This window comes from Hoplias malabaricus, chromosome 2 (genome assembly GCF_029633855.1).
Source record: "Hoplias malabaricus isolate fHopMal1 chromosome 2, fHopMal1.hap1, whole genome shotgun sequence".
In the NCBI taxonomy this organism is placed as follows: domain Eukaryota; kingdom Metazoa; phylum Chordata; class Actinopteri; order Characiformes; family Erythrinidae; genus Hoplias; species Hoplias malabaricus.
Genome location: NC_089801.1, coordinates 11,769,833 through 11,982,192, shown reverse-complemented (window position 1 = coordinate 11,982,192; position 212,360 = coordinate 11,769,833). Strand labels below are relative to the sequence as shown.

At 37.4% G+C, this 212,360-nt stretch overlaps 14 protein-coding genes and 5 long non-coding RNA genes across 33 annotated transcripts; 9 read left to right on the top strand and 10 right to left on the bottom strand.

The window, feature by feature from the left end:
• Positions 1–6,536: 6,536 nt before the first annotated feature.
• On the bottom strand, positions 6,537–18,070 carry LOC136687469 (CD48 antigen-like). Of its 2 annotated transcripts, XM_066661900.1 has the most exons (7): positions 13,996–18,070; positions 13,282–13,620; positions 12,345–12,635; positions 10,793–10,918; positions 10,609–10,679; positions 8,805–8,909; positions 6,537–6,660 (listed from the first exon to the last, which is right to left on the bottom strand). In XM_066661900.1, exons 1-6 carry the CDS (start codon positions 14,045–14,047, stop codon positions 8,838–8,840), a joined length of 951 nt encoding a protein of 316 aa, XP_066517997.1. In that variant the 5' UTR covers positions 14,048–18,070; the 3' UTR covers positions 6,537–6,660; positions 8,805–8,837. The 2 variants fall into 2 exon arrangements, with proteins under 2 accessions (XP_066517997.1, XP_066517996.1); XM_066661899.1 differs by lacking the exon at positions 6,537–6,660 and having other exon boundaries at positions 6,960–8,909.
• On the top strand, positions 6,628–12,961 carry LOC136687490 (uncharacterized). The gene is made up of 3 exons (XR_010800486.1): positions 6,628–6,811; positions 12,524–12,639; positions 12,789–12,961. It is a non-coding gene; the product is annotated as an uncharacterized lncRNA (long non-coding RNA).
• Positions 18,071–21,729: 3,659 nt separating the features above from the next.
• Positions 21,730–25,135, top strand: LOC136687475 (CD48 antigen-like). Of its 2 annotated transcripts, XR_010800476.1 has the most exons (6): positions 21,730–21,822; positions 21,941–22,279; positions 22,810–23,100; positions 23,886–23,996; positions 24,082–24,729; positions 24,838–25,135. XR_010800476.1 is itself a non-coding variant. In XM_066661923.1 (5 exons), the coding sequence occupies exons 1-5, from the start codon at positions 21,771–21,773 to the stop codon at positions 24,135–24,137; spliced, it is 849 nt and encodes a 282-aa protein (XP_066518020.1). In that variant the 5' UTR covers positions 21,730–21,770; the 3' UTR covers positions 24,138–25,135. The 2 variants fall into 2 exon arrangements, 1 of the variants encoding a protein (XP_066518020.1); XM_066661923.1 differs by having other exon boundaries at positions 24,082–25,135.
• A 3,310-nt stretch (positions 25,136–28,445) lies between these two features.
• LOC136687488 (uncharacterized) lies at positions 28,446–43,169 on the top strand. 2 transcript variants are annotated; one of them, XR_010800483.1, is made up of 5 exons: positions 28,446–28,761; positions 29,284–29,930; positions 34,804–34,936; positions 36,810–36,844; positions 40,382–43,169. It is a non-coding gene; the product is annotated as an uncharacterized lncRNA (long non-coding RNA). The 2 variants fall into 2 exon arrangements; XR_010800482.1 differs by having other exon boundaries at positions 28,446–29,930.
• LOC136687468 (natural killer cell receptor 2B4-like) lies at positions 30,160–35,753 on the bottom strand. Its single transcript, XM_066661898.1, has 6 exons — positions 35,469–35,753; positions 34,588–34,926; positions 33,863–34,159; positions 33,535–33,657; positions 33,371–33,438; positions 30,160–31,667 (listed from the first exon to the last, which is right to left on the bottom strand). The coding sequence occupies exons 1-6, from the start codon at positions 35,518–35,520 to the stop codon at positions 31,596–31,598; spliced, it is 951 nt and encodes a 316-aa protein (XP_066517995.1). The 5' UTR covers positions 35,521–35,753; the 3' UTR covers positions 30,160–31,595.
• A 126-nt stretch (positions 43,170–43,295) lies between the features above and the next one.
• Positions 43,296–48,180, bottom strand: LOC136675754 (CD48 antigen-like). The gene is given in 4 exon segments (XM_066652499.1): positions 43,296–45,691; positions 46,674–46,928; positions 46,931–46,987; positions 48,165–48,180. Coding segments are annotated over 4 exon segments (561 nt in total). The 3' UTR covers positions 43,296–45,458.
• Positions 48,181–54,160: 5,980 nt separating this feature from the next.
• LOC136687485 (uncharacterized) lies at positions 54,161–66,748 on the top strand. Its single transcript, XR_010800477.1, has 8 exons — positions 54,161–54,258; positions 54,627–54,680; positions 54,795–55,547; positions 58,874–58,907; positions 60,607–60,749; positions 62,610–62,644; positions 62,995–63,109; positions 66,341–66,748. It is a non-coding gene; the product is annotated as an uncharacterized lncRNA (long non-coding RNA).
• Positions 55,634–169,703, bottom strand: LOC136687463 (CD48 antigen-like). Of its 4 annotated transcripts, none has more exons than XM_066661888.1 (7): positions 169,565–169,703; positions 168,108–168,291; positions 167,386–167,721; positions 166,464–166,757; positions 59,153–59,275; positions 58,974–59,047; positions 55,634–56,753 (listed from the first exon to the last, which is right to left on the bottom strand). In XM_066661888.1, exons 2-7 carry the CDS (start codon positions 168,157–168,159, stop codon positions 56,682–56,684), a joined length of 951 nt encoding a protein of 316 aa, XP_066517985.1. In that variant the 5' UTR covers positions 168,160–168,291; positions 169,565–169,703; the 3' UTR covers positions 55,634–56,681. The 4 variants fall into 4 exon arrangements, with proteins under 4 accessions (XP_066517985.1, XP_066517984.1, XP_066517983.1 ...); XM_066661889.1 differs by lacking the exons at positions 55,634–56,753; positions 58,974–59,047; positions 59,153–59,275 and adding exons at positions 161,553–162,203; positions 165,979–166,047; positions 166,153–166,275; XM_066661887.1 differs by lacking the exons at positions 55,634–56,753; positions 58,974–59,047; positions 59,153–59,275; ... (2 more) ...; positions 168,108–168,291; positions 169,565–169,703 and adding exons at positions 142,980–146,506; positions 149,664–149,737; positions 149,843–149,965; ... (1 more) ...; positions 151,030–151,371; positions 151,907–152,056.
• On the top strand, positions 75,202–86,242 carry LOC136687487 (uncharacterized). 3 transcript variants are annotated; one of them, XR_010800481.1, is made up of 6 exons: positions 75,202–75,278; positions 75,644–75,697; positions 75,812–76,562; positions 80,092–80,125; positions 81,835–81,967; positions 84,472–86,242. It is a non-coding gene; the product is annotated as an uncharacterized lncRNA (long non-coding RNA). The 3 variants fall into 3 exon arrangements; XR_010800480.1 differs by having other exon boundaries at positions 75,223–75,278; positions 75,644–76,562; XR_010800479.1 differs by lacking the exon at positions 75,202–75,278 and having other exon boundaries at positions 75,296–76,562.
• Positions 76,583–83,081, bottom strand: LOC136687467 (CD48 antigen-like). Of its 2 annotated transcripts, none has more exons than XM_066661897.1 (6): positions 82,503–83,081; positions 81,619–81,957; positions 80,735–81,025; positions 80,373–80,495; positions 80,194–80,267; positions 76,583–77,953 (listed from the first exon to the last, which is right to left on the bottom strand). In XM_066661897.1, the coding sequence occupies exons 1-6, from the start codon at positions 82,552–82,554 to the stop codon at positions 77,882–77,884; spliced, it is 951 nt and encodes a 316-aa protein (XP_066517994.1). In that variant the 5' UTR covers positions 82,555–83,081; the 3' UTR covers positions 76,583–77,881. The 2 variants fall into 2 exon arrangements, with proteins under 2 accessions (XP_066517994.1, XP_066517993.1); XM_066661896.1 differs by having other exon boundaries at positions 76,584–77,953; positions 80,373–80,498; positions 82,503–83,078.
• Positions 89,653–93,231, bottom strand: LOC136687577 (CD48 antigen-like). Its single transcript, XM_066662069.1, has 4 exons — positions 93,183–93,231; positions 91,405–91,743; positions 89,949–90,239; positions 89,653–89,805 (listed from the first exon to the last, which is right to left on the bottom strand). Exons 1-4 carry the CDS (start codon positions 93,229–93,231, stop codon positions 89,672–89,674), a joined length of 813 nt encoding a protein of 270 aa, XP_066518166.1. The 3' UTR covers positions 89,653–89,671.
• Positions 95,438–100,436, top strand: LOC136687573 (CD48 antigen-like; the record flags this gene model as incomplete). The annotated part of the gene is given in 4 exon segments (XM_066662065.1): positions 95,438–95,477; positions 99,400–99,738; positions 99,869–100,159; positions 100,315–100,436. Coding segments are annotated over 4 exon segments (792 nt in total), but the record flags the coding sequence as incomplete, so codon positions are not given.
• Positions 104,263–118,132, top strand: LOC136687452 (uncharacterized). Of its 2 annotated transcripts, XM_066661865.1 has the most exons (10): positions 104,263–105,685; positions 106,300–106,862; positions 106,944–107,014; positions 107,325–107,539; positions 109,170–109,414; positions 111,909–112,031; positions 112,165–112,309; positions 113,707–113,748; positions 115,776–115,914; positions 117,190–118,132. In XM_066661865.1, the coding sequence occupies exons 1-10, from the start codon at positions 104,263–104,265 to the stop codon at positions 117,191–117,193; spliced, it is 2,970 nt and encodes a 989-aa protein (XP_066517962.1). In that variant the 3' UTR covers positions 117,194–118,132. The 2 variants fall into 2 exon arrangements, with proteins under 2 accessions (XP_066517962.1, XP_066517963.1); XM_066661866.1 differs by lacking the exons at positions 111,909–112,031; positions 112,165–112,309; positions 113,707–113,748; positions 115,776–115,914; positions 117,190–118,132 and adding an exon at positions 109,771–110,534.
• Positions 124,001–131,752, bottom strand: LOC136687477 (CD48 antigen-like). Its single transcript, XM_066661927.1, has 6 exons — positions 131,688–131,752; positions 130,056–130,394; positions 128,776–129,066; positions 125,287–128,576; positions 124,986–125,093; positions 124,001–124,817 (listed from the first exon to the last, which is right to left on the bottom strand). Exons 1-4 carry the CDS (start codon positions 131,734–131,736, stop codon positions 128,431–128,433), a joined length of 825 nt encoding a protein of 274 aa, XP_066518024.1. The 5' UTR covers positions 131,737–131,752; the 3' UTR covers positions 124,001–124,817; positions 124,986–125,093; positions 125,287–128,430.
• LOC136687454 (sterile alpha motif domain-containing protein 3-like) lies at positions 134,223–141,832 on the bottom strand. 5 transcript variants are annotated; one of them, XM_066661867.1, is made up of 10 exons: positions 141,325–141,826; positions 140,565–140,655; positions 137,510–138,237; positions 137,183–137,349; positions 136,971–137,058; positions 136,707–136,874; positions 136,394–136,609; positions 136,143–136,308; positions 135,576–135,655; positions 134,223–135,490 (listed from the first exon to the last, which is right to left on the bottom strand). In XM_066661867.1, exons 6-10 carry the CDS (start codon positions 136,794–136,796, stop codon positions 135,194–135,196), a joined length of 849 nt encoding a protein of 282 aa, XP_066517964.1. In that variant the 5' UTR covers positions 136,797–136,874; positions 136,971–137,058; positions 137,183–137,349; positions 137,510–138,237; positions 140,565–140,655; positions 141,325–141,826; the 3' UTR covers positions 134,223–135,193. The 5 variants fall into 5 exon arrangements, 2 of the variants coding, with proteins under 2 accessions (XP_066517964.1, XP_066517965.1); XM_066661868.1 differs by having other exon boundaries at positions 137,510–137,639; XR_010800474.1 differs by lacking the exons at positions 134,223–135,490; positions 135,576–135,655; positions 136,143–136,308; positions 136,394–136,609 and having other exon boundaries at positions 136,822–136,874; positions 137,510–137,639; positions 138,101–140,655; positions 141,325–141,832.
• Positions 160,941–167,650, top strand: LOC136687491 (uncharacterized). The gene is made up of 3 exons (XR_010800487.1): positions 160,941–161,073; positions 165,879–165,912; positions 167,599–167,650. It is a non-coding gene; the product is annotated as an uncharacterized lncRNA (long non-coding RNA).
• A 5,505-nt stretch (positions 169,704–175,208) lies between the features above and the next one.
• LOC136675745 (CD48 antigen-like) lies at positions 175,209–179,769 on the bottom strand. The gene is made up of 4 exons (XM_066652488.1): positions 179,577–179,769; positions 177,125–177,448; positions 175,449–175,733; positions 175,209–175,345 (listed from the first exon to the last, which is right to left on the bottom strand). The coding sequence occupies exons 1-4, from the start codon at positions 179,767–179,769 to the stop codon at positions 175,236–175,238; spliced, it is 912 nt and encodes a 303-aa protein (XP_066508585.1). The 3' UTR covers positions 175,209–175,235.
• A 4,198-nt stretch (positions 179,770–183,967) lies between these two features.
• LOC136687474 (uncharacterized) lies at positions 183,968–188,182 on the top strand. Its single transcript, XM_066661922.1, has 2 exons — positions 183,968–185,026; positions 187,183–188,182. The coding sequence occupies exon 2, from the start codon at positions 187,188–187,190 to the stop codon at positions 188,046–188,048; it is 861 nt and encodes a 286-aa protein (XP_066518019.1). The 5' UTR covers positions 183,968–185,026; positions 187,183–187,187; the 3' UTR covers positions 188,049–188,182.
• A 59-nt stretch (positions 188,183–188,241) lies between these two features.
• LOC136687460 (ribosomal protein S6 kinase beta-2-like) lies at positions 188,242–205,071 on the bottom strand. The gene is made up of 16 exons (XM_066661876.1): positions 204,894–205,071; positions 200,799–200,853; positions 200,465–200,502; positions 200,219–200,333; positions 199,701–199,769; positions 199,313–199,460; positions 198,875–198,932; positions 193,785–193,885; positions 193,170–193,260; positions 192,452–192,542; positions 191,909–192,016; positions 191,722–191,784; positions 191,521–191,598; positions 191,165–191,272; positions 190,846–190,958; positions 188,242–190,042 (listed from the first exon to the last, which is right to left on the bottom strand). Exons 2-16 carry the CDS (start codon positions 200,850–200,852, stop codon positions 189,883–189,885), a joined length of 1,395 nt encoding a protein of 464 aa, XP_066517973.1. The 5' UTR covers position 200,853; positions 204,894–205,071; the 3' UTR covers positions 188,242–189,882.
• Positions 205,072–212,360: the final 7,289 nt, after the last annotated feature.

The following is a 212,360-nucleotide window of genomic DNA, read 5'->3' as shown; positions in this document are numbered from 1 at the left end:
ACAAAACGAATCACATAAATCACAAAATATGTAATAAATAATTTAAAGACTTATGAACGAATGAAGTCTGTGTTGCCCTGTGAAGGACTGGCGTCCCCTCCAGGGTGTATTCCCGCCTTGCGCCCGATGATTCCAGGTAGGCTCTGGACCCCCCGCGACCCTAAATTGGATAAGCGGTTACAGATAATGGATGGATGGATGAACGAATGAACACATGAATCAACGCATGGTCTTATATTTTCCTACAAACACATTCAAAGATAAGGTGTGATGGGACAAAATAGCACATGAACTTGAGCAACGTTTTTATGTACGTAGGTATTTTACGCCTGAGTAGTCTTTGCACCAGGGGTTTCTGGGAGATGTAGTATTCAAAGTGTACAGCTGTCAGAAATTGCCACACCACAGCTGCCATTTTATAAAACGACTGCCCGTTCAGTCAGCCGTAAATCTAAAGCTTTACTCATCAAAGCCAAACATTTCCAGCGCTGTGCTATTCATCACTTTAATTTCTTCATTCTGAAAGAGTCTAAAAACATTTATATAGTCAGCTCAGTTTGTTTCACGTACTTTATTTAAAACCATTTCTGTCCAAAAAGGTACAACTCTCTGTCTGTCAACTGTTTATTTCAGGTTTCCCATCATTATTTAAACAACAAACATCCTTTGTGTGTAACTTAAATTAAACATGTACAAATAGAAATTCTCAAACAGGACTCAGAATACATGTATTTTAAAATATATTCTCAGAAACATTTTATAAAAGACATGTGCCATTTGAAACGCTGCCATTTGATTGCCCTTTTAAATATTCTCACCATCTGTATGTTCTAAAATGCTATGGATACTAGCACTTGTGTATTAAAACCTGCTGCGTGTGTGTATATATATATAAACCCGATTCCAAAAAGGTTGGGACACTAAACAAATTGTGAATAAAAATTTAATGCAATGATGTGAAGATGGCAAATGTCAATATTTTATTCGTAATAGAACATAGATGACAGATCAAAAGTTTAATCTGAGTAAATGTAACATTTTAAAGGAAAAATATGTTGACTCAAAAATTCACAGTGTCAACAAATCCCAAAAAAGTTGGGACAAGTAGCAATAAGTGGCTGGAAAAAGGAAATTGAGCATATAACGAACAGCTGGAAGACCAATTAACAATAATTAGGTGAATTAACAACATGATTGGGTATAAAAAGAGCTTCTCAGAGTGTCAGTGTCTCTCTGAAGCCAAGATGGTAAGAGGATCACCAATTCCACCATTGTTGTGCAAGAAGATAGTGCAGCAATACCAGAATGGAGTTACCCAGCATAAAATAGCAAAGACTTTTAAGTTAACATCTTCAACCTCATAACATCATCAAAAGATTCAGAGAATCTGGAACAATTGCTGTGTGTAAGGGTCAAGGCTGTAAAACTCTACTGGATGCTCGTGATCTCCGGGCCCTTAAACGTCACTGCACCTCAAACAGGAATGCCACTGTCAAGGAAATAACAGAATGGGCTCAGGACTACTTCCAGAAAGCACTGTCAGTGAACACAATCCACCGTGCCATCCGCTGTTGCCAGCTGAAACTCTGCAGTGCAAAGAGGAAGCCATTTCTAAGCAAGCTCCACAAGCTCAGACGTTTGCACTGGGCCAGGGGTCTTTTAAAATGGAGTGTGGCAAAATGGAAGACTGTTTACTGTGGTCAGATGAGTCACGATTTGAAGTTCTTTATGGAACACTGGGACACCATGTCATCCGGACCAGAGAGGACAAGGATAACCCAAGTTGTTATCAACGCTCCGTTCAGAAGCCTGCATCACTGATGGTATGGGGTTGCATGAGTGCTTGTGGCATGGGCAGCTTGCATGTCTGGAAAGGCACCATTAATGCAGAGAACTATGTTCAGGTTCTAGAAAAACATATGCTCCCATCTAGACGTCATCTCTTTCAGGGAAGACCCTGCATTTTTCAACAAGATAATGCCAGACCATATTCTGCAGCAATCACATCATCAGGCCTACGTAGGAGAAGGATCCGGGTACTGAAATGGCAGCCTGCAGTCCAGATCTTTCACCTATAGAGAACATTTGGCGCATCATAACGAGGAAGGTGCAACAAAGAAGGCCCAAGACGATTGAACAGTTAGAGGCCTGTATTAGACATGAATGGGAGAGCATTCCTATTTCTAAACTTGAGAAACTGGTCTCCTCTGTCCCCAGACGTCTGTTGAGTGTTGTAAGAAGAAGGGGGGATGCCACACAGTGGTAAAAAATGGCCTTGTCCCAACATTTTTGGGATTTGTTGGCGCCATGAAATTTTGAGACAACATATTTTCCCCTTAAAATGATACATTCTCTCAGTTTAAACATTTGATCTGTGATTTGTGTTCTATTCTGAATAAAATATTAGATGTTGGCTCCTCCACATCATTGCATTCAGTTTTTATTCACAATTTGTTTAGTGTCCCAACTTTTTTGCAATTCGGTTTGTGTGTATTTTTATATATATATATATATATATATATATATATATATATATATATATATATAATCTCAATACACTCCAAGCCAATACAGGCACACAAATAAATCCCCTTAATAACCCCTTAAACCATGAACAGAAATAGGAGCGGTGCACACTGAGAGTTCCTCAGCTGTCAAAATGCTTTATTTACACAGATGCACTGTGGGTTTCTACTGTGTTTCACCTTTCAGATATTAACTCAGTATCTGGAACTCACCAGAAACCAATGGACACTAATTTACCAACAAAATATTAACCCTTGAAGTGCCTAGTAACAAGAGTAATCAAGTTCAGTAGAATCTCATAAAGAATTGACTCCATTAGAAACTATGAATTTTTAGCATAAAAGTGCATAGAAGAAAAATATTTTCCAATAAATTACAGACTTGTACTTTGTATTTAGCATTTTATTTTATTTATTTGTAATTTAAATTAACAACTACAAATTTATGCTGTTATCAGAAACTGAAAACTATTTCTTTGACCTGTATTTTCTGTAAATGTCTTTTGGAAGAGTTGAGTTTGGTGAACATCAGGTTGTTATGTGTCTATGCCGTAAAACCCATAAACACACAAGTACTGTGTACAGGAACTGGAACCACAAAACAGTTAGGCAATTGCATTAAAATAAGTTTCCATTGGGTAGCGCTGGCCACATTCACATTCTGTAGTAGACCCTCATACATTTTGACCTACATAGACTCAACCACAGTAGGTAGCACTCTGACTCTGCACAGAGAAGCACTGATAAAATTTATATGGCATTTGTTGCATAGGTGGTCGACTCAGCCTTGTACAGTCATTAACAGAGCATCTGTTTTCATGAAATACTCAAGAAACGTGCAGTAACCATGAGTAAGTCAGTCAGTAAGTCATTGACAGTGTGTGTGTGTTTGTGTTTTAGGGTTTAAGTAGGTGAATATGTTGAGGGTTTAAGACCACTGTGGTAAAGGCTGTCTCTATTGTTCTCACACTTGTCTTTTGAACATGCACCATGGCCATACTGTAAATTTTGGGAGTAATTAAAAAAACAAAAAACAGAACAACTTAATTTAACAGTATATATTTAGTAGAAGAACATGAATAATGCTGACTACATCTTACAAGCTAAAATCACATCTACAGAATCCAATGGGTGTTCAGCCAATCAACATGTCATGTTTGGGTATGTTTAGTGAATAATGTGATATCAGTCATTTCTGAAAGCTCCATTACTTTCTGTCCCCAACAAATTGTAGTTTAGCACAAATCTATGTCATATATCATATGCTAGCAGGACTTCAGTGATCTACTGTGCCATATATTTAATATTATTTTGAAAAAAAAACTATAACTTGTGAATTTTGTGCTAGCAACACATTTAAAAAACAGATGGGACAAGATCAACAAAAGACTGGAAAAGACTTTCTTCACTCTGAAAAAGACAGGGAGGCCTGCGCAAACAAATATTGCAATGATAACATTTCTCAACTTAAATATGCTTAGAATCTGGGGATTTCATCATTTAAGCTTCATGATATCATTAAAAGATTTAGAGAATCCAGAGCAATCTCTGTTCTCATGGGACTAGGTCCAAAACTAATACTTGTTTACACTTATTTACCCTGCAATGAAAAATGCAAGACAAATGAATTTTTTATGGATTTTTTCTTTATATGGAAAGAAACCATATAAAAACAAGACTCAGAACCGTCTTCTCTGGGCCCAAGCTTATTTAAGACGGACTGTGGGAAAGTGGAAAAGTGTCTCATGGCAAATGAAAATGCAAAATTCTTTTTTGAAATCATGGCTGCCACATCCTCAGGGGGTGAGGGAAGGTCCAGCTTGTTATCAGCAGACAGGGTAACAGCCAGTATAGTAGGAGAGTGCCTTAATGAATGGCATTGATTAGTTCAGTACCTTCATTTATAGTGTGAACATAGACTATATAAGGGAGGAGACTGGTCACTGGTTGAAAAGTGATGAATGCTGATGAGGAGCAGATTTTTAAATTCAGTTCATTTTAGCAGTTTAAGCATTTACCAGTTCTGAATGAATCACTTTCTCTAATGGACAAGTGATAATGGGTAATAAACAACTAAAATTCATTCATAATCATGACACTTATTAATCAGTAACTAAAATTCATCATGATTTGAAGGACCATTCATTCATTCATTATCTATAATCGCTTATCCAGTTCAGGGTCGCGGTGGGTCCAGAGCCTACCTGGAATCGTTGGGCGCAAGGCAGGAATACACCCTGGAGGGGGCACTAGTCCTTCACAGGGCAACACACACACACACTCACAATTACGGACATTTTCGAGTCACCAATCTACCTATCAACATGTGTTTTTGGGCTGTGGGAGGAAACCAGAGCACCCGGAGGAAACCCACGTGGACACGGGGAGAACACACCACACTCCTCACAGACAGTCACCTGGAGCAGGACTTGAACCCACAACCTCTAGGTCCCTGGAGCTGTGTGACTGTGACGCTAACCTGCTGCACCACCGTGCCGCATTTGAAAGACCATCTTGTTCTATATTTTAGATCTAAAACAAATATAAGTGAAATGATCATATTGATTTGCCACTGTGTTGAAGAGGAAATGGAAGATGTACATTTTCTCTAGAACCGGTTTGTTCAGTACAGAGCAGAGACTAAAATAATCTGGTCATTGGACATGGCTTCAATTCCACCCTTCATTCCAGATCAAAGATACTGCATAATTTGAAAAGCAAGGCTGAAGGAAATGTTCCTTGCTTGTGATCCGGCACATACAGAAACTCAGGAGTGGCAACTGTGAAACTCACATTTCTTTTTAATTACAAATCTGAATGAAAAATAAATAATTTCAAAGCACAACACATTCGTGACTTTAATAAACTGAAAATAACAACCTGTATGAGAGTTTGAATGTGATGTGGATATTATTTGGTATGTACTTATATCATATGCAAATCTTCAGGTCCCCTGCTGAAATAACAGTTTTTTACATTTTACTACAAAAGATATTTCTGAATGAACTTTTACTGTTTATTTGCTAATGTAACAAATCCATTCATTTGTTCATTCACTGTCACTATCCATTTATCCAGTTCGTGGTGGGTCCAGAGCCTGCCCGGAATCACTGGGCACAAGGAAGGAACACACCCTGAAGGGGGCGCCAGTCCTTTGCAGGGTGGTACACACACACATGCACTCACACATTCACTATGGACACTTTTGAGTAGCCAGTCAACCTACCCAATGTGTGTTTTTGGGGGAAAACCAGAGCTGGAATGTAACAAATTGAGGATGAATAAAGTATAATGTGTCCTGTACCAAAAACTGCATATGAGGATTTTTGTCCTGAATGTGTTCAATATCAACAGAAATTGTGCACTAAACCTTTGCAAACCTTTGAATAAGATTCTCTATATGGATTTTTTGACTATTGTGAAAACCTCTATATTGAATGAGTTCTGCTGGAGAGTGTATTTGGGAATTCCTGTTTAAAATAAAAGCTTATATTTCCATCGTGAATTGGCTGTTTGTGAAAATAAGGAAATAAAATAAAACATAAGTATTTCCTTGAATTTTATGTTTTATTGGAACTGAATATTGCTCTCTTTCCAGGGAGAAGGATACAAAAGTAGTCTTACTTTAAAAAACCTCTGGTTGGAGCAGGGTTCTGTACTGTAAATATTTTCAGTGCATGGAACAGTGATAAACTTCTGTGCAGTGTTTGAGGAGCTCAATGGAATTTGATGGGTTTGATGGAGCTGTTTTTGTAGTATGTACTGGTCAGTTTTTTCCAGTTTTGAGTTTCTATTTTACATAAACAAATGGTCAAATGCTTCCTCTTTACTGACTGCCTAAAAGAACCTGCAGCTTGTATTTAATCACAGTCCAAGAATGAACAGCTCATTATCTGTTGAGATTCGATACATAGGATTAGTGTTAAAACAGAAGTTTATCCATTCACTGTGAGTTTGCTGTGTGTAAAACAGTAAAGGAAACATGGTTTTATTAAAATATGAATGACGATACTGTCCTACGTCATCATGAAGGAGGAGAAACCAGCTGAAAGTTCATCGCCATTTCGAGACGAAGAGAGAGAGAGAGACATCGCTCCGAGAGCAGGGTTCCTCTACTTCTCTGTAAATAGCTTCACTAGAAGAAAGAATGGAAAGACTGTTGACAAACTACTTTTGGACATGCCTTCAATTCCTTCTGTTAATAAACTGGACACTGTTTGGAGGCTGTGGCTGAGACAGGTCTCTGGTCTGAACTGGTTTACAGAGCTGGGTTTGTGCGGAGGACGGTAGGTAAAAATTTCACACCCATATTACACACAATCATATTAATCAATGTAATTTTTCCTGAGCTGATCCTTTCTAGGATTAAAAAAGCAGTAAACATATATATATATATATATATATAAAAAGAGAGAGAGAGATTGTTATAGTTTAATGCTCATTAACATATGTGTAATGAGTTTATATAACCTACATTTATATAGATCTTTTTATTGTTTAAGTTTTTTTTAATTAATTTGAATTCACAGAAAAATCATAATGAATGATTAATGGTGGAAACTGAGGAATTCACTACAGAAATACAGTTGGTGACAGCTGGATTAGATTTAAGTTTTTTATAATCTGTTCTGTTCATTTGGACAGTAAACCAGAAGTAACACTGTTGTGAAGAAACTCCAGTGTAGATTAAATTTATAAAGAAGATAAAGCTGTTTGATTGCAGCAGTAACATGTTATTTGTTTTTAAAAGATATTTTTAATGACTGTTGTATTTAATGCTCTCAAGAAGCAGGGGCAGTCAAATTATTGAAGTAACTATTTCTAAGATTACAGGGTAAGACACATTAACCATGTGAACAGTCACATTAATATATTTGAAATGTCTGTGTTTTCACTTACGTATCTAACAACTGAAAATGGTAAATGAGAGTATTGGCTAATAATGATGACACATTAAATGTATCTAAAATAGATCTAACGCAGGATTTTAGAGACCATCATAAACACTGCAATTTAAAGCACAGCCCGGCCACTAGGGGGTGGTGTTATAGTGAACATAATATTAATGGCACTTCAGGGAATATCCACATTATAAACAGGGAGGAGCAGAACTGTTTACTAAACTAACAAACAAAGAAATATCATGATGAAACTTATAGTGAAGATTATCTCTGTCTTATCAGCTCAGCTCAACTCAACATATAGGATAGATCTTCCTTCTTCACGGAAATGAGTCAGACAAGATCTTACTTCTCTAGCAAGTTTATCACTACTGTGGATATTTTTAGGATTATCTTGGTCACACTGATACAAAATGTAATGGTTAACATTAGAATGATTCTACAGCAGTAAACAGACCTGAGTGGGCATTAATGTCTGTACCATGCTCAAAACTGACACATGCCATAAAACCTGAAGCAGCTGCTTGGTGGTGGGAGTGGCTCTGATTCCTTAAAGGACTCACTTATATGTATTTCTAGCTAACTTTAACAATGCTTGTCTGAATAATTTATGGCATTTTTTGCAAGGATTGGTGCTTAGGTTAGGAACATTTCTGATATGTCAAATGACACAGAAGACCAATGTTTAGTCAGTTGGACAAAAAAGGGGGCCAGTTTACATCTGTGTATCCCATAATATCAACTTTAAAAGTGAAACACAAATGGTTTTTTTTCCTCCCTCCCTAGGTTTGACCAAAGTTTTCCTATCAGAATAACCATGTCAATAAATGGAGAGTCATTTCACTTAATAAATATAATACAGACATTAGCCTGTAGGGAGCATAGATTCTGGGAACATACTATTTTTAATTCATTTTTATTGTTTATCATTTTTTTACATATTTAATTTTAAATAATTTATCAGTTTGCTTTAATCTAAATTAGTCTTGCTGGTCTGAAAAAAAAATCCACAAATTTTAGACAGAAAATACAGTACTAGAACAGACTAAGATTAATTAAGTTGGCCAAGCAATAAACCCTGCTTCATGAAATGATTGAGATGAAGAATAATAAATGTGATTAAACTGCTAAGGATCTAGCTAGCTCTCTAAACTAGCCTTCATCTGTTTTAAAATAAATAAATAAGCAAATAATAAACCTGTATAATGCTAAAAAGACTGGTATGAAAAATATAATACAGTTTTACACTAATTCAGTGCCAAAATAATAAAAACAGCAATGTATCTGTACAGAAATGATTTGTTTAAATGTTTGTACAATTTTAAAAAACAATAAAATAAAAGATAAGATTAAAAAAGGCAGTGGTAAAAAAAAATACCATAAAAGGATATTGTGACTCTGAAATATGGAGTTAGGTCTTGATATCTGAGTACACCACTGAGTCACTGTGGTCTTGAATTTCTGTCCCTCTGGCACATTTTTTCTGTAAAAAAATAGTACCTGTTAAAAACCCAAGGAACGGTATAATTTAGACACAATACTTTGATATTGCATTTAACTTTATCTTTGAATCTTTGAATTGCCTCTACACTTTAAATATGGCCTCTATCTGAAAATAATTTAAAAAAGCACAAGGAATTCAACACAGACCCAAGGATCAAGTTACTTTGCTTCACGGACACCGACATGTTGATACAGGATCTTGGAAAAGTACCTACTACTGCAGTTTGACCTAATCTGAGTGTGAGGCTTGAGTCAAAACAGTCTGAACATTTGTGGTAGGTGTGGGTAACTAACACTCTTTTCTGCAATATGAGCATCATTAGTACTACACCAACACTAAAGTGGAGAACAACGAACAGTGTACAGAAATTGTTCACATAAGACTCCACAGACATTATATATAGTTTTACAGTATATAAATATATCATCTGTAATTTTTTGTTTCACTCTAAAATGTCCCAAAACAAACATAAATTATCAGAGTGATTGACACTTTACTAAAAACAAAAGGATAAAAGAGTTCATTGAAGATCAAGTGCCAGCCGTTGAGCCACCCAGGCCGGTTGTGCACACTATTCTTGCCAACTGACCCACCTGCTTGTCTTGAATTTCACCAATCAGTGCTGGACCCGCATTTATGCGAGAGCAGAAAAATGTGGTTAAACTGAGAACATAGAACAGAGAAGCCCTGACTCTTGGGCTCTCCCACAGAACTCATTCATTCATTCATTCATTGTGAATGAATAAATGAATGGTGGGTCCAGAGTCTACCTGGAATCATTGGGCGCAAGGCAGGAATACACCCTGGAGGGGGCGCCAGTCCTTCACAAGGCAACACACACACACACACACACTGACACTTTTTTGAGTCACCAATTGCTCTGGGAGGAAACCGGAGCACCCGGAGGAAACCCACGTGGACATGGGGCGAACACACCAACTCCTCACAGACAGTCACCTGGAGCGGGAATCAAACCCACAACATCCAGGCCCTAGGAGCTGTGTGAGCGTGACACTAGCCGCTGTGCCACTGTGCCGCCCTTCACAGAACTCAGCTCTGGCCAATTCTCATTTAAAGGAACAGGCTCCTAAACTAATGTTTCATTAAGACCCCAGGAAACTGTTTTTTTAATTATGAAAAATTTAATATGTCTTTTTTAAGCTCTTCAAATATCAAATTACATGCAGTCAATAGATCAACATATCCAGAATGGATATTTATGAAAATGTTGAAAAATAATTAGTAGAACAGAACATAACATTAGCAGCCCGACAAGTGCTTCACAGCATTGGGTTTGAACCAGGCTCTGCCACTGAAAGAGTGAATAACATACACATTCATCTAAAGAGCCAACTGTATGTAATTATCAGTGACTGTACTGGGGCATGACCAAAAACATACATGTTACAATAATTAATTCATAGCTTCCCATCTCATTACTGAAATATTCAGCCTGTCCACATGCAGCCCCAGTCTTTTGTTGTTTTCAGTCACAATACATTCACATGGTGTGGTGGGTTCAACATGAACAACTAACTTCCCATTCTTTATGTTCAGTTGAGGATGCTCAAATTCATGTTTGTAGTTCCAATGATAGAAGATGAATAAAGTGCTCATATATACAACTGCAGCAGAGTAACTTCAAAATGGATATTAATTATGTGTATAAACAAATTACCTCATTAAATTCTTCTGAATACTGAGATGTAATTTTCACTTCAGCATAATTCATCTCACCATCTTCAGACTCTAGAGGCAGAAAAGACACAATAACATATTATAAAAGTGAGTGCAGCAAAAAAAGACTATAACTAATGAGGTCCTTTATAATAAAAGCAAAAAAATTAAAATACATTGCTTACCTTGATGATTTGTCTCCTTTTTCTTGTACCACACAACTGACATTAATAAAAAGACCACAGTCAGACCAAGAGCAGCCAAAACAGCAGACACTGTAATTATGCGATTCTGCAGGAGAGGATCATTGACTGTAAGGGTAACAAAATTAATATATCAGTAATAATAATATATGACAAAGGTAAATGTACTTTTTTTATATACAGGTGCATATATTATATAGATTCATTACAAACAGAGTGATCTATTTCGAACGTATAATTATTTTAATGTTGATGATTATGGCCAATGAAAACCCAAAAGTCTTTATCTCAGAATATAATGTAAGACCAATTTTTAAAAAATTCTTTTTCGTACATGTTGGCCTGCTGAAAAGTATGTACAGTATATGCACTCAATACTTGGTTGGAGCTTCTTTTGCATAAATTACTGCATCAGTGTGGCGTGGCATGGAGGTGATCAGCCTGTGGCACTGCTGAGGTGTTATGGAAGCCCAGGTTGCTTTGATAGCAGCCTTCAGCTCTGCATTGTTGGGTCTGGTGTCTCTCATATTCCTCTTGACAATATCCCATAGATTCTCTATAGGGTTTAGGTAAGGTGAGTTTGCTGCCCAATCAAACACAGTGATACTGTGGTTATTAATACAGTGGACCAACACCAGCAGATGACACGGCTCCCCAATCCATCACTGATTGTGGAAACTTCACGCTAGACTCAATCAGCTTGCATTGTGTGTGTCTCCACTCTTTCTCCAGACTCTGGGACCTTGATTTCCAAACTAAATGCAAACTTTACTTTCATCTGAAAACAAGACATTGGACCACTGCACAACAGTCCAGTCCTTTTTCTCCTTGGCCCAGGTGACACGCTTCCGGCATTGTCTCTACCATGAGTGGCTTGACACAAGGAATGTGACAGTCGTGGCCCATGTCCTGGATACGTCTGTGTGTGGTGGCTCTTGAAGTCCACTCCTTGAGAAGTCCACTCCTTTTCTAGATAGTCCTTTCTAGGTTGTGGTTATCCCTGTTGCTTGTGCACCTATTTCTATCACTCATTCTCCTTCCACTCAACTTTCCATTAATATGCTTGTATACAGCAGGATGGTGTCAGTGACTGCCTTCTGGACATCAGTCAAGTCAGTCTTCTCCATGATTGTGTAGCCTACTCAACCAGACTAAGGGACAATTTTAAAGGCTTAGGAAACATTTGCAGGTGTTTTGTGTCGATTATTCTAATTTTAAGAGATCTTTTGGGTTTTCATTGGCTATAAGCCATAATCATCAACATTTAACTTTAAATACATCTTTGTATACATTTTGTATACAAAATACTTTGTTTGTAATGAATGTATATAATGTGAGTTTCACATTTTGAATTTAATTACTGAAATACATTAACATTAATGACATTCTCATTTACTGAGATGCACCCGTATCAGCCTCAGTAGATTATTAGAGTTATGACTGAAGTTAGTTCTTACAACATTGATCAGAATATTTACATTTTTATTAGCAGTAAAAAAGACATAAAATAAAATTATATAATGGTATCATGTACCTGTATTAATGTAACAGAGTTGTGTAATGTTGAGTCGTGTAGTTCGGTTGCTGACTGGATTAGAAGCTACACAGGTGTAAGTAGAATTGTTTGAGACTGTTATATTCAAAGAGAGAGAGAGATGATCACTAGAGTCTGTGCTGTTGATGCTGGAGATTCTCTCTTTCTCTTCAAACCAGGACAAGTTCACATCCTTCCCATTCTCCACAGTGCACAGAGGACAACATGACCCTCCCTGACTCGCTGAATGTATTACAGCTTGATTTCTGATGACTGGCTTTGATACTGGAGCTAGGTAATACAAAATGTAGTATAAACACAAGATATTTTTACTGTTGATGTTATACAGAAAAATACAAGTACAATATTATTATGTCAACATAATATAAACCATAAAATATCATAGCACTGGAGAAGTAAACTGAATTTTTTTTTTGTTGGTAGCTATGACTAGCATTCTCTGCCTAATCTACTGGAGATTCAAGATGAAACTGACAGGTCTCAGCACGCACAGATAGTATCTTTTATAACTCAAACATCATGTTGGAGCTGTCTGCCAAATCACAATTTTTTTTTTTGACATATGGTGTAACCATATGACACAGTGAGGCAAGTCTCTATTAGAGTGAATTTGCAAATTTATTGTCTTTAAAAATGTTTTACTTATAATAAAACCAATTCCATTTGGATTATACAAAATATTTTAATAGTTTTGGACATGTTTACTACATGCTACCTCTATTCCTTCATTTCTTTGAAAAGCCTGTATAAATAGGTTTCAGTGTAAACGTATATAAATCCTAATCCTAAATTTAAATACAACACAAAACCTAATTCATATCTTAAACAAATTCTAACTCTGCTGATAATCACCTTAAGTATATTATTTATTCATATTCCACCTCATTCTGTAAATATAGACTTAATATTTACTCACAATAGACATTAACTCTGAAACTCCAGTCTGAAGTTTTCCCAGCAATGATCTGTAATTTATAAAGTCCAGAATCGTCTCTGCTGATGTTTCTGATGGTTAAAGATCCACTGTTTCTGTTCAGCTGCAGTCTGTCTCTGAATCTCTCTGTGTAATAGTCTATAACAGTCTCTCCTCTAAAGACCCGACTGTCCACTATGTTTATATCTGCTTTCTCAGGTCCATAGAACCAAAGGATCTTAGCATCACTCTGAACTGCAGTTAATCCAGTGTGAATTATCACAGTGTTTCCCTCCAGCTCCTGCAGTTTAACAACTTCTTCTCCAGCTGTGGACTGCAGACCTGAAACAATGTTAGTAGCAGGACATAATCCTAGTGGTCTACTCAAGTACAGAAGATGAACACATGTCAATCAATTTATAGGAAGCCACTATCTCAGAAATTTTAATAAAAAAAAAACCCTAAGTCCATCAAGTCTGATTACACTGACTGCTCTCAAGATGGGGGAAACAAAACAAAGAGAAACACCAAAGGACAGTGCCCTCACTCACTTAATAATTTAATGTTCAAACATCCAATGTTGCTATAATACACGAACAAGCATTTACAGTGAAACTATTTGCATAAAGAGCTTAAAGAGCGGTCAAATATCGCTCTTAAACCGGATTGACCACTAACTGCACAAATAAAGAGCTCCACGATTTTAAAGTGACTTACAGCAGAAAAGCAGGTAAATAACAGCTCCAGGAATCCTGTACACTGAGGACATTTTAGGGTGACATTCTACTCAGTAAACTGTGTCAGTAAACTCTTCAACTCCATCGCGATTTTTTTTCAGCTTCAGAGAAAAAACATGTTGGCTGATGAGTCCGCTGTGGATTGGGGGAGGGCTAAATATAGCCAGTCGCCACAATGCACTGAATTAGTTCACAGCCCGTTTTACAGACTGATAAAAACCAGAGAAATTAAGCTCCACTTCTGCTGCCTGTTATTTTATACTTCAGCACTCTCAGCAAAGCTAAGGTAAATACAAACAAATTCTTATAAATTGTAATCAAACTCTTAGATATTTAAAAATATTTGTGATGAGTGAAGGATGACTTTTGCACTGTACAATTTATTAATGTATAAAAACAAAGTATAACATTTAAATAAATATATAAAAAAGTGGGACTGTCTGTGAGGAGTTTGGTGTGTTCTCCCCATGTCTGTGTGGGTTTCCTCCAGGTGCTCCTGCTTCCTGCCATGTTCCAAATACACACATTGGTAGGTGGTTTGGCTACTCAAAAGTGGCCATAGGTGTGTGGCATCTCCAGGGTGTGTTCCCATCATTCGCTCAGTGACACCCTTGCTTATCCAAATCCAGACCCAGACTCCAGAAGAAGTTTTCTTCTTTTCACTGCACTGCAGCCACTGTATGGATCGGTTAAAATTAATCCAATTTCTTTGAATAACTTTTTATCTCCAAAATAGACTTCAGTGTAACATTACTTAAATACCTAAACTAATATTTCTCTATAATCTGAATTAGGTTGCATGTACATTCATAGACCTCATCCACAATGCTATTACTTTATGTGAGGAATTATGAGATAAATGTCCTATAATAAAAAAAATAAATAAATAAGAAGAAGCTATAAGTATAAGGTTAATTTCATGAAGGCAAAAAGATGAAAACAGGAGACAAAAAGTAAAACTATACATGTAAAGATACTAAAATAGCTGATGCCAATAAAAACCCTGGGGAAAACAGTCTGAATGTTTCCAGACAACATGCTGTATGTCCTCATGACCTCATTTGTATTTATATAAATAGAAGAAGATAATTTTAGATATATATCTGAGTATAGTAAGACCTCTACTGCTGCACATTTATTTAAGAACGAGTTTTGCCACACTCAGAGAGTCAATATATTTTTTACTAGAACATATATTTGTGTAGCTCCGGTTTCCTCCCACAGTCCAAAAACACACGTTGGTAGGTGGATTGGCGACTCAAAAGTGGCCGTAGGTGTGAGTGTGTGAGTGAATGTGTGTGTGTTGCCCTGTGAAGGACTGGCGCCCCCTCCAGGGTGTATTCCCACCTTGCGCCCAATGATTCCAGGTAGGCTCTGGACCCACCGTGACCCTGAATTTGATAAGCGGTTACAGATAATGGATGGATGGCTGGATATATTTGTCTATTGCTTCGCTTTCCCATGCTCTTAAGAATTATATTTCAGTGTACACACCCCATTTTCAAAAAGTTGGGAAACTGTAAAATGTTAATAAATAAAGAATGCAATGATGTGCAAAACAATTAAGCCTAGTATTTTATTTAAAATAGTACAAAGACAAAATTTTAAATGTGAAGGGGCAACAAGACTGATATAAATAGACTGATAAATTTGTGTAATACTAGAAACCGTAACAAATGAGGTTAATTGGCAAATGGTCAGTGACATGACTGAGTTTAAAAAGAGCATCTCAGAGAGGGATCTGTCAAGAGAAAAATGTGGAGGGGTTCACCATTCTGTAAAAGGCTGGATAGGCAAGTAGTGAAACAAATCAAGGATATAATATCAAAATGTAATATTGCAAAGGATTTCGTTTACAGCTCATAATATCATTAAATGTTTCAGAGAATCTGGAGAAATCTCTACAAGGCACAGGGCTCAAACCCAACATTGGCTGGCTTGTTGGGTCTCTCAGGTGGCAGTGAATTAAAAAAATTGGAAATTGGAAATCAAAAATGCTTAGGTGACTTGCACATCTGTGAAAGCACCATTAATACTGAATGATATACACAGGTGTCGGAGTAACATGATGTCATCAAGACAACGACTTTTTCAGGGAAGGCCTTGCACACCTTGCACTAGCTTTGCACTAGTTGCACTTTAATGTTTTGTATTGTCTTATGTAGCACCTTGGTCCTGGAGGAACGCTATTTCGTTTCACTGTGTACTGTAAACACTGTATACTGCTGAAATGACAATAAACTTCTTGAACTTGAACTTGAACTTGATTTTAGTAAAATCAGGTCAATTCACCTTCTACATGGATTACAACAGCATGGTTCCTTAGTAAAAGAGTCCGGGTGCTGAACTAGTCCAGACTTGACACCCACTCAACAAAGTGGAGAGCCAGAGCTGTTGAAATCCTGTAACAAACAAGAATAGAAAAAGGTACACTTCCAAAACTGGTGTACTCAGTTCCCAAGCGCTTACAGAGCATTGTTTGTATAGATAGATAGATAGATAACCTTTATTGTCATTGCACATGTACAACGAAATTGAGCAGCAATCCTTAAAGTGCTTAAACAAACAAAAACAGTAGAAACATGCAGGTATTTTACAATATAAGTAACAAATTATTGCACAAGCCCTGAGTAGTTGAAGAGATTAACGTGCATGTGTTTGCTGTGTATTACACAGGCCGTGAGTGGCTTAAGAGATTTGTGTGTTCAGTTCCCGTACAGCACTGGAGTAAAAGCTGTTTTTCAGTCTGTTTGTCCTGGATGTGATGGACCTGAAGCGTTTTCCTGAGGGCAACTGTTGGAAAAGATGTCCAGGGTGGGAGGAGTCTTTAAGTATATTGGCTGCCCTGCTGAGGCAGCGGAAGCTGAACAGATCCTCCTGGGCAGTGGACAGCCAATGATCTTCTGGGCCATGTTGATCACTCTCGGTAGTGCTCTCTGTCACTCTCTGTAGTTTCCTCTGGAAGTCTATGACCAGTTCTTTTGTTTTGGTGGAGTTCAGGGAGAGAATGTTCTCTGCACACCATTCCGCCAGTCCCAGAACTTCATCCCTGTAGGCGGTCTCATCTCCACCAGATATGATTCCCACCATGGTTGTGTCATGAGGTGTGATACTGGGGGCTGCACGATGAGATTAAAGCTCCAGCATAAAGAGCTGCTCTATGATAATGAGAAACAACTGCCAGTCAAATACACATTCAAATTTTAATCTATCATAATGATACTGTGTGACTAGGGAAATTACTAGGGAAATAATAATTATCTAATAGGCTGCTACCTAGAGCCATTATGGAAAATGCACATCACATGTTTGACTGTTTATCCCTCATCACCTATTTTTTTTTGTTTTTTGTTTCCACAGTGTGGGCTCAGCAGTCAGTGTATTGCAATAAACAAGTACAAAGTACTGTACAAAGCACAGAGATTCATTCTGTGTATCATTTGAATCTGTTATACTTGTTTTAGGTCACTAAACTATTTCAGAATGGTTTGTCTTTTCTCTGTATGTTTACCATGGATCTATAACCTTGATGTTTTTTCTTTGTCTGTTTTCGAATAAAATCCTACTTTCTCTCCTCACACTCACATGACTCTAACTCCTCTGATGACCTCAATCCATGAAGACTGACCATTGTAATGAGTGTCTATGAAATAACCACAATGAATACTACAGACTGCATCATTTTAAAAAAATGCTCACAAGGGAGGGAGGATTTCCGGGATGGATCTGGTGGCTTAACCATACCCCCCTCTACACAGAACCGCACTCTCACGTGCTAAACTGCACCTCACTTCCTACATCTATGTACTATATGTTTTCTTCAAAAAAAGTGATCAGAAGTGTTGTCTGAATTGTAAATGTTCAAATAAAAAAAATATTTCAAAAGGTTTTACTTTGAGTTGCAGAATACACAACATTAAAGCACGTTTTTCTGATTCAGTGTGTCATGAATAGGGGAAGAATTAGTCACAGCCAACAGACCTCTAGCAACATTACACACCACAACAGTCACATTCAGATGATGAACCCTAAAAGACATTTAAAAGCTTGACATAATACAGCTTTTGTCAAACAGTATACTGAAAAAAAAAACAATTGACCCTGTTGTCTGATGTGTAATCTGTTTATTAAATATATGAAAATATTCTGTGTTTTTCTTACTGCAAAGTGTTCATGTGTTCCTGCATATGACAGATTATTGTTTTATCTTTACTAGTGCCCACAGACCACAGTGTAGAACTGATTCGTTGTCAAAGAGCAGCTCCAAATCTGCACAGATAGTCTACTGTTGTGTTGTAATGTCCTTATCTGGACATCAAAGCAGTAACCTCATCATTTCCCCCTCAGGAAATCACTAACGTCTGGATAGTGATTCCAGACTAAACTTTTCCTCTTCCCTGCTATTAATTCTGATGTTAAACCACACCCTCTAATGCTAGGGCTGAATCTCAAATGGCTTCCTACTCTATACATAGTGCCATGAAGCTCTGACAAGTTCTAAGTTTAAAAACAAAACAAAACAAAAACAACTTTGCACAAAAAGTATGTTTTTAAATTTTCCTTTTAAATGGAGAAGATTTGGTAATTTTTTCATGGGTGCCACCCACATACTCAGCTCATCCCATAGATGCATGTTCCTTATAAATGTGGCACCATTTAAAGGGGAAATTAACAGGCTTTCCACTGGTATAAGATTTATTGCCATGAAGCATTGTTACAACAAAGAAATAATCTACAAACACAAATTTTCTTTAATATTTGTGCTACGTTTATATAAAAGAAATAGAGAGAGAAATGAGTGGCTGTAATGTTGATGTAGAGGTAGTAAAATTACATTACAAATTTCATAGATCAGACTAAGACCAGCTGGCACACACATAATTCTCTTCAGTTTTAACATGATGATCATAATTTCTTATTTTGTGTGTTTCCCTTTTATGCTTTAATGACCGTATGTTCTCAAGCTGCATAAACTCCACACATAAAAGCCTCACAAGATGAATCCGGTTATACGGAAAAAAACTGCCTTAACTCAGTCAATATTACACATTTCCTTTAACTTAAATAGTGACCTAAAGCAGAATTTTTTCTTCCTTATTTTACTAGTAATAACTTTGTTTTAACAACTTTGAAACTTTTTTTTGTTTTTGTTTTTATTTCTATTTCCCAGTTTAAATAGAGTATGGACATTGAATATATTAGTTGCATATGGGATGTAGTCCCCCACCCTCTGTTTTTTTCTCAGCTTACAGTTTCTTGTATAAATGAATGTGAAACTGTAGTCTTTCATTTCACATCACTTCCTTTCACAATCTCATCATGTGAATGAGTAAACAGCTCAATATTCATCATTTGACCATAGAGATATCTTAAACCTATTATAATAATTATAAGCAGGTGTAGTATTATAAATGTTATGATTATAAATAATAGTAATAATATGCTCTAATTGGGTTCAACGTCATCACAACGCTACAGTCAAAAGATTTTAAGCAACACAATGCAGCGAGATCCTTATTAAAAGGAAATATAATAGATATTCCTATAAAAATGAAAGAGAACAAAAAAGAAAGCCAGCAGGTGTTTCTGTGGCAGATGGCCCTCATATCCAGTAACTGCTCTTTGTTAGTGAATGAAATATAATCTCTCTGCTGATTACAGGGGTTGGGTAATGAAACTGAAACACCTGTCATTTTAGTGTGGGAGGTGGTGGCCAATCTTCATTAACTGCACATTGCACCAGTAAGAGCAGAGTGTGAAGGTTCAGTTAGCAGAGGGTAAGAGCACAGTTTTGCTCAAAATATTGCAATGCACACAACATTAGGGGTATCATACCAGAGTTCAAAAGAGGACAAATTGTTGGTGCACGTCTTGCTGGCGCATCTGTGACCAAGACAGCAAGTCTTTGTGATGTATCAAGAGCCACGGTATCCAGGGTAATGTCAGCATACCACCAAGAAAGACGAAACACATCCAACAGGATTAACTGTGGACGCAAGAGGAAGCTGTCTGAAAGGGATGTTCAGGTGCTAACTCGGATTGTATCCAAAAAACATAAAACCACGGCTGCCCAAATCACGGCAGAATTAAATGTGCACCTCAACTCTCCTGTTTCCACCAGAACTGTCCGTCGGGAGCTCCACAGGGTCAATATACACGGCCGGGCTGCTATAGCTAAACCTTTGGTCACTCATGCCAATGCCAAACCTTAGTTTCAATGGTGCAAGGAGCGCAAATTTTGGGCTGTGGACAATGTGAAACATGTATTGTTCTCTGATGAGTCCACCTTTACTGTTTTCCCCACATCCAGGAGAGTAACTGTGTGGAGAAGCCCCAAAGAAGCGTACCACCCAGACTGTTGCATGCCCAGAGTGAAGCATGGGGTTGGATCAGTGATGGTTTGGGCTGCCATATCACGGCATTCCCTTGGCCCAATACTTGTGCTAGATGGGCGCATCACTGCCAAGGACTACCAAACCATCCTAGAGGACCATGTGCGTCCATGTGCATGGTTCAAACATTGTATCCTGAAGGTGGTGCTGTGTATCAGGACGACAATGCACCAATACACACAGCAAGACTGGTGAAAGACTGGTTTGATGAACATGAAAGTGAAGTTGAACATCTCCCATGGCCTGCACAGTCACCAGATCTAAATATTATTGAGCCACTTTGAGGTGTTTTGGAGGAGCGAGTCAGGAAACGTTTTCCTCCACCAGCATCACGTAGTGACCTGGCCACTATGCTGCAAGAAGAATGGCTTAAAATCCCTCTGAACACTGTGCAGGACTTGTATATGTCATTCCCAAGACGAACTGACGCTGTGTTGGCCACAAAAGAAGGCCCTACACCATACTAATAAATTATTGTGGTCTAAAACCTGGTGGTTCAGTTTCTTTGTCCAACCCCTGTAATCATAGATTATAAAACAGATGTTACACTGACACCTAGCGGATGTGATGTGTCAGAGGAAACCATTCTGTGGGGCTTTATGGTGCAAGCTTAATAAGTAATACGTAAGTATACTGTTTTGGTGCTGGTTTAGCTGGTAATCCAGTATGGTACTGCAGTAAGTTACCATTGTCCAAATCAATTTTCATATACAATCGTTTTCAACAACAGCAATTCTAAAAAAAATGTAATATATAAGGAATAACACTAAAATATTTAAACATTTTTCTGAAGATGTTGTGTGTGAAACTGAAGTCTATGCAGGGAACATGTGCAAATAAAATAGGGAAAAAGACAACAGTAGCTCAGAAGCTCTCTCTGGTTGTCTGTAGAAAACAGCACAGAATATTTGAGAGCACAGACTTTCTGAGGTCTTAGGACCTGCATTTTAAAAACAGCAAAACAACATCATATTTTCTCTTGGTTTCCAGAAAAGTGTCAATACACACACACTTTGCACAAATAACATAATAATTCAAAGAAGTTCATGTCTAATGATTCCCAACAGTGCTACAATGATATAGTCAGTGGTTCATCTGTAAAAAAAATCTAAAAAAAATTTGAAACACACACGAGAGGGGGTCTACAAATAAATGTTTTATTTTTCATAAGATGAGCCTACAATTGTACAACAGTTGCTGACGGTTTAAACTGACATTTCTTTCAGTGCATTGTGGGTATGTTTAGCCTCGCCCAGTGTGGTCACATCAGTTCTGTATGTGTTTCTCCGAAGCTCTGAGAAAATTCACTATGAAGTTGAAGAGATTACGGACATGGTTTACTGAGTAAAATGGAACCATTAAGATGCCCTCAGTCTACAGGTTTCCTGAAGCTGTTATTAACCTGCTTCTCTGCTGTAAGCAGTCTATTTGTTACACCACTTAGGAAGGTGGCTTTATCTATAAACTGAGATGGATTATGAGATTATTTTCTGTCCTATCACTAGATCATACTTGTTACTTACATTGTTTCAGGTCTGCTGTCCACAGCTGGAGAAGAGGTTGTTAAACTGCAGGAGCTGGAGGGAAACACTGTGATCATTCACACTGGATTAACTGCAGTTCAGAGTGATGCTCACATTCTGTGGTTCTATGGACCTGAGAAAGCAGATATAAACATAGTGGACAGTCAGGTCTTTAGAGGAGAGACTGTTATAGACTATAACACAGAGAGATTCAGAGACAGACTGCAGCTGAACAGAAACAGTGGATCTTTAACCATCAGAAACATCAGCAGAGAAGATTCTGGACTTTATAAATTACAGATCATTGCTGGAAAAACTTCAGACTGGAGTTTCAGAGTTAACGTCTATGGTGAGTAAATATTACATTTTCATCTTAATAGTTTATAGTGGCAGATTTAGGTATAATTTGTATAAGTAGAACTAGGTTCAGACTTTTAATAAATAGCAGCTAGCTGCTACCATGGAATTTATGTATATGGTTTGATTGAAAAATAATTTTTAGATTTATGTTCATGTGAGCTGAGTGACTGTAGGGACCAAAGTTATTAAAATAATAATAAAAAAACACAAACACAAAAAAAAAGTTCACATGGGGACATAAGTTAATTACCTGTGTTTTGTTTGTAATTACCCAACATACATTTAGTAATTTAAAAACTGTGCATATTGAACAGTACAAGGATTTATGGTAAAATATCTAATGCATTAATGAATATCTAATTACTTAAAATTACAGCTTGAAAATATTTGTGATGCTTCACTGACTTGTAATAAGGAGAACAGTCTGTCATTGCTACTCTGGGCTCAGCACTGCAGAAACTGCACTGTGGGACACTTGGAAGAGGGTATGAATAATATACGTTTTTTTCTATTCAATAGGTCCAGTATCAAAACTTGTCATAAGAAATCAAGCTAAAATATTGTCAGTGACTCAGAGAGACTGGTGTTCTCCTCTGTGCACTGTGGAGAATGGGATGGATGTGTACTTGTCCTGGTTTGAAGAGAAAGAGAGAATCTCCAGCATCAACAGCACAGACTCCAGTGATCATCTCTCTCTCTCTTTGAATATAACAGTCTCAAACAATTCTACTTACACCTGTGTAGCTTCTAATCCAATCAGCAACCGAACTACACAGCTCAACATTACACAACTCTGTTACATGAACACAGGTACATGATAACATTATATAATTGTATTTTGTGTCTTGTTTTTACTGCTAATAAAAATGTAAATATTCTGATCAATGTTGTATAGCAAGAACTAACTTCAGTCATAACTCTAAAAATCTACTGATGCTGATACGGGTGCATCTCAGTAAATGAGAATGTCATTAATGTTTATGTATTTCAGTAATTAAATTCAAAAAGTGAAACACAAAGTGATGCATTTAAAGTTAAATGTTGATGATTATGGCTTATAGCCAATGAAAACCCAAAAGACATTTTCTCAGAAAATTAGAATAATCAACACAAAACATCTGCAAACGTTTCCTAAGCCTTTAAAATGGTCCCTTACTCTGCACCAACAACACAGATTCCAGTGAGGATCTTTATCTATCTCTAAATATAACAAAACCAACCTATACTTACACCTGTGTAGCTTCTAATCCAGTGAGCAATCAAACTACACAGCTCAGTGTTACACAACTCTGTCACATTAACACAGGTACGTCAAAACTATTATTACACAGTAAATTCACCAGTGTTAAATCAACACTATTAGTGTTAAATTAATATGTTAGTGTAAAAAATTAACACTTTCTATATTACTGACACTCTAATGATGTTGAGGCACTTTATTAAAATTATGGCCTTTTAGTACATTTAAATCTTTGCCTTGGATTGTTCATAATGTGAACATAAAAGTGATTCATTCTGTCACTGTTTAACTTATAACAGAAGTATTTTTTAAGTATTATATTTATTTATTTATTATTATGTTTTTTAATAAACAGTCAAAGGACCATCTGAGAGAATTCCCATGAAGACAGAGGCTGTTGTGTTACTACTTGTCGGAATGATTGTTTTATCATTGATGTGTTGCTGGAAGAGGGCTGTGCCCCAAGGTGAAAATATACATGTTCTGACTTTCTTTGTGTTTTATATTTAATTGAGTATTTGCAATAATTCACAATTCTTGTTTGTTTTTAGATACTGAGCTGTGTTATACAGAAGTTATTTATGAAGAATTCAAAAGAAGCTGCTGAGGTATTGGTGGAAAAATTAATTATTAATGATTAAAATTGATGTTATCAAATTATTGAATTATCATTATTATTATTACTATTTAATATTCATTATTTTAAGCTAGTGTCTTGCACCATTATTGTTTCTACATGTACAGTAATTAATCTTTTGCACTGGAAACCTACACTTGATTCCTTAATCTGCACCGGAAGTGATTGTCCGTGCTAAAATACTTAAACATTGTTAATCTGTTCTGACTGGAATCACGGACTAAAGTGAGCCAGTACAAAACTGAAATGATTAGAATGTGAGTGGAAATATTAGAATAATATCTTTCTAAACACTGCTTTATTAGAGGTAATAGCACTGGCATGGACTTATTATGGACTCATGGAAGTTATTATGTTAAATCATTTCCCGGTTTTCGAGGAAGCACAGATACTACTAGATATTAAAGGCTGGCTCTTATTTAATTAAAGGCTTTTAATTCAATTTTAAACTGAGGCTGGTGCTGTGTTACTTTGTCCCACTGTTTGGGTGATGTTTGGGGAAGAGTGACACTGGTGAACCTGGTGATTTCTCATGGTACTGAAGGGCCAATGCAGTGTTTCAGTGAGTTCAGTTATCCTGATTTGATTACAAACAATTATTTCTGCTTTTTGTAGTTTTTTTGCTACGTTTCTGCTCCGTATTGGACTGGTGTGCTGATTTGTTTTACAGGAAAGTTGTGAGAGTGACTACACAACATCGCCCTCTCGTGATCAAAACGTGTGTCCCATGTCTCATCATATTTTCACCTAGAACAGAACCTGCTCAACAATTTAAAGCTCTTTCGTTTTTCCTGGATAAGTGTGTGATCTGTGAGATGCTGACAGCAGTTGATGAGTTTCTAAATGTTTTGCTGTTTTCTGCAGAACTGTTTTTACAGAATATAAAGTTAGTAATTATTTTCTTTTTCTTTCTGCTGCTTTCTCTAGCTAGAAATCCAGCTGTCTCTGTCTTACCTTGGTCTTTTGTAAAATGCCATTGTAAATAAAATTGTATTTTACAATTTAACAAATGAATGAATTAATTAATTAATATATGGTCAAACATTAAACTAACACCATAGCCAAATATGAAGGGTTTGTGACAGAATGTACGCTTGAATCAGAAGAGACAGTTCTACTGAGGTTTTGCAGATAGATAGTGTTTGTGGTTTGTAACTGAAACGGTGCTGAATGGTCATTTGCAACTGATGTCCTCAGAATATTCGAAGAGTTGAAGTATTCAAACTGTCATGAATTGCTTGTCCAAAACAACATCCCTGCAGGCCGTTAAAGAAACACGCAGAGTGTCTGTCACACAGCTCCAGTGTTCTGGGGTCGTGGGTTGGAGCCCCAACCCCATCACTCTCTGTGAGGGTTTTGTGTGTGTGTGTGTGTGTGTTTGTGTGTGTGTTTGTGTGTGTGTGTGTGTGTGTGTGTGTGTGTGTGTTCTCTCTGTGTCTGCATGGGTTTTCTCCCAGAGCTCTCATGCCAGTGTTGGTAGTGGATTGGTTATTAAACAGAGTCCTAGTGATTATGTGAGTACATGTGTGATACACTGTGATGGACTGGCATCCAATCCAGAGTGTGTTCCTGCCTTGTGTCCAGTGATTCCTGGTGGGCTCTGGACCCACCACAAACCTTAACTGGTCACAGCAGTAAGTGAATGTATGAATGAATAAATATAGAGCGAGATCCAGAGTTGCCACACACCGGTAGACACCCATCTAAGCCCCCAACAACAACACATCTCACTACAATCCAAGCCTTAACAGGCACACAAACATACAACAGCTAGATCTCCTTAATAACCCCTTATACCATGAACCGATATAGGAGCAGTGCACACTGGGGGCTCTCCTGTGAATCCTAGTCACACCCAGAGTCCTTGAGCTGTCACAATGCTTTATTTGCACAGATACCATATGGTTATTTTCTGTATTGCAAAATCATTTGAACAACACACACTAAAAAAACAATTCTGTGACCACGTTGTTTAGCCTTTCATTTTCTGTAAAAGCCTTTTTGAAGTGACAAGTTCAGTTTGGTAAACATCAGGTTGGTATGTGTCAATGCCATAAAACCCATAAACACACAAGTACTGTGTACAAGAACTGGAACCACAAAACCCAGGTACAAATTTGAGTTCAAACATATTTCCATTGGGTAGAACAGGCCACATTCACATTCTGCAGCAGACCCTCATACATTCTGACCTACATAGACACAACCACATTAGGTAGCATTATGACCCTGAACAGAGCAGCACAGATCTGATTTATAGGTCAATTTTTACAGCATTTAACAGTCTTTAACAGAGCATCTGTTTTCATGCAATACTCAAAAACTTGCAGTAACCATCACTGTTTAACAATTTGAAAAATGACAAGAAAATGTGTTACTCTGAACTGGATAAGGGGTTACAGATGATGAATGAATGAAAGAACAAAAGAATGGGCCTTTCCCTCAGAGCAATTCATTGGCAGTGTGTGTGTTTAAGGGTTTAAGTAGGTGAAGGTGTTGGGGGTTTAAGACCACTGTGGTAAAGGCTGTCTCTATTGTTCCCACACTCGTCTTTTAAGTTTGTATCCATTTATGATCTTATCTCTGTACAAACACACGCAGTGACTTATATTGAGAGAATCATAGCACATCATAACATTTAAGTGGTTGTAAATCATTTTTGAAATCAAATATTCATTTGTCAAAATAATAACTGACATAATTTAATCATTATATTTGATACTGATACTGAACACTGAACTGTATAAAATAATATGTGAACATTAATTTAAACAGGTATTTTGGCTGTTCCATAGACCACTCCTGAGCGAGCGCCACGCCCATATTTTACATTTTGGGAATTAAAAAAAAAACATTCTACAAGTTAAACACACATCAGAATTTTGTAATGACCTCATTATTTACAGGGTCCAATGACGAGTGTAAATATTCACCCAACAAACATGTCAGGTTTTGAAATGTTTACTGCATAATGTGATAGCAGTGACACTATTAATTAATGTCACAAATTATAGCTTGGCATGAATCTATCTAAAAATTCCAGCAGGACTTCAGTGATCTATTGTGCTTGGAATAGATTAATACTGTAGTGACGCTGAGCTGAATTTCATTTTGCTCCATTGGTAACTCTTTGGGGTTAAGTGTAATATTAAACCAGGAACATTACACTGTCCAACCTTTTTTTATCCACCTGCTTTGTGAATGTTTCTTCTGAAATCACTGCATTAATGGGGTGTTTGATGACATGATTTATAACAACAGGCTTGTGTCGATTATTCAGGGAGTCCCATTTTATTAATAATGATTTTTATGGAACACAAGTAGGGAGTAGGGTGCACACAATTAAATGATTTTGTCTGCAGTGAGTGTACATCAGTTGGCCTTAATGTTTAAAGTGTATCTCCAAACTTAAGGTAAGACCAGTCCTGTTTAATAAATGTTGTTTACGTTTCAGTACCTAAGGATGTTGTGTGAGCCCATTTGCAGCAAAAAACAAACAAACATATATTTATTATTTGGAAAAAAACATACTGTGAATTTTGTGCCCGCGACACATTGAAAAATCAGATACCAACAAAAGACTGAAAATGTATTTCACCACTCTGAAAAAGACTGCACAAATAATAAAGTATAACATGTATAACATTTCTCAACTTAAACATACACAGAATCTGGAGATCATCTATGATTCATAATATCATTAAAAGTTTCAGAGAATCCACAGCACTCTCTGTAATCAAGGGTCTAGGTCCAAATCTGTGAACTTCACTGCAACCAGAAATGCAAGTTAAAACTCTACACAGAAGAAACCATATAAAAACAAGATCCAGAAATGTATTCTCTGGGCCCAAGATTATTTAAGATGGACTGAGGGAAAGTGTAAAAGTGTCTTTTGGTTGGCAAATGAAAATGTAAAATTATTTTTGGGAATCATGGTACACACTCTGGGCTAAAGGGGACAAGGACCGTCTGGCTTGTTATCAGTGGACAGGGTAACAGTCAGTATCCATGATGTTAGGAGGATTGTGGGTTCAAGTCCCAATCCGGGTGACTGTCTGTGAGGAGTTGGTGTGTTCTCCCTGTGTCCGCGTGGGTTTCCTTCAATTGCTCCGGTTTCCTCCCACAGGCCAAAAACACAAGTTGGTAGGTGAATTGGCGATTCAAGAGGGTGTGTCGGACTGTGATGGACTGGCACCCCCTCCAGGGTGTGTTCCTGCCCTGCGCCCAGTGATTCCGGGTTGGCCTGGACCCACCATGACCCTGAACTGGAAAAGCGGTTACAGATAATGAATTAGAAAGATTAGCTCAGAGGGACATAGTGCTCTTTTGTTGCAGCAGTAAACCATCTTGTTCTTTATTTTAGAAATAAAACAAATGCAAGTGAAACAATCACTATTGTTTGCCAAAGGAAACTGAAGATGTACATTTACTCTACAACAGGTTTGTTCAGTACAGAGCAGAGACTAAAACAAACTGGTCATTGAACATGCCTTCAATTCCACCCTTCATTCCAGATCAAACAGATGATCTAAGAAGCAAAGCTGAAGCATATGTTTCTTCCTTCTGACTTGACTGATACAGAAACTCAGCAGTGGTAAGAGTGAAACTCACATTTAATTTCATTGAAAGTCTGTGAAAATGCTGAAATGGAGCATGGAGATGGGAAACACTGCAACATACATCTCAGTGTTTAGTGAATGACAGTTACTTCTTACATGTACAGTCATATGCAAAGTTCTGGACACCACAGGTCAAATAACATATTTAAATGAAATACATTCACAGCCTCTACAGAGAACACCATTGTGAATATTTTAATGCACTCTTACTGTTTATTTGCTCATGTAACAATATACTAATGTGTAATCACTCAGAGTGAATAAAATAAATGTGGCCTGTTACAACAAGGTTACAACAAAATTGGAGTTTTGTGTTAAATTTCCCCCCAATGTTTTTAAAATCAACAGAAACGTGAACTAAAACTAGACGGATTTTAACAGCAGGCGTGAGCAAAATGTATGTTACTTTATCTCTAAATATTGTTTGACTGTGGTGAAAGCTCTGTTTTATAAAGAGTTCTGCTGGACAATGACTTTGGAAATGACTCTATTTACAGGGTGATGGAGACAGACGCTGTGTTGTTGCCTCCCTATTAAAACCATGGCTGGAGCAGGGCTCTTTACTGTAAATATTCTCAGTACATGGAGGAATGAAAAACTCAAACAGCTCTCAGAAATATCTGAGATTCCTTTGGGCATTAAACCCCTGTCTGGACAGTGTTGGATGAGCTTGATGGAGTTTAATGGGACTGTTTTTGTAGTGTGTCCTGGTCGGTAGGTGAATGTTTTCCAGTTTAAGACTTTTCTACTTTACATAAACAAATTACCTTTAAAATAGAGGTTTATCCGTCCACTGTGAGTTTGCTGTGTGCAAAACAGTAAAGGACACACGGTTTTATTAAAATATGAATGACGACACTGTCCTACGTCATCATGAAGGAGGAGAAAACAGCTGAAAGTTCGTCGCCATTTCGAGACGAAGAGAGAGAGAGAGACATCGCTCCGAGAGCAGGGTTCCTCTACCTTTCTGTAAATAGTTTCACTAGAAGAAAGAATGGAAACACTGTTGACAAACTACTTCTGGACATGCCTTCAATTCCTTCTGTTAATAAACTGGACACTGTTTGGTGACTGTGGCTGAGACAGGTCTCTGGTCTGAACTGGTTTACAGAGCTGTGTGGAGTTCACTGTGCGCGAGACGACGGTAAGTGAAAGTCTTTACACTCATTTTATCACATTTACTTATCCATAAATTAACTAAATTATCTTCACTGTCACTTATTAACCATAAGAAAGTAATATTCAGGGATGGATTTTCTGAAATAAATAACAAGCTGATCATTTCAGTGATTTAAAAGAGCAGTTTTTATAATAAATAATATAAATTTATTTTCATAATCTAGGTTTTTTATTAGATTTTATGTGACTTTGTTATTGCCTGAATAAAAGGAAGCTAGCAATATAACGTACAGTGATACAATATGCATATGCATTTTTTATTTAGTTTTTGTTTATTGTTCAGGTGATCTAACATTCAAGGTCACAGAGAAAAACAATACAATTAAATAATGCAGTATAAAATCAATAAAAAAATAATCTACAACATTTGTGAATGTGGCTGAGACAGATTTGGTTTAAACTCGTTCTCAAAGTTCTCGTTCTCAAAGTTTTGAGGAGTTCACTACAGAGGTACAGTAGGTGAAAGTTTTCAAATGATTGTAAAAAAAAAGTGTCTTTAATCCTCTGTGGAGATGAGCTGCATTAATACAGAATTACATACAGTGCAATCTTTTATGAAAGGGAGTAAAGCAGCAATGCAAATTATGTATGATCTATTGTGAAAACATTTACTCAAATTATATATCCACTAGATACTGACATTTCAGAATAGAGTTGAAGTGATTATAAAAAGCTGGTAATAAGTTCAGTTTTGTTTAAAGTGTAGCTTGTTAAAACTGAATAAAGAAATATAAAAGTAGCACCTCCAAGGTGGATGATGTATTTTAGGAAGTTAAATCTGTTTGATGGGGCAGTAATATATTCTTTTATTTTACTGACTGGTTATGAACAGTGTACTATAAACTTGCGTTTCTTAACCCTGGTCCTGGAGGCACCATGCCCTTCACATTTTAGTGGTGACCTTCCACTGAAACGGAAACTCTGAAACTACTTGCTCATTAACTTTTAATCAGGTGTGTTGAAAGAAGGGAAATGAATAAACATAAGCAGGGCAGGGTGTGGCCAGGACCTGGGCTGAGGAACATCGTGCGAAACCTGAACACTTTCTGAACACTAGGAGGCGATGTTGTAATGAAACAAATTATATTGGTCAAAATTGATCTACTTGACATGAAACCCTTTCTTCACCATTAAACCTGTACAAATGTGTTCAGACTCTTACTCTATACACTGCTCCAAATGCTCTGATCATGAACTAAAACATGAGGAGGCAGTGTGTGGGACTGAACCTGAAGCTGCTTTTGTTGGTGTTTCTCTGTGACTGTGGTTCCTTGATGACTCCATTCGATATTAATTTCTATCTCACTTCAACATTGTTTGTCTGAGTAGTTTAAAGGCATCATGTGCAAACACTGGTGCTTGAGTTAAGAGTGGTTCTAATGTGTCAAATAACACAAAGGCTAAAGCTAAGCCTGTTTGCATGGCAAAAACAGGTTGAGACAGGTTTACAGCATAACGACATACTGAAACTGAAACATCAAAAATGTTGTTGTCCTTTTAGGTGCGACTAAGAATTTCCTCTAACAATACCTGTGTCAGTAAAGGTAGGAGAAAAACAGGCTGAATACTGAGTAAAACAAGGCAGCATTTAGTAAAATAGCATTACAAGGATATAGGAGTGGTGAAAATCTTAGGTCATGATATCCGAGTACACCACTGAGTCACTCTGGTCTTGAATTTCTGTCCCTCTGGTAACTTTGCTCTATAAAAAAACACAACAAGACACTTACATTAAAAAAGGGAAAACAATGTTTAGACACATATTTATATATATATAACAAGAGAGAGAGAGAGAGAAAGAGAGAGAGCGAGAGAGAGAGAAGTACAACTGAGAAAACATCACAGTGCATGAACATCAATAAAATCGAAAGCAAACAATACACTGGAGAAAATGTATTGTAGGAGTCCCAGCCGTTGAACAACCCAAACTGGTTGTGCCCACTATCCCTGCTCCCTCATGTTCTTTTAAAAAGCCTATTCGTCCGCACACATTCAGATTCATAATTCATAGCAGGAACCCTGTTCAATCAAAAAGGAAAAAAAATTGAGGTGCTCTGCAATTATTTGAGAAATCACCACTAAAGCCAGAAGATAAGAACATTTCATATTCAGAGATCTCAAAGGCGACTTAAATCACCAGGGCATATGTTTCTATATGTACAATAACTAACTCAAACACACCATCTATTGACTTGTGAGAAAAAACCTAATGTTGTACAAGAAAAAGGTATTTATCTGTTCAATAATAATACAAATTATATTATAATTTGCATATTCAAAACATGCTAATGCTAATTCTAGATGCAAATTGTGGCACATTTGCACTTGTTAAGGAGCAGCCCTAATGTCCATTTTTATCCCCCCACTGTGCTACTTCAAGATTTTGCCATAACATTCCTGTTGTCTTGATGTAATCAAAAATGAGGCAGTTAGACACACCCAGTGGCCGCAGATGACCCTATTAAGGAGGCATGACAAAGGCAGAAATTTTAGCCCTCCCACCGGGCCCTGCTGATGCACCGGAAGTGACTTAACGAACCCTAGAGACTTCTTTCACAGATTAAATGGAGGAGAGACACGGCAAAATAACAGAAGTATAAATACCAGATTGTATTTCTTCACATTTTTGTTAATTTTATTGCTGCTGCATTTTAAAGTTTGTAATGGTTAATTACAAGAGGCCAACAGATAAAAAAATTTTTTTGAACTCCACATTAAACACACACACACACACACACACACACACACACACACACTAGAGGCAGTGAGCACTCATGCACCAAGGACACCTCAGCCTTAAATGCTGAAGGAGGAGGCAATATTGTTCTTTCATTTTCCTACCCCCAATTTTTTGTTTAGGCCACTGGGGTACGCCCAAAATAAACACCCCAATTTAATCTCAATTTACTTCTTCTCATCTCATCACTGAAACATCCAACATATATATATTGTGCAGTTCATACTGATGTTTTTTATGAACAGACACTCTTCTAATTCCGTCTGGTGATGCTTATATTTAGGTTTCCAAATAACCTTAAAACAGTTTAAAAGTAAGCACAGTAGTGTTGCTGTCACACAGCTCCAGGGAACTGAAGGTTGTGGGCTCAAGTTCTGCTTTGTGTGACGGTCTGTGATGAGTTTGGTGTGTTCTCCCCATGTGTGTATGGGTTTCTTTTGGGTGCTCTGGTTTCCCACATGGTTAAAAACCACACATTGGTAGGTAGATTTGGCGACTTAAAAGTTTCCATAGTTGTGAGTGTGTTGCCCTGTGAAGGAGTTGTGCTCCTTCAAGAGCTTGTGTTCCCACCTTGTGTCCAGTGATTCTGGGTAGGCTCTGGACCCACCGTGACCCTGAACTGGATAACGGTTACAGACAATGAATAAATTAATGAATGTGAATACTACCTCAAGAGCTTTGTTTGAATTCTGAGCAGTAGTTTTCACTTCAGCATAATTCAGGTAATCTTCAGATTCTGGATGTAAAAAGGGAACATAGTGTGTTGTATAAATTAAAAATTAATCTATCATTGATAAAACACAATATTAATTGTCTTTGTACAATTACTCACTTTGTTGTTTCCTCTTTTTTTTCCAACACCATGTTAATGATATTAATGATCCAGCAACAATCACTCCAAGTAATGTCAGGACAAGCGGGGTAATGATGATATGTTTTTCGTGAGCACTTTCATCTAAAAATTAAAGAATTAGCTAAAGTTAATTAAAAACTCTTTTACAACTAATTATATTTCTGTAATTATACAATGTGTCAGTGGAACACCTGAGGAACTAGTAAAAAAATTGTGTTTAATTGCTGCTAATCAACTATAGATCAACTGTCTAGAGCAGTTTATTTAACAACAAAGACAAAAACATATGTGCAAATAAAACATATACCTGTGTTAATGTAACAGATTTGTGTAATGTTGAGTTGCGTAGTTTTGTTGCTGACTGGATTAGCAGCTACACAGGTGTAAGTAGAATTGTTTGGGATGGTTAAATTCAGAGAGAGAGAGAGATGATCACTGGAGTCTGTGCTGCTGATGCTGGAGATCATCTCTTTCTCTTCAAACCAGGATAAGTTCACGCCCTTGCCGTTCTCCACAGTGCACAGAGGAGAACATGACTCTCTTTGACTTACTGAGAGTTTTGCTGTTTGTTTCTTATTTCTTATGGATGGCTGTGATACTGCAGCTAGGAATTGCAAAAAAACAAAAATAAATAAATAAACAACACCATTACAGTAGAAGTATTGCAGAGAAATACAATTACCAAAATATTATTAAACACAAAATCAAAGCACTGGAGGAATAAACTGCAATGTAAATGTAAAGACAAGACTGTCCTCCTAATCTCACACTGTGGCTGCAGGATGAAACAGACAGGTTGTAGCATGTCTAAAAATTACTGCAACTCATAAACAGCCAATGTGAACAGTGAGCCAAATCTCTATTCAGCAGAAAAAAACATTCTGGCACTTAAAACTAAATTTTAACCTAACGGATACTAAACTTAATTCTAACCTTATTCTAATTTGAACAATAATACTCACTAACATCCACTTTAGAAGTTGAATCATGTTTCACTGCATTTTGAAATTTAAGAATTCTACATTTACTCACCGTAGACATTAACTCTGAAACTCCAGTCTGAAGTTTTTCCAGCAATGATCTGTAATTTATAAAGTCCAAAATCTTCTATGCTGATGTTTCTGATGGTTAAAGATCCATTGTTTCTGTTCAGCTGCAGTCTGTCTCTGAATCTCTCTGTATTATAGTCTATAACAGTCTCTCCTCTAAAGACCAGACTGTTCACTATGTTTATATCTGCTTTCTCAGGTCCATAGAACCACAGAATGTGAGCATCACTCTGAACTGCAGTTAATCCAGTGTGAATGATCACACTGTTTCCCTCCAGCTCCTGCAGTTTAACAAACTCTTCTCCAGCTGTGGACCGCAGACCTGAAACAATGTAAGTAGCAGATTCAGTCAAACAAATGGTGTAAAACAAATTAAATAGTCCTGAAAATTATCATTAAAACAGAAATTAACCTATTTTAAAAATGATAAAATATATAACAGTGTTATTTGTTATTTTCATCATAGTTCAAATGAGAACAGAATTCAACAAAGCAATATTTTTTTCTGGAGACTTGTGTTGTGGCACTGAGGGATTCAAAAGTCATCACAAAAAATACTAATGTACCTGAACCTACCTTTAATTTCTCCATCATTCATCAAAAGCTCATTGTTACTGCTTTTTTACTATTCACACTACATAAAGTCTCTTTAATAAACAAGTATCAATATAACTGCACATCACAGTGATATAACATCACAAAACAGTGCTATAACTTTTCTTAATCCTCTTCTAAATAACAGAAACACGTCTATATTTACAGCGGCACTATAAACTGAGCTGAAAGAACAAAGACGAACCGCGTTGAAACCGGACTGACCACTAACTGTTAAATTCAGAACTCCACATTTTCTAACAGACTTACAGCAGAAAAGCAGGTAAATAACCGCTCCAGGAATCCTGTAGAGTGAAGACATGTTGGAGGTGCCATTCTACTCAGTAAACGGTGTCAGTAAACTCTTCAACTCCATCGTGAATCTCCTTCAGTTTTAGAGAAAACACAGAGCTGATGAGACAGTGAGGGCGAGGCTAAACATGCCCACAATGCACTGCGGGAATTAAAAAGCAGATTTGAACTTAAACTGAGCCTTGCACTGTACTACACTCAGACTCTTACAAACTGATATCAAACACCAGAGATTAAATACAGCTTCACTTTCAGTCTTATGTTATTTTATACTGGAGCACTCTCAGCACAGTTCACTTCAGATGAACATTGATAAGTTATTTATCAGTGTATTTCTTTTTTTTTAATACTCTTTAAAAGCACTATGTGCATGTATTTTGGCAGTAAGGTTGGTATTATGTGTAAAAGCAAATGTTTATAACTTAAAAACAAATAATAAAAGTTAAATTGCAGAGATAATTGGAGCTCACAAATGAATACATTTTCTTTAATAATGTAATATGTAAATTGTACATGTAATGCAACATGTAACAATAAATCAAACTAAACAAGTAACACAAAGTCATTGGGTTCTTTCTTCTTGTTTTCCCACACTCTCAAATTATATTTCAAAATACACTGAAAATGTATAACTTATAAAAATAGTTTATTACTTTCACTGCATCCTCTCGTTCCCTGATATTATGAAAAAGATTTAGATGTGATACAGTGAGGCCACATTTGAAGCTGAAACCCACCACTTCCGTTATAATGTATGAGACTTAAGATGGGGGGCTGCTGAACACTGCCAGTGTGATGAGAGTGCACCAACCACAGAAAAGAGAACCATGCAAAAAAATGAGATCCTCCTGTTTTTAAATTGATTTGTTAATTAATTAATTTATTTATTTTATTGCACTTGCTGCCAGTTTTAGGATTCAAGGACTTGCTTTTAGCTCAGAATATTAATTTTTAGTATTAAATGACTGAATAAAGCGCTATTGCCAATCAAACTCAAACTCAAATTTGAATCTATCGTACTGGCTTTGTGTAGCTAGGGAAATATCTGCTGAAGTGCAAGGGAAATATGCAAAACTTACTATACACTCAATTTACTGTGGTGAATTGCACAGTGGAGTTTTGGTTCGTGTTGGAGGACCTAATGCATCTTTCCTCCATTTTGCAATTATCCACAGATCAGTATCAAACTGTTGTAATGCAACTGGCTGCTGCTGAGAGCCGTTATGGAAAATGGATGTCACATGATTTTATTGTTGATCCCTCATCACTTATTCAGTGTTTGTTTTTTTCTTTCCACAGTGTGAGCTCAGCAGAGTGGGAGGATATATAGACAGGTAAGTAGACTGTATAAAGCACAGTGAAACTGAAACATGTAATCAGCAAGTAAACAAGAGCCACAGGTACATGAAGCTGCAGGTTTTTATAAACACTTGACTTCCATCAGGAACATCCCTAAAATCCTCAGAAAATGAAACTAGTCTCTACTCCCTTAGTCTTTGTTTAAGGTTTTTAAATCATCTGTTAGTTCCATGACATGAAGTCACTTTAGACTGATGCTGAGATTAAAGTAATGTTATGTATCTGCAACTTTGCTCCTTCATCATTTCCACAATTTGATACCCATCCCACACTAATGTTTTAGCTGTTCTAATTGTACTCATACGTTTCACTTCTCCATTTTGTAGACTCTCTGTAACAAGTTTAAGGGGGAATCACCACAATGAAAACTGCAGAGTCAGGAAACAAAGCAGAGGCTCTTAACCAAAAGCATCATGTTTTCAGAGGGGAAGGGAAAATTGGGCGTGTGGAGCTGGAAATAAACCACACCCCCAGTGCACAAAACTACACCCTCTCATGCTATATTGCACCCAATCCTTCTCTTCTCTATTATTATTTAAAGTACAAATATGATGAAGTGAGTTTCTGAGGGCTTCATTAGAAACTCTGTCGTCTCTTCATCTTAACCAGTGCAGTGTAAGGCTTATAACATCTAGAATTCACCCACAGACCACAGTGATTTATAGCTGGTTTATTGTGAAGGAGCAGCTCAAAGTAAGCACAAATAGAATAGAATAGAATAGAATAGAATAGAAAGCCTTTATTGTCATTATACACAGCATACACAGTATACATAGTACAACAAAATTGGAAGCTGCTCCTTAAAAGTGCCCACAGTGCAATATTCAAATAGAAAGTTAGGACTAACTAATAAAGACTACTGTAGTGTAGTGTAGTGTAAAAACGCTACTGTGCACAGACAAGGACTAAACATATAAGTAGACAAATAGGACAGACAAAACAGATAAGACACTGTAAATGTCAGTTAGTGCAGATTCCCATTTAGCAACATGATGGCTTTGGGAAAGAAGCTGTCCCTGAGTCTGTTAGTTTTGGCCAGTATGGACCTGTAGTGCCTATCAGAAGGCAACAGGTTAAGGAGGTGGAAGCCAGGATGGGTGTTATCCTTCAGAATGTTCCTGGCCCTAATGAGACAGCAGGAATTATAGATGGAGTTTATGGAAGGCAGAGAGCAGCCAATGATTTTCCTGCAGTATTAGTCACCCTCTGCAGTCTCCTTCTGTCAGCCTCTGTGCAGCTGGAGTGCCACACTGTCACACATAGGTCAGTAGGCTCTCAATGGTGGAGCGGTAGACGGTCACCAGCAGGCGTGTGTGTAGTTGCTCCTTTCTGAGCACCCTCAGGAAATGAAGCCGCTGCTGGGCCTTCTTTACCAGTGCAGAGGTGTTTACTGTCCAAGAGAGGTCTGCAGATATGTGAACTCTATAGGCCGTCTCGTTTCCCCCTGTTATCAGTCCTATCACCGTTGTGTCATCAGCAAATTTCACTATGATGTTCTCTGGGTGGGCAGGGCTGCAGTCGGATGTGTAGATTGAATAGAGAAGTGGGCTCAACACGCATCCTTGGGGGGAGCCAGTGCTGAGGGTATGGACAGAGGAGAAGTGACAACCCAGTTTCACCTGCTCGGGTCGATTGATCAGAAAGTCTTTGATCCAATAGCAGGTTAATGGTGGAAGCCCCAGATTGACTAACTTGGGGATCAAAAAGTCCGGGATTATTGTATTAAAGGCAGAGCTATAGTCAATGAAAAGTATCCTGACATAGCTCCCCCATTTCTCCAGATGACTCAGCGCTGAATGGAGAGCGATGGCTATTGCATTTTCTGTAGACCTGTTAGTCCAGTATGCAAACTGATGCGGGTCTACAGTAGGGGAGAGACAGACTCTGTGTTTTAGAACCAGTTTCTCAAAGCACTTGGTGATGACTAGGGTGAGTGCTACCGGGCAAAAGTCATTGAGACTGGTTGTGGGTGATTTTTTTGGGGACTGGGATAATGGTGACTGATTTCAAGAAGGCTGGGATGATGGCTTGCTTCAGTGACAGGTTGAAGATATTGGTGAAGACCTGTGCTAGCTGGTCAGCACATGCCTTAATCACCTTCCCTTGTACACCATCCGGGCCTGTAGCCTTCCTGAGGTTCACGGCACGAAGCACCCGTCTCACATCCTCAGCTGCAAGAATGAGTTGGGGGGGGGGCAGAAACAGGAATGGGTTGTAGTGGGAGGGTGGGTGGTGTTGTAGTTAAGAGCTGTGCCTGGGACTCAAAGCGGGCATAGAAGCAGGTCAGTTCCTCCGCCAGTGCCACGTCTGAGTCACCGGATGTCGTAGCACAGCCTTTGTAATTGGTGAGGGACTGGATGCTCTGCCAAACCTGTCGAGGGTTATTCAGCTGCTCCTCTATTGTCCTCTTGTGCTGTGCTTTGGCGATTCTAATGCCTCTCCTCAGGTCAGTGTGAGTGGCACTATATAGTGCTCTGTCGCCCGATCTGAAGGCCGCGTCACAGGCCTGGAGGAGTATGCGGATTTGATTAGTTATCCATGGTTTTTGGTTTGGATATACCCAGATTGATTTTTTCACAGTGACCGTATCCATGCAGTATCTGATGTAAGACAGTACAGTGTCTGTGAATGTTGCCAGGTCTTCATGATGGAGGACTTCCCACTGTGTTTGCGCAAAGCAGTCCTGTAGTGTGTCAAGGGTGCTGTCAGGCCAGGTGTTAATGGTAATCAAATTTGTTTGTCGGATGAGGGGGGTGTATGTGGGGATGAGAAACAGAGAGAGGTGGTCTGACTGGCCCAAGTCAGGGAGGGGTATGGCTCTGTAAGCACGCTTGATGTTGGAATATACATGGTCCAGAGTGTTCGCCCCTCTTACTTATAGTCCATTTTTATTGAGTAATGTCCTTCTCTGGACAGCAGGCTGCAGTGACTTCACCCTGTCCCCCCTCAGGAAGCCATCTACTTTCAGAATGTACCTTTAATGAAATTTCCCTTTAAATACTCGGGCTGAGGGAGGATTAAACCAGTATGCCTTCACTTCCACCTGATCCCCATTTTCCCTGATTGCTCAGGAGATCAAACCACATTGAGTCTTTCACATGAATAACTGTAAAGACATGAAACAGAAAATATCTCTTTAATTTTTGCATTGACGAAAACAATGTAAAATCAGGAGTATTTTGTACAGTATATTATTCACACTGTCCCTTGATGCAATGTTATATACTCACATTCTGTGAAGGTGATATCATCACAGATCTCATTCTCAGTAAACAGTAAATAGGTCAGCTGGCATTTGACATGAGTTTTACCATCTCTCTCTCATTCTCTTTTTCCTCTCAAGTTAGCATAACAATACAGGGATAAGTAGAATGAATTTTATTATTATTACTACAACCATACTAGACATGTAGATCCCTAAAACATGTGTTTCTGTGGCAGATGGTATTCATATCTACAGTCATTATTAGTAAATTAAGTATAATCTCTGTGTTTTTTGTTTTCTTTTTCAGTGACCTCAGGGTTGTGTGCAGATGCTGCAAAGAGGTTCATTTTGTTTCAGGATATTTCTGTGGAGTTAATATAATTGGTGTGTATATATGGATACATACATTTCATGCTAAAGCCTTTATTTTTAAATCTAGTCACATCAAAGATGTTAAATATTTGTTTGTTGCATGTTGGAAAAACCAGAAGAGCAGAGCAGTAAACACTTGTTTTTTCACTCTGTGCAACTGTACATTTGCAGAACAACACTAACCACTGTTCACATCTAACTCCTGCCCCAGATACTTCAGCCCACATTTATGACTTTCACAGAGGTCTTTCACACACACATATCAAAGACTGAAACACTGCTTCTTCTCGTAATACTTTGAGGTTTTCTGATATATAAAATTGATACATAATAAATAGAATTCATAAGGTATTAAAGTGTTCTGTTTCTTTATTTAGACTCCACTCCCTGTTACAACATTCACAAACACTTCCTCTCGACAAAAACAAATTGTAATCTCTGCTTAAAAAATCACGAGACTTTGGTGCCAAAACCTCTTTCACACTTTCTTTTAAATTTTCACACTTCCTTTTGATTTACTTCACACGTTACCCACGGGCCCCAACCACTTCCTTTTGAATCTTGATGAGTCAGTGGTGTTATACATTTATTTACTATAAATACAAGCATGATGTAAACATTTTCACTCATTGTGGTTATTTTTTAATGGATCCCCAAACATCTGTTGCTCTTCAAATATGGTTTGCCCCCTTTCACCCTGTACTTTAACAGTCAAGATCCCCAGAGGACCACTACAGAGCAGGTATGATTTGGGTGGTGGATCGTTTTCAGTGCTGCACTTACACTGATGTGATGGAGGTGTGTGTTGTGCTGTATGAGTGGATTAGACACAGCAATTCGGGTGGAGTTCTAGTCTTATATCTGAAAGAACAGATAGTGAATGTAGGTTATAATGATATGGTTGATAGTGTATGTGGAAGTGCAATTTTACAATATACTGGATGGTTAAGAAAAATGCTTATTCTACTGTTAAAGACAACCTGGTTTATTAATGAGCCTGATGGGTTTGTTTCCCAGATAGGTATTACGCTTAGTCCTGGACTATATCCTCCAATAGAAAATCACAATCCAAATTGCTGTTTAGTCAAGGACTAGGCTGAACTCCTGTATGAGAATCCAATCCTATAAGGGCTGCCCTTTGGGAGGGTAGGTGACTTAGTGCCCTACCTTTCTCCAGTTTTGGTGGGCTGACCTTGAACAGCTTAGCATAAATGTAGTAGGTTGCAGTTGCAGTGTGTTACTGTATTAACACTGTATTAACACAGTTTATTACTGTGGTAGTGTGTGTTGGAAATTGAGTTACCATTGTACCGTTTGACCTTATTCGAACTCGTTCTGATTAATGATGTTTTGACTAATGGTAATAATTGTTATTGTTATGATTGACTTAAATGACAAAAACATTAACAAGTAGTTAGAGAGTGAATACTGTCATTGCTACGTGAGTTCTTCAGGTTTTTAAGACTCTTAATGAACAAACTCCACACACTGTTATTTCAAATAATGGGAATATTTTATTAAGATAAAAGAGACTATTTACTAGACATAGCACGATCTTAGAAATTCTCACTGGATCAATGCAGGTCAAACCGGTTCGAATTTAAAGATAGGCTAGGCGATATGACTTGACTAATGTGTTGCTAAACGAGATTTAATTAATGTATAAATTTATCAAGAGACTTAATTAGGCATCAGCTTCTGAAAAGTGAGTAAATTTTGCTTGCTTACTCTTTTTGCCGTTATCACCAAGTCGTTGGGTCCAACAGGCTCAATCTCCGTTCTCCGGCTTCTTGTCCTCCCCTTGTCACTGAAGGTAGGCTCGTTAGGGAGGGAATTCCTTCCCATAAAAGGGTGTGTTAGTCCTGTTACCAGAGATACAACATTGCTTTAAGCCAATACTCTCAGTGTATAATATGGTTATATGATGTTGTTAGAGTGATGATTAGATTATTTAAGTTTGAGTCATGTATTTGTCATAGAACCAAACCTTTTATCTGGCCAATGCCATAAGGTATACATATACCTTATATAAAGATACATATTGTGGCGTGCTGGGTGAGGAAGGAGGCTTAGAAGGATTCAGCATTACGCAGAACTGTTGTTTATTCCTTTTTCAGTGAATAACATAACACGTATTGAATAAAAGAAACACCACCCTTACAGAGCCAGAGTGGCTGACCACACCAAAACATTACCACAACACGAAAATGGTAAGTCACATAATTAATCAAATTAACCACATACAACAAGACAGAATGAAAGCCAAAAAAGACGATGCACAAGACCCACAAACTACTACATAAACTGAAACACTCAAGGAATTAATACAATGAAACATGACTATTTACAACCCAGGTGTTTATGGGTAGTGACGTTGTATGTAGCCCACTCAATCCACATAGCGGCCGATGCCACAATATAATTTTTTTTTTTAATTTGGGAATCAGCTCTGCTTCCTTACCTGAGTTGGTGCCTGAGTAAGTTTTGAAAAAACCTGAAACTGAAAGTTGAAATTGAAATTGAAATTTGTTATATTTTTCAATGTACAACTCTTTAATTCCAATGAAGTTGGGATGTTGTGTAAAACAAATAAAAACAATATTTTCAAACGGATAAACTTTATAGTATTTTTTGCAAATATTCACTCATTTTGAATTTGAGGCCTGCTAATTTTTTTCCATTTATTTATATTTTTCAGTTGTAGATTTTAGGTTTTCAAATTTTCAGATCTTATAATTTTATTTTAATAATTTTAATATCTTTTTTGCAGTTAAAGATCGTTTTTACTTTTAGATCTTTTTGTTTTTTTATTTATTTATTAATTCCCCCTCCCCTCACTTTCAGATACATTGTTTCAGACTGATCTGACGTGGGAGGCGGGACATCAGCTGAGAGGTGTGTGGCATAAACACTTACAGCATAACAAAGTATGCGGAGGACCTTCTTCAGTGTGGACTATGAGAAATATCACGGAACACTCTCTTTTTTATTTTTTTTATTTTTTTTTTTTTTAATGGCTTAGGTTTGCTGCTGTAATCAAATATTCACCTACAGACTTAAACCAACCCACAGCACTGTGAAATCATCATCATCTTCTTAATCCATTTCAGGGTCGCGGTAGCACTATGACAACAATAAGAAAATAATGTAGTAATTTGACAGATGTGTGTAATCTGTTTTGAGACTAGAGGAGGTTTTAACTTGAGCTTTAATGACCTGTTTACAGAGCAGCTATTCCACGTCACTTCAAATGCAGTCGCCTAGCACCAAATTAAACAAGTTCATACAAGCCCACATTAACAGCATCCACTGGAGTTATGATGGATCTTAAGAGCTGTTCCTGTACAATTTTTGCTGAAGTGAAGTTTAATATAAGAGCCTTCAGTGAGTATCAGCAGAATCCAGCAGAAATTAACTAGAAAAATCACTGAAATCTGAAGCCGTTTTTATAACCCCCCCCCCCCCCCCCCCATAATAACATTCACAAATAACATTTAGCAAGTGATTAAGTTTTGTTTTAAGCTAAATTATGGAGACTTTCCACTGAAAGGTAATTGTAGACCTGCAAATATGACCAAATATGACCATACCAGAATAAAAAAATAAAAAAAAACAGAATATTTTTTAAATGATATGAGAATAGCGCCATCTGCTGACACACATTTGAGTCATTCTGCAATTAGAGTATTCTTCACCACAGGCCAAACATTTGTGGGCAACTACTTATCAACCTTTTGCTTTAAAACAGGGCCATAAGGCGGCCTGCCCACCTTTGCCAAAGCCCAAACAAAAGTCACACATTTATCAGCTATAGTGATTCAGTTCTCATATTCTGTTAAAATAAATACCAGATACACATTAGTAATCGTAAAAAAATGGATAAATGAAGAGCACAGAGACACCTGGTGATAAAAAATTAGGCATTTGATCAGTGGGAATGTGCTAAAGTTTGTTCCTATGAAGTTTATAATGGTCTTTAGAGCTGCCTGATGCTGGTTTGGTTGTAAAACATACCAGTGTCCAAAATACAACATATGATTATTCTGATGATCTTTATAGCAGAACAGCGATTTCAAACAAACATCTTACAAAACAACTTTATGAACAGTGCAGTTTAGGTCTGGACTAGGACTTAATGTTATTTCTTCATGGAGCTGAGATTATATTTCAGAATCTCATCCATAGTGCAGTTCAGTGAAATACAAAAAATGTAATAAAAATTCAATGATACCCAAATAAGGATAGCAAGGTTGTGCAGCAGATCACACAGCTCCAGGGATCTGGGGTTGCGGGTTCAATTTACACTCCAGGTGACTGACTTTGAGGAGTTTTGTGTGTTCTCCCTGTGTCCACGTAAGTTTCCTCTGGGTGCTCCAGTTTCCACCCACGGTCCAAAAACACAGACTGGTAGGTGGAATGGTGACTTTAAAAAGTGTCCATAGGTGTAAGTGAAGGTGTGAGTGAAAGTGTGAGTGTGTGTTGCCTTGTGAAGGACTGGCACTGCCTCTAGGGTGTTTCCACCTTGCACCCAGTGATTCCATGTAGGCTTCAGACCCACTGCGACCTTGAACTGGATAAGCGGATGAGTGAATTATACTCAAATACAACACAACAGTAAAGTCATTCAGCAACTGCAATTCTATGCAGTTTGTAACATATTAAATAGATATGGAAGCAAAACTATAGTTTACCCATAGTCTCACATGAACATTTATAGCATTCTGCCTTTACTACTTGTGTCTTAAAATCATAAATCAGTGGAGCAATTATGGCTACTGTCATCAGAACAGAGGACACTGATGGGAAATTGAACTCAATCAGAAGACACAGTCACCTGGAAGAGAAAGAGAACTACAGTTGTGAGGTCAGACAAGCTTCAACTTGTCTAAACTGTCATTAATTTGATCACAGTTGGTGTTGGACTCTGACTGCAGGGTTGTTAGGCATGCCTTTCTGTTTAAATCAAATTGATCTTGAGTTATACTTTTTTCCCCCTTTGTACTTCCACTTTCTTAAGCATAGACACAGGTGTAAGTAGAATCATTTGGGAAGGTTATTTTCAGGGGGAGAGAGAGATGGTCACTGGAGTCTCTCCTGTGGATGCTGGAGATTCTCTCTTTATTTTCAAACCAGGACAAGTTCACATCCTTCCCATTCTTCACAGTGCACAGAACTGAACACCAGTCTCTCTGACTCACTGACTGTATTTTATTTTGATTTCTGATGACTGGCTTTGATACTGGAGCTTCTAAATAAAAAAAATAAATTAATAAAGAAGCATTGTTAAGCAGGTCACAAAAACAAATATGTCAAATATCTAATTTCTGACATGTCCAGGCCAGTAAGTGTTATTTTAATGGTTGTTTCATAATGTGAAAAAAGAATTTCTGTAGAAAATAAGTGTCTGTATTCTTGCAGTTCATAATTCACCATTGCTTTAATATATTTGGCCACATTTTCACTATCTATAGGTTTAGGTGGGAGGCTTTATCAGTGTAATGTTCTTGAACTAATGTTGTAAAATTATAAAATGTTAATTGCATATTAATTATTTTTAAGCTCTCAAAATCTCAGACTTATTTTATAAGTTTAATATTCAGTATCAATATGAAAATGATGTAAACCCATTGAGTTATTTTGCCTTGAGCCATAGAAGGACATAAAGTATTAGGTGACAGTAGATCAAAGCAACAGCAACTGATGTGCTGGAATAAATGTATGTGTATATAAAACAAAAAAAATGTATGTGTATATAAAATAAATAAATATGTGTGTGTGTATGTGTTTTGGTTCAGTGTTATAGTTAACATGAGTTTCTATTACTCTCTCTGGCAAAAACAAAATGCTGTACCATTAAGAGTCCTTGAGCAAGACTCCAACCACAGTTGGAGGGCTTTAACCATAGTATTTTCATAACTTTATATATGAACAACATATGGAAAAACTTGATAAATATTGTGATTGCAAATGGAACCCAAAATAGTTAGATTTTTGGATGTGGTGCTTAATGTTTTTCAATAACGATCAAATACATTGATGATGAATTGGGGTCGTCTGTGATTGGTGAATCTGTCAATATTGTAAATTGTATTGTCACAATAACAATAAATCACTGTTAATAAATACTTATATAATAATAACTATGAACTAAATAAATATTAATGAGAATAAGAAACAGTTCACATACAGACCCCAAGCATAGGGTTAAAAATGTAATATTTACTCACCGTAGACATTAAGTCTGAAACTCCAGTCTGAGATTCTTCCAGTGATGATGTGTAATTGATAAACTCCAGAATCTTCTCTGCTGATGTTTCTGATGGTTAAAAATCCACTGTTTCTGTTCAGCTGCAATCTGTCTCTGAATCTCTCTGTGTAATAGTCTATAACAGTCTCTCCTCTAAAGACCTGACTGTCCACTATGTTCACTATGTTTATATCTGCTTTCTCAGGTCCATAGAACCAGAGAATCTGAGCATCACCACAGTGTTTCCCTCCAGCTCCTGCAGTTTAACAACTTCTTCAACTGTGGAAGGCAGACCTGAAAATACAGAAGCAGTTCAGAGAAATATTGGTCAGCCATGGTTACATATTAAAGAATTTTTATCAGATTCACAATGGCAGCTTGTAACTTTACCTCAAAGTGTTTTGAAGAGGTTTATATGCTGGTCATAAAATTAGAATATCATGAAAAAGTTGATTTATTCCAGTAATTCCATTCAAAAAGTGTAACTTGTATATTATTCTGATTCATTACACACAGACTGATGTATTTCCAGTGTTTATTTCTTTAAATTTGATGATTATAACTGACAACTAATGAAAACCCCAAATTCAGTATCTCAGAAAATTAGAATATTGTGAAAATGTTCAATATTGAAGACACCTGGTGCCACACTCTAATCAACTAATTAACTCAAAACACCTGCAAAGACCTTTAAAATGTTCTCTCAGTCTGGTTCTGTAGGCTACACAATCATGGGGAAGACTGCTGACTTCACATTTGTCCAAAAGATGACCATTGACACCTTACACAAGCAGGGGAAGACACAAAAGGTCATTGATAAAGAGGCTGGCTGTTCACAGATCTCTGTGTCCAAGCACATTAACAGAGAGGTGAAGGGAAGGAAAAAATGTGGTAGAAAAAAGAGTACAAGTAATAGGGATGACCACATCCTGGAGAGGATTGTGAAACCAAACCCATTCAAAAATGTGGGGGAGATTCACAAAGACTGGACTGCAGCTGGAGTCAGTGCTTCAAGAACCACCATGCATAGACATATGCAAGACATAGGTTTCAGCTGTCACATTCCTTGTGTCAAGCCACTCTTGAATGAGAGACAGTGTCAGAATCAACTCGCCTGGGGTAAAGGCAAAAGAGACTGGACTGCTGTCGAGTTATGTTCTCTGATAAAATTAAATTTTGCATTTCCTTTGGAAATTTAGGTCCCAGAGTCTGGAGGAAGAGAGGAGAGGGACAGGATCCATGTTGCTTGAGGTCCAGTGTAAAGTTTCCACAGTCAGTGATGATTTGGGGTGCCATGTCATCTGCTGGTGTTGGTCCACTGTGTTTTCTGAAGTCCAAGCTCCAAGGTCTTCCTCTACCAGGAAGTTTTAGAGCACTTCATGCTTCCTGCTGCTGACCAACTTTATGGAGATGTAGATTTCATTTTCCAACATGACTTGGCACCTGCACACAATGCCAAAGCTACCAGTACCTGGTTTAAGGACCATGGTGTCCCTGTACTTAATTGGTCAGCAAACTTGCCTGGCCTTAACCCCATAGAAATTATATGGGGTATTGTGAAAAGGAAGATGGAATATGCCAGACCCAACCATGCAGAAGAGCTGAAGGCCACTATCAGAGCAACCTGGGCTTCATATCACCTGAGCAGTGCCACAGACTGATCGACTCCATGCCACACTCCATTGCTGCAGTAATTCAGCCAAAAGCAGCCCTAAGTACTGACTAACTAAGTACTGTACTGTTTTTGTATTGGTCTTAAGTAATATTCTAATTTTCTGAGATACAGAATATGGGGTTTTCATTAGTTGTCAGTTGTAATCATCAAAATAAAAGAAATAAACACTCGAAACATATCAGTCAGCAGCACGGTGGCGCAGCAGGTAATGTTGCAGTCACACAGCTCCAAGGATCTGGAGGTTGTGGGTTCGATTCCCGCTCCGGGTGACTGTCTGTGAGGAGTTGGTGTGTTCTCCCTGTGACCGCGTGGGTTTCCTCCGGGTGCTCCGGTTTCCTCCCACAGTCCAAAAACATACGTTGGTAGGTGGATTGGCAACTCAAAAGTGTAGTGTGTGTGTTGCCCTGTGAAGGACTGGCACCCCCTCCAATGTGTATTCCTGCCTTGCGCCCAATGATTCCAGGTAGGCTCTGGACCCACCGTGACAATGAGCTGGATAAGCGATTACAGATAATGAATGAATGAATGTATCAGTCTGTGTGTAATGAATGACTAAAATATACAAGTTTCACTTTTTGAATGGAATTGCTGAAATAAATCAATTTTTTCATGATATTCTAATTTTATGACCATGGTAAATATGATTTTGTGAATGGTAAATTACACGAGACATATTACACAAGCTTTTATTGTCAGTGTTCAAAGTGCTCACTTCTCAGCGCCTGCTGCACAAAGAAATTGTATTGCATTGGAAATATTAAGGGGAACAAAATGTGGATGTCTTACTAAATTTGGGACAGAGACAAGCAAAATCATGAACAGAGAAACCTTTTCACAAGATTGAGTGACCAAACGTTCTCTTTTCCCTGTACATGTTCTATTTTGGGACTTAAAATGAATCACGTTATCTGTTAAGTTCTGCTAATTATCGGTATGTTGTTTAGTGCCTCTGAGTGTATGTGTATGTGTGTATGTGATGAATTAAATAATAATAATAGTAATATTACTACTATTATTACTGCTGCTGCTACTAATAATATTAACACCTAGGGTCACTGTCAGTGAGTTTGGTGTGTTCTTATCACTGTGTGGGTTTCCTCCCACAGTCCAAACACATGCTGGTAGGCTATTCAAAAGTGTCCATATGTGAGTGTGTGTGTGATGACTTGTTATGAACTGGCACCCCATACAGGGTGTGTTCCTGCCTCGTGCCCAGTAATTCCTAATAGACTCTGGACCCATAGAAAGAGTGAACAGGATACAGTAGTTACAGAAATCTAATGTATGAATGAATACATGTACAGGGAGATCCACACACCTGACAGCCCCCAATAACAACACATCTGACTACACACCAAGCCCAGACATGCACACAATCCCAAATAACCAGATACACACTTAACTTAACTCCCCATAATAACCCCTAAAACCATGAACAGATGTAGGAGCAGTGCACATTGGTAGCTTCCCTGTGAGTCTCAGCCCCAGTGCTTTTTTTACACAGATGCACTGTGGGAAATTTTCTGTGTTGCAAACATTTCATATTTTACCTCCATATCCGGAACGCACTAGAAAGTAATGCACACTAATTTACTAATATATATATAGATTTATGTGACCGCTTTGTTCAGTCTCTCTTTTTTCTGTAAAAGTCTTTTTGAAGTGACAAGTTCAGTTTGGTAAACATCAGGTTGGTATGTATCAATGCCATAAAACCCATAAACACACAAGTACTGTGTACAGGAACTGGAACGACAAACCCAGGTACAAATGTGAGTTCAAACATATTTCCACTGGGTAGCACAGACCACATTCACATTCTGCAGCAGACCCTCATACATTCTGACCTATATAGACACAACCGCAGTAGGTAGCACTCTGGCTCTGCACAGCACAACATAATACTTATTTATATGGCCTTTATTGAACTTGTTAAGGCGGTCAACTCAGCCATGTAATCATTAACAGAGCATCTGTTTTCAGGAAGTACTCAAGAAACGTGCAGTAACCATCATTTTAACAATTTGAATAATTACAAAAGAATGGCCTTTCCCTCAGAGTAAGTCATTGGCTGTGTGTGTGTGTGTGTGTGTGTGTTTGTGTGTGTGTGTTTGGTAAAATAACAATAATATTTTAGTATAGTAGTGGAACATGTATAATGCTGCATACATCAAACAAGCTAAATTAAGATCTGAAATTTGAATGACCCCATTATTTACAGGATCCAATGATGGGTGCAAATGTTCATCTAACAAAGCATGTCAGGTTTGGATTTGTTTAGTGCATGATGTGATAGCAGACATTTCTGAACACACCATAAATGTTTGTCTCAAACAAATTGTAGTTTGGTACAAATCTATCTACAAAATACCATCAGGATTTCAGTGATCTGTTGTTCTCTGGAATAGATGAATATTGTGGTGATGCTGAGTTGAATTTCATTTTACTCCATTTGTAATTCTCTGGGAATACATGTAATATCAAACCAGGTACATTAGAAGGTGTAAACACTTTTTATTCTCCTGCTTATTCTGCTGAAATCTGTGTAATAACCAATCAATGATAAAATCTGTGTAATAACCAATCAATGATAAAATGTATAGTACTACCACTGAGCATGGTAACAATATGCTCATGTGCAGTTTCACCAGAGAGTTCTGTTCTATTAACAATCATTTTCATGAATCTGAAACACAAATCAAAATTTTGAAAATATGACTTTTTTATATTTGGAGACACACCTTTTAAATTAAGACAATCTGATACACGCCTATTGCTGAAAAAGACACTCATTTGTGTGCACCCTGCTTGTGTATTGAAGATGGTGTATGAGCGCAAACATTAGGCTGCTGTGCCAAATATAATGCAGTGGCAAATCATTTAAACCATGTATTTAATATTTTCTGGAAACAATAACTTATTGTGAATTTACACTACTCTGAAAACATGAGAACTGTGAGAGCAAATAATGCAGGCATAATATATATATATATATATATATATATATATATATATATATAATGTTATGTTGCACCAGCATGCCCTTGCACCAAGGAGTGGGAATGCAGGTGCAAATGGCAACTCAAAATAGAGGTTTGAAAGAAAGTAAGAATGACAATGGTGTCTACAAACAAAGGACTTGAACCAAACTAAAATCAGCTTTGACACTGAAACACTCTACCCATTAAATTCAGCTCAATCTTACCTCTTTCTTTATATAGACACTTAGCTATAATTATTTAGTAACAATATTTTCCCTTGATAAAACTTATTTTCATTACTTTTGCTAAGTACCATACCGTCTGCCCCTATAAAATGGTGCAGCACTGAACTGTGGTTTGAGTTAGGCTTTTATACAGAACCCAGCAGTTGTGTCTGATCGGCCTCATTCAGAACCCCCGCTGCCCAGACATTATCACAATGTGCCTGCCTGTCACAATGTCAGTGCAAGGTCGGGTAGGAATTGGTAAAGGGACCTTACTTCTTTCACACACCTCATAAGAAGCAATGAAGGCCCGGACATCCCTCTCTATTTCTGTCCACCAGAATCATCTGTGAAGAATATTCAGGGTCCTGGTGACTCCTGGAAGTCCAGTAAAAGAAGAGGCATGCCCCCAGCGAATAATTTGCTGAAGGATTGCTGATGGAACATATTGTCTTCCAAGAATATCACCCCCAGGGTCAGGCTTCTGCTAAAGTGCCTCGTGAATGGAGTCCTCCATTCCCCAGCTGAGGGGAGCCAAGTTCAGGGTAGTGGGAATGATAGGCTCTGGCAAGGAGTCAGGATCCACTGGTTCTCCTTGCCTGGACAGGGCATCTGACTTCGTGTTCTTTGATCCAGGCCTACATGATAAGAGGAAGTTGCAGTGGCAGAAGAACATTGCCCACCAAGTCACTTGGCCTGTTGTATATAGGCCAGGTTCTTGTGGTCAGTCCAGACCACAAATGGATGCTTAGCTCCCTCTAACCAGTGCCTCCACTCCTCTAACACCAACTTAACTGCTAGGAGCTCCCTATCCCCAATGCAATAGTTGCGCTCAGCTGGAGTGAGACGTTGGGAATAATGAGCACATGGGTGGAACTTCTTATTGGGTCCTTGGTGCAGGCAAAGGACAGCCCCCACCCCAATATGAGAAGCATTGACTTCAAAAACAAACTGTTCTTCAGGGTCAGGTACTTGGAGGACCGGTGGTGATGTCAGCAGACGCTTTATGTCATTGACGGCTTTCTTGGCCTCTGTGCATCCCCAGAGGGAGGGTCCTGGGGAGGGGTGCTCAAAAGCACAGGGCATGAGTGTGAGGGGGTAGTGGCCTTTCACCGTTATGCCATTCAGACCAAAGTAATCAATACAAGGGCATAGCCCTCCATCCTTTCTTTCTCCTTAAAGAAAAAATTGCACCAGCAGGAGAAGAGGAGGACTTTATAAAGCCTGACTCAAGAGCCTCCGAACATATGCATCCATAGCTGCACGCTTAATTGGTGAGAGGGCAAATAACCTTCCCCTGGATGGCATGGTGCTAGGGCTGTCACAATAACCGCAATACCTTAATACCTTGCTATTAACCAGCCAACCACAAGGAATGGCAAGAACCATCACCACCGCAGTGGTGATCTCATCTGAGATCTCAACTAGCTACCTATAATTCAGCTATCAAAGCCCAACTGCCTCCACCAGCACAGGGTCATGGAACAGCCTCAAAAAGAACAGTTCAAGTTCCATGTGACAATAAGGAACGTAACAATAGAATTAGGATGAATTTTAAAATTAGGGGGAAAAATATCGCATATTGCAGATTTGTACCCTGTTAAAACACCTCACAGGAAACTCTTTCACAGTGACAGCCCTACGTGGTGCCCTGAAGAAGGTTAATGGCACAGTCAAAGGACCTATGAGGAGACCCCCTGCTGGTCACTGGCAGCGTGAACCAACATCTTACACATTATGAATCATGTAATCAAGGGACAAGGTACAAAACTAATACTGGTTTTCTGTGATCTTCACTGCAACCACAAATGCAAGTTAAAACTGTTTGTAAAGAAGAAATCATATAAAAACAAGATCCAGAACCGTCTTCTCTTGGCCCAGTCATATTTAAGATAGAATAAGGCAAAGTGGAAAAGTGTCATTTGTTAGGCAAGTAATAATGTAAAATTCTATTTAAAAATCATGTCTGGGCATCCTCTGTTCTAGAGGAAAGAGGGACTGTACGGCTTATTATCAGTGGACAGGGTAACTGTCAGCATCTGTGATGGTAGGAGGGTGCATTAATGAATGGTATTGATTCGTTCAGGGGGAACCAGTGCTAATTTGTAGCAGCAGTAAACAGACCTTTCACACCTTAACATCAGCCTTTCAAAGTGTGAACATAGACATTATCAGGGATATAACTGAGGAGACTGGTCACTGGTTGAAAAATGATCAATGCTGGTGAGAAGCAGATTTTGTATTTTTTGGAATTGTAAATTCCAGTTTATTTTTATCTTTAAGCATATACCATTTCTGAGGGAATCACTTTCTCTAATGGACAAGAGATAGTCATGCTCTTACAGGGTAACAAGTAACTAATGGAAAATCATAATCATGACACTTATTAGTCAGTAACTAAAATTCATCATGATTTGAAGGGCAATCTTGTTCTTTATTTTAAACCTAATACAAATGCAAGTGAAACAATCACCATTGTTTTGCCACTGTGTTGAAGAGGAAACCAAACATGTACATTTACTCTACAACAGGTTTGTTCAGTACAGAGCAGAGACTAAAACAAACTGGTCATTGAAGATGCCTTCAATTCCACCCTTCATTCCAGATCAAACAGATGATCTAAGAAGCAAAGCTGAAGCATATGTTTCTTCCTTCTGACTCGACTGATACAGAAACTCAGCAGTGGTAAGTGTGTAACTCACATTTTATTTCATTAAAAGTCTGTGAAAATGCTGAAATGGAGCATGGAGATGGGAAACACAGCAACACACATCTCAGTGTTTAATGGCAGTTACTTGTTACATGTACAGTCATATGCAAAGTTCTGGACACCACAGGTCAAATAACATATTTAAATGAAATATGTTCACAGCCTCTACAGAGAACACCATTGTGAATATTTTAATGCACTCTTACTGCTTATTTGCTCATGTACCATTTCTCTGCTAATGTGTATTCACTGGAAGGGAATAAAACATCAGTTGTGGCGTGTTCAAAAGATCTACATTGTGCTTTTATGTTATATTTTTCTCAATTTAAAAAAAAATCTACAGAAATGTGCAGTGAAACTAGTCAGAAAAAAGAAAAAGAAAGAAAAAACAGCAGGGGTGAGCAAAATCTTGCTTATTACTTTAACTCTAAATATTGTTTGACTGTGGTGAAAGCTCTGTTTTATAAAGAGTTCTGCTGGACAATGACTTTGGAAATGACTCTATTTACAGGGTGATGGAGACAGAAGGAGTTGCTGCCTCCCTTTTAAAACCATGGCTGGAGCAGGGCTATTTACTGTAAATATTCTCAGTACATGGAGGAATGAGATTCCTTTAGTCATTAAACCCCTGTCTGGACAGTGTTGGATGAACTTGATGGAGTTTGATGGGACTGTACTGGTAGTGTGTCCTGGTCGGTAGGTGAATGTTTTCCAGTTTAAGACTTTTCTACTTTACATAAACAAATGGTTTAATGTTTCCTCTTCACTGACAACAACAACAAACTGCAGCTTGTTTTTAATCGCAGCGCAGGAACGAGCGGCTCATTCTATTGATTAGATACATTTCTGTGGATTATGTTAAAAAATTGAATGGTATTTCTGATAACTTTTAAAATAGAAGTTTATCCGTTCACTGTGAGTTTGCTGTGTGTAAAACAGTAAAGGACACACGGTTTTATTAAAATATGAATGACGACACTGTACTACGTCATCATGAAGGAGGAGAAAACAGCTGAAAGTTCGTCGCCATTTCGAGACGAAGAGAGAGAGAGAGACATCGCTCCGAGAGCAGGGTTCCTCTACTTCTCTGTAAATAGTTTCACTAGAAGAAAGAATGGAAAGACTGTTGACAAACTACTTCTGGACATGCCTTCAATTCCTTCTGTTAATAAACTGGACACTGTTTGGTGACTGTGGCTGAGACAGGTCTCTGGTCTGAACTGGTTTACAGAGCTGTGTGGAGTTCACTGTGTGCGAGACGACGGTAAGTGAAAGTCTTTACACTCATTTTACCACATTTACTTATCCATAAATTAACTGATGAATCACTTACACTTATCAGTTAACCAACTGTAGAAAATATTCAGGGTTTGATGTCATTATTAGATATCTGACAAAAACAATAAGCAGCTGATCAAATAATTTTAAAGAAAATATTTATACTTTGTTGTGATTTCAAAAAAAGGCATATTTTATTATTTGTTGAGATGAGCCCTATATACATAGACTTTTTATATTGTTCCATTATATTAATGTGCCTTTGTTACTGTCTGAATATATGGAAGAAAGTACAGTGAAATACTGTACATATATACACACTTATTTACATTGCTTTATTTATTGATATCACAGAAATAATAATAATAGTATAGTATGAAATAAAATAAATTAAAATATTGAAAAGTCTGGTTTGAACCTGTTTACAGAGTTATGAAGAGTACACAGGAGTACAGTAGACAAACATAATTAGATTTGAAATACATTGGTTTGCTGAAGAATACAGTGTTGTGAACCACCTTCTCAACACTAGAAGGCGATGTTGTAATGAAACCAAAAGTGTTTATACACAAGCCAACACCCACAGTACAAACAGGGATGAGCAGATATTTAATACAATTAAATACGTTTAGACACTGACTTTACATTGCTCCAAATAATCTGAACACACACTGGAACATAAGGGGGCAGTGTGTCAGACTGATCCTGAAGTTGTTGTTGTTGGTGGTTTCTATGACTAATTCTTTTATGCACTCAGTTAACTTATTTTAATTCCTCTGCTTGTCTTAATCATTTAAAACCATTTTGTAAAAACATTAAGAATTTCAGAGTGACTTTAATGTGTCATATTACATATGACTAAAGCTAAATCTTAAAAAGGTAAAAAAAAAAAACAACGAAGCAGTTTTACAGTAATGCAACAAAAATACGAAGCAGTTTTACAGTAATGCAACACCTACAATAGTCTTATGAAATCAGACACACAAAAAAAACATCTGTATTCCACGTATGTCCAAGTTTTTGCACTCTCATACTTATGTCAGAAAAGGTGTGAGACATAACAGGTTGAATACTGAATAAAACATCAAAAACTACATGAAAAGAATGTATGGACACTGAGTTAGGACCTGATATGCGAGTACACCACTGTCTCACTCTGGTCTTGATTTTTTGTCTCTCTGGAAACTTTGCCCTGTAAAACACACCAGGACACATATTAAAAACTCATTATGTTAATAACTAAAATTGTTTACATGTTCAATGCTTCAGTACTGAATTTAATTTTGCTTTGCATTAATTGGCTGTAGCCTTTAAATATGACCTCTAAGTGAAAACCATAAAGCACACAGAGGAATCAACTTATACTGGAATGATGTTTAGTTTCAACACAGATATAAATATGTGGATACAGGAACTTGGATAAAATTCCCAATGCTTGAAGTATAAATTAGTCATATATCGGAGCTAAAGGCAGAGTGTACACAAGCATGATGTTCTGTGCATATGCAGTCTTAATCGGGCACTAGTCATTAGTGTGAGTGTGTTTGTTCTTTGCCTCTGAGGAGGTAAATGTAGAGGTCAAATTTCATTTTACATTTGAACAATGATTATAAAGCATGGCACAGATAAATCCTCATTCAATTTATAAGAACAATATGTGCACTGTTGGCACCAAACTATCATACTAACTGATTCAGACTAATTGTATAGAGACAGTAAACAACACCCAGTGTAAACTAAGAGCTAACATTACCTTCACCTTCTAGTAAAAATAAAAGTATGGAACAGATTTGAGAGAAAACTTGTCAAGTCCCAGCCGTTAACAACCCAAACCGGTTATGCCAGCTATTATTCCTCAGTGTTTAGTTCCATAACAATCCACAGCAGGAACTCTACTTAGTCAAAAAAGGAAAGAAATGACTTTGTAGAATTTAAGTGAACTTTATTTTTTTCTGTAATGAGGAGAGACCGCTCCACACTGGAAACCAGCAGCTATCTACAATTTAGAATTAGTTATCTCCAGTCACACAATATCAGTAGTGAATATGTTTATAAATGTATAATGTTTTCAAAAACATGCATATGATTCCATGTGCATGAACGCATTTTTAAATAGAAACACTTTGGCCATTTATTCTCCTCTTTTTCTGATAAATATTTAAAACGAGGCTGTGACTAGACTCCATTAACTGACTTAAAAAGATGTTCTTGCTGTACAAATGGAAGTATTTCTGCATAAATACTCAGTTGCTTTATTAACATAAATATACATGTGTCGCGTTAAAAACATTACAGTTAAAATGTAATCTGGCCAGATTCTGTCATGATCAGGTGAGTTATCAGCTTGAATGTCATTTCAGTGCAGTGGACTTCAGTTTTGTATCATTTTATGAATAACAGGCTTTCGATGATCATACACTGAACTGCCTTGAAAATTCTTTTTTTGTTAATACGTAGTTAACCACGTCATTCTTACACAGCCGCTGTCCTTCAAATTATTATCAAGATTTCATGATGAATTAACCAATAGAAATTCTACAAAATCACAATCTGTTATATCACTACAGCAAGTTTATGCAATCACAATATTTCAACATCTCACAACTTCATAACACACAATAGTTTAAACAGACAAAATTCAGGTAAATATAATAATAAAAAAAAAAAATTCACATGCTTCAGGATTCAAATACTTATGTCAATATTCATATACTTTTGTACTTATTTAGCTCTCTATTCAAAATCAGAGCAGGTGCAGAAACACCCAGTGACTGTAGATGATCCAACAAGACAAGAGCAAATTTTACATATTTTAGACGCCACCTCAAACCAAGAAGTTGACATAAAGCTACCATTTTTTTTGTATTTTTGTCACATTTTTTAATTTAGTTGATGCTGCTTTCTAAGGTTTGAAAGATATATAAGAGGTCAAAAGATCCAAACAGACAAAATGGTCTCATAAGCTCGGGCCACAGTGAAGTAATTCCATAAAAATAACATAGAATTAGAATTACAACAGTCTTCACAGCTCTGTGGTTGGACCCTGATCTGCCATTTGAACAGTGAATAACAAACATTCAGCTAAACAGACAATGGGGCAATAAATAATTATGTGCATCTACTGGAGTATGGCCAAAACGTACACACTGTAACCCAGTTTATGGATTCTTGTGTCATGCAGAATAATTTAACATATACATATCAGCTCCAGCATATGTTTTCATTCACAATAAATATCTCAGTGTGATGATTTCAACATGAACAACTTCTCAGTACATTATATTAATCTTAGGATGCTCTTCTTGTTTTTAGTGTCAAAGGAAGATGATGAATAAATAAGGATGCTGTAAGTATAACTGCAACAGTGTGACGTGTGACAGAGTGAAATGGAGATGGTGTGTATAACAAGTACCTCATAAGCTTCTTTTGAATTCGGAGATGTGATTTTCACTTCAGAATAATCAGTCTCGCCATTTTCAGCTACCTCTGTCATAAAAGAGAACACAGTACATTGTATAAATGAAGCAAAATGTATTCCGTATACAAATACAAAGACACTTGGGTTTGTTCGAAGAAAGATAAATATATTACCTGGTTGTTTAGTCTCCTCTTTGCAACACAATTTAAATAATATTAATGATCCAGCAACAATCACACCCAGACAAATCAGGACAGCCAGTGGAATGATGATATGCCTGTCATGAGCATTTCTTCCTGTTAAAGAAAAAACTGCAGTAAATCAAACACTTCTGTAATAAGACAATGTACAGTATCCACACCACATCATCAAAGAAGTTATGAAGTTAGCTTGTTTGCTGCTAACCAAGTCCAAATCAGTTTTAGTTAACTACAGATATGACAAAAATGAAGGTAAAGAAATGCTAAACTTACCTGCTTTATTATAACATAGCTGTGTAAGTTTGAGCTGTGTGGTTTGGTTGCTGACTGGATTAGCAGCTACACAGGTGTAAGTAGAACAGTTTGGGTTGTTTATATTCAGTGGGAGAGATAGACGGTCACTGGAGGCTGTGCTGCTGATGTTGGAGATTCTCTCATTATCTTTAAACCAGGACAAGTTCACATCGTTCTCATTCTCCACAGTGCACAGAGGAGAACACCAGTCTCTCTGACTCACTGAGCAGTTTTCTGTTCCATTTTTAATTACTGGCTTCAATACTCGAGCTAGGAAATGCAAAACAGAACAAAAATGACATTCTGTATATACGTCAAAACAATAATAAACACAAAATCAAAGCACTACAGAAATACAATGAAATGAATTTACTGGGCAGGTATAGCCAAGATTCTCCTCCTAATCTCATACTGGGGCTGCAGGATGCAAAACAGACAGGTTTCAACATGCCTAGAATCTACTGCAACTCATAAACAGCAGGTATGAGCTGTGTGCCAAATCTCTGTTCAAGGGAAAAACATTCTGGAAAACATCATTTCCAACTCCACAATAATCATAAAACATCATCAGTGACGCTACCCTACTATTAGAGGGATTCAACATGTTTTAAAAGTGTTGGACACAATCGGCAAATGATAGGTATCATCATCATCATCATCATCATATTTGAAAAGCTTATTATTTACTATTTATTGTATATTTTAACTGCCATTATAATAAATTAATTTGATATCACATAAACACAACTAAACTTATATTTTAACTTAATGTATTTTAACCCTAATTCTAACCTTAATTTCAACCCAAAATTTTATTCTAATAATAAATCTAAGGTTAACACTGTTGAACAACTTGAGCAGTTTGTTCATGTTCCCTCTAATTTAAAGATTTATTTAAGAATTGTACATTTACTCACCATAGACATTAACTCTGAAACTCCAGTCTGAGATTCTTCCACTGATGATGTGTAATTTATAAACTCCAGAATCTTCTCTGCTGATGTTTCTGATGGTTAAAGATCCACTGTTTCTGTTCAGCTGCTGTCTGTCTCTGAATCTCTCTGTGTTATATTCTGTAATAATCTCTCCTTTAATGACCAGACTGTTCACTATCTTCATATCTGCTTTCTCAGGTCCATAGAACCACAGAATGTGAGCATCACTCTGAACTGCAGTTAATCCAGTATGAATTATCACAGTGTTTCCCTCCAGCTCCTGCAGTTTAACAACCTCTTCTCCAGCTTCTCCAGCTGTGGACAGCAGACCTGAAACAAATGCAAGTAGCATATTCAGTCAAACAAAAAGTGTAAAAAAAATCAAATAGTAATTAAATTGATCATTAAAACAGAAACTACCCTTTTGTAAAAAATCTAAAAAGTGTTATTTGTTATTTTCACCATAGTTCAAATTAAAACACATTCAACAAAGTAACAATATTTTTTTTTCTGGAGACTTGTGTTGTGGCACTGAGGGACTCAAAATTCATCACAAAAATACTTATGTACCTGAACCTACCTTTTATTTCTCCATCATTCCTCAAAAGCTCATTGTTACTGCTTTTTTACTATTCACACTACATAAAGTCTCTTTAATAAACAATTATCAATATAACTGCACATCACAGTGATATAACATCATACAATAGTGCTATAACTTTTCTTAATCCTCTTCTAAATAACAGAAACACGTCTATATTTACAGCGGCACTATAAACTGAGCTGAAAGAACAAAGACGAACCGCGTTGAAACCGGACTGACCACTAACTGTTAAATTCAGAACTCCACATTTTCTAACAGACTTACAGCAGAAAAGCAGGTAAATAACAGCTCCAGGAATCCTGTAGAGTGAAGACATGTTGGAGGTGCCATTCTACTCTGTAAACGGTGTCAGTAAACTCTTCAACTCCATCGTGAATCTCCTTCAGTTTTAGAGAAAACACAGAGCTGATGAGACAGTGAGGGCGAGGCTAAACATGCCCACAATGCACTGCGGGAATTAAAAAGCAGTTTTGAACTTAAACTGAGTCTTGCACTGTACTACACTCAGACTCTTACAAACTGATATCAAACACCAGAGATTAAATACAGCTTCACTTTCAGTCTTATGTTATTTTATACTGAGGTACTCACAACACAGTTCACTTCAGATGAACACTGATGAGTTATTTATCAGTGTATTTATTTTTTTAAATACTCTTTAAAAGCACTATGTGCATGTATTTTGGCAGTAAGGTTGGTATTATGTGTAAAAGCAAATGTTTATAACTTAAAAACAAATAATAAAAGTTAAATTGCAGAGATACTTAGAGCTCACAAATGAATACATTTTCTTTAATAATTTAATATGTAAATTGTACATCTAATGCAACATGTAACAATAAATCAAACTAAATAAGTAACACAAAGTCATTGGGTTCTTTCTTCTTGTTTTTCCCACACTCTCAAATTATATTTCAAAATACACTGAAAATGTATGACCTATAAAAATAGTTTATTCCTTTCACTGCATCCTCTCGTTCCCTGATATTATGAAAAAGATTTAGATGTGATACAGTGAGGCCGCATTTGAAGCTGGAACCCACCATTTCCGTTATAATGCATGAGGCTTAAGATGGGGGGCTGCTGAACACTGCCAGTGTGATGAGAGTGCACCAACCACAGAAAAGAGAACCATGTAAAAAATGAGATCCTTCCTTTTTTTAATTGATTAGTTAATTAATTTATTTTATTGCACTTGCTGCCAGTTTTAGGATTCAAGGACTTGCTTTTAGCTCTGAATATTAATATTTAGCATTAAATGACTGAATAAAGCGCTATTGACAATCAAACTCAAACTCAAATTTGAATCTATCGTACTGCCTTTGTGTAGCTAGGGAAATATCTGCTGAAGTGCAAGGGAAATATGCAAAACTTACTATACACTCAATTTACTGTGGTGAGTTGCACAGTGGAGTTTTGGTTCGTGTTGGAGGACCTAATGCTTCTTTCCTCCATTTTGCAATGATCCACAGATCAGTATCAAACTCTGTTGTAATGTGACTGGGTGCTGCTGAGAGCAGTTATGGAAAATAGAAGTCACATGATTTTATTGCTGATCCCTCATCACTTATTCAGTGTTTGTTCTTTCTTTCCACAGTGTGAGCTCAGCAGAGTGGGAGGATATATAGACAAGTAAGTGGACTGTACAAAGCACAGTGAAACTGAAACATGTAATCAGCAAGTAAACAAGAGCCACATCTGCATGAAGCTGCAGGTTTTATAAACACATGACCTCCATCAGGAACATCCCTAAAATCCCCAGAAAATGAAACTAGTCTCTACTCCCTTAGTCTTTGTTTAAGGTTTTTAAATCATCTGTTAGTTCCATGACATGAAGTCACTTTAGACTGATGCTGAGTTTAAAGTAATGTTATGTATCTGCAACTTTGTTCCTTCATCATTTCCACAATTTCATACCCATCCCACACTAATGTTTTAGCTGTTGTAATTGTACTCATGCGTTTCACTTCTCCATTTTGTAGACTCTGTGTAACAAGTTTAAGGGGGAATCACCACAATGAAAACTGCAGACTCAGGAAACAAAGCAGAGGCTCTTAACCAAAAGCATCATGTTTTCAGAGGGGAAGGGAAAATTGGGTGAGTGGAGCTGTAAATAAACTACACCCCCAGTGCACAAAACTACACCCTCTCATTCTATATTGCACCCAATCTTTCTCTTCTCTATTATTATTTAAAGTACAAATATGATGAAGTGAGTTCCTGAGGGCTTCATTAGAAACTTTGTTGTCTCTTCATCTTAACCAGTGCAGTGTAATGCTTATAACATCCAGAATTCACCCACAGACCACAGTGATTTATAGCTTATTGTGAAAGAGCAGCTCAAAGTAAACACAAATAGAATAGAATAGAATAGAATAGAATAGAATAGAATAGAAAGCCTTTATTGTCATTATACACAGCATACCCATTATACATAGTACAACAAAATTGGATGCTGCTCCTTAAAAGTGCCCACAGTGCAATATTCAAATAGAAAAGTTAGGACTAACTAATAATAACTACTGTGTAAAAACGCTACTGTGCACAGACAAGAACTAAACATATAAGTAGACAAATAGGACAGACAAAACAGATAAGACACTGTAAATGTCAGTTAGTGCAGATTCACATTTAGCAAAGTGATGGCTTTGGGAAAGAAGCTGTCCCTGAATCTGTTTGTTTTGGCCGGTATGGACCTGTAGTGCCTACCAGAAGGCAATTAAGGAGGTGGAAGCCAGGATGGGTGTTATCCTTCAGAATTTTCTTGGCCCTAATGAGACAGCAGGAATTATAGATGGAGTTTATGAAAGGCAGAGAGCAGCCAATGATTTTTCCTGCAGTATTGGTCACCCTCTGCAGTCTCCTTCTGTCAGCCTCTGTGCAGCTGGAGTGCCACACTGTCACAGCATAGGTCAGTAGGCTCTCTATGATGGAGCGGTAGACGGTCACCAGCAGGCGTGTGTGTAGTTGCTCCTTTCTGAGCACCCTCAGGAAATAAAGCCGCTGCTGGGCCTTCTTAACCAGTGCAGAGGTGTTGACTGTCCAAGAGAGGTCTGCAGAGATGTGAACTCCAAGGAATTTGAAAGATTGCTCCACGCGTTCGCCGTTCATGTGTAGGGCGGCAGGAGCGGTCCTGTTCCGCCGGAAGTCCAGGATGAGTTCTTTAGTCTTAGTGATGTTCAGTGCCAGGTTGTTAGCTGCACTCCACTCACCAAGTTTCAGGACCTCATCTCTATAGGCCGTCTCTTTTCCCCTTGTTATCAGTCCTACCACCGTTGTGTCATCAGCAAATTTCACTATGATGTTCTCTGGGTGGGCAGGGCTGCAGTCGGATGTGTAGATTGAATAGAGAAGTGGGCTCAACACGCATCCTTGTGGGGAGCCAGTGCTGAGGGTACGGACGGAGGAGAAGTGACAACCCAGTTTCACCTGCTGGGGTCGGTTGATCAGAAAGTCTTTGATCCAGTAGCAGGTTAATGGTGGGAGCCCCAGATTGACTAACTTGGGAATCAAAAAGTCCGGGATTATTTTGTTAAAGGCAGAGCTGTAGTCAATGAAGAGTATCCTGACATAGCTCCCCCATTTCTCCAGATGACTCAGCGCTGAATGGAGAGCAATGGCTATTGCATTTTCTGTAGACCTGTTAGTCCGGTATGCAAACTGATGCAGGTCTACAGTAGGGGAGAGACAGACTCTGATGTGTTTTAGAACCAGTTTCTCAAAGCACTTGGTGATGACTAGGGTGAGTGCTCGTTGGCAAAAGTCGTTGAGACTGGTCGTGGGGGATTTTTTTTGGGGACTTGGATAATGGTGACTGATTTCAAGCAGGCTGGGATGATGGCTTGCTTCAGTGACAGGTTGAAGATATTGGTGAAGACCCGTGCTAGCTGGTCAGCACATGCCTTAATCACCTTCCTTGGTACACCATCTGGGCCTGTGGCCTTCCTGAGGTTCACGGCACGAAACACCCGTCTCACATCCTCAGCTGCAAGAATGAGTGGGGGGGAGCCAGAGACAGGAATGGGTTGTAGTGGGAGGGTGGGTGGTATTGTAGTTAAGAACTGTGCCTGGGATTCAAATCGGGCATAGAAGCAGTTCAGTTCCTCCACCAGTGCCACATCTGAGTCACCGGATGACGTAGCACAGCGTTTGTAATTGGTGATGGACTGGATGCTCTGCCAAACCTGTCGAGGGTTATTCAGCTGCTCCTCTATTGTCCTCTTGTGCTCTGCTTTGGCGATTCTGATGCCTCTCCTTGGGTCAGTGCGAGTGGCACTATATAGTGCTTTGTCGCCCGATCTGAAGGAGCATGCGGATTAGGTTAGTCATCCATGGTTTTTGTTTATACCCGGATTTATTTTTTCACAGTGACCGTATCCATGCAGTATCTGATGTAAGACAGTACAGTGTCTGTGAATGTTGCCAGGTCTTCTTGGTGGAAGACTTCCCACTGTGCAAAGCAGTCCTGTAGTGTGGCAAGGGTGCTGTCAGGCCAGGTGTTAATGGTAATCTTTTTGGCCTTTGTTTGTCGGATGAGGGGGGTGTATGCAGGGATGAGAAACAGAGAGAGGTGGTCTGACTGGCCCAAGTCAGGGAGGGGTATGGCTCTGTAAGCACGCTTGATGTTGGAATATACATGGTCCAGAGTATTCGCCCCTCTTACTTATAGTCCACTTTTTTTGAGTAATGTCCTTCTCTGGACAGCAGGCTGCAGTGACCTCACCCTGTCCCCCCTCAGGAAGCCATCTACTTTCAGAATGTACCTTTAATGAAACTTTCCTTTAAATATTCGGGCTGAGGGAGGATTAAACCATTACGCCTTCACTTCCACCTGACCCCCATTTTCCCAGATTGCTCAGGAGATCAAATCACATTGAGTCTTTCACATGAAGAACTGTAGAGACATAAAACATAAAATATTTCATGAATTTTTGCAGTGATGAAAACAATGTAAAGTCAGGAGTATTTTGTACAGTATATTATTCACACTGTCCCTTGATGCAATGTTATATACTCACATTCTGTAAAGGTGATATCATCACAAACTCTGCATAACTTTGATTACCATCACATTCTCAGTAAACAGTAAATAGGTCAGCTGGCATTTGACATGAGTTTTACCACCTCTCTCTCTCTCTCTCGCTCTCTTTTACCTCTCAATTTAGCATAACAATACAGGGATAAGTACAATGAATTTTTTTATTATTACTACAACCATACTACACATGTAGATCCCTAAAACATGTTTCTGTGGGAGATGGTATTCATATCTACAGTCATTATTAGTAAATTAAGTATAATCTCTGTGTTTTTTGTTTTCTTTTTCAGTGACCTCAGGGTTGTGTGCAGATGCTGCAAGGAAGTTCATTTTGTTTCATGATATTTCTGTGGAGATAATATAATTGGTGTATATAAATGGATACATACATTTCCTGCTAAAGCATTTATTTTTATACCTAGTCACATCAAAGATGTTAAATATTTGTTTGTTGCATGTTGGAAAAACCAGAAGAGCAGAGCAGTAACCACTTGTTGTTTCACTCTGTGCGACTGTACTTTTGCAGAACAACACTAACCACTGTTCACATCTAACTCCTGCCCCAGATACTTCAGCCCACATTTATGACTTTCACAGAGATCTTTCACACACATATCAAAGACTGAAACACTGCTTCTTCTCGTAATACTTTGAGGTTTTCTGATATATAAAATCGATACATAATAAATAGAATTCATAAAGTATTAAAGTGTTCTGTTTCTTTTTTTAGACTCCACTCCCCATTACAACATTCACAAACACTTCCTCTCAGCAAAAAACAAATTGCAATCTCTGCTTAAAAGAAAAAAATCACGAGACTTTTGGTGCCAAAACCTCTTTCACACTTTCTTTTAAATTTTCACACTTCTTTTTGATTTACTTCACACGTTACCCACGGGCCCCAACCACTTCCTTTTGAACCTTGATGAGTCAGTGGTGTTATACGTCTATTTACTATAAATACAAGCATGATGTAAAACATACCTATAAAAAATATTCACTCATTGTGGTTATTTTTTAATGGATCCCCAAAATGTCTCTTAATTTCAATGGGATTTAAGAAACGCTAAGAATCAATGTCTATAACACTATGGACAACCTCCACATTTCTACACTCACTGTCCGTTCTCTCAGCCATACTGACCCCCCCAAGAGCATTTTGTAGTTCTACAATTACAGACTCTTTAAACATTGTTTGCCCCCTTTCACCCTGTACTTTAACACTCAAGATCCCAAGAGGACCACTACAGAGCACGTATGATTTGGGTGGTGGATCGCTTTCAGTGCTGCACTGACACTGATGTGATGGTGGTGTGTGTTGTGCTGTATGAGTGGATCAGACACAGCAACTCTGGTGGAGTTTTTATAGCCTTCAGTGTCACTGCGGAACTCAGAATAGTCAACCAACCAAAAATATCCAGCCAACAGGGTCTTGTTTCCACTGATGATAGAATAGAGGACGATCAACCCAAACATACACGCAAAATCTGTGCAGCAACAGATTTACAGAGTTACTGTCTCTGACTTTATATCTACAAGGTAGGTGTGTCTAACAGAGTGGACAGTAAGGGGACACAGTGTTTAAGAACTCCAGCAACACTGCTGTGTCTGATCTACTCGTAACAGCATAACACACACACTAACATACAACCACGTCAGTGTCACTGCAGTGCTGAGAATGATCCACCACCCAATTCATACCTGGTCTGTGGTGGTCCATTGTGAAAGGGGGAAAATAAAGTAGACAGAATAACAAACAGACTACAGTCTGTAATTTTAGAACTACAAAGTGTGTTTATATGGTCAGTGGAGCTGAAAGAACAGATAGTGAATGTAGGTTATAATGATATGGTTAATCGAGTATGTGGAAGTCTAATTTTATGATAAGACTGAATGGCTTAGAAGAATGCTTGTTCTACTGTTAAAGAAAACCTGGTTTATTAACTGAGTCTTATGAGTGTTTCCCAGAAAAGGATTAAGTAGGGTGACCAGATCTGAGGTAATGAAAAAGAGGATACGTCGCGAGTGGGTGGGGGTTGATGAGGTGTCGCCCCTCGCTGCCGTTGTATGCTTAGCTGAACCTATTTGTGCTTTTAGGTCCTTTGCACCTTTATTTGCTACACAAAACATGGGAATTTATTTTTTACTTCATCCGAGAACTTATATATACGTATAAAATCAAGATGAGTGTAGGTACATGAGCTTTGCCAGACGTAAACAAGGACTACTGACGTGCAGACTGACCAATTAAATGTTTACAGAGAAGGTTATCGACCAATAACGGTAGCTCTACAGTCAGACCGTCCAATCAGAAGATTTTAGGCTACTTCACCACGCCCCCTTCTTACTCAAGCGAACCATACGGAGTAGGGGAGGGCGGGACTAGTTTGTGAACGAAACGCTTCTCGAAATTCTATGTAAGCTATAGAAAAACAAAATCCCGGACGTTTGTGAAATTCCGCCCAGACATTTTTTTAAGTCTAAAAAAGTCCGGGTAAGAGAGAATGTCTGGTCACCCTAGGATTAAGTTTAGTCCTGGACTATACACTCCTTACAATAGAAAATCATATTCCAAATTGCTGTGTAGTCCAGGACTAGGCATATTCTGTGTCAAAAATTGACGTTTGAGCTCTTTTAGAAAACATTTGGGACCAATCGCAGTATTACAGCGAAAAACAGATATTTCCCTAGCCACACTTAAGATTCCCACCAACATCTGGGCAGGGCTGGAGATTCACAGTGAAGTATCAATGTTGTGTTTTTGAGGTTTAATCACATGCCAAGTCCAAATACATCTTTTTTTTACATCTGAAATTACTGAGAGTAATATAGCAATATGTTTTTTTTTTTTTTTTGTAAAATGGCTTAGATTTGCTGCTGTATGCAAAGATTCACCTACAGACTTAAACCAGCCCACAGCACTATGACATCATCATCATCTTTTTAATCCATTTCAGGGTCGCGGTAGCACTATGACAAAAACGTGGAAATAATGTTGTAATTTGACAGATGTGTGTAATCTGTTTTGAGACTAGAGGAGGTTTTAACTTTAATTAAATATTAATGAGAATGAGAAACAGTTCACATACAGACCCCAAGCATGGGGTTAAAATTGTAATATTTACTCACTTTAGACATTAACTCTGAAACTCCAGTCTGAGATTCTTCCAGTGATGATCTGTAATTATAAAGTCCAGAATCTTCTCTGCTGATGTTTCTGATGGTTAAAGATCCACTGTTTCTGTTCATCTGCACTCTGTCTCTGAATCTCTCTGTGTAGTAGTCTATAACAGTCTCTCCTCTAAAGACCTGACTGTCCACTATGCTTATATCTGCTTTCTCAGGTCCATAGAACCACAGAATGTGAGCATCACTCTGAACTGCAGTTAATCCAGTGTGAATTATTACTGTGTTTCCCTCCAGCTTCTGCAGTTTAACAACTTCTTCAACTGTGGAAGGCAGACCTGAAAATACAGAAGTAGTTCAGAGAAATATTGGTCAGCCATGCACTGCATTAAAGAATGTGGTTTCATATTAAATAACTTTTATCAGACTCACAACGGCAGCTTGAAACTTTACCTCAAAGTGTTTTGAAGAGGTTTATATGCTGGTCATAAAATTAGAATATCATGAAAAAGTTGATTTATTTGAGTAATTCCATTCAAAAAGTGAAACTTGTATATTATACTCATTCATTCACAGACTGATACATTTCAAGTGTTTATTTCTTTTAATTTGATGATTATAACTGACAACTAATGAAAACCCCAAATTCAGTATCTCAGAAAATTAGAATATTGTGAAAATGTTCAATATTAAAGACACCTGGTGCCACACTCTAATCAACTAATTAACTCAAAAAACCCGCAAAGACCTGTAATGTTGTCTCAGTTATTTCTGTAGGCTACACAATCATGGGGAAGACTGCTGACTTCACATTTGTCCAAAAGACGACCATTGATACCTTACACAAGCAGGGGAAGACACAAAAGTCATTGTAAAGAGGCTGGCTGTTCACAGAGCTCTGTGTCCAAGCGCATTAATAGAGAGGTGAAGGGAAGGAAAACATGTGGTAGAAAAAAGTGTACAAGTGATAGGGATGACCACATCCTGGAGAGGATTGTGAAACCAAACCCATTCAAAAATGTGGGGGAGATTCACAAAGACTGGACTGCAGCTGGAGTCAGTGCTTCAAGAACCACCATGCACAGACGTATGCAAGACATGGGTTTCAGCTGTCGCATTCCTTGTCAAGCCACTCTTGAATGAGAGACAGTGTCAGAATCGACTCGCCTGGGGTAAAGGCAAAAGTGACTGGACTGCTGCTGAGTCATGTTTTCTGATTAAATTAAATTTTGCATTTCCTTTGGAAATCAAGGTCCCAGAGTCTGGAGGAAGAGAGGAGAGGGACAGAATCCATGTTGCTTGAGGTCCAGTGTAAAGTTTCCACAGTCAGTGATGATTTGGGGTGCCACATCATCTGCTGGTGTTGGTCCACTGTGTTTTCTGAGGTCCAGGGTCAATGCAGCCCTCTACCAGGAAGTTTTAGAGAACACATGCTTCCTGCTGCTGACCAACAGGACTTGGCACCTGCACACAATGCCAAATCTACCAGTACCTGGTTTAAGAACCATGGTGTCCCTGTTCTTAATTGTTCAGCAAACTTGCCCGACCTTAACCCCCTTAGAAATGATATGGGGTATTGTGAAAAGGAAGATGGAATATGCCAGCAGTGCCAAAGAGCTGAAGGCCACTATCAGAGCAACCTGGGCTTCATATCACCTGAGCAGTGCCACAGGTTGATCGACTCCATGCCACGCTCCATTGCTGCAGTAATTCAGGCAAAAGGAGCCCTAAGTACTGACTAACTAAGTACTGTACTGTTTTTGTATTGGTCTTAAGTAATATTCTAATTTTCTGAGATACTGAATATGGGGTTTTCATTAGTTGTCAGTTGTAATCATCAAAATAAAAGAAATAAATACTTGAAACATATCAGTCCGCAGCATGGTGGTGCAGCAAGTAGGGTCGCAGTCACACAGCTCCAGGGACCTGGAGGTTGTGGGTTCGATTCCCACTCCGGGTGACTGTCTGTGAGGAGTTGGTGTGTTCTCCCCGTGTCCGTGTGGGTTTCCTTCGGGTGCTCCGGTTTCCTTCCAGAGTCCAAAAACACATGTTGGTAGGTGGATTGGCGACTCAAAAGTGTCGTGTGTGTGTGTGTGTGTGTTGCCCTGTGAAGGACTGGCGCCCCCTCCAGGGTGTATTCCTGCCTTGCGCCCAATGATTCTAGGTAGGCTCTGGACACACTGTGACGATGAACTGGATAAGCGATTACAGATAATGAATGAATATATCAGTCTGTGTGTAATGAATGAGTATAATATACAAGTATCACTTTTTGAATGGAATTGCTGAAATAAATGAACTTTTTCATGATATTCTAATTTTATGACCAGCACCTGTAATGAAAATATTAAATAAAATATTTTTGTCGTAATTTTGGTAAATCATGATACATCTGACTACACATCAAGCCCAGACATGCACACAATCCAAAATAACCTTATACACACTTAACCTAAATCCCCATAATAACCCCTAATACCATGAACAGATGTAGGAGCAGTGCACACTGGTAGCTTCCCTGTGAGTCCCAGCTCCAATGCTTTTTTTTTACACAGATGCACTGTGGGCAATTTTCTGTGTTGCAAACATTTCATAATTTACCTCCATATCCGGAACGCACTAGAAACTAATGCACACTAATTTACTAATATATATATATATATATTTCTGTGACCGCTTTGTTCAGCCTCTCATTTTCTGTAAAAGTCTTTTTGAAGTGACAAGTTCAGTTTGGTAAACATCAGGTTGGTATGTATCAATGCCATAAAACCCATAAACACACAAGTACTGTGTACAGGAACTGGAACGACAAACCCAGGTACAAATGTGAGTTCAAACATATTTCCACTGGGTAGTACAGGCCACATTCACATTCTGCAGCAGACCCTCATACATTCTGACCTACATAGACACAACCACAGTACGTAGCACTCTGGCTCTGCACAGCACAACATAATACTACTTATTTATATGGCCTTTATTGAACTTGTTAAGGCGTTCAACTCAGCCATGTAGTCATTAACAGAGCATCTGTTTTCAGGAAGTGCTCAAGAAACAGTGCAGTAACCATCATTTTAACAATTTGAATACTTACAAAAGAATGGCCTTTCCCTCAGAGTAAGTCATTGGCTGTGTGTGTGTGTGTGTGTGTCTGTGTTTGGTAAAATAACAATAATATTTTAGTATAGTAGTGGAACATGTATAATGCTGCATACATCGATCAAGCTAAATTAAGATCTGAAATTTTAATGACCCCATTATTTACAGGATCCAATGATGGGTGCAAATGTTCATCTAACAAAGCATGTCAGGTTTGGATTTGTTTAGTGCATGATGTGATAGAATACATTTCAGAAAAAAACACAATAAATGTTTGTCTCAAACAAATTGTAGTTTGGTACAAATCTATCTACAAAATACCAACAGGACTTCAGTGATCTATTGTTCTCTGGAATAGATGAATATTGTGGTGATGCTGAATTGAATTTCATTTTACTCTATTTGTAATTCTCTGGGAATACATGTAATATCAAACCAGGTACATTACAACGTCCAAACACTTTTTATTCTCCTGCTTATTCTGCTGAAATCTGCATAATAACCAGGTTTTCAATGATAAAATGTATAGTACTACCACTGAGCATGGTAACAATATGCTCATGTGCAGTTTCTCCAGAGAGTTCTGTTCTATTAACAATCATTTTCATGAATCTGAAACACAAATCTTTACAAAATTTTGAAAACATGACTTTATTTATATTTGGAAACACACTTTTTAAACATTAAGACAATCTGATACACACCCATTGCTCAAAAAGACACTCAGTTGTGTGCACCCTGCTAATGTATTGAAGATGGTGTATGAGCGCAAACATTAGGCTGCTGTGCCAAATATAAATGCAGTGGCAAATCATTTAAACCATGTATTTAATATTTTCTGGAAACAATAACTTATTGTGAATTTACACTACTCTGAAAACATGAGAACTGTGAGAGCAAATAATGCAGGCATAATATATATATATATATATATATATATATATATATATATATAATGTTATGTTGCACCAGCATGCCCTTGCACCAAGGAGTGGGAATGCAGGTGCAAATGGCAACTCAAAATAGAGGTTTGAAAGAAAGTAAGAATGACAATGGCGTCTACAAACAAAGGACTTGAACCAAACTAAAATCAGCTTTGACACTGAAACACTCTACCCATTAAGTTCAGCTCAATCTTACCTCTTTCTTTATATAGACACTTAGCTATAATTATTTAGTAACAATATTTTCCCTTGATAAAACTTATTTTCATTACTTTTGCTAAGTACCATACCGTCTGCCCCTCTAAAATGGTGCAGCACTGAACTGTGCTTTGAGTTAGGCTTTTATACAGAACCCAGCAGTTGTGTCTGATCAGCCTCATTCAGAACCCCCGCTGCCCAGACACTACATCTTTTCGAAAGCCATGCACCCTGACCACATGTTGGAGGAGGAGGGGATCTGCTGTCTCTTTGGTTGATGAGAGTTTGGGTAGTGGCACAAATGTACAGGCCTTAGAGCAGTGATCCACTATAACCAAGATGACTTTATTGCCTTTGGACAGCGGTAAGCCTGTCACAATGTGAGTCCAAGGACGGGTAGGAATTGGTAAAGGGACGTTACTGTTTGACTGTAGATCAGAATGTTGTCGAGGTACATATATGCAAATCTGTTCAACATCTCCCTCAAAACCTCATTAATAAAAGGTGGAAGATGGCTGGTGCATTCATGAGCCCAAAGGGCATCACCTGGTACTCATAATGCCCTGAGAGTATAATGAATGCCGTCTTCCATTCATCCCCTTGTTTTATATGGATGAGGTTGTAGATGCTGTGCAGATCCAGCTTAGTGAATACAGATGCCTGCTGCAGTTCCTCAAAAGCAGAGGGCATGAGTGTGAGGTGGTAGCAGCCTTTCACCGTTATGCCACTCAGACCAAAGTAATCGATACAAGGGCAAAGCCCTCCATCCTTCCTTTCTCCACAAAGAAAAAACTTGCTCTAGCAGGAGAAGAGGAGAGCTTTATAAAGCCTGACTCAAGAGCCTCCGAACATGGTGCCCTGAAGAAGGTTAATGGCACAGTCAAATGACCTATGAGGAGACCCCCTGCTGGTAAGTGGCTGCGTGAACCAACACATTATGAATCATGTAAACAAGGGACAAGGTACAAAACTAATACTGGTTTTCTGTGATCTTCACTGCAACCACAAATGCAAGTTAAAACTGTATGTAAATAAGAAATCATATAAAAACAAGATCCAGAACCATCTTCTCTTGGCCCAGTCATATTTAAGACATAATAAGGCAAAGTGGAAAAGTGTCATTTGTTACGCAAGTAATAATGTAAAATTCTTTTTAAAAATCATGTCTGGGCATCCTCTGTTCTAAAGGAGAGAGGGACTCTCCAGCTGATTATCAGTGGACAGGGTAACTGTCAGCATCTGTGATGGTAGGAGGGTGCATTAATGAATGTTATTGATTCGTTCAGAGGGAACCAGTGCTAATTTGTAGCAGCAGTAAACAGACCTTTCACACCTTAACACTAGCCTTTCAAAGTGTGAACATAGACATTATCAGGGATATAACTGAGGAGACTGGTCACTGGTTGAAAAATGATCAATGCTGGTGAGAAGCAGATTTTGTATTTTTTTGGAATTGTAAATTCCAGTTTATTTTATCTTTAAGCATTTACCATTTCTGAGGGAATAGTCATGCTCTTACTGGGTAACAAGTAACTAATGGAAAATCATAATCATGACACTTATTAGTCAGTAACTAAAATTCATCATGATTTGAAGGGCAATCTTGTTCTTTATTTTAAACCTAATTCCAATGCAAGTGAGACAATCACCATTGTTTTGCCACTGTGTTGAAGAGGAAACCAAACATGTACATTTACTCTACAACAGGTTTGTTCAGTACAGAGCAGAGACTAAAACAAACTGGTCATTGAACATGCCTTCAATTCCACCCTTCATTCCAGATCAAACAGATGACCTGAAAAGCAAAGCTGAAGCAAATGTTTCTTCCTTCTGACTTGACTGATACAGAAACTCAGCAGTGGTAAGTGTGAAACTCACATTTTATTTCATTAAAAGTCTGTGAAAATGCTGAAATGGAGCATGGAGATGGGAAACACTGCAACACACATCTCAGTGTTTAGTGAATGACAGTTACTTCTTACATGTACAGTCATATGCAAAGTTCTGGACACCACAGGTCAAATAACATATTTAAATTAAATACATTCACAGCCTCTACAGAGAACACCATTGTGAATATTTTAATGCACTCTTACTGGTTATTTGCTCATTTCTATGCTAATGTGTATTCACTGGAAGGGAATAAAACATCAGTTGTGGCGTGTTCAAAAGATCTACATTGTGCTTTTATGTTATATTTTTCTCAATTAAAAAAAAAATCTACAGAAATGTGCAGTGAAACTAGTCAGAAAATAGAAAAAGAAAGAAAAAACAGCAGGGGTGAGCAAAATCTTGCTTATTACTTTATCTCTAAATATTGTTTGACTGTGGTGAAAGCCCTGTTTTATAAAGAGTTCTGCTGGACAATGACTTTGGAAATGACTCTATTTACAGGGTGATGGAGACAGAAGCTGTGTTGTTGCCTCCCTTTTAAAACCATGGCTGGAGCAGGGCTATTTACTGTAAATATTCTCAGTACATGGAGGAATGAGATCCTTTAGTCATTAAACCCCTGTCTGGACAGTGTTGGATGAGCTTGATGGAGTTTTAATGGGACTGTACTGGTAGTGTGTCCTGGTCGGTAGGTGAATGTTTTCCAGTTTAAGACTTTTCTACTTTACATAAACAAATGGTTTAATGTTTCCTCTTCACTGACAACAACAACAAAGTGCAGCTTGTTTTTAATCGCAGCGCAGGAACGAGCGGCTCATTATATTGATTAGATACATTTCTGTGGATTATGTTCAGAAATGTCATGGTATTTCTGATAACTCTGATAAGTTTATCCGTTCACTGTGAGTTTGCTGTGTGTAAAACAGTAAAGGACACACGGTTTTATTAAAATATGAAATGACGACACTGTCCTACGTCATCATGAAGGAGGAGAAAACAGCTGAAAGTTCGTCGCCATTTCGAGACGAAGAGAGAGAGAGAGACATCGCTCCGAGAGCAGGGTTCCTCTACTTCTCTGTAAATAGTTTCACTAGAAGAAAGAATGGAAAGACTGTTGACAAACTACTTCTGGACATGCCTTCAATTCCTTCTGTTAATAAACTGGACACTGTTTGGTGACTGTGGCTGAGACAGGTCTCTGGTCTGAACTGGTTTACAGAGCTGTGTGGAGTTCACTGTGTGTGAGATGACGGTAAGTGAAAGTCTTTACACTCATTTTACCACATTTACTTATCCATAAATTAACTGATGAATCACTTACACTTATCAGTTAACCAACTGTAGAAAATATTCAGGGTTTGATGTCATTATTACATATCTGACATAAACAATAAGCAGCTGATCAAATAATTTTAAAGAAAAATATTTATACTTTGTTGTGATTTAAAAAAAAAGGCATATTTTATTATTTGTTGAGATGAGCCCTATATACATAGACTTTTTATATTGTTCCATTATATTAATGTGCCTTTGTTACTGTCTGAATATATGGAAGAAAGTACAGTGAAATGCTGTGCATATATACACACTTATTTACATTGCTTTATTTATTGTTAAGTTGATTTAACACTTGATATCACAGAAATAATAATAATAATAATAATAATAGTATAGTATGAAATAAAATAAATTAAAATATTGAAAAGTCTGGTTTGAACCTGTTTACAGAGTTATGAAGAGTACACAGGAGTACAGTAGACAAAAATATTTAGATTTGAAATACATTGGTTTGCTGAAGAATACAGTGTTGTGAACCACCTTCTCAACACTAGAAGGCGATGTTGTAATGAAACCAAAAGTGTTTATACACAAGCCAACACCCACAGTACAAACAGGGATGAGCAGATATTTAATACAATTAAACTAAAACGGTCTGTCGTGACTAATCTTAATGTAAAGACTCTGTTTCAACAACTCTAATATAACATGAAGACATTAGATGACATGAGAACATGAATCAAAAAAGAAACTTTAGTCATTAAGTTGTGGATTGTATAGTTTTGCTGTAATTATATCTTTGATGTGAATATTTCTACAGCATTAAACATGTACAAATACGTTTAGACACTGACTTTACATTGCTCCAAATAATCTGAACACACACTAGAACATAAGGGGGCAGTGTGTCAGACTGATCCTGAAGTTGCCGTTGTTGGTGGTTTCCTTTATGCACTCAGTTAACTTATTTTAATTCCTCTGCTTGTCTTAATCATTTAAAACCATTTTGTGAAAACATTAAGAATTTCAGAGTGACTTTAATGTGTCAGATTACATATGGCTAAAGCTAAATCTAAAAAAGTAAAAAAAAAAAAAAAAAAAAACGAAGCAGGTTTACAGTAATGCAACACCTACAATAGTCTTATGAACTCAGACACACAAAAAACATCTGTATTCCACGTATATCCAAGTTTTTACACTCACATACTTATGTCAGAATAGGTGTGAGACATAACAGGTTGAATACTGAATAAAACATCAAAAACTACATGAAAAGGATATATAGACGCTGAGTTAGAACTTGATATGCGAGTACACCACTGTCTCACTCTGGTCTTGATTTTTTGTCTCTCTGGAAACTTTGCCCTGTAAAACACAGCAGGAAACTTATATTAAGAACTCATTATGTTAATAACTAAAATTGTTTACATGCTCAATGCTTCAGTACTGAATTTAATTTTGCTTTGCATTAATTGGCTGTGGCCTTTAAATATGACCTCTAAGTGAAAACCATAAAGCACACAGAGGAATCAACTTATACTGGAATGATGTTTAGTTTCAACACAGATATTAATATGTGGATACAGGAACTTGGATAAAATTCCCAATGCTTGAAGTATAAATTAGTCATATATCGGAGCTAAAGGCAGAGTGTACACAAGCATGATGTTCTGTGCATGTGCAGTCTTAATCAGGCACTAGTCATTAGTGTGAGTGTGTTTGTTCTTTGCCACTGAGGGGTTAAATGTAGAGGTCAAATTTCATTGTACATTTGAACAATGATTATAAAGCATGGCACAGATAAATCCTCATTCAATTTATAAGTACAATATGTGCACTGTTGGCACCAAACTATCATATTAACTGATTCAGACTAATTGTATAGAGACAGTAAACAACACCCAGTGTGAACTAAGAGCTAACATCACCTTCACCTTCTAGTAAAAATAAAAGTATGGAACAGATTTGAGAGAAAACTTGTCAAGTCCCAGCCGTTAACAACCCAAACCGGTTATGCCAGCTATTATTCCTCAGTGTTTAGTTCCATAACAACCCACAGCAGGAACTCTGCTCAGTCAAAAAAGGAAAGAAATGACTTTGTAGAATTTAAGTGAACTTTATTTTTTCTGTAATGAGAAGAGGCTCCTCACTGGAAACCAGCAGCTATCTACAATTTAGAATTAGTTATCTCCAGTGACACAAAAATATCACTAGTGAATGTTTATATATGTATAATGTTTTCAAAAACATGCTTATGATTCTATGTGCATGAACGCATTTTTAAATAGCAACACTTTGGCCATTTATTCTCCTCTTTTTCTGATAAATATTTAAAATGAGGCTGTGACTAGACTCCATTAACTGATTTATAAAGATGTTCTTGCTGTACAAATGGAAGTATTTCTGCATAAATACCCGGTTCCTTTATTAACATAAATATACGTGCATTTAGTCACGTTAAAAACATTACAGTTAAAATGTAATCTGGCCAGATTCTGTCATGATCAGGTGAGTTATCAGCTTGAATGTCATTTCAGTGCAGTGGACTTCAGTTTTGTATCATTTTATGAACAGACGATAACAGGCTTTCGATGTTCATACACTGAACTGCCTTGAAAATTTTTTTTGTTAATACGTAGTTAACCACGTCATTCTTACACAGCCGATGTCCTTCAAATTATTATCAAGATTTCATGATGAATGAACCAATAGAAATTCTACAAAATCACAATCTGTTATATCACTACAGCAAGTTAAACTGGGCTTTTTCCTTAATGGTTTGACTAGAATTTATACAATCACAACATTTCAACATCTCACAACTTCATAACACACAGTAGTTTAAACAGACAAAATTCAGGTAAATATCATTCAAATGTATAAAATTGACATGCTTCAGGATTCAAATACTTATGTCAATATTCATATACTTTTGTACTTATTTAGCTCTCTATTCAAAATCAAAGCAGATGCAGAAACACCCAGTGACTGTAGATGATCCAAGAAGACAAGAGCAAATTTTACATATTTTAGACGCCACCTCAAACCAAGGAGTTGTCATAAAGCTACCAGGCTGTATTTTTGTCACATTTTCTTTATTTAGTTGATGCTGCTTTCTAAGTTTTGAAAAATATATAAAAGGTCAAAAGATCCAAACAGACAAAATGATCTCATAAGCTCGGGCCACAGTGAATAACATAGAATTAGAATTACAACAGTCTTCACAGCTCTGTGGTTGGACCCTGGTCTGCTATTTGAACAGTGAATAACAAATATTCAGCTAAACAGACAATGAGGCAATAAATAATTATGTGCATCTACTGGAGTATGGCCAAAGGGTACACACTGTAACCCAGTTTATGGATTCTTGTGTCATGCAGAAGTATTTAACATCAGCTCCAGCATATGTTTTCATTCACAATAAATATCTCAGTGTGATGATTTCAACATGAACAACTTCTCAGTACATTATATTCAGCTTACGATGCTCTTCTTGTTTTTAGTGTCAAAGGAAGAAGATGAATAAATAAGGATGCTGTAAGTATAACTGCAACAGTGTGACATGTGACAGAGTGAAATGGAGATTGTGTGTATAACTTAAATACCTCAGGAGCTTCTTTTGAATTCGGAGATGTGATTTTCACTTCAGAATAATCAGTCTCGCCATTTTCAGCTACCTCTGTCATAAAAGAGAACAAAGTACATTGTATAAATGAAGCAAAAGGTATTCCATATACAAATACAAAGACACTTGGGTTTGTTCGAAGAAAGATAAATATATTACCTTGTTGTTTAGGCCGCTCTTTGCAACACAATTTAAATAATATTAATGATCCAACAACAATCACACCCAGACAAATCAGGACAGCCAGTGGAATGATGACATGCCTTTCGGTAGCACTTCTTTCTGCTAAAAAACTGCAGTAAATCAAACACTTCTGTAATAAGACAATGTACAGTATCTGCATCACTGGAGCATCATAGAAGTTATCAAGTTTGCTTATTTGCTGCAAACCTAAATGAATTCTTATTACCTGTCTCATTATGAAGGAGAAAAGAAGTGTTTGGTCCAATTCATTTTTTCCAAATCAGTTTTAGTCAACTACAGATATGACAAAAATAAAGGTAAACAAATACTAAACTTACCTGCTTTATTATAACATAGCTGTGTAAATCTGAGTTGTGTGGTTTGGTTGCTGACTGGATTAGCAGCTACACAGGTGTAAACAGAACAGTTTGGGATGGTTATATTCAGGGGGAGAGATAGACGGTCACTGGAGACTGTGCTGTTGATGTTGGAGATTCTCTCATTATCTTTAAACCAGGACAAGTTCACATCGTTTTCATTCTCCACAGTGCACAGAGGAGAACACCAGTCTCTCAGACTCACTGAGCAGTTTTCTGTTCCATTTCTAATTACTGGCTTCAATACTGGAGCTAGGAAATGCAAAACAGAACAAAAAGGACATTCTGTATATATGTCAAATCAATAATAAGCACAAAATCAAAGCACTGGATGAATACACTGAAATGAATTTACTGGGCAGGTATAGCCAAGATTCTCCTCCTAATCTCATACTGGGGCTGCAGGATGCAAAACAGACAGGTTTCAACATGCCTAGAACCTACTGCAACTCATAAACAGCAGGTATTATTTCCCGCTCCACAAGAACCATAAAACATCATCAGTGCTGCTAACCTCCTATTAGATGAATGCAACATGTTTTAAAAGTGTCGGACACAATCGGCAAATGATAGGTATCATCATCATCATCATCTCTGGAAAGCTTAATATTTACTATTTATTATATATTTTAACTGCCTTTATAATAAATTAATTTGATATCACATAAACATAACTAAACTTTAAATTTTAACTTAATGTATATTAACCCTAATTCTAATCTTAATTTCAACCCAAAACTTTATTCTAATAATAAATCTAAGGTTAACACTGTTGAACAACTTCAGCAGTTTGTTTATGTTCCCTCTAATTTAAAGATTTATTTAAGAATTGTACATTTACTCACCATAGACATTAACTCTGAAACTCCAGTCTGAGATTCTTCCAGTGATGATCTGTAATTTATAAAGTCCAGAATCTTCTCTGCTGATGTTTCTGATGGTTAAAGATCCACTGTTTCTGTTCAGCTGCAGTCTGTCTCTGAATCTCTCTGTGTTATAGTCTATAACAGTCTCTCCTCTAAAGACCTGACTGTCCACTATCTTCATATCTGCTTTCTCAGGTCCATAGAACCACAGAATCTGAGCATCACTCTGAACTGCAGTTAATCCAGTGTGAATTATCACAGTGTTTCCCTCCAGCTCCTGCAGTTTAACAACTTCTTCTCCAGCTGTGGACCGCAGACCTGAAACAATGTAAGTAGCAGATTTAGTCGAACAAAAAGTGTAAAACTAAACAAAATGTCCAGAAAATGATACTTAAAAAAGAAACTACCCTACTGTAAAATGTATAAAATATATAACAGTGTTATTTATTATTTTCACCATAGTTCAAATGAGAACAGAATTCAACAAAGTAACAATATTTTTTTCTGGAGACTTGTGTTGTGGCATTGAGGGTCTCAAAGCTCATCACAAAAAATACTTATGTACCTGAACCTACCTTTTATTTCTCCATCATTCATCAAAAGCTGATAGTTACTGATTTTTTACTATTCACACTACATAAAGTCTCTTTAATAAACAATTATCAATATAACTGCACATCACAGTGATATAACATCATAAAATAGTGCTATAACTTTTCTTAATCCTCTTCTAAATAACAGAAACACGTCTATATTTACAGCGGCACTATAAACTGAGCTGAAAGAACAAAGACGAACCGCGTTGAAACCGGACTGACCACTAACTGTTAAATTCAGAACTCCACATTTTCTAACAGACTTACAGCAGAAAAGCAGGTAAATAACAGCTCCAGGAATCCTGTAGAGTGAGGACATGTTGGAGGTGCCATTCTACTCTGTAAACAGTGTCAGTAAACTCTTCAACTCCATCGTGAATCTCCTTCAGTTTCAGAGAAAACACAGAGCTGATGAGACAGTGAGGGCGAGGCTAAACATGCCCACAATGCACTGCGGGAATTAAAAAGCAGTTTTGAACTTAAACTGAGTCTTGCACTGTACTACACTCAGACTCTTACAAACTGATATCAAACACCAGAGATTAAATACAGCTTCACTTTCAGTCGTATGGTATTCTATAAAATTATTTTAATTTTGAAGAAAAAAAGAAGAGATTAAATACAGCTTCACTTTCAGATGCATGTTACTGAAACTGCACTGTATTTTATGTTTGATATTTTGAATACTCTCTGAAAACACTGTGTGTAATATTCTTCTGTATTATGAGTAAATCTCATTTTTATCACTTTTGGACAATTACTAAAAGTTATTAATAACAGAGAAGAATAGAAGTAGAGCCCATGGCCTTTAATTGTAAAAATTCATCAATTTTTTTAACAATAATAAGTAAAATTGTATATGTAACGTGACACAACATAATAATAAATATCACATGCAAATAACCTTGGAAAACATGTCTGAATATCTATTTACACCCATTGTATTTATTAAAACAGAAAAAAATCTTTAGACAGACGTCTCTGACTGTTATATTAGTGTTGCACTTTTATTTCTGACATTTTCACTTTAAGTCACACAAGAGAATCATCATTTGTCTTTTGGTTCTTGTTTTCCCACACTCACAAATTATATTTCAAAATAGACTGAAAAAGTATGACCTATAAAAATAACTTATTTCTTTTAATGAAACCTCTGGTTCACCGGTGTGATGAAAAAGATTTTAAAATGTGATTCAGTGAGGCCACATTTGTAGCTGAAACCCACCACATCCGCTGTAATGTATGAGACATGAGATGGGGGCTTCTGAACACTGCCAGAGTGATGAGAGTGCACCAACCACAGATATGAACACAATGCAAAACAGGGATCTCTTTCATTTATTTTCCAGTCAAAAATGTCACTGAGAACAATGTTTTTATTTTCTCTCAAAGAACATGCAAGACCTAGCAAACTGCAAAGAAAATTATGTCTGACATTTGGACAATGCTGTGCACAGATTTTACAATTGTGCTTCCTCTGAGTTTTAGGATTCAAGGACTTGCTTTTAGTGTTGAATATCAGTTTTAGAATTAAATAAAAGATTGAATAAAGCTCCAGCATAAAGAGCTGGTGTATGATTGGGTTTCAAAGAAGTTATGAGAACCTACTGCCAATAAAATTCAAATTCAAATTGTAATCTACCATCTACCGTGGTTGTGTGACTAGGGAAATATCTGCTGAAGTTCAACAGAAATTTCAGAGTGGAGTTTTACATTTACATTTATGCATTTGGCAGACGCTTTTATCCAAAGCGACTTACAAAAGAGGATCTAACATTTGAACTACAGCACAATTTATACAAACTACCTTACATTAAGTGCAATATGCCAGGATGTAAATAAGTGCATTAAAGAAAGACATTCAGTGCAAAAGATACTCTCGGAAGAGCTGGGTTTTCAATGATTTCTTGAATGCAGAGAGGGTTTCTGTTGCTCTGATAGTCCTTGGAAGCTCGTTCCACCAGCGTGGTACCAGAGATGAGAATAGCCTCAACTGACCTGTACGGGGGGTTGGTCGTGTTAGTTGGGGCTCCTTTGAGGAACTTGAGTTTTGGATGAAGTGGTGTGGAAGCACTTAATGCATCTGTCCTCCATTTTGCCATCATCCACAGATCAATATCAGATGCTGCTGTAATGTAACTGGCTGCTGCTGAGAGCTGTTATGGAAAATGGACATCACGTGATTTTATTGTTGATCCCTCATCACTTATTCAGTGTTTGTTCTTTCTTTCCGCAGCGTGAGAAGAAATCAACAGGTAAGTGATCTGTACAAAGCACAGTTCGAGTTAAACATGTAATCAGCAAGTAAACAAGAGGCACATCTGCATGACGCTGCAAGTTTTATAAACATATGACTTCAATCAGGAACATCCCTAAAATCCCCAGAAAATGAAACTAGTCTCTACTCCCTTAGACTGTGTTTAAAGTTTTTAAATCATTTGTTAATTCCAAGTCATTGAGTCGTTGAGTTAATTTATTTTTAACTAATGTTTTAATTAATGGTATGTATCTGCTACTTTGCACCTTCATCATTTGTACAGTTTCATACCCAGCACACACTAATGTTTTAGCTGTTCTAATTGTACTCGTACGTTTCACTTCTCCATTTTGTAGACTCTGTGTAACAGGTTTAAGGGGGAATCACCACAATGAAAACTGCAGACTCAGGAAACAAAGCAGAGGCCCTTAACCAAAAGCATCATGTTTACAAAGAGGAAGGGAAAATTGGGCGAGTGGAGCTGGAAATAAACCACACTCCCTAGTGCACAAAACTACACCCTCACCTGCTAAATTGCACCCAATCGTTCTCTTCTCTATTATTATTATTTTAAAGTACAAATATCAAAGCCATTTCATAAGTGCAACTGTGAATATTATACATATAGGTGATCTCCTGAGGGCTTAGTTAGAAATTCTGCAGTCTCTTTATCTTAACCACTGCAGTGTAATGCTTATGACATCCAGAATTCACCCACAGACCACAGTGTTTAGAGCTGATTCACTGTAAAAAAAAAAAAAAAAAAAAAAGGAGCTCAAAATAAGCACTATTAATTCCCCAAAATAGTCACATGAGTCTTTCACATGGATATCTGTAAAGACATGAAACATAAAATATCTCATATGTATTTTTGCAGTGATGAAAACAATGTAAAATCAGGAGTGTTTTGTACAGTATATTATTCACACTGTCCCTTGATGCAATGTTATATACTCACATTCTGTGAAGGTGATATCATCACAAACTCTGCATAACTTTGATTACCATCTTACTCTCAGTAAACAGTAAATAGGTCAGCTGGCATTTGACATGAGTTTTACCGTCTCTCTCTCTCACACTCACACACACACACACACACACACACCTCTCATGTGAATGCTTTTATTTTGCAGTGTATATATAATTATTTGCAAATTATGTTTTCAGTAACCTTATTCTCAAGTTGTATTCTTAGCATAATAATACAGGAAAGAGTAGAATAAACTTTATTATTATTATTATGACTACAATCACACTATACATGTAGATCCCTAAAATGTTCTGTGGCAGATGATATTCATTTCTACTAAAAGTCTTTTGTTAGTAAATTAAATATAATATCTGTTCTTTTTGTTTTCTTTTTCAGTGACCTCAGGGTTGTGTGCAAATGCTGCAAGGAGGCTCATTTTTTTCATGACATGTCTGTGAAGAGACATATATTTAACAAAATACATATTATGCTAAAGCATTTGATTTCATATGTAGTCACTTCAAAGATGTGAAATATTTGTTGCATTTTGGAGAAACCAGAAGAGCAGAGCAGTAACCACTCGTCTCACTATGTGCAGTACATTTGCAGAACAACACTAACCACTGTTCACATCAAACTCCTGCCCCAGATACTTCAGCCCACATTTATTACTTTCGTAGAGATCTGTCACACATATATCAAAGACTGAAACACTGCTTCTTCTCGTAATACTTTGAGTTTTTCTGATATATAAAATCGATACATAATAAATAGAATTCATAAGGTATTAAAGTGTTCTGTTTCTTTATTTAGACTCCACTCCTTGTTACATCATTCACAAACACAAAAAAAAATCATGAGATCACCTCTTTTCACACTTTGTTTTGATTGTTTTCACACCTTAGCCACGGGTCCCAACCACTTCCCTTTTAACCTTGATGAGTCAATAGTGTTATACGTTTATTTACTATAAATACAAGCATGATGTATAACATACCTATATAAAAATATTCACTTATTGTGGTTATTTTAGAATGGATAAATATAAAACATATCTCTAAAATGTCTACAGTTTCAATAATGGGATCAGGTGTGAAGATAAAGCATTTAAACCTGTGTTTCAATTTGTGTGTTTAACTTATTTAATTCTGTATTTACTTCCAATTTAAAAACTAAACTAGTAACTTAAATGTTAAGCAACAAACAGTAGGTGAAAAATGTTCTAATTCAGTTTGTTCACTGTTTTTACATAGACAAAAATCAAAAGATGGACATAGGGACATTTGACATTTTGTGTATGATGATTACTTCTATGGCTCAAAAGAATACAGTGTGATGTATTAAAATATGAAGGATACACTTTCTCTTATTAGTTCATTGCACTTCATCCTCAGGAGAAATTGTCTGGTGTTCTCTGTTATCAGTGTATGTGGAAGTGCAACTGTATGATACACTGGATGCTTTTGAAGAATGCTTATTCCACTCTGACTGTTTGAACCTTATGTGTTGGTTTGCCAGATAGGGATTGAGCTTAGGCTATATCTGGGCTATATCCTCCTTTTAATGGAACATCACAATGGAAAATGCTGCATAGTCCAGGACTAGCTTAATCCCTATCTGGGGGGGGGGGGGGGGGTGATGATGAGGTCACGCCCCACGCTGCCGTTGTATGATTAGCTGAACCTGTGTGCGCGTTTAGGTCCTTTACACCTTTATTTGCTACACAAAACATGGGAATTTCTTTTTTTAATTCATCCGAGAACTTACATTTACGTTTCGACATAGCTGCTCGAGATGAGGGTAGGTACACGAGCTTTGCCTGACGTAAACAAGGAGTACTGACGTGCACACTGACCAATTAAATGTTTACAGAGAAGGTTATCGACCAATAACGGTAGCTCTACAGTCAGACCGTCCAATCCGAAGATTATAGGCTACTTTACCACGCCCCCTTCCCACTCAAGCGAACCAAACGGAGTAGGGGAGGGCGGGACTAGTTCGTGAACGAAACCATCCATCCATCCATTATCTGTAAGCGCTTATCCAATTTAGGGTCGCGGGGGGTCCAGAGCCTACCTGGAATCATTGGGCGCAAGGCGGGAATACACCCTGGAGGGGGCGCCAGTCCTTCACAGGGCAACACAGACACACACACATTCACTCACACACTCACACCTACGGACACTTTCGAGTCGCCAATCCACCTGCAACGTGTGTTTTTGGACTGTGGGAGGAAACCGGAGCACCCGGAGGAAACCCACGCGGACACGGGGAGAACACACCAACTCCTCACAGACAGTCACCCGGAGCGGGAATCGAACCCCCAACCTCCAGGCCCCCTGGAGCTGTGTGACTGCGACACTAACCTGCTGCGCCACCGTGCCGCCCCGTGAACGAAACGCTTCTCGAAATTCTATGTAAGCTCTAGAAAAACAAAATCCCGGACATTTTTTAAGTCTAAAAAAGAGGACATGTCCGGGTAAAAGAGGACGTTTGGTCACCCTAAAACCAACCCTATAGGGGTTAGCCTAGGGGAGGGTAGGTGACTTCCCTGATAGCAAAGAGATGGAGGAGCACCGTTGGTCCACTGAGGGCAAAGTTGGAGTCCTGCTGGGGATTTGCACAGCGTTTTCTGATCAGACCACATTTTAGCACTTTTCCATTCAAAGTTCAATTTGTTAAATCTTCCTTTAGGTTTTTTGTTATTTTTTATAAATTGGATTAGGAAATACTTTTAATCCATCACAGTGTCAACATTTTCAGCAGACCGTGATATAGACATCAGATAAAACCTAAACTGAAAAAACTACATAGCAGATCCTTTACGTTCACTAACATACCGTAGAAGACGCTGGGAATCACAGGGAAGTATCCATGATGTTGTTTGGAGATTTGTCATGCCATGCCCAAATACATCTGGGTTCATTTCTTCACTTTTGAGGCCACAGTAAAGAGCATAATGGGCAGTATGACTGTGTCATCACAGTATGTTACATAACAAAAACCTGGAGTTAGGTAATAGGTTTATTAATTTATTTATTGTCTGTAACAACTTTTCTGTGTGGAGTTTGGTGGATGATTTGGCGTCTATTTGGAATCACCAAACACCAGTAGGCAATAACCCGAAAAATATTCTCTCTCCTGTGTGTATGCTGCTGTATGCAAATATCCACTTACAGTCAACCAGCCTACAGAGCTATGACAACAGTATGGAAATGTAGTCATATGATGGGTGTGTGTTAGGATTAACCTGTTATGAGCAGAGAGGAGGTTGGAGCTTGTCCTGTAAACAGTGCTGCTTTTCCCCTTCACTTAAAGTAGAGATGCCTAGCATCTGATTAAACAAGTTTAAACAAGCCCACATCAACGTTGCCTCCACTGAGTATGATCTTAAGGGCTCTCCTTGTACCATTTCTTCTGAAGTGAGGTTTAATATAAGGGCCCTCAGTTAACACGAGCAGAATTCTGCAGAAATTACACTGAAATCTGATGCAGTTCTAATAGAAACCCCACAAAATGGCGGACAAAGCAGTTTAAGCAAACTCACAACTAGCATTCAGTTTGCTTTGTGGGGGTCAGTGGGATTAAGGTAACAATTTGTGAATCTGTTTCTATGCCACGGATTAAGTCTAGTCTTGGGCTAAATTAAGGAGATATGTGCACTGAAACGTTTCGTAGATTTAAAACTGCTGTAATACACCAGAAATTACAAATCCTCTATTTTATAAATGATGAGAAAATAGCGACACCTGCTGACACATTTCTGTAATTCTTCAAAGGATTATGCTAGACAACGTGGCCAAAAGTTTGTGGACAATCTTATGAAAATTTTCAACATGCATATCCACAGGCCCTTCCACTTTTTGCTAAATTTACCCTAAGGTCAGTTGTATCAAGCATTTTTCATAATTTTCAGCTGTAGTTGTTCAGTACTTATACTGTGTTTAAATATCCATTATAAAGTTGCTTGGGCTCTTGTTCCCAAGTAATGGGAAACTTGTGAGTGATTGTGAGATCAACAACAGTTTAGGTGCAGTGTCTGCAAAAATATGTATGTTATATATTGATTTTAAAATGATTATGACTTTCTTTTTAATAAATTATGAACACTTTACTTATAATCTATATTTTTAATCTGTATTCGTTAATAATTTTACAATTTATTACATTAGTGCAGAATTACACTGATTTTTATTAAACAATGTTTCATCATCCCCCATGTGATTCTATTCTGGATGAGAAGTGATAAACCAGAATGGAAACAGTTGCCAGGGCCACCACAGCGGAGAGAGCCAACCGGACCACTGGCTCAACTGGACAATGAATCTGACAACTGGACAGGCCTGAGGAAAATAGAGAGAGATCTGAATATTGTTCTACGATTTCACATGTGCCACTTCTGTAACAATCAGGAATCAGTTTCTAGTGGTTAGAATATTATATTTAAAATATTTAACCAATTTAAATTAGTAAATAAAACATGTACCTGTTTTAATGTTACAGAGTTGTGTAAGGTCTATCTGTGTTGGCTGATTGCTGACTGGATTAGCAGCTACACAGATGTAGATAGAATTGTTTGGGATGGTTATATTCAGGTGGAGAGAGAGATGATCACTGGAGTCTGTGCTGCTGATGCTGGAGATTGTTTCTTTGTCTTCAAACCAGGATAAGTTCACATCCTTCCCATTCTCCACAGTGCACAGAACAGAACACAACTCTGTGTGACTCACTGAGCAGTTTTCACTTTGATTTGTTACGACTGGCTTTAACACTGGAGCTAGGAAACATAAAATAATCTGGTATAATAGTGAGAAATTAAATTTTTAACTATTTTCCATAAAGTGCATACAACGTGAGACTAAGAATCACATTGCTTTGAAGTCCCTGAATTAATATGTTTATGCTCCATACAATGGGTCTGCTATTTGGAAGCCATGTTTAAAACATGTTCAGTTCAGTTTGTTCTCTTTCACTAGGTGGCAGTATAATGGGTGTTTCATAGTGTGAATGAGAATTTCTGTAGAAAACGAATATTGTGCCATTCAATAAACATAAACCAAAAGAAGCCTTGGTCTTTTTTTGAATGGCTGTATTTGTAGTTTATAATTGATGCACTGCTTTAAATGGTTGGCCACATATCTCACTGTCTATAAGTTTAGGTGTGAAGTTTATTCAGTGTAATGATTTAAAATAATTTTGTGTTATTCTGTCATAAGCCATAATATACAATAATTTAAGGCAAAGTAAATCAAAACATAAAGCATCTGGTGTGTTAGTAAAAGATGTGAGCCTGTGTCTTCAGACATGTGATAGTAGGGTGTATGTGTAGAAGCATGTCCTTTGGTTTAGGGCAGAGGATTGATTCTTCAGTCATGAATGAACACCCTGCTGTACCAATAAGAATACAGCAAGATTCCTAATGCTACAATCACATATTTTGTAACATGATTAAACTGGACAGATTCAGGGTTTAAATCTACATTACAGATTGATCATTTTACTTTTATTACAGCTGGGTGTATTCTCTTTTTTGTGACCATCTAATTTAGCTTGTGAGGTAAAGCAGGTCTGTGTATAATGCCATGTGTTGTTTGTGTTGTGTATATGTAGTCTGACATATGCCTGGTATTAGTTGATGGATAAAAATAAGATGGAAAAACTTTCTATTTTTAGAAATTTCTAAAGTTTTATATTGGAAAAAGTAAAGCTTTAGCAATAGTAGTTTTATAACTTTATATATGAACACAACGATATTCATTCATTTATTATCTGTAACTGCTTATCCAAATACAGGGTCGCGGTGGGTCCGGAGCCAACCCGGAATCATTGATCGCAAGGCAGGACGACACCATGGAGGGGGCGCCAATCCTTCACTGAGTACTTAATAATAACAACTTTGAACTAACCCCTAGTGTACGGTTAAAAATTTAATATTTACTCACCATAGACAATTACTCTGAAACTCCAGTCTGAGATTCTTCCACTGATGATGTGTAATTTATAAACTCCAGAATCTTCTCTGCTGATGTTTCTGATGGTTAAAGATCCACTGTTTCTGTTCAGCTGCAGTCTGTCTCTGAATCTCTCTGTGTTATATTCTGTGATTGTCTCTCCTTTAATGACCAGACTGTTCACTATCTTCATATCTGCTTTCTCAGGTCCATAGAACCACAGAATGTGAGCATCACTCTGAACTGCAGTTAATCCAGTATGAATTATTACTGTGTTTCTCTCCAGCTCCTGCAATTTAACAACCTCCTCTCCAGCTGTGGACAGCAGACCTGAAAAGACGAAATTAGTTCAGAGAAGTATGTTAGTCTTCCACTGCACTATATTTAAAAGAATTGTAATTGCATCATGTTTTTGTTCACAACATAATCCTCCAGTGTTTAATTATTTAATGCATGTGTAAGAAGTAAAATAACATTCTTGAAGGAGGGCGGCACGGTGGTGCAGCAGGTTAGTGTCGCAGTCACACAGCTCTAGGGACCTGGAGGCTGTGGGTTCACGTGTCACTCCGGGTGACTGTCTGTGAGGGGTTTGGTGTGTTCTCCCCGTGTCCATGTGGGTTTCCTCCTACAGTCTAAAAACACACACTTGTAGGTGGATTGGTGACTCAAAGTGTGCATAGGTGTAAGTGTGTGCGTTGCCCTTTGAAGGACTGGTGCCCCCTCCAGGGTGTGTTCCTGCCTTGCGCCCAGTGAGTCCAGGTACACTCCTGAACTGGATAAACGGTTAAAGACGATGGATGGATGGATTCTTAAAGGGACCCTAACCACAGTAATGTGATCTTCATAATAACTGATCTAACAACCTGTCCATTGTATTTTGCTGTTGTACTCTACTGAGATATTACACTTTGCCCTTAATATCAAGAAATCAAATAAAAGTGTCTTACTGCCCTGTAGGTGTTAATTGAGAATGTTAGTAAATCATCTAGGAACATTTTATTCTATTTATATCCATTAATTGTGATGTTTTTATCTGAGAGTGAGAAAACACTTAATGAGGACCATTTAATCATCTTCTCACTTTTGACACACGAACACAACATTAAACATGTCCCCCCAGTTTCTCAGAAGAGGCCCTGACCACAAAAGCCCTCAGCGGAAATGACCATTGCTGCAGCACATTAACACTGTTCTCGCACGCACTGTGTCTTCTTACACAACTCTTATAATGAATATTGTATAAAAAATATAAAATGTTAATTCTTTATAATCGTAAAATATATAAAACTAAATGTTCCTATGATATATAAATGAATACATAATACATAATACCTTAACTAAAAAAGGACCCGTTATTTCCGTTATTTTTAAACACCTCAGTTTATCCCCAGATTAAATCAGATTTTCATACTGTCCTTGGCTTCAGAGTCATTTATGTTTTTACATACCCTCAATTCCTTAACTGGTGTCGTCTAATGCTGTTATTTCAGCTCCCGCTTTCATCTTAAAGCTTTAGCCTTTTCTTTTGCAACAAAACTATCACAAAACAAGGAAAACAAATCCCAGACTCCTCTGTTGATGCTGACTGTATAAAGAACTTCACTGCAGATCTACAGAGATGTTATTGAAAACAATGCAATTTTAAAAATGCATTTGCCTGGTTTAGTTTTATTTCTACATTAGGTATTTTTCATTGAAGTACGTATACCTTTACTTTGGAAGAGTTGTAGGCCACACATGTCAGATGTAGACCGTGTAAAGACACTCACCTGTGATGAAGATGATGAAAAAGATGAAAGTGTTTCTTTTGGAATCCATTCTTTATACAAGTTGTACAGTTAAGTATGTGTGTGTGTGTGTGTGTGTGTGTGTGTGTGTGTGTGTGTGTGTGTGTGTCTGTGTCTGTGTCTAAAAGGAAGTGAATGAAGTCTAAGTGGAGTGATCAGCCACTCCTGAATTGTAACGGTTGGAAATGGACAATATCATCTACAGTGAAATGTGAAACATCTAAAACATCTTTTTAGGATTTTTGCTTAATTTCAATTGCACAGTATTTATATGAGAGACTTATAAACAAATAGAGCATATGTTTTTATTCTCAGTGATTGTCTTGCTGCACAAATATATTTTATAACATTGGAAAATGTGAATGGGAACTGAATTTTGAGACAAACTTACAAAATAAAAGTTTGCAAATAAACGAGTAATTTAGTTCCAGGCAAGCTGGGTTTTTCTAGTCTCCTATCTAATGTTCTTTTAGTATGTTTAAGGGCTACTAATTAATTCATTGTGAGTGGGTGCTGTTTACTGAGTAAGCTTTATAGGCAAACCAGAAAGACATTATTAAAGACAAGCACATTAATAATGAAATACTTCAGATTACTTACGCCCCACTTGCAATTCCTACACGCTCCACTAGGAGCGCCCCACACTGAGAAACGCTGTCATAGTTGAATAATGTGAAACAGAAACCCCTGTTTTGTTTTTACTTTTGAAGAAAAATAGTCTTGATTTTCTGCCTTGAGATACAGGCCTATTTTTCCACAAATGTGATTTAAGCTCTTTTCATCTTGTCTGGCTTACTTCCTCTTTTATTTTGGCTTTTGGGTTGACTTTCAAGTACTGTTTGTTTATTCATTGCTTATCCAGTTCAGGGTCACGCTGAGTCCAGAGCCTACCCGGAATCATTGGGCGTAAGTCAGGAACACACCCTGGAGGAGGTGCCAGTCCTTCACAGGGCGACACACACTGACACATTCATTCACACTTATGGATACTATTGAGTCACCAATCCACCTACCAATGTGTGTTTATGAACTGTGGGGGGAAACCACACACCAAACTCCTCACAGACAGTCACTGTCTGTGAGGACTTGAACCCACAACCTCCAGGTCCATGGAGATGTGTGACTGCGACACTACTGTGACCTGCTGCACCACCACTGTGCCGACCACATTTGAGCATTAATCTGAGTATTTTAAAATATAGAAAATAAACTTACATTACAAAGTTTTTCTCCTTCCCCCATTTATACCCTGAACATTTGTCCACATCCCTTTTTGGATATCATCCACAAGATAGTTCTAATTTATGTAACTTTAACTTAATATTTGCTCTTTACCTCAGGAATCTCTGGAGATTTCCTCTTACTTATGCACATGGATTTTCTTCTTAAACACTTACTAATAAAACATATTTCATAAAAAAGGAATGACTTGATTTGAATAAAATAATTAATATTAATTAAATAAATGTAAACCAATAAATGAGGTTGTGGGTTCGATTCCAGCTCCGGGTGACTGTCTGTGAGGAGTTGGTGTGCTCTCCCTGTGTCCGCGTGGGTTTCCTCCGGGTGCTCCGGTTTCCTCCCACAGTCCAAAAACACACGTTGGTAGGTGGATTGGCGACTCAAAAGTGACCGTATGTGTGAGTGTGTGAGTGAATGTGTGAGTGTGTGTGTGGCCCTGTGAAGGACTGGCGTCCCCTCCAGGGTGTATTCCAGCCTTGCGCCCAATGATTCCAGGTAGGCTCCGGACCCACCACGACCCTGAACTGGATAAGTGGTTACAGACAATGAATGAATGAAAGAATGTCTGATGTTAACACAGTCCAGTGGTATAATAATCACAGGTATAAATATAATGGTAAATAAACTCATAGCTGTACTCAGCACCCAACTGGGTTGCCCACTGCTCTTGTTTTGTGTGCTCACTGCTATTAGTGTCTATGTATGATGGGTTAAATGAGGAGTATTCTGTTGTACTGCTGTGCAATGAAAATGAAAATCATTCTGTTTACAGAACACCACTCCCATATTCATGCTGCTCCCTTAAGAAAGACAGTAAGCAGAACTTGTACAGTGTGTGGATAAAGCAGAATGCTTTCACCTGATCCCTCTACCTAGAGATTTTCCTTTTGTTTCTATACCAATGGAATTTTTTATACAGCCTATTTCATTTTTATGGATCAAATCATTGCTGAAGATAAGTTTGAAATAAATTCTACAATATAACATCATGGTTTCCATCTTCAGGAAAGCATTCATCTGTTTTATTATTTACAGGTGAGCATCTCTTCACTGTCTACACATCTAGGGATATTAAATATACAATTTTTTGAAGGGGGGGTTATTATTTTGTTATTTATATAATATAAATAACATAAAATATATAAATATTTTATATTTATACTTTGCTGTGTGTTTACTGTAAGTGTGTTTATGAAGGTCATGTTTATCATAATCTTAATGATCAGCAAAACACAGCAGAAATTTCAACATCAGTTGGAATTTAAAATTTGTTTTGTCTCAGTTTTATTACGACAAAACACAGGGTGAAGAAATAATGACTTATCTCAAATTTTTACTGTGAGCCCATTTATTGTGAATGTGAAAAACACATACAGATATTTTGTATTTTTGAGTACTGCCCAAGAAATAAAGGAAATTTAAGAAAATAGAGTGTATTTTCATGCCGTATGTACACTGTCGGAAACATTCACTGTGGTGGTTCTATTGCTGTGTCGTACCCTCAAATGTATATCTTCACTACATTATATATTTTGTTGTTTTATTTTACACAGTTCTAAAATGAATGATTACAAATTATCACCTCCCCTTCTGGAAATGAGAGTGTAATGTACCTTTAGGGAAAACAACTCGACTTCAAAACTACCGTTGTACCTTTAAAGGTACATTTACACTGTACTGAACCTGTACAGTACCTTTTTTTCTGAAGGAGAGGGCATGTAATGAGAGAGGAGAGGTGGGAGAGAAAGAGACAAACTGTGGGTTTACAAGAGAAACCTCAGGAAGCTTATGATTGTAATAATGTGTAAAATAAAATCTAGAATCTTCTCTGCTGATGTTTGATGGTTAAAAAATCACTTCACATTTCTGTTCAGCTGTAGTCTGTCTCTGAATATTTCTATAATGAGCTCTCCTTTAATGACTAGACTGTGCATATTTATATGTGAGTTTCACCCTGAACTGCAGTTAAAACAGTGGATTATTAAAGTGTTTCCCTCCAGCTCCTGCAGTTAAATTTAATAGTCTCTTCTCCAGCTGTGGACAAGAGACCTGAAACAGAACAGTGTTTCAGTTTAACTCACAGTAGATCATACTATTCTGTTCGACACGGTCTAACAACATTTCCCAGTATCATTACTTCAACCCAACACTTGTTTTAACAAGCAGACCACACCAACAGTCAGAAATACCAAATATCAATCTAGTTTGTATTATTTACAATAAACTGCTTATCGTTGCAGCACCAGTATTTGTACTTTGTCCTCTGCTGTGGGTTTCCTGTAAACTTGTTTATCATTTTAATTATCAGCAAAGAACCACAGGACTTATCATTTGAAATTTCAAAAGGAATTCAGTCCCAGTTTTAATTAGAAAAAGCACAAACCCAAACTAGGATCTCCTGTCCAAAACTGGATGCCATACCTTTAAAAAAAAAAACCCTTCATCATTGTCAATAATGTATGGGATAATTTTTCCAGAGGGTGTATACTCAACACTTCTTCTACACATTTCTTCACTTTGTTATTAGTAGAAGGAAGTTATTATGACTTATTTCAAATGCTGTATATTACGAATGAGAAAAACCTACAGATGTTATTTCTGAGTAGTGGCAGTGCATGGCCAAAATGAAAGAGACAGAAAGTGTAATGAGGGCTCTCAGACAGGATTAATTCCATTGGTCAGGACCGGTCTGACTGATGGAGGCGGATGCAAGTGCGAATAACACTTAATTTAAACAAAAAGATAAACAGAGATATTCAAACAGAAGACCTGGACAGAAAGACATTACAGGGAGAGCTAAACAGACAAAGAAACTTAAATACACACATGAACCATAATAAACAAAACCATGGTGGGGAAAACAAACACATGACAGGACCAAGGCGTGACAGATGCCTCCTCCTAAATGTGCAACTCCAGGGCACGTAAACCTAGACCCCTAGAACAATGAACCAACAGGGGACAGGACAAGACAGACACAGGAAACGGAGCTGGGGACATGACCAGAAACATGAGACTGGACACAGGACAGAACTAGAGAGGGGTGACAAAACCTGAACAGCAGTGGAAATATGAGACTAGGACTAGGCCTGATGGAATTAGAGACTGGACAGGGGACAGGACCAGAACATATGAATGGACACAGGACTGGAATGGGGACTGGACTTGAGACAGGATGGGACTTGGCAGGGGAACAAGGACAGAAACACTGACAGGGACAGAGACAAAGACAAAAGCAGACACAGGTACTGGGACATGGACAGAAACAGGGACCAAGACAGGGACCGACAGAGGAACAAAAACAAACATTGGGGAGCCCAGGACTGGCAAAAGTCTGCGGTGAGGACCGAGAGGCCAGCCTGGGCAACACTCCAGGAATCGACCCTGAAGTCCCTGGGTCCAATCTAGGGACATGAACAGAGGCAGCCGGGGCCACAGTCACGGAAGCTGGAAGCGGCGCGGACAGAAGGGGCACGGATCGCCACCCTCTCGGGAACAGGAGCGGCAGGGCCCACTGCGTTCAAAGGGACAGGACACTAAACTTGACAAAGAGAGCTAAACAGAGATCTAGACTAGAGAGACAGATGCAGACCTAAACTAGGAGACCAAACAAGTACATGAAGCACAAGGAAGAAACAGACAGACATACGCAGGGAAGTGAATCTAATGTCCAACCAAGGAAGTCTGAGACAAAGGAACTTAAATACACACAAGGACACCTGAGACAGATAACTTGGGGGCAGGATTACAAAGGAGACACAGAAGGAGACACTGGTGAAGAAGTGGAACAAAGGCAGGACTAGTGTGGAGACATGAGCCATAATACACAGAACCGTGGGGAAAACAGACACATGACAGGACCAAGGCTTGACACCATTAGGCACGTTTAATACAGTTAACAGAGGGCTAAATAAATAAATAAATACATACATAAAAAAAACACAGAAAAATTAGGGAAAAGAATGCAAAACTCAGAAATGTAAAAAAATCACAAACACAAAAGTCAGAAAAACACTGGATCCAAGACACTAATCATGAATAGAATAGAAAGTGGTTCATGGGTCAGAAGACGTGGCAAAATAAAGTACTGGAGCTGAAACTAAAATTAGGGTGATGCCGACCTCTGGAGGCCAGAATATGAAATGTCCTGGGTCAAACTCCCCTGAGAAACCCTGACAGAAAGAAAGAAAGAAAGAAAGAAAAACTGTGTATTTTCATTCCATGTGTTCACTGTCAGAAACGTTCACTGTAGTGGTTATTTGCTGTGTGGTACTCTAAGGTATATCTTCACTATCTTTTATACATGGATCATAATTGTACCATATACTATGTTAATTGAAGATTATAAAGAGTTCACTTTATACAGCCTATTTCATCTTCAAATTACATATATATTGTTTTATTTTACACAGTTCTTTAATGAAAAATTACAAACCTTCTGGAAATGAGAATTTATTTTAAAACACAACTGGACTTTAAAACGCTGTTTGCACTTTTAGTGACAATTAGGTACCTTTTTTCTGAGAGTGTATATTTAATTTAAATACTATTTCTGCGCTTGGTCTTGTCTTGAAATGACTTAATTGCCAAGAAGACGGCCAATGGCACAGACACCTGTGAACACACTGATATTGAGATCTGCTTGTCATTGGCTTCTCCTGCATGGAAAGTTTGGTGAAGCATGGCATCACTGATTTATCAATGAAACTACACACAACATACACAGATCAGCTGTAATTGTATGACCATTTGTTTTTTTACTCACTGTCCATTCTCTCAGCTCCACTGACCATGCAGTAGTTCTCCAGTTACAGACTGTAGTCTATATTTTGTGACTGGAGAGGCACACACGTGGTCCCCAATTTAAAGGCTCTCTGGTGGCTTGTTTTTACTGTAAGAGCTGATGTGGATTTGCTTTGATTTGCTCTCAGTTTTGCTGAAATGTTTTCTATTTCAGGTCTGCTGTCCACAACTGGAGAAGAGGTTGTTAAATTGCAGGAGCTGGAGGGAAACACTATGACAATTCACCCTGGATTGACTGCAGTTCAGAGTGATGCTAAGATCCTGTGGTTCTATGGACCTGAGAATGTAGAAATTCTAATTGTGAACAGTCTAGTGACTGAGGGAGAGACTATTACAGAATATAACACAGAGAGATTCAGAGACAGACTGCAGCTGAACAGAAACAGTGGATCTTTAACCATCAGAAACATCAGCAGAGAAGATTCTGGAGTTTATCAATTACAGATCATTAGTGAAAGAATTTCAGACTGGAGTTTCAGAGTTAATGTCTATTGTGTATACCCATCTATACCCAATGGAGCACATTTGAGTTCAGTCCTCCAGTGCTCTAATGTTTTGTACCATCTATAGCTAATAATGACATTATTGTTGTTTGTATTTCTTTGTATTCCTTGTATTCCTAGCTCCAGTATCAAATCCAGTCCTAGGAAATCAACTTGAGAAACACTCACTGAGTCAGAGAGGGTCCTGTTCTGTTCTGTGCACTGTGGAGAATGAGAAGGATGTGAACTTGTCCTGGTTTGAAGAGAAAGAGAGAATCTCCAGCATCAGCAGCTCAGACTCCAGTGACCCCCCCTCTCTCTCTTTGAATATAACAGTCTCAAACAATTCTACCTACACCTGTGTAGCTTCTAATCCAGTCAGCAACCGAACTACACAACCCAATACTACACAACTCTGTTACATTAACACAGGTACGTGATTGTTTTTTTTTTAAACTAAAACTGCTCTAGACAGTTGATCTACAGTTAGTTAACAGCAATTAAGCACATTTCACTAGTTCCTCACACAGAAATATAATTCATAATAAATTAATATTTTAATTAACATCAGCTAATTTTTTTAACAGTGGAAATTACTCATGAAAGACATGTCATCATTGCCCTGCTTGTCCTGATATTTCTTGGAGTGATTGTTGCTGGATCATTAATATCATTAACATGGTGTTAAAAAAAAGAGCAACCAAGGTGATTAATTGTACCACGACAATTAACATTGTGTTTTATTCAAGATACATAACTTTTTAATTTATACAACACACTGTGTTTCCTTTTTACATCCAGAATCTGAAGATGAGATTAATTACACTGAAGTGAAAACTACTGCTCAGAATTCCGTATTCTGATTATCCTTTGTATTCTGTGCTCTTCTTGTTGCATAAAACATTTATTTTTGCAACAAGTTATTTTTATATAAATTATAAATTTGAGACTGTGACTTTACAAATATATGCAATATAAAGTTAAACAAATGTATTTATTTTCACATGAAATTATATTATATCTATGAAAACCTAAACATGTATTTATGAATTTAACTGTATTTGTACAAATTGCGTGAGACACAGATTGGGATATATTTATTAGTGAATAGTGAAACATATTTGTGACTTGTGTTTAATTTGTGGATTCTGAGACTAATCTCTCTCCATACGATAAAGACTTATTTGTGCTGTTAGTTTCTATTCCCTTCTCCATCTGAAATAAATCTGGATGTGAAGTAAGGAATCAGGATGGAGACCGGGGCCACAGCAGAAAGAACCAACTGGACCACCATCTCCTCTGTCCCGTAGCAACAGACTCTGGAGAGGACTGAGAGAGACAGTGAGATAGGACAGTAGTTGGGGTTACAGTGTTATAGTGAGAGAGAGAAAGAGACCAGGTTTTAAAGAGAAACCTCATGAATGTTGTGTTACAGTTTTATCTGTAAAGTTCTAGTAATAATGGGGAAACATCTTCTACTGAAATTCCCTCAATGTCTAAAAGTGATTTGAATATTATTTTTTAATAACAAAGTGAATTAGTAAATGAACCTTGAATATTGAGTTGTGGTGTTTGATTAATGACTGGATTAGCAGCTGCACAGTTACAATTGCAGGTCACATCTTTCCCATCCTCCACAGTGCAGAACACCAATCTCTCTGACTCACTGAGAAGTTTTCAGTTTAAAATCTTGTGATTGAGTTTGACACTGGAGCTGTGAAAGAGAAAATAAAAACCAGTGAAATACAAACATCACTGATGAAGAATATACAAACAACTTTACAAAAAGTTTACGTCATGATAACTGATGTTTAAAAAAATTCTAACTTACAAATCAAGAGAGCAGTGTCACTGCAGCGCTGAGAATGATCCATCATCCAAATCATACCTGCACTGTGATGGTCCTGACCATTGAAGACAGGCGTGGTAGGAGGCTAAATATTTAGGCTGAACAAGAGATGGACTACAGTCTGTAATTGTAGATATTCAAACTGCTCCTGTCTGGTCAGTGGAGCTGAGTGAATGGACCATGAATGTAGAAACAAGTTGTTGGTCATGTTTAATTTCATACCTCTGAGGTTGGAGTTGAGTGGTTTTCTGGTATAATCTATAGCTACCTTATAAAATTTAGGGTAGATATCATAGGGATTCCTCAATAGTAATAACCTTCCGTCCTCATCCTTATGTACTGCTCTAGTCCAGAAATAAAATGTTAATTTTATATTAATGAAAAATGTAGAAATAGAAGATATTAAGTGATCATATTCCTTCCACAATTTTGAATGTTAACATTTGCCAGAGGACAATGAGGTACCACACACTTGCTGGAAACAACTGAACATTAGATGGGGTACAGTCAGTTTAGAGTCAGTTTAGAGTTTAGGGTACAGTCATGTTGAAACATGCAGCATTTCGGTCTGTGTATGAGAAGATGTTAAACTTGTTAGATTGGTTTCTGAACATAAATTGGTGAGTTTGATGAGACAGTGTCATTGAAAACCAAAGCCGCTCAGTTATACAACTTCCAGTACTGCACAGCTATTCATTCATTCATTCATTCATTATCTGTAACCGCTTATCCAATTCAGGGTCGCGGTGGGTCCAGAGCCTACCTGGAATCATTGGGCGCAAGGAGGGAATACACCCTGGAGGGGGCGCCAGTCCTTCACAGATCAACACAGACACACAGACACACACACACACACACACACACACACATTCACTCACACACTCACACCTACGGACACTTTTGAGTCGCCAATCCACCTACCAACGTGTGTTTTTGGACTGTGGGAGGAAACAGGAGCACCCAGAGGAAACCCACGCGGACACAGGGAGAACACACCAACTCCTCACAGACAGTCACCCAGAGCGGGAATCGAACCCACAAATAAAATAAAAATATAAAACTCTCTTTTTTGTTTTTTGGTTAATTATCTTTATTTACTTAGGTAAGGGATGGTGCCCTTTATGGGTTGCATTGTAGATCATAACCAATCCCAATGTTGATTCCATGTCTTCTTTTCAGTGTTGAACCACAGTTAAGACATCGACCCAATAACAATGTTGATTTACAATTTGGTCATCAACCCAAAAAAAAAAAAAAATCAACATTGATTTAATGTTCCTTTGCTATCTGGGTATTTTACAAAATGTCCCACCCTTTTGTAGATAATTGGTATAAAGAAAGCATATTTATGGTATGGCATATATTGGCTTTGAGAAATTGCGTTCCTTCTGTGATGCTGGCACCCTGTGTCTTTAGAAACAGAGTGAAAGTATATCTGTTCATCTGTGCTATATTGTGCTAGTTGTAACAAGTAGTAACAATATATTTTATTATTGTTTGTAATTACCATTGTCCTCTTGTCCAGATTACACCAATATAAAAATAAAATTGTTCTATAGGGCGATGTTTTAACCGTAAATAATACCGTAAGATTGTATTTTGATTGCATTTTGTTATTTATTGTTCTTTTATTTTGACATTGTTAAATCGAAAGTAGTTCGTCAGGCGCGCAGCTGCTCCAAGCGCGGAGATACGATTTGCAGAAGCACGAATTAAAGAGAGAGAAGAGAGAACAGTAAGAGAGAGAAACATTGCCATTCTACAACTGGTCAAGGGCGCACACGGTAAAACAATGCTGCTTTGTTTTGTACTAAACTTTCTTTGATGACACGCATATTGATTTGCGGTGTGAAATGTTAATTTGCATAACAATCGCATGTTGTAGTATGAGCCACCATGCCTGTACTGGGCTGTGGGCACTTTAGCACACACTTCCCATATAATGCTGGTTGTTACTGTTTGAGAAATTCTGCTCTGTCATTATTCAATAAGAATTTAACTTTCACATGGTTGGTTTGTTAATCTAACAGCGTTTTTGTCTAAAACCTGCATCCTTATGCATGGCTATTGTATAGAACAGTATATTTGAATGTGTGGAAATTATCTGCCTGTTACGAAAGGATTCATTGAAATATTAATTTCATTTCAGATTTCACGGTGTTCTATGAAGACAAGTTTGTAAAGAAGAATAAAAGAACTTCATTAACATCAGTATGAAGTGTGGACTCAATGATTGACCAGGAAGTAGTTACACAAACTGCTGACAGTTGCTGGATGTGGCTAAGAAAGGCAAGAAGAAAAAGGACAATGCAGACAAAGAACCATACCAAATAAAACCCCAGCACAAAACAAAGATAAAAACCTGATATCTTATATATCCATCAAAATGACATGTTTGTTTCAGTGTTCATGTCATATATAATGTTAATGATTTTTTTATTGAATAAATATCAGCTGCTGTTCTCTTGTAACTAATAATTTCTAAAACATCCATTTTGTTTTCTTATTTTATTTGTTATTTTAACAGGGTCTGAGAAACCAGAAACAGAGATATCAAAAACTGGGCATTTTTCAGATGACACCCGATACATAAAAGAGCATCACCTACTGGCAGATTTTTTTATTCGTGTATCCCTGGACCTAGAAATAATTTTGCAATAACATTTTCTTTCTAAATCACAGCCTTATGGATGACTTAAATACCAGCCTGCTTCAGCTGGAGTGTCATTTTACTTGGGGTTTGAGAAGAGAAGATTTTAATCTCCAAGACTTGGTGAACCGCCTAAATGAGCAGATCAGATTGGAATCTGGGGAAGCAAGAGTGACCCGTGCATATAGCTCCTTGGCATTTGTTAGTTATCTCTACGATGATCTGCAATCAGCACTTGGAAATCTGCTAGAAGCTGAAAACATTGCAAAAAAATACTATGGCGAGTACAGTGACAAATTTCTCATAGTTACGTATGGGGACTTGGCCTGGTTGTGGTATCACATGAAACATTTTACTGTAGCTGAAGACTATTTGAGGAAAGTACAGAAGATAAATGAGAAGTACTCTGAAGAATCCAATCAAATCCGTAGTGAGGTCCTGAAGGAAAAGGGTTGGGCCTTCCTAAAATTTTCTCGAAAATACTACAATGGAGCCAGAGAATGCTTTAGACAAGCTCTTGGAAACAATCCAGAAGACAGTGACTTAAATACTGGCTATGCTATAGCACTGTATCGCACAACAATGGATTCTGAATCCTCACAGACTGTTGAACAACTCCAACGAGCAGTTCAGTTGAATCCAAAAGATGCTGTACTCTATGTGCTTTTGGCCCTAAGACTGATAAACACAAACCAGGGTCCTATTAACCCTAAGTATACAATGTCTGATTCTGTCCACTTGAGCCCAACTAGGAAAGCAATCAGTTTGGTTGTGAAAGCCCTTGAGATAGCTCCTGAAAACCCTTATGTATTGCGGTATGTGGCACAATTCAGCCGTAAACTGGGATCTGCAGACTTTGCCATTTGTAACCTGGAGAAAGCACTGTCACACACCTCTGATTCAGCCTTCATGCATCATCAGCTGGCACTATGCTACAAAAGCAAAAAAATTCTATTTGAAAAAGCAAATGGGCCATGTTATAAATCTGATCAGAGTGAAACAAAGAATTGTCTTCGTAAATGCATATACCATCTGGAATGTGCGGTTTCACTGAAACCTTCGTTCATATTTGCACTGACAGAACTGGCAGAGATTTATGGACAGATGAAACAAATACCAAAATCTGAAATGCATTTTCAGAAGGCATTTCAGTTAGCCAATGAACAAAAGGAACATCTCCAGACTGTTCATGCTAGGTATGGAAAATTTCAGCTTTACAGCAAAGGATCTGAGCAACTTGCAATCTACCATTACATGCAAGGTCTAAGGCTGCAAGTAGATTCAAGTGAAGGAAGGAAATGTGAAGAAGCATTGAAACAGATTGCAAATTTTCGATTTGCAAAGGCAGAAAATGACAGCAAAGCTTGTACAATAAAGGGATTCATTCATGAATTAAGGGGTGAAAAAAAACTTGCAGAAATGTGTTATGAGAGGGCCTTAACTGAAGGTGGTGGAATTGGTAAGTACATTTATCAGTTTTTAATGTACAAATCTGCAACTATTTGTCATTGTGCATTGTACAGTTGTCTGTATGCAAATGTTTAGGCAACACTACTTTTTGTTGATTTTGAAGTGGTAAGAAGTATAAACAACCTCTGCAGTAAACAGTTTTTAAAAATATTTTAACATTTTAATTGGACCAAAACATAAAACGCTCACTTCATCTGTCTTTTACTGGTGAGCACTGACTTGTACTGCCACACAATTTCTGACAGATAGTTGACATTGCAAGCTTTCTGTTGCATAGCCTTTCCCTATAGAGCTAAATTAGGGTCAAAAGTTTTGTTCATTTGAAAAAAAAAATATATAAAAATAAGACTGAAAGTTCAAATTTTGAGATGGACTGTATTAGGAGGAGGAAAGCTGCCTTCACTTCCTTGTTTATGAGGCACATTGTGGTTATGATGATTTTGGAAGGCTGTCCAATTGCCTTAATTACTATTTACTTATTTTTAATGCATTAAAATTTGGTTTCTGCAGAGGTTAAACTTAAAACTCTACATATACATATAACTGTACTCTTGAACCTCACTGTCTGAAAATTGAATTTTTATTTTGTTTTTTTTCTTTAAGGAGAAAGTCCTTTGCTAACCGAGCTTAGAGTTTGGCTTTTGACATTCAAAGGAGCAGAACATTCTGCAAGAAATGCAATCTTAGGCACCAGTTTTCATGAGGAGAAACCAAATGTTAGTGGAAGGCCAACAATTCTAAAGGGAAAAATGGATAAGAAAGCTGTACATGTGGTTGAAATTGACCTCTGCAATGCCAAGAGTATTCTCACAAAGGAGAATTCAGTCATTACCCCTGGGCCCCATGCAATTGTCTTTGCCTTTGTTCATGATGGGCAACTCACTGAAGAGACACAAAGAATTCTAGGGGATTTGGAATCATTTGGAAAGAATTTCTGGAAACATGTCATTGTAATTTTCACAAACAAAGACACATGCATCAGGGGACAGGAAGGTGTTGTGCACTGGCTCTTATCAAAATGTGAATACAGATACTACATCACTGGCAGGTGTAAACAGATGACTCAGACCAAAGAGCTCTCAGAGAGGATCCAGAAAATGTTATTAGGAAATAAAAACATGCATCTTGTGATTTCAAGGGAACAGTCATTCCTACAGATGGTAAAGGTATGTTATTTTATTTATTCATGGTAATATATAATTATGTTAATAATAAATCAAAATTCAATAATATTTTTATATTCTCAGCGGTCAGAAAGGGAAAAAGGTAGCTTGTTCACTCCAACTTTTATAAACATGAAGGGCCAATCAAAGTACAGGTAAGTTAAAGGCTGTAATATTAAATTTATAAGTAATTAAGTTCTTTTGTTACATTGACAATGGAAATTATAATTTTTTTAATGAGGTCATTATTTAGTAACTGAATGTCAATATCTGATGAAAATCAATTTGATAAAAATTATAATGAAAATACAGTTAATATAAATACAAATTAACTGAAACAAAAATTACAACTAACACTCAATTTTCATCTATTAATATTTATTACCAACCCATATATTAGAGCACAGAAAAGCTTTGTTTTTGTGCCACTGACTGATATTTTCCCCTAACTTTTTCACAAAAAAGGTTTCTATGCAAGCATGCTGGTTGGTATTTCTGCACCTTTACCCACCTTGGATTCAAAATGAAAGGAGAAGGAGAGGTTTTGTATACTACTTTATATCAGGACAGCAACTGCCCACTTTCTTCCAATTACTATCCAGCAGGTCCTCTCTATGACATCAAATGTGTTCAGGGAGAACTCTCTCAAATCCAGCTTCCTCACTGTGAAGAGTCCCCTGGTGAGTTAATAATTAAGACACTCACAATAACTTAAAACCAATTCTATCAATCAGAGTAGTGTACAAATATTTGGATTCCATTGGTCATATGATGTTTTAATGATTTTCTAAGGGAAAGTAAACACATCCTCTACAGAGAATACACTTCTGCATGTTAATACTTTTTTTTATCACACACATTGTGTTTTAAAAATATATAACAGTTGCAATGAACTAAAGCATGTTTTCCATGTTTCCTGATGTACAAACACACATACTTAACAAAATGGGATTCCCATGTCATTCCTGCCAGAATCCGCCACTCCTTTGTAGCAATGTGAGCACAAGATTATGCTTGTGCTACCAATGTATGTAATATGTAATGCAGAAATGCCAATGTAACATGTCCTGTATACTGAAAGCAAAGCAACAGTAAGTTTTATTTTTAGAACTATTTTTATAATTATATAATAGTTATATATTAGTATGATTAATGTTTACCTGGTTAACTGAACAACATTTATATTGTATATTTATTATTTGTAATTCAATTAAGATAAAAAGTTTAAGCATATGTGTAAAAAGAAAAACATGAAAATCTAAGCAATTTATACATTTTATATATTTTACATACTGTTAAATTTAAATGGATTAAATTGAAGGGGTTCCTTTTTTTCCAAGTCATTAGAAGTCAGGCTTGCAAACCCTACATAACTAGTTTAAGGTGCTTGGTGAAAGGTGGTTTAATATAGGGTGACCAGACGTCCTCTTTTACCCAGACATGTCCTCTTTTTTAGACTTAAAAAATGTCCGGGCAGAATTTCACAAACGTCCGGGATTGTTTTTCTAGAGCTTACATACAGTGAGAAGGGGGCATGGTGAAGTAGCCTAAAATCTTCTGATTGGACGGTCTGACTGTAGATCTACGGTTATTGGTCGATAACCTTCTCTGTAAACATTTAATTGGTCAGTCTGCACGTCAGTAGTCATTGTTTACGTCAGGCAAAGCTCATGTACCTACCCTCATCCCGAGCAGCTATACCGAAACGTAAATGTAAGTTCTCGGATGAATTAAAAAAGAAATTCCCATGTTTTGTGTAGCAAATAAAGGTGTAAAGGACCTAAAAGCGCACACAGGTTCAGCTAAACATACAACGGCAGCAAGGGGCGTGACTTAATCACCCCCACCCAGACGTGCCCTCTTTTTCACCATCTCAGATCTAGTCACCCTATTTAACCCCAGTGAAACAATTTGTTCCGTGGAATTACAGAAAATGTGAGCACTAATTGCCGTAGTTTCTTCAAATTAATGTCTATTTTGTATGTGTGTGTGAATCAGGACAAATGATAATCATGCTTTATTTTATTGCAACCATTGTGTTTTATATTCGTAAAACACATTCAATTTTAGAGAGTTTAGGTTTGTCATTTTTAAGCATTGTTTTGTTTGTTTGCAAATAGTAATATATTTACAGGATATCTTCCGTTTACCTAATTAGCTCTGTTGCCAATAGTTATGTTTATCCTCCGGTATAAGATGCATGTACATATGCTTACCTATTATTATTATTATATACTGTGTTCTACCTTTTAAAATACATTGTTCCAGTATAACCTTACTGTCTTCACTGGATCTGTATATTATTTCTAGAAGATGATTATAACTTCATGATTGTCGCACAATATACTGATCACCGTTGGGAGATCATGAAACCTGAGAGTATCACACCCCTGAGAGTGTGTGTGAGTGTTCCAACAACATCATGGTTTCAGCTCAAAGACATACTGAACAGGTTTAAAAGAAAGATCAGAGGACAGATCATATTAATGTATCACCCACCACCGAAGCATATGCTGCATGTATACTTACGACCTTGGAATGTGGACCCTAAAACGGTAAAGCTTTTAAAGAACATTTAAAATTAATATATTGATCTAAATGTGGTTAATTCCTTTGCAATTCATTAAATCATTCTGTTCACAAGCTTTAGTAAGCCCCCATTGCTCCAGTTATTATTTCATGAGTTCATGTGTATAACTTTGTATAAAGGTTATAGTTAAGCTGTAAAAAGTACAAATAAACATTAAATTGTCAAATAATGTCAGAGTTATTAAACGATAAGCCTTTTTATGGCTCATGTACAAAATAGCTGATTAAAATGGTTATAAAGGCAGTGCTGCTTTTGAAGAGTGAACATATTTGTTTCAGAAAGTTCATTCATTCACTATCTGTAACCGCTTATCCTGTTCAGGGTCGTGGTGGGTCCAGAGCCTACCTGGAATCATTGGGTGCAAGGCAGGAATACACCATGGAGGGGGTGCCAGTTCTTCACAGGGCAACACACAAACTCACCCATTCACTCACACCTACGGACACTTTTGAGTCACCAATCCACCTACCAACGTGTGTTTTTGGACTCTTGGGGGGAAACCGGAGCACCCGGAGGAAACCCACGCGGACACGGGGAGAACACACCACACTCGTCACAGACAGTCACCTGGATGGGGACTCGAACCCACAACCTCCAGGTCCCTGGAGCTGTGTGACTGCAACACTACCTGCTGCACCACCGTGCCGCCCCTTGTTTCAGAAAGTATCCAATTAAAATAAATAGTATGTAGGACTTTAAACATTCTTTTTAGAAGCATGTTTCATGAAGCATGTTTTTAGAAGCATGTTTCTTCATCTGTGCTTAGTATGTGATGCACTGCTTCAAAGGTAGTTTGATTTTAGTAAATTCTACATTTATATTGCAGTAGTTTCTCAGTAAACAGGAAGACAGCATTGCCTACAGAATCATTTTGAGTAGTGATTTTGCACATGAGCAAAAAGACAGAAGTATGTGAAAATCTTAGCCCAATGTGTGCTAACTAGTCATGTTCATCTCTGCCTGTTGACTGGTAACAAATTACATTAGTTCTTCCTCAAAAGCAGTGCTGCCTTGAGAACCATTTTGAGCAAAGGTTTTGTACAAGTGTTTCAAACACCTTAAGTGGCCCCAGCTTTTGTACAACTCCAACCCTAAAATGCTGTGTAAATCCTATATGAAAATAAAAACAGAATGATTTCTAAATCTTCCAGACCATTTTTTTTTAATTCAAAGTACAACACAGAACACATCAGATTCTGTAAGTGAGAAGAAGAGAGAGGCCCTAGGCAAACACACACTTTAGTATGAAGCTATATTTGGAGCAAAACCCTTGGGCATCTGTGACAGTGGAATTTGTAGCTGTAGAAAATAGTCACACATCAGTGTGTATCAGTAATTTTGAAGTCACAGAGAAAATTTGAGCTGACTTATCAGTAAATACGTTTATGACATAATTTGGCCTGCTCTCACTATGTGGAGATGCTCAGCAAGATGAATTTGGACCCAAATTCTGAAAATATTATTGTATATTTCACATATCTGCCACATGTCACAGGAATGCGAGAAAGTTTATTTTTTAAAGTGGCAAATGGAGGTTAGCCCACCAAAATGGGGCGAGGTTCAAGATGTGGTGCATCATGCAAAGGCAGGTTCTGCTCCAGGTCCTAATGGTGTGCCATATTGGGTGTACAATATTCACCTGAACTCTTGAAGTTTTTGTGGAGATTGATGGTCATTATTTGGAAGAAAGGGATCATTCCACTGTTGAGCCTTCTGGAGGTTGTGGGCTTAATTCAGTGAAACACTGATGAGGGAAGGTGCCTACCTGATTACCCCTGTGAAGAGATAGTGATGCAGTGGTTGGTTTGGGTATTCATGTGATGGGCTCAATGATTAACCGTAGATGTTAAGGGTAGCTGGTTGCTGATCGGATCATAAACGGCCACAGCAACCATAGGATGTAGCTGTAGGATTGAAACAATGTAAATTGTGTGGCAGCTAGTAGGAAGGGAGTGGGGTGGGCCCTATGTGAAGTTCTATTGGATTGGCAAAGGATATTTTACATCTTATCTTGTGTATGATTATTATTTAAAGAGATAAAAAGAGAGTCAATTTAAACCAAAAGCACCTCTAAATCCTGAGGAAAACCGTCTTCCCCATAGTCATGCTACATAACAGATTAGAGTAACAAATACTCCAGGTTTTATTTCTGTCAAGTTCTAAATGCATTCAAATTTTTTATGTAAAAGATCTCACTTTCAGCATCTGATATATGTTGTGTGTTCTACTAAAATATGGGTCTATGAGATTTACAGATTGTTGCATTTTGTTTTAATTTACATTTAGTTGTGTTTTACACAGTGTCTGCTTTTTTTTGGGATTTAGTGTTGTAGATGGTGTTGATTCTACAGTCTTCAAATGAGACTTTCCAGAAGTTATACACTGTTAAACTTTACAAATCAGTGATGAAACGAATCTGAATAGAGTTTTCTGAGTTTAAACAATTCAATGACTTGCAGCTGCGTGAAAATGACAGTATACGCATTAAAGGACCTGACTGCTACCTTGAACATGAACGGAAATACAAGATGTCTTGTGAAGATAACGAACAGCCACAAAGGACACCAACGATAATGTGCAATGTGAGTACTGAAAAAGTATTATGTAAAATAAGGGAAAATGTAAGAACTGCGAAAGTAAAGCTATAATATAAAGAATAATAATAAAATAATGGAATACTCAGCATTTTTCTGTTTTCCTCTGTCCCCTTTTAAGGATGGGCTTTTCCTGAGGAATCAACTCACAGACAATCCAACATTTGTAATATACTTTAAAGAACAAACGACAGGTATAAAGTTGAATCTAATGCAGCACATGAATAATAAGGAAGTTTGGAAATATGATGTGCCATCCCTTGGAGGTAAGGACATTTATATATATATATATATATATATATATATATATATATTATTGTGCATAAATCTTACGCAACTAACATAATTATATATATTTAAACTAATGACTTCTCAGTAGGTGTGGCTCTTTTATAAAGTTATATATAATCACAATACTACATTTTTCTATAAAGTAGTAGGTGTGAGTGAGTTTGAAGAACAAGGTTTTGTTCAGATCGATCAGATCAGATCAGATCAGAATTGTTAAATCAACAGCACACATTTAAAATCATTAATAATTAATAAACACATTATTAATTAACCGGTAAAACTAGGTATTGGATGATAACCTCAAATACACTCCACTAGGAGAGATTTGGAAAACGTTAAACCAACACATTCACACAATATCACACTCACTGGAAAAATGTTATTTGTTTGTTTTTTTGGCAGATACACACTTACTACTCAGATAAATTGCATTTTAAATCTCAATCTGTGGTGCACATTACTGTGTTATGTATGTTAAATGTGTTTGTTAATTTTCAGTTTGTGAATATCATTAAGTGCTGAAGTGCGAAGACAAAATTGTATAATCAAGTAAGAACAGTGTTTAAAAGGAGAAAGTGATGTAATACATCTTACAGAGCAAAAGATGCAGATCAATTTGAAACAGATTTACTTTTCGTGGATGAGTGTGTGTGTGTGTGTGTGGTTCTTGTAATACACAAATTAAAACCAGTCCAGAGCACTCTGGATATGCTACTTACAAACTTGCATGGAAAGAAAAAGCAGGAGCCTGTTACTTCTGTGTTACTGCACTCTTTTCATCAAACAAAAAAAATCTCCATCTCTTATTTGATATTCAATTGTCAGGACCCCACTCTGTCACACTAAACTTGTTGCTCCACGTTTTAAATGTAAAGTAAAAGAGAAAAGCTGCTGCTGCAGTTTGTATTGGTCACCCCTAATCCTTCATCAGTGGTCACTAGATGCCTTTGCTTTGAGATTTTTAGTTGGTAAACTCTAAGCTCAGTAGTGACACCAAGTGATTTTAAAACTTTAGTAGCCCTGATATGTCTGATCCACTCATAACAACACACACAACAATAGTGTCACTGCCCAAATCACACATGCTCTGTGGTGGTCCTCTGGGTGTGCTTACCACTGAAGAGGGGTGAAAGAGTAAAAGAGCTGTGCTTACCACTGAAGAGGGGTGAAAGAGTAAAAGAGCTGTGCTTACCACTGAAGAGGGGTGAAAGAGTAAAAGAGCTGTGCGGGAGCATGCCCTCAGAACCGTATTTGCTTGTTTACAATTTTAAAAATGCATTGCAGCGTTTGTTGTAGTGTTTATTCAGTGATATTGAGAGTGTTATGAGTGCTAAATTTGTGATATTTATTATGTGGCTGTATGTTTTCTCAGTTTATCGGCATGCAAGAACAACATTGAGTAATGAAGACACAGGTATTTTTTTTTCCTTTCAATATTGTTCCCTCAAAGAACATAGAAGAGTGTCTGTTAGTGTTGATAGAAGGATAAAATAAAAATAAATGTTATGTTAGATGCTAATACCAGTTTCAGGATGGGACAGACTGACAGAGGTGGACGCACACGCTAATAACACAATGGACTTTTATTTAAACAAAAGGTAACAAAACAGATAGACAGACTAAGATAATTAGACAATATTTGGACAAAGAAAGACCTAGACAGAGAGGGGGAACTGGACAGAGAGCTAAACAGATACTTGGACAGGGAAAGCTTAACAGAGATATAAACAGGGAGAGACAGATACAATGAACTAGACTGAGTTAAGACCAAAGCACAAAGAAAGAACAGACAGACCAGACTGACATACAAAGGTAAGCGAAGCAAGGAACAGACGAGACAAACAGACTAGTGAGGGACAAGCAAAAGTGGAATATCCAACAACCAGGAAGTCACACAAAGGAACTTAAATATACAACACAAACAAGGGACACCTGAGACAGATAACAAGGGGGCAGGATTACAAAAGAAACACAGATGGAGACACTGACGAGGAGGCAGAACTAAGGCGGGACTAGGGCGGAGACGACAACAACAAAAAGCCATGTGTTACATGAGCACATGGTGGGGACAACAGACACAGAACAAGGCCAGGATTTAATTACTGAAAACCATTCATTCATTATCTGTAACCGATTATCCAATTCAGGGTCACGGTGGGTCCAGAGCCTACCTGGAATCATTGGGCACAAGGCAGGAATACACCCTGGATTCACAGGGTAACACAGACACACACAGACACTTTTGAGTCGCCAATCCACCTACCAACGTGTTTTGACTGTGGGAGGAAACCGGAGCACCCGGAGGAAATCCAGGCAGACATGGGGAGAACAGGAATCGAACCCACAACCTCCAGGCCCCTGGAGCTGTGTGACTGCGACACTACCTGCTGCGCCACCGTGCTGCCCTACTGACTTGTGATTAAATATTTACTAGTGTCATAAATTAACAATCATATTAATTAATTTTTGCTGTTAGACTATATTACTTTTTGTATCATTTGCTTTCATACCTGTTATGAAACAATATGTGTGTGTGTGTGTATATATATATATATATATATATACAAACCTGACCAGGACAATACATTTGTAATAGGTTTACATAATAAAACAATTTAACTTATAGATAACTTACTTCCAGCTTCCAGTGCATGTAAATTTCACTAAGAATTTGGTATGAATCATTTCTATCCATGTCATATCTATACAAAAACTTATGATCACATCTATTATATGCAAATATAATATAAGTGTATGTGTAATAAGTTATAATTGTAATATCTTAACTATAAATTATGCTAGATTAGTGGTTAAGTGATCACTGTTTAAGTAAGATCAGCAGTAACTGCAAAATAGACAATAATGATAATGCAACACTTCAAAAACTATAAATTTTATTTAAATGGATGTACAGTTTTTTTTTGCGTCTGTTGGGCATTCAATATTAAAATTATGAGGACAAACACTGTTTCATGTAACTGTAAATATGTTTTTATTAGTAGCTCACTGTGTGAACACTGACGTAATTAAGGAGGGTTTCATATAAATTGTAGCCTATGAGAATTAAATATGTTCAAATTAATTGCTAAAATATAAATATGGTACTCGTTCACAAATATTTAAATCACCCCTTGTTTGTGATCATCTGCGCTAATTTCTATTAAACCTTTTAAATTTGGTTAGCCATTAATGTGTTCAGTTCCTCCCACAGTCCAAAAACACACGTTGGTAGGTGGATTGGCGACTCAAAAAAAGTGTCCGTAGGTGTGAGTGAATGTGTGTGTCTGTCTGTGTTGCCCTGTGAAGAACTGGCGCCCACTCCAGGGACCCCCGCGACCCTGAACTGGATAAGCGGTTACAGATAATGAATGAATGAATGAATGAATTAATGTATTCAGTCTTATTTAACTGCTAAACCATTATTTGATTCTATGTACACAGATCTAATGATAGGTTCTTACTTTCATGATGCCCGAAATGCTTCTTCTGTGACAGCTGACCATGGCGCCAGGGTAAACAATCCTGTAATTAGCAACAACAGATTCGTTGGATCTACAATCCACATTAACTCCAATCAAAGGTATGTCCGGCTTGTTCTATAATATCAGGTACTTTCCATGTCAGTGGGGTGTACCTTGGATTAATTTTTAATATATTGGTTTACCACTTTGCTTTGTACATTTCCATAAATTAGGAAGGGTTGAACTTCAGGATGAGATTCACATCATAAGCAGAACATCAATCAGCAGAATCATATTTATTTAGCCGTACAGGCATTATCAAAGTCTGGCAAAACATCAACAAAGATGCTAAGGCTTTAGGCCAAATGTATTCTTGACTTAATACAGAGTAGAAAATAATAAACCAGATTTGGTCTCTAAAAATGTTTTGGGAAATCATAGTACTGTTTGGATACAAATGATACCTAAACATAAACACTGCTGAACATTTTTGGAAATTATACACATCAGTGAAAAAACAAAGATACAAAATGTCATTGATGCAAAGCATTATAATCATATGTCTGTTTGGAGATAACACCTCTAAAGGTGCAATTCCTAACTATGTGTGAGTGTAAGTATGTAAGTGAGAAAGTGTATGGCTGTGACTAAAATGGCTCCCTAATCCCCCATTAATATTGTGTTATATAATGTGGCCACACAAGTCCACACAAGACAAAAGAACAAGAAAGGTGTGGCTTGGTCTTGCAGGCTTATATAGCCACAGCTTCAGGTGGTGGGTGTATAAGCTCAATGGCTGTGGTGTTTTTATAAGTTTTTCAGAAATTATTTGCTTACCTGTTGAAAATCTGGGTCTGTCATGTAGTCCTGCTGGGCTCTAAGCTACCCCATCTTTCAAACACATGCCATATTATTTTACTCTCTCTGGTCTCTGGTCATATAGCTTTTTAGAAGGATGTTGAGAGTGTTATGTCAGGCAGATATAACATCATCTCTATTCACTTGCTTACTTTAAAATAAATTTACTCTAAGTTTTAAAAAATGTTAAAACTTGGTTACAGCAAAATTTTAGAGCTAATGCTAAAAATATGTATTGTACTGTTGCTCTTCTTCATGAAAATAATCTCTTCCATACACAGTGAAATCTACAAAAATTAAGAGTATTAGTTTATTCATTATTCCAAAGTTCTAATGTGAAGACACAAAAACACCCAAGACCTTTCCTGTTGCATGTCTCAAAAGACTCAACATCATATAGGGAAGTTGTGTCATGGAGAAGGTCCATTACAACCATTTATTAAAGTAAATGTTTATTTTTATTTTTAAGATTTATTTTTAAATATTCCAAATAAAATGTAATTCATTCATGTTAATGTATTTATGTTCCAATGTAGATAATCCAATAGGAGCGGATGGATGCAGACAAAGCAGGACAAGCACTTGATATTTGAGGATGTTAAAAAAAATGATACAAAGAACAGCGCATCTTTATATGGTACATGGAGTCAACAAATAACCAATATTTAGGAGGTCTAAATATTGAGACCAGGAGGTCTCAGTGAAGGACAGTCTAATTCTCCTACAATATAAGGCTTGAAAAGTATCTACTGTTGACACCCAGTAGTCAACCTTTTCTCTCAGAGGCAATATTATGGCAACATTTCTTAAGGCAACATTATGAACAGCAAAGAAAAACTGACATGGATTCATACGGAATACATTTTATGGAAACCAAATGTTGAGCGGTACTGACTGGTTACTGACTGTGTTGCTAGCTACACAGCGGAAGATACAATTGTACTGGTTGTCTTGTATCTCCAGAAGGACACACAGAGGGACACTGAGGTCAGGATTACTTCTGTGTCAGTGTATCTCTGCATCTAGTCCATGATAGAGTGTCCATTGGACCATTTGTGACTGAACACCACTGTGCAGGGATCTGTGTCTTTGCTAATGGGTGGACTCTGAGACCACATTGACTGATTCACTGACAGGCAATGAGAATAATCAAAGCAGGTCAAAGCATTATAAAAGAACATTGTCTTAAATTCAACAAATGATGATAAATCTAAGCACAAGCTAATATACCTATTTTTTGGAAATTAATAAGTGTGTTTGTTTACATTGCATGGTGATTTTTTTTGGTTATTGTCAGACTGAATATATTGAGCATAAAATGCACTGAAAACAAACTGTTGTATGACACTCTCAACTTAAATCGTATTACTGTATTTAAATATTCAGATTAATATTGAGGACGTGGAGTGTGGGCTGGGGAACTCACAGAGGAGCTTCCAGCGTACTTGGTGTCTACTCTTTCATTAATTAAATTGTTATTTAAGGGATTTAATGTTGTTGTTTGAGAGTATTTATTATTATGTGTGTGTTCAGTAGCAAGATGGATGTGGGTGTGGGCTTTGGGAGTGCTCTCTGTTTGTGTGTAATGTCCCTATATCATGCTACACACTAGGCCAAAATTGCTGCTTGTTCCCTTTATTCTGTGCCCTTTTAAGGGTCCAATAAATGTTACATAATATTCAGCTTAATCTCAATGTCCCCCCTCCAGTGATGTCATAATTTATTACATTATTATTTATTATTTAAATGTACGTAAAGTAGATTTTTGGCATAGAAATGAAAGCATGGGCAAAGTCCAACTTTTATTAACTTATTTCCCAATCAAATATTCCTTATCTGTTCAGATTTCATCAGGAAAAAGCAGGAAGTACACAAATATATAATAAATATAATTGTTTGTTCAGTTATTACAGCTTCTAATCTTTCCAGGAGACTTACATTTTGAGTCGGTTTAACAATGTTGAAACTCTGAAGTGATCTGTCAATTGTTCTATGAACATCAGTGGGGTATGCTCTTCTGTTTCCTTTATTCAGTACCAGCATTTTCACTGTTCCACGTCCTTTCAGATATATGTTCGAGTTGGATTTCTGAAGAAAGAACAGAAACACTTGTGGCTTTGTCCAAGTCTGAAGCAGGGATTGAGCTTGATTTTCTGACATTTCAAATGGGTTTATAACAATATCCAGTGTGTGACCATGACAATGTGTACTCCCTGTAACATGCTGTGAAAGGCCAAAACAGTCCAATATGGCATGTAGTTCCTTGGCAAAACATTCCTTGGGATTGTTGATATGTATGTTAATGTCACCAGCAATAACAAAATGGTCAACGTCAGTAGAAATAAAAGACATTCATTATCTGTAACCACTTATCCAGTTCAGGGTCGCGGGAGTCCAGAGCCTACTTGGAATCATTGGGCGCAAGGCAGGAATACACCCTGGAGGGGGCACCAGTCCTTCACAGGGCAACACAGACACACATACATTCACTTTTGAGTCGCCAATCCACCTACCAATGTGTGTTTTTGGACTGTGGAGGACACGGGACACGGGGAGAACACAACAACTCCTCACAAACAGTCACCCGGAGCGGAAATCGAACCCACAACCTCCAAGTCCCTGGAGCTGTGTGACACTACCTGCTGCCCCACCGTGCCGCAGAGATAAACGACAGCATTTCTGTAAATTCATCAACAAAATTAGCACTGTACTTCAGAGGCCTGTAGACAATTACTAGTAATATCTGTGGTGTCCCTTTCAGAACTGCACAGAGGTACTCAAATGTTGTGAAGTCACCAAATGATAACTGCTTGCACTGAAAAGAACCATGGAACAGCAGCTAGTCCTCCACCTTTTCTACTGGCATGAGATACATTTAAAAAATGAAAATCTGGAGGAGCCGACTCCAATAAAACAGTTGCAGCACTACATTAATTTAGCCAAGTCTCAGTTATAACTATAAAATCAAGTCCATGTGCTGTAATAAAATTATTAATTAAGTGTGATTTGTTTGTGAGAGATCTGATATTTAAAAGAGCTGCTGGCGATGGGGGCGTGAGCGAAGCTGCCTTTTCGGGGGTCAAGGATCTTGTCTCTTCCGTTGTGCTCTAGGTGGTGATGAAGCATGATTTTTCTTAGGGGACAGTCTGGGGGACTGCAGTGGGGAAGTGGCAGTAGATGAGGGTGGAGTAGAAGATGGGGTGCTTCTTCTTTGCACCTGAGGGCTGGCTGACAGGGAAAGTGACAGCCTTGTCCCAGCCGATACCAGCTTCTCCATGGCTGCTGGGAGGTTCAGGTGGGGTGATGTGGGGGGGTTTAGAGGACATGGAGGATTCCTCTTGGGGTTTTGGTGTCTCTGGCAGCTGATAGAATTGGTCTTTCAGTCCAGTGTCTGCTGCTCCCTCAGGTCGTCCTGAGTGGGGGGAGGATGTTCTGGCTCTGACATGGTGTCATCACCTTGTACAGCAGAGTTCCTGGATGTTGGTGCTGATGTGCCACCACCAAGAGAAGTAGATAGATTGCACACTGAGAAAATGAGGTTGTCTGTCAGTAGTTTAACACCCCTCTTATTTGTGTGAAGTCCATCTCTCCTAAAAAGTTCTCTCTTCCCAAAAAACAAGTTAAAGTTGTCAATGAAGTTCAGTGTGTTTGACCTGCAGCTGTTCTGTAGTCAGGTGCTTAATCCCAGTAACCTTCAGAACATACTGGTGCCTCCTGCAGGTAGAGGAGAGCTAAGCAGCAAAGCGTCTGAACGGCAGGGAAACAGGAAGCAAATCCATTTGATGTTGCTGATGATCAGATCTCCAGTTTGTGGATCTAGCTTCAGTCTCTCTCTGAATCCTTCGTCATAATGAGTGAAGCTGTCCATGTCAAATAACACAGCTTTACTGGTGTCTGGAAGTCCAAATGTCCACTGCATTACATCATCCTTTGCTCTACTCCAGTTAGTCCTCAGAGTTACAGTTGCACCCTCTAGCACTTCTACTGACTCCATTTGATCTCTTACAGCTGCAAAGAGTACATTCCACTGAAGTGTGTGTGTGTGCATCTCAACGCCACTCAGGAAATGGCCAGCACATCTTTGACCTTTAAAAAACATACACAATAGTGCTGTTTTTATTTATTTATTTATTTATTTATTTATTTATTTAATATCTAAAATGAAGTGTTTACTGTGTTTTGCTGGATGGACCATAAATCATGTTTTAAAATTTTATATATTAAAATATTTTATATATATTACATATATATTCAAAGCCAGATTTTGAAGTTACACACTAAGCAGAAGGATTCGTATTTCTTCATATGTAAAAATATATTCCTACATTTCTGCCAATTTATGGTAACTGTTTGTTGCAAGGTATTAAAATGACCATTGGCATTTTATTCAATAAATTATAACAAATTTAAGTAGTTTAAAAATGGCAAACAAGAAAAATGTATTAATCACTGCATTCAATGAGCTTATCATGTGCATTGATTTAATAATAATAACAATAATAATAATAACAATAATAATAATAATAATAATAATAACAATAATAATAAAATGGCTGCAATTCTGTATGCAGTTATGATTTTGTGGTCTGATTAAACACAAGTGCACATAAAATTGCTTGGGCCTATAACATCCTCTCAGAGGCTATTTTGTCTGGTCTTCCTCTTAGAGTGAGATCAGCTGATTGCTGAACATGCCTCCACGAATCAAAGACATTTTGCCCAGTTGACAATCTTTGCTTAAACCCTTTAGTAAGACTCTATTTAACTCATCCATGGAAGTGCATACAAAGACACAAAAATCAAACAGGAAGCAAGCACACACAATGATTAGTGGAGAGCCAGCCTCAGGGTGAAACTGGACTAAATTTGTCCTAATTTGTAATTAATTTTTTAAGTGACAGAGCAGGGTTCAAACAGAGCTGTGAAGCACTTATTGAGCTTCCCGTTCTTTTGTTCCATCCATGTGACACTGAACTTATGAGCTATTTTCATCTGTTTTAATTGGTTGCCCTTTATTTTTCTATTGTAGAAACTCTTCGAGTTAAATGTACCCTGTATTTTTTATGGTTTTCTTGTTTAGGCTATATTTAAAGAGCACAACCACTAGGTGTGAGTGTGTGAGTGAAAGTGGGTTGCCCTGTGAAGGATGGGCGCTGCCTATAGGGTGTGTTTCCACCTTGCACCCAGTGATTCTGTGTAGGCTTCTGACCCACTGCGACCCTGAACTGGATAAGCGGTTACAGACCATGGATGAATGATACTCAAATACAACACTACAATAAAGTAATTCAGCAACTGCAGTTCTACACTGTTTGTAACATATTAAACCTTAGAAGTAAAAAAAAAAGAAGTCAAGACAAGTTTACCCATAGTCTAAGAGTTGAAAATTTCTACTTGTGTCTTAAAATCATAAATCAATGGAGCAATTATGGCCACTGTCATCAGAACAGAGGACACTGATGGGAAATCGAACTCAACTAGACTCATCTGGAAGAGAAAGAGAACTACAGTTGTGAGGTCAGACAAGCTTCAGCTTGTCTAAACTTTTATGCCTATACATCTGCTTATGCTTAAGTGGAGGTACAAAGGGGATAAAAAAAGTAAATCTCAGGATCAATTTGATTCAGACAGAATGGCATTCCTAACAACCCTGCAGTCAGAGTAGAACACCAAAACTGTGATTTAGACAGTGAAATGTGAAAGGAAAGTCTCAAAATCCAAAAACCCGTGAGAAGAAATGAACAAATGCACGTCACGGAAAATACGCGAGTGACTTGATCCCCAAATGCAGATTCAACAATTTACAAATTCATTTTAAAGTCGAGACTTCAACTTTACTTTAATATATACAATGTAAATTTAAGCAAATGTGTTTATTTTTGCATAAAATTATGATTTATCTATGAAAATCAAAAACAATCACAAGTCACAAATGTTTCACTATTCACAAATGAATACATCCCAATCTGTGTCTCACGGTCTGCAATTTGTACAAATACATTCATAAATACATGTTTTTGGTTTTCATATATAACTAATAATTTTATGCTCTGCGCTGACTCACCCAATATGGCGTGATTTTTGTGCCACAGTTCTGAACACGCCCGGATATTTTTTGAGCGAGCAAGAAGGTTTCTGCACATGAGATGTCTCTGACCTCTGACCTCAGTGTTTTTTTTTTTTTTTTGTATGTGTGTGTGTGTGTATAAAACTCAGGAGTGTTGCTCAGGTGGGTTGATTTAAACCTGCCTTCCTCTCTCTACATGAACAGTTTTTAAACTGCAGTATTAAGCTTCCTTTAGAAAGTTATTTACTGGTCTCCGGCCTGTATGTCCTTCCCACTTAGCGGTCAAGCCATCCAATCAAAAATTGCCTTTTGTCATTTCAATCAGACGTTTCTGATTGGCTGAAACTGAGGCACATTGTAATGGCTGTAAGTGTGGAGCGACCGCGCGGGTCAGAGACATCGCGCGTAGAACAGGAGAGCAAGATGTTTAGGTTGTAGTGTGCGTTCAAGAAACCTCCTTGCTCGCTCGAAATATCTGCGCATGCAGAATGGTGGCACAAAAATAACGACATACACCCACAGACTTGAGCGGGAGAGCAGCCGGAGAGAAAAAAAGCTTGTGTATCTATCTTTTTCCACGAGTATTGATCAATACCAGTATCAACGTTGGTATCGATATTATCGATATTTCGATTGATCCACTCACCTCTAAAAGATATAGTGAGGACAGAAATAAATGTGTAAAACGTGTAAGTGCCAGTACTGTGCCCAATATGTACTAGTCCAATTTGAATTTTAAGTCATTTTTTATTTCCAAACTTTTTTCCTTTTATATTTTTAACCAGTTTTCTTTGTAAAATCATAACAATAATAATAAACAAACAGCTATCGTCCCTAAACAACACGGAATGACTACTACTGAGGTGCATACCTCTAAAGTAGACAATAATATTAAAAGACATGTAGTTTAGTGTGTGTATATTGTACAGCTCCCACTCTAGAGGAGAGTAATTAAAGGAAGTGGCTAAACTTGAGCTGAGTGATCAGCTGCAAAAGGGAAGTGAATTACAATGAGTCAAGACAGTGTTTTGGGCGTTGCCCTGATACTCTTTATGGAACATGTTTTGTCAGAATCTATGTCATAAAACACTCAATTTGACTACTACTGATACAATTACTGATTTCACATTTTATGTAAGAATCAGAGACTACTTTCATTTATTTTTCAAATTAGTACCAGTTAATCATTTTAAATTATTAAAAAGATAATACACAATAATAAGCAATAGGAAAGAAAGTGATTCTGTACTAAATTTATTTTAAAATGGCCACCTCCATGTGGACAAACAGCAGTTCACAAAAAAAAACTATTCTTTAGCATCTGGTGCCACCCAGAGGCTGCTTAATCCCAGACAGCAATCAATGTTTGTCCTAAATGTGGCACAACTGCAGTTCTCTTATGTCCCATACTAGGCCTTATATATAACAATGTCTGTTGACTGAGGGTGAGTCTGACTGCCTCAGCTGCCACAGGTCCACCTTATATGAGCAAGATGTCAGGTGTGCAACTCTGGCCCACACAACACTTGCCAGTGCAATAACTGAGTCCGAAGTGCCATGATTGAGACAGATTAAGCTCAAATTGCTATCTGGGTGAAGAGGCTAATCCCCATACTGCCACCATATTGTTCACATTCAGCTCTGGGTGGCTTCCAGCCCTGTTCAGGGTGACAGTCTGTGAGGACTTTGGTTTGTTCTCTTTGTGGCCACATGGGTTTCCTCCAGGTGCTCTGTTTTCCTCCCACAACCCAAAAAGCACACTTTGTTAGGTGGATTAACCACTTTAAAGTGTCAATAGGTCCTAGTGTGAGTGACTGCTCTCCGAGTGTGAGTGAATGGTGAATAAATTATTTGTACTCTGATCTAATAAGGAAGTTGTTCATTGTCCATGTCCAAATCACTACCTCTGTGGTGTAAAATGTAAGAGCACACCCATGCTGCTTTCTCCAGACCCCCAAACAAAACAAATAAAAGTTGCACAGCTATGTGTCTTCAACATTCCTTCTGCTGTTGTCTGTTTGTATCTTGGGGTAAAGCAGCTGTTTCCCAACACTGTTCCCATCGTTTTCAATCCACAAACTCCACCTCTGCAGGAACCTGATATGACCACAGACAGACAAAATACCATATCACATGACATGTTTATATGTCAGTGGCGAGCTTTGTGACCTCTATTAAAGCAGTGACAACAAGAATAAATCTGAGGATAAAACAGAGGAAACATAAAGCAGACAACCACAGGGCATTAAAGAATGAACAGCACACCTTTTTGACTTTGTGTTTAAGCTGGTCCCATCTAGATGGAGACATATGGCCTGTCAGGTGGTGTATAGGAATACTGCACTTTACTGTATCTTTCAGTCACACCAGAGTCTACAAAAACAGGAAAAGGTTGTGAAGAATGAAAAACATGAAATACAGTACCTCAGTAAAAAAGCAGGGCAGCACACAGATGCAGTGACTGTCAGCATTTTATGCTGTTAATTTTATTTTAACATACTAAACACAAAAGAGTGTAGTTACTACTTTTCTGAAGTGATTTTGAAAGGGTTAATGGGGAGTGTACCATTAAAACACTGTGTCCACTTAACCACTCAGGAATGACTGTGGTTTTCAACAAGGTGCCTGGTAAAAAAGTCAAAGGTAAAAAGAGAACAAGCAACATTGTTGACTAAGGTGTTATTATTAAAATCTATATACACTTTATTATTAATAATATAATAATATTTTCATATTCATCAGTAAGTTGTATTATGACATGTTTGAATTCATTTGCCTTACTTTGCAGGTTTTGCAATATGACTATTGAACATGTGCATACTGCAGGAAAGATACTGAAATAATACACTGTTCAGCCCTAATGTCCATTTCAAATTTTCAATTAATGAACAGAATTCTGAACATTTTCATATAGATCAAACACTATGATTAAAGAGTAGGTTTTTAATAATCTGTAGCTTTTACATTGTACACTTTATAACACCTGGCATAAACCTGTTTAATATTTTATACATTGTTTTACACATAACACTTTAGAAAATAAGAATATCATATAAAATATATCATATGTTGATAAAAACTTTACAAGGGAATTTACAAGCGTCCTATGAACACACTTTGTAATGTGTTATGCATCCTTATATATAAAACATGGACTAAAACACAATAATCATGTTGTATGAAAAGATGAGCATGAATGTGCAGTTACAAATGATGACACAATTATAATACATTTATGCCATAGACTGATGAATACATGAGTAAATATAAATGAAAACTAACATCCAAAACATAACTGTATAAAATTACCTCTCCAAGCAAAACTACTGATTTTTAACCCTATTAACTATTATGTTTAACACATTATGTGCCAGTGCCTGTGTTTTATTAAATCTACAAAGGAACTGACATGCCCAAATATTAACATGCACATAAATGAAAGTCTAATCTTCTTACCTGTGGCACAAAAAAAACAGAGAGAAGTGATCTTGGTGGAGGGCTAACAAATGTCCACAAAGATACTTTGACAAACTATTGCACAGTATCTTTACTGTAAAACCCAAGTTTGCAGTGACATGGCAAAGCAGCACTAAAGCTTCACCCTGAGAAAACATTGAGTAATATTGGTGCAAATCAGCAGGAAGGAGCTTCAACTCAGAGCTACAAAATCCAGCAGATGGCAGCAGAGTCTGTGCCATGATGCCAGCACATTGTTAGACAAGTTGGTTTTAGTTGGTGAGATTAGATCATGTTGCTTGATACTGACCAAGCCGAGGTGGGGGAGGAGGGCTGGAGGCTGGACTGTAATGACTTAAGTTGGATCATGAGCAGTAATATTTGATTACATACACTCTCAGAAGGGTATGAATTAAGTAACTTTAGTTAGAATACAATTGTACCACGTAACGTTGGATTTCACAAATCATTTTCATTTTGCTTTTCTATTTAAAACACTATGGAAGCTTTCACATGTTCCCTCTGTTTGACTTTGTACTGTTATGGTACAAAACTGGACTCACACTTATTACCTTTAAAGATACTTTTAAATTGTTTGTTGTGTTAGAACTGGCCAGAATTACTCTGTAAACGATTATAAAATATAATCAAATCTGATTTAGCATGCAACAATATTTTAATCACACAGCACCTGCACATGGCAAAGCAATGCAGTTTAGCATTTTGAAAGTGCAAAAATGTAGCACATACTTACAATTAAGTGCAGATGAAGCTTGCAAAATTATTAATGAGCAAGTTCACTGTATGTGTTATATTACATGTAAAAATTAGCTTTAAATAATTTTGGGTAACCTACAATCGCAATTTAAAATTCAAACATTCTCCTACATTTCTGACATTTTATAGTAACTGTTGCAAGGTATTAAAATGACCATTGGCATTTTATTCAATAAATTATAACAAATTCAAGTAGTTTAAAAATGGTAAACAAGATATTTTGCCCAGTTGACAATCTTTGCTTAAACCCATAGTAATTTAACTCATCCATGAAAGTGCATACAAAGACACAAAAATCAAGCAGGAAGCAAGCACACACAATGATTAGTGGACAGCCAGCCTCAGGGTGAAACTGGACTAAAGTTGTGCTGGTTTTTAGTCCTAGTGTGCTCTTTATTTTACTGTTTTTTAAGTGACAGAGCAGGGTTCAAACACAGAGCTGTGAAGCACTTATTGAGCTTCCCATTCTTTTGTTCCATCCATGTGACACTGAACTTATGAGTTATTTTCATCTATTTTTATTTTTTGCCCTTTATTTTTCTATTGTAGAAACTCTTCAAGTTAAATGTACCCTGTGAAGGATGGGCGCTGCCTCTAGGGTGTGTTCCCAGCTTGCACCCAGTGATTCTGTGTAGGCTTCGGACCCACTGTGACCCTGAACTGGATAAGCGGTTACAGACCATGAGTGAATGATACTCAAATACAACACAACAATAAAATCATTCAGCAACTGCAGTTCTACAGCGTTTGTAACATATTAAATCTTAGAAGTAAAAAAAAAAAGTCGAGTTTACCAATAGTCTCAGAGTTGAAAAGTTATGGCACTCTGCCTTTTCTACTTGTGTCTTAAAATCATAAATCAGTGGAGCAATTATGGCCACTGTCATCAGAACAGAGGACACTGATGGGAAATTGAACTCAACCAGAAGACACAGTCACCTGGAAGAGAAAGAGAACTACAGTTGTGAAGTCTGACAAGCTTCAACTTGTCTAAACTGTCATTAATTTGATCACAGTTTTGGTGTTCTACTCTGACTGCAGGGTTGTTAGGTATGCCATTCTGTCTAAATCAAATTGATCTCCAGTTTTACTTTTTTATCCCCTTTGTACCTCCACTTCCTTAAGCACATGTATAGGCAAACTTGTATGTACAGGGCACTGGGCTCTGTCAGGGTCTTAGTCAGGGACAGGAGGGCTCCTATCGGGGGGCTCATAGTTTGCAGATAATGTGGTTGATGTGGATCAGTATCTCTAATTTGAGGACATATTTCCAGGAAAAAATATGTAGTAGGAAAGAACCTACACCAAGTGGATGAGCTGAAAGATTCTGAGGCCTTGTTCATAAGTGATGAGAAAAGGAATCAACTAAAGGTTAAGTGCAGTTTCTGCAGTTATAATTCTGATTATATATTGGGGTTTCTTTTCCATTTAAATAAAACAAAATCATAATATTTCTATTCCACAAAAATAAACAATGTTACAGTTTACTATCATCTCCGTCTGATTCTGTTTTGGATGAAAAGTGATAAATCAGGATGGAAACAGTTGCCAGTGCCACCACAGCAGAGAGAACCAATCGGACCACAGGCTCAACTGGACAATAAACCTGACCACTGGACAGGCCTGAGAGAGAGAGAGAGAGAGAGAGAGAGAGAGAGAGAGAGAGAGAGAGAGAGAGAGAGAGAGTTCATGAACTATGTGCTACAGTTTTACATCTAGAACTTTTGTAATTATCCGGAATCCGCTTCTAGTGAAGGTAGTTTAGTTTCAGCAATAACTAAATTTGGTTAAAAAAAATAAATGTAGTAATTAATACACATACCTGTGTTAATGTAACAGAGTTGTGTAATGTGGAGTTGTGTAGTTCGGTTGCTGACTGGATTAGCAGCTACACAGGTGTAAGTAGAATCATTTGGGATGGTTACATTCAGAGAGAGAGAGAGATGATCACTGGAGTCTCTGCTGTCAATGCTGGAGATTCTCTCTTTATTTTCAAACCAGGACAAGTTCACATCCTTCCCATTCTCCACAGTGCACAGAACTGAACACCGGTCTCTCTGACTCACTGACTGTATTTTATTTAGATTTCTCATGACTGGCTTTGATACTGGAGCTACTTAACAGAAAAGAAATTAAAAATAAGCATCACAAAAACCAATATGTCAAATATCAAATTTCTGACATGTACAGGCCAGTAGGTGGCATTGTAATGGTTGTTTCATAATGTGAAAAAAGAATTTCTGTAGAAAACGTGTCTATATTCTTATAGTTCATAATTCACCTTTGCTTTAATATATTTGGCCACATTTTCACTATCTATAGGTTTGGGTGGGAGGCTTTATCAGTGTAATGTTCTTGAACTAATGTTGTAAAATTATAAAATGTTAATTGCATATTAATTATTTTTAAGCTCTCAAAATCTCAGACTTATTTTATAAGTTTAATATTCAGTATCAATATGAAAATGATGTAAACCCATTGAGTTATTTTGCCTTAAGCCATAAAAGTACATAAAGTATTAGGTGACAATAGATCAAAGCAACAGCAACTGATGTGCTGGAATAAATCAGCTGTGAGCCTTAAGATATGTGACAATGAGGTGTGTGTGTGTGTGTGTGTGTGTGAGAGAGAGAGAGAGAGAGATTTGGTTCAGTGTTATAGTTAACATGAGTTTCTATTACTCTCTCTGGCAAAAACACAATGCTGTACCATTAGGAGTCCTTGATCAAGACTTTACCAACAAGACTTTAGGGCTTTAACCATAGTATTTTCATAACTTTATATATCAACACTGTGTGAACATCTTGAAAAACTTGATAAATATTGTTATTGCAAATGGAACCCAAACTAATTAGATCCTTGGATGTGGTACTTTATGTTTTTCAATAATGATGAAATACATTGATGATGAATTGCTATCGTCTGTGATTGATGAATCTGTCAATATTGTAAATTATATTGTCACAATAACAATAAATCACTCTTAATAAATACTTATATAATAATAACTATGAACTAAATAAATATTAATGAGAATAAGAAACTGAAGTACAGTTCACATACAGACCCCAAGCATGGGGTTAAAATGTAATATTTACTCACCGTAGACATTAACTCTGAAACTGCAGTCTGAGATCCTTCCAGTGATGATGTGTAATTTATAAACTCCAGAATCTTCTCTGCTGATGTTTCTGATGGTTAAAGATCCACTGTTTCTGTTCAGCTGCAGTCTGTCTCTGAATCTCTCTGTGTAATAGTCTATAACAGTCTCTCCTCTAAAGACCTGACTGTTCACTATGTTTGCATCTGCTTTCTCAGGTCCATAGAACCACAGAATCTGAGCATCACTCTGAATTGCAGTTAATCCAGTGTGAATTATCACAGTGTTTCCCTCCAGCTCCTGCAGTTTAACAACCTCTTCTCCAGCTGTGGAAGGCAGACCTGAAAATACAAGTAGTTCAGAAAAATATTGGGCAGCCATGCACTGCATTAAAGAATGTGGTTTCATATTAAATAACTTCTATCAGATTCACAACGGCAGCTTGTAACTTTACCTCGAGGTGTTTTGAAGAAGTTTACAGGTGCTGGTGATAAAATTAGAATATCATCAAAAAGATTTATTTCAGTAATTCCATTCAAAAAGTGAAACTTGTATATTATACTCATTCATTACACACAGACTGATATATTTCAAGTGTTTCTTTCTATATTTCGTTTAATTTGATGTCAAGTCAGCTCTTCTGAGTTACTGAAATAAATCAACATTTTCATGATTCATGATCATTCTAATTTTATTACCGACACCTGTAAATGTTGCTTGGGCTGATGGCCAATGAAAATTTCCAATGAAAGCCGAACGTGCAACAAGTAAAACTGAGAACTGGGGTGCAGAGCTGTGTTTTGTCCAAAAAAACAAAATCAACAAACAAATACATGATGAGTAAATAGCGCCTAACTTTACTGCCATCATTGTTGTGCTATTCGAAGCCAGAGGTTTTGCGATGTCACCAGTGACAAGCTTTGTGAGCCGTGCTGTCTCAAGTCCATGGGATGGAAAAGCACCATAAGTATTTATATAATAATTTCAATCATTCTGAGTTTTCCATAGAACAGCGAGAAAATACTCAAAGTTTAATCTTTTTCTCATTTTGACACATAAACACAACATTAAACATGTGCCCCCAGTTTTTCAGAAGAGGCCTGACCACAAAAGCCCTCAGCGGAAATGACCATTGCTGCAGCACAATCACATTTACACTGTTCTCAAACACACTGTCTTCTTAAACAACTTTTATAATGAATATATATTACAATATATAAAGCGTTAATTTTATATAGGGTAAAACGTATTAAAATGTTATTAAGATACATATATAAATGCATAATAATTTATAGTTAGCAGATCCTGCTTTCTCTGGTATTTGTAATCACCTCATGCTCAGATTCTGTTTTTAGTATAAACAGTGTCCTTGGCCTCAGATATATATTTGGTGTTGTTTCACACTTTTGTTCTCTCAGCTTGGAGTTAAGCATTTTATTTTGCAAAAAAAAATCAAACAGATAAGAACAAATCGCAGACATCAGCTCCTCTGCTAATAAATGCTGGCTACAAAGAAGCTCCACTGTAGTTCTGTAATATAATTTTAACATGTATTTGCTACTTATATTGAAACTTAACTTTTCTAATAATTTTAGGCAACAAATCTAAGATGTAGACGGTGAAAAGACACTCACCTGTGATGAAGATGACGAATTGGATGAAAGCTCTTCTTCTGGAATCCATTCTTTATACAAGCACAGTTTAGTGTGTGTGTGTGTGTGTGTGTGTGTGTGTGTGTAAAAGGAAGAGGCTGAAGTCTGAGCTCAGTGATTAGCAGTACCTGACTCGTAACTGACAGGACAAGCTGAAGGGAACTGGTCAATGTCAATTACAGTGCAATGTAAAATATTTTTGTCGTAATTTTGGTTAAAGACATATGCTTTTATTGTCAGTGCTCAAAGTACTCACTTCTCAGCACCTTCTGCACAGAGAAATTGTATTGCACTGGAAATATTAAGGCGAACAAAATCTGGATGTCTTACTAAATTTTCCCTGTACATTTTCTAATATGGGACTTAAAATATATCATGTGATCTGTTAATTTCTGAATTCACAATCTTGACAATTACCACCCCCACCCTACATTACACACTACATTTGATCTAGTATAATATCGTACTACAGTATTGTCCTTGTGAAAGAAACACACACTTCCAGTTTATGAGTGTGTAGTGTCCACACTATAGTCGCCATTTTTTTTAATGACTGCACATTCTGTCAGCTGTGAAGTTATTCACCCAGCACTAAAGTGTAAAGAGCTTTACCAAAACAAAAACATTGGTTTTTTTTTGTGATACTTATCAGCATCATTTTTTTTCTCTCAAATCGCTCATAGCTGGCCAGTGTGTTCAGGGGACATAATTTATCACATTGTCACTGTCCAAAAACAAACAAAAATAGTCTATGTTCATTGTTCTATTCACAAATAATTGTTAATTATTGTTATTCACAAATTATTGTTAATTCACAAATTAACAGCAAAGGTCTGTAATTTTAAGGTAATGCAACATGAGGTTGAGGTTAATCATGTCCCTTAAAAGAGAAAAGTTAAGTATACACAGTGGCAGACTCAGATATACATATTAAGATATACCTAGGTATTGACACAGCTATAGTGCATCAAGCGATATTTATTAAGTGCCCTTTGAAGGGCACATGTGCAGAATCAAATAAACAAAGCAGTATGGGTAGTCTCACTGTGACACAGCCCCTGGGTCCTGGGTTGTGGGTTCAAACCTTGCCTAGGGACACTGTCTGTGAGTTTGGTGTGTTCTTATCTCTGTGTGGGTTTCCTGTGTGGGTCCCAGCCCCAGTGCCTTATTTACACAGATGCCCTGTGGGCAATTTTCTGTGTTGCAAACATTTCATATTTTACCTCCATATCCGGAATGCACTAGAAACTAATGCACACTAATTTACTAATATATATATATATATGTAGATTTTCATGATCGATTTGTTTAGACTCTCTTTTTTCTGTAAAAGTCTTTTTGAAGGGACAAGTTCAGTTTGGTAAACATCAGGTTTGTATGCATCAATGCCATAAAACCCATAAAAACACAAGTACTGTGTACAGGAACTGGAACCACAAAACCCAGGTACAAATGTGAGTTCAAACATATTTCCACTGGGTAGCACAGGCCACATTTACATTCTGCAGCAGACCCTCATACATTCTGACCTACATAGACACAACCACAGTAGGTAGCACTCTGGCTCTGCACAGCACAACATAATACTTATTTATATGGCCTTTATTGAACTTGTTAAGGTGGTCAACTCAGCCATGTAGTCATTAACAGAGCATCTGTTTGCAGGAAGTACTCAAGAAACGTGCAGTAACCATCATTTCAACAATTAGAATAATTACAAAAGTGTGTGTGTGTGTTTAAGGGTTTAAGTAGGTGAAGGTGTGGGGGGTTTAAGACCACTATGGTAAAGGCTGTCTCTATTGTTCCCACACTCGTCTTTTAACGATCTTATCTCTGTACATAAACATATAAGGAGTTGATATTGGCAGAACCATAGCACATATTACATTTTACTGGTTGTAAATCATTTTGGATATTAATAGGTTAAGATAATTATTGATATCATACAATTATTAAATAGGCTCTTCAGCACACTGACCTGTGTGAAATACATTTTTACCAGTATTTTGAACAGCTATTTGAAGGCTGGTTTAGAGACCACTTCTGAACAGGCACCATGGCCATACTGCGACTATGATAAAATATATAGTACTACCACTGAGCATGGTAACAATATGGTCATGTACAGTTTCTCCAGAGAATTCTGTTCTATTAACAATTATTTTCATGATGCTGAAACACAAATCTTTACAAAATTTTGAAAATACACTCTTAGCAAAAAGGGTTCTGTATAGTACCAAAAAAGGGTTCTTTGGCTTGTAATAATAGTGGAACCCTTTTTGGTGCTATATAGAACCCTTTTCATAGGGTTCTATATAGAACCCTATGAAAAGGGTTCTATATAGAACCCTATGAAAGGGTTCTTTTCAAGGGTTCTATATAGAACCGTTAATGATACTATAAAGAACCATGTTTCCATGACTTTTTTAATTTAATTGCAAATTCTTTAAAATGTACAAACTTAATATTTTACTGCATAGATCACTTCATGAAATAACAGGAGACCATATACTAGTAAATATTTTTATTTATTGAGTTAATTCATAATAAACAATTTAATTTCATTCAATACATCAAAATGGCATTTGTCAATTCACAATACTAAAATGTATTGTCATGTTGAAGCAAAGACTCCTCCAACATGTATACACACACATTCACACCGGCCATATCATTATGTACATCTAGCATGTATCGAGACTCATTTTCCATTTTATCAGCTCTATTTACTATAGAGGAGCACTTTGTAGTTCTATAATCACAGACTGTAGTCCGTCTTTTTCTCTGAAAAATTTCAAACTCAGCACTGCAGTGACATGGTGATTATGTCACAAGACACAGCGGTGCTGCTGGAGATTTCAAAGCCCTCAGTGTCACTGCTGGACTGCGAATGGTCCACCAACCAAAAGCATCCTTGTACCAGTGCAACACACACTAACACACCACCACCACATCATTGTCACTGCAGCGCTGAGAATGATCCACCACCCAAATCATGCCTACCCTGTGGGGGTAATATGTGATTCCTGACCATGGACAAACAAGGTGAATGGGAGATAAAGTATGCAGAGAAACAGATGGACCATTGTCTGTAACTGTATAACTACAACGTGATATAATGTAGAAGTACCTAATGAAGTGGTCAGTGAGTACATTGAAGACCGTTGAAGTATAACAGGAATATATACATTCTTTATATATTTTAAATTCAAATACTTACAAGAATGACTTAAAATTTAAAATTTACAATTAAAGCACCCAAACTTACTAAACACTGAAACTTGTGATTTGTCCAAACAATCCTAATAATATCTGTGGGGGGAAAAACTGCAGGACTTACATTACATATGACACAGAAATGCAGAAAAAACCTGAACTACACTGGATGATATACTAAAGTTTGCAAAATATTGAATCTTATTTCACATTCAATAAACATGTTCAACTGTGAGAAGCTCAAGTAAATATCTGAAAAACAAATGTAAAGTCTACTCACAGAGAGAATTGAATACTCGCTTCAGCGTAATTGGAAGGAATCTTTCCTCCTTCATTTTAAATACAAATGCTTCAAGGAATGTAAGAGTTTTTTTAAGTCCTTTAGGGTACTCCACCCCAAACACAAAGTAAGTGCTGAAGAGTACACCAAGGGCAAGCGAGACATCTGTGCAGTCGTCCACCATGATCTCCTTGTCCATGGTGACTTTCACCAAACTGTACTGCAAGGGAACTCCCTCCTTACAGCCACTTAAAATAATCTGTGGTGTGACGATATCTAATGTGTCTGACTAGACAGAAACAGAAAATGACCTGGTCACATTAAATAAACAAACATATCCAAATGTTACATTTGACTTTTTAAAAGAAGCTTACTTCCTCAGCTGTGAAGAGAAGTGAGGAATCCTCACTGAACAGAGACGGAAGGCACAGGATGGCTGCCTCTAACTGCAGACCTATAATCAATTAAAAATATTTTAAATCAAGGAGTGCCACTCCCAAGTCATTTTCAAGACACAAAAGCTTGAACTCATTGCACAAAGTTTTGGAAGGGAAGGGCAAAATTTCTCCAAATAGACTTTAAATTCCTCATTGGTCTTTTAGCTTCAGTTTTCCCATGCATCTTTTTCAAGTGAGCATAAAAAAAACCTAACGTTTGCAGATCCCACTGTAGCTACATGACTTACTACATGTTTGATGGCATAATATGTCATTTCAATAGTTGTCATGATCTACTGGTTAATCAATGGGAATATTTGGCAAAATCACATAAATATTGCAGGTAATGGTATAATGTTTTTGCCACCATCATGGCACTAGCCTTGCGCTTAATGATTCAGAGTAGGCCTGAACTGGATAAGCGGTTAGAGACAATGAATGAATGAATGAATGAACGAATGAACGGTTGTACTATTTAAAACAAGGAAGTTCGGATGTTCTCACCTTTTTTTACAGGACCTTCTTGGCAGTCCTCAATGGTCTCCAGACATCTCTTAATCACTGCAGTGCGAGATGCTCGCAGTAAAATCATGGGGGCCATTTTGCTCAGCACTGTAGTGACTTGCTTGTCTATGTCAATGTGTTGGAGATCTTTCATTTCCAAAAGCAGCTGTTGGTGTTCAATATCCAAGTTGTTAATGTTACCATGTAAAAAAACGTGTTAATTGCAAGACTAACAAATACATAAAACATACAATTTCAGGCAACTTAAGGCAAGGGAATTCCATTAAAATCTCTCTTGTAGAATGGGAGGAGATATATGTTCTTCTGTATCCTCTTGTCTTTGTCATCTGCTCTTGTAGAAACAGCATATCTGGTCGGACCTTCTTTACCTCCTCAGCCATTGTCTTGACAATTTCGGTTATGTTTCTCTCCTCCATACACACTTCAGTTGCAACAGCACCATTAACCTATATGAATTCACACAACCAACTTGAACTTACACAAGAGACAATAAGTGACATGTGAATATAGCCATGTACAAAGTGAACGTTCTTTTGTACGTACAGCAAGTCTTCTCCCTGCTTTAAATTGTAATTGGACAACCTCAGATGTACGCTTTCTGCCAGAACCTGGAATTGCAAACTTTGTTCTCATCCTGAGAACTTCATCATCGCTGATCAGCGGGCGTCTCTCCTTTTTGAACTTGTTCTTTAAGGACTCGTGCAGAGCATCCTAACAGAAAAACATGGCAAACACATGGCTCTCATAAATCAATTTACACTGAAAACATAAGTGAGTAAATACATTTTGAAAATATTAACTACTTACAAAACCTGATCCAAAGTTCTCTCTCAGGCATGGGTATATGGTTATGAGTGAAGACAACAACTGAACATACTGGTTGTGTGAAGGGTACCTTGGATAAGATTAAGCGAATAATTAAAATATTACAGCATTTTTAATGTTTGATCTGACATGAATGAAAATACTAACAAATACTCCTTTTGTATGGATAAAGACAAGTACCAGAATACACTTACAGTGTTTTACTAGACAGCTGGTCAAATAGAGCCTTATTTTTGACTTCTTTGAGCTTTTGAGTTCAGGGTCTCTCCGTTCCAGCGCAGCCAACAACAATGGGGGGAAGGCAAAATGAGATGAACCCTGTGTTTTTGAGCCACATCCGTGTGTATACTCAATCAAAGATCTATGATGCAAATGAGACAAAATGATAATTATTCTGTTTTTCTGAGGTTGCCGACTTGTAAGCAAACAATGAGAACTGAATTATATTTAGAATGGACAAATGTATGTTGCCACTTTACAATGTACAGTACATCTGAGATGTACTTTTCATAAGTACTTACTTGTGGGATTCACCTGCTTTCAATTTATCCAGAAGAGAAATAAACATGACCTGCTTCTTTATTATGGGTATCAGTCTCTCTGCCATTCGCTCTGTGAAAACCCCTAAAGTTGCTCCATCGATCTCATGCTCTAAGGGAAAATAAGAACACATTTTTTCAAGAAAAAAAAAAACAAAAAAACATGGATTTCACAGTTTACTGTGGAAAAGTGTAACACAGAATACAAATAATGTCACCTAAGTAAAAGACTGTTAATTTGTTAATAGTGTGTAAAAATCTTTCATTTTGTTATTAACTACGCAATTTGAGGCATACTCAAATACAACAAAGTTTGACATATGTAAAAATACATAAAAATCATAATATTCTGTACTTAAACATTTAATCATGTAAATTTTTAAAAACAAATTCAACAGTGATTTGGCATATATTCTGGTAAAAGTGAATTACTAATTAACTATGCTAGTCCTACATCTCCACATGTTCTGGCTAGTTAACTTGGCCATGTATGCAAGAATAAATAACGCTATTCACTTTGACATTGTAAATTTCAGTGCATCATTTTGTAATTAGGATTAAGTTTTCTCTCACAGGACGATGAAGCAGGGTGATGTAAAGTTCGCCTTTCCCATCTGTGTAGCAGTCAAGCGGATGATAGTCTACTTCTTCACCAGGGTACAGAACCATCCAATGGGTAGTAGACTTCACACCATAGGCATGTAAATGTTCTGAATAGTGGGAACTTTGGTAAATCCTCCCACAGTTTCCACTCACCATGGAACTTAATTATGTGAATCAGTTTAAAAAAAACTGGAATCTCCTCAGCATGTAAAAGATCAAGAATGTAGTAATCTCCAACTTTGTACTGGACTCTGTCATGTTCCAAGTGTTTTGTTTTCCAAACAGAGTCTGCGAAACTTGCAGTATCACTTACAAAAATTTCCCTCAGTTGAGAAGGGAGCACTCGCAAAGGTATTTCTGTTACACTGTGAGGGACTGCTTCTGAATTCCAACTGGTACTACATTGGGACTCCCAACACTGTCTCATTTGGTAGCGCTTTGCAAGAGTTTTTGCAATATTCTGGTAGTTGCTAACCACAGATGAAAGTCGTTTGAAATAGAGGTGCTTTGACTCATACCTAAGACACCAGTGTGCCCTTAGAGGTCCAAAATTCTCTATCAAGCGTGGGTAGTGAACCAAGTAATGGATCTTTGGTATGAAATCATCTGGAAACAATCTTTGAAAACTTGTCAGAAATTCTGTTATTAAAGCTGTCAGAGGACTTAGCCAACTTGTTTTAATGACAGGTGCAAGAAGGATGTCACACACTGATCGCAATAACAGATAGAGATCCCAGTATGAATTCCGTTTAGGAACAAAGTCTCCAATTAGGAAGGGTAGAAGACGAAACAATACAAATTTTTCAACAGCTTTTCCTTGAATTCCACTTACCTGCAGGATTGTCTGTCTCAACAACACCGGCTTGTGTGTAACATCATTTTGTCCAAAAGGGAACTCCTGGAGTCGTTCATTCAACTGCTGAATTGTGATAAGTTTATCACTGTTCAGATTCTTTAAGACTAACCTTGTAACATGTGGAATTACACCCTCTAATACATCATGCATAAGATCTGGTGGAAAAGATTCGGTCACCTCAAAATGAGGAATTTTTTCAAATGGACAATGCTCAGCAACACCATAGAGAGATTTTGAATTTTGTACTCCTAAATGGCCTCTGTGGTCATCAGGGGTCCAAAGGGAGCAGGATGACTCATCAGTTGAATCACACATGTTGTCATGATGGCACATACAGAATCGACAAATGAAGCCATGACTAAAACATGCACTGAAACCAGCTAGGGAATGGGCAGATAGGTTGTCAGCTGAAATTGAAAAAAGTGCTCCTTTCAGGACATGAGTTTGGCCCTCAACACTGACTGATATTCCTTTGTTTTGTAGCTCTATGAGATCACGGATGAGCGGCTGAAGAATAGGCTCATAACCATACTTTTGTAATAACTTGTTTCGAACTAAAACAGAAACATGTATGTTCTGAAGTTGTGAACGGTACTTTAGTGGTAGATTTCCAACAACAAAATAGAAACAGGCTATCTTGTGAATCAATTTTTTGGAGCCAAGGCTATTCAAAATTTCAAACTCATCTGTGTACAACTGCAATTTTAACAATTTGTCTGACTTTCTGCAACAAAGAAGCACATGCTTCTTCTTAGAAAAAGACCCATCAGTGAAATCTGTTAATGTATCGCCATCAGAAACTCTCTCCTTTTGTACAAACAAGAACACTTCCTTCCTCTTTAAAATATGACAAAGAACTTCCAAAATAGGTATGTACTGAAAAGTGTCTTTTTTCCCTCTCTGGTCAGTTCCAAGTATATACTCAACAGGTTGAACCAATCCAAATTCTTTTATGCAGTACCGTTCAAACTGATAGTCTGAAGTTACATGCTCAAAGCACTTTCCAAATAGATTGTCTTCAATTAGTGCTTTAAGATCTGAAAGGCTATCAAGCTCTGTATGTGCATCTTGAAGGCAAGTCTTTAGCAGAGCTCGATACTGTTCATTGAACAGCTCAATTAAACTTTTTACCTCCTGTGAAATACTATGAGTAACAGTCTTAGAAACAATGTGTTTTTCCTGTAGCTTTAAACAAAACAGGCCAAAGTGTTTCTGAACATTTTCTGTAAAATGGCTTAACTTTTCAGAGAGCAATTCTGTATGGACAATTTCATCATAATCACTGTCTTCGTCACCACCTTCGTCTTCATTAACATACGGCAGCTTGCACTCTTTGTCCAAGTTCTCTTTGATTGAGTTATGTTTACGGAAAATATGAACCTTAAAAGAACTTATTTTCTTGTAAACATTAGGACAACCATTGCCAAGTCCACATTTGACAGAGAAGTTAGGTTCACTTTCATGAAAATACTGCAAATGCCTCAAATATTTTGATAATGAATGTTTCTTAACAGAGCAGTTGGGGCAATAGTACATGGAGCAGGACAGTCCTTTAGGATCTTGTTTGGTGGATCTCACCCATGAAAACATCAGAGAATTCACCCAAACTGTTTCTCTCTAGCCACTGGCATACTTCCGCAGGTGTCCAAGATGTATAGTCACTCATTGTCTATAAACAAAGAAAACACACACACACAGGCATAACATTACTGTAATTTCCAATTTGTCTTTCATCAAAATCACTCAAATCTTGATTTTTGGTCATGTTCAGAGGTAGAACACTAGCTATAACATGCTATAAAAAACCTTTCCAGTGAAAGTTAATGTGGCTTGATGCACTTGATATTATAGCAAGTAAAATCATACTTTTAGTTTTTTTTTATCACAGTTGCACATTATAAACACAACATCCTCACCAAGGAAAATACAAACTTGCCTAAGTAAGCATTCCTTTTAAACCATTCTTTCTAGCAAATAAAATATTCAGTGTTAAATGACATTTCGGCAGCTCCATATGAAATATTCATTCAGATAGTTGTCGCTAGCTACATTATTACTATTATTCTTGTCAAAGTTTACAAACAACTCCAACTGCAAAAATCTAGCTAGCTAAACTACATCTGAATATTAACAACGGCTAAAATAACGACCGCTAGCGAGTTAGCATTAAGCTAACAGTCTTCTAATGTCGAACTAAAAATTAAATAAATCGTTAGCTATTATTACATTGTCTGGCATCGCACCTAGTCAGTCTAACACGAAAGTTTTCCAGCTAAATGTAGCCGCGGGTTCTAAGCCTGGCGATAAATTACTTTGTGTTTACAGACTGTGGACTTACCTCAGAAAAGTGTGAAGGGTAGCGCGCTCGAGCTGCGGCGTTTGTTCACCGGCAGCCGCGCTGAACATGCGCATTCCCGCGCCCAGAGACAACGCCAAACTGGTCCCGCAGCGAACTGAACTTCGCACCGAGAGAGAGACTCATGTCTAGACCAGCATATCTAAGACGTTCAGTGTTATAACTTACTGTTCAGTCTCACAAAGCTGCAGCTGGCACAGATGGAAAATAAAGAACTATTTTGTGAAGCTTGCGAAGTATTTAATCAAGATAACTAGAAAAGCAATTTTAATTTTTTTTTCACAACGAAAATCAGGCAACCATGTTTTGCCATTTTCCTCAACGAATAAACACTAACCAAAAATTGAATGATAAATGACCCATTATTTCTGATTTTGAAAACAGAAAATCGCAAGGAAATAAAACATTTGAAGAGGAGTTGACTCCCAAAGAATCGATTCTTCCAACTTCTGAGAGTCGCTCGTATAAATTCTAGGCCAACGATTCATAGAGTTCCATCTCTTAGAGTCGACTCAGTCTCTATATGCAGAGCACTTTAAACTTTAATTGTAAATGTTAAATAAATGAAAAATGTATTTGAAGAAAAATGGCAATTTTTTCCATATTTCCTTATTTTTAGATGTTAACGTTTTTAAATGTAATATCATTTTAAGCTTTTGTTTATTAAGGTTATTATTAAAATATAGCTAAAATATAGTAAAACTTTCAAAATTACATCGCTAAAATTAGGCTATTTGTTATTAATGTTAATTGATTAATTCACATTTTAGTCAAAAGCCTTAAGCTAAATCAAAATCAGCTGCCAAAATTAACTGTAGAAATTGTTCCAAAATGTAAATAAAAAAAGACAACAATAATAAGCATAATAATAATAATAAAAATATTAATAATGAATAAAAACAACAACAACAATAATTTATATATTGTCTAGAATGTATTGGTTCGTTTTGTTACAGACTCATTACAGCTGCATAAATAATAATGACTTATTATTGTTATTATTATTATTGCAGCTTTAATGAGCCCATAGCAGTAAGAACCAATACATTTTGGACAACATGCATAAAGAAGTAAAATAAATTCAGGACAACACATAAAAACATATACTTGACCCCCAATGCCAGCATACTGTAGCATAATTACACAATAACACAAACAAAGAACCCTTTCCTGAGCTGCAAAGAACCATTTAGGTATTCAGAGAGTTCTTTGAGTATTCATGGTTCTATATAGAACCATTGCCTGTAGCAAAGAACCCATGAAGAACCCTTTTTTTTAAGAGTGTAGGACATGTTTTATTTATATTTGGAGAAACACTTTTTAAACATTAAGACAATCTGATACACGCCCATTGTTGAAAAAGACACTCAGTTGTGTGCACACTGCTTGTGTATTGAAGATGGTGTGTAAGTACAAACATTAGGCTGCTGTGCCAAATATAACAATATAACGCAGGCAAATAGCGCAAGCATAACACTTCTCAACTTAAGCTTGCATAGAACTTTGGGATTTCATCATTTACGCTTCATCATATTATGTTACGAGATGAATGGGTGGTGGACCCAATATATATATATATATATATATATATATATATATATATATATATATATATATATATATATATATATGTTGAGGTGCTTTGTGTATTAACTGTGACTGCCTTAGGCTTGATTCAAACCAGCATGCCCTGCTGAAACCAAAATTGCATGCTGGGAATGACAATGGTGTCTATAACAAAGGAGTACAATAATTATACAAGACTAGAACCAAACTAAAATCAGCCTTGACACTGAAACACTCTACCCTTTAAGTTCAGCTCACCCTTGCCTCCCAAATGTTCTTTATATAGAAACTTAGCTGTAATTATTTAGTTACAATATTTTCCCTTGATAAAACTTCGCCCAGACACTACATCCTTGACACAGGAATCCCATGCACCCTGACCACATGTTGGAGGAGGAGGGGATCTGCTGTCTCTTTGGCTGAGGAGAGTTTGGGCAGTGGCACAAATTTACAGGCCTTAGAGAAGTGATCCACTATAACCCAGATGACTTTAGTGCCTTTGAACGGGGGTAAGCCTGTCACAATGTGAGACCAAGGACGGGCAGGAATTGGCAAAGGGAGGAGGATACCCTGTGGCAGAGACCTTACTTCTTTTACACACCTCACAAGAAGCAATGAAGGCCCGGACATCCCTCTCTATTTCTGTCCACCAGAAGCATCTGTTAAGAATCTCCAGGGTGACTCCTGGTGACTCCTGGATGCCCAGTAAAAGAAGAGGCATGTCCCACTGGTCAGGATCCACTGGTTCTCTTTGCCTGGACAGGGCATCTGGCTTCATGTTCTTTGATCCAGGCCTACATGATAACAGGAAGTTGCAGTGGCAGAAGAACAATGCCCACCGAGTCGCTTGGCCTGTTGTATATAGGCCAGATTCTTGTGGTCAGTCCAGACCACAAATGGATGCTTAGCTCCCTCCAACCAGTGCCTCCACTCCTCTAGCACCAACTTAACTGCTAGGGGCTTCCTATCCCCAATGCTATAGTAGTGCTCAGCTGGAGTGAGATGTTGGGAATAATAAACACATGGGTGGAACTTCTTATTGGGTCCTTGGTGCTGGAAAAGCACCATCCCAATATCAGAAACATTGACCTCGACAACAAACAATTCCACAGGGTCAGGTAGTTGGAGGATCGGTGGTGATGTAAGCAGACGCTTTATGTCATTGAAGGCTTTCTGGGTCTCTGTGGTCCAGCAGAAGGGTCCTGGGAGGGGTGATGCCACGGAACTAAAATTCCATACAAATTGTCGGAAGAAGTTGGAAAACCCCAAGAAATGCTGGACCTGCTAAAGGGAGGTGGGATGTGGCCAGTCAAGGACTGCTTTCATTTTACCTGGATTCATGCGAAGAGAATCCTTGGCAATGATGAAGCCAAGAAAGGCCACGGAACACCGATTTCTCCAACTTTACAAATAGACGGTTCACCTACAGTAGCTGTAGCTGTCCCTCAAAACCACATTAATAAAAGGTGGAAGATAGTTGGTGCATTCATGAGCCCAAAGGGCATCACCTGGTACTCATAATGCCCTGAGAGTGTAATGAATGCCGTCTTCCATTCATCCCCTTGTCTTATACGGATGAGGTTGTAGACGCTGTGCAAATCCAGCTTAGTGAATACAGATGCCTGCTGCAGTGCCTTAAAAGCAGAGGGCATGAGTGTGAAGGGGTTTCACCATTATTCCGTTCAGACCAAAGTAATTGATTCAAGGGCAAAGCCCTCCATCCTTCCTTTCTCCACAAAGAAAAAACTTGCTCCAGCAGGAGTAGAGAAAAGTTTTATAAAGCCTGACTGAAGAGCCTCCGAACATATGCATCCATAGCTGCATACCAGTGGCGATTGCTCTAAGACTGCAAGGGAAGCTCAGCTTCCCCTAAAATGTCAAAAAATAAGTGATCAAATATATACTGTTGTGTGTACATGTCATTGAATAAATATGCACTACAACGCGATTAACTTTTGTTCAGAATCGGCTTCTTATCACTGGTAAAGATGCGGCTTCATTCGCGCAGATTCACAGTGATTTAAACAGTGCGTACGCTGAGCGTCCACAGAGTTCAATGGAGAAGCAGCGAAGGGTGGCGAAACGAGACGAATCATTGGATAAATGCTGGGCTTTGTCCCGCCCATCAGACGCTCAGCGTCTCTGGGGGTCTATGGGGCAGTGGGCTGGCCTCGGCTGGCCCGGACGCTCAACTTCTGCATGATGATTGGATGATCTGTCTGAGGCTGAATCCCTTTTTGATTGACAGCGAAATGAGCGAATCAGCGATCCTTTGGTGTAAAGATCCGTGGGAGCATTACGTTTTCATTCTGTTCTGAGTTGAACCAGACTTTCTTAAACCTCTTAGCGGCATTTTCTTTGTTAAAAAATAGTGACAAATCGAGCTTCTATTTCTGGTGGGGTTTTTTGTAGCTGCTTGTGTTTGGAGACTGACTTCTATCACTCTTTCTGACTTCTATCGCAGTTTCTAGCAGGTGCTGCTGAGCCCCTCCACCGTCACAAAGCACTCACAGGCGGACACACTTCACATGGGCCAAGGCCGTTTAAGCAGCCTAGCTCTGCTGGTCATTGAGAGGACACTAGTCAATTCACTGGAAAAGACGCCTTGTTGGTACGACAGGGTCACAGATCATTTTCTTGAAAAGGGTAGGGTAGAATTTACATATAAATAAACCGACACATTTTATGATGTAGGCCGAAAGTGAGCTTCCCCTCCTTGAAAGACCAGCATCTGACACTGCTGCATACTCAGTTGGTGAGAGGGCAAATAACCTTCCCCTGGATGGCTCTGTTTCCTATTGTCCATGTCTCTGCCCATGTCCCTCTTCCTTGTCAGTGTCATTTGTAATCCTACCCCCTCGTTATCAGTCCAGGTGTCCCTTGTCTGTGGTGTTCATTTAAATTCCCTTGTCTCTGTGTTTCTTTGTTGGACATTCCACCTTCATTTTGTGCTCTCTGGTCTGTCTTGTCTGTTTCTCATGCCATCCAAGTCAGTCTTTGTATCTCTCTTGTCTCATGTCTGTTTGTGTTTTCTCTGTTTAGCTTTCGGTGTTTTAGTTTAGTCAGTTTAGCTGTCTGTGTCCAAGTTTAGTCTGTTTAGTTTTCTGTGTTTTGGATTAGTCTGTTTAGCTTTCTTTGTCTGTTTAGTTCTCGCTATCCAGGTGTCTATTTAGCTCCCTCTACCTAGGTTTCTCTGTCCAGTTCCCTGTCAGTTTAGTTCCCTCTCTATCGGTCTAAGTCTCTCTGTTCGAGTCATTCACAAAAAAAATTTGTGAAAACATTAGAATCACTCTTAAACTCTTAATGTGCCAAAGTACACAAAGGGTAAAGCAAAAAAAAAAAAACAGGTTTAAATAATGCAACACATACAATCTTATGAACTTATGAAAAAAAAAATCTGTATTCTATGTATGTCCAAGTGTTTACACTCTCATATTTATGTCAGAAAAGGTGTGAGACATAACAGGTTGAATACTGAAAAAAAAAACAATCAAAAACTACATGAAAAGGATATATGGACGCTGAGTTAGAACTTGATATGCGAGTACACCACGGTCTCACTCTGGTCTTGATTTTTTGTCTCTCTGGAAACTTTGCCCTGTAAACACAGCAAAACACTTATATTAAAAACTCATTATGTTAATAACTAAAAATCTTTACATGCTCAATCCTTCAACACTGAATTTAAATTTGCTTTGCATTCATTGGCTGTGGCCTTTAAATATGACCTCTAAGTGAAAACCATAAAGCACACAGAGGAATCAACTTATACTGGAATGATGTTTAGTTTCAATACATATATTAATATGTGGATACAGGAACTTGGATAAAATTCCCAATGCTCGAAGTAGAAATTAGTCATATATCAGAGCTAAAGGCAGAGTGTACACAAGCATGATGTTCTGTGCATGTGCAGTCTTAATCGGGCACTAGTCATTAGTGTGAATGTGTTTGTTCATTGCCACTGAGGGGTTAAATGTAGAGGTCAAATTTCATTGTACATTTGAACAGTGATTATAAAGCATGGCACAGATAAATCCTTATTCAATTTATAAGTACAATATGTGCGCTGTTAGCACCAGAACTATCCTATTAACTGATTCAGACTAATTGTATAGAGACAGCAAACAGCAACCAGTGTAAAACTGAGCTGAACAACATAAAAGAGCTAACATCACCGTACATAAATGCTTCAAGTAAAAATAAAAGCATGGATCAGATTGAAGAGAAAACTTGTGAAGTCCCAGACATTAACAGCCCAAACCGGTTATTCATTCATTATCAGTAACCACTTATCCAGTTCAGGGTCGCGGCGGGTCCAGAGCCTACCTGGAATCATTGGGCGCAAGGCAGGAATACACCCTGGAGGGGGCGCCAGTCCTTCACAGGGCAACACAGACACACACTTTTGAGTTGCCAATCCACCTATCAACGTGTGTTTTTGGACTGTGGGAGGAAACCGGAGCACCTGGAGGAAACCCACGCGGACACGGGGAGAACACACCAACTCCTCACAGACAGTCACCCGGAGCGGGAATCGAACCCACAACCTCCAGGTCCCTGGAGCTGTGTGACAGCGACACCTACCTGCTGCGCCACCGTGCCACCCCAAAAAGGAAAGAAATGCCTTTGTAGAAATAAGTGAATTTTATTTTTTCTGTAACAAGAAGAGGCTCCGCACTGGAAATGAACAGCTATCTACAATTTAGAATCAGTTATCTGCAGTGACACAAAATATCACTAGTGAATATGTTTATATATGTATAATGTTTTCAAAAACATGCTTATGATTCTATGTGCATGAACGCATTTTTAAATAGCAACACTTTGGCCATTTATTCTCCTCTTTTTCTGATAAATATTTAAAACGAGGCTGTGACTCCATTAACTGATTTATAAAGGTGTTCTTGCTGTACAAATGGAAGTATTTCTGCATAAATACTCAGTTCCTTTATTAGCGTAAATATACGTGTGTTTAGTCACGTTAAAAACATTACAGTTAAAATGTAATCTGGCCAGATTCTGTCATGATCAGGTGAGTTATCAGCTTGAATGTCATTTCAGTGCAGTGGAGTTCAGTTTTGTATTATTTTATGAACAGACAATAACAGGCTTTCGATGTTCATACACTGAACTGCCATGAAAAACCTAGTTAACCACATTCTTACACAGCCACTGTCCTTCAAATTATTATTAAGATTTCATGATGAATGAAACAATAGAAATTCTACAAAATCACTTTGAATAAAATCTTTTTACATTGACTTCCTTTGAAGGTTCAGAAGTTTCCTTCTAGTGTAAAGTTACTATATTTTGAGTTGAATATATTTCATTGGACAGCTATGATCTGTTATATCACTACAGCGAGTTAAACTGGGCTTTTCCCCTAACGGTTTGACTAGAATTTATACAATCACAATATTGTATAAATACAATATTTCAACATCTCACAACTTTATAACACACAATAGTTTAAATAGACAAAGTTCAGGTAAATATAATTAAAATTTACAAAATTCACATACTTCAGGATTCAAATACTTATGTCAATATTCATATACTTTTGTACTTATTTAGCTCTGTAATCAAAATTGGAGCAGATGCAGAAACACCCGGTGGCTGTAGATGATAAAACAAGACAAGAGCAAATTTTGCATATTTTAGACACCGCCTCAAACCAAGAAGTTGACATAAAGCTACCAGACTGTAATTTTGTCACATTTTCTTAATTTTGTTGATGGGGTGGGGTGGTGCGCGCGCTCTGCACAGAGTCACACACAGACTTGAGCCAGAGAGCAGTGGGAGAGAAGAAAACCTTGAGTATCGATCTTTTTACACGAATATTGATCAATACCAATACCAGTGTTGGTACTGATATTATCGATATATGGATCGATCTGCCCACCTCTACCAAACAGATGAAATGATCTCATAAGCTCAGGCCACAGTGAAGTAATTCCATGAACATAACATAAAATTAAAATTACAACAGTCTTCACAGCTCTGTGGTTGGACCCTGGTCTGCCACTTGAGCAGCGAATAACAAACATTCATCTAAACAGACAATGGGGCAATAAATAATTATGTGCATCGTCTGGAGTATGGCCAAAGGGTACACACTGTAACTCAGTTTATGGCTTCTTGTGTCATGCAGAATTATTTAACATATTCATATCAGATCCGGCGGCACGATGGCGCAGCAGGTAGTGTCGCAGTCACACAGCTCCAGGGGCTGGAGGTTGTGGGTTCGATTCCCGCTCCGGGTGACTGTCTGTGAGGAGTTGGTGTGTTCTCCCTGTGTCCGCGTGGGTTTCCTCCGGGTGCTCCGGTTTCCTCCCACAGTCCAAAAACACATGTTGCAGACTCGAACGTGTCCGTAGGTGTGAGTGAATGTGTGTGTGTCTGTGTTGCCCTGTGAAGGACTGGTGTCCCCTCCAGGATGTATTCCCGCCTTGCGCCCAATGATTCCAGGTAGGCTCTGGACCCCCCGCGACCCTAAATTGGATAAGCGGTTACAGATAATTAATGAATGGATATCAGATCCAGCTTATGTTTTCATTCATAATAAATATCACAGTGTGCTGATTTCAACATGAACCACTTCTCAGTACATTATATTAATCTTAGGATGCTCTTTTTATTGTTTTTAATGTAAAAGGAAGAAGATAAATAAAGTAATGTTGATGTAAGTATAACTGCAACAGTGTGAGACGCGTGACAGAGTGAAATGGAGATGGTGTGTATAACTTAAATACCTCATAAGCTTCTTTTGAATTCGGAGATGTGATTTTCACTTCAGGATAATCCGCCTCACCATTTTCAGCTAATACTGTCATAAAAGAGAACACAGTACATTGTATAAATGAAGCAAAATGTATTCCATATACAAATACAAAGACACTTGGATTTGTTCGAAAAAAGATAAATATATTACGTTGTTCTTCGGTCTTCTCTTTGCAACACAATTTAAATAAAATTAATGATCCAGCAGCAATCACACACAGACCAATCAGGACAGCCAGTGGAATGATGATATGCCTGTCATGAGCACTTCTTTCTGTTAAAAAAAAAACCTGCAGTAAATCAAACACTTCTGTAATAAGACAATGTACAGTATCCACACCACATCATCAAAGAAGTTATGAAGTTTGCTTATTTGCTGCTAACCAAGTCCAAATCAGTTTTAGTTAACTACAGATATGACAAAAATGAAGGCAAAGAAATACTAAACTTACCTGTTTTATTATAACATAGCTGTGTAAGTTTGAGCTGTGTGGTTTGGTTGCTGACTGGATTAGCAGCTACACAGGTGTAAGTAGAACAGTTTGAGATGGTTATATTCAGGGGGAGAGATAGACAGTCACTGGAGACTGTGCTGCTGATGTTGGAGATTCTCTCATTATCTTTAAACCAGGACAAGTTCACATCCTGCTCATTCTCCACAGTGCACAGAGGAGAACACCAGTCTCTCAGACTCACTGAGCAGTTTTCTGTTCCATTTCTAATTACTGGCTTTAATACTGGAGCTAGGAAATGCAAAACAGAACAAAAAGGACATTCTGTATATGTCAAAACAATAATAAGCACCAAATCAAAGCACTAGAGGAATACACTGAAATGAATTTACTGGGCAGGGATAAGCCAAGATTCTCCTCCTAATCTCATACTGGGGCTGCAGGATGCAAAACAGACAGGTTTCAACATGCCTAGAATCTACTGCAACTAGCAGGTATGAGCTGTGTGCCAAATCTCTGTTCAAGGGAAAAACATTCTGGAAAATATTATTTCCCGCTCCACAAGAACCATAAAACAGCATCAGTGATGCTAACCTACTATTAGAGGAATTCAACATGTTTTAAAAGTGTCGGACACAATAGACATCATCATCATCATCATCATATCTGAAAAGCTTATTATTTACTATTTATTATATATTTTAACTGCCATTATAATAAATAAATTTGATATCAAATAAATGTAAATTAACCATTATTCTAACCTTAATTTCAACCCAAAGCTTTATTCTAAAAATAAATCCAAGGTTAACACTGTTGAACAACTTCAGCAGTTTGTTCATGTTCCCACTAATTATGTAAATTTAAGAATTGTATATTTACTCACCATAGACATTAACTCTGAAACTCCAGTCTGAGGGTCCACTAGTAAGAATAACTAGTAATTTATAAAGTCCAGAATCTTCTCTGCTGATGTTTCTAATGGTTAAAGATCCACTGTTTCTGTTCAGCTTCAGTCTGTCTCTGAATCTCTCTGTGTTATAGTCTATAACAGTCTCTCCTCTAAAGACCTGACTGTCCACTATGTTTATATCTGCTTTCTCAGGTCCATAGAACCACAGGATCTTAGCATCACTCTGAACTGCAGTTAATCCAGTGTGAATTATCACAGTGTTTCCCTCCAGCTCCTGCAGTTTAACAACCTCTTCTCCAGCTGTGGACAGCAGACCTGAAACAACGTAAGTAGCAGATTTAGTCGAACAAAAAGCGTAAAAACTAAACAAAAAGTCCAGAAAAAGATACTTAAAAAAAATACCCCACTGTAAAATGTATAAAATATAAAACAGTGTTATTTATTATTTTCAATGAGAACAGAATTCAACAAATTAACAATATTTTTTTCTGGAGACTTGTGTTGTGGCACTGAGGGTCTCAAAGTTCATCACAAAAAATACTTATGTACCTGAACCTACCTTTTATTTCTCCATAATTCCTCAAAAGCTGACAGTTACTGCTTTTTTTTTACTATTCACACTATATAAAGTCTCTTTAATAAACAATTATCATTATAACTGCATATCACAGTGATATAACATCATAAAATAGTGCTATAACTTTTCTTAATCCTCTTCTAAATAACAGAAATACGTCTATATTTACAGCGGCACTATAAACTGAGCTGAAAGAACAAAGACGAACTGCGTTGAAACCGGACTGACCACTAACTGTTAAATTCAGAACTCCACATTTTCTAACAGACTTACAGCAGAAAAGCAGGTAAATAACCGCTCCAGGAATCCTGTAGAGTGAGGACATGTTGGAGGTGCCATTCTACTCTGTAAACTGTGTCAGTAAACTCTTCAACTCCATCGTGAATCTCCTTCAGTTTTAGAGAAAACACAGAGCTGATGAGACAGTGATGAGGGCGAGGCTAGACATGCCCACAATGCACTGCGGGAATTAAAAAAGTTTTCTTTCACTGTTTTGAGACTCTTCAAACTGAAAATAAAAATCAGTGATTAAATATGTGCAATATATATTTTTTTCTTAAGTCAATTTCTTCCTCTTATTATTTTATTCAGTCAATCCTGGTTATAAACTACAAAGTGAGTGTTTTTATATATGTATGATTATGATGAGTAAATGATATTTGCCCAGCATTTTATTTGTTTGATTTCCTGAATAATCTGAAAGCACTCTGTACATGTATATTCTCCCGTATTATGAGTAAGACTTATTTTTATAACTTTAGGACAATTACTAAAAGTTATTGATAACAGAGAATAATAGAAGCACAGTCCATGGCCCGCAACTGATAAATTCATCCATTTTTAAAAAATAATATTAATTAAAAGTGTATATGTAACATGACACAACATAATAATAAATATCACATGCAAATAACCTTGGAAAACATGTCTGAATATCTATTTACCCCCACTGTATTTATTAAAACAGAAAAAAGGACTTTAGACAGATGACTCTGACTGTTAAATTAGTCGCACTTTTATTTCTGATGCTGCACATTTTCACATGTCACAATGTGATAGGCACCTGGAACAGTCTACACAAGGGAATCATCATTCGTCTGTTGTTTCTCTTTTTCCCACACTCACAAATTATATTTCAAAAGCAAGATCTAGCAAACTGCAAAGAAAATTATGTCTGACATTTGGACAATGCTGTGCACAGATTTTACATTTGTGCTTCCTCTCAGTTTTAGGATTCAAGGACTTGCTTTTAGCATTGAATATCAGTTTTAGAATTAAATAAAAGATTGAATAAGGCTCATAAAGAGCTGTTGTATGATTGGGTTTCAAAGAAGTTATGAGAACCTACTGCCAATAAAATTCAAATTCAAATTGTAATCTACCATCTACCGTGGTTGTGTGACTTAATGTGACTAGGGAAATATCTGCTGAAGTTCAACAGAAACTTCAGAGTGGAATTTTGGACGGAAAAGTGGTGTGGAAGCACTTAATGCATTTGTCCTCCATTTTGCCATCATCCACAGCTCAATATCAGATGCTGCTGTAATGTAACTGGCTGATGCTGAGAGCTGTTATGGAAAATGGACATCACGCGATTTTATTTTTGATCCCTCATCACGTATTCAGTGTTTGTTCTTTCTACAGTGTGAGCTCAGCAGAGTTAGAAGAAATCAACAGGTAAGTGATCTGTACATAGCACAGTTAGAGTTATACATGTAATCAGCAAGTAAACAAGAGCCACATCTGCATGAAGCTGCAGGTTTTATAAACACATGACCTCCATCAGGAACATCCCTAAAATCCCCAGAAAATGAAACTAGTCTCTACTTCCTTAGACTTTGTTTAAAGTTTTAAATCATCTGTTAATCTGTTTTTAACTAATGTTTTAATTAATGGTATGTATCTGCTACTTTGCACCTTCATCATTTGTACAGTTTCATACCCAGCACACACTAATGTTTTAGCTGTTCTAATTGTACTCGTACGTTTCACTTGTCCATTTTGTAGACTCTGTGTAACAAGTTTAAGGGGGAATCACCACAATGAAAACTGCAGACTCAGGAAACAAAGCAGAGGCTCTTAACCAAAAGCATAATGTTTACAAAGAGGAAGGGAAAATTGGGCGAGATGAGCTGGAAAACAAAAACGCCCCCTAGTGCACAAAACTACACCCTCACATGCTAAATTGCACCCAATCGTTCTCTTCTCTATTATTATTTTAAAATACAAATATCAAAGCCGTTTGATAAGGGCAACTGTGAACAATATATATATAGGTGATCTCCTGAGGGCTTAGTTAGAAACTCTGCAGACTCTTCATCTTTACTAGTGCAGTGTAATGCTTATGAAATCCAGAATTCACCCACAGACCACAGTGTTTAGAGCTGATTCACTGTTAAAAAAATAATAATAATAATAAAAAAAGCAGCTCAAAATAAGCACTAATAATTCCACAAAATAGTCACATGAGTCTTTCATATGGATAACTGTAAAGACATGAAACATAAAATATCTCATGAATTTTTGCAGTGATGAAAACAATGTAAAATCAGGAGTATTTTGTACGGTATATTATTCACACTGTCCCTTGATGCAATGTTACACTCACATTCTGTGAAGGTGATATCATCACAAACTCTGCATAACTTTGATTACCATCTCATTCACAGTAAACAGTAAATAGGCATTTGACATGAGCTTTACAACCTACCCCTCTCTCTCTCTCTCTCTCTCTCTCTCTCTCTCTCTCTCTCTCACACACACACACACACACACACACAAACACACACACACACTCTTACACTGTGTTTAAATACCCATTATAAAGTTGCTTGGGGTCTTGTTCCCAAGTGATGGGAAACTTGTGAGTGATTGTGAGATCAACAACAGCTTAGGTGCAGTGTCTGCAAAAATATGTATGTTATATATTGATTTTAAAATGATTGTGACTTTCTTTTTAATAAATTATGAACACTTTGCTTATAATCTATATTTTTAATATGTGTTCGTTAACAATTAAACAATTTATTACATTAGTGCAGAATTACACTGATTTTTATTAAACAATGTATTATCATCCCCCATGTGATTCTATTCTGGATGAGAAGTGATAAACCAGAATGGAAACAGTTGCCAGAGCCACCACAGCGGAGAGAACCAACCGGACCACTGGCTCAACTGGACAATGAATCTGACAACTGGACAGGCCTGAGGAAAATAGAGAGAGATCTGAATATTGTTCTGCCATTTCACATTTGGCACTTCTGTAACAATCAGGAATCAGTTTCTAGTGAATATTATATTTAAAATATTTAACCAATTTAAAGTAGTAAATAAAACATGTACCTGTTTTAATGTTACAGAGTTGTGTAAGGTCTATCTGTGATGACTGATTGCTGACTGGATTAGCAGCTACACAGGTGTAGGTAGAACAGTTTGGGATGGTTATATTCAGGGGCAGAGAGAGATGATCACTGGAGTCTGTGCTGCTGATGCTGAATATTCTCTCTTTATCTTCAAACCAGGACAGGTTCACATCTTTCCCATTCTCCACAGTGCACAGAACAGAACACAACTCTGTGTGACTCACTGAGCAGTTTTCACTTTGATTTGTTACGACTGGCTTTAACACTGGAGCTAGGAAACATAAAATAATCTGGTATAATAGTGAGAAATTAAATTTTTAACTATTTTCCATAAAATTCATACCACGCGAGACTAAGAATCACATTGCTTTGAGGTCCCTAAATGAATATGTTTATGCTCCATAGAATGGTATGTATAATGGGTGGCAGTATAATGGGTGTTTCATAGTGTGAATGAGAATTTCTGTAGAAAACGAATATTTGTGCCATTCAATAAACATAAACCAAAAGAAGCCTTGGTCTTTTTTGAATGGCTGTATATTCATAATTCATAATTCATGCACTGCTTTAAATGGTTGGGCACATTTTTCACTGTCTATAAGTTTAGGTGTGAAGTTTATTCAGTGTAATGATTTAAAATAATTTTGTGTTATTCTGTTATAAGCCATAATATACAATAATGTATATTTAGCAATAGTAGTTTCATAACTTTATATATGAACATAACCTCATTGACAAAACATATTTGAAATACATGATAAATATGGTGATTGCAACTGTAACTTCCAAAACAATAACTGGATCCCTGGATGTGGTGGTTAACGTTTTTCTAAAGTGATAATGAAAACATATATTGATGATGAATTGAGATCGTCTGTGATTGGTCAATCTGTCAAAATTGTAAAAATAATAATCAATAACAATAAAACACTGAGAACTTTATAATAACAACTTTGAATTAACCCCTAGCGTATGGTTTAAAAAATATATATATATTTACTCACCATAGGCATTAACTCTGAAACTCCAGTCTGAGGGTCCACTAGTAAGAATAACTAGTAATTTATAAACTCCAGAATCGTCTCTGCTGATGTTTCTGATGGTTAAAGATCCACTGTTTCTGTTCAGCTGCAGTCTGTCTCTGAATCTCTCTGTGTAATAGTCTATAACAGTCTCTCCTCTAAAGACCTGACTGTCCACTATCTTTATATCTGCTTTCTCAGGTCCATAGAACCACAGGATCTTAGCATCACTCTGAACTGCAGTTAATCCAGTGTGAATTATCACAGTGTTTCCCTCCAGCTCCTGCAGTTTAACAACTTCTTCTCCATCCGTGCACATCAGACCTAAAAAAGACACAATTAGTTCAGAGAAGTATGTTAGTCTTCCACTGCACTATATTTAAAAGAATTGTAATTGCATCATGTTTTTGTTCACAACATAATCCTCCAGTGTTTTTTTTATTTAATGCATGTGTAAGAAATAAAATAACATTCTTGAAGGAGGGCGGCACGGTGGCGCAGCAGGTTAGTGATGCAGTCACACAGCTCCAGGGACCTGGAGGTTGTGGGTTCATGTCCCACTCCGGGTGACTGCCTGTGAGGAGTTTGGTGTGTTCTCCCTGTGTCCACATGGGTTTCCTCCCACAATCTAAAAACGCATGCTTGTAGGTGGATTGGTGACTCAAAGTGTCCATAGGTGTATGTGTGTGCGTTGCCCTTTGAAGGATTGGTGCACCCTCTAGGGTGTGTTCCTGCCTTGCACCCAGTGATTCCAGGTAGGCTCCAGACCCACCATGACCCTGAACTGGATAAGTGGTTACAGGTGGTGAATGGATGGATTCTTAAAGGGGAAGGGAAAAAACCCTAACCACAGTAATGTGATCTTCATAATAACTGATCTAACAACTTGTCCATTGTATTTTACTGTGGTACTCTACTGAGAGGTGTTAATTGAGAATGTTAGTAAATCATCTAGGAATATTTTATTCTATTTATATTCATTAATTGTGACGTTTTTATCTGAGAGTGAGAAAACACTTAATGAGGATGATTTAATCATCTTCTCGCTTTTGACACATGAACACAACATTAAACATGTCCCCCCAGTTTCTCAGAAGAGGCCCTGACCACAAAAGCCCTCAGCGGAAATGACCATTGCTGCAGCACAATCACATTAACACTATTCTCACACGCATTGTGTCTTCTTACACAACCCTTATAATGAATATTGTATAAAAAATATAAAATGTTATTGCTTTATAATCGTAAAATATATAAATCTAAATGTTCCTGTGATATATAAATGAATACATAATGCATAATACCTTAACTAAAAAAGGACCAGTTATTTCCGTTATTTTTAAACACCTCAGTTTATCCTCAGATTAAATCAGATTTTAAGACTGTCCTTGGCTTCAGAGTCATTTATGTTTTTACATACCCTCAATTCCTAAACTGGTGTCGTTTAATGCTGTTATTTCAGCTCCCACTTTGCTGTTGTTCACACCTTTCATGTTAATGTTTTAGCATTTTTTTTTTCAACAAAACTACCACAAAACAAAGGAAAACAAATCCCAGACTCCTCTGTTGATGCTGACTGTATAAAGAACTTCACTGCAGATCTACAGTGATGTTATTGAAAACAATGCATTTTTAAACATGCATTTGCCTGGTTTAGTTTTATTTCTACATTAGGTATTTTTCATTGAAGTACGTATACCTTTACTTTGGAAGAGTTGTAGGCCACACATCTCAGATGTAGACCGTGTAAAGACACTCACCTGTGATGAAGATGATGAAAAAGATGAAAGTGTTTCTTTTGTAATCCATTCTTTATACAAGTTGTACAGTTAAGTGTGTGTGTGTGTGTGTGTGTCTGTGTCTAAAAGGAAGTGAATGAAGTCTGAGTGGAGTGATCAGCCACTCCTGAATTGTAACTGTTTGAGGAGAAACTAAAGAGAAATGGACAATATCATCTACAGTGAAATGTGAAACATATAAAACATTTTTATGGGATTTTTGCTAAATTTCAATTGCACAGTATTTATATGAAACAATTGTAATCAAATAGAACATATGTTTTTATTCTCAGTGATCGTCTTGCTGCATAAATATATTTTATACCATTTGAAAATGTGAATGGCAGCTGAATTTTGAGACAAACTTTGAGACAAATAATATAGAGTTAGAAAGTAAAAAAAATCAGACTACCATATAAAACACTGCCCTCTATTGGTTAACACACACATTCTCAAGGTGATTCTCGAGTACATGGTTAAACCCTCATTCATGTTGATCACATCGCTGATTTCTCTTTAACGACAGCAGAAAGAGCACTGTGTTTATAGTCTGTGTTCAGTCAATCTTACTCTCTCTGTTTCTGATTCTGTTTGAGCTGTAAACTTTGATACACATTTATTTGTGCTAAACATTTCTAATCGTGTATCCATCTGAACCTGTTCTGAGTCAGAATGGACACAAGGGCCAGGATCACCCCAGCAGAAGGAGTCAAATGAACCACCCACTCATTCCACTGACCCACAGCAATGGACTCTGGAGAGGACTGAGATCATCAGTGAGAGGGGGCAACAGGAGAGAGAGAGAGAGAAACTGGGTCATGACTTGACTGGACATATTTATATGTGAGGGTCACTCTGAACTGCAGTTACTACATTGTGAATTATTATTAATGCAGCTGTGAACAGTAGATCTCAAACTGAACAGAACAGCTCTAGGGACCTGGAGGTTGTGGGTTCGTGTCCCACTGCAGGTGACTGTCTGTGAGGAGTTGGTGTGTTCTCCCTGTGTCTGTGTGGGTTTCCTCCGGTTTCCTCCCACAGCCCAAAACCACGTTGGTAGGTGGATTGGCGACTCAAAATCTAGAATCTTCTCTGCTGATGTTTGATGGTTTAAAAAATCACATTTCTGTTCAGCTGTAGTCTGCTGTAGTCGTCAAACATACAGATTTGCTATTTTTGAGTAGTGGCAGTGCATGGTGAAAAAGAGACAGAACGAAATGAAGGGAGCTCAGACACAGTATTAGGATCCATTAAGCAGGTTAAATACAATAGGTGTAAGAAAAAAAACAAAACTCAAATTAGGGGAAAAAAATGCAAAACCCAGAAAAACAAAAACAAAAAAAACACACACACACACACACACAAGTCCAAAAACAAATAAGAAAGCTGGATTCAAAAACATAAAGTTCCACAATACTAAAGTGGAAGGAAGGGTTTTTAAAGGGAAGGTAATGGTAAAGGAAATTGGATGCTGGTGAGAGGGTCCAGAGTGGAAAATACTGGCGCTGAGACTAAAACTAGGGTGATGCCGACCTCTGGTGGCCAGTACATGAAGTGTCCTGTGTGAAACTCCCCTGAGAAACCCTGACAGAAAAAAGAAAGGAAATTTAGTGTTAGAGCAAAAGAGTGTTATTTTCATCCCATATGTACACTGTCAGAAACGTCTTTGTAGAATTAAGTGAACTTTATTTTTTCTGTAATGAGGAGAGACCGCTCCACACTGGAAACCAGCAGCTATCTACAACTTAGAATCAGTTATCTCCAGTGACACAAAATATCAGTAGTGAATATGTTTATAAATGTATAATGTTTTCAAAAACATGCTTATGATTCTATGTGCATAAACACATTATTAAATAGCAACACTTTGGCCATTTATTCTCCTCTTTTTCTGATAAATATTTAAAATGAGTGTGTGACTAGACTCCATTAACTGATTTATAAAGATGTTCTTGCTGTACAAGTGGAAGTTTTTCTGCATAAATACCCGGTTCCTTTATTAATGTAAATATACATGTGTTTAGTCACGTTAAAAACATTACAGTCAAAATGTAATCTGGCCAGATTCTGTCATGATCAGTTGAGCATCTCCATGCTACAAAATCACTTTTAATAAAATCTCCTGAAAAATATATTTTTTTTCTTCTCCTGAAAAGTTACTATTTTTGGAGATAAACATGTTTCAATGGACAGGCGCGATCCATTACATCACTACAGCAAGTTAAACTGGGCTTATCCCCTAACGGTTTGACTAGAAATTATAAAATCTGAATATTTCATAATCTGACACGTTTTAAGAAACAATAGTTAAAAAAGACAAAATTCAGGTAAATATAATTAAAATATTCAAAATTCACATACTTCAGGATTCAAATACTTATGTCAATATTCATATACTTTTGTACTTATTTAGCTCTGTAATTAAAATCGGAGCAGATGCAGAAACACCCAGTGACTGTAATGATCCAATTAAAGAGGAAAGACAAGACCAATTTTTGCATAATAATCCATCTCACCATTTTCAGCTACTAGTGTCATAAAAAGAACACAGTACAAATGAACAGTACAAATGAAACTGAATACATGGAATATATTCAATATACAAATTCAATTAGTTTTCTTTTAGAAGAAAGATAAATATATTTACATAAATATATATAAATATATTATAAATATATAGACATTAACTCTGAAACTCCAGGCTGAGGATCTTCCAGTGATGATCTGTAATTTATAAACTCCAGAATCTTCTCTGCTGATGTTTCTGATGATTAAAGATCCACTGTTTCTGTTCAGCTGCAGTCTGTCTCTGAATCTCTCTGTGTAATAGTCTATAACAGTCCCTCCTTTAATGACCAGACTGTCCACTATCTTCATATCTGCTTTCTCGGGTCCATAGAACCACAGAATGTGAGCATCACTCTGAACTGCAGTTAATCCAGTGTGAATTGTTGCAGTTTAACTTCTTCTCCAGCTGTGGACAGCAGACCTGAAACAACGTGGTTTTTTTAAAACAAAAATTACCCTACTGTAAAAAGTAGGAGTAAAAAGAGAAAGATAGCTCCGAGGGCAGGGTTCCTCTACTTTACTATATAAATAGTTTCAGAGCAAGAAAGAATGGAAAGACTGTAGACAAACATCAAAACTACTTCTGGACATGCCTTCAATTCCTTCTATTAATAAATTGGACACTGTTTGGTGACTGTGGCTGAGACAGGTCTCTGGTCTGAACTGGTTTACAGAGCTGTGTGGAGTTCACTGTGTGCGAGACGACGGTAAGTGAAAGTCTTTACACTCATTTTACCACATTTTCTTATCCATAAATTAACTGATGAATCACTTACACTTATCAGTTAACCAACTGTAGAAAATATTCAGGGTTTGATGTCATTATTATATATCTGACATAAACAATAAGCAGCTGATCAAATAATTTTAAAGAAAAATGTTTATACGTTGTTTTGATTTAAAAAAAGGCATATTTTATTCTTTGTTGAGATGAGCCCTATATATATATATAAATGAGAGAGAGAAAGAGAGACTTTTTATATGGTTCCATTATATTGTGTGCCTTTGTTACTGCCTGAATATATGGAAGAAAGTACAGTGAAATACTGTGTATATATATATATATACACACTTATTTACATTGTTTTATTTATTGTTAAATTGATTTAACACTTAATATCACAGAAATAATAATAATAATAATAATAATGATATAGTATGAAATAAAATAAATCAAAAAGTTTGGTGGATGTGGCTGAGAAAAGTCTGGTTTGAACCTGTTTACAGAGTTATGAAGAGTACACAGGAGTACAGTAGACATAAAAATAATTAGATTTGAAATACATTTGTTTGCTGAAGAATACAGTGCTGTGAACCATCTTTTCAACACTAGAAGGCGATGTTGTAATGAAACCAAGTGTTTATACACAAGCCAACACCCACAGTACAAACAGGGATGAGCAGATATTTAATACAATTAAACTAAAACGGTGTGTCGTGACTAATCTTAATGTAAAGACTCTGTTTCAACAACTCTAATATAACATGAAGATATTAGATGACATGAGAACATGAATCAAAAAAGAAACTTTAGTCATTAAGTTGTGGATTGTATAGTTTTGCTGTAATTACATCTTTGATGTGAATATTTCTACAGCATTAAACATGTACAAATACGTTTAGACACTGACTTTACATTGCTCCAAATAATCTGAACACACACTGGAACATAAGGGGGCAGTGTGTCAGACTGATCCTGAAGTTGCTGTTGTTGGTGGTTTCTATGACTAATTCCTTTATGCACTCAGGATATATGGACGCTGAGTTAGGACCTGATATGCGAGTACACTACTGTCTCACTCTCGTCTTGAATTTTTGTCTCTCTGGAAACTTTGCCCTGTAAAACACAGCAGGACACATATTAAAAACTCATTATGTTAATAACTAAAATTGTTTACATGTTCAATGCTTCAGTACTGAATTTAATTTTGCTTTGCATTAATTGACTGTAGCCTTTAAATATGACCTCTAAGTGAAAACCATAAAGCACACAGAGGAATCAACTTATACTGGAATGATGTTTAGTTTCAACACAGATATTAATATGTGGATACAGGAACTTGGATAAAATCCCCAATGCTTGAAGTAGAAATTAGTCATATATCGGAGCTAAAGGCAGAGTGTACACAAGCATGATGTACTGTGCATGTGTAGTCTTAATCAGGCACTAGTCATTAGTGTGAATGTGTTTGTTCATTGCCTCTGAGGAGGTAAATGTAGAGGTCAAAATTCGTTGTACATTTGAACAGTGATTATAAAGCATGGCACAGAAAAATCCTTATTCAATTTATAAGTACAATATGTGCACTGTTAGCACCAGAACTATCATACTAACTGATTCAGACTAATTGTATAGAGACAGTAAACAACAACCAGTGTAAACTAAGAGCTAACATCAGAGCACGTAAACGCTTCAAGTAAAAATAAAAGCATGGAACAGATTGGAGAAAAAACTTCTGAAGTCCCAGCCCTAACCGGTTATGCCAGCTATTATTCCTCAGTGTTTAGTTCCATAACAATCCACAGAGGGAACTCTGCTCAGTCAAAAAAAAGACAGAAACGTCTTTGTAGAATTAAGTGAACTTTATTTTTTCTGTAATGAGGAGAGACCGCTCCGCACTGGAAACCAGCAGCTATCTACAATTTAGAATCAGTTATCTCCAGTGACACAAAATATCACTAGTGAATATGTTTATAAATGTATAATGTTTTCAAAAACATTCTTATGATTCTATGTGCATGAACACTTTATTAAATACCAACATTTTGGCCATTTATTCTCCTCTTTTTCTGATAAATATTTAAAATGAGGCTGTGACTAGACTCCATTAACTGATTTATCATGATGTTCTCACTGTACAAATTGAAGTATTTCTGCATAAATACTCGGTTCCTTTATTAAACGTAAATATACGTGTGTTTAGTCACGTTAAAAACATTACAGTTAAAATGTAGTGATTGACTGATATGGACTTTTTGATGGCCGATGCCGATTTTTAGACAGCAGTAGTGGCCAATGACCGATATGTAAAGCCGATATTCCCATTCCTCAGGTAGTGAATAAACTAGAGGCATTTTAATGAATTATTTTTACAGAAAACCCTTCAAATTTGTAAAAGAAACCATTTAGAGGTCCTGAAGTATATATGAAGTGGTCAAAAGCTTATGAAAACAATGTAAAAAAAATGTAGGCTCTTGTCTTATTTTTGAAAAAAAAAATGTTAGTGACTATAAACTGAAGAGTTCATGAGTCTTTTCAATTACTTTTTTTCTTTTTAAAATTGTGTCTCCAGGGGTCTACTTTCATCAGGTAGAATTGGAATTGATACCTCCTACTGATTTGAAGTTATTGCAGCTGGAGCAGAAAGTGGACAGATGGCCTCTCCAAGTGTCTCTTTAGACCCCAAGCTCCATAAGGAAAATGATTACTTTTACTGCAATAATACAGTGTATATATCTTGTCTAGACTGTCAACATCTTTGTCAACATGAAATGTCAACATCTTTGTGTTTTTCTTTACTTTGTATGAGAAACTAGTCTCCTGTCACTCACCAAGTGGCCATTTACCCCTCACAAAACAGTAAAAAACCTTAGGTATGGTGTGTTTTATTGTAATATACTGAGTTTATTTCTGATGTTTACACTTGTTTCTCACCAAGTTCCTTTAAAATGATTGATGGGTTAAAAGGCGAGAGCTGCACTCTGATTGGCTGTAGAGCATCTTCTAGAGAATCTTCGTGATCCTGAGAGTCTGACCGTTCGATTGGTGTATGATATGTACATATTACTCAAATATGGCGCCATGAAAAATCTGAAAATCTGTACTGTCACTAATATTTTTTAGAACAATTTCCAGTAACAACAAAAATACTTATTTATCGAGTGGGAATATTATATAAAAATGATTAAATCAATGAAAGTCAGTGACTTTAAGCATTAATTTGGGACATTGACTGTCGACTTTGGACCTGACGGATATAATAACGAGTGATTTTTCACTCCAGGTTACAACTCAGTCATTTATGATGCAGATTATTGAGTGTATGTTACAAAGAGCAGCCAGTAACAAATAGTGAGAGCTGAAGAAGGGAAAATAATTCATACCGTTTTCTCTGATGAGACGGCATGCAGCTACAGGTTGGAGGCTTGTACTCTAGTTCTTGTGCTCAATGATGTTTGTCTGTAAGATGGCAAAATGTATGCAAGGGGCGCTCTAACAGCCAGAATGACGGAGCTGCCTGTGTGCATTGTGTAAATATCGGCCTCTTGCGCTAATATATCGATTGATCACTAATGTAATCTGGCCAGATTCTGTCATGATCAGTTGAGTTATCAACGTGAATGTCACTTCAGTGTAGTGGACTTTAGTTTTTTTATCATGCCATGAACAGATGATAACAGGCTTTCGATGTTCATACACTGAACTGCCACAAATAACTAATTTTTTGTCAATACGTCATTCTTACACAGTCACTGTCCTTCAAATTATTATCATCAAGATTTCATGATGAATGAACCAATAGAAATGCTACCAAATCACTTTAAATAAAATCTTTTTACACTGACTTCCTTTGAAAGTTAAGGTTTTTCCTTCTAGTGTAAAGTTACTATATTTGGAGATGAATATATTTCATTGGACAGCTACGATCTGTTATATCACTACAGCGAGTTAAACTGGGCTTTTACCCTAATGGTTTGACTAGAATTTTTACAATCACAATATTTCAACATCTCACAACGTCATAACACACAATAGTTTAAACAGACAAAATTCCGGTAAATGTAATTAAAAAAATACAAAATTCACATGCTTCAGGATTCAAATACTTATGTCAATATTCATATACTTTTACTTATTTAACTCTGTAATCAAAATCAGAGCAGATGCAGAAACACCCAGTGACTGTAGATGATCCAAGAAGACAAGAGCAAATTTCTGCATATTTTAGATGCCACCTCAAACCAAGGAGTTGACATAAAGCTACCAGACTGTAATTTTGTCACATTTTCTCTATTTTGTTGAGGGGTGGGGGGTGGGGTGGTGCGCGCGCTGCTTTGCGCGTCACACACAGACTTGAGCGGGAGAGCAGCGGGAGAGAAAAAAAGTTGGTATTGATATTATCAATATTTGGATCGATCTGCCCACCTCTACCAAACAGATGAAATGATGTCATAAGCTCTGGCCACAGTAAAGTAATTCCATGAACATAACATAAAATTACAACAGTCTTCACAGCTCTGTGGTTGGACCCTGGTCTGCCACTTGAACAGTGAATAACAAACATTCAGCTAAACAGACAATGAGGCAATAAATAATTATGTGCATCTACTGGAGTATGGCCAAAAGGTACACACTGTAACCCAGTTTATGGATTCTTGTGTCATGCAGAATTATTTAACATCAGCTCCAGAATATGTTTTCATTCACAATAAATATCTCAGTGTGATGATTTCAACATGAACAACTTCTCAGTACATTATATTCATCTTACGATGCTCTTCTTGTTTTTAGTGTCAAAGGAAGATGATGAATAAATAAGGATGCTGTAAGTATAACTGCAACAGTGTGACGTGACAGAGTGAAATGGAGATGGTGTGTATAACTTAAATACCTCATAAGCTTCTTTTGAAAACTGATATTTTCACCTCAGAATAATCAGTCTCGCCATTTTCAGCTACCTCTGTCATAAAAGAAAACACAGTACATTGTATAAATGAAGCAAAATGTATTCCGTATACAAATACAAAGACACTTGGGTTTGTTCGAAGAAAGATAAATATATTACCTTGTGGTTTAGTCTCCTCTTTGCAACACAATTTAAATAATATTAATGATCCAACAACAATCTCACACAGACAAATCAGGACAGCCAGTGGAATGATGATATGCCTGTCATGAGCACTTCTTTCTGTTAAAAAAACTGCGGTAAATCAAACACTTCTGTAATAAGACAATGTACAGTATCTACATCACTGGAGCGTCACAGAAAGTATTGAAGTTTTCTTATTTGCTGCTAACCAAGTCTTGATCTACTGAATAGATTTTTAGTTAACCACAGATATGACAAAAATAAAGGTAAAGAAATAATAAAAGTACCTGTGTTATTATTACACAGTGGTGTAAATTTGAGCTGTGTGGTTTGGTTGCTGACTGGATTAGCAGCTACACAGGTGTAAGTAGAACAGTTTGAGCTGGTTATATTCAGGGGGAGAGAGAGATGATCACTAGAGTCTGTGCTGCTGATGCTGGAGATTCTCTCTTTATCTTTCAACCAGGACAAGTTCACCTCCTTCCCATTCTTGACAGTACACAGGACAGGAGAACACCTGAGTGTCACAATCCCTGAGCACTTTTCTGTTCCATTTCTAATTACTGGCTTCAATACTGGAGCTAGGAAATGCAAAGTGACAGAAAACAAAGTACAACAAAACAAAACAAAATTTCAGTAAAAAAATAAATCTGTCTAAACAAAATGAAGCACAAAATCAAATCACTGGAAGAATACATTTAAATTAAATTACTTGGCAGCTACATCTAAGATTCTGCTAATCTTATACTGGGGCTGCAGGATGCAAAACAGACAGGTTTTACCATCCCTAACATCTACTGCAATTCATAAACAGCAGGTCTGAGCTGTGTGCCAAATCTCTGTTTAAGAAAAGAACAATCTGGATGATAATATTTACCACACTTTCTAAACACATCATATAATCACACTAATGCCAGCCTACTATTAAAGGGATTCCACATGCTATGTCTCTCCATCCTCATTATCATCATCATCATTTTGAAAAGCTTAAAATGTACTATGCATTTATATAAATTCAAATAAACAGCAGGTACACTTAATAAATTTGATATGAAATAAATACAACTTAATTTTAAAACTAATTCTAACTCTAATTTCAACCCAAACATTCATTCTAATACTAAATCCAACACTAATGCTGCTGATAACCAACTTCAGCAATCTGTTCATGTTCCATATCATTCTGTACATTTAAGTATATTTACTCACCATAGACATTAACTCTGAAACTCCAGTCTGAGATTCTTCCAGTGATGATCTGTAATTTATAAAGTCCAGAATCTTCTCTGCTGATGTTTCTGATGGTTAAAGATCCACTGTTTCTGTTCAGCTGCAGTCTGTCTCTGAATCTCTCTGTGAAATATTCTATAACAGTCTCTCTAATGACCAGACTGTTCACTATCCTACTTTCTACATTTTCAGGTCCATAGAACCACAGAATGTGAGCATCACTCTGAACTGCAGTTAATCCAGTGTGAATTATCACAGTGTTTCCCTCCAGCTCCTGCAGTTTAACAACCTCTTCTCCAGCTGTGGACAGAAGACCTGAAAAATGTAAGTAGCAGATTCAGTCAAACAAAAAGCGTAAAACAAATCAAATAGTCCTGAAAATGATCATTAAAACAATAACTACCCTACTGTAAAAGTATGAAATATATATAGTTAGTGCTATTTGTTATTTTCACCATAGTTCAAACATAATTACAGGATTCAAGTAATTATACCTGATCATCATTCCTCACAAACTCATTGTTACTTCCTTTTTACTAATAATGCTATAACTTTTCTTAATCCTCTTCTAAATAACAGAAACACGTCTATATTTACAGCGGCACTATAAACTGAGCTGAAAGAACAAAGACGAACCGCGTTAAAACCGGACTGACCACTAACTGTTAAATTCAGAACTCCACATTTTCTAACAGACTTACAGCAGAAAAGCAGGTAAATAACCGCTCCAGGAATCCTGTAGAGTGAGGACATGTTGGAGGTGCCATTCTACTCTGTAAACGGTGTCAGTAAACTCTTCAACTCCATCGTGAATCTCCTTCAGTTTCAGAGGAAACACAGAGCTGATGAGACTGTGAGGGTGAGGTTACACATGCTCACAATGCACTGCAGGAATTAAAAATAAAAAGAAGTTGTCTTACACTGTTTTACACTCAGACTCTTCAAACTGAAAATAAAAATCAGAGATTAAATACAGCTATTATGGTTATTATGGTTTATTATTATGGTTGTGCATTGCTTGCAGTGCGGAACATTTTTTTTTCTTAAGTCAAATTATTCTTATCATTCTTTTATTCAGTCAATCCTTGTTATAAACTATAATCACAGTGAGAGTTTTTGTATATTTATGATATGTAAATAATGAATGATATTTGCCCAGCATTTTATTTGTTTGATTTTCTGAATACTCTGAAAGCACTGTGTACATGTATATTTCTGTATTATGAGTAAAACAAATTTTTAGGGCAGTTACTAAAAGTTATTAATAACAGAGAAAAATAGAAGCACAGTCCACAGCCTGATAAGTTCATCCATCGCTTTATAATACAGCCCGCGTCTTAATGTGTACTTTCCCCGGACAACAGGTGTTGTGTCGAATTCAGCACCCCCACTTACTGCGCACCTTCACACCTTTTATGGTGTACATTCCCGTGATTTAAAGTGTATTTAACGGGTACTTACTATGTACCTTCTAATAACTCCCTTACAATTCAGGGCATTTAAAATAAATATTTTTTACGAGTACGTCCCCGACACGGAATGCATCTTCTCAAATTTTAAAGTGTATCCTCCTTACACCATTAATTCAGGGACTAAATGAAGAGCGGGCTGGATTATGTAGCTCCCCACAGTTCACTTCTTACTCTGTAACTACAGTGAAACAAGGGGGAGCGGGCTGGATTATGTAGCTCCCCACAGTTCACTTTTTACACTGTAACTACAGTGAAACAAGGGGGAGCGGGCTGGATTATGTAGCTCCCCACAGTTCACTTTTTACACTGTAACTACAGTGAAACAAGGGGGAGCGGGCTGGATTATGTAGTGGACAACTGTTATCCCGGTTTACTCTGTAAATACACAAAAACAACAGGGATATTCGGCGGATATTCGGGTTGCGCCCCTCCCCCTGCTCACAAGTAACGTCCTTGTGAATGAAAATGAATTGAAACTTAATTTTCTTAATCGTCGAGGATCAGAGAACAAACTACAGTTATTATATTTTGCCAAAATACCACATATTTCCGTTTCGCTGAGTATATTTACTGAAAATAACCGGAATGGCATTTAAAAAACATAAACCATGCACATAGATGAGCAGCGACCTAGTGATACTTGTAAAGACTCAAAACATAACGTACAACAAACGGGAGGCACACACCTATATCCAACCTTTATGTTTTAAATAGTTTCCGCACTTTGCCGACGGTCCCTTAGCGACTTGGGCGCCCGCTGCAGCCATTCGGCGTTATACCAAATTCTGTGACCCTAGAGGGCGCAACTTCATTGCTTTGGCTGAAACTCTCATATTAACCTTGCAAGCATTCCGGTTTTAAGTACATTTATGTAATTAATATTCAGTGGGGTCACAAATTCTGACGGTAGCTGTCAGAAATTGTGACCCCTCTAGGGTCACAGAACTCGACGGTCACAGAATTCGGTGTAACACCTGGCTATTTTCAACTGCGGTTAAGCCAGCTGCCGTTTGAGAAAACACGGTTAAACTAGCCGCACGTCAGATTTTAGTGCGCGTATACTAGTGACAAGCCGGTAATACTCAATGCGCGTGAAGACCTGAGCTTAAGCCCTTCATTTTAAAGAAAGTAACAGCATTTAACCGATTTATATATTGGTCATTTCTAGTAAGTAGTCCAAACAATCAACAGTTATCAGTTCAGGGTTTACTACACTATGTATCTATGAAGTATGAAGTGATTTTACTGTATAGTTTTTATGTAAATGACACACGGCTAGTTTAACCGTGTTTTCTCAAACGGCGGCTGGTTTAACCGCAGTCTATTACCAGTACATTTACTCCGCGAAGGAACGGAAAGATGTGGTATTTTGGCAAAATACAATAACTGTTTGTTCTCTTATCTTTAGGACGTTGCTTGTGAGCAGGGGGAGAGGCGAAACCCGAATATCCGCTGAATATCCAATTTAAACCTAACTTTACCGTACTTCACATATCATAGTAATGGAGCATTTTCCTTGTCTATACAAAGTGCACCAAAGATGGTTAAATAATGTCAACAACTACCAATTTAAGATAATTATATTAAACAAAAAAACATAAAACAATGTTCTACGAACAATCAGTAATCTCAAGTGTAATCTCACTTCATAATTTATATTTCACCTAACATGACACCTTAACTCACCTCAATCGCGAATAAGAGTTAACATATTTAAAACATACACAGTATATAACTAAATATTGGAAATAAGTAGTTTAAGGTGATTTATGTCAACAATTAGAACAGATAACACATTTTCAAGCCTAAAATTAAGGAGGAGCATCATACCTTTTCTCAAGACGTACCGCTCAAACGCTGTAGCCTACAATAAGGCGGAGTTGGACATCCAACCCCGCCCACATCCAACCCCGCCCACACCCAACTCCGCCCCCTCCTTACGTCAGTGCACTATTTTTGAGTTAGTGTTCCAAAATCATTCACTACCCTCCTAAATTCGAATACGCCTCACATTCCTCCAATGAGACGAACATTTCAAAAGGAAGCTTAAGTTAACTGAAGTACATCACCCTTATGTCAGCAAGTAAAAATAATTAGTTTGTAAGTCAGTTACTAAAGTCTTTATATCGTTGTCTGTGTTTTTGCTCGATACACAAATGGCATATAATATGTAACTATATATGAGTAGTATCGAAGATAAATATCATTACACTGTGTAGTGTGGCATGCGTTGTATGTGATTGCATAGTCATAAGCTGTTTTGTAGACCTGGTTGTACGTCCAGTTATGTGTACCTTTCATTATTTTCATGAATGGTTTCACTTGAATGTCAGGGGATTCACCAGTGTGCGGTGATGACTGTTGTTACAGATAGTTTTGTGTGTTTTTTGCTTGCTGCAGAGTCAATTCATTTTTCTTATTGAAACGTATTAATTTTTAAATGATATTTTTCATCTTGCTGGTGGGATCTAATTATTCTTTAAAAGTAACAACTATTCTGTAAGCAGACGAATGAAAGTTTCTGTGAACACTAATTTTAAATCATGCTTTTTTCTGCTAGTGATACACTTCTAGGTAAACATTTATTGAAACAATTCTAGTTGATGGCTTGAATTTGTGAAACAAAAGTAAATATTGACTTACATTTCCATCACAAGTTCTGTACTTCACAGGTCCTGGATTTATTATCTGGACACAGCTAACCCTAATGGTTTTGGAGACAGAAAATGACTATTTTCAGGTTTGATGTTAACACTTGGGCACGGTGGCGCAGCAGGTAGTGTCGCAGTCACACCGCTCCGAGTGACTGTCTGTGAGGAGTTGGTGTGTTCTCCCCGTGTCCGCGTGGGTTTCCTCCGGGTGCTCCGGTTTCCTCCCACAGTCCAAAAAAACACACGTTGGTAGGTGGATTGGCGACTCAAAAAGTGTCCGTAGGTGTGTGTGTGAGTGTGTGTGTCTGTGTTGCCCTGTGAAGGACTGGCGCCCCCTCCAGGGTGTATTCCCGCCTTGCGCCCAATGATTCCAGGTAGGCTCTGGATTGTATAAGCCGTTACAGATAATGAATGAGTGAATGTTACCACTTATTGGAACTGTTCAGTGTTCCTAATGAAATGTTGCTGTGAAAAACATGTTCAGTATTCCTCATAACTTTCAGAGTTCTGCAGGTCATGATTTTTTAAAAATATATATAATATGTTCTTACTTACTGCATGTTCTGAAAGTCTTAGCCAGGTTTTTACTATCAGTGCAATTAATGTTGGCAAATTAGGTCATTTTTGTTTAATATATATCTTTGGCTGTTGTCTGTAGCGTCAGGGAATGGTGATGTTTGTGTGTCGTCCTGATGTTCAGTCCCAGCTCTGTGCTGTCTGGAGTGTCCTCCATTAAGATACAAAAGAGCTGAATATTTTTGTCTTTTGCAGCATGACTGGATCCTGGCCACTAGAAGTTTATCAAAAACAAGGTATATGAGTACAATCTCTATCAAGATTTTTTCATTCCTCACACAGTCATGGTATATTATTCATTCATTCATTATCTGTAACCGCTTATCCAATTCAGGGTTGCGGGGGTCCAGAGCCTACCTGGAATCATTGGGCGCAAGGCGGGAATACACCCTGGAGGGGGCGCCAGTCCTTCACAGGCACACTCACACTTTTTTTTTTTGGAGTCGGCAAACCACCAGATTTTGGACTGTAGGAGGAAACCCACGCAGACACAGGGAGAACACACCAACTCCTCACAGACAGTCACCCAGAACGGGAATCAAACCCACAACCTCCAGGTCCCTGGAGCTGTGTGACTGCGACACTACCTGCTGCGCCACCGTGCCGCCTTCATTGTATGTTAATCATTATTTATAAATGTCGTATCTGACAGAACATTCCAGTCCAGGTGAAGGTTGATGACTGCTCTGTTCTCAAGCTGTTGGAAAGTTGTAAATAAACAGAAAACAGTTCTACTGGCACAAGATTTTTATGTAATTCAAACATTTGTGGAATACATAATCTAGTCTTTCACATACCTTCATCAAAAACACACAACAGTCCATGGTGATTACATTCAGGTTGTTTAATGCTATCAGCTGAATGTATGTTTCTGTACACACTACACATGGCACTCAGATGGCCATTTGATTTTTTGCCTGAGTGATAACCACAGTTTATTACTTTGTTAAGGTTATATCAGTAAGGCTTAGAAATGCATTCTAGTTGCGTTTAGAGAATGTCACCTGCAAGGTACACAGACATATCAGTCAAATTAAATATCTTGTACATGTAGCTTACTCCTCAGACACATTGCACTCTATAATATCTGAACAGCAATGTGTTAGTTTATACTAATGTCTTTCAGAAGAATTCAGCTTGTTGAATCTGAAAGGTAAAGGAGAGTTACATTCACCAGCATTCGCCGGGTAGTTGTGTGACTGTTCTTACAGCTGAACTGGGCTTTTCACTTTTCACTTTGCTTACTGTGCTGTAGCCTTCACAATGAAAAAACTAGGGTTTGTTTTTAAAATGTTGAATTGGAATGTAGGTTATGTGGTTATTTTATAACTACCTGTTTTGTTTTACTAAAATTGTAAAACGATATCTACATGTTTCTTTGATGTCTTTCAGGGATGCCCCTTATTGTACTGGAGGGCACACTATTAAATGTAGTTCTGAATGTGGACAGCCAAGCTATTTTAATGCTGGCACTAGTGTGTTGCCTCTTAGGACATCGTTGGAAAACAATCATTCCAGGCCTGAGCACAATCTCAGTGGCTTGACAGTAAGTGTAAGTAGTATTATGATATTTTCAATACACTAAGACACAGAGTTGTACTCTAATGAATGATTCTCAAATTTGAAATGTACAGGTGTAGTGATTGGAAACTCTACAGTGTGGAATACCAAGAGCTTTGTACCATGTGTTGACTGGAGTGCTGCATGAACTGCTGAAAGACATAAAACTGCAAAAAATATATGCGCACTGTGTATGGTTTTGAGGATTATTCTTCAGACGAGTGGTTGCAAAAAAGTCAACATAAAAATGTGTCAAGAACTGAAAACTTTGTTGAAAATATGCAATTAAAAGCTGTTATGCTGTCTGTTATAAACTGATATGAAGAGTATGCTTCTGTTTATTATTTATTGTCTACAGACTACTTTGGGCCCTGGAGACAGGGGAACTTTTGGTGTTCTCAATCACGTCCAATTTTAATATATATTTATTCATAAACAGTAAATCTTTATCAGGACTGGCAGCAAACCAGAGAAAACTGGTAATGGTGGAGGGCTAACAGGGGTCCACAATGTTGCTTAGAAAAACTATTTTACAGTGTCTTTACTGTAGAAGCCATGTGTGCAGTGCCTTAACAATGTAGCACTCTGAGTAACACTATGTAACGCTGGTGAAAATAAGCAGGAAGGAGCTTCAGATGATATCCAAAAGATGGCAGCAGAGTCTGTGACATGATTCCAGCAGATGGTTAGATAAGTTGCTTTTTATATCTAAAAAGCTTATTAGCATCCTTGTTGTTGATGTCACTAAGCCAAGGCTGGGAAGAGGCAGGACTCTGTGACATTGCTGTGTACTTTAATGGTAAGGTACACAACTGGACTCGTTGTTTCAAAGTTGTTATCTTTGAAAATACATTTACAGTGTTTGTAGTGTTATTACCGATGATCAGATCAGTGACCAGAATTAACCTCTAAATTATTCTATAATTCTAAATCAGATTGGATTATGTTATATTAAACTATTTTAATTGTACACAATGCTTATAAATAGCAAGCAAATGCAGTTTAGCATCTAGAAAGTGTAAATTTAAAAATTGTTTATTTCAAACTGCTTCATAGTATTAAAATTAATTATTGACATTCTATAACCTAAAAATATAGTAGTTTGAAAATGGCAAGTTAGAAGCGTTTATTCGTCACTTAAGGTCTGCAAAAGCATGTGCATAGATTTGTTCTGTTCTTGGGAATAATATTGGATACAAAAATACATGTGAGTTTTGGTTTAGATGATTTTAATACAGTGATTTCAATGTTAGTGAATGTGAATTTCATGTATTATTTCTTAATTTGTCTTTTTGTAATATGCAGCATTTACTAGAATTTGACGGAGAGAGGGAGAATGTTTGAATATCGAAATACAGTTAAACATAAAAAATGCATTTCCACATATAATATGATGTATAGTACATAAACCATACTTATAAAATTATTTAGCTGACATTCATTAAGCAATTATTTCTGGAATATTGATTATTTATTAATGAATTCTGTTAAAAATGCATTTATTTTATATGCTGTGTATGCTCTTTTCTTTTCTTTTTTGGGTGCTGCCTCCAGTATAAAATTGCTTGCATCATCTGAAGTAGTCAAGGAGGATGACAACAGTAACTAAGCCCACCACAGCAGAGAGGACAGATCGGACCACCAGCTCAAGTCTGCCACAACAGTGGACACTGGACATGCCTGAGGATAAAGAGAGAATGTTTGAATGTAGAAGGAAGGGATAAACATACATATATATATATATATATATCTGCTCTATAGTAGAATAATAAAGTGGTCTTACCCAACAGTGGACAGATCTCTGTGATGTTCAATCGTACTGAGTGGTTACTGACTGGGTTGGAAGCTACACAGCTGTATTTATGATGGTCCTGATTGTCCTTTACCTCCAGAAGGACATAGAGAGGGGCACTGAGGTTAGGATTACTGCTCTGTGTCAGTGTATCTCGGCCTCTAGTCCATGACAGAGTGACCATTGGACCATTTTTGGCCAAACAAAGCACTGCACAGAGATCAGAACACTCTGTTTCATTGCTGATGATGACACTTTGAGGTTGGGTCAGCTCTTCTGCAATATTAAAATCGCATTTGTTCAAAACACAAATGTAGAATCCACATTAGAAGCTGACTTATTTATTTTTTCTGATACATTCACACATGCCCCTCATTAGCAGGGCTACTTCATTCACAGCTTTCATTGCTTACCTATGAGTTTTGTAGAGCAGAAATCTGTTGTCCTTTTGATTTTGATCACAGGTACAGAAACATGTTCTGGGGAACAAAGTATAAATATTTAAAAAACGGCCGCCCTTGTGTGAAGGACCCACTCTATGGAGCATAATATTTTTGTTCAGGGGCTACAGAGCAATTCAATTTTTAGTGTCCTGAGACCAGCAAAATAACAATGTTTATCAAAAGAAATTAGTTATTATTTATTCATTTTGTGTGCATCATTTTGGTGGTAAAACAAATGATAACAAAAATATAATGCACTCAGGTTGCTGCAAAACTCAGCATGCAGTTATGCCTCAGGCAGATTTATGAATGATTACAGGTGTAGTCTGATTAGGCACTAGGTCTTTTTATAAAAGGGTTTTCCCCCTCTGCCCTATAAAAAGGCTCTCAGAGGCTACTTTTGGGTGATGTACATCTTGGTGAGTGTTTGTTGAGTGGTAGACAGTGCTACAATGCACTCAACTCGAAGATACTTTCCCAAGCTAACAGACTTTGAGCATGGGTGCATCATTGCACTGAGAGATATAGGATGGTTGTTATGACGAATTGCCCGCCACCTAGGCCATTCTGAACAAGCAAATAGGAGGTGCTGGGAGCACTGATGTCATGAATGAGAAACCTGGACTGCTACAGATGTATCATCTGTATCATCTTTAGCGACGAATCCAGGTTCTGGGATCCGACAATGGTTGCCTCATAGTGAGCACTTCAATCCTGCTTTTGCTGTCTCTATTGTCAGGGGTGATGATCTGGGGAGTCATGGCAACGGTCAGTCACCTGTAGCAGTGATAAGAGGGAGCTGTATCACTGTAGCTAAATGTGTTGCCTCTCATGGCAGGGCTTTCATCTGGCATTTTTCAGCATGATAATGCATGCCAACACACCGCTAGGGTTTCCCGGGAATGTCTTTGCCAGATTGCAACACTTCCTTGGCCTCAGTTGCCAAATTTATCACCAATCAAGCATTTATGGGTCCAGCTGGGATGTCAGCTTTGGCAACCCAAGAGTGTGCAGGATCTACAGGCCCAGCTGCAACATATATGGGCAAATGTGCTGAAGGATGCCACACAGAACCTTTATCAGCCTCCATGCACAACCGTATCTCGTCTTGCATCCAACATAAAAGCAGCACCACAGGGCACCATTTTTTTAATCAGTGAGTGTATTTTAACTAAAAAAATAAAGTAGTTTAAAACATTTAAAAACAGATCAATATTTTCTTACCATAAACAGTGACATTAAAATATTTGGCTGGAATGTCTTTACTGATGAACTGGACTTTGTAAAATCCAGAGTCGTTGATGCTGATGTTGCTGATTGTCAGAGCTCCAGTGTGCGCATCCAGCTGCAGTCTGTCTTTGAATTGTTCGTGGTAAAGTGTGCCAGTTTTATCTCCAGACAGCACTGCTATGTAAGAATCTGTATTTCCAAATATCCATGACAATACATCATCGTGTAATATTTCAGTCCAGTTAAAGTTTAGGGTTATATTCACTCCCTCTAATACTTCTACAGTCTCCACTCCACCATTTACAGCTGCTCTTACAACTGCAAAAGAGACAGTGGCATGTGAAATTAATGCCTGCACACAGCTAATAGTCGCAGGAGCACAGTGATAAAGCAGAAGCAGGCTGTTGTTCAAGATCCCACACCACAAGCTGCATTAGAAACATAATCAGGTCTGCAGACTACTGTTAATAGAAGTAGTAACAACTTTTACTGGTTCAAAGTCTGCACTTATAGCTGTCTTTACAGCTGCAAAATTGATGTTCCAGGGAAAGCACATTTCCCTTAGATGGGTCTGCTTGAGTGCACCACAGAGAGGCCAAACAGGAAATGTCTAGTAAACCTTTGTCCTAATTTATATGTCAAACATCCTGAAAACATCAAAAGGTATTTTTCTCTTGTGCCTTGTATTTCTGAAACATAGACTGCAATATATCTTTACCAGTAACAAAATACTTTTGGTAACACTTTATTTATAGGCTATCTATAAAGAACCTTCATAAAACACATATAAAAATGACAGCATTACAAAGTAAACCACTTTTGGTTTGTTTTTAGTATGTATTTACATAATGGCCTTAAAAGTGCCAGGCATATGTTGTTTTATACAATTTTATGAAGCTTCCTTCCCACATAATAACCTACAACATACACAAACCTTAATATAGGATCACTCATATTATAAACAGAGTTGTTATGCGACTTTCTTACTTCCATTACTTTTTTACACCATTACACCTTTATATAATACAGTAATGGATCATTTACAATCTCAGTCTAATTCTTGACTTTTTATATATATATATATATATATATATATATATATATATAAGACCCTTTGGTTCCAAAACAGCTTACCTGTGGCGCAGATGATAAACCAGAGAGAGGCCGTCATGCTGGAGGGCTAACAGCTGCCCACAGTTTTTTTAAGATCACTATCTTTACTGTGAAAGCTCCAGTGTGCAGTGACCCAGACACTGAAGCCTCACTCAGTGATGCAACACTAAGTGATGTAGGCAACAAAGCTCTCATCAGAGCCACACAGTCCAGCAGAGGGCAGCAAATTTAACGCATGTTTGCTAAGGCTAAGACGTTGGTTCTCAAAATGTGTTCCGTGTACCTCAGGTATTAGGCGAAGCAGCCTGTGGTGGTAAGGCAGATGACATCTGAAAACGTACATTCACTGAATAAGCGATGAAAGATTAACTGAAAATCTGAAGTATTCATGTGTAAATTACACAAAATTCTTTCAGAGATTTCATAATTCTGTTTAAATAAAATTGATTTGTGTTTAAATTTAAAAAGTAACGTGGGCAAATATGAAGTAGTGTATATCAGCATTAAAGAGTACTGTCACCCCAGTTTCCAAATCCCAAAAAACATCTTGCCTTTCTCGCTTGTGGATTGCAAAGTCAGGGAAGCCATACAAAACTGGTGAAGAACTTTGTTTACAACCTGCCAAAGTGGTGACAAGACCAAGTACTGTAACAAAATGGACACAGAGACAGATCTGCTTTTAAAGCTGACTGATCTAATCCTTTCCACGGGGCTCAGTCTTTTCACAAAAATGGTACGCCAACAGTGTTTTTGTGTTTGCTTCTGTGATAGAATTATGTGGTACTTGGAGGTTTTGGTTTGATAACGTGTGGTATTTGGTCTAAAATGTTTGAGAACCAATGGTTAAGTGGTGATACGCAAAGGAAACTGTTAGTCAGTTAACTATTACATTGTTTTTCCCTGTCTGTTTTTGTTGTAGCACCATTTTAATAAATACACATCACAAAAACAAACAAACAAAAACCCATAGCTTCTCTGTCTGCATTTGAGCCAAAAATAAGTGGAGGCAGATCCACACAAAATTACAAATAATCAGATACCCTGGAGACGTCCAGCGTTTTTCTCACCATGGTGAAATTTATTATCTACTTTTTTTCCAAACATTCATAAAGTGATTAGTGCTGACAATTAAGCTGTATCCTCACATGGATCTGAAATGATACACCAGTATGGCAAGAATAGCTAAACCCACCACTACAGAGAGGTACAGTCGGACCACCAGCTCAACTGTTCCGCAACAATGTACACGGGACTGACCTGAGAAGAAGGAAATAGTTCATATCAATAATCTGTACTCTGCAAGAGTCATAGCAGAAGAATGAAATGGTCTTACCCAGTAGTGGACAGATTTCTGTGATGTTGAGCTGTACTGAGTGGTTACTGACTGGGTTGGAAGCTACACAGCTGTAGATGGAATTGTCTTGATTGTCCTTTACCTCCAGAAGGACACAGAGAAGGACACTGCGGTCAGGATTACTGCTCTGTGTCAGTGTATCTTGGCCTCTAGTCCATGATAGAGTAACCATTGGGCCATTTGTGACCGAACAAAGCACAGTACAGGGATCTGAAATGGAGACATCTGAAATATAAAGAGAAATTAGATTGTTAATGTTTATCTGATGAATAAAGACAAGTTTGTTTGACCTTCTGGACCAAGAGATCCCAAAAGACCCTGAGCCCTTGTCCTTTGTCCCTCAGACTGTACAAATCCCTCATTGTTGGCTTGTCCTTAAAGGCTTGTTTCAGCAAATTGGGACTCAGACTTGTCTTGGCAACAGAAATAATGTTTTGACTTAATTGTAGTTAATTTACTGACTGCAGTCCATTGGTGTGTTAGTGTGCGTTGTGCTGGCATGACTGGATCAGACACAGCAAGGTTCCTAGAATTTTTAAGCTCCTCATTGTCACTGCTGAACTGAGAATAGTCCACCAACCAAAAATATCCAGCCAACAACCACCAATGTGTGACTAAAAATGACTAACACAAAATGGGAAGCAACAGATCACAACTAGGGTCTCTGACTTCACATCTAAAGGTGGACAAATGAGGTGTGAGTGTCTAACAGAGTGAATAGTGAGTGGACACATTGTTTAAAAACTCCAACAGTCACTGCTGAGTCTAATCCACTTGTACCAGCTGAAGAAGGTCCACATTATATTACGCTGTAATTTGAATTATGTTTAATGTAAGTACGTCTTGCTGTGTTTATGTTTGAGGCCCTGTCCCCAAAACCAAATGCACACAGACCTAAATTGTGGCACCTATAATTTTTACTTTATTTATTTTACAGGCGGCATGGTGGCGCAGCAAGTAGTGTCGCAGTTTCACATCTCCAGGGACCTGGAGGTCGTGGGTTCGATTCCCGCTCCGGGTGACTGTCTGTGAGGAGTTTGGTGTGTTGTCTGTGTGGGTTTCCTCCCACAGTCCAAAAACACACGTTGGTAGGTGGATTGGCGACTCCAAAGTGTCCGAATGTGTGTGTTGCCCTGTGAAGGACTGGCGCCCCCTCCAGGGTGTATTCCTGCCTTGCGCCCAATGATTCTAGGTAGGCTCTGGACCCACAGCGACCCTGAACTGGATAAGCGCTTACAGATAATGAATGAATTATTTATTTGTTTTTTTACTAACCTGAGAATTCTGATGTGCATTCACTGATTTCTGATATGTTTTTGATAGCAGGAATGGAAACAGGTGCTGAGGAAACATAGATTAGATAGATGATAGATAGATAGATACTTTATTGATCCCCAGGGGAAATTAAAGGTCTCAGTAGCTTACAGACTTAGACATCACGTACACGAATCACTAAACAGCAATGGACTAATAGAGTTTTAAAAAAAAAAAAAAAAAAAAAAAAAAAAAAAAAAAAAATCAAATACCCAAGAAGCTGACAGTGTGCTTAAGAATAATCAATCAATCAATCAATCGTCAGAGTAATCAAACATAGCCTGGCAAGAATCTGTGATACTGTGAGCAGCTGGGGATGATCTCTTTTGTGCAGCATATGATTTAAAATTTGAAAAGGTGTGGATAATGCAATGGGTATGGAATGTGCAATATAAGTACAGTGCAATAACAGTGCAGTTTCAGAATTAGAAATAAATATATTAAATAAAATAGTGCAAGGCAATTTAGTGCAATGTACCTGTATTAAGTATACACCTACTATTGTAGCTGTCAGATTAAGGTACACATGAGGTAGATGAGTTGGTTGACTTGTCCAGTGGTTGACCTGTCTATTGTCCAGTTAGGTACACATGTGCAATATGGAGGAGGTGGAGGTGGTGGTGGTGTTGGATGGACAGACAGACTATGCAGAGAAGTCCAACTCTCCTCTCCCCTTTAGTGAAGCATTGAACAGCTCAATAGCCCTGGGGACAAATGACTTCCTCAGTCTGTCAGTTGAGCCTGGCAGTGAGCGAAGTCTCCAGCTGATCAAGCTCTTCTGCTTGGTTATGATACTGTGGAGTGGATGGCACTCATTGTCCAAGATGCTAATCAGTTTGTTCAGGGTCCTCTTGTTTGATATGGAAGTGATGCACTCCAGTTCAGCCCCCACCACAGAGCCAGCTTTCTTAACCAGCCTGTCTAGTCGCCCAGCATCCCTCTTCTTTATGCTTCCTCCCCAGCATACCACAGCATAAAAGAGGACACTGGCAACAACAGTCTGGTAAAACATCCTGAGGAGCTTACTGCAGACATTGAAGGACCCCAACCTCCTCAGGAAGTACAGCCTGCTCTGCCCTTTCTTGTAGAGTGCTTCAGTGTTGGCTGACCAGTCCAGTTTATTGTTTAGGTGTAAGCCCAGATACTTATAGGTGTCCACCACCTCCACGTCGACCCCATCAATGGTGACTGGTAGCAGGACAGGCTTTGACCTGCGGAAGTCCACCACCATCTCCTTGGTCTTTGAAGTGTTCAGTTGGAGGTGGTTCAGTTTGCACCATTGCACAAAGACCTCCACCAGGCTCCTGTACTCCTCCTCCTGCTCGTTCCTGATACACCCCACAATTGCAGTATCATCAGAGAACTTCTGCATGTGGCACGACTCAGTGTTGTAGCAGAAGTCAGATGTGTACAGGGTGAACAGGACTGGTGAGAGCACAGTACCTTGTGGAGCTCCTGTGCTGCAGATCATGGTGTCGGAGAGACAGTTCTTCAATCTCACGTACTGTGGCCGCTCTAACAGATAATCTGTAATCCAGGTTACCAGGTGAGCGTCCACACCCATCTGTTGGAGCTTGTCTCCCAGTCTGAGAGGTTGGATGGTGTTGAAAGCGCTTGAGAAGTCAAAGAACATGATTCTCACAGCACTGTTCCCCTTGTCCAGGTGTGAATGTGTCCTGTGTAGGAGATAAGTGATGGCATCCTCCACGCCCACTTTCTCCTGGTATGCAAACTGTAGTGGGTCCAGTGCATGGCGTACCTGGGGTCTCAGTATGCATAAGACCAGTCTCTCCATTGTCTTCATCACATGTGATGTTAGAGCCACAGGCCTGTAGTCGTTAAATTCACTCGGGTGTGGCTTCTTAGGGACAGGGGTGAGACATGATGTCTTCCACAGTGTTGGAACTCGACCAAGACGGAGACTCAGGTTGAAGATGTGCTTCAGTGGCTCACCCAGTTCAGCAGCACAGGCCTTGAGCAGCCTTGGACACAGTCTGTCTGGCCCGGCAGCCTTACCAGGTTGTAGTCTCCTCAGCTGTCCTCTGACCTGATCAGCCGTGACGATGGGGGGAAGGGGGATGGGGGCAGGGGAGGTGATTGCAACAACAATTAAAGATTAAACAACACACATAGTTCAAAATAAATCTTGTAATGTCAAAAAGGGTGTAAACACATTATATTTAGTGAATGGGGAAAAATCTTCCCAGAATTAGACTTTGGAAGGATCCAGTAACTTTGGGAAAAGTTGGAATGTTGTTTGACAATCATGCGATATAAGTACTTCTTGTTGTGGCTGAACACAATCAAATTCTCACAGAAATATTTTCATTCCATATTAATATTATTAATCAGCTAACAGACAGGCAATGAGATTTAGGCCCTCGTTTCTTACCATAAACATAAACACTGTATTGCTGGCTGGAGACTTCTATGCTGATGATCTGGACTTTATATTCCCCAGAGTCATTGATGCTGATGTTGCTGATGGTCAGAGCTCCAGTGTGTGTGTCCAGCTTCAGTCTGTTCCTGAATCTCTCAGCAGAAATAGTGACCTTGTCTCTGTTCACTAGCTGAGCTAAGACAGTGCCTCCAGGTCCAAACGTCCACAGTATAACATCCCCCATCTTCTTCCTAACCAAGTCTGCCCTTAGAGTTGCAGTCTCTCCCTCAGCAAAGTCCAACCTATGAACTTTATCCTTTACAACTGCCCTTACGACTGAAAAAAATGTCAACACACAGCTGATTGTAATAGTGTAACTAGCTGTTGTTTAAGTCTACGTCAAAAAGCATTAGTAACATAGTTATAAAGTACTAAAAATCTTTTGCTCCACACAGCAGTAACCAAGTAGTAGTTAAGTAGGAACAAGTTCATACAAAATTAGCAGAAATACCGCAAGAAATTTTTGGTTCATTTTGCACACAGCTATCATGCTAATGTAGTAACATTGTAATGAAATATTTGCATAGTATTATACTGTGTACATTCATTTGAAAAATGTATGGGAGTATGTGAATCACATTGTCCAAACAGGAAATTACCATTTTACCACTCAGCGTAATAGCTCGTAATTTTCAAGTGTTGCAAATATGGAAATGTACACTGGATCAGAAATAGGTTTTGAGATTGAGAAATAAATGTTTTTATTTTTTAAGTCTGCACACTGTTAGCAGTAGTCACAGAGTAATAAAGTAGTCCTAAGCTGGTATTAAACTGTTTTTGTACCATGCTACTAGTAGTCGAACTCTAACTGAATTATAAATAGTCAATTTCAAGCATTGGAAAAGAGATAAAGTTGTGCTGCAATAAGGATATGGACAAATGATTGGGATGTCCAGTCTGACCAAGCTGTTATACTGAAACCAAACTACATCTGTTAAAATGTCTTACCTGCGGCATATATGAAGAACCAGACAGAAACAGTCATTCTGGAGGACACCAGAAAAACTAACAGTGGTCCATAGCTCTGTAATTCCAGTTAAAACATCAGTAAAGCTCCATTAAAACCCATGTTTAATGTAAACCCTAGTAAAGCTGCTTGAAACCATAGTAAAGTCTGAATAAATATTCATTAAACACCCCTTTAAAGCTACATTCAGACCCAGGGTACCACCCACGAAAGTTCCATTAACACTGCTGTAAACACCCCAGTAAACCTGCTAGAACCACAGCAAAACTTGACAACTGCAGGAAACCTGTACAGAATCTTGTAGAGTACTTCTGGTAATTGTAGCCCTTTGTAAGAAGGAAGGGCCCACGTAAATGAGTCCTAAAGTCCAGCAGATGGCAGGAGAGTCTTAACAGAGTCTTGGTCAAGTAAACAATGATAGAATTCTTAAACCACCTGCAGTTTACAATCCATCAGCCAATTCTAACCTTTTAACCACAATTAAACAACAAATGACTATAGTGGGCTTTAATTGATTTTACTGTATTTTCTGAGTGGCTTCATATGCTACTGTTTTTTTTTCTCACTTACATTTTTTTTCTCCTTCCTTCCTCACCCACTGTTTTTTTTTCCTCTCAGTCATCTCATAACTGCTTTCACCTTTCACACATGCGCCCCGCTTCGATCAGTCATTGTCTTTTCTTATCATCTGTTCCAAGACTCCAGCAAGTAAGTAGAAATCTAATAACTAATTACAAATGTAGCGACATATGAATGATGATGCTTTAAGGGTATTGCATACGGTTAAATTACGCTTCAAATTTGAGATTTTTGTCATCGGGTACTTTATAGAAGATATCAAATGCAAATCTATGTAAAGAGGCTGTATTCCAAATCATTTTGGATCATACCTACTGGTCCTAGTTTCACACAATGCATGGACATCTCCTGTGTTAAAAAAGTGGAATGTTGGGGAAAAAAACCCAAAACAAAACAAACCAAAAAAAACCTAATTGTTGGATGCAATTTCTGGTCACATGGCAACTCCCTATTTTTGGGTCATATTCCAACTTTTATTGGATGCTACTATTTTTATTTTTTTTAATTTCCTGTTAAATATTTAATAATAGTGGGCCCAATGCAACAATCAAATATACTTTTACAACTCAAAATTTAGTTTAATAAAACCCAGACTTCCCAAAAGAAACAAACAATCCCTAAAGCGATTCACCACTGACCCAGCAGTGTAGTTAAAGACTGGGTGTAATCCTTTGTTTACGCACAACATCCATAAAATGCTAAGTTAGGTCTACTGTGGCACGGTATTAAAATATTTCTAATGGGTCAACTGAAAACTTATAATAAATATTTAAAGAAACTAGCTGTACTAATGAAAACATTAATAAGTAATTAATAAGCAACTTAATTGAAAAATCAGAGAATCAAACTGCTTTCAGTATTTTAAACATTAAAACAAGCATCTGATTTATGACACAAAACACATTTTCATTTAACTTCACATATTTTTACCTTTCTGCCCAAACACTGACATCAAAACATTTTTATGATTTTGAAATTTTGCACACCCACAAGCTCGAAGAATGCTTTTGGTTTGTTTCTGCACCTTCCCTGTGGTCACTACTTGTAGATTGCCCGCCAAAAAAAGTGAGGGCTGCTTTCTGTGGGGAACTCTTCAGAAGTACATTGCGTCCAAACACAAACACGGCTTGCTGTGCAAAATCACGTTCAGAGCCATTTACAGCATCTCGTAAATGGCCAACAGATTTGTTCACAAAAATATACAAATGGTCCTAAAATGCTTAAGTAAACTTGCAGAAAACTGTTAGTTATGAACAGTGTGCTTTCAGTTTGAATTTGAATTGTGGCGTGTTGCAGGGGTGTGATCTAGAGCCTAACCTGCTTTGTCTTTATGCAGTTTGTTGCAAAGGAGGTGGTTTCCTGTTAATGCTGGCAACACAAAAGGATCAAAGCTATGCAACACCTCCTTTAGCTTGATTTCTCTTCACTGTTCTCAAAACTTAGTGACTGTTCTTTAAGTTGTGAAGCGTCATAGCCACTGACTTAATACATACATTTAGGTATTAAAGTAGGTGTTTAATTGGTTATAGCCACCAATTAAACACCTATTTTAATAACGTAAGATAAGAAACATTTTTAAGTAGTCTGAAAAAACATTTGAAAGCAGTGATGTTATGCTTGGTTATAAAAACTGTATCCAGGTGCTAGTCTTAGTCTGAATGGGCTGAGGCACACCAGTTTGCCAAATAATGCTTCAGTGAACAACGCAAGAGTTTAAGTGCAATGAGTACAACTGCAGGGATTTTAGGTTTCATCTTACAGAGTTAATAACTTTAAGGTTAAGGAAAGACCAAAGACGGCAACTACAGATCATTACAATTGTCCAGTTGACTAGCTAAATTTAGCTTTCAAAAACCTGACTAACCATATTTAAATTAGAAAAAAGGAACACTAGGTAGAGTTTTGACCTTAGACTTTCAGCTTCAAAATTATTGTGATGATTCACTGACCTGTATTAGGGAGAATAGATCCTTTGTCATTGCTACAGTGGGGGTCAGCACTGCACTTTGTAACTTTAAGAAGGTAATCACCCTTTTCCCTCCTCATTTCAGGACATTGATCTAAACATGAATTACATTCTGCCACTATAGGGGGAGCCCTGGAGCAAAAATTTACACTTTAAAAGATACAATTACACAGTTTGGGGATTACACTCTGATCATCGTTCACAAAACTGTCATTTGTAACTTGCAAATGTTACATGTTTTCCAAAAGAAAAGCGGTATACGGCTGTTAATGAAGCTGATTCACTGAAATTAACCCTGGGTTATCTTCCTCTTTCTCAGGCATAATGTGGCAGTTGTACACTTTTCTGGCCATGATCTGCTTGGTCATTTCTGATGCCAAGGTTCTGCCAAACACAACAGTCCCACCTGCCAGGAACATGTCACCTTCACTCAACTCTACCACCATGGACAACAGTAATGCAAATGAGACGACCTCATCTAGCCCTGCCCACCCCCCTACAACCAAACCCGTGACAACAGAAATCAAGAGTACACCTGTTTTTGTACCTAACCAGCCAAAACCAAGCATCGAACTTCAAACCTCAACCTCCAAGACACCAAAGACCACCCAGTCACCCACTCACGCGAAAGGTTCCAGTACAATTGATGTGGTGACAGCAGTGCTGTTAATCCTGGTGCTCTTAATATTTGTCTTCCTCTTGTACAGGTGGTACACTCGCAACCCCCACCGGCGCACCTTCCGCGGACTGTTGGAGAGCATAGTGGAGTCAGGGCAACAGGCCTGGGCTACTGTTATGGGTTGTCTCCAGCGTCCCCAGAAGCAGGTAGAGGGGGTGGAGGATGAGGAAGAGGATGAGGAGGAGGAGGAGGAGGAGGAAGAGAAGGATGTGGTGGTTGTGGTGAATGAGGGAGCAAGTGAAGGAGAGAAGACAGAGGGAGCAGCAAAGGGAGAAGTGGAAAAGAAACAGGAGGACGACTCCGATTCCGAGACGGATTCGGACAGTTCGCTGAATGACTACAGTGTCGTGAGTGCCTCCAACTTGACGGAGGATGAGAAGAAGGTGGGTGATGGGGAGAAGGAAGAGGAGGCAGAAGAGGCCGAAGAATTGACGTCCGTCACGTTAGAAGAGGAGGAGAAGGAGAAGGCGGAACCAGGGGAGGGGGATGATCTGACACCATTGTGAAAGTTGGAGGAGATGATAATTGAGGAATTTGTTTAGGGTTATTTTCCTACCTGTGAAAACAGATTAAATGTTTATTATTTTTTTATTTGCAAGCTTGTAAATTTGTGGGTAGATTATAAAAAAAAGAATCTCAATTTTTTTGTATGTATTTTTCTAAATAAAACATACCATTTTAAAAAGTTCAGTTTCAGACCTTTGGCCTTCACAACTGCTCAAAACCTACATAAATATCTTTAAAAGAGACACTAGGTAACATTTTTTTCCATAAAATTACAGCTTCAAAATCATTGTGATAGTTTACTGACCTCTAATATGGAGAAGAGAACCTCTGTCCTTGCTACTCTAGGCTCATTATGGCAGAAACTGCACAGGTAGAAATCCACCTCCGCATTGATTTCAGAACAGTGCTGTAAAAATAAATTATACTCTGCAACTGTAGGGGGAGCACAGGAGCAAAAATACCAAATCTTACCTAGTGTTCTTTTAAGTAAAAATGAAAAATAAAAAAAGGAAAAACCAAACCTGTAATATACACTTTCTGCATGTGCATATATTTTAGAATAAATATGTTTCTCATTCTTAGAACAGATCTCTATTTTGGCATACCCATTTTACACATATTTATTTTATGTGTAAGAACCACCCTAAATACCATGGAAATTATTTAAAGCAAATACATTTCATAAAATAATACAATCCAGTGAATAAAAACAATGGCAATTAGTAACAGTTAATACATTACATTATAAATCAAATATTAGCAATAATATATAGAAATCTGTTTTATGTTCATAGATAAATTGACTTTAGGCTCTTCAGGTTTACAAAGAAATGTAGATGAAATGTTGCTGTTTAGAGCTGAAAGAGTGGCAGAAGCAACAGAGATTGTGAAAATGATGCAGTTTCCAAGACCAAAAATACAGTGACTTTGATGTAAACTGTCCAGTTTTTCTTTGTTAAAAAAACATCCGCACAATACATACGCTGCAGTCAAGTCACAGGCAGTTTTTGAGCACAATCCACAAGGGCCAGAAGAATAAATACAGTACATAAACAGCAAATACAAAAGCAGTGATCTGTAAATCTAGTTAAACCTAAACTGAAAAAAAAAAAAAAAAAAAAGAGATTCCTGTTGCACCTTAAAAACCTTCCAGCAGTGGCTTAATACTTTGAGCAAGGACAACTTGAGGAAAACCACTTTGTCAAAAAAATGCTCCAGCAAATAATCCAGCAGTTTAAGTGCAGTGAGTATTTGTAGGCATTTAGATTTTCTCTTTCTACACCGTGAAACCAGAAAATGATTCAGAGGCACTGTGAAAATCCCTAATGTAAATGTCAAGGGGCAACAAAAGGCAATGAAAGAGCAGGGCAGTTATGCAGCTGAAGGCTTTATAAAGTAAAAAAGCTCTCAAAGCTGCATCAGTTGGTGTCTTGAGTAATGGAATACAGCAGTAAACATGCTCCTGTCCCAAATGTTTTGGAACATACTGCAGGCATCATAATTAGAATTCGCATATATTTACAATTAAAACATTTTTTTCTTTGTTCTTGTAATGAAAAGTTATTTACTAATCACTGCTTTCTGTGTTTACCAGCATTTCAAATACTGTTCCAACACTTCTGGACTTGGGCTTATTAGCACATTCCAACCATAACATTCAATATGGTTAAGCTTTTTTTTTTTTCCTATTTCCATCACTGTACGTGTCATAATGCTTTGGTTTTGGTGACAGCATGAGAGAGAGAGAGAGAGAGAGAGAGAGAGAGAGAGAGAGAGAGAGAGAGAGATGTGTATACACAATATCAGTTTGATGAACGCTGATTGTAGCCGCTTTCATTTGCCACGATGTCCTTTGTGTTTCTTGTTCCTTCCTGGTGTTCTAATTGGTTGTGAGGCACAGTTCTCAAGAGGAATGGGAGGAGCCTGTACTGGAGGCTCTTCCTCTCCTTCAATACTGCTCTTAAAAGGCTCAGCAAGTGAAAACTTGAGAGGACTAGAGAGAAACAGAGACACACACAGAGAGGGTTTTGATCAAATTTCACACCAAGGCCATTGAATCGAATATAAAAAATAAAAATAATATATATACTACAAAAATGAAAAAATGTGAATGAAAAATAAATTATAATCTATAACCGTACACATGCATCTCTATGGAATTATGATCCAATGTCCAATATGTGTAATTTACACTACTGTGCAAAATTCAGAGACCATTCGGTTATTTATTTTTTGGGTTAAAACCTTCAGCTCATTTCTCTAGATATTAGATATAAACTGTTGCATGTGGAAGAATTCAAAGAAAACAATGTGAAAACTGGAGTTACTGAAACAGAGAAAAAAAAAATGGCGGAGGAGCATCAAAACTGTCTCCGTCGGGCAATCAGAACTCAAAAATTTCATCAAAAAAATAAAAAATAATCAAGCTCTAGCCCTATTTCAGATGTGAAAATATCCATAGGTGTATGTATCCAAGCGCCCACTGTGAGAAGTCTACAATAAATAAACAACAACAACAGCATAAAATATGCTGCTGGTCTTTTCAGATCAATGACCTTACCTAAGATTTCAGAAATAAACCCTAAATATCTTGGAGATTACTGACTTGAACAAGCTGAACATACAACCAACCTCTTAGACTAAACTCTGGAGGTGAGAAAACGCATCCCTGCAGAATAAAAATGTCATGACAGGTCTCTGATATTTTTCACAGCAAAATATGCAGCAGCAAACATGCACAGTTCCAAAAATATATGGACAGCTTGTGTAGATAAGACTGCAGGCTTCAGTTCAGACCTGATGGGGGTGCGTGGGCTGCTGTTGAGTCTGCGGACTGGACGAGCTCGTGGCTCCACAGAGAATCCCTCTTTCAGACTTTCCAGCACTGAGGGGGCAACATATGTGAAGCCCTACACACACACACAAACACACACACAGACAGACCTGTACTCAGTACATTATGTATACTGTGTATTACAGTACACAGTCTTGATGCCTATTACAGTGACAGTAATGATCATAAATGTCCAGAAAAGCTATTTTAAAACATGAATGCAAATTAGGATCTTAATATACATTACTCTGGAGTGTGTGTATGTGTGTGTGTGTGTCTTACGGCAAATGCGTGGTCAGCACTGCCACTCAGCGTGGTGTCGTCAGGACTGTCTACTGGGGTCTGTCTGGTGAAACGACTGTCAAACTGACTCACATCTTCATCTGATTGCTGAGAGAGAGAGAGAGAGAGAAAGAGAGAGATAGAGAGAGATTTTTCTCGAGTGCAACTAAAAATAAAAGATTTTATTCAAAATATATTGGACTTTGTCCATGCAATGCATACTGTAGGTGCTATTTTAAAATTAATATCCAAAATAAAAAACACTGAAGACAACAAGTGTTTGTCTCCAGAAGGATGATACAGCTATTAGTATAAAACCAAAGTAGTGGAGAAAAGGACAAATAAAAGGACAGTACCAGTGAAGGCCTGTAAGGCGGCTCCACGCGCTTTTTCAGTAGGTCGTCCCAGTTAATGTTCCGGAAGAAAGGATGCTTCTATAAAAGGAAAGTAAAAAACAAAAATCTCTCTAAGGCATGTACACGTGTATACAAACAGCATATTATTATGGAGAGGACCTTGCTTGATGCATGTTTTAAGTAAATATATTCACTTTTTACCTGTATATCTGCACAGTCTTTTTTACCTGAGCCCAGTCTTTGAGATGGGTTCTTCTTCAAAAGCTGTGGAGAAGACAGTAGACAGCAGTGATGAAACAAAAAGGTAAATAAAACTCCTTGCAAAAATAGGTAACTTTTTAACGCAGTGCAATATCCAGAGTGAAAATGAGCCCCCTGGTGGTCTTACCTTTTTAACTAAGTCTCTAGCGTCTGGTGTAAAATACTGAGGAAGGCTGAGCTTACACTTGAGGATTTTATCTATGGTCTTCTTCCTGTTTTCTGCTGTGAATGGGGGCTGAAAATGAAAAGAGATTTAAAATATAAAACATATTTTCAAAAACAACAACAACAAAATGGAGAAAAATAAAAAGGGCCATAAATGTGTGCTGATATTTTCCTGCTGAGAGAAACATAATCTGTGGAATTTTTTGATGGAGAGAGTTGTGCTGAGACAGCATAGCCTTGTGTGGTTCAGATTCATGTATCTTCATCATCTTGCTATTTTCATTTGTAAGTTGATGAATGAATTCTCGTGTGTGGGTACATTTTTGCCATGAGTACTTTTTTATTTTTGTAAATGCAGGCTTTTTTTAACATTTAAATTTAATGTAATCTTAATTATATAGCAATACATTATTAATACCTCAGTCTAATCCAATAAATTATTAATATTACGTCAGATAATATCAGAATATTTTGGGGTTCTATCTAATGTCTCTATATTCCTTACCGAGCCGGTCATCATATCGTACATAAGTGCTCCCAGACTCCACCAGTCCACTGCTCTGTTGTGTCCTGAACGGGTCAGAATCTCTGGAGCCCTGAGACATGTATAAGAACAACACTTGTTCTAATCACTTGTGCTAATCAACACTTGTTTACAATTTTGTGTTTGACATTTTGCTTTATTTTTATTTTTATGTATATTTATATACCATTTATAGGAGCATAATAGAGATATCAATCATTTTCTCCTTTAATTTTTCCTCATGATATCAAACATCCATTTTTATTGACACCTAGTAAACATGACTGTCATATGTCATGATCATGCCCTACAAAGCAGGATGTTTCTTAATCTCACTTGAGTTGCACATAAAGGAAATAAATGATCATTTACATGAAAATTGTTTGCTGTTTTTTCGTGGTAAAATGGATTGCTCCTTTAAGTTGCACCTAAAGATTAAGAATGAATTACAATCCCTACATTATCAGAAAAAAAGAAAAATAATTTCAATGTAAACCATGGTCATTTAGGTGCAAATAAAACTAAATTTGAAAAAAATTAATTTGATAAAAAATTAAACTAAATTTGATATATTAAGTATCTTGTGGCCAAAACCAACTACTGCAATCTGTGAAGCTTCATTTAAATTTCGAAGACAGTATAAGGTCTTATACATGAAGTGATGCTTCAAGTTTTCTTCTGTAAAATCAGAGTAACTCACATGTACTCTATAGTGCCGCAGAACGTGTGTGTGACCGTGCCGTCGTGGATGGATTCCTTACACAGGCCAAAGTCAGTGAGCTTAATGTGGCCTTAAAAAAAGAAGAGATAGGGTGTCAGTTTAAAATAGAGCAGGGACATTGTGTATGCAGTTTATGGATATAAATATCATTCAGGTAATGACAACACCATGACTGATTAAGTGCATGAACCCAATCACTGGTTGTCACATAAAATTAATTTAAAATATTTATTTAAATATTGCTGCCTTGTGTCTACAAAACAGTGAAATTGCAGAAGGAAAAACATTCATTATTATCAATGTAAGTTACTGCAAACAGATCATATTCAGTCGTTTTGGATGTTATCATTGTGAAATTCTGACAGACTATAAACAACATTTTTCAAATGTTAAAACACAGTTCCCATTTTCTACATAGATCAGAAATATCCCTTTTTTACGCTGCAATCTATATTTGCAAGAATAAAAGGGTGACTGGTTTAGCATGATTGAATGCTTTTGTTCTGAAGACTATTAGGCTCTCCAGTCTTGAGCTTTGGCAACACAAAACGTTTATTATTCATAAGGTTCAGTATTTGTAACACAAACACACACCTTCATGATTGAGCATGATGTTCTCAGGCTTCAGGTCCCTGTAGATGATCCCATTGGAGTGGAGATGTCCCAATGCTAATGTTATCTCACCCAGATAAAAGCTGTCAAGTAAAAGACCACATAATGTTCATTACTGCTCTAGAGGCCATTAATAAAGCAATGGTTAATGTCTGATAAAGAAATAACCATGGTCTTATAATCACAGGATAAAATGTAAAATATCATTGGCCAATCCATTAGAGCTTCACATAGGGCCAACCATAATCTCTTCCTACCGGCAGCCACAAAATTTTGGTTGTTGAATCCTACCCCTCAACACTAAGGCTGTTGTGGCCATTTATGATCCAGTCAGCAACCAGCTACATCTAGCAATATTTAATGTTATTCTACACCTACCCAATAGGGATGCTGTGGCCGTTTATGATCCAGTCAGCACCCAGCTATCCTTAACTATGGTTATTCACTGAGCCCAGCACCTGAGTACCCAAACCACCCACTGCATCATCTGTGTTTTGCTGAATTAAGCCCATGACACCTCTAGAAGGCTCAACAGTGAAGTCTGGCGTCCCAGACCCAACCCACTCCAAGCCAGCCTTACAGTCCTACCTTACTTCTTTACCATCAATAACCATAAATTCACACTGACCTCCCTGGTGACTAAGGCTGCCCCACTGGCACCATTAATGTATGGTCAGTGCCACCAGTTCCATGTGAACTTTACATGCTACATCACCAACAACCACAATAGCACCTCTACAGTGTATTTCCCCAAGTAATCTGTGATCTCCTTATCCACAAACACTGACTAGACCTTTCAGCTTTTTCAGCTTAGCTTCCAGCCCCTAATGCCGCACAAGCAAGGATGTGACAGACATGGCAACAGATCCCCTAACACCCATCTCCACTGGTCTTACATGTGCCTGCCACCTGCGTTCCCTCATCTCAGCCACCAAGTCAGCGTTTGCTGTCCAACAAACATGCTAAAAGCCTTAGCCACTTGATTATGTCTCCATGTATACCGGTCCTGTGACAAAACTAACCTTCAGCGTTCCAACTCCTGTACATAATCCACAACTAGTGTCTTCCCCTACCCACTGTCCAAGATTTTGCAGTGATGGAAGCATATCGTAAATTGCTCTCAGCTAAAACTTAATACGACTTGCCTCCATCGCACACAACTCTTGCACAGAAATCTTCCTCTTCTCTAGATTCTCCCATTGAGTGTTTTGCCTGTGATGCTGCTGTTCCTGCTTGCGAATAAAACTAGTCTTCATTTGCCTTGTCTCTGGTGATGTGGCCTTACTAAAAGCTTCCCACGAATCACCTGACCCAAGGCCTTCTATTTCACATTGTACTTGGCCAATCCTTTGGCCCTTAATTCTAATGAGGTCCTGGCTACCTGCATGGCCACTTTCAGATTCAACTTCCTTCTTGCTTACGTGACTGGCACTGCTGCTTTTACCACTGCATACTTCGATCTTGACAAAATCATCTCCCGACTCACTATTGCACATTTAAATTCAACTAAACTTGTGAGTGGTAACTCCAGTACCCCCCCTCCCCTAGCCACTTCCTTATGGCCTTGTTCAAAACCCTTTCCGTCCTCTCTACTTCTGTGATTGAAACATCATAAACTGTCAATAGCCATCTAATACAAGGCAGTAAGCCAAACTGCACACCACCATTTCAACATCTCTGGCAAACATGAACTATCAATAGTACAAACAACCAGTTCAGCTTTTAGACCCACAACTTGGTCAGTATCATTTAGTGCTGCACTATACCATCTACCTAAACTCTTCACTGTATTAGACAACAAACTCTAGCCACAGGATCAAATCCATCCTGGCTGCCACCTGATGTGAATGAAATAAAACATAATATAACTGTAAAAGAAAGACTTGAAACCTTTTGCCCACTCCCACAATTAGAACTAGAGAAGATTATCACCTCCGCAAACTGTACAACTTGCACACTTGATGCAATTCCCACAAAGTTGCTCAAAGAAGTACTACCAGCTATTATTGATCCTCTTTTAACTATAGTAAACTCATCGCTTAGTCTGGGCCATGTACCCAAAGCTTTTAAACTAGCAGTTATTAAACCTATGATCAAGAAACCAAATCTTGATGCTAGTACACTGTCTAATTACAGGCCTATTTCTAATTTGCCATTTCTGTCTAAGATCTTAGAAAAAGCTGTGGCCCAACAACTTAGTTCATATCTACATAAGAATCATATATATGAAAAATTCCAATCTGGATTCAGGCAACATCATAGTACAGAGACAGCTCTAGTCAAGATAACAAATGATCTTCTTCTTGCCTCTGATCAAGGCCACGTATCCCTGTTGGTGCTTCTTGACCTAAGCGCAGCCTTCGATACAATAGACCACAATATTCTCATAGAAAGGTTAGAAAACATGGTTGGAATCACAGGGACAGCCCTATTATGGTTCAAATCTTACTTAACGGAACGTTATCAATTCGTAAAAGTAAACAATCTAAATTCAAATTATTCTAAAGTAAGATTTGGAATTCCACAAGGCTCTATTTTAGGACCATTATTATTTACATTATACATGTTACCGCTAGGCACAGTTATAAGAAACCATGACATTAACTTTCACTGTTACGCAGACGACACACAATTGTATATTTCAGCCAAGCCCGATGACAAACACAGATTAAAGAAAATAGAGGACTGTGTAAAAGACGTGAAAGGCTGGATGTTGCGTAACTTCCTCCTTCTAAACAGCAACAAAACAGAGGTCCTGCTTTTGGGTCCCAAAGTGACAAGAAATAAATTATCAGACTTAATTTTAAATCTAGCTAACTTTCCAGTTAAACCTGGTTCAGCAGCAAAAAATCTTGGTGTCATAATTGACCCGGATTTATCATTTGATCAACACATAGGTAGTATCACTAGGACAGCTTTTTTACATCTTCGCAATATTGCTAAGATTAGAAATGCCTTATCCCTCCAGGACGCAGAAACATTAGTACATGCCTTTATTACTTCAAGGCTTGACTACTGTAACGCACTACTGTCAGGATGCACCAGCAGCAATTTAAGAAAACTTCAACTAGTTCAAAATGCTGCAGCTAGGGTCCTCACTAAAACTAGAAAATTTGAACATATCAGCCCAGTTTTATCATCACTTCATTGGCTGCCTGTTAAATTCCGCATTGACTACAAAATTTTGTTATTAACATATAAAGCTCTACATGGGCTTGCTCCTGAATATCTTCAAGATACAATTTCCTATTATGAGCCTCCACGTTCACTCAGATCACAGAATACTGGATTTTTAAATGTTCCCAGAATTCAGAAGGCCTCAGCTGGGGGAAGAGCCTTTTCTTATAAAGCCCCCCAACTCTGGAATGATCTTCCAAAAAATGTTCGGGACTCAGACACAGTCGCAATCTTCAAATGTAGGCTAAAAACTCATTTGTTTAGTTTATCATTTGGTAGCTAATGTTCCCCCATAGATAAAGGCGGCAGATCCGGGGGGTCCATGGACACAGGGAATTATAGTATACTGAGACGCTGGTGCTGTCGTCCCGCCGCTTCTCGCGATCACTCAGGTTTGTTGACGGTGGAGCGGAGGGATGCCAGTGTTTCAGGATGCTCCCGTGTCTGTGTGTCCTCCTGGTTCTCTCCTTTTAGTTAATGCTGTCATAGTCAGATCTGCCGGAGTCATTAGCCACACTCTGGAAATTTTCATATTTTCTACTTTACAAACACAAAACAGTTCAAAACTAATTCCATCCCTTTACATCTTTCCGAGTAAACAACTGCCCACCTGTCTGTCTGGACACTGATGGATGACTGTCGAGATCCTCCTCCATGCTTCAGACCAGCTGCCCACGCTTCCAGCAACCACCAAGTGCCTTGAAGCTGTCCCTACACTGAAGTTCTCATGGACTACTAACTATCATCACCAGTAGATTGACCAGAGGAGGATGGGTCACCCCTTGTGAGCCTTGGTTCCTCCCAAGGTTTCTTCCTCAGCTGGGGGAGTTTTTCCTTGCCACTGTCGCCCCTGGCTTGCTCACTTGAGGGTTTTACATTTGTCTTTACATTTCATGTCAAATCTTGTCTTACTGGAATTCTGTGAAGCTGCTTTGTGACAACATCAGTTGTGAAAAGCGCTATATAAATAAATTTGATTTGATTTGATTCACTGGTCTCTAAAGTACTGTAACAATCATTTCTCCTTCCATCCAAAAATTGTAGACTTCTAGATTTGCTTGGTTTAACTTTCAGCCTAGCCAACCTTAGATTATCGTTTAACTTCTCTAGCAACCGCATTGTGCAAGGCACGGTAGTCATTAGCATCATCATGTCATCCATGTAAGCCCTAATTGTGGGGAACCGTACATGCAAGTACCAGCATGCAAACACTCTCCATCTACGACCAACATAGAGGCCATAATTCCTACCGCCTTTGCCATTGTAAATGCAAATGGTGAAAGCATACATCCAGCCATTATACCCATTTCTAATAGCTACCATGATGTAACAAATTCCCCTGTACTAAAGCAAAACTATATATACTTAAAGTATGCTTTAACCAGCCTAGTAACCTTATCTGGCGCCTGGAAGAATTCAAAAGCTTTCCACATAATTATGTGGCACTGAGCCAAATGAATTAGCTCAATCTAAGAAAACAACATGTAAATCTCTAGCCTCTTTCTTTGCTGTCTGAATCTGATGCCAGATCATGCTGCTATGTTCCAAACATCCTGCAAAACCACAAAACCCTGCCTTTTGCACTGATCTATCAAGTAATAAGCAAGTCTTATGCTATTACACTAAAGAAAATCTAGTGTCAATGCAAGTAAATTAGACCCTAAAAAGCAAATGTTTTTAATTGCTATTCATTACTTTATCACTATGCCTTAAGAATTTAACATTAAAAGTGTATAGTGCTGCAAGCCAATAGTTAAACTGAAACAAATGTTAGTAAAAGGACATAAAACATTTCTTACTTTGGTCTTTAGATTTTACATTCAAAATCATATTTCAGATACCATGGATCTCTATTCACATTCCCTTATTTTCCATATTCTTAGGGAATTTCTTACCAGGCCGTGTCTTCCATGAAGATCCCCTCCTTCTCCAGTTGCATAAACAGCTCTCCACCTGTTTGAAAGAGGGCCAAAAATATTCTCACAGTCTCTCAGGGACAGGGTAAAGACAAGAAAGATCACACAAAAATACAACCACTAGTACCATAGCTAAAAACAAGAAAAGTATCACTATTACCAGTTACCTTCTAAGGTAACAAATGTGAACAAATCTATTATCTACCACTTAATAATAATTCTAAAGTCTAATGTTGTGTCTAATCTTACACACATGGCTTTCCACACAGGATTAATATGAATGTAGAATCAAATGTTTTGAATAAAAGAGATGGGAGGGGGGGGGGGCAAAATAAAAAACCCTGTCCAGATCTTGGTAACAGGACACTGCTCCTTACTATAATTAATGGATAAGCAAAGCCTGCAGTAAACACTCACCACTAAGACACTCCAGTATGAGGTAGAGTTTGCCCCCTGTCTGGAAGGCATACCACAAATCCACAATGAAGGGATGACGAACGGTTTCCAAAATCTCTCGCTCCGCACGAGTGTGTGCTGTGTCTTTAGCATTGCATACTATTTTGGCCTGTGTGTATAATATGAGAGAGAGAGAGAGAGAGAGAGAGAGAGAGAGAGAGACTATCATTACCATTACATTTTGCCAAATTTATAGAGTTGGCACCTTACTTAAAAAAAAAAAAAAAAAAAAAAGTGTTCTCCACTGTTGCATGGTGTTAATATAAAGCATAGTGATGATCACAGATTGAACACTAGCAAATAAATGTCAATAGATAAAGCAAATGTAAACAAATGAAAAGATACTTACTTTTTTCAAAACTTTCATGGCAAATATTTTACCCGTCTGACTCCCCTGCACTTTCCGAACCTGGAAGACCTGAAGAAGGGTCACAAAATGTTGTTTAGCAAGTGTATGATTCGCCCTGTAGCATGGATTTTATATCAAGCCAAAATGGCAATAGCAGTATAAGTTATTCATTATCTGAGAAGACATCTGTCAAAGATTTTGTGCTTCTTTGGTTCCTGAACAACAGAATAATCAACCCACTTCAAGATTGAAATATGGAGGTTTTATTAATATCCCTGAAGATTTCAATCAAAGCAAGTACTGAAAATTGTATAATTTATAGTAATATTCTGTTAAATATATGTCTGGGATTTTTTAGTAACTTGCAATTAATATCTACTTTTTTCCAACTTTGACTGGATAGTAAATATGAGTCTGACAATGTGTAATACATGCACACTTAAAACACCTAGATACAACAAAGCTGTTTAATATTGAACCACAAGAAAGATGTTATCTTGTTTTGATCACACACAAACCTTGCCATAGCCTCCTTTCCCCAACACAGTGAGTAACTCAAAGCAGTCTGGTCCTATTCGTTCACTGTCTCTGTTCACACTCTCACTTGTAAGCTCCACCTCCTCAGTCTCTGAACTAATAAAGAGATATTTGAGATTGATTCATATTCATATCTATTTAGTTATATTCTCTCTTAGTGCTCATTTCTTCTAACCATTTATGCATAACGAAGATAAAACATCAGACTTTAAATAATGAATACATACGGTTCTATTTCTGCAGCTGTAAAATTACAAACTTCATCCTGTGGGAAAACAAAAGAATCATTTAAAACTACATTTGTGCAGTTAAACTTATTCAAAATCTATCTTTCTCTCAATGTGAATACACCAAAGTACATATGAAGTTGGCTAATTATGCAACATTTGCAACTTAAACAGATGTGCTATTATATTCCGGCACCTAGGAGCCAGAATGTAACCTTTGCCCTATTTAAGGAGGAGTGGAAATTTCAAATACAAAACATTGGTGCTGGAATGTTTTTATTATTATTATTAAAGCCTCACTCTTGTCCTCTCTCTATCCACAATTTTCTCTCACCTCTCCATCGCTCACATCCTCTGACTCCAAGTCAATGTCGAACACCCCCGCCATCCTATAAATACACAGAGGAGTTAGGAAAGGCAGTGTTCAGCTGCTCAGACCTGGAGCTTTTAAAACACTTTTGCTGGCATTTATTGGCCTAGGACTAGGGAGAGACTAACATATGAAACTACACCTGACAGAAATTCAGTTTTGGAGGTGTCATATAAAAACACATATATACACATTACATGCTTATGTACTACTTTTACTATATTTAAATGTTAATGCAACATGTTTAAATGTTTGAATATATGGGTCTGTATATACAAAAATACCTTTTAATAACAAATGTGTATTTAATATTTATATATTAAGTATGGAATATTCCACTCCTGGGAGTTTAAGTTTAAACCATAAACTATCCGCTTCACCCAGTTTCATTATACAGGGTCATGATCTTTACACAGTGTCTGAGTCAGCCTGTGACCAACTGGGACATTTAAAAAAAATAAATAAATAAAAAAATAAAAAAGAAACAGAAAAGACAGTTCACACAATTTCCCGGTAACCCAAATATCAAAGAGACAAGTCACATTCAGTTTCTGAAATTAGCTTCTTTAGTATAGCACTGGATCTATAATGCTAGTGTAACAGCTATGTTCATTTTTATAGAAAAAAATATAGCACAGAGTGTTAGAAAAGATTTTAAGCAAGTCTGTTTGAGTTCATTTAACATCCCAAGGCAAGAGGGTGAAGATTTTGGCATGTTTTCACAATGTTAATTGATGATCAGCTTCCATTTCTTGTTAGCTACAGTCGCTAAACACCATACAACCGCAAACATGTTTTGGCTGCACAAGTGTGTTTGGGATGAAATAACTGTGTACATTTGATTTTATGCCAAGCTATTAGTTTCAATGAACCACGAATCTGATATCATATGTTCATGTTACTACTAGCGCACTGACACTGAAACACTATATAGGCAAAGGTATTTGGACACCAGCTTAGCTTCTACCTCTCTGATAAGGCTTTACACTAGATGTTCGAACATTTCTGTGAAGATTTGACTGCAGTCGTTCAAAAGAACATTAGTTAATTCAGGTTCTGACATTGGATGTTTCACTCTAGGTCCCAGATAGTGCTTTATGCCACATTTTAGCTTTTCTTTTTTAGTCACCAAATTTTTTTTATGGTCATTTCATTGTATTTCGCTGGTGTCCTTCTGTGTGATGGGGTCACACCACTGACTTTATAAGTAAAAATAAATAAGTGCATTCTGCGAGATGCTTGTGTATTAATAAGTTCCAAGGATGTTCTAGAAGCGACTCAGTACTTACGTTGTTTGAGCTGCTACTTTTATATTTTACTTAAGTACATTTTCAGGAAGTTATGATGATTATTGCAGGAAACATTCATTTTGTTTGAGACTAAATTTAGGCTTTACCTCCCTCTGCCCATGGTTGAGTAGAAGTGTGCTTAAATAGAACTAGGAGCTAAAGTAATGTAGAACCACACTGTGAGGCTATTCCAGGAGAAACACTGACTCATATGTTTAGGGTACAATAAACTGTGTTCATGGCAATGTGCTTGGAGCTTTTGTTGCAGGGAGGGCATTGTCACGAACACCATGAATTTGTATTGTATGCTAAAGCAATGGGTCAAAAGCCCCAGCAGAGAACACCTGGCAAATGTGCAGTTTCACTACCCACAAAAAGCTCACAGAATATGAGATTATCTAATATCCAGCATATTTTAACATCACTCTGGCAAGTCATACAAGTTTCCAATTCATTATAATTGCTGTTATTGTTAATTGCAGGTTAATGTATTTGTTGTTTTAATGCACTCCTCTGCTACTTAAGTATTGTTGTTATATTTTTGTTTATGCTGTCTTTTATTACTGACAATACCATTAAAGTTATTTTTATTGCAAAGCACTCTGAATTATAATAAGTACTCTATGAATACATACTTCTCTAAATAAAAATATGTTAAACCGCCTTCTACACATGATAAAAAATAAATGTGAAATTACCTGCACATTTAAAAAATTTTTTTCATTTCAATAGGGATATTGGAGGAAAAGAATACCATGCCATAGCTTTTGTGGGGTTTTTATTTTATGAACAAACAAACAGTCAATAGAAATGTGCTAAATCTCTTTGGAAGATTTTCTTTTTGACATTTCAAAGATAACCAAAACAAGTTATTTGACTAGGAGTGGCAAAGTTTTTGAATGGGTGTGTCCATCAGACGCGTGTATGTAAGATTCTAACAAGGATTAGCAAGATAATACAGTTAAAAGATCCAACTACATCCAATTACATCCAACTATATCCAATAATGAACGAATGATAGCTAACAGATGAAATGATAAAATTAAAACATAAACTGTCATAAATAACAAATGTTCAGTCAATCTGACTTAAGTGTTGAGTCATAGACTTTAATATCAGTCAGCTGAACAGTTCCAGACAAACCGGACAGTCCAGTACATTTGTTATTAACCTTTGCCAGCTGATAATCCATTTCTTTTTTCATTTTGTCTCAGTGGTGATACACAGTCCTCATGATCTTTATGGAGAGCAACAGTGTTTCTGTTAAATGCGACATATTCAGAGATAACAGTAAATGGAATTTCAACTTTAAAGCCTCATAATATCAAAGCCATGTATTTTTTATATAATAATAATAATAATAATAATACAAATGTTTTTAAAAGTTTTTCCTGTTTATTTTAAGGTTCCTCCATCTATTTGCCTTCCTAGGCTACACTCTAAAAGAGAGTTACAAAGTCAAGATAAAAGCTAATTGATTTAACTTTGGTAATGAATATAAATTAATTGTGTTGGGTGAATACAAGTAAGGTTTTGTGTGTGTGTGTGTGTCTGTGCAATTTGCTTGACATAAACATTCTGTGTGTCCTCCCCTGCCCGTGTTTCATTATCTGACTATTGCAGGGACTGATAATACACACAGTAATGAGAATTAAAGGAAAAAATGACTTTCATAATACACGTAAATGTTTGTGACCCTACAGTACCTTCTCTCCAGAGCATAAACATTACAGTGTTGTTTAAGTAATGTCAAGCTTCACAAAACCAAACTGCACTGCATCACTTTACAAAATGACTAACCTTTTAAAGGGATAATGAAAGGTTATAGTCTAGGTTATGTTTTTTGTTTCTAGTGGTGTAATTATGAAGATCATCAGGACTGAATTAAAAAAAAACAAAAGACTCTTAATGTACTTTTTAAAGTTTCGATTCCCTGGGACACTAAATATATGAGAATATGTGTGTTTATGTATGTGGTTAAATGCCTAGGTGTATGTGTGTATATTTTATGTAAGCTGGATTTCAAAAATCTGTACATGAATATGCAATACGTTTTTGTATTTATTAATAAAGTTTATACAAAAAAGCACTGAAATCATTTATAAGCAGTTACAAGTAACCTGTTGCTTGACAAACAGTGAGCTCATATTGACCTCTACCCTCGACGTTCTGAGCAAGCCTCTTTAGATATCACAGATCAGTACTATGCATATGAAATGTCTGCTCATTTATTTAATGAATAACCATTAATAAACCGAAATTAAACTCGTTACAAACACTTTCCAATAGTACTCCCACATAACACACGATGAAGGCAGTTTTGTGGATATTTGCAAGCTCTGTATACAACAACAAAATATCAAAATATTTAAATGGCCATGCCTGTGTTTAAAAAACTGCAGAACGGCCCTAAAATAATTTATAAGCCTCATTTTCCGAACTGAATGGATGAATATAAACTATAGAGGTAAAACGGGGACTATATAAAACATCAACTAGATGTTAAGAGGTTTTAGGCTACGTTTACACTAACGTTAGACGTTGATGTAACATTAAATTATTGTAAAATAATATTAAGTAATCTTGAGGTCTTGGTCTTTGACCAAGGACCGAGTTAACGTTGCGCTCTGTGCTTCAGCTATGATACAAAGCTGAATAAAACCAGCTGGCAGTAGATTAAAATCACATCTCCAGGATTCTGAAACCAGCAGAAAATATCTCCTTCATTTCAGCTGTTCCGTGTTCATTTTGTATTGGCTTGTTTACTTACTTGGACCGTCATCCGTGTCCCAAACCCACTCCTGCTTCCTCCTCACACGGAGTGTGAACCCAGAGCCCGGTGACAAGATCGGTATCGGTGTAAATCAGGCGTAATCCTGAGGTAAATGCCCGTACAAGAGGTAAGAGTTGACTCAGACCGCACTCCTTCATCTACCTGCAGCTCTCAGAACAGCGCGCACACTCCGCTCTGACGTCACCCAGAGGCGACAAGCGAATGAGAGGGCGGGAATTACAAAAATAACAACAACATCAATAATAATAATAATAATAATAATAATAACCACTAAAACAACTGCTAAAAAACAATAACAGACAAAACAATAGCACAATAATAATAATAATAATAATAATAATAATAATAATAATAACAACAACAACAACAACAACAGCAGGGGAACTTCATCATCAAGGATAATAATAAATATAATTAACTACAAATCCATAATAACTATCAAATATAATTAAAAAAACAAAATTATAATAAGTGAACATATGTAAAAATAAGAATAACTACAACAATAAACAGAACAGCAAAAACAGAATAAATTATAAAAACTGCAACTACGATTACACCAGGACAAAATAATCTATATTTACATTTAATGGATTTAGCAGACTCTTGTATCTAGAGGTACTTACAAAATTGTTTGCTGTCTACTCTTTGGCTAAAAACAGAAAATAATTTGCATAAATTTGAAACCTTAAGCTTAGATGCTGACAAATACAAAATCAATATATGGTTTCCAATAGACAAACAATGCTCACATTTTGCCTGAATGTCAAATCAAGTAAGATCTGACTACAAATGTAAGCATTTAATAAATGCAAGATAAGTGCTGATTAAAGTACTCTTGAAAAAGATTGGTTATTGTCTGAAGACTCTAGGTGATCCTGCCGTTCAGACACTCAGTGGAAATTCATTCCATCCCTTATGCACCAGGACCAGGTGTCTTTTATGTATCAAGACTGTCATCCAAGAAGAGATGTCAGTGAGGCCAATTAGGACAATTAGAGGAGGATGTGAAGACCTCTAAGGCCACCTAGTGGTCCAACACGTTCTTGCCCACCTTTGAATCATTTGTAGGTCCAGACATGCCAAAATGAAAAATAAATGAAATAGTAATAAATAAATTAATTAATGAACCAATTACAGCAATTAAATTATGTATGTATTGATAATTTTATTTATACACAGTTTTATACTGACAGTGTATATTTCTCAATTTGTTTATTTCTTATTTACTATTCTAAATCATGCCTATATGAAGTTTTTCTTTATAAATATTTTTAAATATTGTTTGATTTTTTTTACCATTTTATTTATTTATTCATTAATTAATTCATATCTGCTCTTCGTTGTTCATATGACACTGTAATCATACCTTAGAGTCTAGAGCTTACTCAAAACTGAGGAGTGTTTTTGACCTCAGTCAACAGTCCATGAGACCTACTGCAGTCAGAGAGACTAGCTGACTGTTTAGACAATACATTTTAATCAGCTTTAGATAGTGTAGAACCACTTAAATGCAAAAAGTTATGACCGAAAGATAATTGTTCTGTGGTATGGCGAACAGCCTGCCTAAAACAAACTGTAAAGAAATTAGAGCAGAAATGGTGCTGGACTAAATTAGAGTTATTTCACTGTGCCTGGAAAGATGGCCTGATTGAATATAGAAGGGTTTTTATTTATTCCATCCAACCATCCATTATCTGTAACCGCTTATCCAATTCAGGGTCACGGTGGGTCCAGGGCCTACCTGGAATCATTGGGTGCAAGGCAGGATTACACCCTGGAGGGGGCGCCAGTCCTTCACAGGGCAACACAGACACACACACACATTCACTCACACCTACGGACAATTTTGAGTCACCAATCCACCTACCAACGTGTGTTTTTGGACTGTGGAAACCCACGCGGACACGGGGAGAACACACCAACTCCTCACAGACAGTCACCCGGAGCGGGAATCGAACCCACAACCTCCAGGCCCCTGCGCCACCGTGTCACCCGCCCTCTGAAATTATCATAGCTAAATTATAATGACAATCACAACTAATTATAACTTAAGTAATTTCTATATTTTATGCACATACTGTGGTTTTTATTAACATTATGAAATGACACGTGAAAACAGCAAATATTTCTTCTCTCCTCATACTAGCATTACCCTTGCATTTCAAACTATGCTGCTTTATGTGTGCCAGGTGAATAAAACCACTTGGTCCCTGGAGCTGTGTGACTGTGACACTACCTGCTGCGCCACCGTGCCGCCCATGTATAATTTAGAACAGGATTAATCTGAAAAAAATATTTTTATAGACTTTTTTAAATAACAATGTCAAAAATATTATGTGTGTATTGTGTATTATCCAAATACATTTCTAACCTATTTCTAACCTGTCATTTATATTAAAGATATTAAAAGAAGACATGGCCCAACAACTTCACTCATATCTGCATAAAAATAATATATATGAAACATTTAAATCTGGTTTTAGGCAACACTAGCACTTTTAGCACTAAGATTTTTCTACAAATGACCTTCTTCATGCCTCTGATCAATGCTGTGTATCTTTGCTGATTTTACTTGACCCCAGGGCAGCATTTGATATAATAGAACATACTATTGTGCTAGAAAGAGTAAAGGGAATCACTATCATGGTTCAAATCGTACATTACAAATAGCTTTCAATTTGTAAAAGTAAATAATGTCCTTCTAACCACACAGAAAAACGAGATTTTGAATTCCACAAGGCTCCATTTTAGGATCTTTGCAAGCATGACATTACCTTTCACAGTTACAGCCAACCTCTGAACACTCATCATACTCAGCACCTGAACATTGAATTATAAATGGACTTGGATTAGTGACACTCGTATTCATGCTATTAGCACCATTATAATTATTAATGCCCCAGATTAATGCCACTACCTGTATTATTATTATTACTACTGCCTTAACCCCGTTATTTTCATCCGTCATATCAGTACTTTAATATAACTACACTATACCACAGTGATAGACTTAACTGGTGATACTTTTAATTTCTATCATTGAGATTGGAGGAGGATAGGTTCCCGTGTGAGTTTTGGTTTCTTCCTAGGTTTCTTCCTGCAGCCTCAAGGGAGTTTATCCTTGCCACTCTTGCTTATCTGGGACTTTCCAATTTACATTGTTATCTGTTCTGATACTAATTTTGTAAATCTGCTTTGTGACAATATTTGTTGTTAAGAGAACTATACAAATAAATTTTGATTTGGTTTGATAAATAAGTATAAATGAAACAAAAAAGAAACAATAAATACACTCTTTAGTTGTTTTTTCATTTGTAATTTTTTTTATGAATTTATTTTTTCATTTTATATATTTTTCATTCTGGACACATCTGGTCCTTCACAGAATAAGAATGAGAATCTTTATGTGCTGTAATATACAAGGAAATAAATCTAAGAAAAGACAAACTAGTTAAACATAAAATAGACTGTAAATGGGAGGATTAGTATGGAACAACCAAGTGGATATAAACATATGAATATTGAACTGAGCTTATATGTGTGTGTTTGTATGTGGTTGAGGGTATGTGGGTGTGTGAAATTTGGTTTGTAACATCTTTACAGGAAATATTTTTATTTGATAAAGTTATCAGATTTAAATGTGAAACACTTCCGTGCTGAATAGTGCAGTTCGCAAGTGGAAAAGTTCGTTTCTCGAGTCAATTTTCCCCATTTAAAATAATGGAAAATCAATTAATGCGTTCCAACCCACCACGAAAGTCACCCTTTTTTGCACTGATATATGTTAACAAAACTCTCAAATTAGTAAAAAAATACATGTAGCATTACTAAAAATAAAAAAGAAATACAGTGATAACAGTAATAATAAAGTTTTAAGTGGTTACATATCGCTACCTTGAAGACGTGACGAGTGGCCGGAGGAGTAACACAGGCACTGGCTGTATGACGGGAGGTGGGGGGTGGGTGGAATAACGGAGAGTAGGCGGTGAATGTGGGGAGACGAAGTGTAGATACGGCTTAACTTTCGATGTCTGCTATTTACACTAATGCTAAATTGCTAAAGCTACAATTTGCTAATCTTAAAAGCTCACTCGAGTCTGGGCGCTGGGAGACTCGCCGATTAGGGTCAGTGGCCATTTCCAGCCGCCGGCTCGGCGGAGGCTCGGGTTCGTTTCTAGAGTCATGGTTCGTTGGTGGAGGCAAAAAATATTCAAATGCCCGGTTCGTATCTTGGAAAGTTCGTTAGTAGAGGTTCCACTGTACAAAATAAATAAACAAATAAATAAATCTTTAAAAAAACATCAGCACCAGTTTATGAATTCTCATATTTTAAAAAAAAATCTAATTCGATGTAAATAAAAAATAAATAATTAAATAAAATATGCTTAGTGCTATTAATGCGGTTTGTAAAGTAACTCATGCTGTGGTTTGGTACAGAATATTATACATCACAATATCATTACAAAAATCACAACAGAGATCAAATATGTTGTTTATTGGAGATTAAATACCATGATGGAAACAAAACTGTATGTTTCCTAAGCCACTGCAGCTCGGAAGAACGGAGGCTTCTGGGAAATCCCTGCTTCTTTAACTGAATTTTGTTTTTGGATAGAAAACTGTTTTATCACAAACTGCTGAGCAATTTCCCCAACAACTGAGAAAACACCTATAAAGAAGTTTCTAGAAAAACACACGCTGTTTCAATCGATATGCGTGGCGGAAAATCCTGGGAAAGTGTGGGCAGGAGCATTAGCGAGGTCAGATATAGATTCTGAATGATTCATTCTGGATCACAAATGACAATCTATCTCATCCCAGATGTACTGAATGACTGTCCTTCAGTCCAGAGAACTCAGCTCCACACCCCTGTGCGCAGAGGCTTTATACCCCTTTAGCAAACACCTGGCACTGGGCATGGTGATATTGAGCTCACATGTAGCTACTCCAGATGTCAAGTTGCTATATGGTTTATTGCTTCTAAAAGGATACAGATTATGTGTGTGTCAAAACCAAAACCAGATTTTCTTATTTGGAAAAAACAGTTATTTTCTCAGTAACAGTTTCTTGCAACCTCCACTTCCTTTTAGACCCATGGAGTGGAGCTTCCTCATGAATAAAAAAGCCATTGTGAGAACATGGATAACATGTACTTTCCTGACATTTTGACCATTACATTACACATAAGAAGGGATATTTTCTGATTTACAGTATGTCATTAGAATACTACAGACTTCCACTTCTCAGCAACGACTGAGTGAAAGGGGGTTATAAACAATATGCAGAGCAACACATGAACTACAGTCTGTAAGTGTAGAAGTACAAAGTGCTCCTGTATGGTAAGTGGAGCTGAGAGAATGGAGAGTGAGCATAGAAACAAAAGATGGTAATGAATGTATTGCAAATTTATCTACACTGCCCATTACTGAATATACTGACATAGAAAAGGACAGCAGCCATTGTCCCAGTTCTTGTGGCTGAGCCAAAAGAAAAGTAAAAAAAAAAATGACCCCAAAAGTGGCCTCAAAAACTACTGGTAAGGTAGAACAAAAAACAGAGCAAAGCCTGTGGTTTCACATTAAAGTAAAAAGATGTTCCTGAGAGCAACTGTGAGGCACGAGAGAGATTTCACACCTGCTGCAAAAACATATCAGCTATCGGAGAACTGTAACCATGGTTTTTTTATATCTTTATGTGTTTTAAATCAACTATGCTCAGGCACGTCTCAACATTATGAATGGCTGGGCTCTAATCCCAATGTAAACTTTAATCCAGGTAGTTTTAGCATGAAAACAAAACACATGACTCACTTTCAGGATGGAAATAACGCTGACTGGAGCATATTGTGGTTTTACTTCCGTTTTAAATATGCTTTTATTCTTCTCGTGTAACAGCATCACACACACTGGACTCAGATCAAGAAAACACAATGCTGTTGTCTCCATTTTTTACCTGTGCTGGTGAGTTACAACTATTAAATTCATATTCAAAAAAAAAAAAAAAAACATAGGATAGTTTCATAGCAATGAACAATGACCATACATATAATAATTGTTGCTTTATATTCAGAATTTAATTAATTGTTGATAAAAGAAGGGTTCCAGAATTGTTCTTGGCTTCGACACTGAGCCCTCAGGAAAAAATCGAATTGGTATGGGCCTTTAAAGTGAGGTTATTTAGAGTTTCTTCAAGTGTTCTTTTTTATTACAAGATTGGAAACTTACTGTAAATGTATATACAGGACACAATACTTTAGAAAATTTGTTTCCAAAATGTCTTTTGCCTTTTTTTTTTAAACTTAGTTTTCTGCCCAATTTTATTCATTTCACAGATAGGACTCTAGCACATTGTTAGCAAACATATTGTTGGCAGCACATGCCTCGCCTAAGACTGTAGAAACAAATCACTTTCCCTTTTGTTTTTGAATTGCTGCTTAAAAACATAATGTCATTAAAAACTGCATTACACTTGTAGGAGACCAATTAACTGCCCAGTTTGGTTATATTAACTAACAGACCCTGCACTGATTATCATAATGATACAATACCTCACAATATGTATAAACAGTGTAGTTCTTGTAGACGTTGACCTCCTATTTTATAGGCAATTTGTCAGTGGAAAACAGCATGTGAGTACAAAAAGGGGTACCCATTTAGAATAAGACGTATTAAGCTATTATTATTATTAAAGTGTAACACTGAACTATTATTTGCCAAATAGTGAACCCAGATCCATCTACACTGTAAAGCCTCAGATCTTGCCGGATACTGAACTTACTTTTTCTTCTCCTTCAGTTGACATTATGCCTGTCAGCTTCAGCATATATTTGGTAATAGGTTTAACCATTTTAACATCAAGTTTAATAAATTTTCCCACAGACAAAACATCTTTTTAGGCACAGATGATAATGTGGTGTTCCTTATCATATGAAATGACTCAATTCAGGTCTTAGCTTATTTATTGCCTTGATATTTTCAATAAGTTCTGACACTTTTCTATCTCTGGGTTAAAATGCTTATTAATGACCATGTAATAAACAGATATTTAAACCAATAAAATCTCTTTATAACTGTAGGTTTACTTTAAAATGGTCCAAAAAGGTTATTTTCAAAGCTAATGGGGATAGGGTAGGATTGTAATCTGGCCATGATTAGTGACATAAGGCTTAAAGCACAACTATCAGCTTAAAACATGATTGTTTGAATGTGAGCATTAAGCAGCAAATTATCCAGACTTGGCTTGTTTCAGCAGCATCCAAAGTATAACTCAAAGATAGGGAGTGATGTAGTTAATTTTATGTCATCCTTTTCTCATTCTTTATCTCCTCAGCAGTAATCCTTGTTTTGCTCCTGGAGTCTTCAAAGGCCTTACAGGAGATCAGGGTTGAGTTGGGAGAAGAAGTGACGTTGAAGTGTAACATGTCCTACCACCATGAGATCC

Bases quoted from the DNA above. Each gene is read 5' to 3' on its own strand.
- LOC136687454 (XM_066661867.1), bottom strand. From the start codon at position 136,796: ATGAGAACAAAGTTTGCAATTCCAGGTTCTGGCAGAAAGCGTACATCT. The intron at 136,610-136,706 runs GTACGTACAAAA...GAATTCATATAG, and splicing joins AAGCAGGGAGAAGACTTGCT to GTTAATGGTGCTGTTGCAAC. The intron at 136,309-136,393 runs GTATGTTTTATG...GAACACCAACAG, and splicing joins GCCTTAAGTTGCCTGAAATT to CTGCTTTTGGAAATGAAAGA.
- LOC136687452 (XM_066661865.1), top strand. From the start codon at position 104,263: ATGGATGACTTAAATACCAGCCTGCTTCAGCTGGAGTGTCATTTTACT. The intron at 105,686-106,299 runs GTAAGTACATTT...TTTTTCTTTAAG, and splicing joins AACTGAAGGTGGTGGAATTG to GAGAAAGTCCTTTGCTAACC. The intron at 112,310-113,706 runs GTAAGGACATTT...ATGTTTTCTCAG, and splicing joins TGATGTGCCATCCCTTGGAG to TTTATCGGCATGCAAGAACA.
- LOC136687463 (XM_066661886.1), bottom strand. From the start codon at position 151,958: ATGTCCTCACTCTACAGGATTCCTGGAGCGGTTATTTACCTGCTTTTC. The intron at 150,435-151,029 runs GTGAGTAAATAT...TGCATTTCCTAG, and splicing joins TTTCAGAGTTAATGTCTATG to CTCCAGTATTAAAGCCAGTA. The intron at 149,404-149,663 runs GTATTTAAGTTA...TATCCAATTTAG, and splicing joins ATTCAAAAGAAGCTTATGAG to GGTCGCGGGGGGTCCAGAGC.
- LOC136687460 (XM_066661876.1), bottom strand. From the start codon at position 200,852: ATGGCGGGGGTGTTCGACATTGACTTGGAGTCAGAGGATGTGAGCGAT. The intron at 200,503-200,798 runs GTGAGAGAAAAT...GTTTTCCCACAG, and splicing joins AGGATGTGAGCGATGGAGAG to GATGAAGTTTGTAATTTTAC. The intron at 191,273-191,520 runs GTACTGTCCTTT...TCTCTCTCTCAG, and splicing joins CGCCTTACAGGCCTTCACTG to CAATCAGATGAAGATGTGAG.
- LOC136687468 (XM_066661898.1), bottom strand. From the start codon at position 35,520: ATGTCTTCACTCTACAGGATTCCTGGAGCGGTTATTTACCTGCTTTTC. The intron at 34,927-35,468 runs GTAAGTCTGTTA...ACATTGTTTCAG, and splicing joins TATTTACCTGCTTTTCTGCT to GTCTGCGGTCCACAGCTGGA. The intron at 31,668-33,370 runs GTAGTATTCACA...GTTTTTTTATAG, and splicing joins ATTCAAACAAAGCTCTTGAG to AGCAAAGTTACCAGAGGGAC.
- LOC136687474 (XM_066661922.1), top strand. From the start codon at position 187,188: ATGTGGCAGTTGTACACTTTTCTGGCCATGATCTGCTTGGTCATTTCT.
- LOC136687475 (XM_066661923.1), top strand. From the start codon at position 21,771: ATGCCCTCAGTCTACAGGTTTCCTGAAGCTGTTATTAACCTGCTTCTC. The intron at 21,823-21,940 runs GTAAGCAGTCTA...ACATTGTTTCAG, and splicing joins TATTAACCTGCTTCTCTGCT to GTCTGCTGTCCACAGCTGGA. The intron at 23,997-24,081 runs GTGAAAATATAC...GTTTGTTTTTAG, and splicing joins GAAGAGGGCTGTGCCCCAAG to ATACTGAGCTGTGTTATACA.
- LOC136687467 (XM_066661896.1), bottom strand. From the start codon at position 82,554: ATGTCCTCACTCTACAGGATTCCTGGAGCTGTTATTTACCTGCTTTTC. The intron at 81,958-82,502 runs GTAAGTCTGTTA...ACATTGTTTCAG, and splicing joins TATTTACCTGCTTTTCTGCT to GTCTGCGGTCCACAGCTGGA. The intron at 81,026-81,618 runs GTGAGTAAATGT...TGCATTTCCTAG, and splicing joins TTTCAGAGTTAATGTCTATG to CTCCAGTATTGAAGCCAGTA.
- LOC136687577 (XM_066662069.1), bottom strand. From the start codon at position 93,231: ATGGATTCCAAAAGAAACACTTTCATCTTTTTCATCATCTTCATCACA. The intron at 91,744-93,182 runs GTGAGTGTCTTT...TCGTCTTTTCAG, and splicing joins TTTCATCATCTTCATCACAG to GTCTGCTGTCCACAGCTGGA. The intron at 89,806-89,948 runs GTACATGTTTTA...TATTTTCCTCAG, and splicing joins ACTCTGTAACATTAAAACAG to GCCTGTCCAGTTGTCAGATT.
- LOC136687477 (XM_066661927.1), bottom strand. From the start codon at position 131,736: ATGGATTCCAGAAGAAGAGCTTTCATCCAATTCGTCATCTTCATCACA. The intron at 130,395-131,687 runs GTGAGTGTCTTT...TTGTATTTTCAG, and splicing joins ATTCGTCATCTTCATCACAG to GTCTGCCTTCCACAGCTGGA. The intron at 129,067-130,055 runs GTGAGTAAATAT...TCTGTTAAGTAG, and splicing joins TTTCAGAGTTAATGTCTACG to CTCCAGTATCAAAGCCAGTC.
- LOC136687469 (XM_066661900.1), bottom strand. From the start codon at position 14,047: ATGTCCTCAGTGTACAGGATTCCTGGAGCTGTTATTTACCTGCTTTTC. The intron at 13,621-13,995 runs GTAAGTCACTTT...ACATTGTTTCAG, and splicing joins TATTTACCTGCTTTTCTGCT to GTCTGCAGTCCACAGCTGGA. The intron at 10,919-12,344 runs GTACATGATACC...TTACCCTTACAG, and splicing joins ACTCTGTTACATTAATACAG to TCAATGATCCTCTCCTGCAG.
- LOC136675745 (XM_066652488.1), bottom strand. From the start codon at position 179,769: ATGGTTACTCTATCATGGACTAGAGGCCAAGATACACTGACACAGAGC. The intron at 177,449-179,576 runs GTAAGACCATTT...TCTCTTTTGCAG, and splicing joins AGAAATCTGTCCACTACTGG to TTGTAAGAGCAGCTGTAAAT. The intron at 175,346-175,448 runs GTAAGACCACTT...CTTTATCCTCAG, and splicing joins AGAGATCTGTCCACTGTTGG to GCATGTCCAGTGTCCACTGT.